The sequence below is a fragment of the Lutjanus erythropterus genome, chromosome 7, assembly GCF_056507025.1.
Source record: "Lutjanus erythropterus isolate fLutEry1 chromosome 7, fLutEry1.hap2, whole genome shotgun sequence".
NCBI classification, from domain to species: domain Eukaryota; kingdom Metazoa; phylum Chordata; class Actinopteri; order Lutjaniformes; family Lutjanidae; genus Lutjanus; species Lutjanus erythropterus.
In genome coordinates this window covers 17,165,875-17,419,234 of record NC_139323.1, presented here as the reverse complement: position 1 = coordinate 17,419,234, position 253,360 = coordinate 17,165,875, and the positions used below count along the sequence as shown (strand labels likewise).

General features: G+C 40.0%; 7 protein-coding genes across 11 annotated transcripts; 3 read left to right on the top strand and 4 right to left on the bottom strand.

Moving 5' to 3' along the window:
- Positions 1-14,044: 14,044 nt before the first annotated feature.
- Positions 14,045-45,420, bottom strand: rgl1 (ral guanine nucleotide dissociation stimulator-like 1). Of its 2 annotated transcripts, none has more exons than XM_084722979.1 (18): positions 44,932-45,420; positions 24,131-24,241; positions 20,836-21,044; positions 20,665-20,739; positions 20,341-20,531; positions 19,736-19,860; positions 19,406-19,621; positions 19,211-19,314; positions 18,961-19,045; positions 18,600-18,689; positions 17,546-17,632; positions 17,247-17,279; positions 17,019-17,140; positions 16,610-16,699; positions 16,231-16,414; positions 15,093-15,344; positions 14,711-14,825; positions 14,045-14,336 (listed from the first exon to the last, which is right to left on the bottom strand). In XM_084722979.1, the coding sequence occupies exons 1-18, from the start codon at positions 45,091-45,093 to the stop codon at positions 14,149-14,151; spliced, it is 2,439 nt and encodes an 812-aa protein (XP_084579105.1). In that variant the 5' UTR covers positions 45,094-45,420; the 3' UTR covers positions 14,045-14,148. The 2 variants fall into 2 exon arrangements, with proteins under 2 accessions (XP_084579105.1, XP_084579106.1); XM_084722980.1 differs by lacking the exon at positions 44,932-45,420 and adding an exon at positions 27,682-27,954.
- Positions 45,421-57,370: 11,950 nt separating this feature from the next.
- On the bottom strand, positions 57,371-91,372 carry colgalt2b (collagen beta(1-O)galactosyltransferase 2b). Its single transcript, XM_084722978.1, has 12 exons — positions 91,072-91,372; positions 71,992-72,102; positions 71,742-71,859; positions 70,891-71,025; positions 70,585-70,789; positions 68,064-68,183; positions 67,522-67,595; positions 66,449-66,555; positions 65,816-65,948; positions 64,782-64,909; positions 64,482-64,688; positions 57,371-59,418 (listed from the first exon to the last, which is right to left on the bottom strand). The coding sequence occupies exons 1-12, from the start codon at positions 91,308-91,310 to the stop codon at positions 59,145-59,147; spliced, it is 1,851 nt and encodes a 616-aa protein (XP_084579104.1). The 5' UTR covers positions 91,311-91,372; the 3' UTR covers positions 57,371-59,144.
- A 9,776-nt stretch (positions 91,373-101,148) lies between these two features.
- LOC146323844 (uncharacterized protein C1orf21 homolog) lies at positions 101,149-142,029 on the bottom strand. Of its 2 annotated transcripts, none has more exons than XM_084722976.1 (6): positions 141,634-142,029; positions 123,676-123,805; positions 109,784-109,869; positions 106,713-106,780; positions 105,110-105,170; positions 101,149-102,657 (listed from the first exon to the last, which is right to left on the bottom strand). In XM_084722976.1, the coding sequence occupies exons 2-6, from the start codon at positions 123,764-123,766 to the stop codon at positions 102,613-102,615; spliced, it is 351 nt and encodes a 116-aa protein (XP_084579102.1). In that variant the 5' UTR covers positions 123,767-123,805; positions 141,634-142,029; the 3' UTR covers positions 101,149-102,612. The 2 variants fall into 2 exon arrangements, with proteins under 2 accessions (XP_084579102.1, XP_084579103.1); XM_084722977.1 differs by lacking the exon at positions 141,634-142,029 and adding an exon at positions 133,599-133,826.
- Positions 142,030-145,441: 3,412 nt separating this feature from the next.
- Positions 145,442-162,413, bottom strand: edem3 (ER degradation enhancer, mannosidase alpha-like 3). 2 transcript variants are annotated; one of them, XM_084722974.1, is made up of 21 exons: positions 160,687-162,413; positions 160,546-160,591; positions 159,966-160,066; positions 159,697-159,736; positions 158,791-158,903; positions 158,471-158,624; positions 157,684-157,818; positions 155,426-155,531; positions 155,086-155,183; positions 153,974-154,099; positions 153,802-153,885; positions 153,465-153,548; positions 152,908-153,032; positions 151,424-151,595; positions 151,181-151,326; positions 150,927-151,071; positions 150,164-150,355; positions 149,729-149,894; positions 148,487-148,672; positions 148,064-148,111; positions 145,442-146,159 (listed from the first exon to the last, which is right to left on the bottom strand). In XM_084722974.1, exons 1-21 carry the CDS (start codon positions 160,773-160,775, stop codon positions 145,792-145,794), a joined length of 2,724 nt encoding a protein of 907 aa, XP_084579100.1. In that variant the 5' UTR covers positions 160,776-162,413; the 3' UTR covers positions 145,442-145,791. The 2 variants fall into 2 exon arrangements, with proteins under 2 accessions (XP_084579100.1, XP_084579101.1); XM_084722975.1 differs by lacking the exon at positions 148,064-148,111 and having other exon boundaries at positions 160,687-162,401.
- Positions 162,414-162,883: 470 nt separating this feature from the next.
- npl (N-acetylneuraminate pyruvate lyase (dihydrodipicolinate synthase)) lies at positions 162,884-171,405 on the top strand. Its single transcript, XM_084722973.1, has 12 exons — positions 162,884-163,097; positions 163,267-163,352; positions 163,604-163,677; positions 165,985-166,072; positions 166,187-166,244; positions 168,474-168,549; positions 168,697-168,789; positions 169,362-169,507; positions 169,608-169,654; positions 169,735-169,819; positions 169,907-169,946; positions 170,903-171,405. Exons 2-12 carry the CDS (start codon positions 163,282-163,284, stop codon positions 171,064-171,066), a joined length of 942 nt encoding a protein of 313 aa, XP_084579099.1. The 5' UTR covers positions 162,884-163,097; positions 163,267-163,281; the 3' UTR covers positions 171,067-171,405.
- Positions 171,406-175,519: 4,114 nt separating this feature from the next.
- sec22bb (SEC22 homolog B, vesicle trafficking protein b) lies at positions 175,520-181,152 on the top strand. The gene is made up of 5 exons (XM_084722970.1): positions 175,520-175,740; positions 178,278-178,387; positions 178,570-178,730; positions 179,379-179,525; positions 179,706-181,152. The coding sequence occupies exons 1-5, from the start codon at positions 175,666-175,668 to the stop codon at positions 179,858-179,860; spliced, it is 648 nt and encodes a 215-aa protein (XP_084579096.1). The 5' UTR covers positions 175,520-175,665; the 3' UTR covers positions 179,861-181,152.
- A 17,476-nt stretch (positions 181,153-198,628) lies between these two features.
- On the top strand, positions 198,629-252,665 carry notch2 (notch receptor 2). Of its 2 annotated transcripts, none has more exons than XM_084722968.1 (35): positions 198,629-198,983; positions 212,915-212,996; positions 229,831-230,105; positions 231,074-231,281; positions 231,454-231,587; positions 232,150-232,272; positions 233,534-233,767; positions 234,125-234,280; positions 234,370-234,555; positions 234,850-234,963; positions 235,119-235,232; positions 235,457-235,690; positions 236,916-237,026; positions 237,172-237,364; positions 238,069-238,214; positions 238,301-238,414; positions 238,749-238,868; positions 239,033-239,185; positions 239,533-239,761; positions 239,979-240,180; positions 240,556-240,712; positions 240,879-241,063; positions 241,214-241,346; positions 242,010-242,261; positions 242,432-242,544; positions 243,899-244,428; positions 245,271-245,612; positions 245,733-245,875; positions 245,948-246,176; positions 247,222-247,309; positions 247,458-247,611; positions 247,693-248,012; positions 249,134-249,281; positions 249,662-249,759; positions 250,647-252,665. In XM_084722968.1, exons 1-35 carry the CDS (start codon positions 198,911-198,913, stop codon positions 252,096-252,098), a joined length of 7,545 nt encoding a protein of 2,514 aa, XP_084579094.1. In that variant the 5' UTR covers positions 198,629-198,910; the 3' UTR covers positions 252,099-252,665. The 2 variants fall into 2 exon arrangements, with proteins under 2 accessions (XP_084579094.1, XP_084579095.1); XM_084722969.1 differs by having other exon boundaries at positions 198,632-198,983; positions 245,972-246,176.
- Positions 252,666-253,360: the final 695 nt, after the last annotated feature.

The following is a 253,360-nucleotide window of genomic DNA, read 5'->3' as shown; positions in this document are numbered from 1 at the left end:
ATCAAGTTTAATGATTGATGAGCTTCACATTCTGATGACTGAAAAATCATTCCCACCTTTATACAGATAAGCACAGGAAAAGATGTTTTATCACATTAACACTATAGTTCTTTGTTTTACAGCTTTAACAGTAACAAGCTCTTCTGAGTGACTAACAGGTGGACAACATTTTGGCAAAATTATTGTCCAACACCTATAACATTTGTGTGTCTATGCATACACATCCCACTTAATAGTTATGTATTTTTTACATATTTTAGGTATAACTTCTCAGTAACACTATCGATTTCACTTTACATAATTGAGTATAAAAGTGTTACAGTACCTTTTCTAGCTGCTGGTGTAACTTCTGTAACACTTAAACGGCCTAAAACACATTGTCACACCCTTTTGTGTGTTTAAACTTTTGATTAATTGTTCTTCTTGTGATAATAATTTAGGGAAATGTCACTAACGAATATACAGTAAGTTGTCCTGTTTTGCTGCAAATGGTATCTTGTTCTTGTTGCAAAATTGTAATAAGTACACAAAAAGAACTGGTGCAAGATAATATCAGCTGGCTGTTCTGTTCAAGTCATCTTGGGTTGACTCAGAAGATAAATTGTAATCCTTCCTTTTTACTGCCTGTTTTAGATTCACTGCACTCCACTGTGACAAAAATCCCTTCGTTTGCTGGCTTAATGGTCTGTTTTACAACCAGGCACGAGGTGAAATACAAGCATCTTAAAGGTGCCACACTCACCAAACCACAGAAGTGTTTTATTTAACTGAGTTGATTTACATGAACCATAGACATCGAGAGCTGCACCTTTTAACTTTTGTTTTGTTTTTTTTTTGAAGAGAAGTCAGGATTTTCAGGTTTTCTTGTGTATGTATGAACCAAAGTGTAACTCTTGGATTTTTAGTGCTTTACCCAGTGTACCCGCTGTTTATGTTATTATCTTCTTAACCAAAGGCAACAATGTTTAAACTTTAAAGTTCTTTTGTTAACTTTTTATTTATCTGTGTGATTGGTCTCATCTTTTTCCACTGTACAACACATTTGGATACAAATAAAATGTAAATTAGTGAGATAGCTAAATAATTATTTTTCATCATATCAGACATGGAGCAGTTTGAAAAGCATAAATTACCAAGTTGTGGGTGTTTTTCTTTTTTTTTCAAGCTGTTAAAATGTTTCATTTGTGGAGGAGTGCAACTAAGCAGTACAGCCAAGCCGTGAGTTTGTGTTTAGAAAAAAGAAGTGTGTGGGATGATAAAACAACAATGACAGAAGAACAGCTTCAAGTAGACAAAAGAAAAGCTTTTGTTTTTGTCTTTTATTCAGATCTTTTGGATTTCTGGTGTAACATGTCTGTCAGTATCATTTTTGTCATCACAGATTGTTTTCCACTGTTTATTATACTGACTACGGTAATTTTTAGTTTTTAAAGATATTGTCTTTTTCCAATAATTAAAAGAGAATAAGAAGTTAATAAAACATAATCAGAAATTGGTAATTAACATGACTCTCGTTCTCTTTTTAACCCTGTAATCCCATTTGTAACGTACATGACACGGGCATCTGAGAACTTTACAACATCAGTATATCCATATACATCAATACACTTTACTGGAAAACCTGTTGTATACAATCTTAGACGTGTCTTCTGCACTCTGGCGGCAGACGGCCTGTGAGTGCAAAATCCAACATGGCTGCCTTCAGGTAGTAACTTACACATTTTTGGCAAATCTTAGTTAATTCTGAAAAAGTTATGGTAATAATAACTTATATTGTTATTAATATTTCAATATGAATATTTACTATATTGACACAACTTAATATTTTGTACCTTATTTTATAGTAAAATCATGTCGAAAATGTGTGGGTCGTATAAGATACAGCAAGTATATAAGATATAATGTATAAATTTATCTGTGAAGATTATTCTGTCAAATTTGATGACGCAGTCTGTATTCTGCCTACCATAATCACAAATATACTGTTAAATAAACTATTTACTCTACTAATTAAATATTGAAAAATCATAATAAATTTAGAGTGGAAATTGAGATATTTATGTTTCATTATATACAACCTGCACTCATAATCACTTGGATGTTTGAAAAAACTCTTTTTAACTGATTTTACCTAAATCAATAACTGGATTATAATGTTTATATAGACCAGTTCAGAATATCACAAGATGAATTAAAAGAACCTAACCAATTGAAAAGTGCCCAATTTCTTCAAAAGCGATTTGTTTCCAACTGAATCAACTATGATACAAACAAAATATCATTTTTTTTGTCAAAAAGTCTAATAAATACTTCAATTTCAAAACATGCCGCTGTCACAGTAAAGCTCTTATCTGCCATAGAAGAGCCTTTTCTATAGAAATCCATGTTACGTGTGTCTCTTTCAGTGCCTGATTTTCCACTCATGGCAGCCCTGGCACTCTGTGAATAATGACCTGCCTGTAGTGAAAGGCTTCGCAGGGCCGCACGAGACGGATCCAAGAAAGGCTCTGGTGAATAATTGGCTGATGAGTAAATGAGTCTTTAATTGCATGGTGTGTGTTTTTTTATCCTTCTCTGTGGACTTGTGTGTGTGTGTGTGTATGTGTTGGGATGGTCTCGTTATCGTCCGTGCCAAAGAGAAAAGGTTCAAATGATGTGTTTTAATTAAACCAGGACAAGGACTCGGGTCTGTCCCAGCCTCCCCTCACTGTCTGCCACCATGGTGAGTTGTGGGGGAAACAGGGACAGATGGATCGTAAGCTGCTCCTCCTCCCCCTGAACACACACACACACACACACACACACACTTGTGCCAGCTCCTTTTCAATAGACTGCATAAACAATCTGGTGTCCCACTCAAATGCTCTTACGGATTAAAAGCAGCTGCAGCAGTACATCCCCCTGCATAAGGCAAAGTTAGTGCAGCCTGACCTGCTGCATCAAACACCACCAGCAGCCCTCCACACACTCACATGTACTGACTTCCACAGCCCTGAGCACAGAAGCCCTTTTATGTTGTCATGTATCAAAGGAGTGAGGATGTGCAGGGTCTCAACAACAGAAGACTTGAAACAAGGCCGGTGAATCAAAGAGTTTCCTTTGAAAGTTCTCAACTCGAGAATTATAGTGTGGCGAACATTTAGACCATTCTGTATCTCCGCATGAGAGACAGAAAAACACCGCTGGGCCTGCGTATTTCTATCAGGTACAGATATGACCTTATTTAACCGTACAAGAGTATAAAGTTCCAGGGTGAGAAAAGAAAAAAGGCTGCCAGGACCTGACTGTGAGACAAGGCTGCAGAGTGAGGACTGTAATGATGATGACTGTTTCTCAGTCAAATACCCCTGAAAAGATAAAAAATATACTGCGGACTGCTTCGTGTATGTCCACTGGAATCATTTGAAAAAGCCTTTTTGTCACACTTATACTACTTGGTTATGTCAAAGGACAGTACAAGAGAAATGTATTATGTAGATATTAGACATGTACTTGCACCATATTAACACAGAATACCCATAACATCCACACACATCAAGATAGTGATATATATATATATATACATATATATATATATGTACATATATAAAATATAATTGATAGAAAATAGACTCAATAACAACAGAAACAGAACAATAACAGGCCTAGAACTTAAATATGAGAAGTCTATAAAATTGTTTGTTGAAAGGAAACAGTGTGTGTAAATAAGCAATGATTGTTACAAGTCTAATCATAAAATAAATGCAGGCTACAATGAAGCCTTTTGTAATAAATAAATAGCTGGATAGATAAACAATTTATGCAGTTAATTTTTTTTTTTTATTGAGAGAATTCCACAATTCCTTCTCTTATGCAACATATGCCTTTCTCATTGTCACTTTTTCAAATCAAACCATAAGAGAAGAAAAGTACCAAACAAAATAAAGAATTCTGCAGAACTGTACAATAAAAACAGAAAAAACAAAACAAAAAAATGTAAGCAGACAGTAAAAATACCACTTTCATTACAGCTTAGATGACAGTGGCAGCCATTAACAAAAATACCAATTTCTTCATTGTATAAATATCTGATCATTTCAGGTCTTGTAAAACAGGTGTTCAGCCTGTTACCATTCTCTACTTTTTCTGGCGGCCAAAAAATAAAAAAAAAATAAATTATTTTGTTTGGGATTTCTGCTCCATATGCAGAGAAACCCCATTCATTATGACTTAATTTTGTGTTTCTCCTGTATATCCACCTCTGATTACTTTACATGAATGATGTCTCATTTGTAGATATCTAAAAAAAAAAAAAAAGTACTATGCTCCAGTCAAAAGTTTTCTTTTAGAATTTAGAAGAGAGTTGTCCATTGTCAATAAAGGTACATATCATGATAATTTACATGAATGAATCTAAAAACTTCACAGACCTTCTGGCAATGTGCCAGAAAAAAGGGGCTTTCTACTAGTATGATCAAGAAGTATCTCAAAATAAGGTTTCTGGGTAAAACAAAGGCATTATACTGCAGGTTTTTGTTTTTTTAAGTCTTTGTTCTTCACCAAAAGCTCTGTCATTGAAATATGAAACAACAGAATAATTAATAATAATACAGTTTGATTAATCTTCTGACAGCCTCCTGAGCCCTTGATCATTTTCAGGATATTAAACACTACACTGAACACTTTAACCTCCTGAGACCTGAGCTTTTGTTTGATATGTAATTTTAATTTCTTGCAGCTATTTGGGATTAGTAGGACTCAATAATTATAAAAACTAAGCATTGTCTTTGAACAGGATGTAGTTTTTGAAAAAAAAAAAAAATGATGTCCTCATATGGGAACAATGGGTTTATTTTACTGTACAACAACAAAACTGCAAACAAAGCTACACATCTGACAGCTTTGTGACAGAAATGCCCTGAAAATGTATCACATAAAAAGTCCATATATCACATGCAAAAACTAAGCTCTTGGTTATTTCCAAAATCTCTGTTTCCTGACTTTTATGTATTTAATTTGCATGAACAATTAGCATTATAAAGGACCTCCTAATTAGCAGCATCATTAGCAGCTTGTTACTATTGCTATATGGTGTGCATGCCAAATCAAGTTTCAACCATAAATCTGATGAAGTTTTGTACCTGCTCCACTTTTCTCTCAGTCTCAACCTTGAACTGTTTTCAGAGAGATGGGGGCCATCTTGGTTTTATACTGATACATGTATTGTGTGTTGGCCCCCACTAGATGGCACAATAGGGTGTCCACTAATGAGGTCAACATGGTTTAAGTTACACAGAATGAAGTATAAGGTGCAGCAAGCCCAAAATGTACTACCCTCATATGTGGATGGACGGCAGACATCTCTGGGTCTTGAGCCTTGAGCCTTCAGGAAGCCCAACTCTGCCTCTGCGACGCGTGGAGTAGACCTTGGCCTGCACACAGGAAAACACAAAGAAGATGAGAGGCAGCAGTGTTTGCTGCCCGTGGCATAAGTAACCTACAGAGTAGAGGCATACACCTGCCTTCAGTCTACACCTGAATCACAGCCACTGACTCACAACAAAGGTTGCATCCCTCTACAACTGAGAGAAATAAACATTTTGTGTGAAAAGAGAAAGTCTCAGATCTCCGGGCCAAAACAATAGTACTGCGTTCATAATTTTGTTGACTCTACGTCCATAACATCTTGCTGCTTAATGATTCGAGCAGTCAGCAGCATGTAGGATGAACTCACAAAGGTTAGGAACAGCTCCCTCAGTACTGTGATGCGTATTTATTTGAGGCTGCGCTGCATGCACGCTGAGTTTCTTGCTTTTGTTTCTCATCATCATTCCTGCAGAGCATCCTTTGCTCCGTGCATTATATAGATCTCACTGATGTTTTTCTGCTGTCTTCTTTTTAGTCCATTATGCGTTCTAATCTTCTCCCCAGTCCATAATTAGGGCCCAAGCACTGACCAGCATCAAGGCCGTGGCTGCCACACACCTTTATACACACGGGGATGCAAGAAAACAATCATTGCTGCTTGCAGGTTTAATTTTATTCTCAAATAAGGCATATTTTTATCCCAAGGTTTCCCAGGGCCAGCAACAATGCGTGTAGTATCTCATAATCTTTTGATTACATACTTTCATCTTTGTTTTTTTTTCCTCAAGCTACCGGATTCCAAGGCAAGCTTACTGAATGACACTAAAATACAACAGAAGAACAAAGCAATTAGCAAACACATGGTGTAGAACTGGCTCATATACTTTCTACCTTAAACCACCCATCATGCACCCCTGATTTTGCAAACTCTGAGCACCACAAGTCAAGTGTCGTTTAGTATCCAGTAGTATAGAGTCCTTAAACCCAACAGGATGTCGGCCATTTTTAATTTACCATTTTTGCACATTTTCTGCCTTTTCCCCACATTGCACTCCTCTGAAACAGTCAGACTGATGTCAAAATCAGTGTACAATCTAGAGACATTTGCAATGAAAAGTTATTTAAAGGTAAAGTTTTTCACAAATAGTGTGGTCTTGGCATGGCACCGGATTCTGATATTTCACCATAAAACAGAAACTTCACTGTTCATTGTCCAGTCCCCACCAAATTCCACATGTTTGATAAGAGACCCAGCCTGAACACATCTGCATGACAATCAAGACTCATAATCATTGTGCCACCTACTGGCAACTGGAAATGAGCCTTGTGTGACAATGATAATTTGATTTACATGAAATATTCACATTGTGGTCTGGAATGCAGCGCATCATTTGTGGGTATTCTGTTATGTCATCTAGTGCAGAGAGAAAGTGACAGTGAATCCATGCAGTGTCCAAAACATGTGAGAATTCAGAGTTTTGTTGGCCGGTTGGTGTCCAGCAACAAGGCCAAAGCCACCACACACCCCGACGCACGCAGGGATGCAAGGGCCCTATAAGTGCTGCTTGTAACTTCAGTTGTTTTATTTTTGTACCTGGATTCACCGTCAAGTACGTGCTTTTTCTGTCAAATGTAATTACATATTCCCTCGAGCAATACAAGGTAGACACAACTGATATTGGGATTTTGTGTGTGTATGTGTCTGTCCCTAAGATGAGAAGACAAGTATTTGTACTTGGCCTGCATGGCTTGTCACATTTGCTGTCACACAGTGAAAAAAAAAAAAAAAAAAAGGCCAGTCTTTGCCCTTCATGCAGAGTGACCACCTGTTGAAGCATGCCCACTATTATCATGTCTCCCAGCCTCCCCTGGTGACCCACAAAGTAGATGAAGCTCATTGAGTGTAGAGTGGTTTTTTAGTACACAGTCCAGCTGTTAGCAGGAAATCAAATTCCATCAAACAGCTATTCGGCTGCTATAAAGGCCTTGTGCTACCTCTCACGCCCCAACAACAATGAAACAGATGAAACAGAAAGTGTAAAAATGTCATTGACAGACGTTGTTGAAATACTGGAATCCTTCCACAGGATAAACTTGTCACACAGTGTGGAGACGCTCCAGTATTTTCGTTAGAAAAACTCTCATCCAAATAAAATTGCTGCTGCATAGAATGAAACCTGAGTATTTCTGCAGAACGTCTGAAGTCTGCAGCACTGTTCCACTCCACAGCAGAACACTACACTCTTAGAGACAAGAGTTCCTTCTAAAGGGCTGAGGTTCTAGCCAGAACCATTTGCTTCTGAAGAACCCTTTTTTAAAGAAGCATCCTTTGTGAGACTAAGGATTCCATTAAGAACCCTTTTCATCCAAGGGCTGCTGAAATCTTTGAAGAACCTATTTGTCAAGGGCTCTTTGTAGCATATTTGAAAGGGAATATATATACCCTTGGTAGGTTCTAGATGGGTTCTATATAAAATCTTTGGAATATAAAAAAGGTTTTCTGCAAAACCACATGGTTTGCAGTATTAGCACCCTTAGAAGGAGGGAGAGATTGTGGATAGACTCCCCAGAGAGGGTTCTAGATGGAACCATTGCACCAAAGAATGTTTCTTCTATAGAATCTCTCAAATGGGTTCTGAGTGAAACAGATGGTTCTAGGTATGACCCTTTATGCTGGGTTCCTGGTAGAACTATCTGAAAGGATTTGAAGTGGAATTTTTACAAAAGGTTCTACCAGGAACCAAAAAGGGTTTTCCTGTGGTGACAAGGCAAAGAACCAGAATATGTTTCTATATTTACTTTATTTCTAAGAGTGTACAGTTTTCTGTGTGGTTGAGAGGATCACATTAATGGAATAAGTGCACATATATACTGTACATGTGTCACTAGTTGGAGCCACAGAGGTTTATAGAGGAGCTGAGCTGTGTGCACACAAACATCGGAGCTTGGATGACCTGCAGTTACCTTCAACTAAATCAAGATAAGTCAGAGTCTATCCTCACTGCCTCCCCAGCCTCTGGACTGCTCTCCCTCAGGGTCTGCACCAGTCCACATCTGTTGTTTCTTTTAAATAGCAACTGAAAACTCATCATTTTAAATTAGTTTTTTTTTTGGTGCTTCTTAATGTTTTTATTATGAGTGTATTCTAATATCTGTATGTTACTTCATTAGTGCTGCTGTCACTTGTTATTTTCATTACTGTATGATTTTTCAGCCGCACTTCTTTATTTACTATACAACATAATAAGCTGGACTTTGCATTAAATATGACAAAAACTTGAAATGTTGTTCTTAATTAGTCAGTAAACAAACACAGCTATATCCTCATTACACTCTGTCATATTAGATTAACATTTGAAATAATGTTCTTTATTAGACAATATTAGACCCTTAGGGATACATTACAACAGAACTGTATTGTAAACTAAAGTGAAATGTGTCCCTAATTACATATATATATATATCAAATATTTTTTATCAAACAATTTGAGAATCCTTCTTTGGGTGAACACTGGCATCTTAATGATTGTGGGGGAGCAGCTTTTTCTCCCCACGTAGCGAGTGAACCTATCTCATTCTACACACACACACACACACACACACACACACACACACACACACACACACACACACACACACACACACAATAACACATTAACACATGTTTTATTTTATTTTTCTCTTTGTTCCATGCTGTGTTGCCTCTCCTCTGTTAAAAGCTGTGGACTTTTGCTCTTTGATTCTGTCATTATTAGGGGTTCAATCAGTGTCGTTCGCTGTAGACCTCTATTGTTTTTGTTCTGATTATTATTTCTTTTCTTTTTGTTCTTCACTTCTCATTCCCATCCACTAAACATGTTTTTTGTTCAGCAAAGCCCAAAGTAAGACTAAACTAAAGCAAGACTAAAATCCACCAAAATTGGAAGGTGGGTTGCCATTTCCACCCACTCAGGCAATAAAGATGACACAACAAAGGAAGGAACAGCTGGACAAACTAATAAACCTAACAACAAACATAAAACACCCAGAGCTGCGACAATTAATCTATTATCAGAGCACTATTACATTAATCTGTATCTATTTTGATAACTGATTAATCATTTTTGCATATTTTATTAATAAAAGACTTTTTAAAAAGTCACATTTCTCTGTCTGTTCCTTAAATTTGAATATTTTCTGGTTTGTTTACTCCTCTTTGACAGTAAACAGAGTTTTTCACAATTTTTCAGTTCAGTACCAGAGCTTTTCAACATTTTGTGGACCAAATAACTAAATTAATAATTAACTAATCAAAAATTAAAATAATCATTACAAGAAAGACTTGAAAAATAGGTCCAAACAGATGGAGCACACAGACGTACGTTTCAAGTGACAAGATTGTGATAGGATTAATTCACTGATTAATCATTTTAAGTCATTTTTTAATTAAAAAAAAAAAAAAAAAATCAAACTTTTCAGTTTAAATGTGAATTTTGTAAACGTTTTTAACAGAGCAGGTCCAGACCTCCGGCCCTCCGAATTGACCAGAGATAGATAAGTGAATATTGACATTAACACGAATAAGAAATTTTAGAAAATATAAAATGTAGAAAATACTAAAACATAACACTGAGCTTTGAGTGTGATGCCTGGTTGATTAATTTTAGTTCAATTAATTGATTTTAAATTCAACATTAATCATCAGTGAATGTCAGTCCGTTAATTTCCATCTTGCATTAATTTCCAGACTTGTAATCAGTGATGGACTGTAACTAAGTACATTAACATCAAATACTGTACTTATTTTGTACTTGAATTCCATTTTATAAAACTTCATACTTCCACATTATATCCCAGAGGCAAATACTTTTTAATCCACAAAGCTGAAAAAAGATGACAGTGATGCTGCAGACATTAGATGGTCTTATAGACCATGATGCATTGCTGTAGATTAAACCAGCCAACAGTGGCCTGTAAAGTAGTTAAAATGAGCTCAATCCTAAACATCTACAGCAGTAAACAGCAGAAACATTAAAGAAATAATATTAATCCAAAAACATCAGACATCATTACAACAAATAGTATTTTAAACGCTGTTTGATTCTTCTTCTTGTATTCACTTGGTCCTCTTGGTTGTATATCTTGAAACAATGTGGCAAAATCAGCTAAGACATGTATAAATGTATAAAAATATATAAATTATTACCATGTAACTCAGCTGAAAACTGCACTTTTTTTTTTTTTTCATTTGAATACATTTTATTTTCTAAAGCAATAAATTTGTTGCATTGAACGAGGTGGAAAGTCAGTTTTATGTGTTTTCATATTTTAAAACAATTCCAGTGAATGTCAAAAATGTGCGTTTGTCTTTGAATTCCTGGAAAAGTGTTTGAACAGCAAAGCAGACCTGTTTTCAGGAAAGGAAGGTCGTGGCTGCTGCATTCAAGTCAGCAGAAATGTTTTCCACTCAGCAAAATAACTTGGGCTCCGTCCAGGGAACAGCCTCTGGTCCTTTTATTGATAATGTCAATCTTAACAGGACCGAGCATGTTGTCTGTCACAGCGCAAGGATAAAAAGACAGATGGAGAGCTGCCGGCATCCATCCAAAGCAGTGAGAAGAAAAATTATTATGTACACTGTAAAAATAGACTCTTTGTTTGACTGTAAAAAGTTAGTATCTGGACTGCCTTAACATTTTAAGTTGGCTGAATCTGAAAAGACCAGTTGAGGTAATTTTGTAATGATTCAAAACACATAAACTTTTCTAGTCAAACTTAATGTGAATTCAGTTAACCATATTAAATAAGCTTAACATATCAAGTTGAATCAACAGTTCTTCAGTCACACTGACAAACGTTACAAACAAATTTGATTACTAACTAAGAGCTTCAGATGCTCCTGTTGAAGCTACTCTGTGGCACAAAGACGCCATGTGAAACTGTCCTCAGTGAAGTGTAAGGGGGACTGAATTCATCATTTGCAGTGTTTTCATTATTATGAAATCAAGTAACCACGACTTATCTTAAAGTGTAGTAGAGACACAAAGCATGTTTTTTTAATTTTTTTTTTATCATATATGTTTTCTTCAAACTATAAAAAAGAAGGATCTCAGGAGCATTTTAACTCTCAAACAATGCATGCTGAGAAGTCTGCTTATATGCCGATCATGTTTTTTAGAAATTGAATTTAATGAGTTGATTGAACTCTGAACAGTAGATTCATTCAACTCATCATTTCAAGTCAAAAAACTTCAAGTTAGAAGAACTCGATTTCTGAAGTTTTCTTGAAATAAATACAAGAAAATTTTAAGTTTAATTAACTTGAATAAAACTTATTCCACTAAATTCCTTTATGATTTTCTACAGCGTACAGTTGTTTCTGTGGTCGGATAAATACAATGGACATAGAAAACATCACAAAACAGAGTTGTGTTTAGAGCTGCAGTGATTAATTAATGAATCAGTTATGAATCAATTATTATATTATATAATTGCCAGCTATTTTGACTGATTAATCAGTCTGAGTAATTTTCTAAGACAAAGAAAAGTCAAAGTTCTCTGATTACAGCTTGTGAATGTTTATATTTTCTTTATATTTATGGCAGTAAATGGAATATCTTTCAGTTATGTACAAAACAAGACATCGGAGGACGTAGTCTGGAGCTTTGAGAAACACTGATCGACATTTGTCACCATTTTCTGATATTCTATAGTCCAAACAACTGTTCAATTAATTGTGAAAATGATGGACCGGTTATTCATCAATGCAACAACTGTTAGCCCCAACTAAAACTACAACAATTAGACGTTAGAGATGAAATGTTACTCATTGTGGTTCCACAATGTTTAGAGGGAATTAAAAACACACAAGACAACATCATAATAATGATAATAATTTATTTATTCAGGTAGAGGAAGAGTCTTTGGCAGTGAAGAACACAGGGACTGAGGGTGATTTCAGGAGAACATTTTAAAGTGAAGTGCTGCATGGAGATAAATGACTGGGCCATCAAACACAGTCCAACAGTAAACCAGTTCTCCCAGAGGAGATGTAACATGAACTGATTACACAAACATTAGTGGATTATGGCACAGTTGCATGAGTGGAGTGGACTACAGCCGAAAGAAGAAACAAAAACAACTCTGTGAGGGTTTTTATCTGTGAATGTGTGGCTGCTACGTGACGGGTGAAAAGTGTTGGTGATGTTGCTGTGGAACGAGGATTGTGCCCGTGAGACAAACAGATGTGTGTTAACTGTGTGAAGAGGCGTTTGGCTTTTCGTGTGTGCGACGAAGTGAAGTGTCCCTCAGTGAAGACTTCAAAATGTATCACAGTAAAATCTGGCACTGGCTTTTTTTTTTTATGACACTCTGGATTACTTTCAAAAGCCCTCCATCACTCTCCAACCTGGTGGGTATTTCTGGCCTGAATTGTGTTACAAAATCATATAAAAAGCAACAATTACAAACAAAAATAGTAATTCATTTAGCTGAAGAGGGAGAAAACCGCTTACAGAGCGGCTTGCTCATTCTTCCGTATTCACATCCCATTGGCATCTGCTACCAACTGACAAGTGCAACTCTATAGTTCATATAATGAAGGGCAAAGAGGTACATAATGCGTTCATTTGAGGTGTTTTCCAGTCCAGGAAAACTGTTCCCTCCTCTTTTCTGTTCTTGTTCAGCTTTTATCTTATTTTTCTTTTTCAAACATGTCTGAAAATGTGAGGATGTGAAGGAACGTCTTTCTGGATTAGAAAGCAGCACAAATTTCATCTCTACGCCCTAAAGATAGGGCAGGTAAGTATGGAAGCCCAAAATACTACCCAAAAATAAGTATCCCGTAAGTCATTATAACAAGAAATGTTGTCGAAATGATGACTCAGTATCACAAAACAAAAAGTTAGTATTTCAAAATAATGAGAAATGCAAGTTTCTCATTATTTTGAGACATTTGTTAATTGTTTTGACAAATTTTCTCATTAAAATTTCTGAGAAATGTTCACATTATTTTGACATAAATGATTATTTTGAGACATTTTCTCATTATAAGAACTTAAAGGATGTTTATTTTCTCATTACATTGGTGGCATTGAGCTTCCATAGGGTAAGGCCATTTTAATATTTACCAAGGACTTGTTAAAACCAAGTAATAGAACCAATCAGAATGCACATCACACTGCATTCGTCACACAGCTCATAACATGAGAGGGGCTGTACACACATGGTGCACACTGTGCACGTGAAGGGAGAACAATGACATCACAGCTCCTGTCAATCAATGAATCAATATCATTCAGAATACTGTCAGAGGCCCATTCATTCATCGATAAAGGCAACAGGACTTCTTCTCTTCCACCGTCAGTCTTCTCTTTCTGCATTCATCACACTTCTGTTACCAGAAAAGTAAATATTCATCTGCACAGACGTCACAGGACACATAGAAGTTCGTTCAATATCAGAATACTGTTGGAGGTCAGGAGTTTGGCTGCTCCCATAACATGTGCAAAAACCTGTTTTTGTAAAGAGTGGAGGCCACTTGGGGTCGCTGTTTCACTCTGTTACAGGCATCACTAGTCAAAAGTCAAGTCCCACTGGCACAGCAGTCACGCTACACATCCATGATCCATATTAAGGCTGGGCAAAAGGGCAAGAAGAGGTGGCACAGTCACTTGGCTGGTGAGACTAGAGTCAAAGTGGAGCTCTTCAAGTGCCTCATCCAGCCTCCTCATCTACGCCCCATCAGTTCACATCAGGTCCATGCCCGGTACTGTCCTGGATTAGTGGTGTAAGGGCAAACAGCTGGGTCACAGCAGTCCAAGGTCACAGTGTGACCTTGCTGAGTCTGAGCGACAGACTCGAGCGGTGCTGGGCGCGAGGGAGCGTGGAGCTACACCGGCTTCGTAGCTGGACTGTCCGACTTGTTGAACCTCGCACCCGCAGCAAGAAGTCGAAGTTAGCTGAGGTGTTCATGGCGTAGAAGACATTGGCGTTGTCTGGGATCACCAGTTCTGGTAGGGGGGAGGAGAAAAAGCAGAAATTATGAGTTTAAGCTCTTACTGTTAGTGCTATTTATACAACTTAAACCAGAAATACATGAGTCATTGTGTCTCATTAAGTCTGAAAAACAGCTGATGAGTGGAAAAACTGCAATAATTAAAATGCTGAATTGCAAAAGATGTTTCATCATAGTTCTTATGTACTGCAACATCTTCTGATTACTGTAAATATCTGACTGTATGCCTTGGAATAATACTATCTGAGAAATATTATTTGAGACAAATTAGTCTTTTATTACTTTTTTTGAGAGCACACAGGATGTTCCATGAAAATAAAAATAATGAGGCTCAATTTAAAAGTAGAGTCATGTTGTTGTTTTTTTTACCTCTCTCCTCAGAGATGACTTGTACCAGCTCGTATCCCTCGTCTGGCTCCACCTCCAAGTTGTGCTTCGCCATGGCTCTAGAGATTACAGCTGGAGTCTTGTCTTGATTGGTCAACTATTTGGGGGAACAGACAAAAAATTATTCATACAGGATTTCACATATATTAAGTAAAATGCAAACACAGAACATCACCCAGGAACACAATCACTAGGGTTGGGTATGGAGAACCGATTCTGAAGAATCATCAATTACAAAATTGTGATTTCAAAGGAATCATTCTGATATTTTAATTTTGATTCTGCTCATCAATTCCTAAACAGAAGCCAAATTGGAATTATTTCAAACAATACACAACCCCATCAATCACACATCTTTACTTACCAGTATGCTCTTATAGAGATTGCCGTTGCCGTGCTCCAGACTGACTCGTATGATGCATGAGTCTTGTGCCTGGGTGTTATAAGCCGGGGTTTGACTCGGCGAGCTGGGGCTCAAGGGTGTGAGGGAGACAGACCGTCTGTGGGTGCAGGGGGGACCGGGGGGTGAGGGACATGCAGGAGTCATGGAGACACTGGCTGTCGACGAGCTGGTGTCCATGGAGTGGAGTGAAGTACAAGAGGAGGATTCTGATAGCTGAGGAGACACATAACCAGAGGTTACACACAGGGACATGAAATCTGATCATTTTCTCAATCACATTTTCACAATCTGATAATTAATTTGCAGCTATTTGAGGCGAGAGGGAGAAAGACTTTGAAGTACGGAGACAAAGTGACACCTAGAAGTCTAGATGAACTGATGAGCATTTTGACTAAAGGACTGTATGAAAATGACTAAGGTGGAGGGGGACATGAGAAGGGGGAGCACCATGTATGAGTTTTTCCTGAATAGGAGTTTTTGTAAATTAAAAAAAAAGTTTTTCCCAATTAAAAAACATTAAATATTTTCACCTAAAAGATGGCTTTTGTGTGCTACATGAGAAGTAAATGTGCGTTCTGTCATTTTCAGACACATCAAGGCTTTGTTTTTAAAATCCTATCAATCATCATTTCAGTCCTGAGAATCAAAATAGACATAGACCTTTAGTAATTCATTTTTTAACATTTCCTTGCAGAGATTATTTTCTGCTGCATTCATGCAGCTTCCACATTCACTTTATTCTGCACAGAAAGTAGAACTACAGTAAAGTTAAATCTGTCAAATAATGTTAAATGTGGTGACAACTCTTTGTTCAAAAATAAAAAAAATGCTGGCAATGATTCAGTAAGCAGTGCATGTAATTTTGTTGGTTTATATTCAATTTTGTGGCTAAGCAAAATTTTCCCATTAACATATAATGGATCAAATTGTACAGTATCTTATTTTTTGTACAGAGCAACACTACTGATAAGCTACAAAAAATAACAGACCTGTCCTTTAAAAAAAGTGAATCCCCTCTCCTCACACCAATAATTTTCACACAGTCCCTAAATATGACCAAAACTAACACGCTTTCTTTAGTGTCAGTGTAATGACCCACCTTGTTCTGCTGGGAGTCGGAGGCGTGAGTGGGGGTGAGACCCTCGCTGTCTGATGGGCTGCTGGAGTCACTGGAGGACACGCTGACTGAGTCCATGCTCTCACCTGAGCTGCCAGTAGGGGGCGAGCGCGGCGTCTCTCTGACTGGAGAGCTGGCTGCATTACTGTCTGTTCCAAGAAACAGCCTGAGAAAGAAGAGGAAGTCACTTATTAGATAATAAAATAAATCACAGCAACACAGTACTTGAATATGATACTGTCACAGGATATCTCTAATGTCAAAAGTCTTCGCCAAAGAATGGTGTTCTTTACTTAATTTGATTAAAAGTAGACCCTCATCCATTAGGTTATATTAATATCTATATTATGGAAGCACTCACAGGCTGAGTCTCTTCACCATACTCTTTCGAGGTTTGGGTGAGGTTGGACTGCTGTCACCAAGACCTTCAATCTCACAGGACAAGGCATAGCTGCAAGAGAGAACAGCGATAATAAATCTTAAACATCATAAAAAACAAATCATGTCCCTGCTGGTCTACAGAACCATGAATTCTGAGAAAGAGTGAGGGAAAGAAAGTCAGAGAGTGCAACACAATAGATCAGTAGGGAGTGACATGACTGAAGAACAGCAGGGAGAAGCAAGAAAAAGGCACAGAAAGAAGCTTCTATTGTGTTTGTTTTTGACAATAGCTTCAACAGACCATGACCTCATGCACTAATTTGCTTGTTATCTAAGGGATAACGGTGCAAAGAAGAAAGAAGAAGGTATTCCAAGAAAAGCTTCGGTACCTCTCCTCCTCGCTGAGCTGAGTCTGGCTCTTAAACCAGCGCAGGAAAGTCGCCTCTGGAGTCAGACAGTAGCTGTTACAGGCCGACTGCAGCAGCTTAATCTGAGCAATCACCTCAAACTCCTGCAAGGACAGAGAGAAAGAGACCAAAGTTAGATCTGTCAGCTCATCATGTGATCATTGTCATGGTGTTATCAAGTCAGAGGAGGCTGCATGCAGCTCCACTCACCCTGCGTCTCTTCTCAAAGTTGATCAGGCCACCCTGCGGAGGACACAAAGAGCACGCTGTCAGACCCTGGACATCACATACCAGTGGCTGCTTAGACAAACAGCATTAGGTGCACCACTCTAAAAATGGGCCGACAAAATTCCTCACGCACTCATGGAAACTTACGCCCCGCTTTCTGACAGCGGTTACACAGACACACTCTCAGATCTGTGGAGGTGCGTAAACTCGCAGACAGATGCTCTCAAACATCCAAACACACACACACACACATTCGGCAGGTGTCAAGGATTTTTTCTTACCTCTACTAGATCAGGCAGAGCCGTATCCAACATGGTGAGGTCAGTTAGAAAAGTCCCCAAGTACGGTATTGTTCCCTGCATCGCTCCCTGTGGAGGAACACAGCTTTTTGTTACATCTAGTTTAAATAAATATTTTAAGGGATAGTTTGGAATATTTGAAGTGGGGCTGGATGAGGTATTTATCAATACTCTTTACTTTGCTGTCAGACAGCCTTTTCTGATGGGAAACCACCAACGGGAAGCCAAATATATCTCTCGCTCTCTCTAATTTTACCATGCAGATTACAAGAGTTGTTGGTCTACCGCTGCCTTGATCTGTTAGTTTGTTGGTGTTATTGTGTGATGTCTGTCTTTTACAAGGGCAGGATAACACACAATAACACTAACAAACTACCGGACTGAAACAGTGGCAGACCAGCAACCCCTGTGTTCTGTGAGCTCAAATTAAACTGATTTCACCTAAGGAATTTGGTTGTTTTGGACAGAGTGATATTTGGCTTGTATAATGGTGGTTTCCCATCAGTACAGGCTGTGTGATGTAAAGTAAAGCAGTGAAAATATTCTAAATATACTGCACACTTAAATTCATACTAATTGTCTAAAATACCTTTTGTCACTGGCCCTGTCCACAGCAGTACATTGATTAGCTTTCATGCTGGTGCTGCCTGAGGGCGTGCCGACCAACATCTACTCTTGCTAGTACACTGACTACGAAGAAGTACCTCGTACAACTCCACATCAATTCATCCAAACTATCCCTTTAAGGATGCCACAATAAAGTCAGACTAATTTACAGTGTGGTCCTCATGGTTTATAGATGCCAGTGTGGGTTTTGTGAAATAAAACACAGGCTTAATGAAAGTACAACACATAGTGCACTGAGTAAACAAAGCTAAGCATGTGGCTTCATCGCACTGGAAATGCTAGAACTCACTTTACAGCACATTGCATTAGAGGAATGTGTTGTTTCAAATTAAAGAGCTCTGTTTTGGCACTGTTTGAAAAAAGATCCATTGGTCTGGTATTTTTTGCAGACGCTCTTAGTTAATCTCACCATTTCCTTCTGCAGCTGCAGCCTCTTGTGAGTGCGTTTCTGGTGCTCCTTGGCACAACTCTCCAGACTGGCAAACTTTGAAGTGCCTTCCTGTAGAGCAAACAAACAAAAATAGAGCTTCAGTCCTTGAGATTGGAACCAGTGAAGGAAGGCATGTTTTTTAGGATTTCCAGGTGAAATGTGTGACATTTTTACAGCACATTTGTTTAGGCCTGCAGGCAAAATCCAGCCCAGCACCTCTTTTTATGTGACTGAACAGAACTTGCAAATAAAATAATTTGCGCAACAATTCTATGTACAGTCCATAAACTACATTCACACATCCCTCAGATATGCAATAAATGTTGATGTCTGAACTCACCCTCATGAGGAGCTCTCTGCTGGTCAGGTAGTTGTTGTGATCGGAGAAAATGTCTGACAGTTCCTCGAATGTCTGCATGCTGTCTCTGAGAAGAGCACAGATTCATGTTAGTTAATGGTAATGAACATAATTAGCTAAAATGCATGTGCAAAATACAATCTGCGAGATGCTGTTGAATTCTGCCGAAGGGCTGATTCTTCTATCAGGACCTGCTGAGATTATCTGCATAGCTGAGAGATTGGAGGCTTACTTGTGCACACAGGCCCATGCCCTTTTCAGCCTGTACAGCGGGTTGGACTGCAGTGCAGAGACGATGGCTCGCAGAGACGAGAAGTTTTTACGTATTCGACACTCCTGTTTGGGAGACAGTTAACAAAGGGACGGTCATAACAAGACACATTTTTGTGGTAGGTTTATAGATCATTTTGTTTGTGTTTCTGCCAACCTGAGCGATGTCTATCCAGCGCTGGATGACCCGCGCTCTGACGTGCGGCCTGATCTGTCTGTGCTTCAACACCGTGCTGACCACGCAGGCCGCCACAGCGTTAAACTGCGTGATGGTAGCACGGATGGTGGGGGCGCTGTGCTTGTTGTGCTTCTTATCCCTCTGGGACCAGATAGAGCCCAGGCAGTGGTGAGGTACGACCTTTTTAAACAGCAGCTAGAGTAAAAAGCAGGCTAATGTTAGTATAACAACATCGAAGAAACATCACAGGGGTGTAACCTGTGCGACTTCCAATCCTGCCCTGTTTCCATCTAATTTTCCTCCACTTACCGCATCCATGTAGGTCAGCTGCTCCGCCACCAGATCAGCCTCGAAAGACAGGAAGTCCTCCTGGACCTCTATCTCCACTTCCTCCTCCTCCCCAAGGCAAAAAGAACTGTTGCCTTGGAAACCAGCTGAAAGCAGGCAAACACAGACTATTTGACTCCGAAGAAATCTGATGCCCAAATTACAGAGCGTCATTTTGCATCTGGTTGAGAATAGTCACATGGTAGCTATTTGACTGTTTATACTCAGTCCCCTAGTTGGGTTGTAAAGATTTACAAAGTCTCTACAGTGAGATTGTGGTGAAAGATTAGGTCTTTCTTTTTTATTAGTTTTGCACATGTAAATAGTCACATTACAGATGTAAATAGTCCCACTGGCTATTTACACACACACAGCATTGTTGGCTATGGACACCTTGGTGCTTGTCTCTTCCATGGTAAGTTATCTACCTCAGTTGTCAATAAGCAGATATTTATAACCCAGGTGCAGACAGCATTGTCGGCTAATGACACCGGGGTGCTTCTAGCATCTAACTACAAAAAAAAAACAAGACTGCACAGAACAAATAATTGCATGTTAAGTAATAGTTTGGATTTAGAGTTAATTACCATCAGTGTCCTCCATGCTGGCCTGACTCTGCAGCTGCTCCAACAGACCCTCTGCCCGTCTCAGAGCCTCTGAGCCTGGCAGGGCCCGGCGCAGGTAGTCCATCAGCCTGTGGAGACAGGGGTAGTCAGGAGGCTCCTGGAAGTCTTCAGGACACTGATCGAGCCAGGCGCGCAGGATAGAGGCCAAGGCACTGTAGAGACAGCAGCGAAAGATGTGAGGTTTACGTGAGCTGGCAATGCTAGAAGGGCAGGTGTGATAAGTTACAATAAATCTTACTATCCATATGGAACTGATAGCAATGAACATATAAAAATGTATCTCACTTTCTGATGGCTCCATTGGTTTCAGAGCTTCGACATCTGCCCGTGTCTTGCTCGTTTTCTTCCACACTTCCATAACTGCAGCAGAAAATGAGGCGAGAGAGCACATTAAAAACCACTATAGTCAACGCATTCATTGGCTTTATGCAACTCCTGCCTCCAGCCTCCTCCTACCTGTCTAGCAGCAGCTGCAGTACAGTCTGTGTGCTGGCAAAGGCTCTGTAGGTGGACAGGAAGATGGAGGTGTAGGTGAGGTCGTTGTCTCCAAACGCTGTCAATAACGTCTCCACCAGACGCTCCAGTGTTCCGGCGCGAATACTTCGGATTTTGCAAGTCTCCAGCTGGCTCACAGTGTGGCCGGGAGGTAGACGATCCCCCTCCGCCTAAACACACACAAAACTTTTATTTTTACACTGTTAAATCAGACTGAAGTTGCTTCCAAAGCTTTTCTTTGCATTGTTGGGCCTTGGATCCATGTCATCACAGATTAATACTTTTAATGTGCCAGGTTGTCTTGCCAGTAAGTAACAAAACATTACTTCCTTTATGTGGTATTTATGTAGTATTTTGTTGATATTTTGGGCCTTTTAGTTTGTCTGTTGTCTTTTCCAAGAAACTTTAAATTAAAAGGTGAACGAATTATCACAGAAAATAAGTGTAATAATACATCCAGAATTGATATTTTGTGAGTTTATTTTATTTATCGGACTATAAAGCTAGGAAACCTTGTGAAAGTACAACATCATAACTGTTAATTCTCAACATTCAGTTGATAATATTTCATAATGTTGATGATGCCATTTTATGAAAGTTTTGCATTAAAGCTACTATAAGGAACTTTCATATTTTGTTGATTTTGGAGGCCCCTGTGTACAAAAGCCTCCTGCTTCTTCTTAAGTGGCTAACGTACTACTTACTTTAACTTTGCCAGGGAAAATGTAAGCACAGGCACGATCATCTGATTTAAGGCATTAAGAATAGCTGTACTGAAAAACCCAATGGTCTTGTTTGTTTATGTAGGTCATATGAAGGCATCACTAATAAATTGAGACTGTTTCATAATCAGTTATAAATTCCTTATAGTGGCTTTCAAATTTTGTTCTTTTTGTTACCCGTTTTTACTTGATTTACTGTGACATTTTGTCTTTTGTTGCATTATACTGTTTATCTATTGGAAAACTTAATTTAAAAAAAATGAAATACAGAAGAATAACAGCAAACACTTCATGACTTCAACATATGAAATTACAGGAGAGGAACAATTCATCAGAAGACAGAAAAGATGGATGTAGGGAGGAAACGGTAAGGACAATCGTGACCTATATTTAATTTCCCCAGATGTGTCCGACTATTGTGTCTATGGGGAAATAAGAATGAGTTACAAAACCGGCAGCGAGAGAGTAGAAGAAGAGGTGGCACAAGACGTGCAGAGAAAGAGACCATGGTGAAGTTAGCACGCTACAACAGGAAACGCTCCAATCTGCTTTTAATCACAGCAGGCCCCTCCTCCTCCACCACCGTCCCTCCAGACAGACGGAGAGGAGGACAGCAGTAGAGCCAAGTTCTCCCACTCTCTGATAAAAACTCAGTGCACCAAGAAACACCATTATTTATCTCTGATAGCTGACCCAACGTATACACAACGTCACACACACACAGGCTTGGATTTTACACTTTACAATGAATTGGAAAATACACAGAATCTGCAACCAACTGTAAACAATACATCAGTGTAAGCCTACAATCCCACTGATTGTAATTGCAGTTATTCACCGACAATTGACTGTTCATAGTAAATATACTGACGTCTCAATAGGGATCACTCTGTATTCTGCTCTACTCAATAGACAGCACTGTATAAAGCAGCCATGTTGTTTTAATTAGCTTGAATACAGTTGGCAGCTCATGCCGTCGTCGATATATCAATACAGTTTTAAGGCCTCAGAGCTGTTATCTATTTCGTCTTTTATGTGTCAATCCCCATCCCCCATGTCAGGCACAAAGAGACGACAGAGATGCAAACAAACTAACAACACAAGATGTTTTCTTGTAAACTAAAGAAAGCCCCACATATCTGACTGGGTTCATACATTGCTTTGGTTGTTACTGAAAACACACAAGAGAAACTCAAGATAATGCCCCTAATTGGCCCTTCTATGCAGTATAATAATATACTGCATAACATCTTATTATGCTGGTATAAACAGCACAGTGGAGGAAACGGTACTGAAAAAATGTCCAACTCAAGGAAAAGCCTTTAATACCCCCACTTTTTTTTTGTCATACCAGCGTTTTATAAAACACTGCTGAACAGGGGAGTGAGCAGTTTTGTTGGCAGCCGGCAAAGTCAGGAAATCACATGCTTTAGCTAAACAGTCCAGGTCTGGTGAAACTGTTGATTTTCAGCAGGCGACTAAAAGGTGTTGTCCAAACTGGGAGATTTATAGCTCCAAATGTTAAAACAACAGCAGCCCTGGTGGAGCACAATACTGAGAGACGCCCCACAGCTGAAAGACAGTCTGTTTGAAACAATAGAGAGATTAAGGTTTCTGTTTTTCAGCTCAGCAGTCTGCAAACAGCTGACTTTATAAACCATCTGCACACGATAAATACCAAGGCAGAGACTATTCCACTTTTGGTACAAGCCGGCAATAATCGATTAGTCAACTGAAAATTAGTTGTCAACTATTTTGATAACTGATTGATAATTCCAGTCACTTTTCAAGCAAAAATATCAAACATTTGCATATCCAGCCTCTTAAACATAAATGTTTGCTGCTTTTCTTGGTCATTCATGGTAATAAATGAAGAGTCTTTGGATTTGGGACAGTTGGTTGGACATTTCTCACAACGACCCTCCCTAACTCCCGTTCCTTTTTGCTCTGCGCTCCAATGACAGTTGAGCACGCTGGGTACCTTGGTCAGCTTTCACCTTTTCCAGTAAAAGTGAGACCCCCTAACTAACTAGCTAATTAATGATTGATGTAGGTCAGCTAGCTAGTTAGATTGCATTTTGCTAAGACGTGAATAAATACAGATCTCCCACCAAAATCTTTGGACCGTCTTCAATAAAAGTCAAGAAAAAAATTATTTTCAACATAGAAAAGGCTTGCACATTGTACATCTTACAAACAGGACACAGGAAAGGAGAAAGTGGACTGAGGTACCAAGCTTGCTCAACTGTCATTGGAGCACAGAGTGAAAAAGCGTTTTTTTTTTTACATTTTATAGACTAATGGATCAATTGTGAACATAATCTGCAAATTTATCAGGAATGAAAATGTTAGTTGCAATGCCAGCACCTCACATTTTGCACCACAGTTAAGAGAGTGTGTAAAGCAGTATGTTTTCACATGTGTGATCTGTTTCAGAGTGTTTGAGTGTTTGAACCCTGACTCGTCTCGTCTTTGAAAAAGCCTCGTCAGCTGCGATTCTGTCATGCTGGGAAACATCAGACGGGCCCACTCACCCCTAGCCATCTTGCTCCCTTGTTGGCCGCCTGCTGGATCTGAACCCTCTTTAGTGTCACGTTGTAGATGGCTCCTTCCTCGACTTCCTCCCCCCAGTCCTGCACCGAGCTCTGAAAGGAGAGAACGGAGGGGCGACGTTAGAAAACTTGAGATGAGAAGGGAGGAGAGCTGCGTTGAGGATAACAACTTCCTGTAAACAGCTGCAGGCCACAGAGCTAACATCCACAAGTGTCATTTCAGACTCCAAGAGGGAGAGAGATTTCTTCATCATTTGTTTGTGGAATTAACTGTGTAATTTTTGCAATAAAAAGTCTGAGCAAAAGCCCAAATCAAAGCCAATATCAGGAGAGTGTACAAATGCTTTAATATCAATATTTCACAGGGCTAAAGTGGATGGGGATTTCCAGTGGTTTTAACATAACAGGAATTGATTTTTTTGGAAACTGAGAAAAGCAGAAGAAAGAATCAGAAAAAGAAACACAACCACAGCACTCAAACAAACTAGTAAAAGAAGGACTAAAGTGCAGTAAAACATCAAGGATGACCAACTCCCCAACCCCCACCACTACTGCAGCCTGCCAGGCCTCCTTTCCTCCCTCCTTGTCTTTACTCCCTCCTTTATTCCCTATTCATCTCTTTCACCGTGTCCCGGCCTCTCTGGAGCTGAAGTCAGAGCTGGACTGCTTTCCTGGAGCCCAGAAACTGGAGATAAGAGCCAGAGTGGATGAAGTCTCCCAAACAAAACCCCTACACCATAATAAAACAAGACATTTGCATCGCTTGTTCACTCTGTTGACATGTCGATGTCTGTTTGTGTGCCTGATTATACAAACCAAGAGAGCTTGATTACAAATCTGTGCCTTGAGAGCACAACCGCACTTAAAGCAGCTCATAAGACTAAATGGATTTGTGCTCATCTCCTTGCCCCATATGTATTGCGTCTGTCTCTGGTTGTATATCACTGACAAACAGCATGAAGAGTGCATAAACACACAGAGAGGGAGCAGAATGAAATCAAAATACAAAACTCTGAGAGACTGTGCTCAAACACAGTCTGGGATTTGCTGAGACATCAACATGCGGAGACAAAAACAGAGGCAGAGACAGCGAAGGAGAGCGCCTGGCCAAATATAAACACCACGCATGCAGTATTACGGCCAAGTCCTCACAAAAGCGGCCAAGATCACTCTCACTTGTCCCCACTTTCATTTACACAGCTCAATGGCAAAGTCCACGCTATTCCCCAAACAGAAGGGCCGCCAGAGAGGAGGTCAAGGGTCAAAGTCGCCGTTAACAGGCTGAATGGACAGTCTTGGAGGCCAGTGGCACTCAGCCATGACTGGGCTGTGTTTGGGTTTGAACAGAAACATGTGATGCCCAGATGAAAAGAGAGCTCGAAGTAAAAAACACAAAGACAGAAAGAGAAGGGGAGAGGAGGAGTGGAAAATGAGATTTTCAGAGGCTCTAGCAGATAAAACCAGCACGCATGATGTCAGAAACATGTCTTCATACATGCCCCGGCCCCCCTACCCTGTTCAGCATCTTGTCTCATGGTCAAAGAAGTGCATGTCTCTCTGCCCGTGTCTTTAGCCGCTGCTTGCTGGCTGCTGGCTGGATGGCTGGCGCAGAGACAGATAAATACATCAGTGCATGAGTCATGCAGTCCACACACTCCCAAAACAATAGCGGGAGGTCTCTGTGCTGGCCGGCCTGGGCTGCTGAGTTCACAGTCTGCACACACAGCCTGCTTTTTGTCAGGCCACAGAAGTGGAGATGTTTTTCAGAGCAGGGGTTTTTACAAAAAACGGCTCTGCCCGCTTTGTGTGCACCAAGTTCGGGGCTTATTATTGTGAGTTCCATGAGCTTGCATGAAAATGGAAATGAAAACAGACTGTCAGTGTTATTTCTATTCAATGAGAGAAGAGGATAGGAATCATTTAAAACTGCAATGATTTACTGAATAGTTGTTAACTATTAAAGGTAGAATCAGTAGGATCTGCTCGAGCTGCTCATAAATGTACCAGAAAGATAGTTGATCGTTGTGTCTCATTCCCAGGACATCAAATACAGACGTTTTGGGTTGGCAAATTATGAGGAAAATAAGGAAGTACAGGCAGTGGGCTGTGGGTCTCTGCAGATACTGCCAACACCACACACTTCTAATGGGTCAATACATGATGATGAAAGGGATTATATTTATGAGTCTCATTTTTTAAGAGTAAAAAGTCAGAATTCTCTGACTCCTGCTTCTTACATGTGAATATTTTCTGGTTTCTTTACTCCTCTATGACAGTAAACTAAATATCTTTGGGTTGTAGACAAAACAAGACATTTGAGAACATCATCTGTCACATTGTATAGACCAAACAACTAAACAATTAATAGAGAATGTAACTGACAATGAAGATAATCATTAGTCGCAGCCCTAATTGCAATTATTTTGAAAGTTACTGTGACATGATCAGTTCGAATAATAATTTTTCCTTCACAGTTTTCATCTTTACTGGAATAAAAACTATTAAAATCATGGTGATGTAACATTTACTGGGGTGTTCTTACATCTGGAGAACAGGATTTTTAGCACGAGGCACGTCTGCAGCACTACAGCACTTCATCACACACATATTACTTTTATCAAAAAATGGCAGCTTCTGTAATTTGGAGAAAGCACTTGCCCATGTTGCCATCATGATAAATTTTGGATAAACTGTGCAGCCCTGGTCACAGTGTCATTTATATTCACAGAGAGACACGGAAAGGAAACACAACACAGTAGACAGGGAGTACAGTATATCAAATGACCCTGTCTATGGTGTAAACAGGAGATAAGTTGTTTACTCTCTGCACTTAACTTGGACCTTTCCATGGAAGATGCTCCATAAAGTGCACAGCGAGGGAGGACACCAAAGGCAGGACTCTATCTCTACCCAAATAGTGCTGATCTGCCTATCAGCCCATCAGCTGTGTGTGAAACAATACTCCCAAGATAACAACAACAACAGTTGTGTTAAGTCTCTCTGTTGGCTTTTGTTGTTGTCCTCGCCTGGACGCAGCTGGGACCCGTGGAGAGGCAGGGGCCTCGTCAATTGTTCCCTCTCTGTCTCACTGCGGGCCCCCAGACAAAAGTTTTCATATCCACCACCACCAGGGAGGGAGGAGAGCGAGCGGATCGAGTTCATATTCTGGCGGAGTCGGCAGGGGATTTTCTTTTAATTTTTTATCTCCCCCTCTTCCTCCCCGTGTTTCCAAACTTTGCGCGACATCTTTGCTCACCAGCAATGTAGGTTAAACTGGATTTAAAGATCAGTAAAAACAATTAAAACTCAATGTTCAACTCGCCCCCTCCTCCTCCTCCTCCTCCTCCTCTTCCCCCCTTTATCCGCTACTTTCCCAAGCCTACAAACACCCCCTCCTCCGTTTTCTCCCCCCTTTCCCTCTTCAGCCTCCCACCCTCCTTCTCTCCCCCCTCTCTCTCTCTCTCTCTTCAAAACCACAAACTCAACAACAGAGCGCACAGGATGGAAAACCACGAGAGCTTTTTTTTTGTTACCATTTTAGTTTTCCAGGCGAATTTCATGGTGAGCGTTTCTTTCATGATCCGGGGACAGCATCAGAGCTCGGGAACAATCCGCCAAGGAGAGAAGAAGAAGATGTTCCTTATTTGAGAAAAGAAAATCCCAGATCCTCGCTGGAAAAAAAAAAAATCTTCCACTTCACCACACACACTTTCGTCCGCGCCACTCCAAACTCCAAATCCTCCTCCTCTCCTCTGTCTGTCAGCAGGCTCTCCCCTCTTCTACTGAATGACTGAACTCCTCCTACTTGCACTCACAACAGTCCAGTTTAAACTCCTCCTCCTCCCGTTTTGTCCGACTTTCATCACACTGACAGCAATGTGCGCACTCAGACGCAGGCTTGTGATTTCTGTTTGCGCAACAGATAATACGCAAGAATCATAAATCTCCTTCCTCTGAAATTCATAACAATCCAAACGGACTCTTATTCCATCCGCGCTTTATGTTAAATTGTATGGCCGTTTTATGTCTTTTAATCTTTTCTTGTATTTTATTTCTGTACAGCACTTTGGTCCACTGTGGTTATTTTAAAGTGCTTTACAAATAAAGTTGGATTGGATTGGATTATGTCTGCCTTGGTATTGGAAGTATTGGAAAAAGGCTGAGTAGTGATTTTACAAGAAAAAGTAGAATCCTTTCACTCTTATATATTTGTTGGTGCTGTTTATTTATTTATTTTTTTTAGTTTTTTCAGCTTTAGAACAAAAGTTTTTAATGAGATATACATGAATATTTATGTATACAGTGCAGTCCCACGTACTGCTTTCGTTTTTGAATTATTTATTATAATGACAAAACACATTAAAAAATGTTGGGGGGATGTATTGAGTGGAAATTTGATTGCACTGTATTGGGGTTGGGGTTTGGGTTAAAAATCCCGGATTCTTAAAGTTGCTGATGTGAGGCTTCAGCAGTCAGAGTTAACTAATGTTTTCTTGCTGAGTGGGAGGTATGATAACGCATGCAGGAATTTACACTACAAAAAAGCCCATTGGCTTTGATTTTACTGTCTTTATGTGACTAATGCAGATTGATAAAGCCTAGTTCTCCACTGGTTTAGCATTGCACTGACAATGTTAGACTCATGATGCACAGTTTAAAAAAAAAAAAAAGATGTGTATAAGCAAATATATTGTCTGTTTTATCCCACACATCCTACCTTGTTAATACCTGTTACCTACAATACCCACAATGCTACTTGACTTGACTGAAGATGTAAGAGATTCCGGTGTGTTACGCTCATAGCGGCTGATGCAGCCTCAAACAGAGATGAGGAGCAGGCTACAGAGGACTGGCAAGTGTAACCTGTCTAACCTTATTACCATATATATAACAACAGAAAATCTATCAAATTATAATACTTGACCAGGAAGGCCTCAAACATAGTATATAATGTTCTATAAGTTACAAGTTCTTCTTCAATGGTGCCTAATATAAATTCCCTTCACTTGTTATCATAATCCAGACTATTAGTTCCTCACCTGTTAGGAGATAGAGTTCAGCAGACTGATGCTCAGAAAGTTTAACAGCTAAAGGTCCAGTTTGTAAGATTTATCGGGATTTGTTGGCAGATATAGCCGAAATGTAATATAATATTCATAAGTATGGTTTCATCAGTGTATAACCACCTGAAAATAAGCTTTGTTGTGTTATCTTTACCTTAGAATGTAATTTAAAAGCTTCATGTACGTTGTAATTGATATTCTTAGTCTGTTTCCATGGCACTTTGTCTCATTTTGCTTTTATCGACACACCTCAGTCAAGTTTAAAAACTTTTTTTCGATATTTAAAGATTTTTTAAAACGTTCAGCATTTCCACTGGGGTTTGAAAACACATGGTGGATGGAAATGCACTTACTACTTATAAACATTAACTTACAGATTTCATAAGAGAGGGTAAAGTGATGTACTGTGGGCCCTAGTTGTCTTGTGTGTGAAGCAGCTGCAGCCTCATGGCCTTTGCGTGGGACAATACAAGGAAGGCTGTAGATGCCGTCACCAGTACTGTGCATTGTCAGTGACAGCAGAGGAGAATAGGCTGAGTGTGAGAATGGCCAACACTGTTCCACTGTGAATGTGGCTGCACACGTACTCAAACTGCCCACTTGTGTGAATAAACGGGAAGATATGAATCAAGCGTTGACTTTGTGAGGGGTCTTTTTGTACAAAGTTGTATCGTAAACATATATCAAGTGTGAGCAAGCTGTGGTTAATGCATTTGCTAGTCCGTTTAGTCGGCTGATGAAAGAACTGAACTACTCATTCAGAGTCACAAGACAGTGGAAATGTTATGATGCTTATTGTCATGTGGCTCAGTGGGAGAGATGCTAGACCCCCTTTTTAATATTGACTGTAGGGCTGTGACGGTATGGATTTTTTTATTTTTTTCTAGTCCTGGATAAAGTGGACAATTGCCCAAATAATTATGTTTTAGTGGACTTCATTGAATGATAGTGTCATAAGGATTATGTAGCTTCTTTATGGAATAGGACAGTGTGTAACATGTGCATGGCCTGCAGGTGAGGGAGAAAGAGTAGATGGTGCTGCTCATAGTGGAGCAGAAACTGAAATTTAGCACTAAGTTGTCAGTCTGGCAGTAAATGTGCAGTACAGGCCACAGTGTGTCAGTTAACAAATGCTGCAGCTCCTTAAGACCAAGAAAAGTCTTGTGCGTTATTTCTCAACTATTGGAAAAGTGACGGAGTTAGCCCTAAAAAAGCAGTGCAGGAAAGGCTAAAGTTAAGTTAATGTGAACTTAAGCGTTGTACCTTTATAACCTTGGCTCCGGTCAGACTTGAACTACAGTGTCTTTTTTGGAAACTTTGAAAAATAAATCCATATAGGATAAATCCAACACTGAATGTCTTTTATGATTGTTTATTCTTTCTTCCATGATGAAAACAGTCATTGTTGTTAGCAAGTTGTTAACCATCTACTATCAAATCCATGATGGCTTTGGCTGATTCTCTCGACCAGTCAGAAGCTCTGTTCCCGACTTATGTGTAGCTCCAATCTCAAATGCATTGTGGAATACAATGGCTGAACCTTCAAAATAAAATTTGTGGTGATGATGGAAATGGCACTGCATGAATGCGGTATTGCCGTGAAGCGGTTATCATTACAGCCCTAATTGTCTGTGTGTGTACGTGATTTACGCACCCACTCGTCTGGCTCCCATAGCACCAACATGTAACCCCAACGTCATCCACCACACTATCAAGCATGATGCACACACACAGATGCCCCCACATACACACAAGGTCTCCCATCTTTGCTCGGAGGGCATCAGAGGGTCAGGGAAGCCTGATGTACATCTCTGTCAGTGTCCCGCCGTGTGTGGTAATCATGTTTTATCAGTGTTTCTTCTTGCTGACTCTTCATCGGGCTGTATATCTGGCCCGGCTCCAGTTCCCAGGCCGATCTGCCCCGCTGTCCACTTGGGTCTCTGGAGCTCTGGGAAGCCCTGAGGGGCAGTGGGAAGGTTGCGACCCCACACGACCTCCAGCTCAGCCCCGGGGGGACTGGAGTGTTGGTCTCACAGTGGGAGTGATGTCACATCTCAGCGCAAACAAGACATTGGACAAATGTGACAGCTGCTGCTCCATGTGATGGATGAGCAAATGAGTACATATATCTTTCATCTTGAGATTAAAATGCTAAATTTCTTGTCTTTCTCTGGGGTCTATAGTGGTATTCTAATGGGACACATAATTTTTGACCAGTGTAAGCCTGTTCTATAGATTAAGGCATAATGAATTAATTTCAGTAAATGTCAGAGCTGTTTTTAGGTACGTTGGTCTGAACCCAAGTCCTTTAAGGGCTCAGTACAGTTATTTGCTCTCTAGTTAGATGACATTTCCTGGAACCTTATCACCTCCGCCAAGTTGCTGATTGCAAGTCAAGCTGCTAGTCTCATCAAGTCTATGCACACTTAATATTACACTATTAATGCCTTTTTAACCAGATCACATCTGTGGTCATATTGTGTACTTATTTAACAATACTGCCAAAAAAGAAATGACAAAGAATCCACATCTTTGCATTCGAGTATCAAAATTCAATCATGTTTCTTCCTGTGAAACAAAATATGACCTGTGCTTGTGTATGCTTGAACCATCCAGTTCCAACCAATAGTATCATGACATCAATCCATCAATCATCAGTTTTTATCCTGCTAACACAAAGTCGATGAAGGAACATGCAGTACAGCTTTTCTGACATATGATACTGTAGTAACAAACCATGTGATGTTCCAGAGTGTCGTTGCCTTCACATTATTTTAAACGTCACTGGTATGCGGTCCCAATGTTTCCACCACTTTTTGGAGATGTTGTGTGACCTTTTAGCAACGTTGCAGCAACGTCATTATATAAAGTACAAGGAACGTCATGCAGAGGATATTTCACAGACATTGCAAAATACTATACAATACCTGTTACTTTGTAACTTTTCAACATTGTAGCGGCAATGCAACTGATGGTAAATATGTAACTGTCACAATCGTGACATTGCCGGGACATACTGTGTTTGTAGGGAGCAGCAGAGAGCAAAAGTTCATTGGTTAGGTTGCTAGCAACAGCACGGTATGTTGGGTTATTACACACCAACATTCAAATCAAATTCCCCACAGCATTTGTTTGTTCTGCCTGTTTCACTCTGCAATGCAGTCATGAAACAGAAGCTATATACTTGCTAGATAAATGCTGTTTCACCTGGATTTGAATAATGTCTTATACATAAATGTGGCCAGGTTCCCTTATCTGTATCTGTATAATCTGTTAAGGAACTAGTAACAGGTATAAGTTGCTGCCAAAAGTAAAAACTTAAATATTTTCATCTAAAATGTAGTGGAATGTAAGTATAATTAGTATAAAACGGAAACACAAATGGAAAAGCCTACGGCTCTGTTAAAAAGTCAAGTTATGCTTCATTGATCCATCCTAAGAGTGGAGCAACAGACAGCCGCTGTGTGACACCCAACTCCTGTTCTAAACCAGGGCCTTGGTCAGGGGCACTGACAGAGAATTAACCTAACATACATGTATTTGTTGGAAACTGGAACACCCAAACACAGGGAGAACTTTCAAACTCAATACAGAAAGGTAATAATGAGCCCTACATCTCTCTTTAGGAGCCAGATTTCCTGTAGCGTGAATGTCAGAGACAAAGAGGTGAAGGGCATCTTCATGCTGCTAAGTTTGAAAGGCTATCAGTTATTGCACATGGAATTCCTGCACTGTAATACAGGCAAATCCTCAAACAAAATTTTCCTTTCGGAAGACCAATGACGTAATTACACTTAGGAAAGCCCTTGACGAGGGCCGAGCAGTTTTTTATAATGGGTTCCTGCTATTATTGAACTTCCCAAACACGCTCATCTTCTTCTTGTTCCACAAAGTCAGAGAACAGGGAGCAACAGTACAGAGAGAAAGGGGACAAAAACAGGAGGAGCACTGCTCGCGCTGTTATTGCACCACTGTGGGGAAAAACGCACATTCCAGGAAATCTCCCACTTCCTGCCTCCAGCCTCCTGACTCCAGCGAGCCTGCTGTCCTCATACCTGACTGGCTGGGGAGACTCTCTGGCCTGGAGCATGGCCATATAATCAGACCAATAAGTGGAGGAGAGGAGAGGAGAGGAGAGGAGAGGAGAGGAGAGGAGAGGAGAGGAGAGGAGAGGAGAGGAGAGGAGATCACAACACTGAAAAAAAAAACAGAACCAAAGCACAGACTCACATTGGGTATCATTACTAGTACTGATAGCTATACCTTGACTTTGATATCAGTTCCTAAATGAAACTTTTTTGGTTCCAGTTTTCCATCCAACTGTCAGCTTCAGGTATCTACCTTTACCTGTTGGTCTGTAAGCACCACCGTGTTAGCTGTCAGCAGTTTGACAAGCAATGGCGAGGAAAGTATGCACCAGGGACAGGGATGTGGTGAACAAACTCAGCAAGAAGCTAATAGGTTAGCTACACTAGGTATCTAACAAGCAGCACAAAGTTCATTCAGTTAGCTAGTTAGCTAGTTAACAGATGCTGATGATATTTACTCCTAAGGGCAGGTTAAAGTTAAACTAAACCCTAGAGCATTTATCCCCTTGAGGTGGTTCGTATGAGTTGGTGTAAAATGAGGACTGGCAGGGGACAAACCTGGACTCACAACACAGAGAGAAATGCCTGCATTATTGAATCCATAGGTATTGAAATTTGGTACAGAACAATAAGGCATTTTTCAATATTCAACAGGACTGAAGCAATTCAGACATATAAATAATGAAATCTGGCACCCTGCCCTAGACACAGTAATGGGAGTTGGGGTCTCAGTGTTTCCATGCAAGATAAGGAGGCCATGCATCAGAGAAAGTGTAGGACGCTATTGAGATTAACTTGAGAGGACACTATCTCTGCTGGGAGTGTGAGAGACAGAGGGGGAGAGATCACAGCACAGCCAGAAATTGAGAGGATCCATGCTGGCTGAAAGACAAGCGTGATGCAACAGGACCATCTTACACCGGCTTCCAGAGAAAGAGTGATTTCATATTTCATACCGGAAAGAGACGCTCTGCTTTTATTTTTGCTGCTGGAGACAAGTAAACAGAGGGACTCATCGTTTCATCCTGTGAGAGGAGGATCAGCTGTGACTGGAGCCAAGCTCTCCACTGGAAAAGTCATTGCATAAAAATAAAGAAGTGGAGGATCTTTCCTGCTACCATATCTGGACCAAAAGTGTCAGTGCTTTGGTACTCTGTTCTTGTTTGTACATTCTTGCTGTATTATGCATACATGAGTATGCACACAGTGTGTTTCACTGTATGTTTGTGTGCGGTTGGTGGGTTTGTGTTTCCAAAGCATACTGCCCAGTAGAGGGCAGAGTTCAGAAACCGCTGTGTTTATCCACAGTCAGCAGAGGTTTTTATCCAGACCAGGCCAGAGAAACAAAACCTGTAGTTTGAATTCAGGGTGCAGGTCAAGATGATCTGCTGTTATTTAAAAAAAAAATAATAAAAGTGAGACGATTAAAGTGGTTTAAATTGGTTGTTTAAGAGCAGTGGAACAGTTGCAAAACACTCAGTAAGAGCACAGGGTTATCTGATAGTTATTTAATGAGGTAACAGATGAGCAGATGAGTGTCTGTGGATCCAGTAGTAGCAACAATGAGAGCACAGATAGATAAGGACATGCCAGGTCCTCTCTCATAACACACACAGCTGCATTTTCTTTCTCTCTGTCTCTCTGTGTGTCCTCTTCGGTCAACTGAACCCTTTGTTCAAGCAGCCACATTAAAGCTCTGTCTGCTTCTCTCCTTCTCTCCCTCTCTCCCTCTTATGTCATGTCTCTGCTCCCCTCAGATCTATTGTCCCGGCTGTTGTTGAACTCTCCCTCTTTCTCTCTCTGGATGGGTGACATCATTAGTTTCCAGTAAAGTCCAGAGCTGCAGACCAAGACCCCTCCTCCTCCTCCTCATCCTCCTCCTCCTCCTCCTCCTCCTCCATACTCCACATTAAACACAGCTGACCCTGCAAACCAAGACATACTTGGTTTGCAAACGAAAAGGTGCTCAAAGCTTCATTAATGCCAAAGCCACCTAATTATATTTGTATAAGGGCAGAGGTGGCAATAGTACACGCAGCCTTCATTCAAGTACAAATACAGACTGTGGTAAAAGTAGAAGTGAAAAAGTACAGACTCTAAAATGCACAAAAGTAAAATGTAGCCCTCTGAAGGACATTTCTACCTGCCTTTTCTGTGTAAAACGAACTGAACCTCAAATCATGTTGATATAATCTGAAGTCTATAGAACTAAACAAGAAATATGTTAAGATCTTAGCATTCAAACATGTATACTGCTGTCCAAAACCTACAGGAGTGCAAGACAAGCACAATATATTTTGACAATGACAAGCGATGACAAGTCCTACATTATAAGTTGATCAGCAGTTTTTTTTGTTTTGTTTTGTTTTAAGTATCAGTTGTCTTTTAATGTAAAGTGAAGTAAAACTAAGCCTGTTCTCCTGAAAACAAAAGTCCACTGCTCTGAAAATGCACACTCAGTTCAGCGACTGCCTGCCAGACTCCATTAACACATTCCTCAATTTAACTGTTATAAACATCTTCTCCATCAAAAAGATAATTAGTGATTTCTTACAACTCATAAACAGACCCTTACTCATTCCACAAACATTCGGCATTATTTTAAACTCTAATAAACATGAAACTAAACAAAAACAGACATTCTGGACCGAAATGGAAATATGCTGGCTGTAGCTTTGTTGTCAGAGAAGCCAGTATTTCAATGTCTTATGTTTCTTTAATCTCTGATGACATATCGTGGTCATTTTATGATTTAGTACAGTAAATATATTACAGATTCTTCCTTTAAACCATTGTAACTTACAATAATGAGCATTAACTTTGCTCCAATATGGAAATCAGTTTTCTCTGTCTTGAAACATTATGACCAACACAAGAACACACTTCAAGTCTAATTGGGCCTGTTTTCTTTTATTAGAAATTCCCTCATCTCTACGGGACTAACAAAGTCCTTTGTTCAGCCTCAGCAGAAGCTGGCTGAATCAAGGTGTGCCCTTTTGGGTTTAAAAAATCAGTCCTGTAGTGCTAAAAAGCTTCTCACAGGCAGCTGACAGATTCACTCAACACCTTTTCTCCATTTCTCATACTGTGCATGATATGCCCTGATTGATATGCCAAGGAATTGTCATGTGTGTTGGGAAGGTGGTAATGACACTAAATAAAAATGACTGATAATACCCTGCAAATGCATAAAAAGAAAATATGGAGTATAAAGTACAAATGTCTGTGTTAAATATAGGGAGTAAAAGCAAAAAGTTGTCAGAAAAAAGAACTCAACTAAAGTACAAATACTTGAAAACTCTGATTAAGTAGAGTAACAAAGTATATGTACTTTATTACTTCCCACCTCCTTATACGAGGATGTTTTTTTCCTATAACAGCCTCCATATGGGGTCAATTTGACCGTTGCACTAAAGCGAGGATAATCCTCTCTGCAGCTATAATGACTCAGATGTTATGCTGGTTGTTAAGGTACTTTCAGGTGTCTCTGCGTTTAGAAGAGTTACGATAAACTAGAGAAGTCCCAGCACACATGTACACACACACAACCCCCAGATCCCCTCATGAGGCCCCCTCCCTGACCTCCCCTCTAGATCTAAGCCCCGCTAAGCCTTGAATGAATCAGTCTGGACTGGCTCGGTTGTCTGTCTGACCCCCTGCTAATGAGAGATGGACCATCTGTTGCCCAACAGATACATGCTACTCCGAAGTTGTCACATATGCAACAAAAACAACACGTGGTAGTAATGAAGCCAGTAACATGCGGGAAATCACACCAGAAAACTACTATACTTGTTCCATCTAATACCATGTGTTAAAAACAATAAAATATCCATTAATGATGGTATAGAAAGTACCAAAGCAAAGAAATCCTTTTTGTTTGTGCGCAGGACATTTTTTTTTCTTTTTGCTGTGGTATTGAAAAAGGCATCAAGAATCTTTTTACACTAGTATTGTACTGAATTTTAAATTTGTGCATCAGAATGTACAAAATCACACTAACATTAACCATTGTGCTTATTACGTATTAAGGTTGGACAGTGAATCAAAATATTATTGAAATCACAAAATGGTGAAGTGCAATATCCAAATCTGAGAAGCAGCATTTTTTTTATAATGGTTAAATGTGTTTATAATGCTATAATGGCATCTGCCAGTCCTGTAAATCTTGTTTTTTTGTCAGTGATGATGAAAACTGTACTGCAAAATGATCATCCCCATGAACTGTAAATCACCACCATCACAGTATCTAATACATATACCAAACTTCTCTTTATTCAATTCTTGGCACTTGTTCTCTTCTATTACTGGTGCTGTCGCTGTTAAATTGAAGTGTGAAGCATGTGCGTTGTAGGAAATGAAACTGCGTAAGTGATGCACAACACAACACACATCAGAGCTGAAGCAAAAAGAGGCAGTAGCACAAAAACAAGCACGGCTGTTGCTATAACACTGACCAAAATATACTTACTCTGCCACAGCAATATGGACACATTAAAATACTGTGTAGAGTTGAAATATGTGTAAAAATACATCCTGCTGTTTAACTTAAACAAACACAGGATGTATGTTTTGCGTTGAAGTTAGTGTATTTCTTTGTGTTTGACCTCTGTAGAGTTCTTATAGTTAGTAATGTGATGACATACAGAATGTGTGAGTGCTGACCGCTCATATTAGAAGGCTAACTGTCGTCTTGATACCAGCAGCCTCCAGCCTCACACACCAATGCCACACGCTCTCACACACACACACTTTCTCTCTCTCTCTCACACACACACATCACAATGGCAGCTTGATCCCAGTCATGCGTCCTGGCTAATACTGCGAGCCCGAGCGGGAAAAGGACTAGAGAGTTTAGTCTGTGTGTTTGGTGGGGGGCAACTCGCCAAACACACACAGCCTCAGTGCTGCTGCACCATAAAACCCCAAATCAAATCAATACCAATACAAATCCACCCCCTAAACGCACGCGCATACACGCTGCCCCAAAACACACAGCCATCTCCATATGGTGTGATGAGTTTCTGCCCCAGTTGAGCGAGTTGCTCCTGGGGTGCTGTTGCTCTGGGATGGATGCTCGGGTGACGGGGACAATGCCTGCAGTATTGACTTTTCACACCAGTTCTATTATGCGACCTAATTAGGCCCAAGATCACAATCTGGACCTGTGCAGAGCTGCAGGCAGCTAGACAACTTGACACAAGCTGGGGGTCACCCAAGTGTGTAAACACCATCTTAAGTGGTGGACTGAATGAAAGTCTGACAGAGAGACCTGGATTTTGGAGAAAAGAGAAGTCTGGTTGTTTGTGAATTGTGCAATTTGAGACAAAAGAAAGAACACAAATGACCAGACTGAAGTGCATTACCGTCCTTCCACTTGTGTCTTGTATTGTCAGTGCTTACTGGGTTAATCAATGAACCCATTCTTTTTAATTATCCCCTGAATGGTGGTAGCCAAGCTGTGCCATATAAACTAACTTGTAAGATTTGTTTGTACAGGTGCTGATTTTGTGGTGCTTAGATTTTGCATAAAGTGCTTCAAACTGCTAAAAAATTGTAATGGCATTACTTTCATAATAAATGGCTATCTGACAGAATAGTATAGCAGCATCTGTCAGGTCTGAACGCCTTCTAATGGAGCAGTGGTGGTTAAGTGTGTATATCATATATCATATATACATATATATTGATAAATAAATAAATATATACATATATATATAAACAAATGTAATTTTTTTTTCACTCCCTTTGCTGACCCTCCCCTGAAACTGTTTTAGGTTAGTTCACTACTCATATTTTGGTGTAGGCCATCAATAGAGGAAGTAAAGCAGTTGTGATTTTACTGAAATGTGAGTTATTTGTGTTGTTTGAGTGATTGTTTGATATAGGCTCAGCTGATTTTCCGTTAATTTGTCACCCCTTCTGTAGAAAGCTACATAAAACATAATTTTGGTTGTTTATAGCACATTAACATCTGTATTTATGTAATGTGAAATAATCATTTCCAGTATATGTATATAAATATGAAAAACTTGAAAATGCACCTTATAATCTGCTTTACTCTGGAATATTTTATGAATGTTATTTTTTATCTGTTTATTTTACTATTAAAACCGATAGAGTTTCATATTCATGTCCAGTCAAAAGCTAAAGAACTAGTTTCAACCAGATGAGTGAATCACAGCAGTCATCAAAACACAGGACAAGCAAGATTCAAAACTTTAGAAACGGAAACTTTGACACGTCACAGAGCATCAGCCTTAAACGTGCACTTCTCTGTTCAAAAAGACAAGAAAGGGGAAGGAGGAGTGCAAACTCAGCTTTCTTATTTTTTTCAATGGAAAACACAGTATCATCGAAATTGCCCCCCCGCTCTTCCTTTGTCCCCGATTTCCCTGTCAAATATCACTTCTGCATTTCCAGCAAATGACCCGCTGAGGTTATTGAACTACCCTATTGGTTATTGTAACCCGACGGGTGTGAGTTAACAGCTGACATTCCCTCTACACGAGATTTTTATTGACCGGCCTGCAGCTTCATTGCATTGCTTTACCACTGACAGAGAGAAAAGTCTGCAGAGTTCTAAAGTGCAGTCAGAGCAGTAAAATGTACTGCGATAACCCACTGAGATGTGTGTATCTGTCATCACTCTCACTTCTGTGCAACTGGGTTCAAACCTGGTCAAGTCCTTTGTTATTCTCTCGTGACACATCTTGCAACATTTGGATTATTGTTTTTGATTTATTATCATAAATTTCATTCGCTCCATGAAAATCGTGAATGATTGTGTGTCCATGCAGGAGTCTCACTGTCCTCAGTGGACTTCTGATAATGACTGACACCTCAGCAGTCCTTTCACATCTCTGACCTGAACTGTGGACCTGATGGCCGTCTATAAACCCACAGCAGGGTGATTACAGAGCGGTAATGAGTCCAATCTCTGTCTTTATGACTGGCATAGTTTCATAACTTCATGCAGGTAGGGATAAGTTGACTGACAGGAGAGTTGGGAACACCTGTAGGCAGTAAAGTCTTTGTCCTCCAAGCCAGTGTGAGCCAGTGTGAGGTTGTGCAATTATTTTTATTTATCACAAGAACTGATCTATGTGTTCAAGGTCTTTTGTGCTTTTTGTCACAGAAACTTGGTTTGGAAAGTTGCTGCATAAGGGCTTTACTTTACATTCTACACTTTACTTGACTCATGGTTTTGTTTCTCTTATAACTTTATTGAACACATATAAACCTTATATAATCACGCTTATTGCCCTCTGGCCCAGCTGAGAGTGCAATCACAACTCAGTACTGTAAAAACAGTCACAAGGTTTGAGTTTCTGACACTGATGCATGTAAGCGAAGTCTCAGAGTGTCAGTGTCTGCAGGCTAACCTCCATCTTCGAAGCCCTTGAAACAATTGGCGGAAACAGAGCTTTGAGATGGGAGGACACGTCAGCCAGGATGTCAGATAGGCGGCGAGGAGGAGGATGATCTCCCAGTGCTCAGACTCAAAACATACATACGAGCACGGCATTCTGACGGTCAAACAGAAATGTGCGGAGACAAACTATTACTTTAAAATGATCATATGTATATTTGTGTTTGAGGTGCTGAATTGCAGCGGTGGAATGTAACTAAGTACATGTACCAAAGTACTGTACTGAAGTTCAAGTTAGTGTTGTGTCATTCACAAATGTTTTGTACGAAGGAACGGCACTTTTAAATGAGCAAACTGAACTGAATCACTTTCCTGAAGGGATTCACTCACGGAGCCTCTGTCTCAGACACTTTCACTGTGAGGGAACGGTACATGTTCCCTTTCAAGTAGGTGTAAGGAAAATATGTGTGTTGTACATAAGAGGGTAGGACTTTAGGCTCTCAGTTTGTAAACACTATCTGTATCCAACAAAATTCTCAGCTCACTGGCTTATCCTTCTCGATCGGCCACTCTCAGTTCATCTGGCGAGCTGAACTGAACAGTCGGCCGTGTTTCTGTTCAGTGTGTACTTTTTAGTTCAATTCATTTATCTAGCAGCTATTTTTACTAGTTGTTTGACAAATTAAGATTTTTACATGTAATATATACAAAGAGCTTATAAAATTTGATGTTTTATTTTAAATTTATCTACCCAACACTATGTACAAGTACAGCAGAAACGATAAGTCAATCAATCAATTAGCAGATTGACAGAAAATTATTTGGCTACTATGCCGATAGTCCAGGGTTCCAGCTTCATAAATGTGATGAATTCCAGCTTTCCCTTACAAGGATCAGAATAATTTTAATTTATTCTAGATAATTTTGCAGTTTCAGCTATTGGTTGGACGGAAAAAAATATTATGAAGGTCTCATTTTTTGGGCTGGGTAATTTTAAGTGTATTTCTCACTATTTTCAAAACAAAAAAACAGAACAATCAGTTGATAGATGGACAAAAAAATCAGCCACCGCTCAATAACAAGGTTTGCCCAGATAAAAATTAAATACATATTTTTTTCCAGAGCTGATGATGGGAGTAGCTAAGAAGTGAGCCACCTTGCTCCCTGCCCTCCTCTGTTTAGAGGTGCATATGTACGGGACCAATCAGGCACTCGTGTGAACATGGCGGCAGGTAAAACTAAAAAATGTATGAGCTGAGGTGCAAGCAAGCATTTCAGTTATCCTGGAAGCTGGAGTTTAGTTGAGTGGCATCATAGAGTGGGGGCAAAACTTCAATATATATTGCACAATTTGTTGCATGTCGAGTTTCCAAAAACTGCTGCTATAGTAACAAGAGCCAACCCTCCGGGGCTTTGTCGGTGCTTGTACAAAAAACAGGAATTCAGGTAATCGCAAAACTGATTATCACAGCATATTTCAAAAGACGGTAGTTACTAGTTCCACTAGATACTTTACTGTTATTTGACAACAGCTAATAAAGAAAACAATTTGCACAGGGGTAAGTAAAAACTGACTCTGCAAAAATGAGTCAGGAATCTCCTGGCTCAAGTCCACTGGGAAGAAAAAGAAAGAAGAAATGGAACAAAGAAATGGAACCCGGTCCTCAGATCAACCCATAAAGAAAATTATCATTAGTTGCAGTCCAATACAAAATACTTCAGAATGAGCTTCACTTAAAGCAACTACAACTGTAAAATCCTGTTTTTACATTAATTCATGAGTAATAATTATCTATCTGATATATAAAAGTATAAGAGTCAGAGGATGTTTTCCTTTTAATGATTTTAATATCTTTTTCTAATTCTAATTACAGTACAGGACATAAAGTAACATTTTCAATGCAGGGCTTACGCACATACCTACATATGTGTACCAGATATTTTTCCAGTGTAATATTGTATTAGTATTTTTACTTAAGAATTGTTCCCTGTTGGGTTTTTTGTTGTTGTCACAGTTTTGGAGCAGGTGGGCTTTAGTGTTTTGCCCAAGGACACTTTGGCAGGCTCTTCTTCTGACCTGAGTCTCTCTACTCACTAACTGAGTGTGCCATGTCATGCCTAAACACCCCAAATATTTTCGCATTAGCCTCAATACCTCAAGTGTGCACATGCAAACAATCAACCACAACTAAGCTGGAATAAGCTGAGGCTGCAGGTTGTTTTCTAGTAATCTCACTGTTAAGAGGAATCTGTGACGTCACAGATTTAAACAGAATTAAACAGGGGTAAATAAACAAACAAAGATTTCTGGACGCTGACATGAAGTGTAATGTCAGCAACATTCTTTGTCACGCACCGTTTTTGACTGGCACAGATTAAAGTGATTATGATGTTTTGTTTTCTGAAGTAAACTGAGAAATGCCTCTTCAGTGAACTCTGACCAGTCAGCACGACCACACTCAGTGACCAATAAGCGGTAGTTACAGTAAATGTGAATTACTGTTTTGCACAAGAGGTCAGCTGTTCTCCTGTCTGTGACACCAAAGGTTACTGTCTAGTTGGCGTTATTGCATTATGACTAGTCAACTTATTGCAGAAAATTTCCCTGAGTCAAGGTCAAACAGAGGAACTGAAATTAAATTACTTGAGAAATGACAAACTGATCATGGATTTATCCCTGAGTTGAGCAAAATGATAAATTTAGCTGTCTTTTGCCCTTGTGTTAGAAAAAAACACACAAAAGTGCCCTCTTGTATGCCCCTGTGGTAGAAAAAAAATGATAAGTGGCTCCTAGACTGGCCTGATGTCCACAATAGTGTGATAAAGTGCCCTCTAGAATGTTCCTTTAGTGGCTGATTATGATAAAGTGCCCGCTAGAGTGCTCTTCCAATGGACAAATGTGATAAAGTGTCCTTTACAGTGCCCTTCCAGTGGATGAAAGTGTGATAATGTGCTCTTTCAGTGGACAAAATGTGTTGAAGTGCATCACGACTTCCATCGCTCTGGTGACCCACCACATGCAGCTGGTTCCCTTACTTCATTTCGCCTGTTCCCACCAGCAGCCTGATTGCAGTTTAGCTCTTTTTGGTTTGGTATTTAGTTTCTGAATGCCCCTCACTTACTGTACATTAGACTGGTGGTTTGTGTAGGAAGTGCAGACCGCTGAGTGCAGGATGTGTCACTATCAGTTAGCAGTGACCACCAGCCGGGCCAGAAGTGCTGAGTCCAGAACAGCCACGGATTTGCTGTGATTTACTCTTCAGCTGTTGTCAAATACCTTCCTCTTTCTCATGCACACACACATAAGGACGTGCATCAACACTCTCCATGGTTTTCTTTTCCTATCACACTCCCCCGTTTCTCACAATCAACACAGATATCCCAACAAACAGACCTTGGAGGAGACAAAAACACTGTCAATCTGCTCCTTGCTGCACATCTTTAAGTGTTTATAATAACAAGTTCCTTTTCCCAGGGAATCTTAATCTTATTCCACTTCATTTCCCATCCTTGAACACTATAAAAAATCATACAGGAATTTAGAGGAATTAACTATTCTTTTCTCATCCACATATATATACAAGTTTTATTTATTCAAGTTAATTATAACTAAAATGTTGTGTATTTATTTTCAGAATGCTTCAGAACTTATAAATGTATGTTATTCAAACTTGAAGTCTTGTGACTTCAAGTGATGAGTTGAAAGCATGTACTGTACAGGGTTCAATCTACTCACTGAATTAAGTTTCTAAAGAAACTATCAGCATCTTAGCAGATTTCCCAACATGCATTGCTTGAGAGGTAAGACCCTCCAGACACCATTCTTTTGTATAGTTTGAAGAAACCATTTGCTGCGTGTCTCTAATAAGATAAGACATGGATGCTTGTTTTTTGATTGTTTTCTCAACTGCAACTGAATTAATATCAAGTTTATTTGACTAGAAAAGTTTGTTTTAAATCATTACAAAATTACCCAAACTTGCCTTCTTGAATTCAGTCAACTTTAATTCTAAGGCACTAAATGAATACTTTTTAAATTTTTTTTTTTTTTTTTTTTACAGTGAATCTATCAGAGCTGCGCAAACCTTTGACACCAAACAACACTTCACACACACTCCAAACAACAGAAGGCACAGGAAGGTCATTCAAGCCAAGGCCAACATCTGCCAGATTGTTTAACAGGGCTGGAAGTACCTGTACTTCCCAAGAATACAAAACAGATTTCAACAAACAGACACGATCACTCTGCTGTGTACTGACCCAGTGGCGTGGGCTGCTCTCTGGGGAGCGAGGCTGGTACCTCTGCAGGGCGACGCCTCCCTCTCCCTCCAGCAGTAAGGTGCAGTCCAGGTCTGGACAGTGATGGTGGTGGGGCCCCGCGGGCCAGGGCAGCAGGGTGGCCAGAGGGTAGTGGGAGATCATGCTGACCGCCTGGATCAGCGGCAGGGGTGACAGGGCATGTTCCAGTCTGGACGGCAGAGTGGATGGAGAGCAGAAATCTCAAGTGTTGCTGGCTCCTGTGGGTCTTGATTGCCAGATGTTTTGGTCACCACCTCCTCTTTCCTCAGTCTGGCTGTAGACTGGACTTGTCTTCAGCTCAGAGGTTGTCCACCTCAGTCTTCTCCCTTCCTCTTTCTCTCCTTTCTCCCCCAACCACACACAGTTTCTATCCTCTCCTCTTCTGTTTTTTTCTCCTCACTTTGAGCGCGTGGAACTTGGCTTGCCAACAGCTCTCAGCCACATGAGTGATTAAAGTCTATTGTCTCTCTCTCCTTTTCTTTCTCCCTCCTTCTACATTCACCCCGGCCAGAGGGGGCGGAGTTATCACTCGGTGGCCCGCCTCTCCCCCTTTTTTAAAAACTACCCACACACTGACTAAAGAGAGTCTGACTGTGGAAGAATGTAAAGTAAAGAAAAGAAAGACAGGAAAGCTGGGGTAGAGAGGAGGATGTTATGGAAGAGGCTCTAAGAACTACTAACAATAGTGGATATTTTCCACGATGGATGGACTTTTAGTCTCATTTATGCTCTGCTGAATTCCAAACTGCACTCATTAAACCTTCAAACAGATTTAAATCTTATTCTCGTTGTTTAGAGTCATAAGACTGAGCAATACGTCGTCCTTAAAGCCATTTCAGATTCCTTTTTATGGTCACATTTTATTTTACAGCTCTCTAATAAAACATAACTTATTACATTTTCTTAGAGGGCAATTATAGACACATTACAGCAGAACTGCACTGTAAACTAAAATGTATTGTTTCTCACAGTTAGACCCCTTTTAGACTCAGTTTTGGAAACATTACAACAAAACTGTACTGTCCCCATTTAAAATCAATATGTAAACCAGATTTACCAACTAAAGGCCAAAATTACAGAGGTAGAAAAAATATTTTGTCAACAGGTGACTGCATAGACTTACTGTAATATTGTAGACAGACAATGTGATTTGATCAAAGAAGTAGGCATCAGTCTTGAATACGGTACTGATTGTATAAGAGCAGCCGAACAAGGTGTCACTCAAAGAGCTGCTATGTGTTTTCACTTTAATTTTAATTTACATGTATCCCTAATGACCCTCTAATAAAGTCTAATAAGGATCTAATGAAGGGTCTCATAGTGTCCAATAACTAGTTTTTGTCTTGATACAAATACAGATACAAAATACAGCTCGTTACATCTTATTGGTGTTCTGTAAAATTTTGATACTAGAAGTAGTTTAGGCAGTCCTGTGAAACGTGATTCATGTTTTGTTCTATTGAACTTAACAAGCTCAGGTGTTAAGATGTGCAGATGACTCCGTAAAGTTACTGATTCAGCTCTCTGTTAAGCTGTACAGCTTAGTGACATTTGAGACAGCAGGGCAAAGGTCAAACCAGAATAAATGTGTGACAATTATGAAGATCATGCTCATGCGTGCGTGTGTGTGTGTGTGTGTGTGTGTGTGTGTGTGTGTGTGTGTGTGTGTGTGTGTGTGTGTGTGTGTGTGTGTGTGTGTGTGATTGAGTTCAGGGTAGGAATAAGATCCAGTCATGTGTAAAACACTGCCACTGCAGAGAAGAGGATTATCTAGGACCAGGCAGTGCTCCGACACACGCGCATACACACACACACACACACACACACACACACACACACACACACTGTAGGTGTAAATTCAGCAGTTAATATTGTACAAAGTGTGCAGAAAGTTGCCTCCAACAGTCAGAAGTTGCAGCATGAAGTCAGACTTTGCATCCTGTTTTCTCAGGTAAATAAACAGCCATTAGAAAAACACCAAGGTCAGAGGAGCATCCGGTGAAGTTGCTCCATAGCAGAGAGGAACGTGGATCAACACACACACTCATGCAAACACTGCTGATTATATTACATCAATATTGTGTGATATGAGACTAGATATCATCTTAGATTTTGAATATCGTTTTATCGTAGTAAGTGTCGTCTTCTGCTGGTCTTAAAAGCTGTATTACACTAAAGTGTTGTAATTTTCTGAACTTGCCAGGCTGTTCTAGCTGTTCAATCATTTGCCTTTTTCCTCTTTACCCAGCCGTACCATACTTCAGTACAATTTTGATATATTTTGAGTATTTCCATTTTATGCTATTTTATATTTGTACTTTGCTACATTTCAGGGGGAAATATTGTGCTTCCAATACATAATGTTACTCTTCAGAATAAGATTTTACACAAAAAATTAAACTAATAAAACACATTGTTGAAGATTAAACTATGAATTCTCAACCTTTTTGACTTGTGGCACAGTGCCTAATTTGGGTCCCATGTGACCTTTCACAGGTCTATAAGCAGTTCCACCAAAGAAACGAGTCCCTTCTAAACCTTTCGTGCTAACCATTAGCCACTTTTTTATTGAAAACTGCTCAACATTAAACCCACAGTTAATTTTACCAGCAGTTTCAGATGAGTGATGGCAGTATTCCTGAGTTGGTGGCCGCTTTAACTCCAATTTGTCCTCCAAATCAAGTGTTTCAAACCTGTGTCTGAGTATCAATATTGCATTATTTGGTCAAAAAAGTCATGGTATCTGATTTTGTCCATATCACGCAGCCCTATTTGAGAATTTACAAAAAATAAAACTTTAACACATTATCTCATCCATGAACGTGATTTCTGCCTGAGTCAGATAGAAGTTCACTGACAACAGTTCCCATGATCCCACACTGCTTCACAATGTAATCAAAGTCAGTCTTATTATTTTGATTAAGAGACCTCTAACAGCAGAAATTACAAACTGTGCATTTGAAACTAGCTCCAGCTCAAACAGCTTCAACAGTAAAATGCTGCTTACACAGTGATGCACCAGTGTAAACAGTTTAATACTGCCGTATGTAAGGAGCTTTTCTGTTTTGTTCATTTTGGAGGTCTCTGTGGACAAAAGAGGTAATATTTTCATCACCATGACCACAAAATATGACATCAAAAATACATTTATGAAAAAAAAAACTCCTCCTGCTTATTTTTTAACTAGCTAAAGTACTACTTACTGTAACTTTGCCTGGGAAAATGTAAATACAGGCTTGTTTCATCTGATTTCAAGGAGAAACGACTAGGTGACAGGGATTAAGAACAACCATAGAGAAATAGCAGATCCTCCCACTGATGGTCTTGTTTGATTATGTAGGTCATATAGACGCATCAGTATTAAATTGCGTCTGTTTCATAACAAGTTACAACCTCCTTGTAGTAGCTCTAATCAGTCACAGGGTCCATTTTTGATTTACTTTTAATACTTTCAGTACATTTTTACTCAACTAAATGATTTTCCACCACTGGCAAACATACCAGTGGGGTCCTCTTTCAATCACCGGCAGCTTATAGAAAGAGAAAACACTGCCGCGGCATCACGTAGCCTCTGTTGTGTGCGGCCATGATTCAGTCACTCTGACTCAGCATGACAAAATTCCTCTGGAACACTGACACACAAAAATGCAGTGAGACTCCACCTAAAATATGTTTATATTTAGCACTGACTCATGGTTGGAGACCATGGATAAAAAAAAAAAAACAACAAACATCAAGCATTAAAATGCCTCTCTAATCAGACCAGATAAATCAAGCTCAGCTGAAGTGTCATTTGGCCATGACTCTCAGGGACTCTGTGTGCCTGCATGCACACCCCATTGACTGACTGCTGGGAATGAATGGCAGCATGACAGGCAGGAAGAGTGAGTAAACATGCTGCCTTGGCTTCTTGCTGTCTGGATGGACTTCCAGTGAACCAATGGCCTCCGCTCGCTGCCTTCCTCTCCCCCTCCTTCCTCCATTTCCTCTTTCTGTTGTTGAGTTCTGAGCTGCTTTTTTCCAAGAGACCCCCGATCACTTCACTTCAGCCCAGTCTGGTGGTCTTCACTGGGCTGAGGCCTGACATGCAGCCAAAGCAGCGACTGATTCACTTTGAAACTGCCAGAAGTTACCTACGTTATTTCTTTGTTTTTCCTCGTTCCAGATGAAAAAGTAGAACACTCCACTGTATTAGAAATATAATTTAGAAATACAAAGATAATTACAAGTATACTTTTGCTTAATTTTAAGTATACATGAAGTGTACTTTTAAAAACTGTACTTAAAAATAGATGTCATGTTCTGCGGGCTGATAGAAAGATCAAACAGAATAGGGGAGACTGGGGACAGCTGCACCACATTTTCTCTCATTCCCAGTTAAAAAATAGTATACTTTAGTTTATTAGAAATATAATTCAGCAATACAAAAGTTATTACAAGTATGTACCCGTACTTTAAAAGAAAGATAGAAAGAAATAATTTAAGGTGTATTTATAGTTTACGTCACAGAGGATGTTAATAAGTTCAACTTCAGTTTGCTAAAAGTAAATAAACTATTTCTGCAATGCATAGTATTTCAGTGTATAAGAAGTGTACTTAATTGTAAGCATATTAAATTGTACATTAGTGTACTTTTATAAAGTATACTAAATTCCAAATAGTTATAGTGGTAAATTAGTTTACTTTTCTTTGTAATACAGGATTATGTTTATCAGAATGTATTTTAATTTCACTTCATTAGAAGTGTATAGATGTATGCTTACAGAAATTGCACTTCAGTATAAATGTATTTAAAGCTGTACACAGCCATATTTAAGTGTACTCAGTATACTTGAAATTATCCCACTTCCCACCACTAGCATATAAAATGACACTTAAAATTGTGCATTTATACAATTTAATAACTGAAATATACTTGGCACTGATTAGTTGTTCCAAAATAGCAAACTTCGAGTTAACAAATCAGTAACATACTTGAAGTATGCTTATGATTAGTACTGCAAGTCCACTCAAGTAAAATTTAATATACAGTGGTGTTTGTATTTTCTATTAACTGCACAGACACTCACACATATATTTCACCTTCTCATGTATAACTTGCGTTCATTGTTCAGTAAAATCCTCAGTCAGTGTTCCCTTCACTTTCCTTGCTTTTCTCATCTGCCTCCGTCTGAGTGTGCTGACACAGTCGCAGTGTGGCCAACACCAGTTTACACAGCTGGGAAGCCAAAGCTCTCTTAACTCTGACAACACACGCTCATAACACACACTTTTATACACACTACACACTCGTGATCCCTTCAACTTGGGTCAATACAAACACAACCTCAATCTCTTGCTCTGATTTTCTCCCTCACACAAAGAGTGGCACACAAAAGGAGAAATCTCCATCAGACCCAATATTAAGTTCTATAGAGATGAATCTCATCCTGGTACAAAAAACACAGGTGTAGAGGAGGCATTCAGACCCTTCCAGGTAAAAGTAGGAATACCATGGTACAAATAGTAATATAATTTGATTTTTTGGATGATACACAGTTGTCAAAGGTACATTTACTCAAGCACTGTCCTTAAGTAACATACTTGTACTTTACTTGAGTATATTCATTTTATGATATTTTAGAGTTCTACTACATTTCAGAGGAAAATATTGTATTTTCCACTTATATTACCACAAATGTGGACTGGAGTTACAAGTTTGATGACTTTAGAATTGGGACTTGACTTGGGATTTGAGTGCAACAACTTGAGACTTGAGCCTAGTTCTAAAACAAAACTATGACTTGGTCTCACCTCTGATAGTTACTAGTTACAATGTTACATCATCATCAACAACAACAACAACAACAACAACAACAAAAACATATGAAATGCTTCTATATGATATTATGCAGTACTTTGCTACTAATTTAACCAGTATATGTATAAAAATCTAAAATTGGGTCCACATTTACTAACTACAACATTAAAATCATCTCACATGTTGAATGGTGAGAAAAACAGAATAATATTCATTATATAATTTAAAAAGAAAAAATGAGCACCTGCTTACTTACTTACTTACATACTTTTGATAGTTTAAGTACATTTTACTGGTGATACTTCTGTACTTTCTAATAGTGTATTTCTACTTTTAGTCGAGTAAAGGATCGAGAAAGGCTGATTGTTTGATTTAGCATATTACATGTATATTACATTCAAAAACAGACTAATTTTATAAAAAATGTAGGAGTCCTATTCATAACTACGTAGAGTTTGGTGTCTCTGCCTTTGTGCTGTTGGGATTTTCTCAATTTCTCTTCTTTCACATTATCCTTGTAACCGCCTGGTGCTATGTATAAATATGTGTATAAAGCTTGTGTCTTTTCATTTTTTTGTTTGCTTGTTGTAAAAGTGAAAACTATTAAATATATTACCCAAAAAAGTAAATGATTTGTATACTTATTCCATAAGCTGCTGCATTATCATGGAAGCAACAATTTAATGTTGCAGCTGATTTAGGTGAAGCTAATTCTAACTACTTAATAACCTGTCAGCTCATTTAATTTATGAAAATGCAGCATATTTTAGAGGCCGATCAGGTGTTTTGTATATAAATCTTAATATGAACTGACCGACTATTGTTATCAAATACATGTACTGAAGTGTTAAATACAGTATTTGCCTGTGTAAGGTATACAGTAAAAACTGAAATACTCAAGTTAGAATACTTAAGCACTGAAGTAAATGTAAATAGTAAATGTTTCTTAATTACACTGAAAACATAACAACTAGAAAAGGTCAGAATATAAATAATGCCATGTCTTTTTTTCTCCGTATATGTGTGTATGTGTTTATGTTCATTTGTTTGTATGTTTGTATTTGTGTCTGTATTTTATCCTATGTGAAGCCCTTTGTAACTGTGTGTTTTAAAATTTGTTATATCATTATTATTACTATTACTATTGTTATTAATGCCACATGCAGTACCTGTTCTTCCATGTCTCCACACTGCCCTCCACTGGTTAACACTGGAACAAAACACACAAAATGAACTCAGATATTAATTTCTTCATTTTCTCGTCTTGTTTAATCCTTATCAGGGATTATTTTAGAGGATTATCATGAAGTAAATCACATCAGATTATAGATTGTTTATGTCAAGATTAATTTCATGCCTTCCGGTTGGCTCTGAGTTTTGCTGCTACAGACTCCACGGCCTTCTGCACACACACACACACACACACACTCAATCACTCTGCAAGAGGAGGTCTGAGGGAGCACTTGTTGACACTGAACAGTTACTCATTATAAGTGTGAGGGAGAGAACAGAAGGAGACAACAGACACTTTCTCTGGATCACTGAGAGAGAGAGAGGAGGAAAAACAAAGGAGGAGAAGGAAGAGGCCCTGAGTGTGTACAAGGACAATATTTTCATTTCACATTTCCTTCTCTTTTTTTCGGATGTGCGTGTAAATGTGTGGATAATGTATGTGCGTCAGTGTGAGCATGTGTGAGGCCATTCTTCTCTGTCAAAAGGACACGGCCTTACAACAGCGGCGTTAGTCACAGGCCTCTTCCCCGCTCAGCTCTGCATCACTGACTCATTTCAGCCACTTACGCAACAATATATTCTCTGTTACATAAAGAATCATCGAGTATTGCTCTCCATGCCAGTAACACTGACATATCACACCATTCCCTTCGATGACTAAGTCGCTTGCATTTGGCATTTACATGTAATATGTCGGCATACTGCACTAAAAAGGATTATCAGGTAAGATATGCAAAATGAACCGATACATTCCCAAACTATTGAGGAGCCTGCTCACATGAGTGCACAAAAAATAAGATCTAATCTACCTCATTTCATTTACATCAAACTTTTCAGGCCTTGCACCCCCTTCTACATCCCGACCAATCACCCCAAAAAAGCAACATTCAGATTCAGATTCAGATTTGATTAAAGATATCGTCAAAACTAAATTAAACTGTAAATAAGTTACCCACGATCATCGGCCACATGTGCAGGAGATTTATGCATCCTGGGAGTTGGGACCCCCACCAATGGGTTGCAAGATGATACATGATAAATAAAAAAAAGTAAAAGATAGAAAGATTTTCATCCTACTTAAATATTCCTGTATTCTAGACTCTTTTTTTTTTTTTGCAAAGTTCAGGCCAAGAAATATTATTCAGATAAAACAGAAATCACCCTTTACCTCACCTTGTCAAAATACTCAGGCATATGCAACCAGTGGTAGTGAATCTCAAGTAGTCAGTGCTTCAGTTTAAGATCCACTGTTCTGCTGGATCAATCTTTGATGTGAAAGCAGGTCGATGTCAGGGTCGATTGGCCTTACTGATGGTTCTGTTGTTTTGGCTCCTGTCCGTCTTGATCCAAAAGGTCAGGGGCTGACTCGGTTTGTCTGAGGGGCAGGGGCAAAAAAAACCAAAAAAAAAACAGGACACATGCAGGGCACTTTTACTCAACTTGAAGGGAACACTATCTCCAGATAGATGGTATAATAAGAAGGGTTTGAAATATCTTTGTCAAAGTCATGTTATTGCTGTCTGATAATGCAATTACAGTTTGATTTGTTGTGTGTGCTACATCACATGACACTGATAATAAATGCAAACATGATGTGCAGTGTGATGAGTTACATAACTCTGATTTTCATACAGGATGGAAATGAGCTGCCTGGAAGGTCAAAAATATCATATGAAACACAACAGCATGCTTCACAAATGGCATCTGTGTGTGTGTGTGTGTGTGTGTGTGTGTGTGTGTGTGTGTGTGTGTGTGTGTGTGTGTGTGTGTGTGTGTGTGTGTGTGTGTGTGTGTGTCTGGTGAGTCAAAAGAGAACGGTGGGAGCAATCAGACAGCGAGGAGATAGACATGATCTGATGAATATTTCAGATGTTGCTCCAGTAAAATATGGGTGTGTGCAGTCTGTTACCTCTATTCTCCTTTCTTACTGTACACACACACACACACACAAACAAACAACCTGAATGCAGGTCAAGTATTGAAACAGTGTTCTTTTGCAGTCCTTTTCCAAATATCCAATATCCAATTAATCTGATTAATTTTGACACATTTAGAATAATGATTTTGTATTAGATATGCTTATATTTTCCTTACCTGAATGCAGGATCCCTCCATAAAACACTGGCACTGGTGTTGTACGGCAGCAGAAAGAAGGAAGTAGAAGAAGAGGAGCAGGAGGGACAAAGAGAGATGTGTGACTGCCAAGTGCACAGGGTAGTTGTGAGCACACTCGTCCATGAGCAGCTTTTTCTTTCTGTCCATTTAAAGAGCCATATGCAGGATTTTCCTAGATTAAAAACATGTATAGGCTAATATAAAAATAATCCCTCTTAATCATCACTTATGACTCATTAGAAATGTGTGGTGGTGTCTATATCTGCAGAGACTCTGCTTCTGCCTGTTTTTTTTCTAATTTTCTCATTATTTTGCTGTGTTTGGGATGCTTTACTAACCACCTGGTGTACTTACAAAGAGAAACTGACAAATCCTGCATATTTATAAGAAAGGTACAATACATGAGCTGAGAGAGACTGAGTGAGTGCATAGAAAATATATGTATTTTATATTGTAAAATCCTGCAGTACACCTCTGTGTGTGTGTGTGTGTGTGTGTGTGTGTGTGTGTGTGTGTGTGTGTGTGTGTGTATGTGTGTGTGTGTGTGTGTGTGTGTGTGTGTGTGTGTGTCTCTAAGGGTAATTGTACAGTTGCCTGAGATGAATTTCCATTTCATGCAAATATAATGAAAAATATTTTATTATCTGTAATATTATTATATATATTATATATATATATATATATTTTGACTAAGAGTAAATCATAATATACAGTCATCAATCATTTTACATGAACTGTATTATCTGATGGGCCTCATAAAGAAAAAGCTGTAGAATCCAGTTGCTGTTCAACAGATGACCAGAAGATGGCAGCTTAATCCGTCTCTTCACATCATTTGTAAGAGCCATCACCTGAGAAAACAAACCTGTAAATGAAGCAACTTTTTAAGCAATTTGGGGTCTGTCCCCTTTTAGGGGGGCGCCACTGATCACAGGGGGTCTCCAAGCCCTTGTCTTCTCTCAGGTTGTCAAAATTAGATCTGGACATGTTAATGCAGAAAAAAAGGTGGGAACTGACAATATATTTGAAGAAATAATTTCTTTCTTGAATACAATGTTTGGAATACATTTGATCAAAAATCCCTCATTATGTGTCTCAGGAGTACTACTAGGTTAAAATGTCAAAATGGCAGGAATCATGGGTCCATGTAGCTTTGATAACAGAGTGTAGGACAGGCTTATTCAACAAGCGGCCTGCAGGCCAGATTCAGACTGGAATTTTTCTATGACCTGCAGCAGGCTGCCCTCCAATCAGCCCGGCATGTGTGCAATGTGATAAACAAAACAGAGGTGCATATCTCTGAGCTCCTTTGTGACATCTGAACCATAGATTGTATGATCAGAAACAATATGGTGTTGGTTACATAAAGCCATGCTGCGATTGGCTGCAACAGGATTACATCTGCTCTGCACCTGCCATTTGCTCAGTCAAGCGTTACATTGCACTCTTTTGCACTCAAGATATGTTGAAATAGCAAAATAGAGGCAGTGTAATTTCTGTCGCTGCATCAAACAGGCAGAAAATGACAGAAGTCTAATATGTGTGGTGCTTCTTTAGTCATAAGTCAAATGACTGAAGATCTGTTTCATGATTATTCAAATTGCTTGTTAGTCTGAATTTTATTCCAGTTTTATTGTTTTCTTTTCACCTTTAACAAATATGGATATCAACCTGCTGCAAGCACCGTATGTCTTCTTGGAAGTGTTGTTGAGGATATGAACAGGTCCACTTACTGTTAGTCTGATGGATACTGTTTTACTATATTCATCTTGTTATTTTTTTACATTTGAGGATCTGGACGTCTCAGAAAAAACATGTCAAGTCTCATTGTTTTTTTCTATGTTTTTGCCTCCCTTCTGTCAATCTTAGCTTTGTCCCTGTTTGTCTTGACTGGCTGCTGTCTGGAGTTTATTACAATGATGCCATTACAGTGAAAAAAAGGGACGGATGTCACTAGTTTATTCAGTGTAGTAATACATCTATTAACGTTATACTTATTGATAGCTATTAATTGACAAAGTACTCTGTGTGACCAACAAAGCCCCGGTGACTTTCCCTCTTGGCTCACTTGTTACTGAAGTTTAACAGACCTGGTGTAGAATAACTCTAAGTCATTGGAAGTCTGCCACCTTATTCACTTTTAAAGAAATGGGAAGTTATGAGCAGGTTTGAGTAGTTGGGAGGGAAGATCTATTTGATCAAGATGTGATTCATTCCTTGCTCAATTGATATAAAGGTTTGATGTAATCTACCTGAGAATAATTTGTATTTGGACCAGGTATGTTATGTTTGTGCTGTGTAAACTTCCTGAGGTGTCGTCCTTTGTGTTCATTGTCTGGCTAGATGTGGATTTCATTGCTGATATTTTCTCTCTTAGTTGTTTAAAAAAAAAAAAGGAAAAAGACTGGGCAGACACTGACAGAAGACACGTGTCCTTCATGTAATTGTAATGATGTAACTGTTGTAAATGTCTGACCAAAGATATTAATTTTTAAAATAAGTAAGGTCTGCTCAGCGTTGCATGATGCAGGATTAGCAATAATACTACATTTTTATCTGATCAAATGAGAAGAATACTTCTTGTCTCACATCTCAACCCAACCGCAGGATATTAATATTTAAAAAGATTTCCTTTGTGCCCAGTAATCCTTCTGACTCTTCCACCACTCCTCTCTTTCCATCCACTACCTCACCACGTCACCTATAACCTCCATCACCTCCTCCTGCCCCCACTCCCTCCTCTCCATCCTTCTCTCTCTCCGTCAGATCCCACAGCAGACAGGAACTATAAAACAGTGAGCAGAATTTCACTCAGCCAGCGAACAGTGGGAGCCAACGCACACACACTGAGCGTCCTCTACATGATAAAGGCTCAAACCTCGGATTTATTAGGAGGTTGCAGCTCCTTTCATGTTTTACCACCATTTAGTGAAATGACATGGAGATTATTTTCAGAAGGTTTAAGTAGGAAAAAGTCTGCCTTCCTGTCTAGGAGAAGGTCATGTGAACAGCTGCAGCAAGTTTATGCCTACTAATCAGCCGATTAAACAATAATATACATTACTTAATGGAAGCTCTATTCTACACACATAAAGAGTGCGGCATGTTGTTTTGCTGTCATAGGTTTAAGTCCTTTCATTTTCTTCTGTCTACAAACTCTCTGCAATAACAATAATCCGATTGTAATCCAAATTACTGTAATATGATATGTAAAATCTGTGTCAGTTCATGCAGAGTGAGTGAAAACACAGAAACAGAGAAGATGTTTTATTGGTTCAGCCCACAGCTTGTCTCGAGGACGTAACACACGTAAATTCTGATAGCAGGGGTCTGAAGGGGACAAATCGTACAGTGCGTCCTACAGGCTGCATGTGAAGCGTGACTGATGCTCTGAGATACTAACTAGCAGGACCAGCCTGCTGTGCAAGTAAGTTATCTGCAATGACAAAAACACTGAGCCTAACACCATCCAGTAGTTGGTCTCTCAGTGCGCATGTGTGCATTTGTGTGTCTGCAAGCCTGTGTGTTTGTACAGCTATCATTGTGAGGACCAGGGAGGGTTATTAATCTTCAGAGTGAGGACCACTGTTTATATTCATCTCTCAAAGTTTAAGAGAGGTCGTGTGTGTGTGTGTGTGTGTGTGTGTGTGTGTGTGTGTGTGTGTGTGTGTGTGTGTGTCTGAGTTAGGCTTGGACAATTGGGTTAATGCATCAGCTATCGGTTAAGTCCATCAGTGGCTCGTGTTTTGGGGTTATTTTTTGTAGACTTTGATCATTTTATTTTCCAAATTTAATGGTCTGAATGAGTGACGGCCGCTGTTCTGCACACTCTCATTCAGCAAAGCAGTTCACACCCGCTGGGAGGATGAGTGCAGTGAGCCAGAGCAGGAGTGAGGAAAACAGCTTGAGGAGCCAGAATATTTTCACATCAAACTCAGATTTATGGATTTATTTGAACCAAACCAGGTTTGGTGATTGTTATAACAGTGACAAGACTGTCCAAGGCAGTAATGGTGATTTTTTATTTTGTCTGTCAAGTTTGTTTTAAGGAATTAACAAGGAAATTAAAGCTCGTCAAAGACAAAAACTAGAATTCAGAAGGTGATTGGTTGTATATCTCTTTTTTCGCACGTAGGTGTGAGATTATTTATTTTCTTGACATTTTGTGAGTTTGTTTTGTTTATTTATTGGACATAATGAACATAACATAGCTAACACATGGGGTGAAGTGAGGGTGGGGGGGGTCACCCCTACAGGAATATATTGGTGATCGTCAGATGCTGAGCCGATTGTGTCCTATTGGAAATGTATAACAATTTTCCCAAGCCTTGTGCATGTGTGTGTGTGAGTGTGTGACATCATCAGAAGCAATGACACTCATGGGTATGGTATGTCAGCCTCCCTCCTCCCACACATGTCCTGGTCTGTAAACACATGTCTATGTGCAGACACACACACACACATGCAGACTCACACACACACAGGGCACACATGCACGTTTCAGAGTTGTTTTCAGACAGCTTTAAGATTCCTTTATTCTTTAGCTGTCCATTAAAAAACACATCTGTTCCGTTTAAATAACAATAATCTTCTTAAACAATATAAAAACTGATTTGTGAGATTGTTTTTTTTTTCTTTCAAGTCCTGCAAATAATGATAGCTGCTGTCTTCCATGTGTTGCTTAAGTTTTCTCAGGCCATACTGTAACTGCCTCCACATGCCCAGAGGAGGCACAAGGGGAATAAATAAAGCTTTTGTCAAAGGCCTACTGGCCTTCGTCCCAGATTCTCCTCCTCTTCTCAGTGTCCCTTCATTGAGTAAATTGACATCTTGACTCTGCATTTATCCGTGTGGACACCAGTGTGTGTTAATGTGTGTGTGTGTGTGTGTGTGTGTGTGTGAATGAATGTACAGTACATCAGCTCGTAGTTCAAGTGTCTTTTCAAGTGTGTGTACACGAGACGATCACTGTGTGTACACAATGTAGTAAACACGAGTCTCTCCCTCCAAATTTTAGGTCTCTGTATCAGAGTTCATCCCGCGAGGCTCGAGCCGCAGGTGGCGGCGATTCTCCGGTGACACTGTTCTGCGCCACAGGGCGGATTCTACCCTGCTGGGCTGTCTTGCGGGCGTGCTGCCTGTCCCAGTCTGTTGCCACTGCCTCGTCGTCCCAGATGGTGGAGGTCTCTGTGTCACTGATATAGCCGGGCTCTCCAGTGTAGTGGGTCGGGTAGATGAGCAGCGGCTCCACGGAGAAGGCCTTCAGGTCCCGCGGCTCAAAGTGAGACATGTACTCAGTGCTGAGGAAAGACGGAAAGAGGAGCAAAGCGGTAAAAGAGATGTTCTGGACACTAGAAGCAATTTAATGGTGATTATGACAGTTATTAATGATTATTTCCATTCACATTTAATCTCGATTATTTTTTGATTAAACATTTCAGTCATAAAATGTTGGCTAAAGCAATTTCCCAGAGCCCAGGGTGTTGTCGTATGGTCTCGAAAATGGTTAACAAAACAATGATATAAAAGACATACAGTTTACAATAGTGGAATTTCTAAACCCAGACACAATACCTTGAAAAATAGCAATATTTGATACCATTTTCAATACCACAGGGAAAACTTCAGGCACCTTCCAGGGCATAAAAGGTTTGATTTTTATTAAAACATAAATATTACAAGGCTATAGCATGACAGCGAGAAACATAGCCTTTTTAGAAACTTTCATTTTTATTTCATTAGACCAGGCCTTTAAAAATAACTAAATTATTTAACTAACAAATGTTAAAAATTAATGGTGTCAACTTGCTGTTGGGTACGTGAGAAACCTGGCTGCCAGGATCTGGCTGCAAACCAACACTACACTCCAATCACTTATTAAAATACTTTTCAGTAAACAGACTTAAATTTAGAAATGCGATCTGCCGCCAACATGATTATTGTCACCAACTCGCTCTGCTGGTGACTGATTTATACCAAAGGTCAAATGCTGAGAAGAGGAAGGAAGGCCAAACAAGGACAGAGTTCACTTATTGCTGTTTGCATGATTATTTTGCGTTTTGCTGCAGTTCTGATGCATCAAATCGGGAACGGGAAGTTCTGGTGTCATACTCTTACTAAGCGTACCGGAATATAATTTTAGCACAGACAGCAAATTTACAGGATATCAAATAGAGGAACAGGATACTCTTCTCTACTGCAATACAAGTTAGTCATAATGCTTTTATTTCTGTTTACAAAATCACATGATGTACAATAACAGTACTAGAAGATTTCATTAAGTTTAAGTTTAAATTGGTTTAGGCTGACTTAACCTAACTAATAGACCCCTTTTCACAGCAGCCATATTGATATGAAATAGTAGTAAACACATTTGGTGTCGTCTTTCCAGTGAGCCAATATGCACAACAGCAGAACCACGACTGTTTGATTTGAATGGAATGGAGCCTTAATTAGTGTCATTGATAACACCTGTGATTAACCAACTACTTCATATTAAAATAATGTGAAAAAGGTCTATTTATTTATACGCTGCAGAGTAGTTCTCTCAATATAATGCTTCATATTTTATATGCTGATCATATATTTTATAGGTCAGATATCTGAAGGTGTAACTAGTGTCTATAGTTATCAGATAAATGAAGGAGAATTTTAAAAAGCCCATTATTTCCCTCTTAAATGTAAGAGAATTAGAGCTAAAACCAATAGTTGTGTCATGAATCTACAGAAGGTTAATCAGCAGCATTTGATCCTTTTTTCAGCTATTTTCAAGCAAAAATATCAAATATTCACAGAGTACAGTTGTCAGATGAGGGAATTTGACACCTTTCTTTGTCATATATGAGAGTAAACTGAAGATCTTTGGGTTTTGGACTGTTGGTCAGACAATACAAGCGATCTGAAGACATCACCATGTGTTCTGAAACAGCATTTTCCACTCTTTTCTGGTGTTTTATAAACCAAATGAGACACCAGCTGTAACCTTTAATAGAATACAAGTATTTAGTACCAAAATAAAAAAAACAGGTACTCAAAGAAGGTACAAGCACTTCAAAATGGCATATGAATAAAAAAGAAGAAAGGGAGGTCAGACTTTGCTTGATGATCATTAACCAGTTGTTAACAGGCGTTAAGCAAAAATGGATTTTTGCACAGCAGTGTTCTAAGTAGTATTTATTATTATCATTATTATCAAATTTATGACTATTGGCATATGTAGAAAAGGCCTTTTTTGAAACCTGCATTTGTGAAGTCATTTGTTTCCTCTATTTAAGTAGTTGAGTAAATACACCCAGTCACATTGCAGCTAACACTGGGTATAATAAAGAAAATCAGAAAAACATTTAATCCCAGCGGGTCAAAGTCGCATCTTCATGTTGTCATGTAAGCTGCCATCATATTGTGTCACATTTTCAAACAGCACAAAACTACAATCAGCCTGTCACGCTCAGCCTGCAGCAGAACCACATGGAGGACTGAGGGTTGTTTGGGTGCGACACGTCAGCCAGGCAGAGTCACACTCGTGCAGACAGAGGTCAACTCTCCGAGGTCAACTTACTGCCTGTTTAAAACATGTCAGCACTCCACCAGGACAGTGAAACCCTACACCTTTATTAGATCTCAGAGGAGCTGGCCTGCCGCTACAAACAAACACACATTTTCCACACAGTGAGGCCTTCTTCACATGCTCCTGCTTCTGTTTATGTGCATTTTTTGAGCAGACTGAGACAGAGGCAGCGGGATCTAACCATACAGGCTTACTCCCCCTAAAAGACAACATATCTGACATAACATCCACATTTCAAGCACATAATCCCCTCCTGTTGATTTAAATAAATTACACATTTTCCATATATCCCTGCCACCTTTCCACATTCTGTCCATTTCCTATTTCTTTCACTTTTGAACAAACTCACCTTCTCTCACTGTTGAATACACACACAGTGTATTCACTAGTAACCTATACACTGCACACACATCTACATATATTTATATAGTAACACACACACTCGCACAGTGTCCATCCCTACCCCACCCCCACGCTCAGAACTCTATCAATGGGAATCCTGTCCCCTTCTCCAACCAGCAGGAAGAGCCGTGCTGGCCCACATTCCTCAAAGAGAGAGGAGGAAGGGGGAGGAGAAGTGGGTGACACAGGGAGGGAGTAGGTGTGCAAAAACAGCAGAGGCGGCAGAAGTACAAACATTCTTTACTCAAGTAGAAGTACAGATACTTAAAGGTAAAAGTACTGATCCAACGTTAGCCCAGTAAACGTTAAGAAGTACAAGCTCTGAGATGTACCCAAAGTATGAAAGTAATAAGTAGCCCTCTGACGGACATTAATACCGACTGTTTCTGTGCAAAACTAAATGAACTTCACCTTTTCTCTGCAGTCAAGTCTCCATCTCTGTCTGTTTCATGTTGTGATGTCTTTTACTTTTAGTCTTGTTATGTTGTTGTTTTTATCTTATCACATTACTAGTTATTTTCATCTTATAATTTCATTTCATCGCTCTTCTTACATCTTTTACATCTTTTTGTCTTGTTACGTAGTTTTTCATCTTGTTACTTTTTTTTTTACATAGTTGTTTGTTTAGTTGCGTCATTTTTCATCTTGTTACTTCGTTACATCTTTTTCATTGTGTTACATTGTGTTACGTTGTGTTACATCGCATCATGTTATATCACGTTACGTTGTGTTATGCCATGTTACATAATTTTTCATCTTGTTACATCATATTTTTGTCTTGTTATGTCTTTTAGGTCATTTTTCGTTTTAATACATTGTTTTTTATCTTGTTACATCTATTTTATTTGTTGTTATTTTTTGTCTTTTTTGTCTTACATTGTTCATCATTTTGTTACATCTTTTTTCATCTTGTTATGTCTTTTTACATCTTTTACATCCTTTTCTCTGTTTTTGTCTTGTTATGTCTGTCATATTTGTGAAATGCACTGATGGATACAGCAAAGAATCATCTTGTTTATGTGTTATTCTTCCATCTATTTAGCTTGGAATTATTCTTCAGGTTGGGAAGGAAGCGCACAATGATGCAAAATAAAAATAATCACAATTTCCCATCAAATGCATTAAAACTAAAGGAATGACCCTGTTTTGGTAATGTAAGGAGTAGAAAGTACAGAAAGTTGTATTAACATGAAGGGAGTAAAGGTAAAAATCTGTCAGAACAATAAATGAATAAATAAATAAATAAATAAATAAAGTACAGATACCCAGAAACTCTAGTTAAGTACAGTAATGACATATTTGTACTAAGTTACTTTCCACCTCTGAAAAAATAAAGGTAAATGGAGTCAGGGAATGTAAAAGAAGTGAAAAGGCAAGAAATAAAGACAGGTGGAGGGGTGACTTTAAGGATAAAAAGGTAGAAAATGGGGAGCAGAGAGGAGGAGGAGGAGAGCAGGGCACTGCAGAAATCCCCCAAGGAGCAAAGAAACAGAAAAGCAGGCATTGTGTGTCGTGCACAGCTCTCTACCCACTGAACCCCAAGAACAATCCATGCCCTGTGTGTGAGGGAGCACAGAAGAAGAAGAAGAAGTAGAAGAAGAAGAAGAAGAAGAAGGGGGTGGTGCTGGAAATACATAAGACAGAAAGATGGATATAATCATGGGGGAGGAGAGAAGGAAAAGGATAGAGCCATATAGGGAACATTTGAGTTGAAGTGGATGGAGGCTGTGGTCTACCACGAGAGAACAAACAAGAACACAGCACACTGTTCCACAGTCTAAAAGTCAGGCTTGTGTTTGTGTCTATGTATAGAAAATTACTGTACTGTAGAGTCTGTTTTGTCCATGCACAGGATCCATGCATGCCTAAATTTCACTGGCTATCTATTTTAAATTTAGCTTGGCATCTTCGTGTTTACTCTGAATGTGGATTACCTGTTGTGTTCTTATGTAAGAGTGCACCTGCAATCATCTATTTGCGGTCCTGAGTAAACATTTGTCTGTCTGTTCATGACAGACCGTCTAAAAGAGTCGCTCTGTGCGCGGCAGAGAACGTTATACAGAAATATGTTGTGGTTTTCTGCATTATATGCCTCAAATAAAACTCCATCATTATGTATCGCATGTGCATGTTATCACATTAAAGGGATATTTCAGATTATTTGTTGTGGGGTTGTATGAGGTTCTTATCCATATTGTTTTATCTCTTACAAGTGGCTAAAATACCTTTTGTTGCTGAACTGAATGCATGCCAACCACCATCAAACTGCAGGTAATACACTGATGGATAAGTACCTGATACAATCCTTCATCAAATACTCCAAACTGTCCCTTTAAGTGCAATGCATTGCTGCAGCATTGTCATTCTACATTAAAAAGAAGACTGAAGACTGACTTTGGGTGTTTGTTGAACATGACGGGCAGGAACTCATCGACGGGCAGCATCCTTGTGAAGGGATCAGCAGCCAGCAACTTCCTGGCTCCTTGCTGCGACAGCGCATAGCCGAGTGTCCAGTATGAGTAGTCGGCCTCAACCAGGTTGTTTATACCCTCCACAGACTGCTCCGGCTGCTGCACCTGCATACGCTTACGCCCCACATAGCTGGAGCGGAGAGAGGAAAGAGTGTGTTGATAAGGCTTCATGCAGATAGGTGCCAACCTTCAGTGGGTGTGGATGGGTGGTGGGTGTTCTTACATGAGGTCCCAGGCCAGCTGGGCTTTGTCTGTATCATCCATGATGGCCTGCAGCCGCCGTTTAAACCTGGGCTCAAATCTCACGTCGTCCTCTAAAACTAGAACCCTCTCGAGGCTGCGCTCCAACACCTGACAGGCAGAAAACACACACACTCACATTAAAGTGAACGAATAAGTAATGTCCAGATTGTCTCTCTTTTTTATTATGTAATTCCTGGTGATGATTGTGCTGTGCCTGAAAACTGACATGCACGTAAAGGTATAAAACTATGGTATCTTTAGTTTACAGCTGGCTCAAGCAGCTTAGTTTGTGTTGCAGAAGTGCATTAGCTTGATGATTCAACTTATTAGTGAGATGATGTCACATGTTATTAAGTTATTAACAGTATTTGGAGCCACAAATGATCACTAAACCAGCAGCTTACTTATAAATAAATAAATAAATGCACTAAGATACACTGTTCACCCAACTATGTTATATAATATAGATTTTTTTAAAATAAATACTATTAGTAAAATAAAAGCTCTGTCTCAAATAATGGCCAAGTAAAAAAACAAAAGTGGATAAACTCTGGTGGCTGTCATACGCGCCAACTGACCATAATGTACAGAATATTTCCATCACTTTAACTGAATAGATTCAACAACATAGTCTGCTATTTTCAGCACCTTGTTGTTTTGGATCACTTATCTAAAGTGTAACCGTCCAATTTTAGTTACTTTGCTATATTTGAACCTTGCAGTTCTATGAGTTTTCCTCAACACATTACAGCAAATGTTACACAATAAATGCCTTGTAAAGAAATGTTGCCATCTGCAGTTGAGGTAAATAAAGGCCATGGTCAGTATTTGGGGAATGGTAACATAACGTAATTTTGAATAATAGTTTTATACCTTTACATGCATATCAATTTTCAGGCAACCTTACTATCTGGAGGCCTTTGGACTTTGGTTGTTTCTGTTGAATGACACTTCAGCAGGTTGAACCCTCACTGCTCACTGCACAACTCTTGTGTCACTCTTTCCTGTTCTCACCTGTGTCCATATCCAGTGATGGCTGAGGAAGCAGCCAATCTCCCCTCTGGTCAGGACTCGACCTGAGTAAGGGTCCTTGTAGTGCGGCATCATCTCTATCCCCAATGCCTGCAGCTGGGATGTATTGAGAGCCCTGAGACAGAGGGGGAGAAATGTAGGAGTAATAAAGAGAAAAGAGGAATATTTCTTTAAACAGCACTTGTTATTATGCAGCTGAGTCTGTCATCAGTGGAAACAGCAAAACACAGCAAAGTCAAACTCAGCAAGCTGCAACAAGTAACACATTTTGCCAGACAAACAAAGGCTGGGAGAGGGATTAGGACATTCTTAAAAGTGGATTAAAGTAAGCGCTGAGGAGGGAAAGCAAGTCAAGCATATTGCTACTGAATAACACCAAATCACTGTTTAGACTGAATGTTTGGATATAGATGTCAGAAAAAGCAGCAACAGATGGGAGACAGACGACGGGGCATCATATTATCCCTGACGTTCAGGGGAGCTCAGAGAAAGTGCATCAGCTGTTAACACTAGAGAAATCTTGCTTTTGTTGTGGTGCACTAAACTTCAAAAGGATCAAATCAGCCTTTAGGTCAGTTAATAGAGTGCGTGCAGGGCTGTGTGTCTGTGACCTACTTGCCGTCCACTGCATCTGTCAGCGTGGCATGTAGACCCAGCGACGCCATTGTTTTCAACATCCTGGTCCTTCTGTCCGTCCTTCGCTTCAGATTTATCAGAAAAATCTAAACATTTAAACAGGAAAACATGGAGACATGTTCATTAAAGAGAGAGAGCGAGTTATTGTTTCACAAGTCACAAGTAAGCCCCAAGTCTCAAGTCCAGGCAAGCACTGAGTCAAGTCCCAACTCCTAAACAAGTCATAATGTAAAAGTGAGTTTCCAGCCTCATTGATTTACAAAGCCATTAAATGCACAGTATGTAAGTTCTACTGTCACATATAAACAATAACAAAATATGTAGTCTGATGACGTTGTGAAGTGGCATGGGATTAAAGGACTTGTTATTTTCACATTTAAACGACCACCATAACCGATAAAATCTACCTGACACGACTCAGGCAGAAATCATGTTCGAGGATGAGGTGATATTACAGTTTTATTCAAGTTACAGGTCACCTTTGCCGACTTCCTTCCTCTGTCTCTGACATATGTGACATATCCTGTCTTTCCAGCTCGTAAGAAACACACCATTACCTTAAATAAATTCTGGATTTCTGTGCCTTTTGGAAACATTTGAGATTATTTAAGTACCCAACTTATATAACATATGTCTAGATTTTTTTAATTTTTAATGCAGAAATGTTACTTATGTTATATGTTTAGCATTGGATTGATTTAGGAAATTCATTGGTTGGGGCAGACTTCTGGGGGAAGGTCCAAGTCATGTGTCATTGATGATAAAGTCAAGTAAAGTTTGATTTTATCAAGTCGAGTCTAAAGTCATAACTCAAGTCCACACTTTTAGCAAGTGTTTTTCTCAGTGTCACTGTCTGTCTTTTTAGAATAGGAGATCCATAATCCAAAGAAACAGAGGACAGAGAAAACAGAAGTTAGAGACAGAGAAGAATGAGGTGAAGACGAGGGCAACATGAAAATACACTGCTACAAAAACAGGAAGATGGAGTTTCTGATAATCAGTAAATATACAGAAAGACAGAAGCTGAAGAGCTCAGCAAACTCATAACTCACTTCATCAAAGCCTATCATGTCCTGTGGTGATGGTGGAGAGTACAGGTGCTCAGAGGGCTCAATGTCGTGGTCAACTGTGGACAGAGAGAGAGGAAGGAGGCGAAAGGTTAAGACAGCAAAAACAGGATTATAAAATAACAGAATTTCCTCCAGATTGTGGCAGTTTATTTGATTTGGTTTATTTATAATCTCAGCAGAGAGAAGAGCAGTGAAGGAGGCCAAAAGGGGGAGAAAGTAGTGAGTGTGAGGTGGGGGTTTAAAAAAACAGGGAGAGGGAGGAGGGGTGAGACGACAGTGCAGAGGAGGAGGAGGAGGAGGAGGAGGAGGAGGAGGAGGAGGAGGAGGGGGATTAAAGCAAAGAGAGTTGACAGGATGCAATCATGAAGGGTCACAGAGGTCAAGACGGAGAAGAAACAAACCTGAGAGGTGAAGTAAGCAAAGAGTGACAGATAGTAAAGTCACAACAGCTGGAGTGTGTGTGTGTGTGTGTGTGTGTGTGTGTGTGTGTGTGTGTGTGTGTGTGTGTGTGTGAGTGTACTCACTCAAAGCCTCTGTAATGGTGTGTATGAAACTCTCGCTTTCGTCCTCCACACTCTGCTGTGCTTTCAGAGGGACGGGCAGGAATCCATAATGCTCTCTGTTACACACATACATCTGCACACCTGGAACACACACAGGATTGTGTAAATACAACATCTCGACTCAACACATCAAATAAACAAACACACATTAGACCATCCCCTGTCCTCATGCCTCGTCCCACAGACTGCATGATACACAAAACCTAAATCAAACAAAAACTCCCACAACAAATAAACCGCTCAATGTTCATTAAAGTGTCGTTGTTATGCATAAAGCTTTTCCAGTTGATTAATGATAGAAATGGAAAACAACTCAACTCAGCCAACACAGTTTTTCTTGAAACAAATAAGAAATTCAATTGGATGCTGATTTAAGAGCATGCAGTATGTTGAGGCACTGGATTATTTATATGATATTAACATAATGTGTTCATATATTATGTTAATATAATGTGTGTTATTAATAGGACATCAATATCCAATTTTTTAAACATCACAGTTATTGTCAATAACGCCAGTGTCTACCCATCAAATCTGTCTCCTCTTTAGCACTAACGTGGTGCACTAGATGGGTCTAGTTATGCAAAAGTACAATAACCTCCATTATTAAAGAGAAGAAAGTGAAGGAAAAGCCCAAGAAAGCGCATCGCTAAGCCAGTCAGATGCTTTAGGTGGTTTATTAGATTTCCACTCCAACCAGATCTTTCTCATAGATACGAGACAGGCAACTGCAAAGCAACTGCTTTTTTTTCTTTTTTTTTTTGCTATTTGTCAGATGTGTCGTTACTCCGTACCCCAAAAATGGCTGTCTCCGCTCCAGGGTGTAAATCAATATCAAACACCTCATACAGGGTTATGAACACAACAGTCCAGAGTGCAGCTAGTTCAGAGCAGTGAAGGAACACGTGAGCCAAGTCTGTCTGTGCAATGTAACATCAATCACATTTTTAATCATTTTACACTTATATACTAATATAGACTGTTTGCTAACTAAGGATACAATTCAAGATTGTAACGACTTTTAACTGCATTAAGCTGAGACATGCACATGTAGCCCTGACACATTTACTATATCTAGAGCAACAACTTTCAAAGTAGGGCCCTTGGTGACCTCCATGGGGTGTCAGAGGGCCTTGGCAATATGCTTAAAAAAGAAGAAGAAGAAAAAGAATCATCATGATGTGAATTATTCTAAAACATGGTTTATAATAATATATAAAGTATGAAAATCTTATTTTTCAGGCACATATTTCTAATTGCCTGTCAGGTCATAATGTTGACCTGGTCTGCCACCTGCCGCTTGCCACGAAGCTGCTCTGTTCCTGAAATTTAGTGCCAACTCACAAAAATGTCCACATTTTTGAAAAGGGAAAAGACTGACGAGCGGATCAACAGCCCAGCTGACAAAAGCTCAGCTGTAAAAAAACATCTGAGGAATTTCTGGCCAAGTAAAATCCCTGTATTACTTGTATGATGCAGCATACATAAAGCATGGATTTACTGCTGTGCGTAAAATATCTGTGAGGGCCCCAAATACTTTCTCTGCTTTGAGACGCTCTAAAATGACTGTTCAGAAAACTGCATTACTTGAAAACAAAAGCACCCAGCAGAGCAGAAAAAACAGCCAACTTTGGGTTTTTAAACACATCTTGCAAAAGAGCGCCTTCAGCCTTAAGCTAATGCTTCTTGGGGGCCTTTGGCATAATTTTGTTCAGTTTAAATTGGGTTCTGCTTCATCACTCAATTATTTAATCTGATTTTGTTTCAGCTGATCACACATCAATTGCATTTTGTATTATGGATTCAATTAGTGATGTCTTAGCGATGTCAATTGCAACATTTTCTAGCATCAGCTAACTTTAGCCACTACAAGCTACTGGTGTACTACCAGACCAAACAAGGCTGTAGCATCAGTGTTTCATTGCTTTATGTGTAAGAAGAGGAATGTGTTATCTCTTCTTTCAAATGTTAAATATTCCCACTTTAACGCTGTATATTTACACATACATTTATGCATTGTTGTACTGAAACTAATTGGTGAGATAGAATAAACCGTGCCTCTGTGTTTCTGTGGAAGTCTCTGTGTTTGTGTGAATGCTTTCATATGTTTACTTTTTTGTTGGGAGGCGAATACCACACAGTCTTGTTGTCTAAAGGAAGGCTTAATGGTTCTGTTTGTTTCTTACGGACCGTTTCTCACATCAAACATACAATTCTACAAACACTGATAATGTTGCACCCTCACAGAGTCAAGACAAACACATGGATCCATTTTTCTGTGCTTCCACTCATCTGCCTTAATGTGACACATGTGCATAAAACCAATAAAAAGCCTTCAGTGTTATTATGCAGATTAAAACCAGTTTGTAATCGACTACTAATGAATTAAAGAGTTCAGCTCATCAAAGTGAAGCTGTCATGTGGTATTTGAAGCCCCGCTACAAATCAAATGTAGTAGTTTGTTGCAAGTTCTCAAACTGACCTGCTTGACGTGCCGAGAAAGCAAACACCATGATGTCATCAAACGCCCAGCTGTAGTCCGGGTGAGGAGGGTAGAAGGCCAGGTCCCTGCTGGATTCACGGCGCAGGTCTAATAAGAAGGTGCTGTGCACCATGGGAACAGGGAAGCAGCCCAGCCGCTTCCACTCCCTGATCGGCTGGTAGTCTGGAGTTCTCTTATAGTAACCCTGACAGAGAGGAGGAGGAAGGACGATGAACAACAACATGATGAGGACATGAAGCGAGCTGAGAGGATGGACAGATGTGAGAATTTTAGTCCAGACTGTACCTGTGGGGTGATGCCGCACCAGAAGTTGGAGTAGAGGGAACGAGACTCTAACATGGGAGCCACCAGGGTCAAGTTTTCAGCCATCATCAGGTCGAGCACACGTGGGTTAGTCAGCAGGTTGTCACTGTCAACAAACTACAGAGGGGAGAGGCTCTGAGTGGACATGTCACTCATTATGTCATATCTGTTTTGAAACTAAATCAGAAAGACTTGTGTTTTATCTTTAACAAAACTTCCCTGATATCTATCAAAATACCTGAAACAAAGAATGCATAACTAACCCAATTACTAATTCACTATCAGATAAATATTTTTAAAGTACAGGCTACACTTCAGCTCACTTCCCAGCTCTAAAACTAATTAAAGCATAAAGGTAGTTCATATCACTGACACATGCTACTGCATGTAGACGCTGCAGCCAGCACCACCCTCAGACTTTGCCACGTTTGTTTTAATCCATTTTTCTTTCTGTCTTCTTGCTGAAACAGGTCTTACCTATGACAGAAATACACTTGTATGGACCTTAACGCGATCAACAACACACATGGCATGTTTTGACCACCCAACCAGCCAGATCAGCCAGACCAAGCATCGCTGGCTAGCTTGGACTTATGACTGTTTCTGGCTAATGTCAACCCAAGAGATGGAGACTGAGGCTGGTCAACCAACAGAACATCAGACTGTCGTGTCCACATCTTACAGAGACCTGCTCCACCACATCCCAGATCAAACTATTGATCGTATGTTGTTTATAGCTAAAATTTATTGTTGTGTTAGTTAGCAGAGACACAAGTGTCTCTATCTGAATTATTGCATATTCAACATAAGATAAAACCGTATCTAAGTCTTACAAGTATGTAGTCAGCCCATCGTTCCCTGGCTGCCTTCAGCGCAGCCTGTCTCAGCTTCATCACATGGTTGAATCTTGAAGGCGGCCAGTGCTTCGGACCCCACTCATCTGTGTAGGACCTGATACACAGACAAAAAGTCATTTATTTGTCTTGCACAACCTACTACACTTAACACTAATGATGCGAGGAAACCAGAGCAAATTACTCTGAAAAGATGCTGGTAAACAATTCTCTGGAAACCGTGACTCACCTTGGCTCCTCCATCGGTCTCCACTCCACATAATGGTAAACACGCTGGGCTCTCTTCAGCCATTCTCTTAACATGGCGGTGGTGTTGTCCACATTATGGTCTGTCGCCGCCCTGAAACACCAACACAGACAACACAGGGTGTTATTGAAACAGAGCAAAACCTTGACCATCCGTTGCATGACAGAGCAGCCACAGACAGTTTCACACTGCCTGTTGAAGTCCATCTGCTGAACACTTGAGATGTAAACAGCTGCAGGAACAAACCTCCTGGCATGTCAGGACTGTTTTCAGGGATGAGACCCTCTGAAGAAAATTAAGAGGATGCGAAGCTGAAACATAACGCAGAAAGCTGCGGGAAGTGGTTGTGACACTCTGAGCCACAACATGCAGCGTGTTATGGAAGAAGACATTCCAGACTTGTCAAATTACTGAAGCCGCCTGTGTGTTGTAAAGCTTCCTTACTGCCTAATTAACTGCACTGCTGCAACATGGACAACGTCTGAGGAGTCACAGTGCAGACAGACGTTACTCTGAGGCACTCTGGGTAATACTAAGCACATACTAACAGAACTATAGAGACGACTGCCACTTCTCGAATAATTTCTGTGGGTGGTGGAAAATCAGAAATTCAGCTTTAAAGTATTTTACTTAATCTGAATGCAAATATTTTGAATATTTATAATAAACTTTATTTAGCTCCTTTCCAAAACAGTTTAAAAGGTGCTTTACTCCTGCAGTTCCTAATTTTTTTCATGTCAAGGACCCCGACAATAGATGCACATTAGACCATGAACCCCCAGTTATTTTATGGAATCACCTGTGAGTTTTTGGGGTTTTTTGTATTTTATTTTAAGGTTTGAGGATAATTGAGGTCTTGATAGTCAATCAACGGTCAAACTAGTCTACCTATAAATTAAAATAGTCAAAATAGTCAACCCTATTTCTTCCTTTATTGTTTCAACATCAAAAAGATGTGATTAAAGAGAAACTATTCAATTCCTCCTTTTGCTACAACCCACTCAAGGACCCCTGTTGGTCCCTGGATCCTACTTCGAAAAAACACCTGCCTTATATGATAAAAACAACAAACAACAGAAACCATGGAGGTGCTAATCATAAAATATTAAGAGCAATGCCACCATCATGAAACATATACAAAATAAGCAATAGAATATCTTATTAAAATGTAACAATAAGAAATTAAACAATAAAAAATAAATGGTGTAGACAAGGTAAGGTAGTGGATAACAAAAAAGCTGGCCAATAAAAGTGTACCTGATGCACTCTGTGAGAACAACATGACAGAAATATTGCACAGACAGCATAAACACACACACACGCTCTCACCTGTAAGAAAATGATGTCAGAGTAAAAGCTGCTTATTTGTCACAGAGATTTACACTCAGTGAAGACACTGTGGCTACTGTAGGTGTGTGTGAGAGTGTGTGTATTTATACATTTGTGCAAGATAAATTAAAACAGTAAAATATATATATATATATATATATAAACTATCACTGTGCAGTTCATTATTATTAATACACATTTGAGTTCAAGAAAAACAAATATCACCTGTCTGTATTTCTGGATTTAAATGTCCCTTTAAAGAGGAAACATCAACAGATTGTGAGGCAGAGGTCTGTACTTGAACATGTGCATACAAACACAAACACACACACACTCTTAGTGTGATGGAGTTTTCCACTGCTTGCTGTAATATTCCTCGCTGTACTCTCTCCAAAATCACACCCAATTATAGACCGGCTGGATAGAGATAGAAACACACACTTGTGCACCGTCTCTTGTATTTTCAGTAAGTACACTCTCAGCATAGAAGATAACAGTTTTGACACTCTTCATTTGGCACAAATAACAATACAGAAACACCTGTTTCCACACAGATACGCTGCATCATTCAAACATACACAGAAATCACACATCACACACACGACGTGCACAGTCTTGCATTACACACATGGATTAGTCAGGCAGAGGTGGAGGTGGAGGGCGCGTATGTTTGGAATCTCAATAATCTGCAGTCAGACAGAAAAATAGCTCATCAGACAGAACCAGCAGCTGGAAAGAGGTCTGAAGGAGACACACTGGTCAGTCATGTTAATAGTATGAGTGTGCATGTGTGTGTGTGTGTGTGTGCATGCCTACACTTGCATATGTGTGTCAAAACACATGGATGCTCGGTTTGTTGCTTTTTACCAGAGCGTAACTGGTGATTTATCTGTTACAAGAGTGGTGGTTCACTATTTTAACTGTGTCTGTTTAAGAGTGTGTAAAAGGTTGAAACTTGTGTGTACAAGCGTGTGTATTTGTGCATAACAACCCATGCAAGTAATAAAGGAGAAAGTCGGCTATTGATGACTGGCTGTTGGGTTTTTATCGTAGGTTAGAAACACACGGAAACATCTGACTCGTTGGTAATGAGTAGATGTGCACACATATTTACACGCTTCTCCAACCGCTAAACTGCACATCGCTCGGGGGAATAAATGTGCTCCTACATGCCATCTTCCAACGACAGACTCGGCCCCAGGCAGGGATTTAAAAAGGGGGAACTTTTGGGAAGTAAAGGACAATATATGGTACAGTAGGAGGGAGCATATATACACATAGGGGATATATATACAGGATAATGAGGGGGTGACAGACAAGAAAATAAAAGAAGATTTGAGCTTGCATCACTTTATTTTACAGCTAAACATAAACTGAAAATATGCAGAATTCTAAAATGTTCTCATTGATAAACATTTTGGGTAATTCCTCACAGCGCTCATTAAAATCCTTAAAAACGTACAAAATATCACATTAAAATGCTAATGAGGCCTTTTATTGGGCTCAAAAAGTCAGAAGGAATATAAATCTCACTAGAGTCCTCTTAGTATTTTTACAGGCTCATCTTGGCAGGACGTACGCTTCCTGTGTCCAGGTAATGAGACGGTAAAGATTGAAGGTTGTCTACAAAAGAAAACTCTATGATTTAGGAATGGCTAAAAAACAAATGTGGGAGAAATTACTTCAATAAATGAGTAGATTTTGTCAATAAAAGGAAAGCATTACCCTAACTTGTTTGAAGATGATACATTTTATTGTTAGTGTTTCTCACTGGCTCTTGTTTTATGCTGCCCAGCCCCTCTGATCACCCAGCACTCTGTTGAGACTTTTATTGTGAAGAATTTATAGGAAATTGAGTCTTTATCCACTGATTTATATCTGCTCAACTCAAGCTATGCTCATGTTTAGTTAAAAGACACCTCCTCAAACAGGTAGCCCTGTCATAATGGATAAGTGAATGGATAAATGAATCAAACTGAGCCAGCACATGAGGATGAAAAAGGGTTGTGCACAAATATCGTGACCAAGTTTTCATTGGTCTGTTGCAGAAAAAAAACCCCTCAAACTCCATGGGAGTTGCACCTTGTTGTGAGAGCCGAGACAAAAATATTGTCAGGATGGTTGCAACATGGACTTTCCTTTTTTAATGTGTAAGTCAGGGACATTTCCGATCCAATCAGTTGCAGAGTTACAGTAGAAAGAATGATTTTTCACTTAGTGCGTGAGTACAAAACAGAAGAGCTTTTTGTTTTTAAGTTAATGCCTTGTTGAAGGTTGTAAATGTATATCATGTGTTAGACCCATCTGTAGGCTAACTATCAGTGAAGGTTTAGCTTGGTGCTACCCAGGGTAAAGTTGACAGAGACAGAGGAGAGACAATTTTATACTGTGTTGAAATAAATTAGCAAAATGTCTCCTTGGTTTTTCCAACACATTCAGGATCATTACTGCTTTTGCCATTAGCACTGTTGTTAACAGATGACTCCACAGTGTCTTTGCTCTTGTGTCAGCAACATATTTGATCAGGCAAAGCACAGACGTGAAAATAAGCCTGGAGTAAATTCATCTTTGCCTTTAGACGTTCTTAATTTTATTGTGTCCATAATTCCAATGGGGCATCCTCGCCTCCATCTCATTGTATTTTAGACACAGTCATCCTTCTTTAGGAGGCATCTATGTGCTCCTCCTCTTCAATTTCCTCTACCTTGAGGCAAGATAAGCCACTGCAGCTGTACAGTACTGTACTGTGACCTCAGCGCCAGGCATCGCAGATCCTGCCAAATATTCATCTGATGCTTCAGCTGATAAAACCACGGCATTATGAATATTTTGTCTATCTGACTACGGTGACACATCCACATCTTTACACCAAGATAATACTCCGGCCTCACAGGCTTAAATATTCCTTCTCACTCCTCCGTACTCAATCTCTCTCTCTTTCTTGTGCTTAATCCCCTCATTCCTGTTTTGAAGTTTACAGTAAGCTGCTGCCTCATTATTCTGCTGCCTGCAGCTTTGGGGTTGGGCCTCCTCTCCTCTTTTCTGTCTTTATGATCAGCATCTGGACAACACATGCTTCCCCAGGCCTCACCTACACATAACACCACTCCCTCTCTGTATCCTTCATCCACTTATTTCTTCCCTCGTTACCTAATCTCAACACATTAGACCATCTGTCCTTTCACCTAAACATGAATCCCTCTTGTCAGCTCTGGTTCTTCTTGTGCACATCTCAAGGCATCCACATGTTACCATCTGCAGCAGCTATTGTACAGTTTTATCATAGTTATAGAGCAAATATAACAGCAAATTGGAAGACAAAACATGCAGTTTTTAGATAAAGGTCATCTTGAATTTTGTATATTTTCTGAAAGTGTCAAATTTGCTGTTTTCATTGCAGAAATCTTGCATTCAAAATGTGGTGATACACTGGTTATATCTACATCTCCATCACCTAACATGATTATTAACTCACACCACCACTCTCTCTGGTTCTCTGCCTCCCACTTATTAGGGATCCTGCAGGACTGTGTCAGATAACAGGGAGTGTGTCGAAGGCTGACATCTGGCCTTAAACACAGAGGCTTGTCCCTGTGAGTGGCCCTTTTAGGTAAACACAGGTCTGAACGGCTCCAGTGGGCCAGTGTCAGCTGACTGTTGATCAAATAAACTATCTAATATCACTGCCAATAATGACCGGGTGCTGCATGTAATTACTAAGCAAGAATGCCTCTTTCAGACCTGAGTGTAGATACCTTTAAAACATAATAACCACGCTAGTGTGTGTGTCTGTGTTGACTTTGCAGTATAGTCTCTCGTGTGGAGGCTGACGTGGCTGCAGGCCTCTTGATGGTCTAGCAGGGCAAAGGAGAAATAGGAGGGGTGAGATGGGCAGAGAGATGGAGGGAGAAAGGGTGAAAGAGGGGTTGGTGAGGCAGGAGCTTCTGACTGAAATTCCTCATGACTCTAAGGGTCAACAAAAGTAGCCAGCAGGCCTGCACTGAAGTGTAATATTCAGTTTCACAGTCAAGACTAGGAAAAGATACTCTTCATGGTTGGATATTAAAGAAAGGTAGTGAAGACAGCTGGTAGGAAACAGGATGAGACTGCCCTAACCTCCACACTATTTGCTGAACATCTGCATTGCACTGTAATTTTGTACTTCAGAATTGTCCGATATGAAAATGCAGTAGTTCAGAGGGGGGCTGGACTGAAACAAGAGATGCTGCAGCAGTATCTGCACAGGTGTGGCACAGAGTCACCCACTTTTCCTTTGGGTGCATTATGAGAAATGGAAACAGGACTCAAAGATGGTAGCCATTAATTCCAGCAGAGAGCAGCCTCACTGCTGCACTGTTAGCTCCAGGGACAGCCATTGCCGTTCAAGATGCACAGTGGGTGCCGTGTTTTTGAGGTGAAACAGTTATTTTCTTCACCACGGAATTTTTTTTCGGTGTTTAATGCTGCTGTGCGTGTTTGTCAGCTGGTTTTGTTTGTTACAACTGATCGCTGCCCTGTTCTGTTTGTCTTCAGGTGATGGAGCCATTCACTATACACTTGGAATATTTGGATTTGAATACAAAAGGGACACTACTGGGAAGCTGCAGAATGATATAAAAACTCAGAAAAGTACATGCTGATTATCTACGTTTGTTTGTCTCCAGTCTAGTACCTTCTTTCCCTGCAGTTCTGGATTAATTTGGTAAACTCTCAGTCCTCATGAGAGCAACCATCTCCCAGTTAATTTCCTCCTTTTACTGGGGAGATGGAGGGAGATTTTTGGCACCAAATCCCTTAATATTTGTTCTAAAACTCTTTGAGGCAATTGTTCTCTTGACCTTTATGCCAACAATGGGCATCGAACTGTTTCAATACTTTTTTTCATGAGCACAAGCAACTAATTACTTTCTGTAAACATCCAAAACAAGTTCAGTCATGCAGTCATAGCAACTCATTATTTGAAACACAGCCTGGTTGTGAAAGACTAGATGAAGAGAGTAAAAAAAAAAAGGCGAGTGAAAGAGAGCAAACACTCAAAGAACCAGATGGAAGAAGTGATGGAGGAACAGATGCTGGGAAAGAAGGAGGAAATGAGAGAGAGAGAGGGAAGCAGGAACACAGTAGTTAAATAGTGAAACTGATGACACAGAGACAGATGGACAGACAGGTAGACTATGACAACATGAGCACCAGTCTTTTTCATGAATACACCACTGTTCATGAAAACTGCTAACAGGACTGATGAACAGTGGACCTGTTTCTTCCTCCCTCTCACTCTCTTTACTTCTGCCTCTACTTTATCTAATCTGGCTCCATATCCAAGCCTCCGCCTCTCCAGATGAGAGTGCTCGTACCAAGATACCACTGTGTTTCAGTGTTTGCCAGCTCTGCCATGACTGTGCTGCCAAGCTCTGACAATACTGCTGGAAGTGTACTGGAACACATGAGGGCATCTAAGCAAAAATTCACAGTCCAGAGCCAAGTCCAGGAGCAACCATTTTCACTCCAGGGGAGAGAGAAAGAGCTCAAAGTAGGCTTGGGGATCAGAAAATCAATTCCCTTTGTTTACGGCACTTGATTCAAGAGTTATGTCAGGTCTACAGAGAAAACTTTCCCATGAAAACCATCTTGCTGTAGGGCAGAGACGATGGGGCTGCACTGTTGGCAGGTAAAACATTGTCAGCTGCATCCCTTCAGTGTAAGAGTCTGCTCAGTGAAGAGCAGGCCAAGATTAGACTCTGAAGTCACTTTTTTGTTTGGAAAATGGACATTGGGCCACATAGTAATTTCTGGTAATAACACCTCATCATTAGGTGTGAACTGGTTTTTTTTCCAAAGATATTCTGCAGGTATTTGAGCTGTACAACTACAAGCGTGACTCAAAAAATGCTCAAGTGGGACTGAACACTCATGCAATGCGATGTGTCACCATGGGCTTAGCGGCCAGAACAGTAAAAACAGTAAAAATACATCAGTGAGCCAAACCACTCTACTGCAAGACATGTTCATTCACTGTGATGAACACAGGCACTCACTAGTCCAATGGTTTTCACTTTTTTCTACCAAAGGCAACCCCAAAGGCAAGCCAAAATGTCAAAGCATACCTATATTCATATCCATGCAAAATAGCCTTTATAACCAATCTAACCAACAGAGGCTATAGATACTAACCACCATCCAGCAACTGTGTGACTGGCGAAAACCGAGGTTTGCTTTATTTTAGGGAATACATGTTGTATACTTTTTGTATAGTTGAATATTGCAATAATAATATATGGCTGTCGCAAAATCGGCATCCCTGGATTTACCTCACAGCACAGCAGTGTGCCTCAACACTCAACCTTTGCAATAGACCTCCAAATGTGTATTCATCCACAGCTGAAAATAGTCCCCAACAGATGCACCATTTGCTCCTGTTTGATTGACATTTGCTAAAAAATACAGTGCCCAGCTGTTTTAGGAAATCATCAAGCCCTTTTTCTTTTTAATTGAAACTATTTCTAGCTGTTTTTTAAGATTGACATCTTCAGTATATGACAACACCAACAAACGGCCTTGGGACAGAGAGCCAGGTGAAGTTGGAATAGTAGAGCAATAAGTATTGAGACAGACTCACATATTGTTGGATTTGTTTTTTTCCATGGGTTTACAATGATAAAAGAATAGGAAAGAAATATCCTTATATATGATTTAACTTAATAGTCCTTGGTTCTTATTTACTTCATTAAAAAAAAAAAAAAAACAGAATTTGGGCACTGCCACATTTTCAATGGTGAAATCTCACTGTCTAAAGCAATACAATCTCAGATATCTTGTATGTTCAATCTGGGGGGAACATACTCCAGATGAAGATGTGGGAAATGTGATGGCTGATGGTTAAAAGGTGCTGCCCGATGTGTTCTGCCTCTTTTATCTGAAGCTATCTGAGACATTGTTAAAACTTGGTTTCAAAATCGTTTCGGTGATACAAAGTCTACAGCCGACGCACATCTCTGTTCACAACTGTGTCTATCATGTGTCTTCAAGGTGCCCAGCTAACCCAGTTGGTAGAAGGCCAACGGGCCCCATGCACAGTTATTACGTCAGACAAGCTAACAATTAATACCCTCATAAATGGTAAGGGAGATAGCATGATTCGTCTTTGTAATGAATCTTCTGTCCAAATGGAGACAAGTGGTTATTGCATCACAGTGCATCTTGGTGATCATTTATGCATGTTTTTAGCGCTGTCTACTTACAATATAATCACCCACGACACATTTTAAAACCAAGTATAGACAGGGTTTCAAGCTCAACTTAAACTAGTCGTGTCTGTAAATGGATTTGATGTCAACTGCTTTGTGAAACGATAAAGAAACGGGTAGCTATCTAAGTTCACATTCATGAAATTTCAAAGCAAACAGTGCTTCACTCCACAAAGACGATACGAGCTTCTTCCTCTGCTCCAGTGATCTTCATTACCAGCTGCTTATCTGGGAAATGTCATTTTGCGCCTCTGGAGCTCATATTAAATATCTAAGTCAGATGTTAAAAGACCTTTTCAGTTTCCCACGGCGTGGTTGAGACTGCAGAACGCAGCTCCTCAGGTGACACTGATTGGGAGGTCAGGGATGATTGTGGCTTGTTACTTTATACATTGAAGTACTGGCTCACTGTGGGCCTCATGAGGTAATTATAAAACTGAATGGAAAACAGGGACTGAGCCAGAGGGGCAGAGCAGGAAAACACGCCCGGTATGTGTGTAACAGCATTCAAACACAGACACATATGTGAAAAAGAAACTCACATTGTACATTCATAGACATACTTGCACCAGAACATTGAAGATAATCAAAAACACACACATTTCAGTACAGAATGTCAGGACTCTGATCTAATGGATATTGACACTCACCAAAAACATATGCTGCTAATCATTCACAAATGCCCACGTTGTCAGCACCAGATTACACACAATAGACTATCTCATCCTGATAATTTATTCCATACATTTGGATAAACTCCTCCAATAAATAACTCCCTGACAAAAAAAAAAAAAAAAAAACAGGAACAATTTGTACTCCCACAGAGGAATGGGGCCTGAGGTAACACACCTGGGAAACCTGTAGTGCAACTATCCGACAACAAAAACTGATAACCTTTCCAACCTGTTAGATTCTTTCCATTTTCCACTGTTTTAATATCCATCAGTCACAGAGGATAAAAGCAAGAAACAAAAGATCTGCTCAATAAATAACAGCTAGCAAAGCTGTGTATTAATGTTTACAATAAACAGACAGATGTAGCACATGTTCTGTAGTTTTAAGTCTAAAACTTGCAAGTAAAGAATCTCCTTATGACCAACGATATTTAAACTTGCTCTAAACTTACTTTGTGGTATTTTATTGAACATTTTATTAATATTGCATTGTTGTTTTAGATACCATAGATGTCTGTGCAGAGTGGTGTCTCTCCTTGCCTCCACACGTCCATAGTGGGTTAGCACTGTGTCATTTTTTACCATATAGCCTATTTTTCAATTGCTTTAGGACTATTTAAAGGGAAAAATGCTATTTTATATTCTATCCTACAAATAAAAAACTAGGACACCAGTCTAATGTGACTTTTTAGCATTGCCACATAGACATTTTGAGAGAGATGCCCTTGTTTATTATGGGTGATCTTTGCAACCAGCCCAATCAGTACATCTCACAACCTCATAATGTAGTCGACTATGTTGTAAAACATGAAAACCAAAGAAATTTGTCAAATTATATTCACTTAGCAAGAAAAAAAGCAAATGAAGTCTCCTTATCCAGGATATCAAGATAGTGTATCCAATACAGTTTCCTTCTGCAGAAGGATTCTGTCCCTATTAGGTACCACCTCTCTGTGGGATGTAACTTCCTTTGCAGTAACCTTTCTATGGTCAGATATGCTTAGTTACCTGTCTAAACTTTTAACTGAGATGACAGAATGCAGTCATGTCATAAGTGGAAAACCATACATATACATCTATCCTTAAAATATACCCAACTTTTCATGCTGAAACCACAACAAAATAATACAGCCACAAGAACTTGAATGGAAACTTTTCAAACTATTTTTTTTTTATCAGATGTTATTCAAAAAGGTCAGATGTAGGGCTGCCTGCTGAAAGTCAAAGATTTGGATATTCAGTTGGAAACACCTCAGTTGACTGAGCGTCTTCAAGTTGAACAGCTGTTTTTTAGTTTTTTGCCTTTTTCAGTACTTTTGGGGACATTTCAGTCCCCAGAAATAGCTGCAGAGTGAGCAGTCCTTGCTTTCACGCTGCTCTCGGGGGTAAAATCATTTCACAACATCAAATTGTCCCATCCACCCAGTGAAGATGTCTGCAGTGGGTACAGTCAGTTGCAGACCCGGACCGGAGTAAAACCGAGTGAAGCCTGGATCATACTCCCAAAAGGACACATGCACGGAGTGCTGTGGACACCACAGACATGTGGTAGTTCTGACATGCAAACAGCTGCCCAGAGGAAGAGAGACTTTGACCGGTAAGGCTCTGAAATAGTTTTATATACTGCCTTCTGCTTAGAAGTGGTGATTTTGCAGCTCACAGCAACTTAATAGAATATATAGTCTCTGAATGATAACCTGTGTCAGACAAAACTGTTGCATTTCTGATCTGTCGTTTATCCAGTTAGCACACATTAGCTTGGAGGACTTACTTGACTTGTTTTCTATATTAAGTGAAAGTTGCCGTCACCTTGAACATCCTGGTGAACCATGTTCAAAAATCTGGCAGTTCAATAAAGCACTCCTTGGTAGTCTATGTGAAATCAGATTTGACTGTCAAAATTCTGAATTGAATACAGTAAAATGATACATCTAAGTAACTGATCATAAGTTGAGCCAAGTTACACCTTGCATTTCTTTTCAGTCCTATTGTCAGGCCAAGTGAGCAAGAATAAAACATTTAAGTGCCCCATTAGAGTACAGACAGGTTAAGAAGGGGTTTTTAAAAAGTGAAATTTGGCGCTTGGTGCAAGAAAAGGCAGGCCTCTCCAAAGCTCAGCACAGCAGTCAGCATTAATCTTACAGTCAAAAAGTCTTTAACTCAGCATTCAAGTCCAATTTGTTCTGGTCCATTTAATGCTGCTGTGCACCTGTCAAAATAACTTTAATATTGTTTTTGTCACGTTACATCTGATCACGTGGGTAAAATGATTTCTGTCAAACGCGTGAGTGGAGCTGGATCTGGTACAGCTAATAATCTCACATCAATCTCCAGAGGACATGATATCGTAGATACAGAACACAATTACACAAACTTTCTCTCAGTGTCTGACAAGACCTACAGCACACATGGCACATCACTGAGGCATTCAGCGTGTACGTATTTGGGCAGCAGTGGAAAATTCTTAACTTATGGAGTCACATTGTACCCCAGGGTGCATCAGGATTTACAGCCGTCGTCCCAGCAGTTCTATAATAATAGATATAGTCGGTTGTAAAGTGTCAGCCAATGGAAATACCACAAATCCATCCTCATCACTGCGTTGTCCTTAAGTATAAAGCACAATAACAGTCATAAATATGAAATAAGTGGTTATATGCTAAATGAGTAAATAAAAATATGACACTTCGAAAACACAAGAGTCAGTCCTGTGGGGATGGCTGATGATGTCACTGCTCTGAGATCCTCTTTATGGTTCAGTCTGCCTCTGACATGTCCACAAATCATCATCTGAACCTCAGCTCCACACCTGGGAAATCACTGCATCTCCACATGAACACAGCCAGCAGACGATGAGCAGCAGGCAGCCGACACCAAGCACCGTCAGGAGCAGAATTACAACAGACTGGACTGAACTTTAGAGAGAATATTCTGCATTGTGCCTCAGGTGTTGAGACAAACACAAACACACTTCACTGCTTATGAAATCTTCTGTGTCCTTTGAAGCCACTTACTAAAAACAGTAACTCATGGCAAAAGATAAAAGTTGGTGAATTCTTAACTTAACCCAGTGGTTCCCAAGTTTTTTCTTGCGTGTCCCCATTATGAAGCCAAAAAACAATAACTGGGGAAGCAACTGAAAATAAATCCCTTTCTCATCCATTTCTCCATATTTCTGGTCATTTTCTCAGTTATGTATTTCACGTGTTTGTAGCTCTTTAGGTGAAAATGACTGAAAAGCAAAAGAAACATAGTGATAGCCTTCGTTCAGTCTGCATTTACATACTGTCCTCTTTTAAATCAGCCAAAATCCTTTTAGGGTGGTTTCACACCTGTATTTATCAAAACACAAAGGTAATAGTCTGCATTCTGTTTCTGTCTATCGATTAAGTGTCTACTGCAGATACACATCACTAGTGTTTTATTGTCTAGGTTTATCCTGAACTGACAGCAAATGATGTTTTCCAATTCATCTGAAAGCAGAACACCTGGACAAAACTCATGCAGAAATATGAGCAACAAATCAAGATCCCAGCTGGTCAGGTCAGGTTAATACCCTGAACTGTCTTGCCGGGAGGTGTCATTGCTAACCACTGAGTTTTCGTGCTGACCTTGGTTTGACAGCGTACCCCGAGGCTCTCACACATGAGAGACGTAAATCTCACCTGTCGCCCAAAGGCTGTAATGAGCGCTGAGACATATTTCCTTTGTCTATTAGTCTGACATTCGCCTGCTGTTGTTTCTGTGATCACGCATTTGCCTGACTGCTATTGCAGAGCGCAGTCACACAGAGTATTATTGTTACACAACTTGACAGCTTAGTTTCTGGAGCTTTCACTGGTCGGACTTTTAGCCTCTCTGGAGGACATAACAAATTGTCTTGTCGAGCCTTACAGCTGAGCTGTTAGGAGAGGAGACGCAGCAACAAAGGGAAAGAGGAAGGTACACATGATCAAGCTCCTGTGGGAAAGTGGATTAACCAACCTGCTAAATGCCCTCTGGGTAATTTCCCGGCCAGCACTGTTGACCACCTTCTCTCCACCCGACCATCCCCCTCTTTCTCTAAATTCCTGCATTCTTTCATTCTTTAACAACAGTGTGAGAGTCTTTCTCGCTGCTCTGCCACTTCTCTGTAAGACCTGCACCCACATGCAGAGGCAAAACTTCTGAAGGCAGATCTTTACTGACCATCCCAACTGTCAGGGTGAGTCAGGGCCGGAGGAACAGGGTGGAGGAGACTCTGACCTGGATGATCAGTGCAGATTGTTCTGTGAACAGGCTCAGACTGGAAACTTTGGTCCTCCCAACATCCTCCGGGCTGACCGAATCCAGTCTGGATCTGTCAGTCTGGAAACATGCATGATTTTGTCGCCCGCTGTTAAGCAGTTCAAGACTCTTTCAGACTCCTGTCATCATGTCACTTCAACAATACCTGCTCCCATGTAGATTCTCCACTTGTTCTGTTTTTGTGATTTTCTTTATGAAAAACTAATGGTACTGTCGACTACTACTACTACTGTCGAGACCATCGCTGTAAAATTACAAATTAAGTGAAAGTTTCCATCCAAATTACCCTGAACTTTTAGTCCCAGGAACCACATTTCAAGGAACTAAAGTGCATCGTTGTCTGCCTGCAACTATACAACAACAAGGCTGATGACCATATAAAGCAACAGTCGTCATTATTTGTGCAGCAATTCCTGCTGGATGTTGTCATCAGCATAAAAACTCAATAAAACCTGGACTTCATGGTCGGTCCATCTGTCATATGCTTTCTTCTGTACCTCCATGATGACGTGTAGAAGCACAACGAACAAAAAAAAATGGTTTGCAGCTGCAGATTTTTTAAAAATGGTGGATGAAATAAAATGCATGGCGTTGCTCCAAAGGTTCCCGGTCCCTGGGCAAAGTTCCTGCGATGGAAATGCAGCTGATGCCAATACTTCAATCCACATACAAGCTTCTCTACTATGACGCAACAATGGAATTAATTCACATATTTTCAGTGAATTGTCTTGGATCAATGAGAAAACCAGATAAAGGATGAATTTTCATCAAGCTACATATTATGCATGAGAGGGATGTTAGTTTTATACATTATTTACTGCAGAACATACTACAGCTGTTCATCCTCATAAGCTCATAAGCTTTCTTTATGTTTCAACTGTTAAGTTAAACTCTTACTCTCTCTCTTTATCTGCCTGACTCATATGTATGCACACACAAATGCAGTACAACCACAAATTAACAGCACCAAAAAAACCCTGCATTTCCCCAGCCCCAGAGCTGGGGTCCTGCTGCTGCTAGAACAAAGACTTTATCATACCCATATCATTAGATTTAATTATCTGCATCCTTCTTTTCTACTCCTCCTCACTCTGTCTCCCCTGGATTGTGCGGTATTGAGTGGAGGGGAGATGAGGAGGAAAAACAATCATCTGCTCTCATCGGCTCAAGCCTGAAGCTCCAGAGAGGAACATTGTGTTCCTTCACAAAAACCGAAGCCTCACAGTCAGACAGTGGTGGTTTTATCTGTTGTTTCTTGATAGTTACCTTAGTTCTTTACATCATAATCTACACTGACAAGCTGTGGATGGTAGTAAACCACAAAGTCTTTGGCTTGAGTCCAGCTGGGCTCCATCATCTGCCATCATCCCCCTCTCTCTGTTTCAACAAGCTTTGTACAACTGCAAAAACTACAAAAATGCAAACATTTTTTTCAGTAGAGGGAACGCTAAATGATCTAGATATGTCAGAATCTTTTACTTATTCTCTGTAGACACGTTTTAAACTGCAGTCGTCCCAACAGCCATATTACAATTAATTAGTGCTCTGTGACACACTGTAAACTGTTATAATGTGGATTAATGCTTGCTTAATGCAGTTTGGGATTTATTGGGTGGTTTGGTTTACACACTGAGCCGTAACAATGACGACAAAGAGAAACAAGAAGGCACTGAGCTGTGTGAGTTATGTTGAGTCAAATGTGTCATTTTCGTAACCAAGTCAGCCACAAAAAGCCTAATAAGTTTTGGGTTTTTTTATATGTAGAAAAGTAATCACTTTAACAGTACTTAAATCTTTCCACTGTTTCCAGTAATCACCACAGAAACAAATCAGCACCACACACCACAGCGTCACTATTCAGAGGTATTTTCATCATTCCTCACACTGCGCACACATTTTTTTTCCATGTGCTTAATAGGCTCATACGTGTTCACTAATCTTTCTGGATTTAAAGCATAGAGCATCATAAACTCTTGTATAAATACCCAGTACTTTAAAACAGATGATGAGTGTGTGGTCAATAAGGCCTCAGTAGTGGGGTGGACTATATAGGCTGTGCTGTTGCTGCTGAAATAAAAATTAATTGCCTGAATAAAAGAATCCTGTGTTAGAGGCTGATGACTAGGAACTTGTGCGTGTGTGTGTCTCCTTAAACGCACAACATGTACGTTCTGCCGCCAGGGATGTCTCTCGATCATGTCTAGAAGGGAACCCACGACTCGTGAAAGATCTTGCGAGAGTAATCATTCTAACCCATCGCATGATCTTTCCAGGTTAAGCCAGGTGTTCTTATCCCTAAACCCTCTCAGATTTTAACCACAGCACTGTCGCATTATAAAACACAATAACTTTGTACAATCCGCACCATGAAGTAATAACGACCGTCTCTCTCACATTAAAACAATAACAAAAAAGACATCGGCTGTATCTCAATTCGGGGGCCGCACTGCATCACATTTGGCGTGACAAAGCTGTGCCACTTCAAAGACTCCTTGACATGTGGCCTTCTTTTTCTAAATTTGAAGGCTCCAACAGCTGAATCTTTGATGACATCATGAAGTAGCATGGAATCATGGAAGCTGTTGTCTTCACTGTAATACAAACACCACTGCTGATGAAAATCTATCTGACATGACTTGGTCCGAATCACGTCCACGGATGAATTGATGTATTGAAGTTCTATTCATGTTAGTTTAGTCACATTTGCTGAATTCCTGCCTCACTGTCTGATGTATCCGACACATCCCCTGTTTTTTTCCAGACGTTCTAGCAACTAGTGGCTGGTAGGAAATGCTATATTACATCAGATAAAGTCTGGATTTCTCTGAGTTTGACCATTGTTAGAAATATTTGGAATGATGGAAGTGCACAACCATACACTCAGCATTATTTAAGACATTTTGATATAGAAATGGTACAAATTGTAATTTTTATCTTCCTGTTTCAGTGACACTTTGTTTGCAACATATTGTGTGACACACTGGAATGATGTGCCTCAGAGACACACAGTGATTTTTCTTCCCTGGCTGCACTGACTGCAGGGTGGAGAGATGCCACTCATAACTGATGGGGCCCTTCCTCTGTTAGTTAAACCTTTCACAAAGCCATGTTAGTTCAGTCACTTTGGCACTTTGCTCCAGAGAGAAGGGCCCCTCTCACTCTGTATTGAGTTTCTCCAGTGTGCGTGTGTTTTGGTGAGGGTCTCTGAATTGGAAACAGACAGTGGCACTGCAAACAAAAGCAAGACATTAAGCAAAAGGAAGGGTGGGAAACGAAAACAGAAGAATGCGTCTCTGGGAGACTGACAACAAAAGCATTGCAAACATCCACCACCAGAGCTACAAGTGACTGTAATGTCCCCCTTCTTACATCCCTCACATCTGCACTTTGATGATCAACCTGCCTTTGTCTCTCATAGGGTAGACTGAGGACAGTTTAAACAAGGGGCAGTTGCAACAAGTCTTCTTTCTCCAATCAGCAGCATGCACCTTGCACACAGTTAAAGTATATGGCTGTGTGTGTACTAATATACATGCTTGTTTAATTAAATTAAAGTTTACCTTGTTTATGCTACTCTCACAAAGTACAATGAAACATAGCTTTAAATAAATGCATGTTAAAGTGAACTTTTTGTAAGCATACTAAATACACTTCTAAGGAAGTAAAATTGAATTACATTTTAATAAAGCAGACTAATTGTGTATTACATAGGACTTGAAAATAATTATACTTTTGAAAGTAAACTAATTATAACTATTTGCAATTTAGTGTATTTCTTTGAAAATGCACTAATGTACAATTTACAATTACAATTACAATGCACTCACAAGTACATTGAAATACCACTTCCAATTTTGCAGGATTAGTATATTAATTCTCAGTACATTGAAGCATAAAGTCTATTTTGAAGTGCACTTTTAAAACTACACTTTAAAGAAGCAATGTAACAACTGCACGTCAAAAAAAAAAAAAAAGAGTACTGAAGTCCAAATAGTGAGTTGGAGCCATCGACTATATATTAAATTGGCTGAAATCCTATTTAACATATCGTCTATGGTTGACACAAGTTGTTTCCCTCCATCCCTCCTCCTCAGACTTAAGGAAGGCCAGGCAGGCTGCAAGGATACTGCAGGAGCACAAGACGAGCACAACACTGCAAGCTGACAATAAAAAGCAATGAGTCCTCTGTTTCACAAATCAGTTGTTTATAAAGTCACTTGTCTGTCGATGTAAAACTAAGCCTGTTATCCTGAAAATAAAAGCCCACTGCTCCAAAAATACACGCTCAGAGTTCAGACCTGCCTGTCTCCATTAACATGCTGTTCCATTTAATCGTTACAAACATACTCCTTCTGAAAGATTATGGATGATTTCTTCAGACTCATAAACAGACACTCAATCATTAGGTGAACGTTCATCATTCATTTGAACTTGATTCACATGATTAACATGAACTGGGCAAAGAATAACACAAGAAATTTCAGGACACCATGGCTGTGCTGTTGTTGTTGTTGGAGAAGTGAATATTTAAACATAACATGTTGTCTTCTCTCTGATGACACATCACGGTCATTTTATGATTTATTATAGTAAATATATTACTTTTTATTGATGACATCTATTTTTTAAGTATAGTTTTAAAAGTAGACTTTAAAAATACTTTAAGCCAAAAAAAGAGTATATTTGGAATAACTTTTATATTCTTAAATCATATTTCTTCTACACTACTTTTTTTTTTACCTGGGAATGGGACTATTGCAAAAACTGTTGCAACTGTCCTCAGTCTCCCTCATTCTATTTGATTTTCTATCAGCCTGCAGAACCCTCGTGCACACACACATTTTTACGCATGACTTCCCAGAACTCACTCACACACACACACACACACACACACACACACACACACACACACCCCTCTCTGCTGTCAGACCAACTCAATGTCTCCTTTCATCCCTCCTTCACCTGCAGGCTCTCTCTTTGATAACTCCACATTATCTCTGCTGCTCGTATAGCTATAGACTAAACACACTACAGAACAGAACAGGACCCCACGGTGTGTGAGGCCCCCCTCTCATACCTGCCTGCCCTGCTGTTTTAAAGCCCCGTTTCCGCAGGTTTGTGCTGAATCAGACGGAGGGAACCGTGATTAAGGGTTAAAGCCTTACCCAACACGCACAACAGCTCTTTCATCTTCTGCCACAGTGTGCAATTTGGATGCCGGCAGACACGCGAGGTAGGTACGTCGTAAAAACGCAGCAACAGGTCTGTGAACCCACACTGACGATGTGTTATTATAATTAACAAGGACGCACGCTGCGCTTCATTACAACGCGATCCACTGCTGATCACTGGTCAAATTACGCACTGTACGAACTTTGAAAGACACGCGCCTGCTGTAAAAATGCACATGTGCAAGCATGGGAAAATGTGGGCACAACTCTAAGAACTTAAAAAGCACTAAAACCTGCAGAAGTCTTTGCACAAAACTGTTTAAAACTCATAGTAAGAGTCAGTGTTGCATCCCTCACCAGATCGCTATGCGCTCCTTCGGGTAGTCCAGCCTCTCGATGCAGCCCAGGTAATGTGGCAGGCTGTGCGCTGCGTTCCGAGCCACAATGGCGATCATCACCTTTGGCTTCAGCAGGCTGGACTCGGGCTTCACCGGCTCCTGCTGCACCAGCGTCACCAGCTCCGATGCGCCGCCGGGCACCAGAGCGATCAGCAGCGCCCACAGCACACCGACTCCCTCGGCACCCAGAGCCCGCATCTTCGCTTTCACAGTCCGCCGTGAGTGCCGAGCCTGAGCCAGAGAGCAGTGTGTGAGGAGAGGGGGGAGGGAGCGAGGCATGATGGGAGGGGGAGAAAGGAAGGAAGGTAAAAAAGAGGGGGAATGGGGTGGGTGGGTCTTTGACTCCTCCTCCTACACCCCTGCTGATGGCTGCTGGAGTGAAGCTTCTTCTTCCCCCTAATAATAGACTGCACAAACATGTTAAAAACAAACAAATAAAAAGTTCTATGAATACATCACCTACTACTAATGCTTCAGTGTTTGTACTGTGTGGTTCTGTGTTAGGTGAAGAACATCATGTTCTCAATCATTGCCCCTGATGTCTGTCTGTGTCTCCTCCTTAATTCTCCTGCTTGTTCTCTGAATGTTTCTTTCCACGCCTTCGTTCTGAAAGACTCCTGGATGCTGCAGAGCCGGAGACCATGAAGTCACCAGCTCTGACATCAACACTCAGACACACTGCTCCCCTTTAAAAAAAAAAAAAAAAAAAAAAATCTTCTCTGGTGTTATTCTTTTCCCAGGCATCTAAAAGTATATCCTGAAAAAGTTGTAATTCGGTGCAACAATTAGCATCAGATTGAACCATCTATTCATCAACTTTAAGCACGCATAATAAATTTTTTGAACACATTATAGTCAGGGGTGTAGTGGTAAATATAGAGATGGGTAAACCTCACTAATTGTTGTAATTAACCTGAAAATAAGTGAGTAAACTCTCAACCTCATTTCAAAAAGGTGGATAAACTGAGTACTTGGGTTTACCTGCAACTACGCCCCTGATTACAGTTATAAGCATCATTAAGGATATTTTTGAGTGTTTATTAATATAATGTGTTGTATTATTGTATATTGTCATTCATTATCTATTTATATGCCAGCATCCAGTTATGGATTCTTCACAGGAGTAGTTAGAGTTGCTGACATCCCCATCAATAAACACTTAAAATGACATTATAACGGCACTATAGTGTTTTATAAAACATAAACTAGTACATTTAAAAAAAATATTATTAAATATGTGATAAATATGAGGTGCAGATGATTGAAGATGAAGAGTTACACTGTATCAAATATTACAAAAACAACATACACAAAGAAAACATTCATCTCTGTCCAGAGAGAACCATTCATCTCTAAATTTGGGAAGTTTGCACTTCCCAGGGGGAAAAAAAGAGGGATTAAGTGTTGGTTTATAAATTGAAAAAGTTCACTTTTTTTTAAAGGGGCAGTTTGTACCAACAAAATAGTCTTTTTCCTCTTACCTGTAGTGCTATTTATCCATCTAGATTGTTTTGGTGTGAGTCACAGAGTTCTGGAATTAGCCATAAAAATGACTGCCCTCTCTTTAGTTGTACTAGATGTCACTCTTGTGGAGCTCAAAGCATCAAAAAATACATTTCAAACACTCAACAGTAATGTCTCTCTCTGTTTTCTTTCTGTTGTCCACCAACCATGTCACCATGCAGAAGACAGAGTGCAGGATGTAAACAATAATGTCCACCTCATCTGAGTTGTAATGCTGGCAACTCAGAGCCAACTAACATGGTGATACGGCTGGCAGGTGTAGCTCAGTAGAAAGAAAATAGTTCCTATACAAAACTGCACATAACAATGTCTGTGAATTATCTTGAGTAACTGGATCATGATTTCTGGAAAGAGACGTTGCTGTTGAGTTTTCATTCCATTATATTTGAGAGAATGAGAACTATCTAGATGGACAAATCGCACTACAGGATAGGAATATAGTATAGAAAATCTACGTATTTTTAATTTGGGGTTGAACTGTCCCTTTAAGTTAAATAAACTATTTTAAACCCCATTACATTAACTTAAAATGTATAGTCACAAAGCTGAAAACAAGGGTGGTTTTGTGAACTTTGTGAAAAAGTTTTGGAGATGCATTTTCACAGAGGAAGAGACAATATACTCTTCCATAATTACGGGAAAGTTTTTTGGTATTTTTATTCAACAAGAGATGTTCACCTGATGGATGAAAAATCCTAGCTTTGTGTATGCATATATGTACAAGAACTAAATAAAGTTTCAGTCAGCGCCATAAAACTCTGAACAATCACAACACCAAAGCAAAACATCTAATAGTTTATGACAGGAAAAAAAAAGTGCCAAACTAAGCTGACACCATGACACAAACATTTATAAAACGCAAACACTTCACCGCCTCTCCAAACTTTCCACAGAACATCAGAAGTTTGCTGTAAATATGTTGAATTACTATGTAGAGTCTACAGAAAACTCTCCACAAGTACATACCTCCAGTTCCAAAAGTTGACATCTATGCTCTATATGCCATTATAATATTATACTACATGTTCTTATATGATTACAGTAACCCTCGAGTAACCCTTTTTAATTATAGTGCAGCCACGGCACAGACAGACGGGCAAAGCCGACTTGCCTCTGTCCGCGTCTCGACTCAACTCTGTTTATTTAAGCTAGGATCTCTGCCACCTGGTAATGTTTTCCCCCTTCGTTGAGGTAATGAGAGTACTCTGCCATGTTCTCTGCTGTTGGATGCTCTTAGTCACTAGGGAGGAGAGACAGAAGAGAGAGACAGCAGTGATTTCAGTCTGTCTGAGTAATCCCTCAGCTCCCTCTAGTGCTTTCCCACAGACAGTGTAAAAAAAAACTAAAAAAAAACACAACCTTCCCAACAAGAACACACTTGCCCAAACTTATACTGCAGACAAGACTGAAAATTCACCAAAAAAAAAACAAAAAACTTTGCTTGGGGAAGGTTTGTTGACCTTTTAAACCAGAAGTCCAGCTTTAATTTCTGCACACAGCTGTCGAAAATCAGGTCAGGTCAGAGATCAGGATCATTTGTTCAGAGATACAAATGAAACAGCTTCTACTGGGATCAAGTTAAGGTCAAACTGGGCAGTGAATGGTTAGCTTTCAAACTGAAATCAGAGGGAAATCCATATATAAAGAACTTTACCTCTTCCCATATGACAAAGATATAATTTTTTACTAAATGTTTTCATGTTTTGTCTAAACCCTGAGTCCAAGAATGAATATAAAAATAGGATGCAATAATGCAACACTTTGGAAAAGCATTTAACAAAATTTGTCGCTGCATCTACAAATGCAAGTTAAGACTGTACAATGCAAAGTGAACAACATCCATAAATGCTTCTGACTTCTCTGGGCCCGAGCCCATCTAAGATGGACTGACAGAAAGAACCGACACATCTGTGGAGGCCCCATTAATGCTGAAAGGTACGTACGGGTTTTGGAGCATCATATGCTGCCATTCAGACGTCCCTGCTATTTCAGCAAGACACATTCTGTACACATTACGACAGCGTGACTTCATAGTAAAAAAAAGTTCAGGTACTAGACTGACCTGCCTGCAGTCCAGACCTGAAAACATGTGGTGCATTATGAAGCACAAATATGACACTGGAGACCCTGGACTGTTGAGCACCTGAACTCATATATCAAGCAAGAATGTGTAAGAATTTCACTTTTGAAACTTCAACAATTGGTGTCCTCGGTTCTCAAATGCTTCTTCAAAAGGCCAAACTTTTTTTGCTTGTATTATGTCTTTCAACTGTATTCAATTGAATATAGGCTAAAATATTTTCAAGTTTTGCATGGTGTGCCAACTTTTTGGTGATTGGGAGTTATAAAAAAAAGAGAACATTTTCTTCACTAAAACCAACATACATAATGTTTGCTTGATTCATACTTATTATCAGTATTATAATTATGTTGTATGAGAAAAATGCAGATGTGGCCACTTGCATGAGTAAATTATAGTATGGGACAGAGAAGTCTGCTCGAACATATAATACATATAAAATATTTACTATTTGAGGCAATGGGAAACTCTCATAAGTTTTTTGTATGTCTTTTCCATGCGGGTTAGTCACTCCACTCTGCCCTTTCTACTCATTTCTCAAAACACAGCCTCACCCTGTTGGCCCAGTGTCAGGCTTTAACGCCGGGTCTCCACCAGATACATTTTCATTATTGAAATGGCTCGTGTATTCCCTCGTCTGTTATAGCAAAACATCTGCTTTGTAATTTTGGTTGCGTACTTGACATGCAGCCATTTGTCTCTCTGTAACTGAGCTATGGATGACAGATAGAGCGGAACTGTGTCATTTATTTAGATATGTTTGGGATAAATGTATGTTTTAAGGTCTGCCAAGCTTTTGGTTTGTTAAACTGTGGTTGCAGAGAAAGCGTAGCTGAAATAGCTATGCTTTAAATAGCGGGGTAAATCCTTCAGAACTGGGTTCAATAAATAGAAAGTAATGTCATACAGAAAACTACGTGGTAAATATGTACCACGTGTTGTGTCTTTTTTGTAAAAGTTGGCAGGAAAAAATGTAAATAGCTAAAGGATAATGGTACTTTTTTCCACCACCATACTGTAATACATAATGGAAGCCTAATGAACAAAAACACACTGCTATTGCTGTGAGCCTTAAACATGAGATATTATAGGCACAGTGCATAAAATTGCAGATTCTACACAGCAGCCTGGTGAGGCTGTCTCTGCATGGCTCAGTGGAAACAAGTGATTTCAGGAGGGGATTGGTCTGCACTCTTCCAACAAACTGATTTATGTGTGTGTGTGAGTGGGTAGGTGGGTGGTTTAGGACTTCATGCCTCCTTTTATGGCTGTCACAGTGATGTACAGCTTTAATAGATAGTGCTTGATCATGTGCACTCTGAGGGAGACTGTGCACGTGCCTATGTGTGAACCAGCAGATGGTGCTCTTGTGTTATCCTTGAACATCTCCCTCTTTCTCACACTCACACATTTAGACACACACTTGTCTTGTCTTATGGGAACCAGACAGTGTGAGACAAAACTACCCATCCTGGTCGGATGATTGAGATTGTTGACACTGAAACTCCTGCTGCCGCTGCACAGTCTCAGTCTCAGTCCCAGCGCCGCTGGGCTGGAGTCACCAGTCACTGCTCCAGGCACTGACTGCTTGCTCAGCTAATGTGAATTTGGCAGACTGCAGTAAAATACAACACGAGGGCAGAACCACAACGCAATCAGCGCTCTCCGACCATCCATTTCAAGCCTTCCTACTCTGCTGGTCACTTCAGTGATGCAGGGAATTTACAAACAATTTACAATAAAGCTGAGCCATCAAATTGTGCTCTTGACATTAATATAGAAATATATGTAAGTCCCTAGTGGAGTACAAAAATCAGCACTGCAGGCCAAATAGCGAGCTGGAGTCATAGCTCATGTATTAAATAGGTGGAATCCCTCTTTAATGTATAACCTATCCCCAGACTCAGAGCTCAGGCAGGTTGCCTGCAGGCTGCAGGAACATTGAACAGAAGTCCAAGACGAGCACAACATTATAACTGGATAATAACAAGCGATGAACAGTCCTACAATGTAAGTTGATCAGCTTTTTATAACAGTCAGCTGTCTGTCAATGTAAAGCTAAACCCAAAACAAAAGCCAGCTGCTCCAAAAACACACCATCTGGAGTTTCAGTTCAGTGACTACCTGCCAGACTTAATTAACATTTTGCTCAGTTTAACCAAAAGAAAACTCTTTTTTACTTCGGTTCATGTAAAATAGGAGCAAAAAAAAGTGTTGCATTCATTTTTATTATTTTTTTTGAGTGTAGATTCTGTTCCCTACTCCTTCATAGATGAAATATGGTGTGTTTACAATGAACAATTAGCTTCCTCCAATTTAAGTAGGTCACCTCTTGTGGATGTGCAGCTTGAATGCAAATGTATCCAATTCTACCTTCGTAAAGCCTTGGCCTCCCCCTCATGTGAGTTGCTTCTTTGCCAAGGTAATCCAGAGTATGGATGTGCATCGGAGAGGCTTTACATACAAATGGATGGGGAGGAGGGAGAGAGGAGCTGCAGGGCTCACTTATGAGACACGGGAGTAGAGCTGGTGTTATGTAGATACATGGGAAAATTATACTTCACCACACTGAGCGAGGGCAAGATGGCGGCCCTGCCACATTTCCAAACGAATATGTTTAGAGCTACGAGAGGTAGATTACTCCAGAGTGGGTATTTAGGCAGCAAGGAACTGCTGGAGAGAGTTAAGACAGAGAGCAAAGGCCTGCTGGGCATCCAGGCAGAGATCCATCATCCCTGTGCCTCTCACAGTTGACTCATACTCTCTATGTGGGCAATGTTTGCATGTACACACACACACACACACACACAGGAAAATACACACACACACACACACACACACACACAAACATGCACACACATAAATACACACAGTCGATTTAAAGCTGTTGGGAAAGAGACAGATAAACCTGCCAACACAGAAGAAGCAATACAAACCTTTTTGATTCATGAAAATGAAAATCTCATTGAGACTCTGAGTTTTAATAATCATTAGAGAATCTAAATTTTGTTGATTCAGTGGTTCCACCATCCAGCCAGTAACATTTTACTGCTCCCATGTATGCAGTTTCTTTCTTCCTGCACACACACACACACACACACACACACACACACACACACACACACACACACACACACACACACACACACACACACAAATTTCCAAAACTATTTTTCCCTCCCTCATCCAGTTAGTTAGTTAGTTAGCATTTAGCATAATTTTGTTTTTGTTTCAGCAAATTAGCTTTAGCTAAGAATAGCGTCCTTCTCTTCTCCTCTTACTTTTCTTGTTTTGCTGTCTTACCATTTAAAAATCATGAAAATGTGTGAAATTTGACTGTATTGTGATGAAAGACAGTAATGCTGTTGTTAATACTGACATTTCTTCACAAATTTATAAAAAAAAAAAAAAGAAGAAGAAGAAGAAGAAGAAGAAGGCATTTCATGGGCTGATGATGATGGTTCAGCACACCCCCTACTTTTGTAGAACATCCTCACTTGTCATCAGTCTCTCGCCCTGCTTTCAGTGCTCAGTTTTTTTTTCCAGGCTCAGCAGGCTGCAAGATTCACAGCTGAAAGGCCCAGTCTGTGATCCGAATAAACATAAGGTTCATCTCATCAATAAAATTCAAAATATAGAAACCTGCTGTCACTCCTGAATTGACTGGCAGCTCTTCTGATTCATGGATTAACACTAGACAACAACGTCCAAGTTATTAATGTGTTTGCATCAATGATGTTTGCAAACACAGCAGTAATACTCTCAGTTATGACTAACAACTACTGATTTTTCATCACTGAGACAAATGCTCAGCTCTGAATGTGAATTTGGCTTAGATTTATTTAAGGATTTTGACTTTGGAGCCAAGAACATGTTGTACCCTAATAAGGACTCTCACACTTTGGGCTCTATTTCACTCTCACACACACCAAAACAGCTAAACACACACACACACAAAGCAGGGAGGAGTGGGCTCTTTATTGGTACTTACGTCAGGGTGGAAAGAACATTTTCTTGCCCATATTCCTGTCTGAGGTTAACGGGCAACATCCGTCTCTTCCTCGCTCTCTCCCTCCCACATTCTCACTCTCCCAACTCCCTCGTCTTAATTTCTTGCTCTTACCTCGCCCACCTCTCCGTGTCTGCCTTCGCCACACATTTATTTCTCTGTGTGGGAGAGCCTTGCTGCGAGCACTGGCCCACAGGGACCCTTTCACGCTGCTGATGTGCACAGTGGCTGCAGATTGTAACCTTATGTGCCCCAGCAAGTGAGTCATGCGAGGTAAAGAAGGAGTTTGTGTTATGTGTTCGAGACGGTTGGGTATTGAAGAAACAGCAGCCAGGCCACTGAGTGTTCCTTTCATAATGTGGTAATCAACTTAACCATTGACACTCACTCAAAGCACTGTGGCGTCCAGTCCCACAGGGAGCGCATTAGGCCGAGCATAGCAGCAGATATCGATTCAGCACTCTGGGGTTTTATATACTAACACATCATACAGTCGTTTGTGAAGAAAAGTTGCACAGTTGCTATCAGCTTTATCCCTATCACTGGTCATTGTAAAGCCAAATGATTAGTGTCATTATTTATTATGATGAATTACATCTGTTATTTATTGCACTTCCCTGATTGTTGGGATTTTGTGGAGTTAGATATCAAAGTCATTGAGTGAGAGAGCTATTCTGTTTTCTGTTGATATCTTATCATTGATTTTCCTGCCCATACACTCCCATAAAGGGCCATAAAACATTAATGATTACTTGATTTGTATTTCTTGACTACTACTTTAAAACTGCAATAACAGATTTTTTTAAACCACTTTGAAGCAGCGTTGCAAAGTTTGGGAAATATGTTAGCAAACATGTATGTGTGTATGTAAGCAAGAACAATATTTATTCTCTTTTAGCTCTGTTTTTGGTCTCCACCATCTTGAGGGAAATAGCAGGCTCCTTATGGCCTCTAAAAGCTCCACTATGTTTACCAGCCAGTCACTAAATTTGTCTGTTTGCTGTGTAGGAGCAGATCAATCTGCATGTATCAGGTCTCACTGGGTAAACTGTCCATTGTAGAAACAGGAACTCATTTTTGTCAGGTCAGGCGTTCTGCCCAGAAAGGTAACATTTTTGATCACTGAGGCAAGTTGCTGCTGCAGTAGTTACACGTGTGTAATATAACTGTTTGTTATTGGAAACATATTAGAGTTTAATGGACACTGTTAAATTTGAGAAGGAAAATTAAAAGCGTTCAACTGGCAAGTTTGTCTCTGGCTTTGATTCATCAGACACAGTAATTAATCAGCATGTCTGTGGTGCAGTTAAAACTAGTAAGTAGTAAACAGTGGCTTCATCTGAGCTTTTTTCACTGCAGTGGCTAGAAACAACACTGAGGAGAGCTGTGAGACTGAACCAAAACAGTAAAGCTGTGGGCCAGAAAACCAAAACAATAAGCTGAAAGATGATACAAGAGCTGAGGGGAACTGAAACTTCAGGTGATAATAATTTGAACTACACATGACCCCTTTCACATTAACTAAAATATTAGTTTAGTAGAGTTTGTTTGATTTGATTTTCAGATGCACTGTAGCTGTAGCTGAACAGCAGCCACGATGCCACAAGTGACAACTGTGGGATAATGGTTAATATAAAAGATCGTATCAAAGTAACACAAGTAGAAAAGAGATACAATCATTAAAATGAATCAGCAATGTCAGGTACACAACATTTATAATGTCTGCTAGCATTAAGTAAAAGTTACAAAGTCACATTAACTGGTGGTCATACTAGACCAAGAAAGACAAAATATTATTTCATGTTTAGGAAGTTATATAATCTCACTTCAAATGTTCTAATGCACCTTCTTTACTTATGTAAAGTTCTTTGAATTCCTTGTTTTAAAGATGCTTAACTGGCCTTACCTCAACAATTATTGAGCTGAGCTTGAATTTATCCAAATCTTGTCATCTAGAAGACAATTTTTCATAAGCCATACTTTTTTGTGTGTCTTCATTTTTGATTGAGTTAAACCCAGGAGGAAAACCTATAAATACATTTAAAAAATCCCCAACACGCTCATATAACTGAACACATGAAGCAAATTGTGTCCAATTAAGGGTGAAAAGCAGCTTTGTTTACAGGAACATACTGCCCACTAGACTGCAGTACTGATGTTCTGCCAGCAGGTGGCACAGTGCAGTTTCGGTGTTTGAGTGAATCTACTCCGACTGAAAGGCTTTAGGCAGCATGACCACAGGAAAATAGACTGACTTCACACTGCTCAGTACACTGCCAGCATGACGGCGCTCCATTACTCAGCTTATAGCTACACACACACACACAGGCACACAGACACACAGACACACACACACACACACACACACACACACACACACACACACACACACACACACACGTAGTACACACACACTAAGACAGTTAGAGCTTCTTCGTTTTTATTTTTAATAGAAAAAAAGTATTCAAAATAATACAACAGGAAGTATTCAGTAAAGATGACAAAAACAAAAGATGTGATCAGGTCTGTGTCTACATGGCAACCACACATCCTCCACTTGAGCTCAGCCTGGTTTGCTGCTTCAGTGCCCGAGTGTGTATGAATATGTGTGTGTGTGTGTTTGTGTGTGTTTGTGTGTGAACACTGATCCAAAGCAGAAATAGAGCTTTACAGAACACCTCTGATTGATGCACACGACAGTCTGCTGGTGAAATGAAAGGGATATAATAATGCGTGTGTTTGTTTGGTTTATATGTACATACTGAGGGTGTGTTGGGATGAAGAGTGTGTTTCCATATGTACAATAAAACTCTGTGTGTGTGTGTGTGTGTGCGTGCGTGTGTGAGCTGGGGTCTGCAGTGTGATGGTGTATGAAGGAGGATGGATGGGGTGGAGACACAGATGCTCTGAACTAACGCAGCTTCAGTCTGCCTGCTGCTGCGGTGATGAGGATAATGACATTGATGATTGATGATGATGATGATAACACTACGAAGGAAGCCAAGAGTAAAAACAAACCGAAGAAAGGAACGTCAGAACAGGAAAAAATAACTGAACAAGTGAGTGTGGAACAGAATAAAAAAAAAACAAACAAAAAAGGTCCTTGACTTCAGAAGGCAGGAGGAGTTTAGAGTTTCTAAATCACCAGCTCGCTCCCTATTCTCTCTTATTAAAATATCACAAATTTCTTCCATCTCCACCTCCCCTCACCCGCCCTCACCCGTTCTCTCAGTCCCTCATGGCCCAGGCCGGCCTGGCTGTAGGTAGGCAGGCAAAAAAAAAGTTCAGTTTGGATTCTGGTGGCGTTACGTAACTCCTCTGCCTTCACCATCTTTTCCTCCCCGGGCTTCCTTTCTTCTTCATTTGCGTGCCTCACCAAGACGTTTGTCCTCACTGGGCTTCCATATTTGGGAGTTCCTTTAGTCCAATCAAAGGGGTTAAATACAGGAGGACAGATATGGAGGGACAGACGGAGCTGCTTGAGGGAATCACTCTGCTTGACCCGAAAGTGGCGACGCGCGCCCATCCGTTGTCACGTCTGTCCCGTCATCGCTCCGCCACCTCCATCTGTCCGCTCCGGGGGGCCTGAAGGGGTGAGGCGCTAAGAGAGGAGGGCTGTAGTCTCTGAAGGAAGTGTTTCTTTATCCCATTCTCTTTCTCACATGTATCCCCGACTCTTTCGCTTTTGATTAAAATACTATCTTTGCCATACGTTCAAAAACACACACATGCTCATACCAACACGTACAGAGTCCCGTCACATCGACGCCCCATCGGTAAAACACTGATTCAGCTCTCTCAGGCACTCATAAGCACACACGCATTTACACACACACACACACACACTGTGAGGCTCTCTGTGGGGGTCAATCTTGGGGGCCTCTGTGCTATGTCCCATCTTCCTCCTCCCCCTCTGAACAGTAGTCTCGCCCCTGCAAAGAAAGTGATCACAGAGAATATAAGATGTTTGTGATTTTCATGTGTTTTCTACTCTAATTTGTTCCAGTTAAGTATACTCAGTAATAACCTGCTGAAAATGACTCAAAAAACTCCCCTCGCACCTGTTACTCCAGTCACGTTTAAACAAAATCTCATCTATTTGCAGGTACTGGCATAGAAAGTACTGGATGAGGCTGTGAAGTGCTGACAGGTGGGCAGTTATGTTGTTTTGTTTCTTGAATCATGATGAGGAGCAAACTCAACGGCCTTCGTCTCCTCTCCAGAGCCTGCCCAAACAGGATGTTCAGTCTGTGTGTCTTAAAATAAGCTTTTAAAACGCGGGCTGCCTCAATGGTGCAATAGTGCAAATCAGTGGTGGGGAGTGCATTTACAAAAGCATGGCACTCAACTGCTGTTAAGTTTCCATTTTATGCTACTTTATATATTTAATTCACAGCATTTCAAAAGAAAAAAAATTTCCACAAATTAATTTTAATTCTCCATTATATTTATCTGACAGCTACTCGTCGATTTATAAATCAATCACAAATAATTAACGTGCAGCTGTTTGGATAATTGATTAATAGACCTTTTTCACAGCAGTCATATTGTTATGACACAGCAGAGTAAACACAGGTGTTACCAATGATAGTAATTAAGGTCCCAGTGAGCCAACATGCACAGCAGCAGCAGCATCACCTCACGACCTGAACACGACAGAACCTTAATTAGTATTAGTGGTAACACCTGTGTTTATTCTGCTATTTTATGACAGAATGGCTGCTGTGATAAAAGTCTATTGTTTTTCAAGCAGGATGGCAAACACTTTACAATGATCCGATGCTTTTCTTCGGCTTATGTGACAGTAAATTCAGTATTTTCAGATGACGGACAGTTTGTTGGCCAAAGATGGAAGATGTCACCTTGGGACATAAGAGGCTGTGTTTTTCACATTTTCTGATATTTTGTAGGCCAAGCAATCAATCCAGTTGCTAAATCTAAAATAGTTATAGAGAGATTACACTCTAATCTGACAATTTATAACTCTTAATAAATATATAAATCTTGCTCCCACCAGTCAAGCATGCATCAGCCATTACTGGTGGAAGTCCTCAGTATGTATAAAGGCAGATTATTATCTGCTTACAAGTTCATGCATCTGTAATAATAATCCAAAATTGTTTTTTATATCTTATATTACCACCTGTTGACACAGCGTAACATTAGCCACAGCTTAACAGTAATGTCTGCCAGGTGGCCGTTGGCAACCATTCTGAGAAACAGGCCACTGATGCTTGGCCTTTGGTTGCCAGCAGTGGCTACCACTTTTTATCACATAAAAAGTAGGGGCAGCAAACAACAAAAGTGCACCACAATTTTTTTTAAATATTTGTTGCATTAGTTAAATATTGCTGTTACAGTGCATTCTTTTGGTACATTTTCATTATTAAGCTGGCATATTACTGCAGTACCTTAAATACTCAAGATATAAAGTGACTTAAGATGGCAACCATATTTTCAGTTTTGGCAACCAAAACCTGATGCCTGGTTGAAAGCCTGTTAGCATTCATTTTGGGTTGTGTTTCTGACCATATTCCATATTCGCTCTCCTTTTAGTTTTGTTTTCTTTCTTCACCAACTCCTGAGGGTAATATTTGTGACCATTTGGCTTCTAATGACACACCAAGTTCACCAGCTAGTCGTTAACTTTCTCTGTTTGCTGCTTTTTGCTGGGTAGCTTTTTAACTGAAAACAGCTGCCTGATGCTGCTGAAGACTGAGAGCGGTGAGAGCGAACCAAAACAGGAAAGTTGTGGGATGTAAAACCAAAACAACAAGCTGAGAGATGCTAAAACGGTACCAGGGCTAGAATCTTCTGTGGATTCATCAATATGAGTGACTTACTTCACATTGCAAAAGAACATTTCATCCTTTGGAATAAATAATAATAATAATGATCATAATAATAACTTAAGCAACCCTGCAGGACTTAATGCAGGACTTTCCGTTGCTCAAGTTTTAGAACCTGAATATTTCTCCCACCGCTGCTGAAAACACCCTGACACGGCTGAAAAATGAAGCGTATCATATCAAATCTGAATCCAGCCGTTTCTCTCTGTCAGTTCACTTTGCAGCCTCATCTATAGTCAGAAACAACTGGTGTAATTCAAAAGGCAGACTAAGAGGAGTAAGTGCTCATCATTGCAGCGATGATGACCTGTTCCTCCCCCTCACACATCACATGTGGAGCGCGAGTGTTGAGCTCGTAAGCAGAATGACAATGTGGACTAATGGATGTTGTACAGCCTGTCTCTTTAAATGCTAAGACCCAGCTGTTTCTTTAAACGCTCCGAGACCCATTCTGTGCCCCTCTCTCTCTCTCTCACACACACACACACATACACACACACATACACACATACACACACACACAATCCCCTCTCACCTTCTCAATCTTCTCATCCAGCATCCTGAAAAATTCCTGCTGGCTCTCTGACGTGTGAATACTGAGAGAGAAGGAGAGAGGAGAGGAGAGGAGAGGAGAGGAGAGGAGAGGAGAGGAGAGGAGAGGAGAGGAGAGGAGAGGAGAGGAGAGGAGAGGAGAGAAGGAGGAGGGGGAGCGGAAGTTGGAGGTTGGAGACAAGGAGGAGAGGGGAGGCAACAAATACATCATGAGAATTTTCCATTACACCCCCCACACAGCACAAACACACCAGAACGCACGCACGCACGCACACAGTCCTCGTTTCAGTGTGAGAAATCCCTGGTTGCGAGGCTGTGGAGGAATTTAAATAATTATTGTATAAAGTATTAAGCCAGTCTCTCATCCAAAGGCTAAATACTCTGCAGCTACCAGCAACTAATAACATGTATACACACACCACGTCTACAGAGTGTGAGGTTGGCCAAGAGGCAGCTTTACAAAAACCAGACACAAAATATCACTTACTTCACACATCATAATATTAACATACTGATTCTAAGATGGATTTAATGGACACTGGACAAAACGGTTTATTAAAGGGGCAGTTCAGCCAAATTAAAACACAGCACTGGAAGTCATACTCCCACAGTGAGCTGGCAAAATGGTCTCACCACAAGGTCCATTAGTAGCCGTTCTGCAGCTTTCAATTATATCATCAGCAGATGAGATTTGTACAGTTGTCATGGAATTGAAAATGTTAAAATTTCCATTTTTCATCCATATTAATGATTGATATTGAATGGACTTCCAAAAACTGTCGTTCACTGTAATGTTTACGGATTATCCACAGTTAGTGTGACATCGTTTCAAGAAAGACAACAGAGCTTCTCAATGCTGTGCACAGTGCAAACCACAAATTAAATACAATTAAAGTTCAATACAACCACCACTGTCTGGGATGAAAGCAGACAGAGAGGTGATAAGTAAATCAAATCCTAACTGTATGTATGGCTGCTGCTAGAGGTAAGTGAGAAGGTGTTTTTTTATATACAGTTTGTCAGAAGTATTCAAGTTAACAGAGTAGTTTATAATACACAGATCAGGGGTGTCAAACATACGACCTGGCGTTAAATGTCGGTGAAATAAAAAAAATTATAGAGCTCAACAAGTTATTTTAACTGTAAAGAAGTAAAATACTAGATTGCAGTTCAGTTCCAACATACAGAAATGTTTTGAGCGATTGTTGATCCACTGTGATCTGTATACACTGTAATGCACTATACTGTCATGAATGTGGAAAGTGAGACATTGTTGAAATTGCACATTTTTTTTCTTAAAACATTTCAGTCTGTTTATTATTGGTTTTGTAAATGGATGGTTCATTAATTGTGAATATTTTCAGAATGATCATGTCCTTCTTTACACTAAAAAAAAAGAGGGAAATCTAGAGGTAGAGGTCTATAGGTTATTCTGCGACAGTTTTACTGGTCCAGCCCATTTGAGATTGAACTGGACTGCATGTGGCCCATTACCTAAATGAGTTTGACACCCCTGCTGTAGATCATATGATTTTATACAGTATCATCAGACATTGACAGTATGCACACCGCTGCTGGCTACTTACTTAGACTTGATGTTTGCTGCAGCCACCTCTTTCTGCGGTTTGCCCCTGTACTGCACATTACTCTTCTCCTGAAACACACACACATGCACACACACACCATTAGTCTTCATTATCAGCTGATAAAATGGGCAAAAAACAAACAACTCATATCAGCAAACGGCCACACCACTGAAAGCACACGTCAAACCTGCATTATCAAATTATGCCCTGAACATAGAACCACAGAGCACAGATATAATGAATGCAGGTCTAAATAAAACTGATTTACCAACGCAAATGAAGGTTGGTCACCTTGCATAAGTTTCCTTTCATGTTTTTGCAAGCTTTGTGTTTCAGGCTACCATAACAAAATCAAAAAATGCTGTGACTTGCATCTTTCACCACTCGCTGCGTGTGTGTGAATTCCTCTTTGACAGGAAACACCTATAGTAATGATGACAGGTGGTAGGAAACAAATACTGGTCTGACCACATGAAGCGGCTGCACTGGAGGTTAACCTGGCTGTGTAAAAAATGCGGTTGGGTCTTCCAATAACTCATTCAACTAAATAACAAGCCTCTCATTTTGAAACAAGCCATTCAAACTATTTATGCAGTTCAAAAAATGTGCTCTGACAAAGCAAAGTGATGTCAAGACCTTTGCAATAAAATGAGCCAAACTGTGTGTTTGTTAAAGCTAAGAGATATTCAGAAAACACAAATCTGATGACACATTTCAAGAGAGCATTAAGTCAAGCGGCGTTTTATCTGATTACTTCGTGGAAAATCTCTGTTTTTCTTTCACTGCTGTGGCTTCAACTTTCAGAATACAAGAGGTTCTTCCCCTCCTGGTTGTAGCTTGTGATAAGGCCGCTTTTTGAGCTGCAGTAATATAAATTAGTGGCAGTGAGAGACTACTTCTGTTTTTTAATCAGGATTTATAGTTACACTGGTTATTGTTCCACCCCTTGCAAGGACGCCAGGCAGGCTGACCTGATTTACTGAACAAGCAAACGGGCTCTCGCTTCACACTACCACACTTTTCAGTCATCTATTGTGTTGAAAAGGACGAACAAAAATATAAACGCAGCACTTTCGCTTTTGCTCCCATTTCTCATGAGCTGAAGTAAAATATATCAGACTCCTTCTGTGCACACAAAAGGTTTATTTCTCCTAAATTTTCTTCACAAATGTGTTCAAATCTGTCTTAGTGAGCACTTCTGTGCTAAGAAGAATAAAAGGCCTCTCAAAAATGTGCAGTTTGATCTTGAAAGAAGACGTTCATTAGACACTGAACAACGGCTGTTTCACATGAATGTGTCTGTTGCTCCTTTTTGGTTGAAACCAGACAGTCTTATATAGCTGGCGATTTGTACACAGTCTGAGGTCTTTGCCAGTTCAGACACATAAAACAAGAAAAACATATTGCTGTTTATCTATCAGGAGCCCAAATCCTCTGGTCAGTCAGGTGAGCGATTATGTTATGTCTTTGGTGATCAACAATTGGCGTTGTTATAAATGAAAGGAACAGGAGTCCTTTCAGTCTGTCTCCATTAAAGTGGACAAAACATCATCATCAACATCATTAACTAACCTGTGATGAAGTCTTTGCCACAGACTCACAGACTGACCGGCCACTTTTACTGTTCTTGTTTCCATTCAGAGGGACATGTGGTCATTCTCAAGACAAGGACATGACTTACGGCTGCTTTCATCCATAGGGCTCCAGACAACAACAAATAAATTTTATTCAGGAGGGCAAAATCATGACCCGCCCTACTCTGCCTCATGCCTAAACCTCAGAGGCAGTGTAGAGTGGGTCATTATTTTGCCCTCCTGGGAAAAAATGGTATCTATAGCCCTACGTAAATGCTTATCAAACTTTTTACAGCATGTAGTAGATCAGAAAATATCAAGCTCTCAAAGTAGCATCTTACTGTTTCGTGCTGTTTGGTGCTAGCAGGTGATGTGGATACTTCACTGGTGCTTCGTAAGAAGCCACTAGCAACTGTGCTCGGTTCACTGTTTTCCACTTAACTTTTAACGTGACAGCTCAAAATTTTGTGCTCCTGGTCTGTGCTTCTCTTGTTGTTCTCTCTCCTGGAACTCTTGTTCTCTAATAGTTCCAGGTCGGAGCCACGATTGCAGCATTTCTGAAATTTTCTGTCTCTTTATTTTACCTCTGCTTGCTATCATACCATCACAGTTCAGCTCATAACTAATCATGGAGGACGTATGATCCTGACCATGCAGCAATACAATATTGAAATAAAAATACCGGAAATACAATCGACTAAATTTCAGGATTTGCATATTTTATGCATTTCCAAAATCCAGGCACTTTTCAGAACTTAAAAACATTACTTTAAAATTCAAGTGTTTTCAAGGATTTCCAGCACCCATAAGAACCCTGTTTCTAAGAAGTATTTCTGATATTCCTCCAGGTACCACTAAAGGCAACTTTGTACAACCAGTGGTACTAAGGATCTAGGCTCTATGTGAAATAGCCATCGTTAAGTGCCTAATTAAAGTCTTTATGTCAAGATAAAATTCCAAGGCACACCTATGCAATAATCATGCTGTCTGAGTCTTTGATCTTTCACTTCAACTCATAAAAAAATAGGGGAAAAAACAAGGTTTGGGTTTAAATTTTTGTTAAGAATGAACATGATTTATAAACTGGAAGGTAAATGTGCAAAAGAGGTCGGATAGTCAGGATATTCGGCATGTTATGTATGTAAAGAAATGACTTCCAATATAGCATTTCTTTCTGCTGTTTAAGACCACAGGTTTTGAGAGGAGGACGTCAAACCATCCATGCGATCAGCCCCCACATTCCACACACGCCGGCATGTTGTTTCTACCTGCGTGTGTGAGGCACCTCTTTGTGTGTTTGCGCAAGACACAATAAGTGTGTATGTCTGTGTGAGGATGACGGAGCTGCCTCTGGACACAAACACGAGCCTGTTCGCTTGAGCTGATAAACTGTCAGGAAAAGGTCTGAGTGTGTGTGCGGATGACGGGCTGTCAGCAGATGGGTTGGTGTTTGTGTGTGTGTGTGTGTGTGTGTGTGTGTGTGTGTGTGTGTCTCACCAGGTTCTCCTGGTTGCGTGCATTCACCCGATTTTCATCCCCTCTCATGTACTTCACCTCCTCCACTCCCTTCATCTTGTATTCATCTGAGGGGAGACAGAGAGAGATATGATTAAAGGAGAGAAATAAACAACAACAAAAGAAGAAACACACACCAGATTCCTTTCATTCATCCTGGACAATCTGATCTGAAAGGCTAAAATAATTGACCTATGTCTTCACTGTACTCTCACTGCATTATGTCAACATTAGCAATGACCGTACCATCGATTTTAGCCATAATTTGTCTAAGGTAATGTGATAACCACAACCTGATACAGTGTCTTGGAGTGCGGACACGACAGCTGAGGTATAAGTAGGAGGACAATAGTCATCTCCTTTCCATTTTAGCAACAGCAACTCATCCGAGGACAAAGAAAAACAGAGAGACAGCGCGAGGGAAAAAGACACGTGTATGCGAAGTAAGAGACAAGACAGAAGAGACAAGAGGGAGGAAAAAAAGGGAGCAGATAAGAGGGAGAAAGCTGGAGGGGGATTAAAGATCAGTTGAGCAGCTTCTAGGCTACACGGACAGCTTAGACAGTTAAGACAGTTAAGACGAGCTCAGTGTCGAGGACAGTAAAACTTCTGCAAAACTGCACGGCGCTGCCACTGCCACGCCCCACGCTGTTCACCCCAAATCACTGCTAAAGGTAGAAATGGGGGCAATATACCAAATGTGTTGAATTCAAGGAGATATGCTGAATGAATCAATACACTGTTTGAATCCAGTAATCCACTAATAATTGGTGACATCGTCCCCACCAGCAGTCTAAAACCCAAAGATATTTACAACAGAGCCATATTAACTGGGTGATTAGAGCAGTAGTTTTCAAACTGGAGTCCAGGGACCAACAGAGGTCCTCAGGTGGGTCGTAGGGGGTCCCCAGCAAAAGGGGGAATAGAATATTTGAACTTTTTTTGAAAGCTGGAACAACATGGTAAGAAATTATGATCCTAGATTGATCACTGACTGACTATGAAGACTTAATTATCTTCAAACTGTTTTCAATTGTGAGAATGGTTGCTTCTCTTCATCTTATGTTTTTTTTAAACTGGGTTGTGGACTGTTGGTCAGATAAATCAAGCAACTTAAAGATGTAACATTGGGGGTGCCTGGATAGCTCAATTGGTAGAGCGTGCGCCTCATGTACGGAGGCTGTGAGTCCTCTGCAGCGGCCGTGGGTTTGACTCCCGCCCATGGTCCTTTGCTGTGTGTCATTCCCCCACTCTCTCTCCCCATTTCCTGATGTCATTTTCACTATTTTGTGATATAGACCAAATAATTATCAGTCAATTGAGAAAAAGATCAGAATCTCTACATGATATACACTTTTTCACATTTTTCCTAGATTTTATAGATATTGCTGCCTTTGATTAAACACAACAATCGACTTAAGTCTTTGTTTTTACCTGACAACTGCTAATAAATAAAACAATTTGTATAGGGGTGAGTAAAAATTGACTTCAGGCAAGTAGATGTCTGGCCCACTTGCTGGACCAGGCAAGTGAAAAAAAAACATTAACATTGAACCCTGTGGACAATAATTCTTTTGTTCCACTGTGGGATTTGTTGATGGCACTATATATTAGGTCTGCACAATTAATCAACATATTATTGAAATCACAAGTGCAGCATCCAAATTGCAGGAGCTGCTATTTTTTGATTAAGGAAAAATGTGTGACAAAACTGCATTACAATGAAGTAGAGCTGCTGAGATGCCCTGGCCTATGAAAACTGTGATGCAGTAATGATCATTCCCACTAGTCGTGAATCATATTGCAATGGCAATATCAATCAAAATAATCACAGCAGGATTTTTTTAAACCAAATTATGCATTACATTAAAATAAAACGGTGGACAGTTAATATAGTGCACCGTATAGTAAAGAGGGAGTGATTTTGGTTGCAGGCTAATTGTTTCAGCACAAAAAAAAAGGCCAGAAATACCCAAAAGAGGAACCCCCAGAGGTGCTTTGACCACACAATAGACAATAAAATCACAATAAATATGAGAGTGATGTAAGATGATATGAAGTCCAAAAACTCTACGTGTAACAGCTTTACATAAGACCAAACCCTCCTAACCTTGAAAAACAATACAAGCACGCTGGCATTTATGCTGACTACCTGCTTGTTGTTCCAATAAAGCAGCCATGACGCTGACACACACACACACAAAACGACTCCCACCTCTCAGCCTTATCTATTGCACTCTTTGTATTTTGCCCTCACTCTATCAGCAGTTTGTCTGTCTGTCTGTCTGTCTGTCCGTTGATCCATGTGTCTGTCTGCTTCACTTTGTACCCAGCTGAAGGGTTCGCTCCTTCCTCTGCTCTATTGCTCATAATCCACCTCGCACCTGGATCACCTGTGTGTGTATGTGTGTGTGTGTGTGTGAGATCACCTGTGTTTCTGCATCTGACACGTGAAATCATTTGGACGAGAAAAGAAGGAGGGAAGCTGGCGGATTTTAAGAGAAAGAGAAGAAACAAATGCCGACTACTTTTCTGCTGTTCTGTTTGTCTCTGGAATGTAAACTAGTCAGAGCAAAGCAGCTCCTGTCTGAACATGCCGACACACAAACCGTTTTATAACACTACACAGGCTCACTGAAGTGAGATCTGCTCTGTAAACATGAAGCACATATGGAGCTGCAGTAGGAAACAGAATTAAGAGCCATTTCCTCGGCTCTCCTGCATATAACAGTGGGGTCATCTGCATAAATTTCAAGCTATATAATCTGGACCTTAAAGGGATAGTTATTTGAAGTGGGCTTGTATGAAGTTCTCATACATAGTCAGTGTATTAGCCACAGTCGATGCCAGTTGGCGTGGCCGCAGTGGGAGCAGCAGTACAGGCACGAAATCTGTCATATATTTACTGTAATAAATCATAAAATGACCACAATATGTCATCAGTGATCAAGTAAACATGATAAAACAGTTTAAATACACACTGACATCAATGCTGCAGCCGTGGTGACTCCTTTGAAAAATCTATTCTGATGCAGAATAACTGTCATGTTAATAAGAGTTTAAATTAAAGCCAAATGTTCGCTGAATTAGTAAGCATCTGTTTATGAGTTGCAAGGAATCTTTGTGTATCTTTTAGAAGGAATAGATGTTTGTGACGGTTAAACTGAACAATAAGTTAACGGGGCCTGGCAGGCAGTGAGACAGGCAAAGTGTGTATTATCAGAGCAGTGGGCTTTTGTTTTCAGGATAACAGGCTTAGCTTTACATTGATAGACAACTGACAGTTATAAACAGCTGATCAACTTACAATGCAGGACTCGTCATCGCTTTTATTGTCGTATTACAATGCTGCACGCGTCCTGTGCATTCAGCACTCCGTCTGTGGCTCCAACTCTCTATTTGGACTGTTGTTTTCATTTTGGATGCCCAATTGCTCCTTTATAAGTACACTATATTTAGAATATTTTCACTGCTTTATTTTGCCATCAGACAGCCTTTTCTGTCAGGAAAACACTGTTATATGAACCAAATATTGTTCTCTCCAAACCAAGTAAACTACAAAGGTGAAATCAGTAATATTACAAGAGTTGCTGGTCTACCGCTGCCTCAATCTGTTAGTTTCTTTGGTGTGTTAAAATTATACTTCAGATTTACAGAAATCACAGAAACAATCTATCAGATCAAGGCAGCTGTAGACCAGCAACTCTCATGTTTTGCAAGGTAAAGTTACTGATTTCTCCTCTGGAGTTTGGTTGATTTGGAGAGAATGATATTCACCTTATATAAAGGCAGTTTCCCATCAGAAAAGGTTGTCTGGCGTCAAGGTAAAGTGGTGAAAATATTAATATAGTGTACTGTTTCTGGAAAGAGACATTGCTTTTTTTTTTAGCATTGAGTATAGCAAGATGTGTGTCATCTAATTCCATTATATTCCAGAGAAGGCAGACATCACAAGAGGAAAAAAATATGTATTTCTTAAAATATGTAGAGGCTAGAATACCTGTTGTTGCTGACCGTGTCCACAGCAGTACATTGCTTAGCTTCCTACACCAGCAATCCTGCTGCTTCTCCAGTCTGGGGCCATGCCGACCATCATCTACTGCAGGTAAACACTGACTAATGATAAATGCCTCATACAACCACACTTCAAATAATCCAAACTATCCCTTTAAGGTGGACAGAGATGAATAGAAAGGGGTAAAATTAGCTGCTGCTGTGGGCTACGTAAATCCAGCAGCAGTTGAGAAAAATGTCATGTTATAATGTGGGAGAGCTGAATGTTCTGCTCCTGTTTCAGGCTCGTCAGTGAGCTTAATGTGACGGGTATAGATAGATCAAAGTGACCCAGCTTACACCAATCAACACTCATCACATCACAGACTTTGCTTCAATTTAGATAGAAGCAAAGAAAAAAAAAAAAAAATGGTCATGCTGTGTGAACCGTGTGTCTGTGTGTTGCATGTGTGTGTGCCGCTGTCATTGTCACAAGAAATGACAAGGATGTTTCGTCACGGCGATGCCGGGCTCGCTTTGGGAGAGAAGGAGGGGAACCGTCACAGAAAGAGGGAGGAAGATGAAAGGGGAGGACTATTTTGAGAAGCTGTGATTTTGTGATGTGGACATCTTTCTCATCTCTGATTAGAGACCGGAGCTGTGCGCTGACCTTAAGGTACCGACAGTCACAGCTGCGCGTGCACGAGGGCGCGCGCGTGTTGCTATTTCAGATAACGCTGTGTCTTTGAATCAGCACGTTTGTCATTTTGTGCAAGTGTGGCGTTCTTATGGGTGTGAGTCATTTAAATAACCATCTTTGAGCGTCTGTGTGTATTTCCGTGTGTATTTGTGTGTTTGTGGTCTAACAGCTCTAGCCGGCCCGTCTGTCCTGTGGCTATGTCACTCTGTCCTTCCTGCTGTGTGTCCTCCCCCTCGGCCGCTCTGGCTCCAGGCCATCCCCGGCCCAGCCATGACATTTACACCTGAACACGAACTCTCATCTCTAACACACAAACACAAACACACACCCATCGAAGGGGCATCAGTTTGGAAAGAGATACTGAACTTAATATTCTGAACAGATATAAATGTCGTGAGCTTTGCTGGTGGGAATAAAACGATAAAAAGACATGATTGAAAGATTCGGTCTGTTACTTCTGCGCCAACTGTAACTAAAATTAAACCATACAGTAGTGCCTGTAACACCAGAGAGCTCCTCAATTACTTACTGAATCCCTCAGACAATAACAGCCTGATCTAAAAATATGTCACACATAATTAAATAATCAGATTCATTGAGACTTCTGGTTCCTACTGGCTGAATATTCATTCAGATCTTCCACCATCAGTCAATTTTCTAAACACAGAATATTAAAAATGATACTTCACGTATACATACAGTATAAACAGACCTCCTCCTCTGCTGGTTGTGAAGCAGCAGCAGTTACTCATTAACCTAATGTTGCTGAAATCGGTGAATCACTGTGTTTTGTAGACAGGCACTGACAGATTCATTTCCTGATATATCAGGCTGATATTAGCCTCTAATGAAATGTATCACCCAAATTGCTTAGTGTCACATGATGATGGTCTAAACACTGACAGCAATCTGAGGGAGCCACGTCTGGAATTTAATGTCTGAATAAAATTTTTAAAAAAGACTGGTGTGTGCAAACATTTTGGGGCCTGCTGAGCTGTTTCTTAAAAATATGAAAAGACAAAGACGCATCCTGAAGATATTATGGACCGATGTCTGCGTTGTGATAATAAAAAGGCCATGGACAAAGGATGTTTACAAACCCTTTTTTTAGGCCTATATTTCAGCATTTCATTGATTTCTGTGAGGTGAACTAGATTAAATTGTAATACTGATTATTTGAGATATAAACTTGAAGATTTCACAGGACACAGGCATGGAGAAGACCTGAAGTACGCAGTTAAAACCACCAAAGAGATAATAGAACAAAGGCAAAGTATCAGTGAAAAGACCGAATTTGTCAAAAATTAAGCCTATTAAGTATGCATGGTTGTTAAAAAATAAAAAAGAATACACAATACAGACTAAGGTTGTCAAAAGTAGCAACATATCAATATGTTTAAATACAATATAATATTAACATTTCATAGTATCAAAAGTACCAAAGCTATACAAATTATTTAAGTGCTGATTAAAGATCTAAGTTCACTTTGCATGCCTGAAATGTAACTTGCAACAGCAAAAACCAGACCACGTTCACTGACTTTTTCTGTACCAGCACTGCGTGCACTCTACCACAGACGGAGAACTGCAGAAAATGTTCCAATAAATATCAGGAAAAGTCATCTCTGACGCAATATTCGCAAGAAATAATCTGCTCAGAATTCATCCAAATTTCTCGTTTTACACAAGCTTCCTGCATTGTTCACTGATGTGTCACTTAGTCAGGGGTCATCGGGTCAGTCAGTGATAGAAAAGGCTTGCCTTAAGGAACACAACGCACAAACCAAACTCACAGCAAATTTCTTGAAGACAGTCAGAAAAATAGTTTTACTGGATTATGAGGAAGGAGGAAACGGTTCCTATGAGGCCTGTGCACAGAAACAGATACACAGTAAATGATTGGCTGGGTTCACAGTAACATGCAGCAGTTCTAGGGAAGCTAACATACTTTTTTTCTGAGCACACACTTTTTAAAAATGACAAATCATCACAACCCAATTCAGCGCTTTTCTAAACATATTGGGAAGAGTTAATTTGTGCATAAATCAACATTCTTGTCAATTTTTAGTGCCATTTCTGTATCACGTTATATTTTGTTTATGCATCTTATTGAAAACCTGTACATGCTAAATATTTTAGAAATGAGAATAAATGGATTTGGCGGAGTTAAGAGGACATAATAATAATATAGAACATTTTAGCCTACTTCATAAATGACACAAAATAAGTACATTTACACAGAATTAACAGGCACTAGTCTTTTTCCTCTCGTCAGTAAAACAATATACAAATTTAAAATTAATTATAAAAGGTCCACTGCAGATATAAATCTTAAGTTTGCAGAATTTCTTCCACAGTCTTCTAGTTATTTGGTGACCAAAATAAAATCTCCTGAGATCCACCGTTGGGTGACGACCCTGTTCATGGGAATGACTGGTTAAGTTTTTTTTAGTCGCCTCTTTTGACTACAACCTGTGAATGTTGGCTCCGATTATGACTGATTAACCGATCGATCATCACTTTGATTAATCAGATAAAAAGAAAACCCAAATTTTATTATTTCCAGTATTTTATTCAAAAACAAAACTCCCTCCTTGTGTTCTTGTAAAGTGCTGAAGTGCATGTAGCAGGTCTGTGTTGGTTCTCAAAAAGCTGTTTAGTATCTAGTTCGTAATATCTCACCGTTACTTAACTGAGGTTAAGCATGAATGTTTTCCATGAACGCCCTGCTCCACAGTCACACCTGGAAGCTTCCCAGTACAACCCCAGTACAGCCTCAATTCAACCTGGAGCAGCCTTGTTAAAAGGCACTTCAGCACTGACACCGAGGGACATGCTGGTGCTCGTCTTTCACCTTTTGCTGCCATATTTATGGTGTCAGCTTTGACCAGCGACTCTCTGGTCACCGGCGTGCTGCTCCATTTCTGTGCACCACCCGCAGGAGGAACCGTACACACAAACTGCGCTTGTTATGAGTTCGCAGTTTGTGTTTATCATTTATGTTTTGTGTTCTCTGAGGATTCTCTGAAATGCGTCGGCACAAAAAGTTCATTCAAGGATGGAGCTGCTCTCTTTCAACTGTGGATGTGATAATATTTCCAAGGACTGAGCGCCCACTTAGTCTGATAAAGGAAGCTCAGAGTATGACTGAAGTACCAGCATTTCTGTGAGGCAGTAATAAAAGAATTAGTTTTGAGCGATCCCGTTTCATTCCCTGGGAGTAAAACATACCATTGATCCCCCTGCAGAATAAAACATACCTGCTTCTCTGCACAGTGACACTAATTTCTCAGCGGCTGACACAAAATTCAGACCAGAGTGACGGACCCTCAAACCGCTCAGCTGCTCCACCGCCCTCCAAACGACACAAATGCTTCAACAAGCAGCGATCTGTTTGTTGCTCACTGCACACTGCATACATGTTAGGGCAATCATATACACATATAGCACAACACATGCTATCTTCACTGCCATCTCCTCCGACTGTGATTATTGCAGACATCAATAGCATGATGTTGTGGAGAGTGTTGCTATTTTCCCTCGTCGTCCTCCAGTGTTTGTGTAATGGAGCTCAGACTTTTCCGGTTATTGTGTGAGAGCGACTGAGAGGGGTGGAGGGGGGGTGGTTGGTGGCCCGAGTTTGACAGAACAGGCAGCCAGAATATCTGGGACACACACACACACACATGCACACACAGAGATACACACAAGGGCAGACTGGCAGCAGACAATCTGTTGGATCAGTGTGAGCAAGAAGAGGACTCACTGTGTAATTAAACGCACTGACATGCAAATATGAACAGAAATGTATGGATGCACGCTGACAAACAGTCTACTGGGGGTAAATGTATGTGTGTGTAGGCGGGCTGACTGACCAGGGCTGACCAATCTTTTCCGCCTCCATCATGAGAAGTACACCGGATGCAGAGAGGCAGTTGCACTGGGGTTGGAAAGGGTGAGGAGTTAAGTGGGAAAGAATGACTACACAGTGTGTGACAATGACTGAAATACTGGAGAGAAAGAGGAGTTAGAAAGTGAGACGTGAAGAAGAAACAATGATAAGAGGATGAGGAACCCAGTTGTAAATGGCCAGTAGTAAATGTTAATGTTTTTCATACAACACAATTATACGCATTAAGTATTATGGGTTCACACCGGTCTTGTTTAGTCCAGTTGAACTGGAGCATTTATCCGCTTGGTGCGCTTCATTTGGGTTCATGTGAACGCTGGACCAAACAACTGCTCTCTAGTCCGCCTTGAAGAGACGGCCTCGGAGCGCCGTCACCTGAACTCAGGAGCGAATCATTTCTGGTGTGAACACCATTCGAACCAATCACAGAAGAATACCATTGCATGTGCCGCTTCACTGATTAAGAAACATTTTCTCTTCCTGTTTTGGTGAATGGTTAACGTGTTTGCTACAAAAATGTGGTCAAGCAAGGAGAAAACCTAGACTTGCAACAAAGTTTTTGGTGTGAACTCGCCCTCAATATGAATCAAGTAAATATTATCCATGATGCTGTTTATAACTAACCTGCAGGGCCACTGCAGTAAGGACTCCACCTTGATAGATGGTGTAAACACTCAACCAGGTAACATTTCTAATAGTTTTTATAGTCATATATGTGACATCTTCTGTGTCTTACAGGATTTTGGTACCACTTTACAATAAAACTACCCTCAAAAATGCTTGGCTTATAATTATGTTATTAATTTGGTTGTAAACACTTTATAAATCATTAATAAAAAAAAATTACACAGTTTTCATAAATTATTTGTTAAAGATAAAGCACTTACAAATAATAAATTTTACTAATAACATTTATAACTGACATTTTAAGCAACATTTTACACTTTTGCCAAAGTAAACAATATTAACAAAGCCTTAGTGTGTGAATCTGGTAAAATGAGCTGGTAATTTAAAGCCAAATTAAATGTTTTGACTATTAAGATGCTGATGCTGGTTAAATGTTAGTAACTTATTAACAAATATCTGATGATGATGATAAATTTATATGAAAATTAAAAATTTGTCTACTGTATCTTTTCCAATCAGGAAGAAACAAAGATAAGAGAGGATGAGAATGACATGAAGAAAAAGGGGGGATGAGGAAAGGATGTTATTAAGGGTTGTTGTGGCCTGGGGTAAGTCTAATCCACACTATCCAGGTCACTTCAGTCGTCCACCTCCTCCCAAATACCCAGGCAGAAATGCTCAAACAGTAGGCTGGCCCCGCCACCGCCACTCTGGATTCCCCTTTAACTAACTGACAGCGAGACTGGAGGGGGGGATGATGGGAGGAAGAGGGAGGAAAGAGGAGGAGGGGAGGTGAAAGGACAAAAGGTTCTGACCTAATGTTGTGCCAGAGAAGAGAGGAAAAGAGCTGGGGAGAAGAAGAAACACTGGGAGATGAAGGCAGGAAGAGGAGGGAGAGACGGGGCAGAGGGGAGGAGGGGGGGTGCCGGAGACCCAAAATAGAGAGACAGAGAGAAAGAGGAAGGGAAGAACGAGGCCTTGAGCAGGGGAAGGGAAGAGGCAATCTAACCGAGACAGAGAAGTTGAGGAGAGAAAAAAAAGAGAAGCGGTGGCAGCGTCAACACGCGTCATCTTCCCTTCCTCTCTCAAGGAAAACACTCCACTCCTCCTCCCGTCATCCCTCCCTCTCGTCTCCTGCCTTGTTCTGTTGCTCCTTAAAAGACGAGGAGGGAAACAAGACGTGAGAGCAGGGAGATCACGGGGAGGGGGGGAGGCTGGATGAGGGGAACGTGTTGGAGAGAGAATAGAAGGGACGAGGAGGAGCGGCGAGTCAACGAGAGGTCGCAGGAAGAGGGTGAGAGGCTGGACGGGAGAGGGGTCAGAGGGATGACAGAGAGGCAGAGAGACCTCCTGTGGCTCGTCATCTGCTGCGTTCATCCACCCGCGTGCAGACATACCAGAGTGTTGCTCCTAATTCTTAATCGCTGTTAATCCCTCCACCACCACCACCCATCATCTCTCTCTTTCCCTGGCTTTCACTTTTATTTTCTGTCGCTCGTTGCACAACAACAGCCTGCGAGCTATTAATAAAGCTCGAGCTGCAGCTGACAATTATACACATTACAGATTAATCTGTTGATTAGTTTTTCAATTAATCGATTACATCATGTTTGGCACACGCTTTTGTCCAAAGCAATGTGTTTTCGTCCACAGAGGAAGCAATAGGGCGGAGTCATTGTCTTGCTCAAGGGCACGTTGACATGTGGACAGGAGGAGCCTGAAATGGAACCAACCACCAACCGCCTACCCTACAATTAATGGATGACAAACTTTACCACTCAAGCTACACGTCAGAAACTTGACTGAAAAATTACCTCACTTTTTTCAGTCGAGTCTGACGATCAGTTCTTTTTTCAGTTCAGTGTGCTTCACTGTTTTCCTCTATCAGCCTTTTTAAGTGTGTTTTACCAGTAAGACTCACATTGTAACCCCTTTCTTTGTCAACTGTGATGTGAAAACATCAGATTTTCACACAGTCACAGAAACAAAAAGTGTGCGTCATCCAGTACTATAAAATCCTAGCGCATCGTGGAGCTTCTCTGCTGTGCCGCTGACCTGCATGCTCTGTGCTCCTTCACGCCATGAACAAAGGGTGAAAAGCAAAAAGACGTCTGGCGAGTTTAATTTTGTCTCTGTCAAGTTTAGGTGAAGCTGATGATGATGATAATGATAAAATTCCAGTTTGGCAAAGGGAGAGAAGGTTAGCAATAAAGCAATAAAACAGCTTTTTTCCAGTTCAACAAAGTGTATCTCACTCTTTACAAAAAAAACAGTCTTTCACCGTCACAATCCATTCCATTACATCGTCAGACACTTACAATCGGTGACAAACACAAGCACAAGCAAACAAGAAAGCGTCACCTGCCCTGCACGCCCGGTCGGTGTGCTTGACTGGAACAATCTCAGACTGATGATTCAAATCTTCGACTTTCAAGGGGCAGCCCCGGCTAAAGCGATATCCAGGTAAAACTGTTATACCAGGTTAAAAAAAAATACAAGACACTCCCCTTTCTATGAAACTGATAAGAAGATGCTGTCTTGAGGTGACTGTGCTGAAGATAACATTACAGGACTAGAAAAAAAAAAAACAAGCCTCTATCCCTGTTTGGGACTATTTTGGGTTTAATATCCACATGATGTCATTCAATTGTTAGTCTGTGTTTGTATTTGCATCAGCAACAAGTGTCATCAGGTCCTCCAGCAAGAATCTATGGAAGAAGGGCGCTTATTTCCTACCTATTCATCATTCTGTTCATTCTTCTATATGGGCCATAAGTATTTAAGCCCAGCAAGACTTATCTAAATGGGTTAATTGCATATTAGACATGGAGCATTGTAGGCTAGACAATGTCCTACATGCTACAAAGACTTCTTTCACCAGCAGCTCAGCCTTTACCATCAGACATATACCATCATATACCCCACTGAAATGTCAGGAAGTTATGAAGATGTGATAAAATAGATTCTGCCCAGGCCTAATATAAAACAGAGAGTGACAGCAAATCCCTGCAGTACAGAAAGAGGAGGAGTATGTTTGCTGTTTTTGCTTGAGAAATAAAGTAAGAGACTAATCAGTTATTAAGGTCATAGTTGATTTACTATCTCTCAAGTGAATAATCCAGTGGTTCCCACACTTTTCAGCTTGTGACCCTTTAAGAAGTGTCCACTTGTCACAGGTTGTACATGTCTGATTTATAACAAGTCCAATCAACATGTTCCCTTTTTCCTCTTTCATTTGAATAGTTTCTAGAGGCCTGAAACCATCCTGTATTTAATAATAAAAGATAAAAGATTAGAGAAAAGTAATTTAAAAAATTACTTTGTCTGACATATAGATACGTGATTCTTAAGATCAGTCTGACAGGGTTCCATCACTGGGATATTCCACAGAAGCCAAGAGATTTACTACCTGATATGGAACACGTTCAAAAGACACCGGAGTCTACATTTCCCACAATGCAACTCAATAGTAGCGTCTAAGAGTGACTTTCATCATAAATCCCCTGCCTCCTGATTTCTTTTCAGACTCCAGTTTTACTCCAGACTGACTTAAAAACCTAAAGTCTTGTGCCAAAGCCGAGATAAATTAACAACTAATCTCAAACTCTGGAAAACTTCCTCTGGAGCCAAAGAAAACATCATACGTATTTTAAGTGTGTTCACAGAGTGCCCCTTTAACTGTACCTGTACAGTCTCAGCTCAGCCTGTCACCATGACTGCTTTTGTTGGATGATACATTGACCATTTTATGGCAGTAATATAATAATAAAATAACATCATAATAATGCAAATACACCATTTCAAAGAGCAATGAAGTTATTATTCTTAAAAATATTCAGACACTGGAATTGGAGTGTGGAAAACGTATTAAAATATCCATCATGGTGATGTTTTAATGAGCTTTTGGGTTAGATGTATCGCCACTTTTCATTGCTACTGTTTTTAAACACAAGCGACACGCTAGCTTGTTCATGTTAATGGGCTCTCTTCCGTCATTCAGCTTAAACCCAAAATGTTCCCACACCGGAGCTGGAGAGTGCAGCTGTGAAGCCAAGCCCTTTTGGACTTCAACTGGTTCACCGTCACTGTGCAGCATAGTTTTTTTTTCTGTTCATCCGACACTTGGGGGAAAAAAATGCTTAGATGCTGCATCCATATCTTATAATGGTAGGAAAGACCTGCTTTTATTCTGGCATCATGTTGGCTAAAATGTTGGTGATATTCTTAGGTAAACAAACAAGGTTGTGTGTTCATACATCATATTGTTATTTCTCCTCTCTTTTCCTGCACTTCCTTTTTCTGTTTTCTCTCACCTTTGCCTTCCAAAATATTAAGAACATCAATGATTCTGTACACAGCACAGAGTTAAACACTGCAGTCTCACTACCAGCTGGTTACTTCCTCTCTCTTACATGAGTTGTCAACACGGATGACTCTAATAAATGTGCGGTGTTGACAGTTATTGTCTGAAATGGAGAACTTAACACTCTGCCAGAGGACTATGAGCTATAATGAAGAGGATATATGGTGAGGGCAGACGGGGCAATGGGTCCGGACTGAGCAATTAACACAGTGAAATGAAGCTGTGAAGCTTTTATTGACGTGTGTGTGTGTGTGTGTGTGTGCGCGCGTGTGAATACTGACCAGTGAAGAGGTCTCCGTTGCTGTAGGCCTTGCCGCGTCCCTCCTCATCATTGGGCACGGCCGACACCTGCTTGGCCGAGGTGCAGCCCATGGCCTCACACTCTGAAAGCTCTCCTCATCTCACTCTCACCTGCCGAGGACAGAGACACACATCGTAAAATGAACAACACCGCTGTTCTGTTGGTTTTACAATTTGCTTCATAGATATCACCTCTCAAAAATAGGCTGCTGTACTGTTTGTTCAGCTATAGTGACTGTCACTCATGCTAAGAACTAACCTCATCTCCTTCTTTATACCTAACAAATTGGGTCAATCAATGTAAAACGCTTCATACAGCATACATGAGATTTGCTTCTCCCTCAAAGAGGACGCACAGACTGCTAATCTTTTCAATGCTACAGTACGAACACTTCAGAGCAGGGTGTTAAATGCTTAAATACATTTAGCTTCAATATATTTTGGGGCGTCATGTAGTCCTATGTGACTCTGAGGCAGCAAACCTAAAATTATTTCCTTCCACCTCACAGCAGTGTCTATCTCCCACCTGCTGTTCAGAGGCACAAATGTAGGTTGAGTCATAACACATCAGTAGAAAGCAAAATGAGCATTTATATGAAAATGTTGCAGATTATTATTTCAACCTCCGAAGTGTTTCTTTTAGGGCTAAACATAACCACTGTCATCATATGTGGAGAGCAGGAGCAGCAGGGAGGCCCGGTGGGTAAATTTAACAAGATGATCTAGTCTGAAGACTGCAAATAAATTAAGGTGTGGTTTATGTTTCTATTAGATATGAGGTATTATATTATATAATGATACTGATTACTTTTTCTGATAAAAATATCAATCTGAATCTCGCTCAACTCCCGCCTTCTGGGTTGAGAAAGTAACGGGTCATCTGATGTTGGATAAGCTCAGATAAACCAAACAGGACTCAGGTGATACATTTTTCTGTCAGTGGTTGGTAGATGTCCACATTTTAAAAAGTTAAAATCCAACCCTGAAGAAGACATCACAATAAATATCACTTAATGCCTGTAAATGAATAAATCACTTCACAGGATCGCTGCAAAATCTTTTTCCTTATTTATTTTATTTCAGCAAGTGAGTTTATTTGCATTTGTGTCATTTTTTTATTATTTCTAATTATTTTCTTTATAAAATGTGTTACTAGTATTAGTATTACTATTATTGTTTTTATTTTTGTTTTTCCTCTCTTGGTGTGTTAGCTAGTCTCCCAAGAGGGTGTGGTGGGTTGTTGCAGACGTTGTTGTAGTACATATTGTATGATATGGAAATGTTTTCAAACCAAATAAACACATTTGAATGTAATAAATTATTTGTTCTTAAATGTCAAAACAATTCAGTCCCACCACAAGCTGCCAGAGCAACAAAAACAGTCTGGAAAACAGTTTAAAGTGATTTTGTGAAAATACAAAATAAATGAAATCTGCAAATCTTTAAATTTTCTTATTTGATTTATTACTTCAAACAGTATTAATTGATTTTTTGGGCTATCTGGAGGCAGCTGAATAAACTGTCAACACACTACAGATATGTTATCATTTTATAATGCTGATAGTGATGAACGTGTTAGCCAACCGTTGACTATAAAACAAACGCAAGTCCAATATTCACCCTCCATTTACCTCTGTTTTTGACCTCCACCAGCTCCCGAGGGAAATAACTGGATTTTTTAACTGATAAACACTAAGCCTGAATTCCAAGTTACACATTTCACATCTAACTAGTTTCTAATATTGTCTGCCTGCTACTTAGTGCTGGTCAGGTAGTGTGCAGTGGTTTTATCACAGCTGACTGCTGTAGGTTTATGATGTGGTTGAGAATGAACGTATACAGTTAAGTTGCTGGCCAAAAAAAACAATAATGTGGTTCCATCCTTACAAGCAATACCCATCACGTTACAATTAGAAATTTTATCAGTTGTTAATAGAAAAATTCTGGTCAGCAGCAGCTTTAAAACAACACAGAAATCTTGATTCTGTCAGCTGAAGATTTCAACATTGTTTACAAACTTTGTGTTGGCTTAAATCAGGCCTGTTGAAGTGTCCTTAAACCAAAGAGCTCCCTCTTAACATCATGATGGTGGGACTGAAATAAATTTCACACATCATTATTATTCAGAAAAGAGGACAGAAAAACCCTCCCATCCAGAGGGACAGCTGACACCAAGCTGCGAACGTCGCTGTCAGTCAATCACACGCTCTGTCAGACACATTACACTATAGATAGTCCCCATGTCACTCACACATGCCATATGCTGTCATTGACAGGGCCCATCTGACTGCTGCCTGTTGCACAAATGCACACACACACACTCATATACACACATGCACACACACACACACACACACAGCCGATGATTACCCATCAACAAAAATGAAACCTGCAGCGACGGTACACAAGTGGGAGGAGGAAGAGTTGGATGAAGAGCAGAGGGGGCTGAAGAGGCTTTCTGGAGAGGCTTTCTGGTGAAGCAGAAAAGACAAAGAAAGGGAGGAAGTCGGTGAAGTGGACAGGGGTGAAAGAAAGGATGGATAATAGGTGGGATAGAAAGAGGCCAGAGAGAGACGAGTGCAGAGCTTCAAAAGAGCGCCGCCCGCCCCTTCTTCCTCCTTCAGTGATCCCCGCAGCGTTTGAAGTTGACAGGAGGCCAGTGTTTACTCCCTTGTTTAGGCTGCAGCCGACCAGCCTCCATCTCTCTCTGGACATGACACAAAGCGCCAGGTGTACAGGGTGCAGGGAGTGGTCACTGTGTGATGGATGAGCATACTTTATGTTATTGTGGTTGGATAGTTAAAAGAATATTTCCAGTTCTTGTCACAGTTTTGATCATCATCCCTGATCGGTAAATTAAAAATCTGTCTGAAGGGGTAACAAACATCAACATGTTACTGATTATAAAGGTTTATAAAGACATTTTAAAGGTTACAATGGGAAATTATTACAGAGAATTCAGGTGCATCACTGACCTTTTAACCTTTCTGTACTATACTGACTTCACTACAGTGCTGTCACCCATGCTCTCAGCTCTCACATGTTTATCTGAAACTCAAACTACTACAAAATTCACTGAGTGCAACAGGCTTCGCCTTGTAATCCAGCAGGGAACATTTTTAAAATGCACTCTGATCTGTTGCATGATCAGCTTTCCTCTTTAGAGCCCAACTAAAATGTATTTTTGAGGCTGATATGATATTGATTTGGAAATGTCAAAGGATCTGATGTTCAATTTAAACAAACAACAAAGCATTTTTAGTAAGAATTCCTATCATTTCATTATTAGAGAATTGTATATAGAGTAGGACATAGACAAACTACGTTATAGAGACATGATAAATTACTTCAACTATATTTTTGGTATTTCAACAGTTTGTTTTTACTTGTCACTATGTACGCCAAAACTGGTCTATTGACTACAATATCACCCATTAGGCTACACTGAATGCCTCTAAGTTAGATATTCTTCCCACAGGTCACCAGAGGGTCACCAGTGTTTTGTTGGTCTGTATGAAGCTTGTGCTGAAGTTGGTGCTGCTGATTCATCCAGTGGCTCCCTGAGCTGCATACAGCAGCTTCAGCGTGAGCTGTACATACTACACCGACCTTGTTCCCCCCTGATGCCTCTGTCACCTCTCAGACCACTCCCTCTCTAACAGAGAGACACCAGCGTGAGCTGGACACAGACCGACAAAACATCAGCACCACAAACAACACCAAGGCGGTCCGCATGTTGGAGAGGAGGAGGATGCAAATGCATCATGGTCCGTTTTCCCCCACTGCCTCCGGTGTCTGTCAGCCTACTGCTGCCCCTCCTTGTCCCCTGTTGTTGAATAAAATTGAACAATTGCTGCTGAAGCTTCAAAGCCCAGAAAAGCTATTCAGGACAGTCCTTATTACAAAACGTAGCAGTCCAGCTCCAGCCTCAGCATCAGCAAAATAGGCAACTGTTTGTTATTGCAAACCGGAGGATACTGACAGACCAAAGGAGTGACAATGACACCAACCCATCAAAGAAGAAATGTGAAGAAGCAGTGTGGAGTCAACACCATGGATGGAAAAACTGTGTTGATGTTGAGGCAGCCTTACAATAACATGACAAGTGTGGTGGTAGAGGTCAGCAAATAAAACCATATCAATTCCACAAAGCAGTTTTTTGAAAGAGTGGCTACAATAATAAACAATAAGTATAATATTATAACCTATAGCCAAAACTATGAATATAAGACTCAAGCTTAAATCAATTATCCTGTTGTGCATGTGTGACTTGTGTGTGTGTTCAGCACAGGATGGGGGAATGTGTATATGAATGTTTTTCTCAGCTCTGCAGGTAAAGCGACATTAATCTCCCGAGCCTGAGCAGAGCTTACACATGAATTTCTCAAAGGGGCTGCAGGTGAGAGGAGGCTGTACCCAGGGAGAGAGAATCAAGACACTCTCACATAGACACACACACACACAGGCTTTGGCTGTGTGTGGCTGTGTCACCTGTGGCCCTAGCTGCGTGTGTGTCCTGGTCTAGAGAGCAGCTTATCAGCCCGTTCCAGGCAGCCTGGGACACCTCTCTTACTACGACTGGCGCTCTGGAACGACTCAATTACAGCTCGCACACACTCATAAACCCACACAGACATGCACAGCTGGATGGTCTTAATGCAGTCGCAGGCATGTCACCGCAAAAGAGACTCTGGCGGCAAAGTTTCAAAAATAATCTCATCCGGCATAATCTGTCTCTTGACAGAGTCGCTAAAATGAGGATTCTGCACGGAGGACGAGGTGTGTACCCAGAAACACTGCCGCGGGGGCGCATGTTACCTGTCAGAGAATCACAGCACAGTGAAGCAGAAAAGCAAGAGCCAGACAGAGCTACAGAGACAGAAAAGATGGAGAAAAAACTGCTGAGAGATAAGACATGAGAGGGAACAGCGGAGTTTCTCTTAACTCTGGGCTATTAGTGTAGATCTGAAGTGAATATTAGATTAGCAAAGCACAGAGACTCCCTTCTGAAACCACTGAAGGAAGTGCATTGAGAAATGTGAGCAGCGTTGATAGATTTGAAGTTTCAAAGGGTCTCTAGTGTGTGGGCAGCATCTGTTTGAAGGGCTTTGATTTGTGTGTATTGAAACATCAAATTGTGAGTAGGAGTGGGCTAAAAATAGAGCTAGCAGTCCCAGAGCTATTGTTGTGTGCAGGGATAATGCTAGGCTGTGTGAATCTGTAAGCCAAGCTGCTATTACTTGGGTTCTACATATAAGCTACAGCTAGTAGGCCAACTATTACAAAGCAAAATACACCTATAAATAAATAACCGTGGGGCCTGTAATAAGGCAGAGAGGATGCAGCTTCACAATGGTACAGAAATCAGTCATGTGTTGAAACTCGAGGAGGTGGGTCAAGAAGTCAAAAATGGTGTTTTGCAAGAAGCTGACATGGTATCAGCCTCGAGGCTTTTTGCGTGGAGGAGGCCTGGTTTGATAAGATGCACACTGTTGATTTTGGTATTATATTTCAATCAAGCCTTAAAAGGGATAGTTCGCTCCCAAATCAAAAACACTTATTTTAACTCTAACCTGTGGTGCTATCTATCCATCTAGACTGTTTTTGAAATACACATCTACTCATGGACGAGATGGTCCTGCATGTGACAGTGTGTGATGCAGTGCTGCAATTATTTCAATGATTATCTGATTCTAGCTTCTTAAATGTGAATATTTACTCCTTTATGACAGTAAACTGAATATCCTTGGGTTGTGGGCAAAACAAACTAATATATTCTTTCAGAAATATGACTGACAGATTATTTGACAATGAAAGTAATTGTTAGTTGCAGCTGCAGTAGGATGTAAACATTAATGGCTAAGCTGAAACCTCTCATCCATGAGTAGATGCACAAAACCATAATGTTTACTAGCTGCTGGTTTAATTTAACTTCCCTTTTAGCAGCAGAATTTAAATCCAGAGCTTGAAAGAAAGAAAGAAAGAAAGTAGGATAACTCATGTCACGTTTGGCCAGTTTTGCTTTTAATCCACCACAGGTAACCTCAGCCCCCACCCAAACAAACAAGAAGCCAGGAAATATGAAAAGACCAAAGTTACTCCCTGTTGAGGGTTTGAGGATTTGTTTTTTTGGGGTTTTTTTTGGCACTTTGAACACCTCAAGTCGAGCGCCATCTAGTTCCATATATAAGAGAAGGCAGCTGATGTCTCCAAAACTCAGCAACTATCTAGATGGATAAACATCACTACGGTTAAGAGGAATAATATGCAGTGTTCATATTAATGTGTTTAACTGTTCATTAAGTACAATTTTAACATACTTGCACTTTATTTGAGTATGTCTAGTTAATTTTACCTTACTTACTTTATACTTCACTGCCAAATTACTGCAGGGCTGCTGCTAATGATTATTTTCAATGTTTATTGTGTTGAGTATTTTACTGATTGATACATTACTTGCTTGGTCTATAAAATGTCAGAAAATGATTTTAAAAAATGTTGATTGCTGTTTCCTTAAGCCCAAGCTGATGTCCTCAAATGTCTTGTTTTGATCACAGCCATGGAGGAGTCAAGAAACAAGAAAATATTTCTGAGAAGCTGAAATTAGAGAATTTTTCAGTTTTTTCAGATATTTCTCTTTCTTAAAAACTGACATAACGATTAATTAAACAATTAATTGATCATTAAATTAATCACCAACTATTTTGATAATCAACTAATTGTTGGACCTCTAATCTAGAGGTGTTCACAGGCCCACAGGTAAGAACAGAAGTATGTTTGGTTTTTTTTTTTCTTTTTTTGGTGAACTGTCTGCATCCTTGATGGTCACAATATGATTACCACAGTAGAAAATGAGGAAAAACAAACTTTTGCTGCACAACATTGCTGCACTTTCCTCAGATCCTTGTTTTTTGGTAAACCAGAAATGAAAGAATCAGAGAGAGGAAAATTACTTTTCGCAGATTGAACTCCTCACAACTCGTAGTCATGCACCGAACAGACACTTCTTTGTATTAAAAGAGCTGCTGGGAGCCACTGCAATAAAGGATACTCAGGAATATTCCAGAGTGCCAACACTTCTTTGCATCCTCTCACTCTTTTGCATGTGTTTCACTGTACAATGAGATCAGTGCATACACTTTTAGCATTGGCAAGTCAGTACTGAGCAGCTCTAACCCAATGAGCCACTCAGTGCCACATGTGAGACCACAGTGGGGCGTTGCACCATGTTGATTTAACCCACAGGACAGCTGGACTGTGTGCCGCTGCTCTGAGCTCGCCTACTCCTCCTGCACACACTGAAGTATGTCAATGGGCCAAGCTTAGTCTGGCGGGTCAGCTAAAGACCCTCACACACCGCCCAAGTAACTCTCGCTCCTCCCGTCACACACACACAGAAGATGAGCCAACATGATCTGATAAACATCACATCGTCTGAAGGGGATAAGAGTTCTTAATACCAACTGGCACACAACCACCTCAGGATCCATGCAACTCGCTCCAGCTGCTTAACATTCATCACAGGCATGCTCGCCAAAGCAAAGTAGTAGCCTAATTTAGAGATATAAATAATGCCATGATGTCAGCTTGCAGGTCTTGCGTCATGACTAGCTAGACTTACACCAGATTTGGCAGAGGGACTTCTCTCAATGTTTTACCCCATGAGTAAACTTAAAATATGTCAAAACAATAACATAAAGCCATGGGGCTTCAAATCTTTTAAGTGCATACGAAGGCCAAAAGGAATCCTTAACACATGGCAGAAGACCAAGCCCTCAAAACGAATACGATTTGGCAAACACACACGGGCCTGCCCATGCCTGCATACCTGGAGGTGGGACGTGACCTAGTCTGAGTCGTGTGAATAAGCCTCCTTTACAAGTCAGTTTGTCAAAGGAGGAACTCAAAAGGACCGTGCAGGCCAGGGAGATGCGAGTGTACACGCTTGCATAAACACACACAGTACACACAAGCTGAGCAGTGTGCAGCGCAAAGGTTGCTCAAACACAGGGTTGTGCCAGAGGCAGAGCGGGCAACCACAGAGCCTGAAAAACTGGCTGAGCAAAGGTGAAAGAGACAAGAGCAGCAGAAGGACGTTCTGGGAGGGAGGCGTGCAACAGGTATGTTTTTTTGTTTGCCTGTTTGGATTTGAAATTTCCTACTAGGTTTATCACTTCCCATCGTAAAGCTACTGGAAAAGGAGTGCCTGACTGTGATTCAGCTTCCTGGTAGGAAAGGAGGGGGCAGCGATGACTTCAGCCACAGTCAGAGCCACAGGGTGAGTCGGTGCTGCAGGGCAGGAAGCTCAGCGTATCCACCTGTGACGGAGCAGAGATTCATCCTCTGCCTCATCATGCTGAGCCATGCTCTGCTGGTCCACACCACTCTGCATTAAAATGATGCTGGTCAGTGCAATATGCTCATGATGCTCTCCGTACAGTGGCACAGTTTGAGCTCCACATTTCCAATCACAGTTACACATTTCTGAAGATGCTGTGAATGTGGCCAGAGTTTCCTCCAGACAAGCACAAGTTAGCCAACTTGATAAGAAAGATACCCAAACATATCTTGACTCATCTTATCTCATGATCAGTTTAGCTGGTGGATGACTAAACGAAGGTCGCACTCATTAAACAGACAGTGAAATATGAAACAGGGCCTCTAGCCTTCTTTCTTTGAGGTTAATGTTTAATTTCATAAAAATGTAGAGTGTTTTTATGAGGTGGCCCGCCTCTGGTATAAAACACAACGGAAAACTACCAAACAGGGTTGGGCGCAGGGCTGGTTATTGGTACTTCATATCTTTAAAGGGACATTTCACCCCAAATACATATTTTATCGCTTACCTGTAGTGCTATTTATCCATCTAGATTTTAGCTGTAGAGATGTCTGCCCTCTCTCTGATATAATGGAACTAGATGGCACTTGGCCTGTGGTGCTCAAAGCACCAAAGAAAATATATTTGAAAAACTCAACTGCAAAGTCTCTCCCCTGACATCATGACCTGGTTGCTCAAGAAAATCCAAAGACCCTGTTATGAGGAGTTTTATGTAGGGATACTTTCTATCTGCAGTAGACTCTACTGGAAATACTTTCTTTCAAACAATTTACAAGAGCTCTACAGGTAAGAGGAAAAACGTATTCTTGATTCTGTCCAGGTTTTTTTTTTCAGGTTTTTGGAGTATCCTGGTTTTATTTTTGCTATGTAAATGCCATAATCTGGTTTCAGAAACCCCCAAACAAGCCACATTCTAGAAATCTGCATGTGCTACCTAGAGTACTAAAAAAACACAGCATGAAAACACCTTATTCTGGTTACAATACAAAACACAGACCAAAGCACGAAAGCACTAAGCAAAGCACATAAGCGAAGACAACAGCACACAAGCACAAATAGCAAAACAGTGACATAAGATATATGAATAACCAGGTCTCTCATATTCCATGTAAACATCACATCCTGAATAAGGTCTAAACCAGGATACTTGTGCACATGTAAACGCATGCACAGTACTGCAATTAAGACTCAGTTCATTATCGATTAATTTGCCATTTACAGCGCAAAGTGACATCTTTAAATTGCTTCTTTTGTTCAACCAACAGTCCAAAACCCAAAGACTCTTTGTTTACTCTCATAAATAACAAAAAAAAAAAAACAGCAAATCCTCACATTTAAGAAGCTGGAACCAGAAAATGTTTGACATTTTTGCTTGACAAATGACTGTAATGATTAATTGATTGATCTACCAGTGATCCCAAGATATGAAGTGACAGCTATCACAATTTGGTGACATCCATGGTTTGCAAATTATATATTGCCCAATCAGCAGCAGCAAATGCTTTGCCCAACAAATATAACATCCTGTTTTCTCTTACAGTAAAAGCAGAAATCTAAGTGGCGTACCTGAAGTTGCGGGAATCAGTGCTGTGTGCTGCAGTGTGTCCAGCATGTCTTTGCCTCTCTCTGTGACAGAGCAGAGACTCAGTGCAACTCCTGGGCCAACGCGCCATAATATTTACTCTAGCCAGGCAGCAAATGCTGCACCTCTCCTCTTGTCCCAGTTTAAGCACTCCATCAGTCTGACAAGCCTGGGAAGTCGTGCCAACAACACACTGGTGGACAGTAAAGGTTTCTCTCCTGAGTTGCCTGCTGTTGCTTAAGTGTACATCTCTATTCCCCTTCTCTCTGTGTCTCGCTGTCTGCTGCTGAGCGAGCGGCAGCTCCTTTCTCTCTCTGTTGTAATGAGGGTGACAAGTGGTCAGAGAGGGAGGGTAGAAACAGAGAGGGGGGGGAGAAGGAGGTAGATACAGGAGCTCCTCTGTTCTGTAGCTGTGTGACTGACAATGAGAGACACACTGCACATAGCTGAGGCATGTGCTGGTAAAGAAATAAGAGCAGCTTTAAGCCAAGTTGATACATACATATACTTTGGCGAGAGGCCTATGTTTTTACTCCAGGCTCATAAAAAGCAGCTGAAATTGAGACGTCTGCATGGCTCTTACTATTTCCTTTTAGAGATGAAACAAAGGAGTGATGGATGAAAAAAAAAATATAACCCTAACTTCAAGAACCAGCACAGTACTGCCCTACATAGACAGAGAAGGGTTTAAAGTTTCCAAGCTGGCTGGGTAAACTGTAACATATGGACAAGATGTAATTCTTTCATGTTATGTCTTTTTGTACTTATTATTTTATCACCAAAAAATAATTAACGCAAACCTTTGTAAAAACCTGAGGAAATATGATCAAGGGGAGTATAAACTAAGAGTGCATCGATTATTTTCATAGTCGATTAATATGTTGGTTATTTTCATGATTAATTGTTTGATCTAGAAACTGTTGATTCATGTTTCCCAAAGCCCAAGATGACATCCTTAAATGTCTTAGTCACAATTAAGAAGCTGAATCAGAGAATTTTAAATATTTTTTTTATTTAAAAATTACTCAATGAACTGTCATCAAAAGTTGCAGATTAATTTAATAATCAATTAAGTATTTAGCATACTCTTTTCTTTGGAATTACATGTTATGACAGTCGCCCAATTTTATAAATTGTGACTAAATATGTAGTTTATGCATTTTGGCTTTACAGGGCAGAGCAGTCTAATTGAAATCGGAGCTTCACTGGGCCACATCTTGGTGCAGGTAGAAGCAAACCATACAAAAACGGATTGTTCCACCTAATAGAGACTAGGCTGGGGGATAAAATGTCTCCTCTGAGGCCTATTACTGGCTGGCGTTTGTACCTCTGGCTTCTCGAGAGTGAGACTGATTCCCTGAAAGAGCAAAAAGAAAGTAGTAGTCATGGCCATTTCATTCCCTCTCGATCCTACCCTGCTCTGCCGCTGCTGCTAGTTGTGACTGAGGTAAAAGCAGGTCAGAGCCAGAGGTGATTGTTGGGTGAAGAGCAGGATCAAAAGGCTGGAAATGTAAGTGAAGAAATGCTTTAGCGCTATTGTGACTTCCTCATTCGTTGACGTGAAAACAGAATAAAGTCTGTATGAAAAGCGCATTTTCTGTCCTGGACTGCTGCTAATTGCTCGTGGCAAACCTGCATTGTGTTTTATGTTTTTACTATCATTGCTTTTATGTATTCAAGTTTCATACGTGTGAGTAAGTGCTTGTTCATCACATCTACCAACAAGACAGCTGCACATGGCTGACAGCGCGGGCCTGCTCAACACAGCAGCCACACAAGGTCAAACATGTTTGTGTTTTCTCTTCCAAAGCCATCTGAATTGCTAACAAACCAACCCACAACCGGCAAAATAAAAGAATATCAGCATTAATATTCATTAGAAATTACCACAGCTGAAGAAAATAAATATCAATTTCTGCGTAATTGGCGAGCATGCTGCAGGATAATTGGCAAAGCCTTTTCGGATGCGAGTCAGCACGTGGAAGGAACACAGCGAAATGTTTCAAGCCTTTCACCGACGAGCTGCACATGAGCCTCAGCGCTCCACGGCTCAGCGTGGCTGGTGTGATATAACATCCACAATGTTATTCTTTCAGATGCAAACCACCGCTTTTCCTTGTCCATTATTCTGCACAGAGGCCCACACACACACACAAACGCAACAGCGAGGAAACCTTTCATTCAAAAGACTCTTCAACAGTTTTTAATCAGCTGTCCAAGAGACTAATGACACCACACATGAGGTTATTATGGTTCATGATCTGCTGACAGCTGTTGTGCTGGTTGACATGGCTGAAATCATTATGTATCTTGATAGGAAAACTGTAGGCAAAACTCACAAAACAGGGTTTCCCCCCAGGAAACTGCCACCTGGGTCGCATCTCATCTTATGACACATTTAATTATTTGACTGTCTGAGCAGCAATAATCACACTCTAAATAAATAAATAATACCTAAATATACAGTGAAAAAGTGCCTCCGCTTCTTTCACTGAGGATTCAGTTATTTTGTCTGTTTTATATGATGGTAAATTAAATATCTTAATTAAATATCATTGGGTTTTAAGCTGTTAGTTGAACTAAGTAAGATATTTTAACACGTCACCTTGGAGTCTTGAAACTCTGCCCTTTTCACTGTTTCCTAACATTTTATTAACAAAATGATTTGTATGACTGAGGACGTGACAAATAAAGCTGATTTACCTTCACATGAGATCCAACTCTTCCTGTGTGTTTAAACTAATTTTGTCAGTGACTTAATTAATCAGTGGCTAGATTTATGAACATTCAATCATTTCTTTTTCAAGCAACAACTGCCAAACATTAGCAGGTTGCAGACTTATTTGAGTATTTGTTGGTTTTTGGTCACAAATTCAATATGTAGGGGTTTGGGGCTGATAGTTAGATATAACAAGCAATTTGAACTTGAGCTGAAATGATTTAATTGATTCGTCAACTGATCAGCAATTATTCAGCAAGTATTCTGATAATTGTTTTGATCATTTTTAAGCAAATAAGCACTATATTCAATGTTTCTAGCTTCTCAAATGTGAGGATTTAGTTATTTTGTCTGATTTATATGATGGTAAATTAATTATCATAATTAAATATCATTGGGCTGTTAGTTGAACAAAGTATGATATTTGAAAATGTCACCTTGGAGTCTTGGAACTGGGCCCTTTTCACTGTTTCGTAACATTTTATGAACAAAATGATTAATGGAGACTTTCAGCAGATCAACTGAGAATAAAGCAATTAATAGCAATCGAGAAAAGTCATTTGTTTCAGCCCTAAAAAAATCATATCATTTAATGTGATATGATTCAGCTGGAAGCTGATCAACAATACTGTGTCATTGCCCTGCCGTAACAGTAGTGTCGAATGTCAACATAATTTATTTCTTAGTACAGCCATTTTATTTTTAGTATAGCCATACTTTTGAATGTTTTGGTGGCATGGTACACTGACCTGCCAACTCTGAACCACCAACAGTGCATTCATCACAGTAAATCCATGAACTCATGTGCTTGTGATTGGCTGTGGGCAGAAACATACAAATAGTCCTTTTTTTCCTAGATACTATCATAGCTTTTATGTAAATTCATAACAATGTTGAGGCATCATGTTAAATTCAAAATTCTACATATTAAATTACTGCCATGTCATGTAATGATTTCTACTAAAGTAAAAAGGAACTGGAACAATGTTATGCTACTCATATAGTCATGAGCTGCAGTAGTGTTTGTGCACACAATCAGAAGAATTTACTGATATGTGAACCAGGAATGTGTCGGAAGGTAAACCCACCCAGTCTCATTTAGATCTTTATTACTGCAGACAACTCTCAGATTCCCAAGCCTAGACAAAAGTGTGTTTGCTATTATTTCAGTTCCAGCTTTATCACCTGTCTTCATATTGAATGTATGGGCCTTTACTGAAGGTTATACGCTGCATTTATTTTCCTCACATCAGTCCATCAGTGAACTTGTCATCATCGCTGCAGGAACGGGCCTGCAAGAGATCGTTTTATTTACGGTGGGGAATGGAAACAGATGCATTCTGTCTGATGGGAAAACACTGTGCAGAGATTCACACAGTGAGCACAGGAGTGAGAAGAAGATAAGAAAAGAAAAAAAAAAAGAACTGGCAGGCTAAATCAGTACTGTCCCATCCCAACTGGACTCTGAACACTGCACTGTAAACACAGTCAGGGACACACAGAGACGCGCACAGAGGCATGCACGCACGCAAGCTGCACAGTGAGCCAACCCCTGCTGACTCAAAAGGCGAGCAGTCAGAAGACCACCAGTGGCAGAAACAGCCCACTGATCTGCACGTCCACTGCAATGCAGGCAGACACGCAGAAACACGCAAAAGCAGAAATAGTAACGTGAATGATTAGTTTCTGGGTTTCGTACTGCAACATTTGCAGGCTGGAGTTTTGATTATTCAGTCAGGTGGACCGAACTGATCGGCCGGCTGGCGAGGCCCTCAGTCAAACTGACAGACCAACAGAACCCAGAGGGATCGTGTTGTGCTGGCCTTGTGCTTTCTACACTCCAATATAGAGACTGCCTCATCACACCTGACAGCACTGAGCGCACAACGCATGCCCAGCAAACACAAACTGCATGTAAGACACAGTCATGGGAACTCCCTTCCACGCCCACACACACACACACAAACACACAGACAGACAGAGAAGACATCCTGGTAACCATGGAAACCCTCCACCTCCTCCTCACATGGTGACATCACAGGTGTTGCATCATGACCCAAACAGGGGGGCAAAGAGTCACCTGACCTGCTGTTTAACAGGCAGGAGGTGAGGAGGAGGCCACAGGTGGACACAGCCTGGCTGGACGGGCAGATGATGATGATGATGATGACCACGATGATGATAGAGGGGATGAGGAAGAGGGAGGAAGACTAAGAATAGATCCTCCTGCCTCGGAGAGACAGACACAGAGAGGAGTGAGGAGGAGGAGGAGGAGGAGGAGGAGTGAGACTCTTGTGTTTCTGTATCTTCCGCTGGCCACCGGAACCAGGAGCCATATGTGAGCAACGACTCGCACACACACAACAGTGTGTGAGAGAGGGAGGGTGGGAGCGAAAGGCAGATGGAGGCAGATAGATGAAGACAGACAGATAAATCAAGCAGGGAGGGGGACTTGCTGCATCCACTCTCAGGATTGCCAGTACTTGATGGCAAACTATATAACCTCTGATGTAAGCTGCTGCTGACAGGATGCTACACTCTGTAACGCTGGACGCACCAACCTACTTTCGCACCAGGGTGCTGCACAGCAGCCACCAAATGGATGTAATGGGCTGGTGCTGATCACACAGGGCAATCAACAGCAGCTAATGGACATATAGCTCATTTAAAGGCAGCAGATAGAGACGTTATCGAGTCCCTCTGTGTCTGAGGACATGGGGACGAATGCATTTTGAAATAGACTCAGGCTAAGTTTTGGTTAATGAGCTGCAAATGAGTCTGTATATCAAATCTAATTCTGGCTGCAGTGACTTTCCTAATATCAGCAGCTCTTGTCTTCCCTCTGAGGCACTTTAACTACAGCCTGACTGATACATCTGTCCTACCGACACTACTGTCACAATACTGAACTCTCACAGGTATATCGGCATACATGTTGTCTGATATGTAACTATAACAAACTTTAAAAAAAAAAAAAAAAGATATAGTATGTAATATATTTACTGTATCATATCATTATATCAAAGATTAACAAAATCGGCTATGTTGAAATGGCTTCTCCAACAACAACATGCTGGAATGTTTGGTTTCATTCGCCTGTTTCATGTCAATTAAATTAAAATTAGAGTTCAAATTAATGGTGAATGTTCACCATATGAATAAGTGTCTGTTTATGAGTGGTGAGAAATTTATTTATCATGAATTATCTTTTAGGAGTAGATGTTCCAGCTCCAGAGTATGTATTTTTGGAGCGGTGGGCTTTTATTTTTAGGATAACAGGCTTAGCTATCAATTAGTCTGGGGAAGAGGTGGGAGGAAACAACTCATTTGAACCATAGATTGTATATTAAATAGGGATTCATCCTATTTAATATTTAACATATCTTTTCCACAAGTGCTTACCACTTTTAAGGGATCATCGCAAAAAAAATGTGTTTATGTAAATTATTCTACAGGAAAAGATGCTAATATTTTAAAGTATTGGCCCATTGAGCCACCAAGCTCCTAAATTTGGTAGCCATACTACGTTTTTGGCGGCCCAAATGTGAACTTATGTTTAAAAAAAAAACAACACAGAAAAGTCAATGCAACACAAATTAACACAGCAACATTAACTATGACACCTGTGTTGTGATGGTATTTCTGCAAAGCATTGTTTCAGATGAAAAATGAGCTGGACGTCTCTGCTAGTCATAATCTTGCCACTTAAGCTCCTGTTTCCATTCACCCCCAAATTTCGACTTTTTCACATTCCACCTTTTATGTTTCTGGTTCACAGTGTGAGTCAGCTTCGTAAATCCACACTTCAATAGCCCTGACATATCATTAACTAGCCAGTGAAGAGTACTGTTCTGTGTTTTACTGGAGTATTGAACTAAAAGGTGAAAAAGAATCAAGATGTTTGAGGAATGTTCTGGCAAAAGCTTGTAGTATGGGGATAAAGCCACAAAGTAACTTTCTGTAACCACAAGCCATTGACATACGTTTGTGTGTTATACATGTTTGGACCTCCTTTTCAAGTCTTTGCTGCAAATGATTATTCTCACTGTTGATCAATCTGACTAGTTATTTGGTCCAGAAAATATCAGGAAATGTTGATCATGGTTTCTTAATGTCCAGGATGACGTCCTCAAACATCTTGTTTTGTCCACAACCCAAAAATATTCAGTTTACGTTCAGATGAATAAAGAAACTGGAAAATATTCACATTTAAAAAGCTATTTTCTTAAAAAATATTACTCAAATTGATTCATCGATACAACAATAATAGTTGGCCATTAATTTAATTAATCATTGCAGCTCTAGTAAAAAGATTAGCGTCCGGTATGTTGATATTGGAATTTCTTTACTTCCCATACTGGTATGCAGCTCTAGCGAAAAGATTGGTGTCCAATTTATTCATATTGGAATTTCTTTACTTCCTAATATCGGTATTCCCCCAAAAATCCAGAATTGGTGAGGCTCTAATTGCAACAGCAGTAATGAGCAAAAACCAGCCTGACTGTTATGTATGGTGGTCAATAGAAGGTAATGGTTTTCTCCCATCATGCTATGGGAGCAGTGACACACACATAAGCAGTAGTAGCCCCTGGCCCAGCCACAGATCACCGTCCTGTCCTGTCCTGTCCTGTCCTGTCCTGGGGCTGAAGCTGTAGCTCGGCTCAACAGCTGTGTCCAGCTGCGCTACCAGGAGACACTGGGCGCTTTGTTCCCTACAGGGGCAGAGGCAGAGTTGTGGGAGTGCAAACGGTCTCCGTGTGTGCGTGTGTGTGTGTGTGTGTGTACACATAGTTTCATTTCCACAAAGGTTAACGGCCTGTAGCCTCCTCCAGCAGCCCAGGTCGGCGTGTCCCTCCGTGGACTGTTTCTCCTTAGCAGAGCGGCGGAGAGGAGCAGCAGGACGGACGGGCTGGCACAGCACCGCCAACCAGGATGTGTGTGTGTGTGTGTGTGGAAAAATTTGAAATGTCCAAAGCCGAACGAGCACACACACTCACACACACACACTTCACCGTGAACCGTACACGTCCCCCTTGTGTTTTTTACCGCCAATAAAAGGAGATAAATCTGCGTTTAGCGTTGCGGCGACCACCAGAAACAACAAAACATGGACAGATGAAGCCCAGTGTGCAGGAAGGAAAGCGCCTGCCTGCCTGCTGCCTGCTGCCGGGTAATCACGGTACTCTCAGGAAACAACAACAAAAGAGAGACAGAAACCACGAGCAGGAGCGTGCTTTTCACCCGGGGGATAAATGACACCTCTGGGAGACGATTAAAGAGTAATTCAGGCTGCTACTTACTCGTATGAACCGGTGTACCTCGGTCCACTGGAGGGTAGCCGGCTGGTCGGTCGGTCGGTCTTCCGGGCTGTGCGAGCGTCGGCCGGGCGGGATCTGATCTGCGCTATGGAGACTGCTGCTGCTGGAGAGCTCAGAGCCTGGAGGACTGAACGTAAACTGTGGCTTCTTGCGTCATTTCACCAGGATGCCACTATTACTGCGCGCAGCAATGCAGCCATCTTGCTGAGGAGAGGAGAGGAGAGGAGAGGAGAGGAGAGGAGAGGAGAGGAGAGGAGAGGAGAGGAGTGGAGTGTCCCACCAACCAACTCAGCAATCAGTGCTGGACCCTGAGCTGCTGCTGTCTCATAATGAAAGTGATTCACCACGAGCTGTGACACTGTGTATTTACCATCCATAATGCAGAGGAACATTTCAAGGAAATACACAAACGAAAAAACCGTATTTTTTATTTTTCCTTCAAAAAAAATAACCCATGTTTGGTGTCAATTTAACACAGTAGTGTAAAGTAACTAAGTAAATTTACTCAGGTAGGAGAGACGAGAGCAAATGTAACTTGTTATACATTTTCCTTCATAACTCACAGACTTCTTGAACTACACTAGTCATCTTTTTATATAATTCATAATACATCTGATGCATTTTTACCAATAAGGACAAGACTATAATATTAAAATTTAATGCAAGAAGTCGAGCTGTAACAATTGCCACCTTGGTGGGGGTAATTGTAATGGTAAGGGGCAACTGCAACACTGAAAATTAAGTCATATTGACTCACTGTGTCTCGAATAAAAGTATATCTGAAAGTAATCACATTACTGGTGTATTAGTGGATTTTTGTATATGGTTATAATTTAGATTAGACTTTTAGATGCCAGGCATTCAAACCAAAAGTGTATTTATATTTTTGCAGAAGACTAAGCAACTATTATGATAACTAGGTTTGAGTATTTGAATTGAGTTAGGAATAAATTTTTTACCATATTTATCAGCTATAATTTCATTATCAGAATAATAAATAATAATATAAATTTGCCAGTATCGGCCTTTAATTTATTGGCCTGATATTTATCATGAGCCCCACATTTTTGTGATACTTCTGATTTACTTGAGTATTTCAATTTTATGCTGTTTTGTACTCCAATACATTTCAGAGGCAAATATTTCGTACTCTACATTTATCTGAAAGCTTTATTTACTACTTAAAATTATCTCCACCTCAACGATCATTAAAACACTGCATGTTAGTGTATTAATAAGAATAATTTCATTATATGCTGTATGATCATATTCTCTTAAAGGGCCCATTCTGCCAAGCAAATACTTTCATTTTTGAAATTTAAAGAGATAGTTCACCCCAAAGTCAAAAATCCATGTTTTTCTTATGGTTTGTAGTGCTGTGTACTTTATCAATCTAGATTTTTTTATTTATTTATTTTTTTTTGGTTGAGTTGAGTTGCCAAGGTTTGCAGCTAGATGATACTTAGCTTGTAGTGCTCAAAGTGAAACAAACAAACTTTTGACGACCGAGTTACTCAAGATAATTCATAGACCTCGTTGTGAGAAGTTTCATGCAGGAACTACCTTCATTTAGAAAGAAGGAAGTAAGGTACTTTCTTTAAGACAGAAGATCCTTCTATCTTAGAAAATACTTTATTTTAGAAAGAAAGTAGTTCCTACATGAAATTGTTCACATCAAGGTCTGTAGATTATCTTAATAACCATGTCATGATTTCTGGTAAGAGAAGAGTTTTTCATTTTGTATTTTTTTAAATAGTTTTTTGCACTTTGACAAGCCCAGCCCCATTTAGTTCCATTATATTCAAGAGAAGGCAGACATCTCTACAGCCAATATCTCCAAAAGCTGACAGCTCACACCAAAACAATCTAGATAGATAAATAGCACTGCAGATAAGAGAAGAACTTTGTATTTTTTAACCTTTAATTCAGTATTGCCATTTTTCCCCTAATTGAAGTACTTACTTAACTTCTCTCCTCACTGATTTAACCTGACTGATAGTACTACTAAAATGAACAGCGAGAATTTTCCAATTAGAGATCTACGTCATGTTGACTCAACTGATTTTACGTGGGTGTCCGCCCACTGTCTGTTGGAAAAGAACTGATTTAAAAATAAAATATTCATTCAAATGTTCCCCTTTCTTCTGAAAGTCAACATGTTTTACAGTTTCCTCTGAAAATCTACAGATGTGACATGTTCTGAATATTCTGTTAGATCATCTTTTATATTAAAAAGTAGTTTAGCAGCCCAGAATTACAGTCAGATAATAAAAACTGCTCCTGGATTCAATCTTAGTTAAGTAAATCAGCCCAATTCATGAATCTCCTCCCATTTTACATAATTTCTTTTATGAGCTGCAACATTTGAATCCAACATTCAGAGCTATAATAATAATAAAAATAAAAATAAAAATCAAGCAAGTCTTTCCCAATTTCCCTCTCAGTTTTTATTTAATTTCATCATGTTAACTTATTGGCTTATTTCTGCTCCTTCCAGTCAGTCAGCAGGAACAGCATGACAGACAGGTCATATAGCGCCCTCCTGTGGCAGCTTACAGGTGTGTAATTCATCCCACCACACTGCTGAGGGTGTGTCTGTCTGCTCCACCCCAATGTGGTCCAGAGGTTGTTGTTTGTGGGGGTGAACTAGAACCTGAGCAAAGCAGCACTATATTCAGTCAATATATCTGGACAAATACATATTTACATTAACAGATGACTTCTTATATCTCCAGAGAGATAAAGTTTGGTGTTGAGTTTATCTTCCATAAAGCCATAAAAAGATCCTGCAGCTTATTCAGTGTTCACCGACCCCCACGTGAATTATTGAGTCCTTAACTCACATCAAAGTATACATATGATTAGACCCAAGACCATGACGGCAGTAAATGCATCATCACAAATAATCATCACATTTAAAGAAAATTAATTGGTCAATGGATTAAACAGAACCAGCATTAATTTGAGCAAAGAGGAGTCAGAAATGCATAGAGAGAACATCAGAGTGAAAAGTAATTTGCTGTGGAAAGTCAGACGCTGTTACACACAAACTGTAAAGAAAAAGTTGAGAAAACTCAATTTCAAGGCAACTGCATTCATGTGATTTTTAAAAGCAAACTCTTACGTTTGAAATAAAGCAACAGTTTTGCCTACTTACAATCTTTTGTTGAGATAATTCTCCTCTCTTCTTTAGATGACCATGAATCTGAGTTTCAGAAACCAAAAATTATTCACAGTGAGCTGTGAACCTCATAATTTGGGTGCTTGAAAATTAAATGGTTGCAACTGAAAATATTAAATTATTAACCATTATTCATTTTCAATTTTTTTAACACATTTTTTTTTGGGGGGGGGGGGGGTTCCAAAACACAAAGATTCAAGTATATCTAAAGAACATAAGTAAATTATTCCAACAAAACACTAGTTAGTAAAATTTATGTCAGAACTTGAAGGAGAAATCTGCAATATATTTACCGTGATAATTCATAAAATGACAGGAATATGTTATCAGAGATCAAGGAAAATTACCAATTTGTAAATGGAGTCTGGCAGACAATAAGGCAGGTAGTCACCAAACTGCACTCCAACTGGGTATTTGGACTACAGTACTCATTTTTCAGTACTCAACTGCTACATGTTCTCCTTTAAGAGCTTGAGTTGGGCTCAAAACTCAAAAATCTATTCAAGTAAGTTGGCTTGAAATGAGTTTTCTCAACTTTTTCGTTCTTACAATGCAGTCGGGTCCATGTCACTCATTAGGGATTGTTATGACAGATTAACAGAAACTGTATTTTTTTCTGTTATCAACAATTTTTATTATTTATTTTAGAATGAACGAGACACTACGAATAACAGAAACTGTATGAGAAAGTGAGGTAAGAACCCTGGTCTTTTAACCATTGTCTACCAGGCTAAAAAGGACTCCCTTCTGGTCCAGAGATACAGTATGTGGGCTCGCCTTGGCACGTGATACCATCCACACAGACAGCAAGAGAACAAACAGTCATGACACACATCTCCCCAGCGTCCTTCGACTTCAGACTGAGGCTGGTGGCGTGTGAAGATGAGTTCCCCCTCCAAGGTTTCTCCCCACAGCGGGATCGAACCGCAGTCACAGGGCTAAGACACGCCCAGCGACTGTCAGAGCTCATCTTTCTCCATCTGCTTGAAGGCCTCCAGGTCTTCCCGCCAATCAGCCAGCAGCTCGTCCACTGACTGGCTGCTCGAGTCTGTGTCGCCCTCAGGCTCCTCTCCCTTCTCAGAGTCTCTCTCCTCTTTGGGCTGTGCCGCATCTGCGGGAGTAGCTTTCTCTTCCAGTGGTCTGACTTCTTCTGCCGGACTAGTGTCTTCAACTACAGGACTGACGTCCTCCTGCGGTGGAGTAACCTCCTCAGGAGCTAATTCATCCAGCTCCACCGTGCTCATTTGTGATTGGCCAACAGGTTCAAACGAGGTGGGAGTTGTTGCCTCAGTTACGCAGTCTTCCTCTGCTTCCTGCATGTCCACACCTGAAAAGAAAGTAGGGATGTGTGACCAATCAGTTTTCACAAAAAGATGTGCAGGACACACACACACACACACACACACACACACACACACACACACACACACACACAGAGAGAGAGAGAGCCCCTTTCCTCCTCCTCAGCCAGTAATCTATACAACATGCCCCCTGGTAGCCATTCTCAGTCAAAAATAGACCAGTTTTCATGGAGAGGCTGTCAACTGTAACAGCATGATGCTGATGGTGAGTCATGTTTCCCACAGGATAAAGCCTTTCTCACATAGCTGCACAACCAAGCTGAGAGTCAACTGAGAAAAGAAATCTGGCAAAAGGTTGTACTGTGAATTCTGCATAGATCTGGTTAGAAAAAAAAAAACCATGTAGCTTCTAAAAATGTAGCTGCTTTCTTTAAATGCAGATGAATGTATTAAGAAACAAGTGTGCACTTTTATTATTGCAGTCAAGGACTGTACAGAAAGTGACTGTGACTTTAAGATGTTACAGTTCAATCACAAATAGGCAGAAGTTAACTGGTCATTACTAGCCATGTCTCCATCCAAATGAACCGCAAGTTTTAACCAAATTTTGAAAATTGGCAAAAGAAAATGTAAATGAACGCTTGTTTCCTGCTGTTATGCCATTATTATGAGCCGTTTCATCAAGATAAGTACTAGGTGACGCCAGTTCTCCAGTCAGAAAATCATTATACCATTGCAAGAGAGAAGGGCATAACGAGATGATGGTTTTAGCGTTTTTTTAAATTATGCAGTGGGTGGAGTAGAATGTAAAAAACATGATGGAAATATGAGATTTCTGTTTGTTTCATGTATGAATATGAGCACAGTTACATCAGATTTGTGTGACGTATTATAGAGCCATAGGAGCAATGAGGAGACTCACAGGGGAAACAGCTGATCAGTCATGTGAGTTAAATGTTCACTACGTCAGAAAAGAAAACGTCCTTCCATCTCCATTTTGAAAAGGGCGAAAAACCACTCAAGCAAATTTTTTTGTATTACTGAGGACCCTTGTTTTGCCATTTCCATCAACCTTTTCTGATCAAATACTTCAACGGCTGAATGATCTAATTACAATTATTTTGTCTGATTTTTGCAATTGTGATATGTTTTGCAATATTAAAAAGAATGATAATTTTTTTACATCACTATTCTTGTTTTCTCTCAAACATATTAAATCGATTACGGTGTGATTTTTGCAGGGATCTCTACAAAACAAAGATGACATCTTAAGTCTGTAGAATATGATGTGTTGGCCATCTCTGCAGCACAACAATATTTTATTTAAAATAGTATTTTGACACACATTTCACTTCCTGCAATCTAATCAAAGGGTTTGTGGTGAGGTGCCTGCTTTTGGGAGCATTTCATCTGCTGAAGAGTCCAGCATTCTTGAATACTAAGACTCTTGTGTGCTGATCCTGCACCTGAGCCGGGCTACTTATAATGATTATAATGTCTGTTCAGGTTTCTTATTATTTGTTCTGAAATCTTGCCTTTGTGCAGCCTCTTTGACAGCAAACACAGCTGAACATAGAAAAGTAAGCTGACCAAACACAAATGAGTTTTTCCAGGAACCAAATTTGTGTCAATACACAAGTCAGGTCACGATCTATCACACTGTCCAGCCTCACCATGTGTTACTATTGGTTTGCTCCAGTGACAAAAAAGATATACAGAGCTGCATGTCTGAGCTCTGATGAGGAACAGAAAAGATGACAATACTGTGACAGCACTAAGCTTTTCTGTCAAACACAAACAGAATCCTGTGGTTAGAGGAAGGAATGGAGTAATGAAAGCATGACTATGAAGAGGGAAAACAGCCATAAAGGCAAGGAAAAGGATGAAAAATGTGGGTAACAGACAAAGAAAGAAGGAAATGAATACTTACTGCCCTCAATCAGGCTGCCAGGAAGAGGTTTACCTTTGAATATGGCTGCTGCTCATCCAAAGGGGAGAGGGTTATGAAAAAAGAAGAGAAACCAAGAGAGGAGAGGAAAGGTACTGTTACAGTCCACCACAGGGAATAGAGGGACTCGGCAAACGAGGAAGAAGAGGAAAAGAATGAAGATGCAATATTGATAAGGGTGTAGACCTTCACCATCTACCATTATAACCACAGCCTGTGGGTGGCTTCAGAGTGAGTCACGATCTCTAAGACTTCAAATAATGCCTGGATCCCTACAGCTCATCTTTATTTTATGAGCACATAATGAGGCTCAGTCAGTGCAGAGAGATGAGTACACTGATGTGATCAATCTCATCGAGAGAGCTGAGAAGAGTTCTAACAATTAGGGAGCGAATCATGTCACACCTCTGTCTCTGGCTTTGTCGCTCAGCAGCACCTCCACCTCTCTGTACTCCTTCAGCGCCTCCAACAGGATGTTGCCCTCCTTGTGGAAGAGGAAGAGGAGAGGCAGGGTGATGTCATCTGTGCTGCGACCGTCTCCTGCCATCTGAAACAGGGGAGCCGTGTCGCTGCTGCTACCCTCGTTGTCATCTGTGAGGAGGTAAGTACGAGACAGTTAGGGGTGAAATAATGAATTGATAAATCAATCGACAGAAAAGTTAACTGACAACTTTGATAAGAGATTTATTTTAAAAAGAAATGTGTCAAACAACTGCTGGTTCCAAATTCACTACCCTTAAGTTTTGGACAGTTTTTCTGACAAAAGAAGCTATCTGAAGACATCTATTACTCGGAGAAATTAAAGGAATAGTTCTGATTATTTAAAGTGGGGTATTAACCTTTGGCAGTTGAATATCTACAGTAGATGGAGGTCGACATGCACCCAGTTTGGAGAAGCAGAGAGGATTAACAGCCCTGAAGCTAGGGCAACGTACTGCTGTGGACACGGTCAGCAACAAAATGTATTTTAGTTACCTAAAAAAAAGTCCTAACTAAAAAAAAAAACAATACCAGTATAATACTATACTTAGAATATCTTATCCACTTTAATTTGACATCAGACTGCCTTTTCCAACGGGAAACCACCGTTATATAAGCTAAACAGCACTCAACATGACTCCTCTGGCAAAAACAGTCATTTTACCTCACAGAGGACAGAAGTTGCTGATCTACCACTGTCTCAATCAGTTAATTTGTTATTGTATGACTCCGGTGAATCTGAACTAACCTTTTAAAACAAAAGGGTCACACAATAACACAATAAAACAAACAGATTGAGGCAGCAGTGCACCAGCAACTGGAACCACATTGGAGATGAGTCGACCGCCATCTGACATATGTAATACACGGACTATGGATAAGTACCTCATATAGCCCCACTTCAAATAATCCAAACTATGCCTTTAAGATGGAATCGCATTGGATTAGTCTATACTGTTTATGTATTATGAAGGGATTTACAACCTTTAAAAAAGCTCCAACACAGATGCAGATTATTATCATAAAGCTTAGTTGAGTTCTGCTTTATTATTCAGCAATCATTATAATTTGCAGGACCCTATTCGCCTGGCTGTCTTCAAGATAATCCATTTATCTAGTCATTGAATAGTCATCTTCCGTTTTGTGTCGTTGGCTGCTTGCACTCACCGATGACTATGCCTCCGATGGCGCCAGCCTTCTGGATGTGTCTGGCCTTTTCTGCGAACATACACTGTCCCCTCTGCAACAGAGCAATGTGGCCCTGCACATACTCAGCATTTGTGATTTCAGTGCAGCCGCTGTAGGGTTCAGCCACAGTCACAAAGCCTCGTACCTGCATACAGGAGGAAAGAGGGAGCACAGGTGACTTGCTGCAGAGAATGAAGGAACAAGTTTTAATATCATGGGGTGTAGAACTGCAGTCTAATCCCACATGCTCTCTTGAATTTTACTTTGAATTAGGAAAATATTCGAGGAGAGGAAGTGCTCTCTTAAAAAATAAAGGGGAGAACTGAGTGGCTCTTTTAAGAAAAACAAACAGGAGAATAGTTAAGTGCCCATTTGAAACCTGGCAGTTTGACAGAGCTACAAAAACCCACTCACTCCTGTGGAACTTTTGGACAGGTCTGTGCCAAACTGCGCTGGGCCAGCGGTCAGCACCACCCTGCCAAAGAACGGATGTGAGACGATCTGGATGGCTCTGGGAGGCAGCTGCTCCTTCTGCTGCTGGCTGGACAGCTCCATCATCTCCTGCATGAAGCGCACACCATCCTCTGCTGCCACCGCACTCACCGCCTGGGTGTGGATATGCCAGAATGGAAGATGAGAGGAAAAGAGGAAGTCAGGAATGAAAGAATATCTCGACAAACAAAGTCTCTCGCTACAATGGTGCCTGCATCGCAGTATGTTCTAATGCCGTTTTATATTTAAATAACAGAGCAGATGCACAAGCTGTTGCATGTTTTAAAGTCATTGTGGACTTCATTATGCAGTAAATAAATACAATATTAATCATTTGATTCTTTTTGACAAATAACTTTATCTTCCTATTTCAAAGGGTAGTTTTTCCTCATTGGTTCTGAAGATAATGTTGTATTGTATATATCAGTGCAGAGATTGTCTTGCAGTATTCTGCACACTGCAATTGTGTGTGTTATATTATAAAGAGATTTCCTTTTATAAGGTATAAATAGTTAAGATATACAGTTTGCATATCATAAAGTTATTAGAATGCAAATTTTACATAAAGTTATGTTTCCTCAAAATCAAGCCTCATTATGTGTAGCATATTATTATGAAAGTGACTTATTTCAGTCTTGGACTGTGTGGGGTTTTTTTTGTTTATCCTTGTTGCTAAACTGTTTACCTGTGTAGCGTGCTGGACCAGCTGCACCCTGCCATCTTTCAAGTGGATGAGACTGACACCCATCCTCCTCAGCAGTTCCAGATGTTCAGGATTGTTTGCCATAAAGTCCTGAGCCCTGAGAGGAGGACGGCCCATCCCAGGCTCCCTGAGAGGACGGTGAGGAGAAGTCAAAGACACAGAAGAGATAAAGTAGGTATGAAAAACAGACAATAAGTGCAGGAATCTAACTTGGTCACAGCTGTATATTTACATACCTGTAAGGAGCAGGACGGGGGCAGCTCTTGTCCACAGCACTACGGATTGGTTCTCTCAGGTTACGAGGGAAGGCGGGGTCAGGAAACAGGAGGCGCGTGTTGGGACAGGTCCAGTCAAAGTTCGAGTCGTCCAGCTCTTCCTCTGACTGAAGTATCACAGATATACATACATATCAGATTCTGCTGTAAATGCTTTCGCCAGTTTAAATCAGATGTAAATCATAATGGTATCCTGGTGATTACCGTTCTGTTTGTAGGGATAGATGAAGAGTGAGGGGCTGTGGAGAGGGACAGGGGCAGCAGGTGTGCTTCGGTGGTGAAGACGTAGTCCTCCACGTCAAATGGTAAGTCCTCGGCATCAGCAAACAACAGGAACAGGTATTTGAACATCTCAGCAAGGAAGAATGAGTCCATTCTAACGGCAGAGAGAGAGAGAGAGAGAGAAGGGGTGTAAGATATGAAGTGCAGGGCTAACAGAGTGTATACTTTAAACTGCCAGTTCATTTAGCAAATAACCACTAAAGGTCATTGCAAAGTAAAGAAAGAACTTATCAGCAGACTGATATTTGTTCACATCATTGGCTTGTTGTAGATACTGTGTTTAAACAGCAGACATGTTCAAAAACATACTGTGTGATACATTAAAGGCTCTGCATTTCTTTGTGTATCTGACCCTTACTTTTCTTAATCAATGTTTCAAGACACTTAATGTATGTTTTAAAATGTGATTATAGCATCATACAAATGTTTTACTCTCATGTTTTTTTTTCTTTGCATGAGGAAAATTCATGGTGAAAAATGGCAAGGCCACCAAAATAGCATTATCTTATTGCTGGATATGTAATGTTTCACCCCAAAAGTCATTCTTTCTCTTGTAGATTATTCTTGATAATAAATTAGTTTAACAGTGAAGTTTCCTGCTTTTTAATGTCATTGTTAAAATTCCCTGCTTAAGTGCACAGCTTTGTCACAACAATTTAATGTTGAGATAAAATGACAAATGCCTTTTTAACCATTTTGGATCAAAAATCAAAAAGCATTTCTTTGTTCTCTTATATCAAAATCTAATCATGTTTTCTCCCTGTAAACCAAAATATGTTGTGTGCTTACATAGACTTGAACCAAACAAGTTCAGCCAGGATCATGACATTAACCCATCAATCAATCTTCAACTTTTAGCAAAGCTAAAAGGGAAAGTTGTGTTTTTACAGAGTTAAGATTCATCAGTTAGCTAGCTAGCAACAGCATGGTACATTGGCATGTCAAATCAAATTCCTCCCAGCGTTATGACCCACCTGTCTATCCCGTTTCACTCGGGAATACATGACAACATGGAAGCTAGATACTATCAAAATGCTATTTGATCTGGACTTTAAATAATGAAATTTGAGGGATTCCTGTGCCATCTTATGTGTTTCTAAAGAAGAAATTGGCTGATTAACAGTATCATTACAGTATATTTCTCTCACATATCAATATCTGCCTCATGAATTCAGAGTTGGTTAGGCTGAGTCACAATGGTAACACAAAGATTGTCCATGTTATTTTGTATCTAGTGATCCCTAAATAATATTAAACCAATCTTGCTACTACGTTTTCCTTCCCCTCACTTGCTGTAGCAAGGCGTGTAAATCTGATAGTACAGTATGTAAAGCACATTTAAAAGATGTTTCACTTGAGTGGTCTATCATCCCATAAATCATTGTACTGAATCTTTATATTCTCACCTGTCCTCGTGGCTTCCAGTGCGTACGTCCTTCATTGCAGCAAAGCCACAGGGGACACGAGCAAAGCGATTAAGGTTGTCCAGGATGGTGCGACCTGCCTCTAGGTAATACGGATCTCCTGTGGCCTGAGGGGGCGAGAGGGCGGGAGTGTGATTATAACAGAGGACATGAAGGTGGCTCAAGAGAAATCTGGTCAGACACAAATATGTAACTTCCATAAAGGCAAATGATCTCAATGTTTTATCATATTATGTTCCTTCATACATTTTTACAAGACACAAGAACACTGCAGGCAAAGTATGATAATTATGAACACTAATTAGTGTCTGTATGCTGGAGGCGGCTTCATAACTGCAGAAGTGGAGATAGTTTTTCTGAAATATTGTGAATGAGCCCTAGTGTACCTGGAGATTTTGGTCAAATGTCAGAAACTTGAGCTCAAACTGCAAATTGCCAACATTTAACAAAATCTGGTGCATGACAACAGACATTTACCTCTGCACCGTGGCAGTAAAAAGAGAACGCCTGCATTATGTCGAGCTTCCTTGATAAATTACCTTGTAAAGGAAATAGGTGCTCTCTGCAAACTCAGGCCTCAGGGGATGTTGGGCCCAGTGTACCCTGAAATCAGTCGTGAAGGCCTGGGGACAGACGGAGAAGGACGAAGGGGTCAGCACACCACCGCAGGCGTTGTAATTAGAACAGACAGACGAAGCTAAAATGCAGCCGTGCTGCGTGAAATGTAAGCTTGTTCTCTTCCAAACAGCTGTGGTTGGCAAGACAAGCCATATGGGGTTACTGGACTCTAAGGTCAAACAACACCATGTAACTCTTTGCGGCACAGTTTATGCCTAAGATGTGATTTCATGTTGGATACACAGAGAGACAGATTACCTCTGGGAGGAAGTTGTGTTTCTTTGTAACTTGATACAACATCTCATGAGTCTCAATGGCAGGACGGATATCACCCTTCAACACCTGAGACATGAACAGTATGTCAAACTTTATTGAAACAAGCCAATACAGGAGGAGAAACGGCTTCAATTTATATATGATCCAGTCTGACCTGCAGTCCAGGGAAGAAGGCCAGCAGAGAGTCCATCCAGGTGCGAGCAGGAAGTAGAGGTTTGTGGATGTGGACATCCAGCAGTAGCGGAGGCTGGCTGATGTACTTCATTATAGATGCATAGTGCTAAATGGGGCATACAAGGTGGAAGGATCAAGGATGGAATAACACTCAACACTAACTTTTAAAACTGGTTGTCAAGCTGGCAACAGCTTTTGGTTGCCAAAACTGAAAATATGATTGCCATTTTTAGTCACCTCATATTTTGAGTAATTAAGGTACTGTGCAGTTATATATCAGCTTTATATTGAAGATGTGACATAAAAGAATATTTAAAAGCTTTATTACAGTAACCTGTGGTTCTATAGGATGTGCTACCTTAAACTAGTGAACTTGCTGCATCATTTATTGACGTGAAGGTATTTTGCATATGCTTTGCAAAACAATTTTCTGTCCAGTTCAAAATATCTTTTTTTTTATCTCCCGCAACTTCACAAATTTCCATTTTTTTCAGTCAGCTTCATCTGTTTCTTTGTCAGTTGAACCAATTTGTAAATTTGTTTGTGATGTTCACAGGTCAGTAAAACTTCTCACCCCGCAGTGAAAAACTTAAATTTGCTTTGCCATCGTCTCTAAAATAGATGCCAATAAACACACAAATCATGATGCACCAATGTCTGTTTCTGGTTCTGACTGTTACAGCAATATTTGTCACTGATGCTATCAATATAAAAAATGCATTTATTTTGGGATACATTGCTCTATTTCTGTTAAAAAGAGGTTGCCACTGCCACTGAAGGCCAAGAATTGGTTGCCAATTTTTTAAAATGGTTGCCAGTGGTAACCTGGTTAGCCTTGACAGGGCTCAACAGCAACAAAATGATTTTAAAAGTATTATTTTCAAACTAACTTCTGTACTGAAGAATGAAACAGAATCATCCTAATCCCAAATCCTAAATGTACAAACATGTAAGGCTGCTTTTTGTTGAAGAGGCCACTGTGACAAAATGTTATTATGCAGATACAGAGGCATTGAATTACAGCACAAGTGTGTGTGTGTGTGTGTGTGTGTGTGTGTGTGTGTGTGTGTGTGTGTGTGTGTGTGTCCTCACAATATTGAACCGCTGCAGAAACAGGTCATCTCCCAAGAGAATGTAGGCCTTTAGCAGATATTCATAGTATGAGTCAATTCCAGCTCCGACTCCGCTGTCTGGAGACATAAAATAATATTTTTCACATTAGACGAGACAAGAGAAATTAGATGTTGAACAAATGTTCTGTTTTGACCCATCATCCCTCTCTTCAACCAAATCCTCTCTCACCTGGTCAGTAAGACTGTATCCCTGCACTTAACTTCCACTTTTCTCCTGTCTATATTTGCCATCACCTCCTCACCTCATCCTTCAATCCCACTGCTCCCCCCTGAGGTCCCCCCCGTCCCCACTCTCTCACCTCTGCGGACCCACTCTCCAGAGTGGATGTTGATGGTGGTTCCCACCAGGTTACTGTTCCTCTGTCTCTTCTCCCACAGAAAGTCCATGGCTCGCCGGGCGTGGGCCTGTGTGTGTGAGAGGACCGGTGCATTATTGATTAAAAAAGTAAAGAAATCAATGTGCAGCAGCAGCTGTCCACTGTTAAAAAGATTACAGTGATTGACTCTGTGCTTGATCAGCAGTCTATAGCTGCCTGGAAGTGAACCAGCTCCACACTGTCATATCATATAGTAGCACAGAGAAAAATGTATTTTTTTTTCACAAATACTTGAAGAGTCTACTGCAGCTACAAGGTCTCTGCTTTTCATTACACGTTTGAAGAGGATGAAATTCTGGATCTTTTGCACAAGAAGCAGATTAATCGACAAGCAAAAGATACAATATTGGCCTCCCATTCACACTTTCTTTTTATGTTATGTGGATACAGAATGGACTCAAATGCCCATGTTAATGAATATGCTTTGTACATTTAATTAAATAAAAATAAACTTAAAGGTCTATGTCTAACATATTTTCATTTTCATCAATATTCCATGAGCAGACCTTTTTCTTTGAAGACATTTTGACACAGTCACAAGCACAGGTGTAAATAATAAAATTATCATTCCTGGTGAACACCAGGACATAAAGTACAAAAAGAAATGCTGACATGCAAAAATCTTCAAGTCCCCAATCACACTAAATATGTGCAGTCTTGGCTCGTCTTTCCTCTGTTTCAACAATTACCAACTCTTTTTGTTTGATTGAAATAAACCTTTAATTCACATCACTGGATGTGAAAATATTCTGGCTCTACATGCCATTTCTCCCTGCTGCTTCTTTGATGTCAAACCTCCCTCTCACTCCTCTTTTCCAATGTTTTCACATCTATCGCAGTGAATTAAAGGTTTATATCAACTAAACCAGAGTTGTCAGTTGTTGGAATAGCAGAAAGATGAGCCAAGACTGTTTCGGTAAGTATGCGCCTGGCAAGTTTGAATAAAGTGTGTTTTACGATGATATAATGTTTATTCAAATGGAGTCTGGTGGCTTTGACAAGAGCAATACATCAGCTGTTTCTGTTTTTTAAAAAGAGTCTTACTCTTAAACAAAACGTCTGTAGGTTTCCTTTTCCTAAAGTTATCAGACACTTATAATAGTCAGTGGTGAAACAAACACTTTCAGTAGATGTCTGTTGAGGGTGCAGTTTCTCATAGAGATTACAACACAGCCCATTTAGCCGCTGACGACTGTAACACTCTCCCTCAATACTAGATCAATTTCAAAACTTGCTGTCCCCATCAACTACTTTGACACAAAAACATGGGAAAATAGGGTCCCAGCTGAATAATGCATCATCAAAATTATCAAGATGCTTCAACTAATTCATCACCAGAACAGCGAGAACAACAGTAAGACAAGGGGAAAAGAACATTGAATAAGATCTCACTTAATACAGGAGAGACATGACTGATACCATATTTCATGTTGTGTGTTGTCAAACAACAACAGGGTGGTTTCATAAAGCCGAGTCTCTGCAACCTGATCTCAAAAAAGATAAAATGACAAAGTGTAACCTGGTTTACAGATATTCAATGAGCAGCCTGTAAGGTGTGGCTGTTGAAGTAGCTGATGGCTTTCTTAGTGTTGAACAGCTGTTTGTCAGCAGTGATGGGTCAAAATTTAGTTTTGTGTCTTAGAACAGTTTTGATTCTGATTCAGTTTTTGATATGTTATTAGGTGGAGTTAAAAACTTTTAGTTAAGGATGCTCTCTTCAGACTTTAAAAGGGCTTTATGACAAGGAATCCCACACTATAGAATACATTAAAGTAAAACAGGAAAGTGAAGGTAATCTTTCGATATCAAATTAGGACTGGCTGGAGGTACATATAATAAATTCTAGAGGAGATGAAAAAAATCTGTGGATGGCAGAGGAAATCAAAAACTTTTAGCCAATAGATGAAATTATTCCTCAGACCCATTTTGCTGTTTTAGATATGCTGGCTCACTAAAATATATTCCTTCCTCATCTATAATACTATGGAACAGACATCTTTTCACAATGTTGACTAATAACACCATTATTGTGGATATTTAAAATGTTTTTCTTACTAACAATATGGTCAAAGTATATCCAGTATTCCAGTCAGAAATAAAATGTTTGACATCAGCAAAATGATAAATTACCACATATTATTGTTATATAAATATATTATTATCTGATGAAGATGTGATACCTCAAACACAGGATCCCCAGTGAAGCGACTTAAAGCAGCAAACTCCAAGATGATGGTTCCTGCACACGCAGTACAGGTGTCTGTCTCGGTGCCTGTTCTCGTCTCAGGACCCGTGACGCCATATTTCAAGTTCACCTGTCAAGTAGAAGAAAAAACACAATCGGTTTTTGAGTCACATTTGGTTTGCAGAACTTACTGTGAATGAAATCTAGTCAGACATGAAAATGCCTGCGTACGAAAGCTGTGACAGCTGCAGAGCAGTGAGGCAGAAAATGAAAATATGTGGTCATGATCTGAGAGGATGCAAATCTGTCAAACTGCAAAAAGATTTTTTTTGGTTTTGACTTATTTTTGTCAATCTGTAGTACAGATTTCCATTGACTCCAGTAGATTCATTCACAAATGAACATGGTTTTCATCGACTCTTCTCATTAACCAACTTATTTCTCACTAATTCAACTCAACTTATCACCTACATTTATTTTCAAAATATAATAGGGACTTTTCTTATCCTATATTTGAAAACAAACCCTTGAAAATCAACAAGTATGGCACAAAAAAGGACGTATACATTTTTTGTTTAATATCCCCACCTTAAAAAGGATAGTTGGATTATCTGAAGTGGCGTTGTATGAGGTACTTGTCAATTTATTGCCTACGGTAGATGGCCGTCAGCCACGCACGTGAACGCGAAATAACGTGAACTATCCCTTTATACAGACAGAAGTGCAGGTTTGACTGTTTCTGGTACTAAAGGGCTTAACTGAGGTGTTTCTGTGTGTCTCACCCTGGGATAAGGCAGGCCACTGCTGGTGTTGAAGGCTGGCAGCAGTCGTAGGCCAATGTCTTTGGCCATATGTAGGAGCTCATCCTGGTACCACTGCATGTGTTGACCTCCCTCCTTCAGCATCACAGCCATAGAGTGCCCTCCCAACAGCCCTCTGAACACACAACAACCACATATTAAGAATTAAGTACAGCAGAATCCAGTGAATTCTCAACACTAAAGTCTTTGGACAGCTGGTCTGTTTGCTGCCTGTCAGAAAGAACACTTAATGTAAAACATCTTAAACATTAATATGTGTTGAAAGTCTAGTCAAATCTCACCCGAGGACTCGAATGTTGGTTTCAAAGACGGACACCACAATGTCATTGTCCAGTCTCACATCTGACAGCACTCTCCTCACTGCAGCCTCAAACTCTGTCGTCTTGTTCAAAAGCTGCAAATGAGAAACAACTCATGACTATGAGATTCTGGCTTAATAATGATTTCATGGATTAACAGTGGAATGAAACACTCAAGACATTCTTCTGATGATTGACCCCAGAAACATTTTATTAAAAGGATTTATTAATTTTTGTTACGTAACATAGACATATTTTCTTTCAGGACTCAAAGAGCAAGAGAAACTAGATTCACCGCCTCGCAGTTGCATGCCTCCACCAACCAGTCAAGTTGCATTTTATATCCCTTGTCCACAGAAGGTCTTCATAGTCACCTCAGTTTCAAGGTTGGCACTCAAGATCAGTGTTAATGAGAAGTGTTTTTACAGAATGTTAGGAAGTTGACCTTTGATATTTATAGCTATAGATTAGAAATTTGTGTGAAACCTTCTCATAAATAGCATACAAGCTCTTGAGTTATGACCAAAAACATGTTTTGTGAGGTGACAGTGACATTGACCATCAAAATCTTTCATTTCAATCGTTCATCCTTGAGTCCAAGTGGATGTTCGTGCCAAATTTAAAGAAATATCCTCAAGGTGTTCCTGAGATATCAAATTCACGAGACTGGGACAGATGGACAGCACAAAAATATAATTCCTCCAGCCACGGTTGTCTCCAGCATCAAGACATAAGAATTAAAGGATCATTTTCTTGTACAGTACACAAAATATAGTACTCCAGTTTCATCAGTACCTCCACTGTTTTCTTTCCTATTAATTTTAATTCAACTTCAAAAAAGTACTGTAACACAACCAAATATGAAAAATACACAAAAGCAATACTCACCACCAGAGTATCCAAAGTGTCTATGAGGGTCAGAGAGAACCTATCAGAGAAAGACAAAAACTGTTTTCTAAGGGTTCATATTGTCCCTCGTGATAACTGTATCACCATTATTCAACATGATATTTATTTAGCATGTGTAATCAATTTGGTTCCACCAAGTGCTTGACCAGGTGTGGTAATGTGTTGAACAATGTGTGCATGTGAACCCACGTCATCAATGCCACATTAATGCGTCAGGCCTCAAGAAACAAAGGCAGTGTGGTACTCACTTTCCCAGAGCGTCATCGATGTCACCTCGACTGGGCTCAAGCCCACGTACTCTTCCTCTGCATGTTAGAGGCATCAGCTCATCTGCTGGATATGCATGGTCCTGAGAAATACACACAAACACACATTTAATACCATGTTTTAACTTTTAATTATTTTTTTCATGGGTGGCCAACTCAGTCTAATTAGACCTCAGCCACCTTCAAATGTACATTATGTTTATGGTGTTTCATGTTATCCAACTAAAAGAAGTTGCAAAAAGCAAGTTGGGATGGATATAAAAAGTATGAATCCGATATAAAAAATTAGTAATTATGGTGAAATAATTAAACATTACAAAGAAGAATATCACACCTTATCTTACAAAAGATATTCTCTACTCTACAGTGGTATGAGCATGGATGCAAGAAATACTCCAAAAAACTGCCCTGATCACCTAATAAACTGCTAAATTGCTCTGAATCAAATACAAATATCAAGGATTCATCAAAATATAATAATAATATTCATAAAGACATAATAATTGCTTAAACTAGAAAATTGTATTTCTGGGAAGAAAACCAGTGACAATAGATAACTTACCATATAATTCTGATATGCATGGTCAAACATCTCAACCACTTGGTTCCTTCAGGGATGAGAAAACACAGACACGAGTCAGCGTGCGTCATATCTTTCAGGAGAGGGAAGTGTTTCTGTTGCTGTGTGTTTTTCCCAACTCACCTCAACCTGTGCCTCTCCTCCCGGGACATGGCATGCCCATGGCTGCATAACACTCCGAGCAGCGTTAATAAGAACAGTACAGCTTGCATTGTGGTAGCTGGGCAAGATCTCAGCAATATACATACAACTATAGCTTGGTTCTCAGATAATCACTGAGTAAATACCTAATCATTACCACTGCCTTCACCAAACAGTTAAAACAAACAAAAACACCTAAAAATCACAAACCTACACCATCCGAATAATGTTATACTTCTGCGATCATGTTAAATCGCTTTAAAGTACCGACTAATATCACTGGGTCCAGAAAGCATCATGAAGTCATCCTACATCTTAGCCGCATCTCCATCTGCGTTTCTCAGCAAACACTAAAAACAGAACTGAGTCAACAGTGGCTTTAAATCTGCAATTGAACAGTAGGAATGTTGTTATTTCAAGTAACCGGATATCAAAAAGTGACTGATAGAGATGTACCAGGCATTAGTTGTAGTGCAAAGTTGCTCCTGTAAGTACTGCGAGCAGGTTGGTGGTGTGTCACACCTGTTTACTTTTCCAAGCTGTCACCCGGACCTATAACACATACCCGTGACACGTTGACTAATATTATATATACAGTAACTCTGCCCTAAACCTATCAAATCAAGTGAATCCTATATGAAAACTACAATAATATCATTTCCTAGATGTGATATTCACGCAACAGCGATCAAGGCAACTTCAATTCAAATTCAAAGACACATTGTCACATTTAAGACTCACTGTAAAGCAAGGCAAGCAGCACCCCGGGTAAACAGTCCTTGTCCTATTTGCTTGTTTGCAATCCCACTCCTCAAATCGTTTACTTACTCCATACAACATAAAGCCGTTTAAGACAAACGTCAAACTAACAGCACTTTAGTTCCTGTACATACCAGCTCCTCTTATCACTTGTGTGAGCCAACTGTAAACTGTGAAGATATAAGTTAATTATTTCCTCCTCTTGTCAGTTTTCTTTCGTCAGCCCGTCAGACAAGCAGCCGAGGACCGAGCACTTGTCGGGGTATAATTAGCCAGTTAGCCAACGGTGCTAACTAGCTAGCCGAGGTGGTGACTACGGACAGTCCGAAAATACGAGTCAAGTCGACAAGAAAACGCGTCCATCGTTGAGCAGCGGACCCGAACGAGCTCTCTTTCTGTCCTTCTGGCTATTAAGTGGCTAATTTCCACCGTTTGCTGTTGTTTTGCCAAGCTAGCCTGTCTTCAAAACCGGATGCCGTTGCGATGAAAACGTTAACAACATCCGCTTCCTGGAAAACCGGTAAAAAATTGCCCTGGGTTTAGCTTCTCAGACAGTGGGTCCTCACAGGCTGAAAAACAAATCGCCTCTCCTTCGCTGGGATTTACAAATCTACGTGTACACTTGGCCTTAAGCCTACCATAAGGCAAATGTAATCTACCTAACATAACTACTGTTAAATGCCCCCTGAATACTTTACACAAGTAGGTTGAGAAAGTACCTGCAAGTACAAACTACGCGGAAAAAGAGATGTCACTTCCGTTCCGACCCACTTGTGTTGCCTTTCTGTGCTGATCATAAAAGCTCGGAAAAATAAACTTCAAACTTTCTCGCGCATAATGCTTACATTTGGAGGTAATAACAATTTAATAACGGCAACTGTAGGTGTGTATTAGCAAAGTAACAATACATCGGATATTGTAATATTGTGATGAAAATGTCGTAGTACTGTCACGGACTGTGACGATCTTTACTGTGGTATTATGTATTTCATTGTATTGTTTCTGTTGTTTTGTATTACTTTTTGAAGCACTGTACAGACGACATCAGGCACTAATGTGTTATAAACCTGCACAGACAGTACGGATGAAAAAGCTTTTCAACTAACTCCAGCACATTGACATTGAAGTGTAAATTGTAATGCTGATATATGTGCACTGTCCCTGGTAAGTAAGTAAATAACTAACTACTTGATATAGCTTATACGCCCTCTGTAAACAAAAAATCACACTTCAGCTATTATGTAAAGTTGCAAGTAACTTCCATTTTCATAGTGATCCGCTTTGTTTGTATGAGCTTCCAAGACTTGAAATTACAATATCCTGGCAACATGTGAAGTGAAGATTAACCATATTTAATCCTCAAAAGCTATTGGAAATATCGTCTATATGTTTAAATGTGAGCCGAGCGTTAACTAATTCAAAGCTGTAGTAAACCCATGTTTATCTTGGGTCAACTGCGTGTTTTAACTACATTTCCCATAAAGCTTTGCGACGTCACTTGACGCTCAGAAGGCTTCACATGACAGGCATGTCAACAAATCTCAAACCACTGTGTTAGAAAACGGGTTTTAACCGGTGACTGACTTCCCCCAGAATAAATTTCACATCGCACCGAAGAAGAGGCGTTCTCACAGGTAGGCTGGAAATGAGATTTTAATTCGTTATTTTCGATGGTATATTTTAATTCGATGTAACAGCTATGTATTAAATGTTTATATACCGGGTATGCTGTAGGTCCATGCTGTAATATTTATTTAAGTTTAGCTTTAAAGTTCTTTCTTTCTTTCTTCCTTTGTTTCTCAGGTAGTTTTATCAGTCATGGCTCCTGTTGCTGATAAAAAACTGACAGGACTGGTTGCAGCCACATTCACTCCATTCACCACCGAAGGGTAAGAAACCTTCAGAAAGCACCTCCACTTATTCTTTGTCTGTCTGGTTTTCAGTGACTCCAGGTCTGAATGATGTGTTGTGATGTGTGAGTGTAGACTGTCAAAAGTTAAAAGTGAAGAATGACTGTAAACATATCTGAAAACTGTGGCCATCACACACTCCTGTATATCCTAGAGCACTACAGCATATTTTTTTCTGCCAGGTATTTTTTTCTGTGTTGGCCCATATGTTTCACATTTTCCCAAAACAGTGAAATCAACCTATCAGAGATTGGACCTTACATTGACTACTTGACACAGAAGCAAGGTGTATACAACATATTTGGTAAGTTTTCCTTTGATATTTGCGTGTGTTCCTATCTGAATCAAACCTGTCATTGCATGTTTTATCGTGGTGGTTGGTAGATGGTTACACAATAGTGCGTCTGTTTACTCAGTTAACCCTCCTTACTCATTAAAAAAAGTTGCTGGGTCAGATTCTTCAATCTCAATCTTCAATTCTACCACTTATAATTTTATTTAAATTATATCCTAATCATATAATACTCCCAGTGACATTATAGCCCCATAATTACAATTAAAGTTGCCTTGTGGAGTTATGTTTTACATTTTACTCACCATGATGAAACCTCTTTTTTAAATACTAATCCTAAACACATTTTGAGTCTATAGAGCATTAACACTGGTGAAAGTGATAAAATAAAGTATACTTGAAACTAGTCCTGTAGCCAAAGATTACTTAATCTGTGTACATTTTATGAATTAATCATTTTGTCTATAAAATATCTGAAATAATGGATAGTGTATAATGTCTATAATGTCATTATATTTTTTCAAAGCTCAATGTATTCACGTTTCTTGTTCACTGGGACCATCAGTCCAAAACCCCAACAGTACTGATTTTCTTAGCCTATGCTTAGTCGATTAATTGTTTCAGCTCCACTCAAAACAGACACCATTCATTCTAAATATAGTAGATTTTTAAGCCAACGGTGAAGTGCACAAAGGAAAGGAAAGTGCTCAGAAAGACCTTGGAAAACAAAAAAAAAGTTACATCTTGAAAAAACATTTTGCAGTGTCTTTGTGAAGTTTAGTTGGCACTGTCCTCCTAAAGTTGCTTGTTTGACATCCAGTGAGCCATGTATTATATATTTTCCTCTTAGTATAAAACAGTTGAGTGTTGGGTGCTAGTGTTGTCACGATACTGGAATTCCTTGTTTTTATACAATACCTTGAAAAATATCAATATTCGATACTGTTTTTCATACCACTGTGAAAACTGACTAATTGCTGAGGGCATAAAAGTTTAGATTTTAATTAAAAGATAAATATGACAAGACAGTAACATGACAATGGATATAGAAAATGTGACAAGTGGTGAGAAGAAGACAGCAATTTGAGTAAGTAAGAGGAGGTGGGACTATGTGGGCGCTGATGTGGTGTGTGTGTGTGTCAACTCACTGTCGAAAAGAAAAGAGCAATATCAGTAACAATATTTATCGACATATCAGTGTTTTTGACTACACTATTGGGTGCCCTGGTGTTATGCACACCATGTATCAAGGCTGTGTCCTTCCTGCAGCAGCCAGGGTTTGATTCCCGCCCAGGTCTTCCTGGTGCGAGTCATTCTCTCTCTCTCTCCGTCTGTGCCTGTCAGTCTTCAACTGAAGGCAAAAAGCCCCCTTAACAAAGCTTTAAAACAGTTGTTGTGTACATACAACACAGTACAAACACATCCCACTCATACAAACATTGCTCCATAGCAGGGATGCAAGGTAAGCTTTAAAATGCGATATCAGAATCGACCTGAAAATGCATATGTCTGCTGATATAGATTCAGTTATGCGCCTGTGATGTGAGTCGAGTGTCGCTCAGTTTTAGGTCATGTGAGGAGGAGCTAAATCACATTCGTTCAACTCTACAAATTTAATTTCCCATCTTAAGAGCCTTTATCCATCATTCCGATAAATTTGTGAAGAACAAAGAGGGAAAAAAAACTTTCAGCTTCTTATTTTTTCCCAGCATTGTATTTTATGTGTGGATCTGCTAGTGGTCCATCACCATAAGAGAGGGTTCATAATTGTATGTTAATTCCTCTAAAGGAGAGACTTTATGTTTGCAACTAGGCAGAAAAAAAATATGTGCATACATCGACATTGGCCAAAATGAGTTGGTAAAAATCTTCATCTCAGATATCTGTTAATATGAAACTTAGTTAGGCTTATTTAAGAAGTATTGCTTCATACGGCACCAGTTTTGCATCATACTGTTTTCCTGGAAAAGGGAAAAATTGTATGACACATTGATCTTTTACGCTTTTGATTTGCACTCATTGTTAGCATGTGGCTCTTCAATGCACAGTTTTATCTGACCTCTCTGGCAAAATATGCATCAATGTGATCCACACTAACAGCAGTCCTTGGAACAGAGACAAAGAGAAAGATTAAATAAAGTGAAGATATAGTCTGTCCTATTGTCCACATTGATCAAGGCTTGTCAGTGTCTTCTGTGTGTCGAAACACGAAAAAAAAAACTGTGTGTTTCATTTCACACTTACTCACTAGACTAGATTCAGGTCAGCTCGTTCTCTTCACGTTTTGCGATGTGTAAAATGTCCTGTATTTGCTAACAGTGAACGGCACCACTGGCGAGAGCATGTCTCTCACTGTCGAAGAGAGGAAGCTCCTGGCAAAGGAGTGGTGTCAGAAAGCCAAGGGCAAGTAAGTCGTCACACAGTGTCTTTGTCTGGAGATTTCTCCATATGTTGAGTCTGATGCAAGAGAAAAATGCGGACAGTTTCTAAAAAAATATTTTGTGTGTGCATATCTCTGCAGGATGAATCAGGTGATTGTGCATGTCGGTTGCATGAGTCTTAAAGATTCCCAGGAACTGGTGAGTTGCTGTCCTGATGTTGTCATTACTGATGTCTGTTTTTTGACTGATAAAGTTGTGTTTTAAATTGACAGACATCGTGTGTAATTCATGACACAGTTCGAACAGAATCAAAAAATAATTTGTCTCTTTCCATAGACTACCATTGTCCCACAGGGCACACCGTAAGGCGTGTGATTTAGGCGCTCTATAACGGTTGTTATTAGCTGGCTAGTTAGCTAGCATTTTGTGACAGATAGAAAACTAGCCAGCAAGCTAGTCTACATCAATCTTTACATCTAAAAGTATGAGCAAAATATTAGCTAACTAGGTAGCTAATTTACATCAATTGGTAGCTAGCTAGTTAGCTATATACTGTAGATATACCATATGGATTAATAGGACCAGTTTAGCTTGCATTTTGCTAACATTAACTAACTTAAAGTGTGAATATGCATATGTTGCTTTTACAGGTTTCCCAGCAACATCTTTAACCATCTACAAAGTGTGGTTTTCTTATTAACACAGACAAGCCTAACACAACTGTTATTGGAGCACAGAGCAAAAAGGGGCAGGACTTCCTCAAGACTGAAATAATTTATGCTTTTCAATGTACCGCGATTAAAACAGAGAAGCAGAGCTGATACATTTGTGAACCACCTTCAGCTGTGAGTCTGAGGTCATAGTTTGTGTGCGACATGCTGCCAAAGTTCTCTGTGGCTTTGTTTATGAAAGCAGTTTTATCTTCTTTTGCTTGTTTTCTTCTCGTCCACCCTTTCTGAAGTAACTCTCAGGAACTTATCCGAATTTCACAAAGTTGCTGAGGTGCCTGAAATAAAAGGGAAGTTATTATGTGTCATCACATACTAAGCAAGTTTAAACTTAAAGCTCTTTTAGTTTTAGTGTTTGTCATCACATTTAATGCAATCTTATTAGAAGAATACCAAACCCAGTTTGACTGTTTATGAAAAATATTGATTCATGTTGTACCAGTTTTGCTTAATATGTCTGTTTTTTTTCTGGAAAAGAGAAAAACTTTTGATTTGTATTCATAGTTAATGTGGCACTCTTCAGTAAACACAGTTATGTTTGAAGAACATGCTGAGTTCCACTTTAAATTTATTTGTTTTCACATTGACAGTTCTACTTATCTAATAGATTTCATTCCTGGAGGTATGATGAAATGTTTTCATTTGGTTTTATAACGATGCTGTTTGCCTGCCTTGTCTGCTTACTTCAGTCAGTGTTTTTCAGACATCTAATTTCATTTAGTATTTGCAAGAGGAAACAGGGAGAGTGATGAAATAATAAAGATGTCTTGTAGCACCGTTGCATTTTACTGTTGGTGTAAAAATCGGTATCACTCTCTCTAAAATGTCCTTTTCTCTGTGTGAATGTTGAATTATGGCGCACTGTGGGGTTTGATGCATGCTGCATCTACATTGAAGGAATAGTTCAACATTTTGAGAATAAGTGTGGGCTATGTGCCGGACTATTTTTAATTCATATCATAACTCCATATAAAAAGATGGATTGTTGTTTTCACACTTTCATACAGATTAAACCAAGGGTTTCTCTCCTTCATTTACTTGCTTAGTTTTGCTTAATTTCTAGATGTCTATCAGATCTTGATTATGTAATTTGATCCCAGATGCTTAACAATTCAGGTGATATTGCTGTTTGATAAAACATTAAATGATACCAGATGCATTAAAAAGGTCTGTCAATAGGTATTTCTCTAGTTTCTGTCGCTGGGGTAAATGGGTAAAACAGGAAAATTCCTCAAAACTGTATGTCTTTAAACAAATCATGCACATTTAGGCTGCTCTATTTGATCTTCCATACACTGACCCTGGTTTGGAACCCCGACCCCAACATCTCCCACTTTGAAAACCTCTGGATTAAACACATAAAAAAAATATGTGTTAATTAGAGAGCTTTAGTGGTGCTAGTAGGCTGAGGCTTTGTTACCACATAACAGAGCCATACCCTTGTTTCCAGTTTTTTGTGCTAAGCTAAGCTAACTAACTGGCTGTAGCTTCATATTTAATGGCAAAACATGAGAGAGGTGTCAATCTTCTTGTCAAACCCTCTGCCAAAAAACAAATACATATATGTTGAACTATTCCTTTAAACTGTGTTGTTAGCAGCTTGAATAAGAATAATAAAACAACACACTAGAGTGAAAGTATAAGGTGGAAGTCAGTCTTGTTTTCATGTTCTTCCTCACAATGTTCGTTTACCATCCAGGCTCAACATGCAGCACAGATTGGGGCTGATGGGATAGCAGTCATTGCCCCCTCCTTCTTCAAGCCCAGCTCTGCAGGTAGGCAGTGGGGAAAAGTATTTATTGACATATTTCATGTAAATAAATGTTTTGTGTATTCATTTTAATGTACCTGTCAAGCTTTTGAAAGTAAAACTTCCCATAATGTTCATTTTCCGTGTTTCTTTCCCTCTCATCCTGCTTCAGATGTTTTGAGGACGTTCCTCCAGGAAGTGGCTTCAGTTGCGCCGACTCTGCCCTTCTATTATTATCATATTCCAGCTGTCACCGGTGTTAACGGTCAGTGCCACTGATGACTGGTTTTGCATTTTGCAGTTGCACACTTGAGGTTCGACATATTTTTAATCTCTGCTTCGACAGAAGTAAAACTGTGCAGAACGAGGTGCGATACAGGACAGATGCAGATACATGGATAAAAAAAGGAGACAGATTTGAGAATATTCTTTGGTTTGCCTTTTTCCTTTTATTTATTTATTTATTTACTTGTTTATATTATTGTTTGTTTGGCTTGTTTACAGTTTAAAGATGGAAGTATTAACATAGGAAAGGGTAAAAGGGAGGGACATTTAGATAAATAGATGTGTATACAGGTGTGATGATGTACATACAGCATTGTGTAATTGTTCATTTTATTTTTTTTCTTTAAATATTTCTGAACATTTAAAACTGTTTAAGAAACTATAAAATTTTGTGGATATGTGAGGTGGATATGTTGATCTAATCAAATAAAAAGAGAATCTAAAAACAAAAAAACAAATAGAGAGACTCTGCACCTCTAACCATTGTAAAAGCGTGTTAAATGTCAGACCATCTTTACTGAATGTGAGCTGGTCTTTTCGTCTTTTCTTCAGTGCTGGTGAGAGATTTGTTTGAGGATATTGAGAACCTCATTCCCTCCTTCAGAGGCGTGAAGTTCAGTGGGAGTGACCTGATGGACTTGGGCCAGTGTGTCAGCCACTGTCAGCCTCACTGGTCAGTTCTCTACGGCGTGGACGAGGTCAGCAATTTCTCCCTCTCAGTCTGTTTTGTGATACAGTATGGCTCCACTGTAGAGCCTAAAACAAACTTCTTTCTTCTTTTCTTTCATTTTGCCGTAGCAACTGCTCGCAGCTCTGGCTATGGGAGCCCACGGAGCAGTTGGCAGGTCAGTGTCAGTGCTTTGTCTCCTTTCATCTCTGCGCTAAAGATTTCCATGCAAAGTGTGATTCATTTCTATGTCTGCAGCACGTATAACTATATAGGATGTCCAATGAACGACCTCATGTCAGCATTTGAGAAAGGCGACCTTGTCCTAGCCAGGACGATACAGGTACTGACCGTCTCTCTGGTATTGTCCCCAACTTCTCTTTTGCATCAGTTTTGGTTACTGACATCTTTCTCTAATTTCCACACGCAGTTCAAGATGCAAGAGCTTCTCAGATATGCCATGAAACTTGGTGAGTGACTACTGTGTTTAGATATTTTTCTTCCAAATTAAACAGCATACAGGATCACATAAGCTTTTGCGACTATAGAGAGGCAAAGTTCCCCCCCTTCCCTTTAGTGCCTGGTTGCTCCTTCTCCATCAACCTGTTTGGAGAGAGCTAGAAGGAATAAAAAAAGGCACTGATGTGAGAAGTGGGAGCTGACAGGGCTGCAGCAACACCTGAAACCTTGTAAAAACAATCAAAAGCGTGATGCACACTCACAGCAGAAGGAAAGAGAGGGAGACAGGAAACAAGGAGCGTGTGAACATGGATAGAGACGGCACGATGTAAAAAATATTTTTGATCATGAGTCCTAATGTTAATGGTCAGTTCTGTGGTTTATCAGTGAAGTCTGACCTACACTGCAGACTGGAGTCTGTTAACGGTGATAGACGGATCCATGTTATGTACACTCGTCCTCTCTATAAACATCTGTCAATGCATTATTATAAACTATGATGACCTGTCCAGGCGCATGTTGAAGTCTGCTGACTGTTGTATGACATTCTTAAACAGTTGTTTATAACTAACTTATCCTGACCATTCAAATCAATACAGAAAACATAAACATAAACAATCACATGCCATTTAGGGAGTCATTATATAGAACAACCAGAAAAACTGTAAGGATTTTATTAAAGAAAGAAAATATTATTATTATCCTAAAATACTACTGGTTCTGTGGGATTTCAGAAGTGATGTCTGCAGTGCAGTCAGTACAAACATCAGTACAAACTGCTGATTTAAAAGATAATTTTACAAGTCAAGAGAGTTGCAGACATCACGTATATAATTCATGGTACAATTCAAACAGGATCAAAAAAATCTTTTGTCTTTCATCTCTTTTGTCATTAACTACCAGTCATATTTTTTGTCTATCACGGTCTTTCTTTCTTCGTTTGAAATTGCTTTATTGTTCGCGACAGGCTTCGATGTGGGAGTGAACAAACAGCTGATGGCTGAGGTGTCAGGCTTGTGTCTGGGGCCTCCTCGACTCCCCGTGAGGCCGTGTCCTCCTGCTCACGCTCACGCCATCGCACAGAAATATCACAGCATCTTTCCCGAATGCTCATCCAACTCCTGTCATTAACGCTTCAGATGCACAGGGACTGTTATGGATCTAGCTACTGTATGTGTATAAGGTTGTTACTGAACCAGCTATTTTGAATCAGACATTAACTTTTTACTTGCCATCAAACCTTACCGTTAAACAATGAACCACACTCTCATTTTTCAACTAAATGTTTAATTTGCATTTAAGAGGGCTTGTGCAAATAGTTCCAGGTGCACAGTCAGAGCACAGATTAGGTTTCTTTATACCTGCAAAATCAACCCCATATTTTTGAATTATACAGCAGTTTTACATTTTTACCTTTTAAATACACTGGAACTTCCCTCTACATTTTACTATGGATATCAGAATATATCAGGGAATTACAAGGGTATGGTCTCTTGATTGAATGTACTGTACTAGAGTATTTTTATGGGCATTTTTTTCACAAGCCAGTTCCTCCCTCTGCTGGGAAAACCAAATATGTTAACAAATATTTTACTTTCAGTGTTTATCATTTCATTAAATGTGAAAAGTTCCGTTGTTAGATGTTAGGTGACACTTTTGTTTTTGCTACATTTAGGCAACTGCAGACTGTCACAGATCAGCAGTATTGGACCATGGCTAAGACCATGGCCGAATCTCATTTTAGGACTTTGAGCATATTTAAGCCATAAGATCACAGTGAATTGCCATCCTTTAAATAAAAGCTCAAAATTTTTTGATTGTTTTTCTACTGTAAATATCACAATTATGGAAGAGGGAGGATAACAGAGACAGACGGGGCATTGATATGAGCACGTCAAGTGTTTCAAGTGTCTGACACTCCAGTCAGTCATTAGAAGGGAGCATGAACACTGATTCAGAACCTGTGTTTTGAATGTTATTGTTATTAAATGTATACTTTCTGAAAGGCATATAAAAGGAAATATCCTATGTAATGATTTTGAACAAATAATCACTGATTTCTTACTAATAAATACACAGATCCATTTGTTTAGTAACAGTTTCATGTCTCTTTCTTGTGTTCTGTTCCTGTGTATTTGGATGTAACAAGGGCAGACTATAAATCAATCAGTCAGACTTTATTTATGGAGACTTTTTTTATTTCATACAAATAAAACGCTAAACAAAGCACTTCATGCATCTCTGTATCAGACAGTGCAGATTTAAATTTTGCAATGTGTATTGTGCTCTGAAATTTCACACGTGATCCACTAGAAGTGTAGTAGTGGTTGCATCTGCAGAGACCCTGACCTCTGCCTGTATTTTTCTTATTTTTTTTGTGATTTTGCTGTGTTTGGGATGTTTTACCAACAATGTCAGTATTTAACATCCTGGGAATGAGACTCAACAATCACCTATCTTTCTGGTGTTTGGGAACAGCTCTGACAAATACTACTGATTTACCTTTAACCTCTCATTACAAGTTTTGGTTGTACAGTTTTGACAAATGTGGCATTCACCACAGAAAGAAAAGCACAACACACACCTCACCTCTGTGAAAAGATATGCCACCCACTAAGACAGACATAACCACCGTTTATGGATTCTGTAGCTGTGTAACTCCCTCACTTTCAAATTGTTTTGTTTTTGTTTACTCTCCTCCGCTTGTTCAAGCCATGTTATCTCATGAGTTGGTGTATATTTCTCTAATGGATACAAAACTAGTTCAGTGAGTAGACTGTGAACGATTTGTAGCAGCCTTCGCCTCAGGCTGCATGTCTCGCTGTGAACTGGAGTAGTCCTCTTTGATGAGTGTCTCTGTGTGTGTTGGGGGACCACAAAGTCAAATGCGGGTCATTATAGTTGTTATGTTCATTGTGATTTTCCCACTGTAACATTTAGCTAAGAAAATAGCGCTTACCCACGTAGTTCACCTGTGATACTGGAGGCAGTTAAAAAATTATAATTACTACTAACAGTGTTAAACACTCACAGAGGTCAGTGCTCAGACAGTACAATTATTTTACCCTGAGACTGTATCCAGTTTACATCCTACATGCATGGTTAGTTCAGCTTTTTTTTTAAGCTTTTATCATCACATTTAATTTGTTGCTATAAATGCAACTGCAACTTTCTTGATACCAACAACAATGAATGTATATTGTCACTTTATTTTACCAGATGTTCATATTAGTTTTGATCATGATTATTAACTGCTACGGCATCAACAGAGGACTTATCTAACTATGAATGATGAATATAATGACAGGATTTCAACTAGTAAGGGATTTATGGTTTACATAAGGGATTGTATAGATGAAATACCAAAAAAAATCAGCAATTTCCAAACTTTCAAGACTTTGTGTACATGTAAATATTCCAGTTGCTTGAAATGAGAGTCAGTGGTTGTCCTCAGTTGAGTTTCAGTTGCTTTATTGCGACTGAATTAGTGTATCTTTATTAGAAACATGTTGGCATAACACAGTGGAGTCCATTGAAGAGGACCTATGCCCTCTGTAGATATAAAGGATGCATTCTAAAGTAATTAAAGCAAAACAATTGTTATTTTCAGGTGATTATATACTATAAAAACATATTTATTAATATTATATTCAAATTATGCCATATTCTGACAATAAATCCCCATAAGTATTATACACTGCACCTTTTAATATCCATTGGAGGATAAATGGTGGTCACACTTCTCATCTGGTTTTTCTCAGCTCATGCCAGGTCTCGCTTTCAGAAAATGCCAAGTGGGCAGGAGACATGGCATGTGGCAGACGCCGGAGGCCACTTGGTCGGGGTCTGACGTGTCAGCGCTGCAGACTGTGACAGTGACTCCCTGTGGACATGCCACCTGACTCACTCGCGAGGCACAAGACTGAGAGGTTGGAAAAGGTCTGGTTAACTGTTTCGTGATCTTTCATGGTCGTGGTCCTTCCCTTTTCTCTCTCTCACGTCAGCCTGACCACAGTTTGGATTAGATTCCCACTATGGATATAGAGTATCAGCCTCTGGTTGATGCTGCCACACAGCTTGGTTATAACTTAGTTTTAAAATGTGTGTATATGTTTGTCATGCAGTATCTGTGTTCCTGGTCTTGTACTCAGAGTTGAAATTATTTGCTGCACAGTTGTGTGTGGAGCTCCATCTGACTTTTCAAAGCTAGTTGTTTTAAAATAAAATCATAGTGTTTAATGGGAAAACTAAATGATAAACTCTGTAATATTCCACAATCTTTTGGTAATTCTGTCACGCCACCAGTCAAAGGGAAAGGTCACCCTCTCGATGCTATAAGGAATACTTGTCTCACTCCCTAATAGTGAACAATGCTGCCCCCTGTTGCATATCTTTCACAACTACAACTCCTCCATGAACTGACCCATTTTGATCTTTGGTTGCGCCACAGTGTAAAGGGCAATAAAGGATTAGTGATGTAGGAGTAATATTGTTCTGTGCAACAAACAGGATGGAACCGTGCTTCACCTTCACAATAAAAGCATATGAGAATTTAGTACCCACATATGTATGTTTTCTGGACATGACAATAACTTCCCGGGCTGACTGTATTCATGAACTATTCACAATCAGAAATACTTTATTGGGAAATTGTTTGTGCTACACTTGCCCACATTGAAGAACAGAATTACATATAACCATATAGAAAATATAAGAGAAAAAGAATAGAAATAGAATTCATAAGTATGCAAAAATATGCAAAAATAATATGTTAAAAAAGTGCATCATACTACTATATAAAACAATATAGAAAAAATCAAGTAAAAAAGTGTATGTATTAACAACATTATACACATACAAGTGTATAGGTTTAAATGCTCAGTAAAAATATATAAATGCAGTAAAGATAGCTGTGTAACCAGTGTATTGCACTATTGAGTTGTTACAAAGTATTAGACAGTTGAATTTTTGCACAAATAACCAGTTAGATCAATATTGCACATATTAAAATATAAATGGAACATTAATAATTAGCTTCTGTTCTGTTAAATATACAAATGACAAATAAATTAATAGGTTTTATGTTATCATCTTGACACCAGTCAAACTGTTAATTATATTATTCATTATTTTTCATAAGGAAGATATAGTTTTTAATACTCATAAAATTATAATTATTTATTATTATTATCAACTCTCCCAGTTTAACCCTAAAAATCATTCTTGATGTTAGTAGTCAGTCAAAAATAATCTTTACTCAAGGTCCAGTTATTAGCTTTTTCCTTCAGTTGAATGTCATGGCCCTCTTCACTGAATGGAAACATGAGAAAAGAAAACGTATTTATTATTTAGTTAGTTAGTTGGTGTCAAGGAGGACGAATATAATACACAATAATTTCTTGTGACATATAAGGACGATAGTAATAGTTCACTAGGAAATAAAATAAAGTACAAATAGTCAGTATATATACAGACACAGACACTGAGTCATTGTAGAAAACGATGCAAGTCAAAGTGATGGGAGCGGAACTATTTTTGTGGCCCTTTGCTTCCGCATACAGAGGCGACGGAACGATTTGACTGTGACACACAAAGCTCTAGCGTTTCCGGCCAGCTCAGCGCATCAGCCCTGTGGTGTTGTCAGTTTCCAGCCTGTCAAACACTGGTACCAGTTTACCTGTAGTAACAGTTAGCGGGCTGCTGGTAGAGACACCGGGACACTGCGGAGACATGGTGCTGCTGACGATGATCGCTCGGCTGGCTGACGGGCTGCCGTTAGCCGCCTCGATGCAGGAGGACGAGCAGGTTAAAAATATTTTTTTACCTCAGTGGTCGCTAACGTTAGCTGTCTATCTATCTGCCCGCCTTGTCTGTCTGTTTTGCTGTTATCACTACAGGCTTCTGCCGCTGGAAATGCCTCCAAGTTGTGACACGTTAGCTAACATGAACTGAGGCCTGTCTGTGTACCTGTACACAGAGCCGAGGCTGTTATTTACATAAGACAACTGACTCATTCCTCAGAGTGTTTGAAGACCAGGCTTCCTGTGTTTCAACCTTCACCCTTATTCAGATCCTGTTCTCATTCATCTGAATATTTCATAACTTCAGCTCTTAGTTCAGTAAAACTATTCTGCTGCATCTTGTTACTGAACCTAAACACAGTCTTTACTAAAAAAAAATAATCTGATAAAGCTGCTGTACACATAAAGAGACGTATCTTTACGTTGTATAAAAATTAAAGAGTGTTGCAAATCATGCAGTTTGTCTGGTATATTGTAGAATGAAGTCAGTAACACCTGACTAAATGTATAATTTGACATTTTTCTACATCCATGTCATATTAGAGCCTGGCCAATATATATATATATATATATATATATATATATATATATATATATATATATATATATATGTATATTTCAGATTTTAGCTTATAGATATCTGTATATAAGTATGTCCCCGATGAGTATTAAGGAATTGTTATGCAGAAATGTCAACGATACTTTTGATATAAATTAGAAACAGTCTCCACCACATGATTTATCCACCAGAGGGCACTGACATGTTGATCTTTTTGTTAGGGATGATATGGATTTTTTTCCCCTCAACAAATACCCTCAATTATGTGCTTCCTGTGGCTGATACCAATAACATAACTGATCATTTTTGTGTTGTAAAATGAAGTTCATATAACCTGTAGTTTATGCACACCTGAGAGTAAGAGGCTAATATGTAGTGAGCAAGAATGGATGATTTAATCTTTCACACCTCTGATATCTAGGGCTTTCACAATTGATCAAAATATTTTTGAAATCATAACATGGCCAAGTGCAATATCCAAATTGCATACTACGATGAAGTACTGTAGTGCTGCAGAGATGTCCTGACCTACAAGTGTTGTTCTCTTTTTCAGTGAAAATGAAAATTGTGATGCAAAAATTATCATTTCCACTAGCTGTGAATCATTCACAATCACAATCTTTGTGAAAATATTCACAATAGGATTATCATTATTATTTATATATTTATTGCCATATCGTGAAGCACTGAAAGCACTATTTCAGCAAAACCCTTTACAGAGCATTCTGCATAAGAATTCAAATTAAATGCTTTGATATAATCTGTCAAATCAGACATTATTATATCTGATATTTCTCAGCTATAATTTCATAATCGAAATAATAAATAATAATGTAATTGATTTATTGGCCCCAATATTTATCAGGCATTTTTAATAACCAAATTTAGGGGCTTCTCACCAAAAATGTCTTTGTCCATGTTGATACTGGCCTCACAACAAAAGTATCTTCATAGAGGTGAAGATGCTGTTAGTCTTTTACTTGTCTTTTTTTCAAATGTCTAAATTTCCTCCATGGAGAGGCTAATCAATAAAATGCTGACTGTATTAAGTCATATGATTTATTGCTATAGGCCTATTTCTATTAGCAGTTTTGAATGTAAGATTTGTTTTGATAAGACAACTCAGCTTGCCATAAAATGACTTTACAGTCACCTCCTTCGTCACTTATTTTACATCCCAGTGGCATCACATGCGTTTGGGTTTTCCCCTCTGATTACTTTCTTTACCTGTTTCCAGTTGAGTGAATCTGACTGTCGTGGCCTGGGGCACAAACATAATCTTAACATATGAAAATGTTAAAAAAATGGGTGGCATTGTAACATGTATGTTAAGCTGTTTAATTATGTTTGAGCATGACTTACCAGGAGTCTAACATCTTTCCCTCACTCTCTTGTTTGCTTTCAAAAAGGGAAGTGAAAAGGTTTGTTGTGTGTTCTCTGCTTCAACATCATCATACATGTTTCTGTAATGCTGCAGTGTTGCTGTAAAGATTCATTTGCTCGAGTCAACAACATCCAAGAACTGAATCGCCATCCACCAGCCAAATGCTGACCATAAACAAATCACCACAAACAGCTGGAGTGGCTGTTTGTTCTTTATAAAAACATTGCCTTCAGTCTTAGATGTAACATCACACCACTCGGTCTGTCTTTTATGCCAATTATGCATTTTCAGTACATTCTAAAGGGCAAGAAATTAATACCATCAAAGAAAACTGTGTGAAATCTGGACTGTAGGTGTCTGCTATTTTTGTCTGTCTTGTCAAACACTTTAGCAAGAAACCACATTCACATTTTTGTCATGTCTGTCTCTTCTAGTGATAGAATTGTGAAACTGGCTTGTGAACTATGCAAATGTGGCAAAAAGTCAATTTCTTGCCCTGATTAAACTCCATATTTTCCGTGTGAGATGCGAGGGAGCTGTGTTGTAACTGGAGTTTGTTCTTGTTTTTTTTTTTTTTTTTTTTTTCTTGTCTGTTTAGTTGGGTCGGGACCTTCAGCAGTATCAGAGTCAAGCCAAGCAGCTCTTCAGGAAACTCAATGAGCAGAGTCCCACACGCTGCACTTTAGAGGCTGGTTCCATGGCATTTCAGTGAGTACGAAAAAGAGCATGAGTTTAGTAAAAAAAAAAATCACTAAAATCAATACAGTTATTTCCTAATGGGTTTCTTGACAGTTTTGAGCCACAGTAATTTCGCAACATGAGGCTCTGACGTGTTAATGTTAATCATGCTTCTAATCTGCACCCAACTTCCATTTATCCTCTCTTCGCAGCTATTTTATAGAGAAAGGTGTGTGCTACCTTGTCCTGTGTGAAGCTAGCTTTCCTAAGAAGCTGGCTTTCGCTTACCTAGAAGACCTGCAGGCAGAGTTTCACGAGCAGCACGGAAAGAGGGTCCCCACAGTGTCTCGGCCCTACTCCTTCATTGAATTTGGTAAGATGAAAAGACAGCCAGGAGCAGCTGGATTACTGCTGTCTGGGCAGAAATGTTTAAGCGTGTCACACTTCTGGTCACACTAATGATGACTTATTTAACCAAATCACTACCTTTTCCTGAACCTAACCAAATAGTTTTGCAGCCTAACCCGACCAAACTGCTGCTGTGTCACAATGTAACCAAATGTTTGACACTTATGCAGTGTATTTAAGGTCCTGTACAGCCACTGGTACTCTCCAGCAGACATATATGTCATTTTGAGTCATTTGCACTTGGTTTATTTGTGGTGCATGCAACACTGCCTCCGCAACTGTGGCTTGTCGCTGTGGGCAACAACTCCCTTGCCCTCCACAGCATCATTTTTTCTAAAGCAGTTTGGTGTTTTGTTTTGTTTTTTTGTGGCAAGTCACAACCAACCCTCCAGGCAGATTTTACTCTCAATGCCAAGTTTAGAGTTTTATTTATTTATTTTTTAACTTTCGACTTTTCTTGCATCCCTGGTCAATTCTGCATCACTTCCTATCCAACAGTGCCTCACAAAACAATGTCTTTAAATCTGTTAGAGAAGGGAAAGTACTGAGTGTCATCCGCATAATTTATTTGCCTTTTAACTGCTTTTATTTTTTTGTTTCGACTCCTCACCAGACACCTACATCCAAAAAACCAAGAAGTCGTACATTGACAGCCGAGCGAGAAGGAATCTGGGCAGCATCAACACAGAGCTCCAGGACGTACAGAGGATCATGGTGGCTAACATAGAGGAGGTGCTGCAGAGAGGAGAGGCTCTCTCTGGTGAGGCCATCTTTTCTCTGGTCTCTTCGGGTTTTTTCAGTGTGTCTTTCTCAATAATAGGGTGCTCCTCAGATTCATTGATTTTGCCCTTATCTGTGTCCCTCCCTCCTCCTTTTCCCACTCTCCTCTTTCCTCCTTTGTTTTTAACTCTTGTTTTTCTCCGTTTCTTCTGCCCTGCAGCACTAGACTCCAAGGCCAGCAACTTGTCCAGCCTGTCAAAGAAGTACAGGAGCGACGCCAAGTATCTGAATACCCGCTCCACCTATGCCAAGCTGGCAGCCGGCGGTGTCTTTTTCATCATGCTCATTGTCTACGTACGCTTTTGGTGGCTCTGAGAGAGAGAGAGATGTGAAGAGGAGGAGGAGGGAGGTATTGAAGTGGAAAATGAGTCTGCAGACACTAAGAAAAGATGTCACCTTCGACTAAAAACAGGATCCCTGCTCTTAATGAGACTTTGCAGACAAACCACCGCCCATTTTGTTCTCGCCTGTCCATGGATGTGTGATCTGAATATAAATGATGTCATAATACATAGTTTTATTATTAACAGTTATACAGTAATGCGCTAGTAGTTGCCCTGGAGATCATTTAAGAGAAAATGAATGTGTGTGTGTGTGTGTGTGTGTGTGTGTGTGTGTGTGTGTGTGTGTGTGTGTGTGTGTGTGTGTGTGTCTGTGTGTGTCTGTGTGTCTCTGTGTGTGTGTCTGTGGGTTGATTGGTTTTGTTTTTGAAGGTGATTGGTTTTGAGGTGTGGAGGAAAATTGAAGAGAAAAAGAAAATTTCCTTTTTTGTGAGTTTCCAAAGCTGTACTGTACTGTAACCAGACTGATTTACTCTTGTATACTGTCAAAGAAGACAAATAATACAAAAAAGAACAAAAAAACAACAACACAAAAACCCATAACTTTATTTATCCTGAACACATCATATGGGTATCTGCGTTCATTAACATTATAATCAGAGTAGTGATGGCTTCGAGAGGCCTGGACAACATACAGTATGTATCACAGTTAGATATATTTGGACAAGATAGCATTGATTCTAGGCAGCTGAATAAGCTTAGCAACAACATAGGAAAAGCAATTTAAGTAGACTGTTTCTTAAAAAACATTGTATGGAAGCCTTGCAAAACGCTGTTTCACCCGTGTCTGTTTTAGGAGATGTTTTTCACCATTATGGGATGTCAGTGACCCTATAAGGGACTGTACAAAAATGATTAGGGGTTAAGGGTGGTGAGAAGAAGGGGGGAGGGTGATGTGCATTTTGTTTTTTGCTAAAGGGAAAGGTAGTTTGACTCTTTTGGGAGGGCAGCAGAAGGTCATTTAATTTTTACTCGTGTCAAATTTATACTTCAGCTTTCCCCTGTGAGATGATTTTTGTTTTTATTTATTTTTTTATTTTTTTCAAATAGTCACAAAACATTGTGTAGGACAGAGGTCAGCAACCTTTGCTATCAAAAGACCCATTTGGGTCAAAAAAATAACAAAATGTTTATACTTGGCATCCTTGGCTAGGCTATGGAGACTCGAGACTAACCACTGGAAAAAGGAAGAGGAAAAGATGCTGAGCTGTGAACGTAGACTATGATGCATATTAACAAAATATTAAAACTGGTTTTTGATTCATTTTTACAGAATCACTTTAAACCAACAGCAATTGTAAGTGATAATGAAAATGTTGAAAAAAAGATATTAATTTCCATATATATAGAGAGAGAGATATTTTTTATCAAAGCCAGAAGGAGCCACGTGGCCACGTGGCTCAAGAGGCACAGGTTGCTAACTTCTGGCTCAGGACAAAAATCTTTTCACTTTCACATTTTTCCCATCACAGTCAACCAGCTAATACAACCATTATGTTAATCATGAGAAACAAATAATATGTGTATTTATGAGGACAATGGAGTTCAACTGCTGCTGGCTCTCTGTGGTGACACATACAGGTGTTTTTGAGTACTTCAAGTGTAGTCTGTTTATTTCATCTTGTGAAGGGCTCATTGTATGAGTAAAATGTGATATTTTTTCAAAAATGATTCAAGGCACACTGTAGGATTTGTGCAAACTTAATATGCCTTTATTTCACATCACAAAAAGTGTTTTAAGTGACCGACACTTTGCAACCAACATAGGTCTTTATCAGGGTCATTGTCGGCAGTAGCTTTTTATTGAGACAATTGAGTAATATTTGTATTGAGGCCACATTATTCTGATTAGACGTTATCTCTACCAGCAGTTGTTCCATCCTTCATTTTAGTCATTTTATAGCAAAACAAGTTAAATTTGTCCTATAAAGTTGGCCTGTTCAGGCTTTTTAAAGCTTTTTAGGTTGCATCTGTTCTAAAATAGAGGCTGTTAATTTTTTCTTTGCCACAGTGCTAATGTTTATATGTGACTATTGTGAAACTGCTTATTTCAAAATATGTGAAAGTTTATATTAGATTATGTATCTAATCTTAAATCTGATCTCAGTTTCTTTTTGCAGTTTTTTTTTTTTCTAAGAGGAGGGCCTGCAGACAATATAAATAATTCCTGGGAGGGCCTTATTTTTTAAAAGTAAAATGTGGGATTTATTTCCTCTCCCTGCCTCTCCCTGCCTCAAATCATTTTCATACAGTCCCTCACTTGACCTCAACTGAGTGTGTCGTCATACCCCTTATGCTCTCTTCCACCGTAACTGTGTGGACCAGCACCTTCCTTTTAGCAGGCATTTTTAAAAAAAAGGACAAGATGTCTGGTCTTTTTATTTTGTACAAAGTTTACACGTGCAGACTCGGTTTAAAAGTGGAAAAATTCAGGCTGAGAGTCACAGGTGTGTCAGGCAGCCGCTCATGGCTGGAAAGGACACCTTCTCTTTTCTGTTCTGTCTGCTATCTATGAATAAAATCATTTGCACAAAACATGCCTCCTGTCTGTCACACGATCTTCAGCTGAACTGTGCTTATCAGATGCTCGCCAACTAGGAATGCAAATAGAAATGCTTGCATCATAAAGACTGGAGGAAATTCTCAATATTGGTTAAGTCATTTATCTATATAATAAACATACAGAACTGTAATTCCCCACTCCCAATTCCTGCACCAGTAAAAGTTAAATAAAACAATTTTGTTTTGCTGTTCTTATTATTGTCATCTACTCAGTATGTAGAATGACCCTTTTCATAATATCTTATATACTGGATTATAATTAGAGATGCATGGATGTGTAAGCATCACTAATGTTGCAGCTGGTAAAGAAGTTATTTTCTTAATTGTATATGTCTTTTTTAATTTACAGAATCAGCTTTATTAGTTAAATATATGTACACATACAAGGAATCTGACCCCAGCTTTTCATTTCACTCAGTTTTACACACAGAACAATTTACAGGAAAAATACATTCAGCTAAAACTTAAACATTTAACTGTAATGGGCAAACAACGAGGTGGGAAAACAGATGATTATATAAATTTATGTAAAAAGCAACAATAAATAACAACATTCTGTGCAAGTCAAACTGTTTCTGTAAATTGTTAACAGGAAAAAAAAACAATGCAGAGTGCACAGAGAGCTGGAATAAACACTAAAAGATTAACGTAATATGTTAAGTTTTTTGTAAACATTGTTTATTATTATTATTTTTTTTTTTATCAGTGCGCATGATAAGGACGAACAATACTCCCCCTCATCCCACTCCACTTTCCCACACACTTACCCAATAACACATAAACAAAACACAAACAATAATGTATAACTAAAAAAAAAAAAGATGACTGTATGACATAAACCCACAAAAACAACAACAAAATAAACACATCAAATAAATACACAAACAAAAACAGAAAATAAATACAGAAAAATTACTGTTTATGTCAGTCCTGTTGCAAAAGTGATCACATTTTGTATAAATAAAAGATATTTAGTAATCTCTTATGATTGTATTTTTGAGGAATGTAATAAAATATTTTTAGATTTCCCCAAACACTTTGTTTATTTGACAATATGTAAATTATCTTTTCCAATATCATGTTATAGGCTACTTCATATACATGAAGTTGGTGATTATGTACAGTATATACATGTATGCATGATTATAACCAGTATATACTACATTGTTATAATATTTGACGGTGATGATGACGTTTAAAAACCGTGTATTTTTAGGTACAGTGGATGTTTTGTAAGAGTTAACCTTTAAGACAGGTTTTCTTATTACTATCTGAGCACTGTACAGTATGCAAAACATTTCCAGGAAGTCTCTTTATATTAAATGGGGAAAAAACATAAATTTAAAAACTCACAGTTGAGCCCAACTTCTGAGTAGGAAACTCGGTGACTCAGAGGCCTCTGCCAGGTATTATTGTGTCACTTCCACAACCACCGTTTTCCAGAAATACTTTGACTTGTTCTAGTTTATGGTGTTTGCCATTATAGACAGAGTCTGCCGGTCCCACTCTTGACCAGCAGGTAGAGTGCTTTGCACACTGCAGCTGAGAAATCAGCCTCAAAATCTCCCTGACTTGCAACTTCTGCTGCTGCTGACAACCACCTCCTGCTAGCTGAGCTCCAAATCATGGGTTAGATTTTAAACGATGGGAAAATATAGGCTGCAGTTTCCGGAGTAAGAGAAAGAGACTTTTTTTTTTTTTTTTTTTGCACATAAGAGTAGGTCCAGCAACTATAAGCACTGAAAGCTTACAGAGAAGCAAGAGTCTGATTCTTCAGCTTGATGTAGAACAGGAAATGTCAGAGAAAAAATGAGAAGCAGCAGAGGGTAGCATGCCAAAAACAAACCACAGGGCACAGGCTAACCTTTTCACCTTTCAAGGGAAGCGGGTATTTGTGAGTGTGGCCTCAGTTGTGATCAAAGTTATCTTTCTTTGTAATCATGTTCCACTTAAACAGCTTTCATTACCTGAAAGATGCTTTTTTGCAAAACCCTCCTTTTTTTTTATTAGCGGTCTTGTAGATAACTGCTAACTGCTGTTATTGTGTCTGTATGGTTGTGCTGTGATGTGTGACTCTGTACCGATATTTGCAGTCTTGTCTATCCTGTCTGTCAGTTTCAGTCATACTCTGTAGATCTGTCACACTAGATTTAACCCTTTAAACCTGACTTGCCAGACACAGAAAAGTAAGATACCTTTAATTTCCCATTGCATACACAGTATATTTTTAAATCATTGTCTAAACTGGTGGATTTTCCACCCATGTAAAAAAAAAAGTAGCATAGTTTAGTGTATTTTAAATATAATTTAAGACTACAAAAGTTATTCCAAGTATAATAAAGTGTACTTGTAAAAGGAGTTTCAAAATAATGTCATTAAGTTCAGCTTCAGCTTGGTAAGTGTGTCTGTGTGTGTGTGCACTTTTGGAAAGTATAATTAGCCTATTTTCAAGTCCTTTGTAATGCACTAAAAGTATGCTTTATTAAAGTGTACTTTAATTTCTCCTCATTAGAAGTGTCTAAGTATGCTTAAAGTTTATTTAAAGCTGTACTTTAAAACTGTCATTTCAGTGTACAGAAAAAACAGTATAAACAAGGTAAACTTTAATTTTGTTAATCAAGCATTTATATTAGTACTTACACCACCAGCAGCAGCCGCATTATACTTAAAATGTAAGTATAGTTGAAGTTCTTCAACTTTAGTACATAAAAGTGTACTTAATACACTTAAAATAGGGTATTTCTACAATTCAGCTGCAACTTGGTACAAAATAAGTTGTTCCAAATTAGCAAACTTCAAGTTAAGTAATCTTTAAAGGTATAATCTGCAATATTTTCCCTAAAAAAACAATGTATAGACTCATATTATATAATCCATTGCAATCGTGACTTCTGACCCACTGTAAGTGTGTGGTGGTGGCTGTTTCTGCAGAGACCCTGCCCTCTGACTGTATTTCCTCATTTTTTTCTCATTGTTTTGCTGTGCTTGGGATGTTTCACTAACTCTAAATGCTGATATTTGATGTCCTGATGCATTTATTAACAGCCAGAATAAATCCTACTGACTCTACCTTTAACACAGATTTAACACACATTTAATATACTGAAGATTAGTCTGACATATTCAAATCTGCCAAAATTCAACATACTTAGCATATTTATTTTCCACCAGGGCTTTCAAGTACCTTCAAAAATCGTTGTGAAGTCAGAAACAAGGAAGAGAAACCTGAGAGTTAAAGTGTAAAAGCAGTGTGTGTGATTATGTGTGTGTAAATGTCACAGTGATTAAAGAGAGGACAACATACCCCTCTCTCACTCCAGCACTTTCTCTCCTTCCTCTGCAGGTTACCATAGCAGCAGCGAGTGTGTGACAGTCATGTGAAAACGAAGCTGATTGGATTAAAATACTTTGTGTGATCAGGGGTCAGGAATACGGCGCATGTACTAAACACACACAGGCTGATTTAAACACACACTCACAAACCAGCACCGGGTGGAAAGGTTGCAGCGCTCATGCACGTTTATCAGTTTTCAAGGAACAAAACCTGTGGTGTGCACTGTTGCCAACTCATATTACCCTATCTTGATTAAATTTCCTGTCAAAGACACACAGACACAACCACAAGACTGTCCACCCACACTCGACTTCTCCTGAGGGTTGTGTAATCTTAAAGAAACAGGACATTGAAACAACGTGACCTTGACCTTCACCCTCACCTTCAGCCACTTCATCTCAAAGTCAGTGGAACAGTCAAGCATGCAAATTCAGACACACACAGAGAGAGAGAGAGAGAGAGAGAGAGAGAGTTTCAGTCATGATTTTGGCAAAGTAACTTCATCACATGAGCAGACACCCACATGCAAATTCATTGATGTTTCCTCGGTGTGCCCCATGTCCAGTGAACTTCAGAGATATGATCTCATTAATGGGAGATCACAGTGTAGACATGGTTTGCAAAGGGTCTGTCCCTGCTGCTGCTCTCTGACAGCTTCATCTACTCCCCCGAGGGTGAGGGGGTGAGCAGACTTCAGTCTCTGACAGGATGTGACAAAAGAGAAAGGGAAAAAAAAAGACACCCTTAGACAATTTAACCAACAGACTAAAAATCATTGAGTTGAAAACTAAGCCAGTTTGGATTAATATAGCACAGGTACAATCCTTGGTTGATTTTGCCAAGTACCAGTGGGTTGTTTTGAGCCACTGTTCAACAAGTTTCATCTTAAAAGCTTCAATTCATCTTTTGTTGCACAAAAGGATGTGCGCATTACTTTCAAAACCACAGGGGATATGCTTATTGTTAATGATCAGCAAATAGTAACATGTAAGATTAAAAAGAGATTATAACTGTTTGGAACTTTAGTTTGTTTGGGTAACCATGCATAGCTCATCAGCCATGAACTCTTTATGAGACACTGGTCCCCTGGACACAGAGATGTAAAAGGCCCAACAGTGTTTCTTTGTAGTTGTTTTGCAGCTTTTATTATATTTTTCTTTGTGGTAGTTTTGTGCCTCTTTATAGCACTTTTTTAAAAAAAAATCTCTGTTATCATTTTGTGACTTCCTCGTGGTAGTTTTGTGTCACTTTATGGGACTTCTGTGTCTCTGTAGTTGTTTTGTGTCTTCTTTGTGGTAGATTGTGTCTGTCTGTGGGACTTTTGTGTTTATGTTGTTGTTTTGTGACCTCTTTGTGGTTGTATGATTGACTTTTGCATGTCACCTAAGGCTCCTGGCTCTGTGCTCAGTAGACCCCTAAATGCTGACATCAACATACTAACAGGGTTGCAGGGTCAATGCTAACATGCTTATGCTAAGCAGGGATGATCTTTACCTTTCTCACCATCCTCATATAGCATGTTAGCATGCTAACATTTGGTAATTAGCACTAAACACAAAGTACAGATTAAGCTGATAAGAATGTCATTAGTTATGCAGGTACTGAACTGATAATCGGACTGCTGGTGTCAGTTTCCACCATGCTGTAGTTTGGTGGGAAGGCTAAGTAAGATGTGGACCACAACAAGGGAAGTTGTGTCCATCATGTCATCTTTAATGGCCGTGATAAAAAAACATATACCGCCTGATATCAGTCCAGCTTCCCACCTCATCCCAACTGCTTCCCTTGTCTCTTCTCCTTCATCCTCTTCTCTCAAACTCCCGTCTGATCCAATCAGAACAGAGGGAAGCTGCGGAGACAGCAGCTGTATGGCAGAGGAGAGGGTCATAAAATGCAGAAGGCCGAAAGAGGAAGTCAAGGGACCTGATGAGTTATTGCCCCCCTATCGTACACACCGGGTCCTGGGAACTGGGAACTTCTCACAGGGGGGGTCAGTGTGGAGTGTTTTCCACAGGCCTGGACCTGTGCTGCACTCTGTGTATTCTTTATCACCTCATCACAGACCAATGATGACCCCTCACACCTCGCCGTCATAATCCTACATGAGTCTATTTAAAAAAGAGCAGACCTTTAACTCTGTAATAAAACTGATGTAATAAATTATCCTTTTTTCCCAGCACTGCATACATACTCATGTCTGTGCTACAACTGCCCTTTATGTGTGTAAAAATGTGCCAAACAGAAAAACAGGGTATAGACTGGTTTGCACCACCAAAGTAATTAATCTAATCCAAGATTAGTTCTAATTAGAGTTTAACAAATCTAGGTTTATAATGATTGAATCTGGATTTAAAACTAAGCAGAGCTCTGCTGGACAATTAAAAACTAATCTAAGTTTAGTAAATCCTGGTTTCCTCATCCTCATTATTGTGATGATGTGATGATTGTAATTGCATTTCTTTGCTAACATTAGCTAAAAAGTTAACAAAACATTACATTGTCTGTTAGCTAACGTTCGCTAAAAAACAAAATGTTCCTTTTTTTCCAAGTTTGGTAAACAGTTAGTTTGCCTAGTTAGGCTCAACAGAGAGGCTCTAATTTTTCCTCTTTTGAGAGAAACTTTTCAGCCAAATTAATGGAGCAACTATGATTATTTTGCTCAATTCAATTAAAAAAGGCAGTCCTTTAAATGTTAAACCTCCTTAAGTGTTAGCTTAAAGTTAATACTGGACTACAGTTTAAATTGGAGGTCAAAGCTTTTGGCGCAATAGAATTACATTCAATATAGATTTAGAGTAAAAACTAAAACTAGGTTTACATACCAGTTTAAATTTAATCTTAGTTAATTTTAAGTTAGTTTAAAGGTTTGGTGCAACATAATTTAAAGTATATCCTTGTTGGTGCAGCCATAGTGAGAAGAAAGAAAGAGGAGGAACAACTAGGAGAGATATTTTATACAGAGCCATGAGTAATGTTCTGCAGAGGATCGACATACAGCATTTCTCTCATAACTGTTGCTCGTTTTCCATTCATCTCTCCATTTCTTCAAACAGATAACATTGTTGGTTTATTAATAGTCTCCTATCCGACACACATACATGATGCTGAGTTGTGCCTGTGAGAAAGTGAAGGCTCAAGTGTGAATTCCAGCCATGCCTGTCTTTTAGCAGCTTGTGAATTTATGATACAATTAACCCTGGAAGATATGCCGAGCACACTCACTTTACGCCGTCTACAACTTTCAGCGTGTGAGTTAAACACAGAAATATGCTGAGAAAAACATGCACTGCACACGTGTTATGAATTGAGCATGGAGAAAATGAAAAAAACAAACAAAACAAAAGCCACTTGTTAAGGCTCAACCAGGGAAAGATGTTCTATGAATTGACTACCAGATGATGTTGAACTTTTTTCCTTTCATGTCCATGTTTCACATAATTTGAATCTGTGTTTTTGTCTGTATTTGGCCAAGTGTGTTATATATATTTATTCTTGTTTGACAGAATAAACCAAACAAATTATTCATCCACTGAATAATTTCAAGCGACATGCTGTGTTTTAATGCCTATTAGTATCATTTCCTCTCTCTATAATGTCTCCCTGGTGCTCTCATCCCGTCTGTGTGGCAGATTAGTTTGACCCACTGCACCCTCGGGCCTCAGGGACCACAGCATGATGACAGAGGATCTAAATGTGCGTGTCAGTATTTTTGTGTGTTTATGTGTTGCAGTTGGTGCACGCACAAGTTGGCCTGTGTGCATACATCTCCACTCATGTCTGAGAAAACCATTGAGATGACCCTGGGTGGGAGTTTGCAGGAGGTCGTGGTGTTAACCTCAAGTCGCCATAGCTTCCACCATCCAAACATACCTCCACTCTTAAAGTGTCCAGTCCAAGTTGATCTTTCTCCACCATAAAGACATATAAACATTATTGTTCATCTTTAAAGGGACAGTTCACCCAAAAATCAAAAATACACTTGTAGTGCTATTTATCCATCTAGATAGTTTTGGTGTGAATTGCCAAGTTTTGGAGATATTAACTGTAGAGATGCCTGCCGTCTCTTCAATATAATTGAACTACAAACCACTTGGCTGTCGTGAGCAGTTTCCTTTTTCATTGGCAATTTGAGCACCACAAGCTGAGTGCCATCTAGTTCCACTGTATTCCAGAGGAAGCAGACATCTCTACAGTCCATATCTACAAAACTCGGCAACACAAACACCAAACAGTGAAAATGGATAAATAGCACTGCAGTCCTGGCAAAAATATGTAGTTTTGATTTTGGAGTGAATTGTCCCTTTAAAGTGGTCCTCAGAAACCACAAGTGTCCAGTCCAAGTTGTTTTTCCTCCACCATGAAGTCATTTGATTTCATTATTCATCTTTAAGTTTGATGAAGGTGGTTTAGTGCATTCTCAAATATTCATTACAACATACGTCAGGGTTTGGATGACATAAGAATCATATGGTTATTTTGGGTTACTCTGACCCAGTTCAAAAGCAACCATAATTTGGTTTATTTTTTCACAGTAAATTACAGTGTAAACCTCTGAGTGTTCACATCTCACTGGGTCAAATTGATCACTTACAAAATTCTAATATTCGCCCCCCCCCCCCCCCCCCATTAACACTATATTAATCCTAGAGGCAGTTTTAGAAGACTGACGGATGTTTGATCTCTTCTAATGAGAATTTTGCATGCATGAGTGCATGCCGGTTGTGTGTATGTGTGTGCATGTGTATTTAAAATCCTGTCAAGTTATTCAAAAGCGGTTTCCTAGTCATTGCCAGTATCATTTAAAGGCATCACAAACTAGTCCTCAATGGTGTTTTCAGCATAACGACTTCTGCACAAATCTAAGTCAAATCTAAACCATCCATTGTGGGGTGAATACAGCTGAAACCATCTGAAGGCGGCTCAAGAATACTGAGAGCACCAGCAGCGATAATGCTAATGTACAAGGCTAATATGCCAGTAAGGCCATATTCTATCATTTGTCCTGAAGTTGGAATTGAGAAGTGTGTTGGTGTTATGTATGTGTGTTTGTCTGTGTTTGTGTGTGGGTGGGGAGTATAAACCTTGCAGAACCCAGATGACACTGCCGGGGCCGTTATTTTCCCACAGTGCAATATAAATAGCCTGCTAGTGTGGGGTGACGGTGGGCAGGCAGGGGCGCTCAAGGGAGGATCCCATCCACACACAACAGCACATTCCTGTCCACCTGGCCCTGCCAGAGCCTTAGGTCACCTTACAGGACGTGTTCACATACACACCTCCCCTTCCTCCTCCTCCTCCTCACACCTTTCCTTCATCACCTGTTTCTGCACCTCTCTGCCAACTCCCCTTTTCTCCTCACCAGGGACCCCTTGGCTGAGGTCTCTACCCACATCACGCTTGGTCACATCAGGCCCTCGCGCCCGCTGACTCTCCACCTTTGACCACTGTGGAACGCCATGACGCACACGTTCACTCATACACACACTATCTTGGTTTCTCACATGAACTAACTCATGAAATCTCTGCTTTCCTCAAGGAAGCTGACAACTGTAAAACTCTACTTTAGTGTAACATATACTATAGTTCTAATAAGATCTGCTGAAGATGGCATAATCGTCTCCTTGCCCAGACTGTTTTATACTGTTTTACATTGTACAGACTGCTTTATACTGCAAAAATCTTTATACTTTACTGCACAACAGTTTAATCTCTTTGCAATCATTTCTTCTTTCTTTAATTATTAAATTTAGTTTCTAGTATATTTTCATATTTGTAAACAGAATAATTGATGGCACCTGGTAGAGAGATGTGGCAAACTAAGAATTTCATTGTATTAATAATGTATTTCTGCATAAGACAATAAAGCCTTTGAATCCTTTTGAATCTGAATTTGTTTTTTTTCCTGTTTTGTGTGTCATATGCAATGTGGTGCTGTTGGCAAAGTGATAGTGGTTTACAAAATTATTCATCATCTTGATGACTAATCCAATGATACAACCTCAGTGTGACATTAATGAACTGTAAACTCACAGTACATCAGTTTTTAGAGTCATTACTCTTTACAATTTTTATCTGTGGCAGCTTAATACTTTACAATAAAACTCAGGCCAGTAAAAAAAAACCTTGTGCAGGTATGTTTACTTTGTTTTAAAATGCTCCCATGTCCACCCAAGTAAATGATTACACTGATTTAGAGCTGATTTGTGTGCTATTTTAATTTATGTGTGCATTATCTGCACTGATGTTGACATTTGGCCCATACAACCTCAAGTTCACACAGGAAAATGATTTACTGTGATTAAATACTTGGAAACCCAGCTGTATCAGCTCTGCATCTCTCTGTAAACTAGACACCCGCTGTGGTGGCCAAACTTTCCCTATTGATGGTGGTGTCAAGGAGATCTGAAACTCAACTGATCTGGTTCTTACATGTTAAATACTACTCATTATCTAAGTCAAGACCACAGAGCCGAAGGCCACTTTCCACATGCAGCTCCCCTGATTTAAAAGTCCAGTGTGTAAGATTTACCGTAATTTATTGACAGAATATGGCAGATGTTGAATATATCTTGCATGTTTAAGTGTGCTGTTTCTCTACTCTGAGCTGTTGCCAGGCAACCAATGGAGATAGAAGTTACTGGTTCTAGCCAAGAAATAGTCCACCACATAACTCCTTTTGCGCAACTGACCTTTCCCAAGCCTCGCCCCTTTTAGATCCTCAGTCAAATGTCTTCTTTTCTTTTTCCTGTACTTTGATATACTAAGTGCTAAACTTATCTATGTTGAAAAGAAAAGTACATTTTGATGGAATGGATGAAGATGGTTACAAGATGCTACTGAATGATGTGTAAATGTGTACTGCGTGTGTGATCACACACTATGCACTACATACCCAAAATGTGTGCTACCGTTCATTAATTCAACATATTTTTTGCAAATAAACAGTAGTATGATTCTTTTTGGACGCACTGCTCAGCACGTTTAATGTCACTTCCTGTGTGCCTTCTTGCTAGTTCGATAAGCGGAACCATGGCAACCCATACAACAGTGAATTAATAAAAAAACTGACATCTACCAAAGTGAAACCTTACATTTAAATTTAAATACTTACATTTAGCACTCAGCGTTACTGACAATACACAGAGCTGCTTTAACTGCTGTCAGCCTTTGTCTGTCCTGTTCTGTTGTTGTTTTCACTACTGCACTGCATTGTGGGATATATTTTTCAGCATTGTAACCTGTGTTTGCATACTGTAATAAGCACCTCACATACTACTGATTTCATACTTAGTGTACTAAATAGCATGTTAGTGTGGAATTTTAGACACAGCCCAAGTCACATTTTAGATTAGTCTTACCAAAATGCTAGACAAAAAGCTAATCTACATCAGTTGTTAGCTAGCTTTTTGGCTATGTAGCTAACTGGCTAGCTAATTAAGCTACAATAATCGTTGGCTCACTAGTTACATCTGATTGGTACAACATTAATCATTAGCCAGCAAGTTAACTAGAGCTGTGTCTCAATCTGGATACTTCCATCAGTACGTTGTCATGTAGTACACTTTGTTCACCATGTACTCACTTGTGTAGTGCTGTCTTAAACTGAGGTAACCCACTGTGCCCTTACTGTAAATGCAGATCATACCTTCTTCTTCTTTGTGAGGGAACTAAAGCTAGGTGGGGTTTTATTGCCATCCGTCAAAACACCCGCTTGTTTATTCATTTGTGTTCAGTTTCACTTCATTCAAGACGAACGTCCTTTTAATTTTATTTGCTTATGTTTGTGCTCTGTTTCTTGAGAAAAATATGTCATGATCTCCGTTAATGATGGGCTGGCCTTCCCTTATCCTACCAGTTGAAAACGCAGCAATATGTTGATTTATATTTGATTCATGGTACCAAATCTTTACAAACTTGACCAAATAAATGTATTATTGACTTCAATCTGACAACAGTATAGTGGTACTTAATGACGAAAATACATGCATAACTCTCCGCTGCTGCTTGCTTGGGCTGCCACGTTCACAAGTTTGGTAGCCCCTCTTCTGCACCGTAGACAAGATGGCGACCATTGAGGGCGCAAAGTGTCCAACGTTCCACTCTCAACTTGTCGTTCGTACATAGAGCAAAAGGGTGACGGGGCTTAGGAAGGGTCCATTGTGCAAACTTTGCGGCCACCGTAGGTTATCCCACATGCTTGGAACAGGAGGCTGAGACGAGGTGTTTGCTGCTCGCTGCTAGATGCCACTAAATCCTGCACACTAGCCGTTTAATTGAAACCTTTATACAATGTATTCACAGATCTTGCAGCCTGTTGCAGAGCATGGGCTGCTTCTTTTACAGCAGTCAAAACAGGTCAGTGAGAAAGGAGGTGATAATCAACCCTAAATATACCCTGCTTCAGCTTCCTGTCCCCCAGATCTGCTTACATTGTAAAGACGGTATTAGACAGACGATGCTTCCGGCACAACATGTGCAGAAGTCCTGACGAGGGCACAGGGGGCATCAAAACTTCACACCCAACCCTCGAAGTTTTGAATGCCTCATCTCAGTGAGCGCAGCACAAAATGCCTGCTAGTCAACACTTAAACCTGATCTCAGTAAAACTTTCATAGCTGCATTAAAGGTTAACAGTGTTGTTTGAACAATGCAATGGTGCAAAAAAGTGTAATTATGAGCATAAAGCATCCAGAACCATTGAACAAGACCTGCCTCAGTTATGTACAACTGTTTATGCAAGCAAATCAGTTACCACAGCTGGTAAAAGTGAATCAGTCCCTGCCACTACTAATTATAGAAAGGCATCATATATACACTTCATACTGCCTCTGCTGCCTGCCATCTCAGAACGTAAAGGCCGGGTGACTTCTTAAATGACAGGCGCTGATTTGGTTTCCCATGGCCATCACGATGGGGGAAGAAGGCGTGTTTATGGTTAAGGGCAGTGCACAAGAACACACACACGCACACACGCACACACCCACTGACACTACTGTAATCAGTCATTACTATCTGCCCCCTGAACACCATGTTCTGCATTATAAATCTACTTGGCAGACAGCTGGAGTCACCCTGACTGATGAGCTCCAAATCAGTGTGAAGAGCCCCGACGGTGATGAAAGTGGTTCTCCCACCAGCATGGCAGAGGTCGATGGCTCTGATCCAGGCCGAGTTTTATAACTACTCGGTGGTATACCTGAAGTACAAAAAAACTCATGCAGTGGACCCTGCAATCCTGACAACACACCCATTGATTTCTTTTTTATGGCTTATTTACTGCAAAGAACCTGGATTTTAATGTGGTTTAAAGGCCCAGTGTGTGAGATTTATGGGAACTGAAAAATATGTCAGGTTTTCATAAGCATACGATCACCTGAAAATAAGAATTGTAGTGTTTTCGTTACCTTAGAATGAGCACTTTACCATTAGAACTGCCAATGGATATTTTTTTTAATGTATGTAGCTTTGTTTCCATACAATCTTCCAATTCTTCTTTTAAAAAAAAGGGCATTTATTCTCATAACAGCTGGCAAGTAAAATTTACCCCTAAAAAGAACGCAATTTTAACTTTTAACATTAAGTGTTGCTATTGGTAACAGCTTTTGCCCATAACCCTGCATGATAGAGCTGCATCATAAGTCATTGGCTAATCTTCAATACTGATAAGACACAGAGTTATAAATGCAGTGCGTTCTCCTATATGCTTGGAAGGGAAGAGTGAGGTGAGATGTTTGCAGTCTATAAGCTCACTGTTAGATGCCACTAAATCCTACACAACAGTCCTTTATTTAAAGGATTCAGTACTACCAACACTACCAAAACTGTAATTATATAATTCTGTAATTTGAGAAACTTTAGGTGTTTTCCATCTCAAAAAAGAGATCTGAAGTTGAGGTTGTTGATGAATTTGGTAAAAACATGGTTCAAAGGGATTTGAAGCCTCCGTGAGACTGAGCATTCCCAACACTTCAAATGCTTTATTTTTCTTTTTTGAGACTGTGTCAGACTTCTGTGGCAGAAGTCTTTCATCTGCGCAATGGCAAAGAGGAACTAATCAGCGTTTTCTGCTCACGCGGCAGATCCACGCCCTTTCTCACCCCATGTTCCTCAACTTAGGCGCCCACATCTGGAGTGACATCATTAGTAAAACAGCGCTGCAGACAAAGTGATCCTCTAATGTGATTTATTTCACATTACTACTGGATCACATGGCCATAGGCTTTACTATGAAATAAGAGATTATGAAAGTATAGTAAAGGGAATTCTGAATTTAATTCATAACTTCACAATCTTGTGACACAAATGCAGGGATAGCTCAGAAAGTGATACATCTGTGTCAGTGGATTTATGTATTTTGGTGATAGATAAGCAGAACAAGCAAACACAAGACATGGTTTATCAACAAAAACAGCATCTGACCAAATGCCTGCACAGCGTTTGTTGTGGTGCCAGCACCTGACACCCAACCACGCATGGAGAGCAAGAGCTTGACATTGGCCACAGCAACAAAAGCATTGTCAGTACGGACCCCTGAGGAGATCAATTTGCTCCCCCCGCTTCCAGGCCTTTCAGCAGGGTTGAATAGAGGACAAGAGGGCCGGTCGCAGCAGCAGGAGGCTCGGCAATGTTTCTCTAACGGGGTGTAAAGACAAACAAATCACTGGGATGAGACGTGGTCTTGTTGTTGTGATGAGCCAGTGATTTACACCTGGATCATTCAGGCTGATAAGGGATAATTAGTTTGGGATTACTGTGGTCACTAACAGTTTATAAAGATAGAGTGAGTGTCTGTCTGTATGAGTGAGGGAGTTTAAAGGGCAGCGTCAGGGCTCTCTTGTGTTTCAGATGTTGGTACTGAAGCTGACTTTCCTCTCTAGAAAAATAAAACAAGCATTTAATTAAAAAGGATGAACTATTGTGTACTTAGACTTTTATTCTGGTAAGCAACACAAAACATTTTTCATTATATAAGCTACCAACATTCTCACCATTAAACCTCACCTGTTTGATAAATGGGGCTGCAACTTTTTTGCTTAATTGGATGATTATTTTTTCACTTAATTGAGAAAATAATCGTGAAAAAGGCTCTGCATAATTTTCCTGTAGCACAAGGTGACATATTTAAATTAAAATTCTGATTATGATATCAGCCAATATTCTTTATTTAAAATTACATACAGTGCCAAACTCTTATAGTGATCAATTATTTTTTGTTTTCTTTATTTCTCATGCATATTACCATCTAATTGACATTTATATATTTACAACATGAATATAAAGTAATTAATCAGACAACATCAATATTTTCCCCCACTGAGGACTCACTCAAGGGGGTCTCCATCACCAGCAGACTGTTTCTTGTTTTTTGAGTCGACTACATAAGGTAACCTGAGAAAAAACAACTTTCACTGCTGCATCCCGTTGGCATGATTTTAGCAGTTTGTCATAACATTTAAGGTGATTATGTTTTTCATTAAGAGAAAATGACCAAAAATCAACACTGTAAGCAGACTACTTGATTACTATGAGCAAACTGTTTAAATAACAGTTGTATAGGAATAATTCTGTCGCACGCTTTTTGATCCATATAAGCGGCCAATAACTGCAACAGTGATCACTCTAAGCATTTTCCACTGTATATAATATCCAAAATGACATCGCTGAACCACTGAATAAGCAAATGTCTGCTGATATTTTCAATAATTTTAATTAACTAAAAAAACATGAATCAAACAACTTGAAAAAAAGAAAAAGGATTAAATATATATGTGTGTATCTGTGTGTATATGTATATATACATATAAAATGTAGACGCAGGTACTGATATAGACCGATATAGTTGTGCAAGGTCAATATCGGCTGATAATTTTATAATTTTTGTTTTTTTGCTGAAGCTGAAACAAAAGAATGTTTTTTTCAATTTTGCTTGAAAAAATGACTTCAGTGACTGTTGCAGATTATATTAATTGACCACAGATTTAATTGAGCAATCATTTTAGCTCTGATGCAAACTGATTTAAAAAAAAAAAAGTTATTCTTTCAATTCCTTACATTTTTAATATTTGTTTTACTTGAATATGACTCTTCAAGACATTCCCACCAAAACTACTGCAGCTGAGACAGTGATGACTAACCTGAAACCTACAGGTAAACAGTCTGCATCAACACTGATTAAAAACTGAAGCAAGGCAAACACGCCGTGATTTACTCACCTGTCTATGCTCAGTATTTCCTTTCATTTCATAATATACAGTACAAGATCATGTATGGGTCTTTAATAAAGAAACACATTCAAAGTTATGATGATTTAGGCATACGAAATACACAGATAGGTGGACGCCACTAGAAGTCATTGTTCACCCAGCTTTTTGTCTGCAAAGTCTGTCAAAATCTAGATTCTCATGCCCATAAATTACCTGAAAAAGTTGTAACGCTGTAGCTTTGAGCCCTTGCACACAGTCTGGCTTTAACACTTATGGTAACGAAAAACAAACACGTATAGAGTGGGTGTTAAAAGACATATCGGGAAAAAACGTGCAGCTCATGGGAGGAGAAAAGAAAAAACATCATTGAACGGGTTAATTTTGAGTCATACCAGGCTCCGAGAAGTAGAAAAATGAGAAAAAAAATTCCTCCGCCGCGCGACACAGAGAAAGAAAACTTTAACTTCTAGTCTTTGTATGTTGTGTCCGGGGTAAAAATAACGAATAAAAAAAGTGATGAAAATTTTCTATAGCGAAGACAAAGATATTAATCGGAGAACAGGCTTTTAAATAGTTTTAACCATCTTTTTTCAGATCGACGATAGATCCCTGCTGACTTCAGCGGAAGGATATGTGTTTTTGTGTCTTGGCTTGCAGTGACTTCAGTGACTGAGCGCAGAGAGGTGGAAGACTTTTTAACTGCCGTGTGAGAGTAGAAGAAATTAAATTTATGTGAGTTTTAAACGGTTTTAACGGTACGACTCGTAACACACGTGCAAAAAAACTGCCGAAATGTTGTAATTTGGCACTAGATGTGGCTTATTTGTGTGTGACCCATTTCCAACGAGAGGTTTTTGAGAAGTAACCGTCCCGGGGAGACAACTCAACTTTGGGCTGGCGACCTTATGTGGATTTTACAGAAAATATGGAGCAGATCCCCGGTTTCTCCTCGGGCAAATCACTAGTCTTTGTCTTCTGCTTCATTCACCTCTCCTTGGGTAAGTCTGTCATTATAGTAAAGCTTCATTGTGTTTTTTCTAATAACTCATAACTTGTCATGATCACGTTTTGTTGCCTCCGCATCAGCGGGACACGGGGCAGACATAGCATCTCTACACACATTGCTGCTACGCCTGTGTTTGACTAGCTAGGTGAGCTGCTGTGAAAAAGTCACCTGAAAAAGCAAAACGTGTTTCCACAAGTAAGTTTTGATGAACATCTAACTCATAGAAAGATTTTTTAACTGTAGTTCGTGGTGCTTTGTATCGCTTCTGCTGCGATTTGGTGGGAACTGGGGTTTTACCCAAAATGTCGATATTACTGTAACATCCTTAGAAGAGATTGCGGTTGTCGCCGTCATATTTACATTGACTCATTCTGCGGCAGTTTTGTGTCTGTGTCATCACTATTATCAAATTATTAATACTTAAAGACCCTTGGGTCATTTTCAAATAGGTTAAAAGCTTATAATTGATTGCACGTCTCCTTAATACCACTAAAGTGAAGCTAACTTCGCCTAATGTCTAATTCAGATAGCTAAAGTCTGTTGAGTATGGATACTATGGCCTGCTACCACTGGCTGTTCATTTTGAGCTGAGTCCCACCGCTGCCCAGATGTTGAACAGCAAGAGCAAGAGAAAGAATTCAAAATGGACACTTAACCGTGTTTAGACTGCCCTGTTGAATTAAGGGAGCTGACAGTGATGGAGGAGTGGACAGAATGTGGATTCTACGGCAATTATCTACCAATATCATTATGGTTAGACAGAGTTTCAAGAAACAAACTTATTTTTCCCTTTTCAAGGCCTTGTCTATGTTCTACAGAAGCTTCTGACCACCTAGCAGTTCAGAAGTTTGACACACTCTGCGGGGCCTCCAAAATGTGAAATAACAAGGAGGGAATTGGTGCAAAGATTGAGAAATATGTGTCAACAACTTTAAAATGACCTAGATAGAATTTGAAATAACATCAGTTACTCCCATAGGCACATGTGCAGTACATTGGTCATAGACTTGCTAACACCACCAGTGTATATGTTTATGTAACACAGCATAGTATGACTGGTGTATGTGCTAGGGCACCTGTCCTTAATTAAGCACTAATTAGTGTCCACTATTGTGGCTGGTACAAAGAGAAGAAGAGAGTTGGCTAATGAAGCTCTCATAGACCGGCAGACAATGCTAGCATTATCTCAATTGCTACTCAAATAAATACAAGCAGCATGCTGCTTGCTAAAGGGCTAATTAGATAAAGGTAATTTCCAAAAAATAAAAAATAAATAAAAAGTCACAAACAATATTGATTTCACTTAGGCTATGTGTATTTGTTTGAGTTTTATAATTTAGTGTTGTTTACAAAAAGCTTAGAGAGATAGAGATAGAGAGAGATATATGCCTAAATATAGAAAAAACCTTTTGAAGGACAGTGTCAATTGGTTTGTTCCTTTGTAACTTATAGTGACATGCATTTTATTCTGAAATTATGGTCAAGCTGTTGTGCAAACACAAAGGTGTGTTAACTGTATTAAATGCCTCTGTTGCAGATTTCAAGGGTCAGGCCTTAATTAGTTTGTGAATGTAGTGCTGAAAACTTAATTTGGAGCCTTACTTACTGACGTTTTCTTATTGCATTTATGTTTCTCCGCATAAGCCATCATTCCCATGACACTGTTATGCTCTTTTCTGGCAATACTTGTTTCTGTGGCTGCCCTGAGAAATAAGACATAAATTCTGGCCTGCGGCCTTTTTAGCCTTTACAGAAGGCAGTGAAATTGATTTCATCTCAGATGTTTTTAGCCTTCTTAGCTCAGAGTTGATACATTCTGGCCTGCTATTATTTCTTGCCTTTTTTTCATGGTGACTATTATAGGTGACTTCTGAACAGAGAAGTTAGACAAAAGAGGAAAATACAATGTAAAAGTGCTGCAGGCAGTGCAAGGAGAGGCAGTGGAATGTTGTTGGTGTTTGACATTCCTCCCTCCCTCTTTGTTCAGCCTCTTCCTCTCTCTATCTCTCTCTCCACACACACACACATACACACACACTTTGTACACCATGATATTTTCCCCCTCCTCTCTCCATCCTCAACTATACTTTTTCCAGCTTCCATATAGTTGTGACACTTTGCTGAAAAGTACCGGACCATAAGCAACTGATCACAGCTTGTGAAGCAAGGTGCAAGGCACAAGTGGTTTTCCATATGACAGGATGGCATTGTAGAAGGTGTTGTTTACCTTTATGACATGTGGAAGGTTTGAGGTTTACCCATACTGCAATAAGCAACTGTAGATGCAGCATTTTATTTAACCAGCACACTATAGATGTTTCCTGTTTTACTATTTCTTGTTTGCAAAATTTTAATTTGCCCAAAAAAAAAAAAAAAACTGCTGTGCACACCTTTTTTAAAAACAAATATTGTACAAGTCTTTCCTTTGCCAAGTAGGGTACAGCTACACTTGCTTTAGTTTCTTTACACTAAAAGCCTGCCACATGTTTGCTGGTGGAAAACTTTTATTTGAGGCAGAATCTCATCACCTGACACATACAGACTAAAATGCTACACAAGAGTGGACCATAAAAGAACTATGCTGAAAATAAAAATTTCAAAAATAATGTTTGTCACCTGCCTGATCACACATGTCAAGTGAATCAATTTAGTGTACCACAGCTTGGTTGGGCAGCAACAGTTTGACCTAACTCCGAGGCTGGACCACAATGTTGTGGGCCACAACAATGATTCCCCAGCTGTGAACTGAAGCTACAGTGGAAATGCTTATTATAATCACAGCTTTGCAAGCAACAGCACATGATATTCCTTGTAATACATTAAGCAGCCAATTTTTTATTGTCTGAAGTAGGTGTTACTCTTTTACTTTTTGCTCATTGCAGCTCTGGTAGCAAAAGGTGATGTTGGACACAATGCTGAACTACCTGTAACAAAAGTCCCAGAGAGCACATTGGCATTTGTCATTAAGTTCCTATGGTTTGTTGTTGGGATTTTTTGATACCAGAAAAGGAAAATGCCTCCGATACTTAAAAAATGTGGGATGAGGTAATTTATTACCCCTGAAATGAGACACTGCTTGGAAGAGAGATATGCCAAATTTTATATGGTCAGTGGAATTCCAGCTTTACCTTGACGTCAGATCACATTGTAAAGTCTGCATTGTTAGAGTCAGCTCGTGGCAAGCAGAAACCTGGCCTCTGGAGTCTGTGTCAGGAGGAGGAATAGGCCCAATTTGGTGCATTGTGAATTTCCCAGTAGGAGTTTCTCTAGGAGTTGCGAGTCGAGGTGGAGCTAAGGCTGACATTGCAAACCTGATTGATAAAGCCACTGACTGACTGATCACTGCAACCCTGAGTACCCGGTGTATATATTGTTTATTTTTTTTATTCTGATAGTTCCTAAAATGCAGGATCAGGTATTGCTGAGTATGCGAGTGTATGCACTGATCCGATACCATGTAATTTATTAGCCCTGCTATTTCCTAAAAGTGTCCCAACGTCTGCCTAATTGATGCCAGCTCGTGGTAAGCAGAATGTCATTGGAGTCTGTTTCAGGAGTAAGAGTAATTTGGTAGATTTGGCATTTCCTAGTCGGTTTTCCTCCGGGAGTTGCTGGTGTTTTAGCAGAGCCAACTGCAATCCTGAATAAGTTCCTAACTGGCTAACAATACCATGAATACTGGGTGTATATATTGTACATAATCTCTGTTATTGAAGTGCAAATAGAGATGTTATTTAAATCTTTCTTTCCTGGTTTGCTTTGTTTTAGTGGGTATCTGTGGTAAAAAAAACTTTTTGCAGACTTGAGTAGACTTTTTTACTTGTCTTTTAAGATTGTGAACTGGATTGGATTGAACTGTTTTGGGGTTGTGGGAGAACAAAATGAGCTCTAAGTACTCAATATCCACTGATGCACAAAGTTCAGGTGTTGGAAGCAGTATTATGTATTGGAACATCTCTGGTTTGTTTTGCTAGTTGAGCTGAAAATGTTGCTACAATTCTAATGTATGTGACTTCTTCCAAAAACAGTTAATACTTAAACATAATTTCTTCATATATTAAGGGCTTGTAAAGGACAGTGCAGGAACATAGTTAGCACTGTGCTACAGTCTAGCTGAATGATAATCTCATTGTTGTGTAAGTGTAGGTGTCATCTTTGTGGCACACAATGGTGTTACCCCTATGGTGAGGGCATGTGGATGGTTGCATATATTTGCTCTGTGCAAACAGCAGACAGCTGATGTGCGTGTGTGTATCTATTTGCGTGTGTGTCTCTGTGTTGCATTGTGGATACAAACTGACAAAGGCCAGCAATTGTGCCGCCCATGGTTAACTTGCATCCAAACTGGAGCCTGGTGTGAAATGTGATTTATCTGCGCCATGCTTCGCCCCATGTTCTGAAACAAAGATATTTATTGAGCTGCCCACAACACTGCATTATTTACTGACCACCAGCTCTACCCACTGCCTTGTGGCTGTGTTATTAATGTGGCTTAAGACATCTTCTCTGTGACACCCTCCATGTTTTCACTTCGGTTTTGTTCTTATCTCATCTGGTCCCTGTACACTCAGTAGGTTCATCTTCCATTACTTCAGTGTGTTCATGGTTCAGGTTATATTGAGTTTAGCCTTCTCCACCCTTTTGATTAGTAGTGTAGTTAAAAAACCAGGCCTCCACATATGTTTCAGTCCTGTACTTGTTGTATGTAGTGGGAGAGAGCCATAAATAATGTGGAGAAGTGTATAAGTGGGTGAAGATCTGTGAGGCTGTGCTCCAGATGTATGTGTAGCTGTATTTCAATGCGCACATACAGTGTGTGTGTGTGTGCCCCTGTAGTCATGGTGGCTTACAATAGAAGTGAACCTATAGACCTACTGTGATTAAGGTCTTGAAGTTGACATACAAAGCAGACAAGGTGAAAGTCATATGGCCTGTTATCATTTTGCTTCATCGTGCTAATGCAACACCAGTGCCTGCTTGACCAATTGGCTCTTGGTGATGAATTCAGTAAATACCAGTCAAAATGTGGATGCAGCTAGATGCCTGCCCTGCATGAACCACATGCACTGTTAACTATAGGAGGTGGTGTTTGCGGCTGTGGAGGTCGAGGGGATTACAGAGCGTTGTGTCTGCACTGTTGAACAGGTTAGCAAATTAACAGGGAATTACTGCGGCCCGCATTCCTTGGCCAACACAGCCCCGTAATCCTGGAGACATGCAGGAAGAGCTCATAGAGTAATGAACCAAGCAGGGCACATCAGGCAGCAGAAGGAGGGAAAATGCTTTGTAATGGGTTGCAGTATTCATTTTGCTCTATGCTTAACAACCACTTGTAATTTGTGGTGTATAATTGCTATGATTTTGGAGTTTGGATGTGGATATGAATACCATGTATTTTATTTGGAAGATATTCTAAATTTGTGTTGTAACTTCTTGTAACAAAGAGGATGTGCAACACACAATTATCTGTTCAGAATACAGAGTTTAATGATAAAGATTGTGCAGGGCATTGAAAGACATTGGCTCAGGTCAGGCAAAAGTCCAGTTGCTCCCACTGTTTGTCATCCAGTGATAAACCTGTGCCTTTATAACTTCTGCTGTAATTAATTAGCAAAAGGTTGAAAAATAAAAATACTATGGGAGAGCAGAGAGAGAAGTTTTTATGTTTGGCCAAACTTGACCAGCGGAAATAGTTTGTAATGGTTAACCACCCATGTATCTCGGTGTGAGGGGAAAAAAATCTCATTGAGATATGGTTTTTTGGTTATTGTTGTTCAGATACTGGTTATTAAATTTTGATGAAATGAACTACATCTGATGATACAGACTCTACTGTACTGTGATGCAAAAATGATCATTCTCGTTTATCATGAATCATATCACAATGGCAGTATCTTTCAGAATAATTGCAAATTTAATAATTGCATATAGTGCAGCCCCAAACAATGTGAATGCAACAGAACATGTCTGCACAATAGTTCTGAGTTTTTTTAAATCATTATAAAAACATTTTGTTTCTGACAAAAAAAAGTCAGGATATGAATGAGCAAGGGAAAGTCCCTACATTTGCTTTGTCTGGTCTGTTCTCCCTGTCACTGTCTGGCTTTCTCTTTTTCTCTGTGTGTCCAACACGCACACACATACTGAGCTAGGCCAGTGCTCAGCTGTAGACTCTCCCAACATTTCCAAGTAATTACAACAGCAAGGCGACTGTCTCAGTTGGGTAGTTAGCAGGGTAATTACTGTTGTTGTCCCAATCAAGATTTTTGTTCTCTATCTTTACCTTATTTTTATAAATGAAACTACTGGCAGATTCTATATTTTATGTTAGACTATGGTTCTATTGGATGACATACATTTCTTATATGTTCAGGGATAGGCTTCAGTGTTGTAACGTCAGGCAGTAGGGTGCTTTTGACAGCTGGTGTGCCCAGAGTACAAGGGGTTACATTTAAGGACATAAAAGGATTGGAGATGGATCAGGTTTAATAATGCCAATACTGTTGCATTTAAAAATGCCTTGATCTGTCCTGAGAAATATCAAGAAGATGAGCCTGAGACATCCCTAGTAATCACATGCTTTTGCTCTGTCTGTTGGCACTGATCTGTGTCTTGCAGTATGTCACCACCCTCTAAACTGAAGCTGACCTGTAAGACTAAAGCCTTAAAGCCCCTGCTTGGTCCGTCTGCTTGGTTCCTCTGCTGTTTGTGTGGGCCAGCAAAGCTTCCCTCAGGGTAATAGTGTTTAGTTTGAGCCTCGTCTCCCTCCTTCCATGCTGAGCTAAGGGTATTTTATTGCAAGTTACCATGACAACTGTAGGGCCTGCTGGATATAGAGGCTTGTACAGCAATTCCAGGAAATGGGGTTACTTCCTCACTCAGTGCGAACAACTTCCTGCGCTCCGCTGTATGGATGTGTGCCAGGGCTCAGGGACACCCATTCGTGTGCAGTCTTTGTCTGTAGTTTGGTAATTACTTCCCCATCTCAATCCTCAGCTATTAACTCAAAGCCTGTCTCTCTCCCTCCCTTCTTCTACTTCTTTGACAGTCTTTTTTTTCTTCTCATGACATGGTTGGATCCCTCTAGGGACCCGCTGTGGTGTCAGTGACAGAGCAGTGGCGAGTGCTGAGGGAGGAACCAGCGTAATGCCAGCCGAGCACAACAACCAGCCCCCCCCCCCCCCCCCCCCACCCCTTGTTTTTTTCTATCTACACCATAAAGGCTGTGATTTCTGCCTTCTCTTTAAATACGCTTTATTCACATGGGTCAGATTTTTCAGTTATTACAGATTCTCACAGAAAAATACCCAGCTTTAAAAAGAGAAGATTGGTTTAAACTTATTTTAACCTGGAATTTATGTCACCATGCCTCCAAAAGCAGTTGTGGTTGCAGCAGTTCACCGCAGTTTACTAAAAGTAAGGTCTACTTGCAATATGGACAGCTCAGAAAATGCTTCTAGTAACAGAAAGAGTAAAATTAAATGGAGAGAAAAACAAAAGAGCTGCTAATTAAACAGAGGAGTTGTTTTAAGACTAAATCTGCATTCCAAATAGGGCTGCACAATTAATTGGAATATTTTCGAAATCGCAGTCTGGCTAAATGCAATATTCAAATAGCTTAATCAGGACCAAATTGCATTTTTTTTTTTTTGCAAAAGGAGAAGTGTTTGAGAAAACAGCATTATAATGAAGAATTGTAGGGCTGCACACATGCCCTGGCCTTCAAATCTTGTTCTTCAAATGTAAGAAAACATGTTTGTTTTGTACACACCCCAGCAAATGTCACACCATTACAATTTTAATATTTTTTCAATAATAACAAATGTTATAATGCAAAAATTATCATTTCCACTAATTATAACACACATTGAGATTATAGTTTCAGTCAAAATAATAACAATATAACTTATTTATCATATCGTACAGCCCTAGTTCCAGATCACATACGTTTTCTTGTTGCACTGCAGCTGCCCTTGCAAAGTATAGTGTTGCATGCACTATGCATACATTTAGTCAACAGCCATGCTAGTGTGTATGTGGCTGTACTGAGAAACAACAGTGTTTCAAGCTAAATGCCAAATTCAGCATGCTACATGATCACAAATACAATGCTAGACTGTTGATGTTTAGCTGGTATAATGTTTGCAATCTTAGTCTTGTGTGTTAGCATGCTAACATTTGCTTAGTAGCACTTAACTTTTTGCAGTGAAGCTGAGGCTGATGGGAATCATCATCAGTTTTGCAGGTATTTTGCCATAAAGCAAAGTATTGGACGAACAGAAATTTTGACCAGATGGCCTCTTTGGACCACAAATGATGTAATTGTACCAAATTTGACAGCATCCAATTGTTGACAAGACGTTTAAATAGGAAAAAAAACATGTCAACCTGCTGGTGGCACTAGAGCAATTCAGGTTATCACCAAATTTCGTAGGATACATTGTCTGGTAACCATGAATATCTGTACAGGATTTACCAGTCCATCACGTTTGACTTAGTGGTGGCACAAGAGGAAAGTTTGGAGTATCTCCAGAATTTTACAGCTTGTTCCTCTTGGGACCTTGAAAATCAATGGCAAATTTCTTCACAATGTATCAAAGAGCTGTAAAGCTATTTCAGTCTGAACCACAAACTGTAACGTCATTCCCCACTAGAGGAAAAGACAGGTGATTGCCAAAGTCAGTATTCAGTATTCAGGATTCATCCTCTGGAGACAGTGGATGTATGTACAAAATTACATGACAGTCCATTTAATAATTGTTGAAATAATATTAGTCTGGACCAAAGTGGTGCACTGATGGACAGACTATTATTGCCATTCCTAAAACCATGCTGCTAACATCGCTAAAAATATCTAAACCATAGATGGTTTGAACCGAAAATTGGACTTTAAAATAGTATCATTATTTTTATCATCTCATTTTCATCTGTTTAATATAAAATGAAACACAGACACAAACTGTGGGGGCTTCCAGGTTTCCACGCTGTAAGACACTCTCTGGTTACATTCAGAGCATTAAGATGAGGCAGTACGCTTTAAAACTAAGACTAATTGGTGTCATCCTCAGATAATCTGATGATGATGATGCAAGCCAGCTGTGTCACAAATGATGACAGGCTTGCTTGCGCAACACTTCATTTCTGCTTGACACGTAAGCAGACACTAAGGTGTTTTCTCTCATTTTTGAATTTAGAAATCTCCTCTGATAGATGTTCTTCTGTGGTGATATTGTCAGTCTGTGTGATGATAGAGAATGGGCTGAAATGCAACAAGGATCCCTGACTGGAAATCAAATCAGTGACTCTGTGGTTAGGTACACAGACATCCTTGATATTTTAATCCATATTTTGAGGCCTTCTGTGGAGTGGAGGCATGAAGTCCAACTGAAATTGTCCTATATTTCATATATTTTGGTTTCATGGCGTCCCACACTTTTAAATTAATTTAACAGTATGCCATTTGGTATCCTTATCCTTATGAAGTCCTTATTTTGATACAACCCGTCAAATCATGCATAAAACAGTAAAATAATTTTTCTAATTCTCCTTCTTATCTAACATACAAACATGAACACATATGCCTTGTTGTGTACCTAAGCCTGTTGAATGAAACAACTAAAAATTCGCCAGGTAAAAGTGCACAGCTAATGTCACTTTAGAGGTTAGATAGCTAAGTAGCTGCTTGGCTGCAGCACATTAAACAGCATGTAAGAGTACCTGCAAATATCACTTGGGTCCAGTTAGGTATTTCTTTATGGTGCTTTCTATTTACCTTGGAGGTTGGAAGTCGAAGCTGGGAATGACGTTACACCTAAGTTGACTGCATTCCAGTACAAGTTGGGGGCCAAAAATGTGCTTGATAACAATGTGGTATTTTATGCATCACAGATCATAGCAACATGTCCACAGATAGAGCTTAAACAGTACTGTGTGTATGACTGATTTAATGAAACACCAAAGACAAAAGCGCTAATAAACATTTCCATGACTGTTGACATGCAGAGAAACCATCTTGGATTTTGAGGTTGGGGTTGGTGAGATTCCTCCAACTATACGAGTTGGAAATCCCACTTAAGTAGCCGTTCATCCAAGCCAGCATCCCAGATCAAATGGAACACTATTATTCTTTAATACCACTTACAACACGCTCGGTATACTACATACAGTACGTTTAACAAACACATTGACATTACTTTTGTCAAATGTTATTTTAGTTGGACTTTAATGCTTTTTCTACAGCAGAATACGCCAAACAGGTACGGTGACATTAAGGTCTTGTTGAAAGATCTTGACCCGTTAGCCTTTATTATATCTGCTCTTTTTGATATACCAACTTTGTTTGCAATATTTTGCTTTTGTTCAGCTTTTTAAAACATCTACATAAAAAACAGGTGCATGAAAACATAACGATTCGATGATTTTCCATGCAGCAACATTGTGAATAGTTTGCCTTTGCCACATCTACATACCGAAGCTCACAGCAGTTCAGAAGGTTCTTCCCATTCTTTTTAACATTGTAGTTTACATTGTATACATGTTTATGTCGCTTTTGTTCTTTTGTCTTGGAAGCAATTTGTTACCATGTTTGAGTTAGAGTTGAGAAGTTATTAATTTATTAATATCATGTTGAGGCCATTGAGGAAAGTTAAAGTTTGAGTAAATTACTTTGACACCTGTGTATATATAGATTCTCTTTTTTCACTATCCACATAATAGAATCCTTATGGAACCCCATAACCTCATAACCTGTATGCAAACACACACAAGTGGTGGAGAGTGAGAAAAGAAATGTGGACTTTTGGTCAGGAAGAACCCAAATGATAATGATAATTAAGGCTTGTAACTGTGTTTCTTCTCAGCTCACACATCTGCCTGTAGTTTCACTGTTGACTTTGTCGATTGGGTCTTATCAAGGCTCTCATTCCTGGGAAATTTTCCTGTCCATGGTTCATTGATAGTGAAGTGTGAGAACAGTCAGGTAGAGAGGATACAATGCTGGTGATATGAGTCTGGATCACAATACACTAGTCAGTCATTTGAGTGTGTGAACATTTTGTTTGTTTTACTTGAGAGACAGATTACTGAAACATTTTCCAAACTTTCAGTCAGGGAATTGGTGACCTGTATATCATGGGGTAATTGGTCTGTGTGTGTTAAAATGGCGTAATAAGAGGCAGGCTGTCCCAAATCTGGTAAGATCATTGCATCTGGCATTGCGACAGCATGCATGGGAAGCTCGTCAAACCAGTCAGAGGATGAGAGCAGCTTTTTTTCTGTGTCTGCTCTCATACTTCCATTCTTTTGCTCCCTCTGCCTCATGCATTGGTTTTCTTCCCTCCCTTCCTCCTCCCTCTCAGCATTACTCTTTTTTTTTTTTTTTTTTTTTGCTGATTTTGCAGTTGTTGCTGCTAGATGACTGGTATATGTCACCCACATTCTACAGTAATCACATTTAAAGTCCTTTTTATTATTTATTCAAAAGCAGACAACACATGATTTTGCATTGAATGTAGACTTAAACGTGATCAAAACCAAAAGCGAAAGTTCCACTGTCTCACATGTCTAACCACATAAATGTGTGGATTATCTGCTGTCTGTGCTTTTATTATATGTGCATGATTTTCATCTGTTGACTTGTAGCAAGTGTGCATACTGTATGTCTGTGCAGTACAGAAATAGTCCCAAAATAGCACAGTATTTTCTGTGGTCTCTTGTACTGCAGCAGTAGTCTGATATCAACTCAACAACATACTTTATTTCAGTGGGTGTCTGTGCAGTTGTGCACATGGAGGCATGCTCGTGTGCGTGCTTGTTGGGATTATGGATTTCACAGTGGTTTATGTATGGTATCCCCATATCTAATGGACTATGTCTGTCAGCCTGGCTCTGAAGCATTAGTCTGCCCCTGCTCTCTGACCAGAGACTGGACCCTGAACTTTGTGTGTCAAACTTTTAAAACTGCAAAATCATATTGAGTAGGGTTAATAATAGTTACAAGTGTCTTCAGAATGACTCCTCTTCTTGAGTGACACTGTGATTAATCTAGGCGCAGGAACTAACACCATTTCTGAGCGCACTTCCTGTAATGCAATGACTGTTACATGAACACAAAAGGCATGTTGGCGTTTCTTTGAAATCAGCTGACTTGCCCTCAGTTTTGTAAAAAAGAGCTCTGTTGTACAGAGAGGGAAATACATCACATCACCACTTAAACACATGAGACTATAAATGTAACAGAATATTAATATACATTTATACAACCATAATGATTTATGAACAGTTTTATTTAATTAATCACACACTCTAAACAGTGGAGTCATTCATTTGGCTACCATATCACATTGATAAATAAAGACCAGAGGAGAGAACACCACACTGCTGTTTGGCATGCTGAGGCAGCATGGTGTGCGTGAAGACTACTTGAGCTATGTCTCTCTGGCAGTTTGAAGGCCGCACAATAGCTGATGTGTCTGGCTATGAGTGTTTCATTGGCGGGGAGATAGTTGGGCTTTGTTGTCTTCGTCAAGGCTCATTTCTGTCTGCCTGCCCATCCGGCCACCCTGTGACCACTGGCTGATTTCAGGCTGGCTTTTCATAGGCTGGATAGGTGGTGAGCCTTCTTCATTATCTCTGTAAGAATGAGATGAAGGAGGAGAGACTTGTAGACTGTGAGGAGGGTTTCCCTCATAGGGGTGGGGAGTGTGCAAGAGAGGGATTTTGCCACCTCCGCTAACCAATTTCCTGGGGGAAACCCTGAACAAGTTTTGAGCAGTGCCAACTTTCAGATTCAGCAGGCAAGGCTAGACTTACCCAGCTTGTAAGAAACTCTTGGGTAATTTCAAAAGGTTGTTTCATTGATTTGCATAAAAATAATACTTTTATATTTTGGTACATGATACAGGGGGACATGATCACTGTGATCCTTTTCATTCTGAAAAGATTAAGCGTTTAGTGGGTTGTTATATTTTGTATGTTAATGTACAATGTCTGTGTTACACGGTCCAAAGCAGCACATATTTAACCAGCATTTAAAATATGATTTGGCGATTGTAGGCTGTGATTAACTGCTTCAAATGGGCTTAATGCACATTTTTTTTCAAACAGTGTTTAACATTATCAATTAATAAATTGTGCTCAATTTTAACTTTTTTCAAGTGTTTTCTTATTGTTAGACTAGTTGACTAGTCTAAATTAAAATTTGTGTTAAATTGACAGGGAAATTAGTTGCCAGGATCACCCCTACCTACCTGCAGCCTTTGGCAGCAGTTTTCTACTTTGCATGAATTACTTGGTGATTAATCCATAATCAAAAAAGTGTAATAGTTTATTAATATGTTTTACCACTTGTCTGGTCGCACAAGTGAGTAGCCAGATTTACTAATTCCTGGTGTGTGTGTGTGTGTGTGTGTGTGTGTAGCAGGGGGTGTTTTATCAGACCATTGTTGTTTGCACTACTGTTTTCTTAGCTTGGGTTCCTCAGCATAGCTACTGTGCTGACTTTCAGAGGCTTAACACATCGAGGTTACAGGCATGTGATGCAGAGATGAGGCTTTTTTAACTCTGGCACAGACATGTATGTTGGACATACATCCACCCAAACTGTACCATTAAACCTGTTGGATGACTGTAGAGTGGATAACTGACCAGGAACAGTCACCCTCACAGAAACCATTCCTGAAACTACTACAACTTCCTACTGTTGTGAGGTGTGAAGATTCTCTGTACATATCCCTAGGTGGTACAGTATGTGAAGCCAACATTTTAGAATCTGTGTTAATGAAAACTTTATTTTGCTTAATTAGCAATAGCATTTACATATGTAAGTAAATGATGATACTTATAATATTGTCAATATTTTGACTGAATATTCAGCAGATGAAATTCTTCTCTGATTGTCTCTAATTCTTGTCTTGTCTCTTGCAGCTCTGCAGTGTATGGATGATAAGGCACCTTGTGTTAACAATGCTACGTGTCTGACCTTTAGCAACGGCACCGAATATTGCAGGTAAGATTGACTTGCTGGGTCTGTGACCAAACACATGGGTTTTTCACTTTCACTCATGCTGTCACCACAATACCACTTAAAATAATGAGAACACAGCAACAGAAACACCTCATATGGGGATTGTTGGATGTGAAATCCAGTACAGAAATAGGGTTTTTAGATCAACCCCCAGCCTGTCCACGGGACCATGAGGTTTTGCTCAGGCACGGAAGAGGGAATAAAAGACTGCTCTGTCTGACAAAGTACACCAGTACTGGGAACAATACCAATACACACATTTCCACCTCCAAGATGTTATTTAGGACGTTGGGGAGGGGGGTTGTTACTTACTCTCTTGTTGCTACAGAATTGATAGTTCTAAGTGTTGCCAACATATTTCACCAGTGATTTGTTGTTGCTGGGGGATGTCAAGACAATGACGAGACATTTTTATCACTTGAAAAAGTAACCTATTCAGTGTAATTGATGGGAAAAAACAATCTGGAACTTGGTTGTTTGAATCCAAATGACAAGTAGGCTAATCGGTCTTACCACACATGTTAGTACAGCCTTTTGTTTTTGGGTGCAGGCCATGTTGTTGTGGAAACTTGAAATAACCTGCAAGCAAGCCTCTTCTGTTGCCGGTGGTGCAATCAGACCATTGAGAAAAAGTGCTGTGGTGTAAAGGAGAGCAGTGGCCTGTTTGATCTATGCCTTCCACTTTCTGACAGCTTAGCTTGGTTTGTAATTAAGACTGAGCTATCTTTATAATTGCATTGCCACTCCCGAGCCAAATTCCCAATGAAAAAACACCATAGCTGGTTCATGAACCTGATCATATTTCACCAAATGTGATGTGAATCACACTGTGTGTCTGTTCCCAGAGCTTTTGGAATTTCAACACTCTGCTACTTCTGTAAATTGGGATGAAGAAAGTAACATTCCTTAGTCAGTGTTTGACATTCCCCCTGTCTAATTGAAGGTCAGACAGACACTCTACTGCAGATGCAAAGGGGCTCATTATCATTGTCACTGTGTAATGTGTAATGACCAAATTTTTTTTATCAACTGTTGTATCACTATAGACAGAGGATCTTAAAGCCACTTCTTAACCACACAGACAACCAATGAAGTCAAGCGAGGATGGATGAGATGTGATCTTGCTGCATTGAGAGTTGTGTATTTAGAATTTTTTTTTCCAGTTCTGGTGATAAAGCAATACTTTTAAAATGGCAGTGGTGCCTGAATCAATACTTAGAACAAAGAAGCACAAAATGACAGTCAAACACACCACCACTGTACACTGTGCGTCAAAACTGCCGCCATTATTGTTTTCTATGCACAAGCCCCATACCGCCGGCGGCAGGTGCACATTGCCATGCCAGTGTTCTCTTTCCAGTGTCACAGCGTGTGGGGAAAAAAAACGCCCTTTCACCCTGAGAAACAGTTCTTCAGTGCTTCAATACAATGTTGGCCCAACTACAAATGTTATTTACTGTTTCTTGCTTTTCACTGTAGTTTCAACTGTTCCTCCTGTGCTCCAACTCCAGTCTCTGCCTGCAGCTGCCTGCATCCTGTCTTTCCTGGTAGCTCTTCTCTCCCTCTGTTTGCATGGGAGCTCATCTTCCTCTGCTAGCCTCTGTTTCTCATCTGTGTGGAACAATGGAGAGACTAGAGCCTCTTTACATACACTTGCGCTCTTTGCATTGACTCGCTTTGACTCGGCACAGCAAGTATTCACATCTCAGTGTTGCCAAGGTGTGTATCTGTTAGTTCATATGAGCTTGTCTTTAGTCAAGCAGCTGACGCTGGATGTTTCACTTCCAATAAATTCTTCAACATAAAAGTCCCCCATTGCTTTGTTATGTAAAAGCTTTTATTATGAAGTAGCAAACTCAGTGTTGTTTTCATCAGCAGTAACGCAACAGGAATCCTATCAGCTGAACGCAAATGTGATGAAAAGGTAAAATAAAGCAGGAACCTGAAAGACAGGAGAGAAACTAGCCTTTAAACCACATATATTCATTTGGAAGCTACAAATTACTGAGAGCTGAACACAGACACTTCTGTGGACCACTTTTTCCTCTATTCTCCTGCACAGACTGGAGCTCAGTCTGACAACACACACTTGTTTGAGGGGAGAGATGGAGGGTGTCCTGGATGAGGGTGACATGCCGCGGTGCCCATATGTGTACATGACGGCACATGATGCACCACACTGCTGTGCCGGTGGTGTATTTTAGCCTTCAAACACATTAAAGAACTTTTGTTAAAGAAACTGTTAACAGTGTAAAGTGTACTTAAATATATAAATAGAAATAAATACAAAGAGTCCAGGAGTAAGAACACACTTGGTAAACAGTTAAAATTGAGCACAATTTATTTATTGATAATGTTAAACACTGTCCAAAAAATACTGTGTATTAAGAGCTATTTGAAGCTGTCTGTTTAAAATTGCCAAAATGTGTCATTTTTCACCGTGCTATACAAATTTTGTACATTAACCTACAAAATATGACAACAACTAAATGCTTGACCTTTTCAAGCCATAAAGGATCATAGTGTCTTGGGGTAACCAGTATTGTTTACCTGGAGCTGATGTTAGCTGCCAGCCTGCCCCACAGTAACGTTAGCAGCACTAGCAGCAGCACTTGCAGGTCAGTGTCCGTGTCTGTGCTGAATGTGGTTACACATTGCTCCAGTCGAGTGGTTATATATCGGTTTATTCTGGTACAGCCTACATTCAGCCTTATTTTAATTTTCTGTCAAAACATTGTCAAACCACGCTGTTTTTTTACGAGCTGTCATCTGTCTGACTTTGCTGATGACAGCATCTGGGGTTGGGTTGGCCATCGGGACATTTATACTGGGTGAGAGGGGCTGCCATCTGACGGAGCCGCACCCACAACTTGTGGCGGGAATCTGCATAACACCTTAAAGGCAACAGTTTAGTGCCATTGTACATGAGTAAAATATTGATAAATAGTTTAAGTGACTAGTATTCTGGTGCCAACTAGTGAGGGTGGTGGCATTTAATAGTTGACTAATTGCTCACATTCTGAGTCCTCATCATAGTGCCATAGTGTTTTATATCCATGACTCCCATCTCTGTGGCCAGGGATGTCCAAAGTACTTGGTAAGGGGTTACACAAGCATTTCTCTGGTGCATTTCTCTGCTCACATGTCACCAGACGCTTTGCTCCCTTTTGCCCAGTTGTTTGATTTATTGCCCATCCTGGCTGATGATGGGATCCTTTCCAGTGAAATACAGCCACACTTTAGGCCATTTAGGATGGCATTTTAGCTGTGTTTAATGTAGTTACTAGCTAATGGTAGGCTAACATCACCTGTTGCCAGAGCCATGTAGAGAGAGTGCTACCATAATGTTAACTCACGATGGCACCTGTGGTGATGTATCTGTTATCTGTAACGTCAGCAACAGAGGGCAACTACGCCAACAGACAGCTCAAGTGGCACCAAAATAAGTGTTGCGAGCCAGCCTGGTAGTTGCCAGACGTATAAGAATCAGTGCTCTGTTGGCACAGTGTTTCGATACCCAGCCCTAGATGCATGTAGTTACTTAAGTGTGGCAGCTGCATTATGAACTGGTGTGGTGCTGGTGATCGCTGTGCAGTTGAGGCCATAAAGTAAAAAAAAATAAATAAATACTTGACGAAACATAGGCATGGATGGCCTTTTCAAAGATAGTTCATGAGCTGTCTTTTAATTTTGAATCAGGTGGAGAAAACACAATTGGTTTTGGTTAGATGATTTTCAAACAGCAGGCCCAGATTAAAAAGTCACACCCAACTTCAGAGCTGTGTTTTTAATATGAGCAGACAGCCACACAATCCCAGTAGAACAAGGCTTTATGCCAATACTTACTGGCATATGTCTCTGAAACAACATCCAGACCATTTTCAGCAGATTAGGCTCGACCACATTCTCTGTGGTTTTATTTATGTGATTTTTATTTCCCACCATTTAATTGGAATTGTAAATAATATAATGACACATAATAATTTTGTGTTTATTTTTTGTGTTTGAGGGAACTACTCATTTTTGAGAATTCTGGGACTATTAAATATCACTCGGATTTAGTTTCGCTCTTGCTCAGCCAAGCTGTCTCCATTCATGACCATTAAGTATTTTTTTCTCAGAATTAAGTGATGATGTTGATGATAAAAGAAAGGCCTCTTGCCCTGAAGACACACAGAGAGTAGTGTCTCAGTTGAGAAGAGTCAGCTGACAGAGCGCAGGCCTACTGTTAGACTGATTAACTAGTCAGTTTTTTTCTGCTGTCCACAAGCAAACATGAACAACTACACACGCACATTCTCATACACACATCTGTGCACACAAAAAGACGCACTTGCCTCTGTCTGGCCTGTCTAGCCCTGTCTGCACTGTGCTGCTGGTCAAAAGGCTCATTGTGTAAAAATCAAATTATGTGTGTGAGTGTATTAAAGGCAGCCGGTTGTAAGTAAACACTCACTTTGGCAGTTTGGCTCGGACCAGCCTAATTATGTCACATGGATCAGGTCTGGGGTCAGACTGGGAGTAACTGTATAATTAAACTAGGGCTGGGGTGATTCGTCGATGTCATTGTAAAAATATGTCGATTTGCATATCATGCGTCAACATGAACTGCTGCGCCCGGTCAGAGCATGGATTCACCCAGAGAACAAGCTGCACAGAGCAAGCCTTGCTGCAGTCATCTAAAGTGTGGGAGTATTTTAGACACAGATGCAACAGATTGGCTCTCTTGAGCTCCACAAACTGGACATGACTTATCACAGCGGGATAACTGCTCCACACGAGTGCTGGAAGTGAGACACTGACCACTCTGTCCTCCTGCAGCTGCAGCAGCAGCAGCATCGTCCTGTTTACTTTGTCAGCACCCAAGCATGATTTCTAAGGATTATCAACACATGGAACATGTTTCTTTTAGCAGGAGTCACTTAAGATAGATTTTCTAGAAGTTTCTACATCACCCCCATGTTAAAGGTGATGTCTGAACCACTGCTGTTAACTTTACACCAGTGTCATCTGATGGTGTTATTCTGCTGTTTTGTACTTTCTGTTCACTTAATCAACCACATATGAGTGGGAAATGGCTAAAAATAACATTATAGACTGTCTGTTAATAATTTCTGTTGCCAGGAAAACAACAAAAAGTATTTTTTTGACCCACAGTGATACAAAAATATACTGCCAGTGATTGTCCTGCCTGCATGTGACTCCAGTGGTAAAATAAGTCAAAATACTGATTTTTCAGTTCAGTGAAGGGTTCACAGTCATTAGTTATTAAATGAATATTCATCATAGCTACTTTTGATTTGTGATCCAGTATTTTCTGACATGGAGTCTATTAACCAGGGTGGAAATTAGACTGTAAAATATGCCACTATTATTATTATAAATTGCTTTATGTGTCTATTTTTCATGATTATAATTGCGTAAAGTATTAAGGAGACAAGTTTTTGATATGTATTTGAGGTAACTTGTCATTAGGTGCCGCTCTAAATTAAACAGAATTGATATGACTGGCTTATATCAGTAAGGACTACCACTATGAACAACTGTTTGATCTATTTGTCAAGACATTTGAAGATATTCCTAGTTTACAGTTAGCCAGCCTGTTGTCACTGCTGAGAGTGGAAAGCAAGAGCAAGTGTCATCATGTTATTAACCTTTCTCAGTTAATGAAAAAACAGGAAGGTAATGCTCAGACATTTTTTCCAAATGAGGACAGTAGGCTACTGTTACTGTTTGATATCCACAATGAAACAGATCTACAGTGGAGACGAGGCCCAGTTTTGATTAGCAACAGAATGAGCTTCTGTGCACGTTGTCGTTTGTCAGCTTGTCTCTTCTGTAGAGTTCCTGTACATCCTGGAAACTCTGGAAAACATTGAACTGCTCTAGTCATATGTACGATTGTGTTTGACGTCTTTTTTCACTTTGCTGCTTTTTTTTCTTGTATAATAGAGACAGGAAATGACAAGGGGAAAGAGAAAAGGTAGACTCGATAGGTGTGTGCTTGTATATGTCTTAAGTAGCTTGGACTAGACATTTGACATTTGCAGAAAAAATGTTTGAAAATGCTTCGGAAACTTGTACTTGCATAGGAAGCACAGGACGTGAAGAATGTTGTGAGAGAGAACTGAAGTGCATGGGAGAGGCCGACTTGCTGACTAGCAGGGCAGGGTGCAGAGAAGCTGTCTAACCGGTGACACTGCAAGCCATCAGCCTTAGGTGTGAAAAAAGGTGTGTTTCAAGTGTGTCTGTGGGGATTTGTGCATGTCACACATGTGCTGCTTTGTCTATATGTTTGTTTTGTTTGGTTTTTCTTACTATTCCTATGAAGTCAACTATATGTGTGAAGCAAATGAGTCCAAGAAAAATTTCCCTATAGGGACAATTAAGTATATCATATCATGGCTTGTATTGCACAAGTTTGTTTGGTAGGTGTTTGTAACTAACATTATTGCTGAAGGGATTCATAAATACTTTGTGATGGCATACTGGATAAGAGCACAGGAACAATGGTCTGGTTTGTGTGCCACGGTGGATTCTTGACACTAACATGGAGTCTGACTCACTGAGTTAATACCTGAGCAGTCCAAGCAAGAGAGAGGCTGCACACATTATGTTGTCCAAACCCAAACTTCCTCCAGAACAAGATCTCTTTGTCTGCTGTCGGACCATGGTGCAAACTGATTAACTCTCCCTCCCCAACAAAGCCTCTTTTTTTCTCACTCTTTTTTTTCTCTTGCAGTCACTGTCATGCCTTTTATATTCATTCTAAAGTTTTTTTAAGAGTGAGGGGAGAGAGTTACCGTGTTGTGCAGACCTGCTGCCTGTTTGATCTGACAGGTAGAATTTGCCTGCGGGGCAGACAGAGGAAGAGAAAGGGCCAAGAGTAAAGAGGATGTCTCTTTTCAGGTAATTTGAGGAGGAATACCTCGGAGCACAACTCCTTACTAATGATGAGAGAGCAGCCAAGGAGGGGGAGGGAGATGAGGGAGAAGCGGAGCAGAGAGAGGAGTGTAATTTCCCTCTTGCTATGCCTCCTTCATCAAATTGTCGCTCATCCATCTGTGCCTAGGTCCCTCCCTCTGCTTCAGGGTTTTAGATGCCTCCGGACACAATTCACCAGGGCCTTTTAATCCTTCTTCCACAAACTCATTATTGTTAAGAACTTCATGTTTTGGCTTTATTAGTCATTAGTCATACTGGCTCCATATCCCCTTCATATCTAAGTATTTGTAGGGCTTGGTGGGGGTGTTTTTCTCTGGCTGTTGTCTGTCAGTTTCAACTACCTCACAGGAAGCTCTGGTGTGATTTCACATCCACATTTCCTCAAGACTCATTCCTTTAGTTCAAAATGAGGGTATCAGAGTAGACAGTGAGAGGGGGAAACAGACAAAGGAAAAAGTTGATTAAAATTGTTAGGGCTAGTCACTCTTCCACAGCAGACACCCACTCTCTCTCTCACACACACACACACACACGTACACACATACTCACATTGATGTTTACAGGGTTAGGCATATGATCCAAACTAAAGTCAACAAACAATGGCAGTGATTTCCCGCTCACACTCTCCAAAGACTTATCTCCTTCCCACAGCCCAGCTAACAGCACTGTAGATGTGGTTGAGACTGGAACCACAATGATAAGAGTATCTTTGTGTATGTGCTTGTGTGTGTGTGTGTGTGTGTGTGTGTGCGTGCGCGCGTTTGTGTCTATGGAGAGTCAGGGGCACCTTGAGCCCCGGGCCAGTTCCCATAGTGGCACAGAGAGGTCTGAAGTTCAGTGAAAAATGTTAGATTTAGTTGGTAGATATCTAGGTCTGTGTGTCTCTTGTTTGTCTAAGGACTCAAGTGATGAGACAAGCAGACTGCAACTGAGGTCTAGGGCTGCACAATTAGTCAAAATATTATTGAAACTGCAATATGGCCAAGTTTAATTTCCAAATTGTAGAGGTCCATTTTTAGGATAAAGGAAAACTGTGCGGCAGAATAGCATTATAATGAGCCACTGTAGTGCTACGGAAATGCCCTGGTCTACAGAACCTGTCCTCCAGATGTAAGAAAAAATGCTTGTTTGGAACAGATCCCAACAAATGTTATATCATCAATATTTCAGTATCTTTTTCTGTGAAAATGATGATTGCAATGTAGCAGACCAGCAGAGACCAATGCACAAAGCAGGCATCAAGGCAGGGGACTGTCCAAAAATAATACTTTAATTCAAGGATTAGACTATGTTCTCGATTACAGCAGTAAGAAGAAACAGGTACGTGAATATCTCTTTTTAGCTTATTGGGTGGAAAGCTAATGTTAAGTTTAAGCTATGTTAGACTTGGCTTCTGATTTTATTTTAGAGCCATTTAGAGCTATAGAGCTATATTATAATTTCAGAGCCCTACTCTGCATTGTTGTTCATTTCAGAGGCCTGTTATTGAACTCCACAAAATGTCAAATTACTGCTGAAAATTTAACTTATTTTTCCATGACAACTATCTTTTAACTGATTTAAATGTGTAAAATTGGGGAAGTCATCAGAACTTTGTGTGGCTTGTGACTTACTAGACTAATAGCAGGGACTTGCTTGATTCTCACCACAGCAACTTGGGACTTGGTTAAGACAAGACTTGCTTGTGGCTAGTGTAATTTACTCCCACCTCTGATTTTTGACCAACAGCCTGAACTCCAAAGATATTCAATATACAATTTAAGAAAAAAACAAAGCCAAAATGAGCAAATCTTTTCATTGGAGAAGTTGTAACCAGCAAATGTCTTGCATTTTTCCTAAATAACTTAATAAAGATTAATCAAATACTAAAATTGTTAATCAGTTAATTTTCTCCCAAGACTAGTGTCATCTCACTGGATAGGGTGTGGTCAACATGGTCTGCTATCAGAGGTCACTGGGATCATCATGATAAAAGTGACAAAAGCAATCGAATGAACAAACAAAGTGTAAAACAAACAAACATGCAGATCCACACAGGCTGCTCGGAGATGTGGAGATTCACACCCACTCTCAGAAAGAGGAAGCCTTACAAAACAGTGGGGAATGTAGCAACCAGACCATAAAGCCACATACAGTAAGGTGACAAGTGGCTCCCTGCCACAAATTCATGGTAGTGTGGAGAGTAGCAGTGTGGGACTAGAATTACCTCAGTTTTGTCCTAAGGTCACAGTTTGTCTGGGCATGTGTTATGAGGGTCTGACCAGTGTGAGTTTCATGCATCTTCACTCGGCTCAACTTGATGTAGTTATTATTCAATCACCAACAGACAAACATCAATGAAACACATCAAAGAAACATAAAAATAAAAATACCCTCTTCAATTTTCCTTTTAGCTGGGTGCCAGTGCGACTCTTGAATTAAAGACATAATAAAAAACAGTTAGCCATTGGCAAATCTGCTTGGGTGGCAGCAATTAATTTTAACAATTCAACTGTTAGGTGACCTTAAGTGACCTAGAGAGTGTGCACTATATTATTTTTGTTATAAACTTCTAAATCAGTTGGTGGTGGACTATTCATAGAGTAGACCTAGGTATGGACATTTATGTGGCAACAGACCTATTGTTGGAGATTCCAGTTCAATCAACCACAGAAACTGGATAATGACAGAACAACACAGAAAGTAAGGCAGATGGAGCGCTCAGAGAGAAAATGGGCCCTGCACTGTGTACCACAGCCACTAAGATGAGTCTTTTTGAACATGTTTTTAAACACAGTCTGAGATTTTACCACATGTCCTAGTTTGGACTCCACCCTGCTCTGCACTCCTTTATTCAGTCTACACTGATGGTTTTCAGTCTGACTGCCTGGCTTCCTTTTCTCTCTGTATGTCTCACTCTCTCATTACGTTTCTGGCTTTTGCTTCCACGTTATTGCTGTCTCTTCGTGTTTCCTCTTTTTTTTCTCTCATTTACGTGTTTCTTTCTAACTTTGACATCACTCTCACACCTCCCTCTCTCTGCCTCCCCTGTGATGTTGTTTTTGCTGCCTCTGCTCTTTTGTAAGAAATGAGAAAAAAAGACTATGCCGAGAAGTGCGGGAGAGGTTAAGAAAACCCTGTTAACCCACCAAAGCTACATTGTTTCAAATGATTATTTAAGCAATACATTCATAGTTTCCAACCCTCTACCCCACAAAACAGAAAAGGAACCCATAATTGAACCACTATATCTAACTTTAGGTGCATTTCTATTTTCCAATGTAAAGCAGGCTTCTTCTCCACTTTGGCACTCTGATGTGTGGGTCTACGTGGTGCCCAGATCTATCCACATACACATACATTTACACTGTGGCAGTACAAGAGAAAGTAGAACTCACTATCGTCTTATGAAAACACAGATAGCCTCATGTCATCAAGGGCACCCCCAAACTGCTGTAATCCCTTTGGTGCTCTTCCTTGGTATAGTGCCGGAGTTGAGGCAGTGGTGTCATTAAGAAACATTGTTTTGTATCTGTCAGTCCTTAGCGTATGATCACTTGCGACAGGAATGGAGATTCAAAGTGAGATTGGAAGGATGTAGGATGGACTAGTCAGCTGCCCATAAATACATCACTATTGATCCCTTTCTCTCACACACATTTTTGCTTTAGTTCAAACTTGTCCCTCGATGGATTTGACTTGAAGCTTGGTTTGTCCAAGGCAGCTGTGATCATTTCAATGCTTACAACTTCAGTGCCTTTTTTTTGTCAGCTAGGGGTGTGACAATAACTGCATTATCATGCTCATCTAATACCTACCAGGGGACTGAACTCATTACGGTCTTAACTGCAAATCTTATTTTGAAGGGTCAGTCTTTATGATCCTATGGATCAACACTGCCACATGCTACTAGTCAGGAACATAGCCTCTGATTGGTTGGACGGAAAGCAGAAGCACTTTAAGTTAAAAGGAAAAACTAATTTTATATGGACAAAAATGCTGTATACATCAGATTGATTATTTAATAAGGGACATTTTTTGAGTCATAATTTTTTGCAGTTTTTAAATATTCTAATAAATGTTGTGGTGTAGGCTTGTTATCATGGTATTATCTTACCTTGAGGTTTTGGTATTGCTACATCCCTAGTGCCAAAGCATTCAGTACGGACTTTTCTGAGTTGAGGTGGAACAGATAAGATCATACATTGGTGGTGTACCTTCTCATTGAGAGATGCTGTATATTAGCACAGTCAAGGCAGTCATGGAAGTCCCTCAATCAGGCTCCACCATTCACTCTCAAGGTCTAGAAAGGGATTCCCTGTTTGTGTCACGTATGGATCTGTATGGCTGTGAAAGTGCATCTCAATCATCCAGGTGCTAAAATGTCTACAAAAGTTTTTGATTCACGCGTATGAAGAGTTTGGTCTCATGTAATGACTAACACAGTTCACATCAGTTATAGTGTCTCCTGTGTGATTTTGCATATATTTACCACACGGCTTAGTTAGATCTGGATTACTATTTCTCCAGACTTCTAGGTCTAATAGATTTGCAGTCATTTTCTGAATGGCATCATCTAGTGTGTTTTGTGTGGCTTCACTTTTCTTAAAAAAATCTGTCAGGCATCTTGCAGCTACAATTTCTACATCATAAGCCTAGGGTTTTTAGTTCCTGATTTGCAGCCATGCTAACACAAACAGCATAGCCAGTAATGTTTTTTGCACTTGACTTGTGATGTCCATGCATGCACATACAGGACTACAGTACAGTGAATAGGCCACCTATGCTCCAGCCAAGCCAGTGAATGATCCTGGGATTGAAATGTGAGCTGGTTTATGCTCTCCCTCTTTTTCTCTCACCCGTTTCTCTGTGATGGCCTCAGGGGGAGAGCATGATGGAGTTATTAAGCGTTGCTGAGACTAGAATAGTGACTGGAGGAGGAGGAGGACTGGTGGGGTTGTAGCTGAGGAGAGGAAGGTGGAGAGGTAAGAGGAGAGAATTAGCACAAAAGAAAAGAGGAATTAGGGATCAGGGATGGGAGGAGAATAGAAGAGTAAGGGAGTTCGGGACATAGGACTTAGGAATGAAGGAGGTGAGAGACATTACATGAGTGAGTGAGAATCAACCCACCCCTCTCTGCTCATTGAAGCCACTATGGCCAGCCAGTACAGGCAGAGGTCAGCATGAGGTAGAGGAGGAGGAGGAGGAGGAGGTTGAGAGAGAAAACGAACGAGAGAAGGGGCGCAGAGAGAGAGACGGAGAGGGAGGGGTGTGCGTGAGATGGGGGCGCTAATGTGAACCAGCTGTGGAAACCTGACACCTCGAGAGTGGGTTAGAAATGAGAGGTGGAGGAGTGAGAGAAAGAGAGGGAAAGAAGGGCTGCAGGAAATTGCACAGAGTAAGAGAAGGATGGAGAAAGGAGGAGGGAAAAAAAGTCCTCATGGAGCAAAACAAAGAATCCCATAGATGAATTTGGCAGCAGAAACCCTCTTGACTGAGTTGTTCATGAAAGTAAATCTGACTGTGTCTGAAGGTGTCCGTGTGCATTCATCTGCGTGCAGTTCTTCTATGTGTATGTAAATTTGTCAGAAGAATCATACTGTTTCCTGTGTTGCATTCAGCAACAGATGAGTGTGTTAGGTTATCTCTTCCTCAGTGAGACACCACTCCCTGACATTAATGTGAATCATGCACAGCCTTGTCTGTTTGCCTCAGGCTTGAGTGATACAGCCAGAGGCTAATAATGAGCTCTCTCTGTGCCAGTGAAACCTGATGGACAGGGTGGTATCGTTTCCTGACGCCATGGCATGTGCCTCTGTCAACACTGGTTAGATAGCAGCAATTTAATTTAATGAAGGTTACAGTACATCTTTCCCGCTAGTACTTTGGAATTTTCACAAAAACTCAAATTAGCAAATAATTGTTGAAGAGTGGTGTAGAGTTGTCATGGTCCTCTACAGTAGGCCTATATTGTAATACCCTTTTCAGTTTTTCCCTGTACATTGAGGTTATTGTAGTTGAAGCTAATACAATGAGCTTTTAACTTTATGAAACAGTCTGAATTTATTACTGATGCCTCTATATGACATACATAAGCAAACAAGACCATCCTTGAGAATATTGGCCATTTCTATACAGGCCTAGTTAGTTTTTATGCCTGCCTCCTGGTTGGATTCTCCTTGAAATCAGATGAAATGAGCTTGTGTTTGCATTTTCCCAGGTAAACTTACAGTGAGTAGTACATTAGCCAGTTAAAACAAAGCGGGAGACGTTTTTTCTTTAGATAATTTTTTTTTTGACATTATAGGTGGAAGTACTGCTTATACTGTCCACAGTAGCCTCTCAACATCAACAGAATATAAAACTTCCTTGTAGTAACTAAAAACTAAACTAAAACCAAAATAATTGACCTTGGACTTTTGAAAAAAAAAAAAGAAAAACTAACTGAAGCAATATTGTGTAATGAAATAAAAAATATAGGCCATAGAAAATATCCTATATTTGTGTTTGTCAATTTAGTCAAATGTGAGACTGTGACTGTGACTTAGTTGCTTTCACAGTGTTGTGTTTGTGTTGTAAAACCTATTCTGAACTTCTTAAATCTTGCCCTTGACAAATGCCCTTCATACTGTATTAAAAAAATACAAAAGCTAATAAAAAAAAACTAAATATATTTTTTACAATTAAAACTAAACTGAAAGCAACAAACCCACTCTGCAAACTGATTTGAAAACAAAAAATAAAAATGAGATATTCATAAAAACTAATTGAAAACATATCCGTAATAACTGTTGCAAATTGAGTCTAAGTTTTATTTCATGCGAAATCAGTTTAAATGATTCATTTCAAGCAAAAAAAAAAATGTTATCAGACCAAACATTACAACAAAGCAACAAGTTTCAAATTTCCCCTCTCTCACTGAACTGGCTATACTTGTCGTTGAAAATGCGTCTCATATTCCTCATAGTTTTAACAGTGAAAATGTGTGAAATGTTCCCAGGGAAATATAAACCTAGCATTAACCTGGACACGGTGTTCTTTGTGTGACAGCCTGCTAATGTGATGTATGTCACAGGGCAGAGGGCCTTGTCATTACTCCTTGAGAGGGGGCGGAGAGGTCGTCCAGGAGAAAAAAAGAGCAGTCCTAATTCCCAGGACGGCCGGCTTGTTGTCATATCATGGCCGAGCAAGCTGTGTTTGTGTTTGGAGAGGGGAGGCACATCTTTGTGTTTGTGTATTTATGTGTGTGTGTGTGTGTTTGTGTATAGGCCATGTGTTTTGGGGGTGTGTAGGGGGTTGCACTGCAGACATGCTGATATAGAGACAGAGATGTGGTAGAGGGAGAGTGGCCATGTCTGATGTGACTGAGATGAGATTAGGAGGTCTCTCTCGTCTTTGAAGGCCGTACGTCAAGAATCTTCCATTTGTTTTATCTGTTTATCAGTATGAAGATTTTTAGAGAAGATTTTAGTGAGATGAACTATAGATTTAAAAGGTATTTGATATTTGATATTCTGTTTTTTTTCTTACTGTCATAAAATCCCACGAAGAGACCAAAACTAGTAATATGTTTGTCAGGTCAAAAATATGTACTTTAATGTTTAAAGAAGGCTTACAATTAATTTTTTAGTCTTTAAAATCTCTAAGTGCCATGAAAAATGCTGTGAGAAAACCGCATTATAATGAAATACTGTAGTGCTGCAGGGATGTCCTGGCCTACAATCTTGTTCTACAGGTGTGAGTAAACGTGTTTGTTTGGTATAGGCCCCAACAAATGTCACATTATCATGATTTTAACTTTCTTTCAGTGAAAATGAAAATTGTGATGCAAAAATGGTAATTCCCACTAATCATGAATCATATCACAATTGTAATAACTGTCAAAATAGTCACAGTATGATTTTTTTTTTCTTTTTTAACCATATCGCACAGCTCTAGTTGGGCTGCATAAAAACATAGGCTATTGCTCAATATTATGGTGTCGATTCAAGTAAGTGTTTTTGTTGATTTGTGTCCATGTCAGTGCATTTGATATACTTAATATTTTGTAAACCAAATATCTTTGTCAGAGTGGGAATTTGTTGACAGATGTTGTTTGTCATATTTGAAGAGACACTGAGTCACTCAGATGTCTAACAGATGTGATTGATCTGTGAGACTTCTGCCTGGCATGATTCACAAGTCTCCTACTTTCCCATGCGCTCATGACCTAATATCTTAAAGCTGCTTTGGGGTGGAGTGGCCAATAATAAATAAATGTTAGTGTGAGACTGACTTTCAAATCATTCTGATCTCCACTGTTTAATCTCAGTTTTGTATGGCTCATAACACTGATCTCTAATTCCTCTCTTTTATGTTTTTACTTGCTAGAAGTCTGCTTATTTGTGAACTAAGCATCAAATTTTTCATTTGGAATGGTTATGAAAGGTGGTGTTAATTTGTCTGGGTATGTATGTGTTAGTTACTGTGTGTCTGCACTCCTACTATGTTACCTGAGCCCCTCTAGGGAGGCTGGTTTAGAGGCCTTTGTAAGAGGCAGCAGGTCGCTCTGTCACCCACAGTCCCCAGACAGTGTGACTGCCATGTGCCTTGGTCACACGCCCACACACACACTCAACGCAAGAGATGGCTGATCAAAATGGCATACACAGGAAATTACCTGACTAATACCATTTTTGCTCAGTAACAAAACATCACCTCTGAGCGAATACCGTCACACATAGAGAAGTGGTGAGTGAAAGTGGGAGGGACTGCAGAAAAACAGAGGAATAGAAAGTAGCGAAGGGATCATTGTCTCTTATGAGATCCCTAGTGGACATATTGTGTAATATTGTAATTTTCTCTTTCCTCAGTGCTCGACATGTGGCTGAATCATTTTACTGAAAAGAAAAAGAAAGAAGAGATACCGAAAGGAAGGGGTGATGAATAAGCAGAGGAAAAAAAGGGTCACAGAACCAGACACAGACACAGTTTGTAGATCAAATGTGGTCAAAACAGGATAGAGAAATCCTCTAGTCATACAACATACACTTTTTTGTGAGCAACTTAAAGTTGTCAAGAAATATTCCTTACCTATACTGTTGACACATTTATATAGGTTATGGCATTACTTTTTTGTCGGCAGGAGTATTGTTCATCTATTTCATTGCCAGAGTAATCGCTAGTGCTTTCCACTTGTTTTTAGTTTCTGCCAGGCTTCTTCAGTCAACAACTTCCAGATGACTCCATCTCACATCCTTCCACTTTTTAGCTTCTTCTTTGCTATAACTGACCCTGGTTTAACCCCTTCACCAAGCTCAGCTTCCCCCTTTTTCTCTCACATTATTTACGGGTTAACAGCTCAGGGTTTTAGAGAAGTTTGTATCTGCAAGTATTCATGGTTAAATTCTGGTCTCATCTTAACAGCATGTCAAAATGTCCTTAAGCAAGACACAATGCCCCAACTTCTTCTGGCTGGTTTACTGGTTGGAGTAATAACTAGTTTCTCTTCATGCACAACCACACATTTTGCTAATACTCCTACTTAGGGCTGTGGTTCCCCACATACCATTGTTTAGATCACCGTATATCAGTGCAAGACTGTATATTAGATAGTAGTGTTTACCTGAACTGGTACATTTGTTTCTTTGATGTGTGTGTGTACTACAGTTAACTCTCTGTCGTCAGTGCTGCTGTCTGATGTGGTGTGTTACATGCACTGACTGAAACTGACTCTTTTGTTTTGTTTGTTTGCCTCTATCAAGCACAGACACACTGTACACACACTATATGTCTTTTTGCTTTACTCATCTTTCAGCTGTATTGTTTGTATTGAGGGGTGATTAGTTTTAAATCGTTGTTTGTGCCTTTGCATTCTCCATCATTGATTTCTATGTTTTTGTTGTGTGTCCAGGTGTGCACCAGGCTTTTTGGGCGAATACTGCCACCACAAAGACCCCTGTCAACCTGGCTACTGCATGAATGGAGGGAACTGCTCTGTGTCTATGTTAGCTGGTGTACCTGTACCAGGCAGCGCCACCTGCACCTGCCCTCTCGGCTTCACCGGGCAGCACTGCCAAACTCCCCAGAACTCCACATGTTACCCCAACAACCCCTGTGCCAACAGAGGTGTCTGTACCCTCCTGTCCCTCGAAAAGTACAAATGCGAGTGTGCCAGAGGATGGACAGGTGAGATACTTGTTTGATTACTTTGCAGGAGTTTTTGTTTTTTTATTTCATGGTTGTTCTGGCAAAGAAAATGAATGCAAATACACTTTGTAACAGTGAATTTTGACAAGCATAACTCTTATCTTGATTGTTCCCTAACCACACTTAAGCAATTTTCTCTTGAATTTCTGCACTTACTGATGAAATGGAAATGATGAAATGATGAAATAACTGTGATTACATGTTTTTAGTGAGTGCCAAACAGTATGTGAATCTAATTTGTGCTGAATATATCACTGGATAATATCCAACCTGTGATAAGAAGTGTTTTAAGGTTCTAAATTTTTCCTGAGCAGACACCTCATGTATGTCCCTTTGAATAATTTGACATAGCCATTCTAATATATATTAGAAAAAATATATTAGAAAAATTAGACATATATTTTGAATACATGTCTAAAGTGTATTACATATTTGTTTATATTACATAATTATATGTATTCATAATTGCACCATTTCAACACAGTATACTCATAGCATGCTGTACATACACACACATCACGAGAGTGTTTCACTTATAGTGCAGGCATAAAATAAAATGCAGATTCTGATTATTTTAAATAATGCACAATAGAAATATAAAATATATACGAAATCTAGGCAGAATAAAAACATATATTTTATATCTAAAAATTAAAATATTATCAATATTATTAATCATTCTGTTAAAAAACTGATATGATGATTTAACTTAATTAATCTGAAAACTTCTCACAGACCCCCTGACAGATTGCCACAGACCCCTGTGGGTCTCCCGACCCTTATTTGAGAACCACTGTTTTAGATAGCCACGAACACATGCCTGTCATTGCAAACTGTTTTTTCTGTAATATCTAAGCCATAATTCTACATAGATGTCACATTGATAATCGGCAGTGGTAGCCAAAGCACTGATGCTCAGCTCTTGTCCTTGTCCCCTTCATTCCCAGGACTGAGATGTGAGCATGAGGACAGCTGTCTATCTAGTCCCTGTGCCAATGGTGGAATATGCAGCTCACTGACTGGTGGTAGCTACACATGTTCCTGTCCTCCTGGCTACACAGGTCCACGCTGCCTTAATGACACAAATGAATGTGCTGCCACACCCTCTATATGTCAGAACGAAGGATCATGCATGAACACCCCTGGCTCCTACAAGTGAGAATCTAGTTTTTAATAACCAGTGAAATGAAATCTGAAATTATCTGCAAGATTACTTGAAATACTTGTAAAAATATTTTTTAATAAATAACAAAACTTGAATTCTTTCATAATTGTCAATTTTTTTCTCTCAAGAATTGATATTCATGAATTGGACTCATTGCTACAGGTGTATCTGTACCGCGGGGTTTACTGGCAGACACTGTGAAAGCTCTTACATCCCTTGTTCACCTTCACCATGCCTAAACGGAGGCACCTGCCACCAGAACTCTGAAACCAGCTACTCGTGCCACTGCCTTCCAGGTAGGAATCAAATTCTGATATGCCTATTCTTTTGATACTTTTTTCTTTTTTAGTTGAACATGAACTAGAGAAAACCTAAGCCAATACTATGTCTAAAAAGTTGTCCAGCCACCATACACCAATGCAGATATGGACAGTTTTGTTGCTGTGAGACAGAAAGAGGGAAAGCAGGAAAGAACTGAAGAGAAATGGAAATTTAAGCCAAGAAAATTGAATGTAGGAAGAGAAAAATGGCTGTAACTGATATTATCTATGAATGAATGTAGTGTCTTGAGTTTCCATTTTGTTACATTATGTTGTTTGACATGCAAACAGCCTGATCCTGTTGGCTTTGTTGTTTTGGATACACTGTCAGTCTGCTACAGTTGGAAAGTAGATACAACAAACACGCACACAGCTGCTGTTGATACACTACCAGGATATGTCTTCATACTTATTTACACCAGAGAATATCATACCACAGGTTATGTATTTGAGTAAATGCTGTCCTCAGTGGAAACATAATTAAAATAATGAGCAATTCATTAATAGATGAATGTCTCTTTTCTGTCATTTCTGCTAGGTTTCAATGGAACTAACTGTGAGAACAATATTGATGACTGCCCTGGTCATCAGTGTGCAAATGGAGGAACCTGTATGGACGGAGTCAACACCTACAACTGCCAGTGTCCTCCAGAGTGGACTGGTAAGGGATTTGTTTATGAGATTCTTTCTTCGTGTGTGACTGCTACACTTCTGTTTGTTTGCTCTGGTTTGCTGCAATGTCATGTACAGTATGCACTTCACTGCCTTAAATCCATGAAAGATATCAGGGGTTTTCCTCATGTGGCTGAAGATAACTTAGAACATGTTGAAACGTGGAATTAAAAAAGCAGTATTGTTTCAGACCTGTGTACTTATTGGGCATTCAGCTGTGGCTTAAAACAACATCAGGGCTGTGTTGATGGCGATATGTTGTTAAGGTATCTGAGATACATGAAGTAGGGGCCAGGAAATCCAGTTAGAGTAACGGATCTGGGAGTTTGAAGGCTTATTAGGTGCCAAAACACTGCACACTACATTATAATACTCTGACACAGTATTTCACAACTCTGGAATGTTTTCATAGTGGTAATTTTTTTATTATCTGTCACAGTGATCACAAGGCAAACAGTAGAAATAAGCTACTCACATTTCATGTAATCTATCTGGAATTTGATTTATTTATTATTTGATTGGTTGAGGTTACGTTATTGGTTATTGCTGTTACGTTTTGCTAGATGACGTCAGACTGTGGTCTCCTAGAAGTTGAGCCAAGTTAAACTATCATGTTTCACTTTTTAAAATTAAATCCTCAGGAGATTGTTTGCATCTGTACATTTTAACTTTCTACACGTTCTAGCCTTATCACTGTGAAATAGCTTGTCTGTTCTCAAGTGTTTATTTTTTGGTTGAGTGTGCAGGTGTAGCAGTGAGGTGGACTAAAATGTCTGAGCTGTGATCACTAATAATAACTTACATCCTTTCATGTCATCTGTTTTGACACTGTACTTCCTACTATTCTTCTGTACTCTTTCTTCAAACAGAGGCCTGTGCTTCACACAAGGCGTGTCTGTGCTAACACACTTGTGTTGCAGACGCATGCTGTCCGTTTAAAAAGCAAACATGCATACATCAGCTTCCTTGGGCCAATCTGAGTTTATGTAGCACTAATCCAATCAGGACAAACAAAGCCAATGTGATGCTGAGGCATTATTTCCACCATAGATAAATTATGTTGCCATACTGATCAGTTTCCATGCCTGCAAATAATAGAGCTTTCTAAATAAGATGGTAAACATCTAAAGAAAAATCTAAAATACAGATTTTCAATTTTCTTTCTCTACCACAAACCCATGAGTTTACACCTTGAGTTATGACCTAACTTAATTTTTGCCCTCCTCTTCATGTCCACCTTCTTGTCACAGGTCAGCACTGTACAGAAGATGTGAACGAGTGTCGCCTGCAGCCAAACACTTGCCAGAATGGAGGAACCTGCAGCAACCTGATTGGCAGCTACGTCTGTGTGTGTGTTAATGGCTGGAGTGGGCCCGACTGCTCTGAGAACATTGATGACTGTGCTTCAGCAGCCTGCAGCCCAGGCTCCACATGCATCGACCGCGTGGCATCTTTTGTCTGTGTCTGCCCTCATGGGAAGACAGGTAAGCCGATAATGAGAAACCACAAACGGACATTTTTATATCAAACGCTAAAATGCATTAGGCTAATAACTCCAAAACAAGCTATAATGTGATAAAAGACAGAACAGAAATGCTATGAGTCACTGTTGTAGTTTAATACTGCATGTTAGATATTGTATCATTGTTTACAACTATGGAAAGTAAAACAAAAACACATGGATTCGGATTGAGCCTCTTTTAAATTCTCTTCCTAGAAGCAAATTTCCATTGAGTTTGCTTTTCTCTAAACAGGACATAACACTATGTTGAATATTTTTATTTCAGGATCTTTAATTGAAATCTTTTACTCATTGCTTGTCAACATTTGGTCCTTTTCAGGTCTGCTGTGCCATAGAGATGACGCATGTATCAGTAACCCCTGTAGAGAGGGCTCTCAGTGTGACACCAACCCCATCAGTGGCATGTTCAACTGTAACTGTCCAGCTGGATACGTAGGCAGCACCTGCAACATTGACAGAGATGAATGCAGCATTGGTGAGAAAGACAGATGTAAACACACATGACATCTGTTTCTGCCAGGGTTCTGTTCTGCTCAGTTATGCCTCTTTCCTCTTCCTCATCAGGTACCAACCCTTGCGAGCATGGTGGTCAGTGTGTGAACACTGATGGCTCCTTCACCTGTAACTGTGTCAGGGGTTATGCAGGGCCGCGCTGTGAACAAGATGTCAACGAATGTGCTTCAAACCCCTGCCAAAATGATGGCACATGTCTGGATCGCATTGGGGACTACACCTGCATCTGCATGCCTGGTACGTTCTTGAGAAATTATGAATTACCTTACATGTTGACCAGATTTATCAGTCATTCTTATCCAGATCTTCAACAAAGTGCAGCATTTGAAATTGTCTTTTGCAGTTAGGAAAAGGTGTGATGGATAATAGTTCCATCTGAAAAAATTGTCTTGTTTTTTGGCCCATGCCCTAATTATTATCATTAAAACTTGAATTAAAATTAAACTGTTTAGAAATTGGGAAGGAGTAAGTGTGAAGTCTTTGTAATTTTTGATAAAAGAGATAAAAACTTCTTTCTCATCAAATGTGCAGGATTCGAGGGGACTCACTGTGAGATAGAGGTGAATGAGTGTCTCAGCTCCCCCTGTCTGAACCAGGGTAAATGTCTGGACCAAGTCAGCCGCTTTGTCTGCGAGTGCCCAGCAGGTTGGTGTAACTATGTTGTTTATGTATTTTTCTTTTCGATTACCATCAGTTCAAAGTGAAAATTAATATGTTTATGAAGTCCCACCTGTTTTAAAACTATTTTTAATGAATGGGTTTGTCACTACGTTCATAATGAAGTTCTGTGCTCTTTTCAGGCTTCAGCGGTGAGATGTGCCAGATAGACATAGATGAGTGTTCCAGCACACCCTGTTTAAATGGGGCCAAGTGTATCGACCGGCCCAATGGATATGATTGTGAATGTGCTGAAGGTAAAAGAAATAACCAAATGTTAAGTTGAAATTAAAGCAACATTGTCCTTCTAATTTTTGGGGTCTGCACTGATATTGTGCAAAACAAAACAAAACAAAAAAAAAAACAAGGGAAACTTTAGACTGTATCACATAAAACCTGATTTGACCCAGAAAATAATCTGGAATAGTCACATGATGCAACAGCCTTTGTTATTTTTCTAAGAAGAAATGTCCTCCCCCAGGCTTCACTGGTCTGCTTTGTGAGGAAAACATCAACGACTGCGTACCAGAGCCTTGCCACCATGGTAAATGTAAAGATGGCATCGCCACTTTCTCCTGTGAGTGCTATCCTGGATACACAGGCTCCATCTGTAATATCCAGGTCCAGGAATGCTACAGCAACCCTTGTCAAAACCGAGGACGCTGTGTCGACCTGGTCAATGCCTACCAGTGTAACTGCCCACAGGGAACCACAGGTTGGTACTTTGTGTGTGAAATGTTTATTATGAGATGAGCTAATTCTAATCTTCAATTCTTCAAGTGTCATTTGACATGTTTCACATAAATTATGCAAGCAGTTGTACAACTGTAATGTGATGTTTGGGGACAGCATACAGATGAACGTGATCATCAGAATTTTTAATGTGCTTAGTCATCAGTCTCCCATCTGCCTGACAAGCCTGTCCCCGTCTTCTATGGCCTAGTATGAGGGGTGTTTCAGTAACTTTCTCCTCCAAGATAGTGTGTGCCACTTCCTTTAAACAAAGCTCTGCTCTGCTCGACATTTGGCTGCTATAGGAACCATACAGACTGAAGTAGAAACACAAAAACACTGCATAAGTTCTAGTTCTGTCTACATTTTTTCACTGCTCTACCTAATCTTATTTTGAAATAATCTAACTCTGAGTCATTCTAAAATAAGAGTTTTTCTCATGATTGACTCCTGTGGCCCTTTAAAAAGTTTGCATTGAGATAACAACTTGAATTGAATGTAAAGACCTCCACCCCACACATCTAGAGCTTCCTGTATAGTTTTCGATTCACTGGAAAGTGTAGAGCGCTCTACGTGTGTGCGCACGCATGTGTCACAAGTCTGGGGTGAGTGGTGCTACCCTGTGTTGCTCTCTGGATTAGCAGGCTCAGTTCAGTGCGTTGTACATGCCAGAACCTGGTACTGAAGTCTGTTCTGTCCTCATTTACCAAAACTGGTGTCAGATCACCCTGTCAGGTCTCACTTTCTAGTTTCATGCCCCGACTTCCCCTCCTCTGACGTTGCACGTTCTCTCTCTGTCTAGTCTTCTCTTTGCGTCTGTCTCCCTCTTTCTATTTCCTTTCTCTTGCTCTTCTCTTCTCCCTCTCTAACAGCTGTTCCTCTGTTGTTTTTGTCATTAGTTCTCTGACTTAATGTCATACTCAGTGTAGCGAGCCTCTGGTGTATTAAAAGCTTTTGTTAACATTTCTTACTTACTGCTAAACAAAACTTTTATGGAGTCTTACTCCCTCTGGTGGTGAATGAGTTAACTGTCAAATTTTGTGACAACTACTCAATCTGCTTCATCTCTAATGCAGCTTCTCACTTACTTTCACCAATAGGGATGTGACCTTTAAATCTCAGCAAATATACAGTCAGATAAAATGATGAATAATATAACCTGGCTATTGTTCTCTATGTAATTTTGTCTTTGTATTTTTTCTACTCAGGGGTGAATTGTGAGATCAATGAAGATGACTGTGCCAGTAACCCCTGTGAGTACGGAGAGTGCCAGGATGGCATTAATGAGTACAAATGTGTGTGCACCCCAGGATATACAGGTATGTTTTACTGCAAGATACCCCATTAAAGTCAATCTGATAACAGCATAAAATGTCACAAAGTTAATGAGACAAAATAAAATAACCAAAAAAATTGAAATCAACATAGTATACAACTAATTCCATCTGAAATGCTCTCTGGTAGGAGATAAATGTGATGTGGAGATCGACGAGTGTCACTCAAACCCGTGTATGAGTGGGGGAACCTGCATCGACAAAGTCAACGGGTTCCAGTGCCTGTGCCCACCCAGCACCCACGGTCCTCTGTGCCTGTCTGGGACGGACCACTGTGCTCCTCAGCCTTGTGTGCATGGTGCATGTAATGAACAACAACATGGGTACGTTAATCTTCTACTGCTACTCGTGCTCTGAGATCTATCTGCCTTTATCTAATCTAATGCTTGAATTCAAGATTTGTTATTGTCATTGTACTGTGCAACACAACAATACAACAAAATTACGATGGCACTCCCTGACATTAGAAAAATTATTAGAGAACAACAGAAAAATAACAAAGAAAACAATATACAAATCTAAAAATATAAATTTATATAAAAGCATGAAATGTTTAAAAGCAAATGCAAATGATATATAAATTGATATAAATACAAGCAGCATACTCTTATTTAATTGCACAATGGAGAATTCAGTCAGTGGAGGTGGAATGTATGTGTGTATGTGTTTTAGTTTTGTGTGTAGTATTAGTGGGAATTTAAAAAGAAATAGAGTAAAACAACATTTGGGCTAAGAGCCAAATTATTTTTCTCATGTGTTTTTATTTTAATAGTTCTTCAATTTATTTAGTTGTGGAGGCCCCCTGAAGTTGGAACATTTCTTTCGGCTTTCCTTGCTGTCCAGATTTGCCCCTGCACAGCATAAAAACCTGCAGTATATGCCCAGCTCCTTTTTATATAATAATATAATATTCCAAGTAATAGTCAGGCTTGAATTGCTTGAATAGATGCTGGAGACAGCCTGCTGATATATTAGCATGTTGGCAATTTAACATTTTAAACTCTGCGTGCCTTTCTTTTGTTTAAAGGTACAATTGTGAGTGTGAACCTGGCTGGGAGGGACAACACTGTGACCAGCCAAAGGACGAGTGCCAGCCCAGTCCATGCCAAAATGGTGGCTCCTGTGTGGACCGACATAATGGCTACACCTGTCAGTGCCAGCCTGGATTTAAAGGTAATAATTATTTAATACATCAGCATATGTATTACTTAACAATCAATAGAAGAACCAGTATCAAATCCCTCCTCCTCTCTCCTTAGGTGTGAACTGTGAAAAGAACATCGATGAGTGTGCGTCTGGGCCCTGTCTGAACCAAGGCATTTGCATAGATGGAGTCAACAGTTACACCTGCCAATGTAGTCCGCCATACACAGGTCAGTGACATCACATTTCCACCACATCAGCATCCACTTGTTAGCATGTTATAGCAGTCACTGTAGCGGACACCTGAATATCATTGTAACAAGACTTTCAATCACGTGTTTTTTGTTTTTTTTTCACTCTTTTTATTGATTTTTCAACTTATAAACACACAGACAATAGAAAACAAACAAACAAACAAACCCCCCCAAACTGTAAGCGCTGCAACATATATATATGCACATATACGTAAAAAATTTAATATGTCAAAAGACAACAAGAGACAGGTAAATGAGTACAATCACGTGTTTTTTATCATCACTGACTTTTTGTGCAATGTGCAAACAGGTAAACATTGTGAGGTGGAACAGGTTCCCTGTGCCTCACATCCATGTGAGAAGGGAGGAGTGTGTCGTCCATCTGCAGACTACACCTCTTACACATGTCGATGTCCCGCTGGTTGGCAAGGTATCTGCAAAATATTGTCTTCTTATAATGTCTGTCTGAATTTGTGTGAGAGATGAAGGGGAACTGTGAGACTGTGTGACTGAGTGACTGAGAGCAAAGTCATTATCTATTATGATGTTTTGCTGTTAGATTGATTCTGTGCTAATCTTTGTTTGTTTGTGTAGGTACACGCTGCAATGAGGATGTGAATGAATGCAAAAAGAATCCTTGCAAAAATGGTGGTCGTTGCATAAACAGCCAAGGCAGCTACACATGTAAATGTCAGCCTGGATACAGTGGACACAACTGTCAGACAGACATCGATGACTGCTCACCCAGTGAGTTTCACTTCAGCAAATTCAGTTACTTGTCGGTGGCTGTACACACCCAATGATTCCTGCACTCCTGTATTCATGACAGCCGTGCATAATAATGCCTATTATATTTGACGGATCATTGGAGACTGAAGATATCCCAGTAGAAAGCAGCACAGAAACTCCACAGATATTGTGTTACACATGAGTATAAGCCTGCACACAATCTAAAAAAAACAAGACTTGATTTATTTTATTTTTCTTATGACTTCAGCCACGTTATTGGTGGTTTACTCATTGATAACACTGACTGCTACACATATTTAAATAAAATGCTTGTTCATGGACAGCCTCTCTCCCCCCCCTCGTAGACCCATGCCTGAATGGAGGCTCCTGTGTAGATGATGTTGGGAGTTTTTCCTGCAACTGCCTCCCGGGTTTTGAAGGGGATCGTTGTGAGATAGAGATAGACGAGTGCGCCAGCCTGCCCTGCAGGAATGGTGCCATCTGCCGGGACTACGTCAACAGCTTTGTGTGCGAGTGCCAACCAGGCTTTGATGGATTCCTGTGTGACAACAACATCCTTGAATGTACTGAGAGGTGAGCCATAAAACCAGTATTTTATTATCAGGCTTAATCATTGTTCTCTTCTGCAATTAATTCTTCCAGGATGGTTTCTACTCCATCTCCTGCAATGTCTGAAAAAGCTGAAGTTTAAGACTTGTAGACTGACCTCAACTGTATCTTTAAAGTATGTCTCCACACTACAGACAGAGTGATATATTAACCACTTCTTTCTTTATCTACTTCTCTCCAGCTCCTGTCTGAATAATGGGACTTGCATTGATGAAATCAACAGCTTCGATTGCCATTGCCGTCCTGGCTTTTACGGGACGTTCTGTGAGTACGAGCAGAATGAGTGTGACTCTCAGCCCTGTAAAAATGGAGGCACCTGCACTGATGGCCTGGGCACCTACCGCTGCACCTGCCCCGTAGGATACAATGGACAGAACTGCCAGGTAGGGTGCCTTGAGTGTCACTGCAAGTACTCAGAGTGGTTCTGCAGGTAACACGCATGAACTGGGTCGTTCGTGTTCTTAGTCAGTTTCTGGTAAAAGCCATTTAATATTTGATAACACTTAGAAAAATTAAAGTACTCACGGTCTAAGTATAGAGAGAGTTGTTTTCTGTATATATTTTCAAAGCCCTTTCAGGCAAATTTGTGATTTCTGTAATTCTTGGTCTATATAATACAAATTATTATTATTAATTTGATTCAGTTAGATGCACCCAAATGAAAATATCTTAACTCTTTAAGGTGACCGGATGTGGTTTAGTTCCTTCTCTGTGTGTAGCATTTATAGCCAACATTAACTCTTCTTTTTTATCTGCAGAACTATGTGAACCTGTGCAGCCAGGTGCGCTGTCACAATGGTGGCTCCTGCTCTCAGACAGCAGGAACCTCCTGGACCTGCCACTGTGCACATGGATGGACAGGACTTTACTGTGACGTCCCTAACAAGTCTTGCCAGGACACTGCTGCCATTGGAGGTGAGGAACTACTTCCTGTTTTGTTTACAACTAGCAAAAAAATCAACACGAGAGAAGTTGCATCAGAGCTAAACAAACATTTAACTGATGTTCACATGTAGCCTGACAAAGATAATTTTGTTTCATTAATTAATTCACTTTGTGCACCTCTACCAAATTACTGCAGGTCTAGAAGTGGAAAGTGTGTGTAAGTATGGCGGGCGGTGTGTGAATGTGGGTAATTCCCACAAGTGTGAGTGCCAGCCAGGATACACAGGCAGCTACTGCACGGAGATGGTCGATGAGTGCAAGTCAAACCCTTGTCGCAACGGCGCTACATGCAAGGATTATCAGGGCACATATGAATGTATAGTAAGTACAATCTCAGCTGTTCTTGAACGGATGTGTTTGTGGTGTTCATTGTTTTATAGCCTGTATGTTTCATATTTTGTATTAAATGCGCAGAAGCAGCAATTCTGTAAAAACACACAAAACTTTTGTCCTCTCATCTCATTGCTCCAGTGTAAACCAGGCTTCCAGGGGGTGAACTGTGAGTACGATGTTGATGAATGCCACTCTAAACCCTGCCTCCATGGAGGAACTTGCATCAACCTCATCAACCGATTCACCTGTGTCTGTCCACCTGGAACACATGGTAAGTGTGGCTTCTTGCATACGTACATGAATACACACACAGAGGGATGATGTTAAACATTGCCCTTTAAAGATTCATAAGGCAGCTTTGAGACTCCTCCTATGAATTAGCAAAAACTTAAAATGGATAGTTTGGATTATTTGATGTCTGCTTGTATGAGGTACTTGCCAATGGTCAGGTATTAACTACAGTAGACCAAAAACATCTGGTTCTGCAAGGTAAAATGACTGATTTCATCTGTGCAATTTGGTTGGTTTGGGGTGATAATGATAATTGGCCTGTACACTTAAACTTATCTTGATGTTATTTATTTATTTATTTATTTTTTATGTACAACTTTTCCAGCGGCTAAAATACTTTGTAATGATCTTATTTACTGCAGGTAATACATTGACTATTGACATGTACCTCATACAACCCACATCAAAAAATCCAAACTATCCCTTAATTTTGGAGTTTATTTAGTTGGAATTGAGGTTCCCCCAGTGAGAAAGAAATGTTGGTGTATTTTGTATAAAAATCAAACAACTGTTATATACTAGTAGGATTACCCCGGGATGTCTCTGAAAATTACATGAAGAACTCATAAAATGCTCACTTGAAAAAAGTTGTATTACTTTATGTGATGCATACAGTGACACGCGTCTGGTCTCTGCTCCGTAGGGCTCCAGTGTGAAGTGAATGTAGATGACTGTGCCCCCAAGCCAGGCTCCTGGCAACCGCGTTGTCTCAATGGGGGACAGTGTGTGGATGGTGTGGGCCGTTACACGTGCTCCTGCCCTCCGGGATACGTTGGAGAACACTGTGAGGGGGATCTCAATGAATGCCTGTCTGGGCCCTGCCACTCCCCCGGCAGCCTCGACTGTGTGCAGCTGATCAACGATTACCAGTGTCGCTGTCGTCTTGGATACACAGGTACATATTTATTAGCTGCTCAAAGAGCACCAGAGAACACCATATTTAGCCATTTTGTATGTTAGAAGCACAACAAAGCATTAGTGTTTTTGTATAAGCAACATATTTCAGTTGTTAATTATTTCTTTTCTTGTATAACTTTATCTTTTTCCCCCGCCCTCTTTCCACAGGTCGTCATTGTGAGTCCATGGTGGATCTGTGTCTGTCCAAGCCATGCCACAATGGTGGTGTCTGCTCTATGAACATGACCTCTGTACATGGCTACACCTGCTCCTGCTTAGCTGTAAGTTTCTTTAATGTCTGGCATTATAAGATTACATGGTTTTAAGCAGTTTTTCTCCTTTTATGCTCACATCCTGAACAGAACATTTTCTATTAATTTCTGCAAGCAGGCTTTACGATGCCGTTTTTCCATGCTCTATAGTAATTTGATTATAAGTAGGGTAATGTTATGCTTTAAGACTGATGTGCTTGTCAGTCTGTCAAATAATTATAGTATAACATAGTTCTGCTTATTGTCCTGTGTTATGATTTTTGCGCATATGTGACAAAGTTCACAGCGTGGAACAGGATGCAAAAAAAAAACCCAAAAAAACAACAGTAACACTGATGCTCCTCCATTTTCTTGACTTATTCCAACCTCCATGGCTGAAGCCACTATGGAAGTGCCAAAAACAGTTCCTTGAATGTCCACTAGAGGCCCATATTAAAATGTCCAACTTAACAGCAGAATGATTTTGGCCTCTATAGCTAATTTCCTTGTTCACGACAACTGCAAAGGGGGTGAATTTTTTAATAACTCGCCTTTTTGAATTATATTAATGCTTAAAATTATTCATAATCAAGGGTGTGCCTGCTTTGAGAGAGTGCTGCCACAGATGGTTAGCCTCTAGTTAGCTAGTTCATTCGGCTGCCTCACTTCCATTCAGACAGCACCTCTTTGTCTATTTTTGAATTAGCTGGGAGTTGGCGGAGCCAGGCATAGCAAAGATGTTGATGGCCTGACCCACCACACTCTACTATTTATTATACTGTCATTATTATATTTAATTATTATATGTTGTCCTTATATTTTCCACTCATATCGTCATTAGGCTCTTGACTAACGTACCTCCATCCAGACTCAGCTATCAAACAGTAAATGTTAACTCTAATAAAATAAATTAATAAATAAAACAGGATACTGTGAGCTATGTTAAATGTATCATTTTGATTTTGTGATAGAAAGAAGGTTTAAAACACAAGTTGAAAGTCTTTGAGGATACTGGGTCCATCTCATTTATCTGTCTGCTCACAGTTATTTTTTCTATATAAATGCACTGAGTGCCTTTAGAAGAATATGCAAGTGGACAGGTGATAGTTTTTTCCTTTGCTTTTCTCTCACACTAGAACAAAGATCTTTTCACACTAAATGCTTGTTTTTCTCTACACTAACCTCTTGCTCCCTTTCTCATTCTCATGCTTGCTTCAGAAGGCCACACCGTGGCTCAGGTATGGTAGACAAGCAGCAGATTTTTAGGAGAATTTAGATGTAGTTTTTGGTAGTTGGTTTCAGTAAATGTCAGCTGCTGCCTTTACAAAGGTTCATCCAAGCCTTACATTACTGTGACACTTCAGCAACATATTATGTCTTATAGGGCTTTACTGGGTTCAACTGTGGCGAAATAGAAGGCTACAGTTGTGCAAAACTACGATGCCAGAACGGTGGGCGCTGTGTGGAGCCCCGAGATGGCCAGCTGTACTGCCAGTGCCCGCCAGGCTTCAGCGGGCCTCACTGTGAGAATGAACATAAGTGTCCATGGACCTGCCAGAATGGAGGAACCTGCGTGAAAGACCCATCCAACCCATACCTGTACAGCTGCCGCTGTCCCATGCACTTCTCCGGACGATACTGTCAGAACAAAGTACGGCCATCAGGCCCTCCTACATGCCCCTACGTGCAGTGTGAGCAGCATTCAGGGGATAAAGTGTGTGACGACCAGTGTAACAACCATGAATGTCAGTGGGATGGAGGAGACTGCTCACTCAACTGGCAACAGCCGTGGATTAACTGCACCGCCAGCGTTGCCTGCTGGGATCTGTTTAAGAATGGACGCTGTGATAAGGAGTGTGACACCCCTGGGTGCCTCTTTGATGGCTTTGAGTGCCAGGAGAAGGAGGAGTGCAAGTATGTGACCCTGCCTTTTATTTTGTCATTGCTATTGTAGTTGCCTATAAAATCCAAAGAGTTTTTAAAGAGAGAGTTCAGATAATTTGATGTGGAGTTGTATGAGATACAGTGAATTACCTAAAGTAGATGATGATCAGTATGCCACTAGTTTTGAGAGGCTGAGAGGAGCACAAGCACAGAACCCTAAGCAATGAACCGCTGTGGACATTGTTAGCAACAAAAGGTATTTAAGTCAATTAAAAAAGGTTCACCTAAAAAAATCAATATCAGTTGAATTGTATGCTATGTTTAGAGTATTTTCATTGCTTTACTTTGCTCTCAGACAACCTTGTCTGACCAGAAACCACCCTCATATAAGCCAAATATTGCTCTCTCAATCTGTTGTTTTGTTTGTGTTAACGTGAAGGATTCACTGAAGTCACATAATAACATAAACAGACTAACACATCATAGCCCAGCAGATCATGTGTTCTGTGAGATTAATTTACTGATTCCACCCATGGACTTCAAGTTGGTTTGGAAAGGGCAATATCTGGTTTATTCAACAGCAGTTTCCCATTGGAAAGGGCTGTCTGACGGCAAGGTGAAGAATAAAAAATATTCTATATATATAGCTTACACTTTTTTTTTCAGTGGACATTTTTAAGTGGCTAAAATCTGTTTAGCTGCTGATCCTAGCTACAGCAGTTGATTGCTTAGCTTCCATGTCGGTGCATCTCTCTGCTTCTCCAAACTGGAGGCATGCCAACCATCATCTGCTGTAGATAACACTATCACATGAAATAATCCTCTAAACCACATCACTAATCAGTCTTCCTCCTTACACTGTGTATTTCTAGGTATGACAAATACTGCGCAGACCACTATAGTAACAACATCTGTGACCGGAGCTGCTACATGGAGGCTTGTGGCTGGGATGGCCTGGACTGTTCTACTGACACCCCAGCCAAACTTGCGGTTGGCACTCTGGTTATCGTGGTCCGGCTTCAACCTACGGAGCTACTTGGAGACTTGAGGGGTTTCTTACGCTACCTGGGAGCCCTGCTGCACACCAGCGTGCAGGTGAAGCACAATGACAAAAACGTGCCAATGGTGTACCCTTACTATGGCGAAGAGGAGGAGCCTGGACGACAAGCACAGAGGAGCAGAAGCAAGCGGGAGCTGGAGAGGGAGGTTGTTGGGTAAGGAGAGTTCATGATGTGACACTAGCATAATTTCTCAACTTTCAAGCTCTCACATAATAGCAGCTTGAAATGAAAGCCCAATTAACTGTGTTTCATTAACCGTCTTTGTTGGTCCAGGTCTGTGGTGCACTTGGAAATAGATAACCGTGAATGTGCTCAGAGCTCTGTTGATTGTTTCTCCAACACTGATGAGGCTGCGTCCTTCATCGCAGCGGCACACATCAAGGCTGAACTGCCATACCCTCTAGTGTCTGTTACAAGTAAGTACACATGTCTTTCAGTGGTTAATGGAATTTTAACTGGTTTGAGGTAAAAACCAACATCAAATAAAGTCAAACAAATTGATATTCCTTCAGGTAACCCGGCAGATCCAGCAGTGACGCCTCCTGTGTTTTACCTGATTGGAGTGGCAGTGGTTATTATTCTGCTTATCCTGGTGCTGGGGATGCTAGCAGCGAAGAGGAAACATAAACATGGTGTTCTTTGGCTGCCTGATGGCTTCTTGGCCACAAAAAATGATAAGAGGAGAGAGCCTGTCGGACAGGATGACTTTGACATGAAGTGAGTAGATTTATAACTTGTAACTGTCATTTTTCAACATAGACCCAGTTTTCCTATGTTTTTATTTCTGTTTTTGACTAATGGGGACAACAGTTTTTGAAAGTGATCCACTAAGCTACAACGTTATGCCTCCAGGCAACTGCACAAGTCCAGTAAAATGCTTGTTTTTTCCGCATACAGGCTCAGATTTTTTTCTGACATTATGGATAGGATTGCTACAGAGTGAGACCTCTTTCAATCATGCAGAAACAACTGCCTGATTGCTATGGCCAAACTAACCAAACTCTTTTTGCGAAACTGTAATGTAAATCATCATAATTCAAATTCTACACAAAACGAAATCAAAATTAAACTCACCAAAAACATCTTCGGTCATCCTCAAACAATCACCAGCTCTTGTTTGGTCAAAGTAAACCCCTAACCACATTAGATGTGAAAATATTCTGGCTCTACGTGCTGTTTTCCAGACTAATTCTCAGATGTCTGACTTCCCTCTTACTTCTCTATGGTGATGCTTGCATATCTAACTTGGTAAATAAAGGGTGTATTTTAACCAAACCACAGCTGGTGATTGTTGTAACAGTGGACTTTTTTCTCATTTCTGTCAATTTTGAAAGCATGGTAACTACCGAAACCAATTTCAAAATTGTTGTCCCAATTAGTCACTTAGACACAAAAACACTGAATCTACCCTTTGAAACCAAGATACTGTGTGATAATACTGTACATATACAGGATACTGGGTTAGAATTCTTACCAGAGTCAAATGTAGGATTTGTCAGACTATGTGGAAAATGTGGGCAGAGAAAGCGAAGTCTTCTTCCAACTGTTGAAATCTTTGTGTAAGATACTCTATGTTAACAGCTCAATGGCATCAGTAGAAGACTGTGGTTGTTCTGGCCAGCTCCCAGTGATCAATACTGGTGTGTGATTGAGCATGAAACAGAGCATAGCTGGAACATAGCATGTATTCTGTGTCCTGGAATAAAGATAAACAAAGTGAAATGTTGCTGTCATACAAACTTTTGCTTTTTTCTCACATCAGGAATTTCAAGACCCAGGATGGAGCCATGATTGATGGAGGTCAGAGTCAGAGATGGCTGGAAGACGACGTCCCATCCAAGAAACCAAGAGTAAGTGAATTGAGAAAGGGAAAAAAGAGTTGTTCAAATAAAGCTGATGGATGAGAGTAGTTTAAATTAAATCGGGCAAGAAATGTTTGGAACATGAGATATGGTTTTCGGTTGTGAATGCTGTTTCAAGGTCTTTTGTTTTTTACAGACCGAAGACAAACCCTTGCTGCCCATCGCTATGGATGGAGGCGTTGACCGACGGGAGTGGACCCTGCAGCATCGCAAGGCCGCTGACATCACCCTCACTCCCCCACAGGCAGACCTGGATGCTGACTGTCTGGATGTTAACGTCAAGGGACCTGGTGAGAAAAATGCACTTGATAACATTTATATCTGATTTATTTTCAGTCGTTTCTTTAATTAATGAATTTCTCCTTCCTTAGATGGCTTCACTCCACTGATGTTGGCATCACTGCGTAATGGTGGAGGGCCGGACTGCAGCCTGCACGGAGAAGAGGAGGAAGAGAGCGGAGGAGACGAACCAGGACCGAGTGTCATCTCGGACCTGATCGCTCAGGGTGCTTCCTTGATGGCTCAGACCGACCGTACAGGAGAAACGGCGCTCCACCTGGCTGCCCGCTATGCCAGGGCTGATGCTGCTAAGAGACTGCTGGACGCTGGAGCTGATCCCAACGCTCATGACAACATGGGCAGAACTCCGCTGCATGCTGCCGTGGCGGCTGATGCCCAGGGAGTCTTCCAGGTGAGACAAGTGTTTGATCAGAAATGCTTATAAACTTGAGATGAATTTAAAAGTAGTTCATTTGGTTTTGACAGACACCAATTCCATCATTATAATTACTAATTTAAAGGGAGAATTCAGATTATTTGAAGTTTGATCGATAGTCACTGCTGTTACTTAGAGTAGATGGAGGTTTGAAGAAGCAGAGAGGAGTACCAGCAGAAAACCTAAGCAATGTACTGCCAAGGTCAACAACAGAGGGTATTTTAGCCACTTAAAAAGATCCAGATAAAAAAAATAGTATCACTTTAAGTGTACACAATATTTAAAGTATTTTCACCGTTTTACTTTGCCTTTAGCCTTTTCTGATGGGAAACCGCAATTTTATAAACACAGTGTCACTCTTTCCAAACCAACCAGATTCCATGGATTCAAAAAATGAGTAATTTTACCTCACAAATCACAGGAGTTGCTGTTGTACATCTTCCTCGATCTGTTAGTTTGTGTGTGTACATAGCAGTATTTGGCTTATGGCTAATTCCTATCTGAAGAGGGTATCTGGCGGCCCTATAGTTTGGTTGGTAGAGTGTGTGTCCCATGTACAGAGGCTGTCAATCATCTGCAGCGGCCGCCGGTTTGACTCCTGCCTTCGGCCCTTTCTTGCATGTTATCCCCTGACTTGCTACCCCCCTTTCCTGTCTGCTCTTCAGCTTTCCTATTGAATAAAGGCAAAAAGCCTGAAACATAACCTTAAAAATAAAAAAAAGAAAAGTAAAGCGGAGAAAATATTCTAAATATAGAGTACACTTATACTGATATTGATTTGTATGTTTAGGGGTACCTATTTTAAGTGGCTAAAATACTTGTCATTGCTGACCATGTCCACAGCTGCTCGTCACTTAACTTCCATGCCGGTGCCCCTCTCTGCTTCTCCAAACTGTGTGAATACCGCAGCTTGTGAATACACTGACCATTGATAAATACCTCAAGCAACCCAACATTAAATGTCTCTTTTACTGAAGTCATACACAAAGTTAAAGTTTTGAATCCTATGAACAGATAATTACATGTGAAATTTGCATCACTGTGATCTGTCTTGAATTCATCATATCACCTTTGTCTGTATCTTCATCTTCTCCCAGATTCTGATCCGTAATCGTGCAACAGAACTTGATGCCCGCATGAATGACGGTACTACTCCACTGATCCTGGCAGCCAGGCTAGCTGTGGAGGGCATGGTGGAGGAGCTGATCCACTGCCATGCTGACATCAATGCTGTCGACGACCATGGTCAGCAAGCTTTTCATATGTTTACTCTTCCGTTGGTCTTATTTTTGTAACAGCTGTCTGGTGTATGAATCACAGCAGGTCATGTGTGCAGGTATTTTGATCACAAAAGTGCTCGTATGAAACTGCAATATTAGCATGGGCGGTTTTGTTAGTAAGTAGTCAGGATATGCTTCTAGATTAGATCCATCCATCAAGTGTGCAAGTGATGGTTCCATCCTTTAAAACCTAGTTACGTAAAAACAAATGAAGAGCTCTGATTAGTAAAAGAAAAGTATATATGAATGGAATGAAACTGAAAAAAGGCCATTCAGTTGTACCAGTTTGATTCGGGTTGACATTGATGTGTTTCTTTGTCTTTCATCTCCCTCCCAACATTTTAGGTAAATCCGCTCTGCACTGGGCAGCTGCAGTTAATAATGTGGAGGCAACGCTTGTGCTTTTGAAGAATGGAGCCAACCGTGACATGCAAGACAATAAGGTTTGTTCTTGTATTTTCATTTATGATAATGCAGGCTATTGTTCCTTAGTTTTGTTTTTTTCTTATGAATACTGTATATGCAGTGGTGAAACAATAATAAAGATTCAAACAAAAGTAAAAAAAAGGTACCTTGCTGAAAATGGTCAACCATTTGTTACCTATTACAAATCTTCTAAAGCAAAAGTCAATAACAGTTATTTGAAAAGTCATATTTTAGCCATATCAAATTTACCCATCAGAATTTTTTTTCCAAATGTATTAGCTGTTTCTTAAATGCACAGATTGACACCTGCAGTTTGCTTTGTGTTCACACAGAATTATTAAAAATGAATCAATTCTATTTGGTAATTCTATTGGACAGTTTTGGTGATTGCCATCTTGCATCATCAGGACCAATGTGTGTGGGACAGTCTGAAGTATATTTATGTTATTTTATGTCACAAAGAACTCATGAAGCACCCTAATTTGAGACTGCCCACAGAAACCTCTCAAACCAGGCCTGTATAACTTCACTTGTTGGATGTTGATCCATATGTTCAGTTAAACAGTTATATTCTATCCAAAATATGGCCAAGTACAGTTTCCATCTCTGTTTAAACGTACGATCCTGTCAAGCTTAAGTTTGTTTGTCTGGCAGAGCGTATTGGATTAAAATTTTAAAGTAATGTCATCAAGAAGACAAACTGAGTAAAACACAAATACGAAAAAATAAATAGCATATAAGTACATTAAAATCATTTCTACTCTATTATTCTACAACACTAAATGTACTGTACCTAACAAAACTGTAAACAAAGTCCACTGTTTTCAGATATGTTAATGAATTTGTCCTTTATATTACACATTGCACAGAGTTGCATATTGATCATTTCCTGTATTTCCTCCAGGAGGAGACGCCACTGTTTCTTGCAGCCAGAGAAGGCAGCTTCGAGGCAGCTCAGGTTCTCCTTGACCACTACTCCAACCGTGACATCACCGATCACCTGGATCGGTTGCCTCGTGACACCGCTCAAGAGCGTATGCATCACGACATAGTGCGTCTGCTGGACCAGTACAATCTGGTTCACAGTCCACACAACGGGCCTAACCACATGGGTGGAGGAGGAAACTCCTCTGTTATGTGCGGGGCCAACGGAGCAGGTTTCATCGGCATGCGCCCTGGCCCACAGGGGAAGAAGAGCAGACGGGGCGGTGGCGGAGCGAAGATGGGAGGTGTCGGTGGGGGAGCGAAGGAACTGAAAGACATGAAGGCGAAGAGAAGAAAGAAACCTGCTGGAGGAGACGGGCCAGGCGTGGGTGCCGCAGTGGGAGGAGGAAGCGGAGGAGGAGCGGGAGGAGGGAGCACGAATGGTGTCAAGGCCGCAGGAGGACTTCCAGAGAGCTCTGTCACCATGTCACCTGTCGATTCCCTGGAATCGCCACATTCATACGCGGGCGACGTGTCTGGCGCCGTCTCCACCACAGCAAACTCTCCTCCCCTCCTGAGCAGCCCCACCTCCAGACAGATGCTGCCCCCTGTCAGCCACATGCTGGGGCAGCAGCAGGGGTGGGTTGGCATGACCAAGCACGGCTACAGTGGCCACATGTTCGGCCTTGTGCCGCACCAGATGGGCGGATCTCACCCTGGCATGAGCCAACACCATGGCCAGGGCCAGATGCTGACACCCATGAACGTCACCATGAGCAGAGAGCAGCTGCCACCCATCGTCACGTTCCAGATGATGGCGCCTGGTGGCGGCCAGGCCATGCTGAAGCAGCCTCAGCCGGGGCAGGTACAAGTCACACAGTCCCAGGGGCAGAACCAGAGCCAGGGTCACTCCCAGCAGGCACCGGGCCACCTCCACTGCTCCCAGAGCATGATGTACCAGATGCCTGAGCAGATGAGCATGGCACACAGCCTTTCCCACACCCTGCAGCACCCCCACACCGTCAGCCACAGCAGCCACGGGGGCATTGAGGGCCAATCTCGGCCACTGCCCTCCTATCCGCCCATGCAGAGCCCCGTGGATAAGTACCCCACCCCGCCCTCCCAACACAGCTACACCACCGCCGGCTCAGAGGGCACCACCCCCGGCCACTCTGCCCACCCGCCCAGTGAGCACCCTTATCTCACCCCTTCACCTGAATCCCCCGACCCCTGGTCGTCCTCTTCGCCACACTCCAACTCGGACTGGTCTGATGTCACCACCAGCCCCACCCCCCTGGGCAACCCCCACCACACACTGCCGTCTTCACACCACACACACATTCCAGAGCAGGTACAGCTGCAGCCGCAGTCGCAGCAGATGCAGCAGGCCTCTCAACAGCAGCAGCTCGGAAACATGCAGGTGTTTGCGTAGGCCGGTCAGAGGAGAGCAGAAACTGACTGACTGTGGGGTTCTGTGTAGTAAATAACAACACATAGTAACTCGTTAATTCTCTTTGTTTGTTCTTCATTATGATAATCGGTCACCTCCCCTTTTATGTTTTCTTCTCCTCTTTGCACTTAAAAAAAACTGTATAGTTTCTAAAACGTTGTTGAGTATTATCAGCTAGAAAGCAAAAGTTCTCAATACCAAAAAGCGTGGAGTAAGCCGTTTGTCACAAGCTAAAATCAGTTTAGTGCCTTCGATCCCAGCTGAGCGTCCTCAGCTCTCTGTGGGCCAAGTCGAGACTTTTCTTTCCGGCCTTTGGCACCCAAACACAAACTGTTTATTGAGGGATCATCGAGGAACTGCCGACCAGATGGCTGCCAGCTGGTATTGCATCAGACAAACAGACTGTTGAGATGGACACTGAGATGGGGCAGAGGACGCTCTGCATTGAGATTGTCTGTTTGTGAGGACATTGTTGTTTTGTTCTGCTATATGCTATCTTTATTTTTTGTTTAATGTGATAAGCCTGCCAATACTAACTCCTCATCGAAACCATTCACTCAACTTTTTTAATACGATGGGTCACGTTCAGTTGATGCTTTAATTTAGCAAAACTACCTAGTTGTTGCCTTGTGTTTTTTTACTCATGCATTTTGTAAATGTGCTAAAGGGGGAATTTTATAAAATGCTGTTGCATGACTAGAAAGACAAAACACCAAGAAAATTATATAGAAATGCACAGATGCATCTTTTTCTAAATGGCTCTACATTTGTGCAAACAGGGGTTAGGATTAAAGGGATAGTTCAGATCATTTGGTGTAGGGTTGTATGACATACACATAGTCGGTGTATTGTAGTCAGTGAACAGGTCAGCAACAAAAGGTATTTTAGCCACTTTAAAGAAAGGCCAATCTAAATAAATCAGTATCATTTTAAGTGTACACTATATCTAGAATATTTTCACCGCTTTACTTTTCCATCAGATAGTCTTGTCTGATGGGAAACTGCTGTTATACAAGCCAAATATTACTGTCTCCAAACAACTAAACTCCAAAGGTGAAAGCAGCCATTTTAGCTCGCAGAACAATGTATGCAGTTTGGTTGGTTTGGAGAGAGCGATATTTAGCGTATGTAATGGCAATCTCCCATCAGTAAAGGCTACCTAATGACAAACTAAAGTGGAGAAAATCTTCTAAATATAGCACACACTTAAACTGATACTGATCTGTTTATATGTGCCTTTTTTA

Excerpts from the sequence above, each read along its gene's own strand:
- colgalt2b (XM_084722978.1), bottom strand. The coding sequence starts at position 91,310 with ATGCGGGCTCTGGGTGCCGAGGGAGTCGGTGTGCTGTGGGCGCTGCTG. Across the intron at positions 71,860-71,991 it reads AGACCGATGGAGGAGCCAAG|GTCCTACACAGATGAGTGGG; the intron begins GTGAGTCACGGT and ends TCTGTGTATCAG. Across the intron at positions 65,949-66,448 it reads ACAGATGCAGTGGACGGCAA|GGCTCTCAATACATCCCAGC; the intron begins GTAGGTCACAGA and ends CCTCTGTCTCAG.
- rgl1 (XM_084722979.1), bottom strand. The coding sequence starts at position 45,093 with ATGATCTCCCACTACCCTCTGGCCACCCTGCTGCCCTGGCCCGCGGGG. Across the intron at positions 20,532-20,664 it reads ACCAATGGAGCCATCAGAAA|TGCCTTGGCCTCTATCCTGC; the intron begins GTGAGATACATT and ends CTGTCTCTACAG. Across the intron at positions 16,700-17,018 it reads CAGCTCAGCGAGGAGGAGAG|CTATGCCTTGTCCTGTGAGA; the intron begins GTACCGAAGCTT and ends TCTCTCTTGCAG.
- sec22bb (XM_084722970.1), top strand. The coding sequence starts at position 175,666 with ATGGTGCTGCTGACGATGATCGCTCGGCTGGCTGACGGGCTGCCGTTA. Across the intron at positions 175,741-178,277 it reads CGATGCAGGAGGACGAGCAG|TTGGGTCGGGACCTTCAGCA; the intron begins GTTAAAAATATT and ends TTGTCTGTTTAG. Across the intron at positions 179,526-179,705 it reads GAGAGGAGAGGCTCTCTCTG|CACTAGACTCCAAGGCCAGC; the intron begins GTGAGGCCATCT and ends TCTGCCCTGCAG.
- notch2 (XM_084722968.1), top strand. The coding sequence starts at position 198,911 with ATGGAGCAGATCCCCGGTTTCTCCTCGGGCAAATCACTAGTCTTTGTC. Across the intron at positions 240,181-240,555 it reads ACAATGGACAGAACTGCCAG|AACTATGTGAACCTGTGCAG; the intron begins GTAGGGTGCCTT and ends TTTTATCTGCAG. Across the intron at positions 246,177-247,221 it reads CAGGATGACTTTGACATGAA|GAATTTCAAGACCCAGGATG; the intron begins GTGAGTAGATTT and ends TTCTCACATCAG.
- LOC146323844 (XM_084722976.1), bottom strand. The coding sequence starts at position 123,766 with ATGGGCTGCACCTCGGCCAAGCAGGTGTCGGCCGTGCCCAATGATGAG. Across the intron at positions 109,870-123,675 it reads CAACGGAGACCTCTTCACTG|ATGAATACAAGATGAAGGGA; the intron begins GTCAGTATTCAC and ends GTCTCCCCTCAG. Across the intron at positions 102,658-105,109 it reads TGGATGAGAAGATTGAGAAG|GGGCGAGACTACTGTTCAGA; the intron begins GTGAGAGGGGAT and ends CTTTCTTTGCAG.
- edem3 (XM_084722974.1), bottom strand. The coding sequence starts at position 160,775 with ATGCAAGCTGTACTGTTCTTATTAACGCTGCTCGGAGTGTTATGCAGC. Across the intron at positions 158,625-158,790 it reads ACCAACATTCGAGTCCTCGG|AGGGCTGTTGGGAGGGCACT; the intron begins GTGAGATTTGAC and ends TTGTGTGTTCAG. Across the intron at positions 149,895-150,163 it reads TGTCCAAAAGTTCCACAGGA|GTACGAGGCTTTGTGACTGT; the intron begins GTGAGTGGGTTT and ends TCCTGTATGCAG.
- npl (XM_084722973.1), top strand. The coding sequence starts at position 163,282 with ATGGCTCCTGTTGCTGATAAAAAACTGACAGGACTGGTTGCAGCCACA. Across the intron at positions 166,073-166,186 it reads TGTCAGAAAGCCAAGGGCAA|GATGAATCAGGTGATTGTGC; the intron begins GTAAGTCGTCAC and ends ATATCTCTGCAG. Across the intron at positions 169,655-169,734 it reads GCCCACGGAGCAGTTGGCAG|CACGTATAACTATATAGGAT; the intron begins GTCAGTGTCAGT and ends CTATGTCTGCAG.